Source organism: Phyllostomus discolor, chromosome 6, assembly GCF_004126475.2.
Source record: "Phyllostomus discolor isolate MPI-MPIP mPhyDis1 chromosome 6, mPhyDis1.pri.v3, whole genome shotgun sequence".
NCBI classification, from domain to species: domain Eukaryota; kingdom Metazoa; phylum Chordata; class Mammalia; order Chiroptera; family Phyllostomidae; genus Phyllostomus; species Phyllostomus discolor.
The window spans coordinates 20,982,822-21,271,179 of NC_040908.2; the positions used below are offsets into that span (position 1 = coordinate 20,982,822).

At 44.8% G+C, this 288,358-nt stretch overlaps 2 protein-coding genes, 3 long non-coding RNA genes and 1 other non-coding gene across 8 annotated transcripts; 1 reads left to right on the forward strand and 5 right to left on the reverse strand.

Moving 5' to 3' along the window:
• Nucleotides 1–17,300: 17,300 nt before the first annotated feature.
• Nucleotides 17,301–197,620, forward strand: CRIM1 (cysteine rich transmembrane BMP regulator 1). Of its 2 annotated transcripts, XM_036027850.1 has the most exons (17): nucleotides 17,301–17,930; nucleotides 54,301–54,474; nucleotides 98,477–98,719; nucleotides 99,800–99,920; nucleotides 121,038–121,159; nucleotides 132,300–132,482; nucleotides 134,865–135,062; nucleotides 154,663–154,791; nucleotides 162,662–162,824; nucleotides 165,709–165,770; nucleotides 166,902–167,111; nucleotides 170,729–170,944; nucleotides 175,613–175,834; nucleotides 187,667–187,861; nucleotides 191,063–191,185; nucleotides 193,559–193,749; nucleotides 195,130–197,620. In XM_036027850.1, the coding sequence occupies exons 1-17, from the start codon at nucleotides 17,588–17,590 to the stop codon at nucleotides 195,304–195,306; spliced, it is 3,072 nt and encodes a 1,023-aa protein (XP_035883743.1). In that variant the 5' UTR covers nucleotides 17,301–17,587; the 3' UTR covers nucleotides 195,307–197,620. The 2 variants fall into 2 exon arrangements, with proteins under 2 accessions (XP_035883743.1, XP_035883742.1); XM_036027849.1 differs by lacking the exon at nucleotides 134,865–135,062 and having other exon boundaries at nucleotides 17,453–17,930.
• On the reverse strand, nucleotides 27,089–29,079 carry LOC118501053. The gene is made up of 2 exons (XR_004903620.1): nucleotides 28,228–29,079; nucleotides 27,089–27,661 (listed from the first exon to the last, which is right to left on the reverse strand). It is a non-coding gene; the product is annotated as an uncharacterized LOC118501053 (long non-coding RNA).
• LOC118501052 lies at nucleotides 144,330–166,841 on the reverse strand. Its single transcript, XR_004903619.1, has 3 exons — nucleotides 166,216–166,841; nucleotides 145,454–145,458; nucleotides 144,330–144,340 (listed from the first exon to the last, which is right to left on the reverse strand). It is a non-coding gene; the product is annotated as an uncharacterized LOC118501052 (long non-coding RNA).
• Nucleotides 193,554–194,494, reverse strand: LOC118501051. The gene is made up of 2 exons (XR_004903618.1): nucleotides 194,049–194,494; nucleotides 193,554–194,016 (listed from the first exon to the last, which is right to left on the reverse strand). It is a non-coding gene; the product is annotated as an uncharacterized LOC118501051 (long non-coding RNA).
• Nucleotides 197,621–198,684: 1,064 nt separating the features above from the next.
• FEZ2 (fasciculation and elongation protein zeta 2) lies at nucleotides 198,685–236,805 on the reverse strand. 2 transcript variants are annotated; one of them, XM_028515760.2, is made up of 9 exons: nucleotides 236,515–236,805; nucleotides 232,355–232,463; nucleotides 225,138–225,254; nucleotides 223,122–223,263; nucleotides 221,836–222,104; nucleotides 206,371–206,451; nucleotides 204,220–204,295; nucleotides 201,340–201,405; nucleotides 198,685–199,000 (listed from the first exon to the last, which is right to left on the reverse strand). In XM_028515760.2, exons 1-9 carry the CDS (start codon nucleotides 236,766–236,768, stop codon nucleotides 198,984–198,986), a joined length of 1,131 nt encoding a protein of 376 aa, XP_028371561.1. In that variant the 5' UTR covers nucleotides 236,769–236,805; the 3' UTR covers nucleotides 198,685–198,983. The 2 variants fall into 2 exon arrangements, with proteins under 2 accessions (XP_028371561.1, XP_028371562.1); XM_028515761.2 differs by lacking the exon at nucleotides 206,371–206,451.
• Nucleotides 236,806–281,068: 44,263 nt separating this feature from the next.
• LOC114501133 lies at nucleotides 281,069–281,272 on the reverse strand. The gene has a single exon (XR_003684898.1). It is a non-coding gene; the product is annotated as a small nucleolar RNA SNORA74 (small nucleolar RNA).
• Nucleotides 281,273–288,358: the final 7,086 nt, after the last annotated feature.

Below are 288,358 nucleotides of genomic sequence, written 5' to 3' on the forward strand. Positions count from 1 at the left end.
CAAATTGCCTGTGTTAGGATTGTGAGAATTCTAGCTCACAACTAACTTGCTGGGTAACCTCAGACAAATTGCTGAAGCACCCTAAGCCTTGCTTTCTCCATCTGGAGAAATGGTAAATTTTAATTCTTGAGGTTTTTAAAAGAGGCTTAATATGTACAGAGCTTCTGGCATATAGCAAGCATCCAATAATATTAGCTATTATTTTTCTTATTTTTCAAGAATCAAAAATCATCTAATATAGTTCAGAGATTTCCAAACTCAGTGGCACATTGGAATTACCTGGGGAGCATTAAAATACTGACACCTGTCCAATTCCAGAAACTCTGATACATATGGTCTTGAAGGAGACCCTTTGCCCAGTGGATTTTTTTTAAACAAACTTTTGACATTCTTTTTTTAAATAATTTTCTAAAGATTTTATTTATTTATTTTTAGAGAAGAAAGGGAGGGAGATAGAGAGAGAGAGAAAGAAACATCAATGTGCAGTTGCTGGGGGTCATGGCCTACAACCCAGGCATGTACCCTGACTGGGAATCGAACCTGCGATGCTTTGGTTCGAAGCCCACTCTCAATCCACTGAGCTACGCCAGCCAGGGCTACCCAGTGGATTTTGAAAGCTCCCAAGGTAGTTCTAAGGTTCAGTGGAGATTTAGAACCATGGGTCTACTGAAGAGGATGTTAGAGATGATCCAGAGTAAGCGCTTCATTTCATAAACAAGAAATCTGATACCCAAAGAGGTGATAGGCATTACTTAATGGCAGCCAGCTGATGGGTAAGAAACCTGGAAACTGTTACCCAGGGTCTGCTACCCACAGCTCTTCTCCTTCTATCTCGCCACTGCCAGGACAGGTGACCCCAGGCCAGCCCGTGTGACCCTTCTCACGAAGAACCAGGAGCTGAGAAAGGGGAAGTCTACCTGCTGCCAAACTCAGCATTCCCACATTAACTCCAGGAATGATTTGGGTTGTCCTTGGTTGTACAGACTTCTCACTGCACTTTTCAGGTTTGAGTCATAATAGGGCTTGGATTCTGCCTATGTTTGTTTGAATTAGACTTTTATTTCATTTATTCATTTTTTCCTTTGCAATGGAATTTCATCTTATAGTCACATTCATGCAAGCTCTGAGCTATATTTCAATTCGGGAAGAAAAACAGACTTTTCTCTTTTTTTTAATTTAATTTTTTTATAGCTTTTCCATTACAATCGTCCCCATTTTCCCCCCATCACTCTCCCCTGCCCTACCCACCCGTACCTCCCACATTCAATCATCTTTCCCCATCCCCCCTCCACCCCATTGCCTTTGTTCAAGGGTCTTTTTTTTTCTTCTTTCCTTCTTCCTTTGCATCCCTCCCCTGACTCCACCCCATGAAGGACATTCACCTGAGATTACTACCTTCCTTGTGAATAATCTTTAGTGTAGGGAATTTCCTGCTCCTTTTAAACTGTTTTATGGCAATAGAAGTGTTCCTCAGTTCATAATAGTGATTCCGTTGAAATGCCAATAATTCTCAGGATCAGGGGGCGGGGGTCCCCCTGAGGCCAGGAAAGAGGGGCCAGGCCAGGGTGCGGGAGGGAGGCGGGACTGTGAGGCTGGTCTCTCCATGAAAGGCTGACCCAGGAGGGCTAAGGGAAAAGGAAAGTGGGTGGTGTCAGGCATTTCTGAGGAGCAAGCAGAGTACTCAAAAAACATTCCTTTATGTCTTTTCTTTCCAGCTTTAGCCTTTACAGATATTAGCCCTTTGTCATTTTCTCAGAACTTCTAATTACTAAGATTGACGGGAACAAATTTAATGAGCAAGAAAAAGGTGGGTACAGAGCCAGATTCGCAGGAACCTGGCCTTTTAAAGAGGAAGTATTCTTATATGAATCAAGTTGGATACCAGATTGAAAATGCAACATAATCTCATTTTGTGTGTGTGTACACACATGTGTGTATATATATTTGATTATGCCACTGAATGATGGAATCATAGAGAATATTTTTTATTTCTGATTTTTTATGATGAATATGTGTTATTTGTGTACCTGAAAACAATAAAGTCATTATTTTAATAACAAAACAAATGCTATTGATATTCAGATACAGCCCTGCAGTCATTCTCTTTTCATAATCATCATACCCAAACTGTGTTCGCACGATATTTGGGGTCATTCAAGTTATCAAATTACTCGATTTCTTTAATTACATACTGATTCATGTGTGCACATGTGTGCATGCGTGCTCAGGTCTGTTGTATTTCTGGCCTTTATTCCAACACCTACTTAGCACTTTAAGCCAATTTGTATCATTTCCCTGGCCTTCTCAGCATTTGTGACATTTCCAATTCCATCTGCAGATTTAATTAACGTGTTGCTTATTCACTCTTCCACATCACTGATAGCAAGAGACATAAAACTGGACTCCACAGTGGCTGCCACGCCACTCCAATACCTCCCACAACTGGACACGTCCTCCTGCTTTACCCCGTTCCTAAGCCAAGCTGATTGAAACTGATTTTGCAAGTAAAATTCACTTAGACATTGCATCAAATGATTTATGAAGTCCACACAGCCGTGTGGTGTCCCATTAATCACAGACACTACAATAATCTATTTGTGTGCAGCAGGCCTCATAAATCGGAATAAAATAAATTCCACAAGCGCATCCCCAGGTTCTGCGGCAGGGCACACGGTTCTATTCAGGGCACCATCCGCATAATGCAATGTTAGCAGACTTGCAGATTCCTGAGCTTGGTCAAGCAAGTAGAAATACGCATTCATTTGAAGATGCATGCCAAAGCTAAAGAAATTACGGTGGTTTGTTAATCCACTGGCGAGAGAATTTCTGTAGGGTTCAGTTCTCTCACATTTTTTAGGAAAGCTGAAGTAAATAAACAGACTATATGAGGCACAAGTGGTGAGACGATTTTGTTAACAAACAGTCCAGAGTCACATTATCAAATAAATATTGAGCACTTAAATCTCATCACCATTTGGAGAATCTCATTTCAAGGATATTATTAAATAGCTGCGTAAATTCTCTTTTGTGATTGTTCTTTTTCACATAACAAAAGAATGTTTTTAGTTATGGCAAGCTCACTTCCTTTGTGAATGTATTTCTTATCTTAAATACACTGCAACATTATTGCAAACCGTGACTGGTAAAGACTGTGAATGATCTAGCTAGGAAGTAGCCTTTTTTTTCCTTCCAAAATGTAAATAGATTAATTTTTAATTATAAAAAGAATATTTTAAAGTAAAAATTTAACAATATAAGAATACATTGCATGAAATAATAATAGCATGAAAATATATAAAAGAATTGCACGAATCCTAACACACAAAGATGATGGCTCTTAATGTATTAGGTGAATAGCTTTTCCAGAATATTATCTACACGTGTGTGTGTATGTGTACAGAGGTAGATATAGAGGTACAGACATAAATAGAATGAGATAAGATTCTACCACAATTGTTCTATTATTACCTGCACTTTTCAACACTATATTGTGAATATGTCTCCAATATAATAAATATAGAGCTATGTTTATTTAATAACTATAATTTTCCATTACATAGATTTACTTAATCAAAACTCCATCAATGGACATTTAGTTTATCTTTAATTTTTTAACTCTAAGCAAAACTATGGTGTACATCCTGGTTATTAAATATTTGTACATGTAACCTTATTTTCTTCTTTTTAGAATAAAAAGCTTTCTTAGAATAAGAATAAGAATTCTTTTCTTTTTTTTAAAGACTTTATTTATTTTTTAGAGAGAGGGGAAGGGAAGGAGAAAGAGAGGGAGAGAAACATCAATGCGTGGTTGCCTTTCATGTGCCCCCAACTGCGGACCTGGCCCACAACTCAAGCATGTGCCCTGACTGAGGATCGAACCGGCAACCCTTTGGTTCACAGACCGACTGTCAGTCCACTGAGCTACACCAGCCAGGGCAGGAATTCTTTTCTTAAAATAATCTCTTAAAATTGTGATATCTGGTCAGGGGTTTATCCAGCTAGTATTTTGACATTTATTGCTAAACTGCTTTCCAGAAAAAAAATGTACTAAGTTATACCATCACCAATAATTCATAAAAGTATTTATTGCCCTCATCACTGCTAACCCTGGATATTGCTACTCTTCAAAAATGTTTGTCAATCTGATAGATGAAAAGTGTTTTCTCATTATCTTAATTTGCATGTCTTTGGCTACATTGAATTGAACATCTTTTTATATGTTTATTGGTCATTTATGTTTCTTCTTTTGGGAGTAACCTGTCCTTGTATATTTCCACTTGGAGGAGGCAATGTTAATCATTCTTACTGATTTATAGAAGTACTTTTATACTATGTTAATGCTGCTTTTAATCAAAACCATGGTACGGCCTAATGAGTCTAATTTCCTTGCAGATTTGCAACTGAATCACAGGTCAGTTCCAAAAATACAGTGAGAAATGGCAACATTCTTAGAAAACAGATTTATCCTCCAAACTGACAATGTTAGTGCTTTGAAAACAATACTTATTTGTATGTCTGATTCTTAGACATTTATTTAAATAGAACATTATAATCCTAAGGCTTAAGAGCCTGTGCTTTGAAATCAGATTGTCTACCTTCACATCCCCCTTCTTTCATTTAGGACTTGGATGATGACCTAAGGCAAGTTACTTAACTATTATGTGCCTCGGGCTCCTCCTCTATAAGATGTAGATGATAACGTCCCTACTGCACAAAGTTGTTGGGTATTCAGTGACAGTAAGCACATAGAGTATTTATAATAGAACTGAGCACATTTAGGGCTGAGCTATTTAATAGCTATTATTAAGTGCAATATTATATGATTTCACAAAATGCTCAAACCTAAGCCACCAGGTGTACTTTAAGGCATTTCTTAAATGTATGGTCATTGCTCTATTTGTAGGTAAGCTGTCCTGATGATATGTTCAGACTACGCGCATTTCATTTTAAGAACTTAAAACTAAAAGAGAAAATTCTAGAGTGAGATACAAATCAGAGACCAAAGAGCACTCTCTCCATTGTCCCTTTGGTAGTTTTTTTAATATAACAAGAGAATAATAATGATGATGGTGATGATGATAATGTTCTAATTCTCACACAGGTCTAAAGAGTTTATGCATCACCTGAGCAGGCTTGAGAGAGCTGAGAAGCAGGACAAGGGTGAGTTGGACGGTGAATGGGTGGGAAAGACCTGGAACTCAGTTGGCCAGGACGGCTGGGTAAACTCATTGTACGGAACACGTAAACAGCCACTGCCCTCATCTGCAAGGGGAAGGCCCTGGAAGCACAAGCAGCCCAGCCGAGGTGTTCTAATCCTGCAACAACATAGCTGGACCAGACCCGGTGTTCGCTGAGCTGAGGGTGCTACGGTGCCACACCGAGGAAAGGAGTCCCCAAACCTGGACCTCGGTCTTCTTTTCTTCCTTTCTTTCTTTTTGTTGGGTTCTTCCTTTGCATTTAAATTGATTCTTTTTTGGTATGTAGTTTCTTTATTTACTTACTTATGTAGGATCTCAGTCTTAACTCAGGCAGATGGCCTGTGACCTTGGGATATTTATGTAATGTCTCTGAGCCTCCGTTCCTCTTCTGTAAAAATATGTCTGATCATACTTTACAATCAGATTGCTCTAAAGATTGAAGGAGTTAAGATATGGAAAGCATTTAGCATATACCCAGTTCCGTGTGTTCAATTAATGCTTACTAGGAAGCCGAGGAGACACGAAAATTATTTAAGACCTAAACTCCATGGGCACCAATTAATCAGAACAAATGCCTGACCAGTGAGGCCAATTAGAAAAGAACTCCAATGAATAGAAGTTGTCCCAGCCAATAAGAAGGGATACAGCCCTGCACAGCCCACTGATGTGTACTGTTTCTTAGGATAAAAGGGAGTTTTCATGTTGGAAAGTGATCCAGAGTTTGGGGCTTGGAGAAACAAATAAATACTCGACACAACTCCATCCATCATGCCATATAAACAGTCTGGAATCAGATCGGGGCAGGGGACAGTAATATGTGGAGATCTGTTTTTTCCTGGAGTGGGCTACTCTGGAACCAGGCAAAGTGCCTCAGGCTGATGTGGCAGCAGCTGGCGCTCAGAGAGACAAGGGCCGCCCATCGGAAACCCAACAACCAAGGCCCAGGCATCCGAGCACTGCCCCGACGCTGTCCCCCTCGGCTGAGGGTAGGATGATGCACACCACCAGGCATCTAGCCACAAGGAGTAAGATTCCAGCTATACAGTCCAAAAGAGAGAGAGACAGAGAGACAGAGAGAGAGAGAGAGGAGCTAATAACAAATTTATTAATTCTGAATTGTGGTGATTAGAGGCAAAGGATTCTCTTGTACTGTCTGCTCAGCAGCTGGAGCCTGCCACACCCTGAGGCAGAAAAACAAAGAACCTGCTAATCCAAAGACGCAGGGAGGAGGGTTCCATGCTACAGCCTCCAAGTATGAGGCTGCTAACAGCAAATTTACGGTCATCAGTATCCCAGGACCTCATTTTCCACATCTATACAATGAGGATATCTGAAGACTCTTCCAGTACTTTAACTCTATTTCTTTAAGAAATGTCAGAGCAAAGAGCAGACACCCTGGGTAGGGCACTAACAGGGCCTCCAGCTCAGTGGGCTTGTACTCCCCTCACAAAATGTCCATGACTAATAGACGGTAAATAGTACTCTTTATAGTTAAGTTATTCACCTGAGAAAATATGGTTTTAATGAAAAGCTAGAGGCATTTTTTTAAGGTTCTAACCATGCAGCAAAGGACAAAATGAAAAACCAAAAGATGTTTAACTTGTTAGACTTAGGGACTCCTAATCCATTTTGGAATTTCAAAACATGTTGTGGCAACGAGGGTCTTGCATCACAGTTCATCGTCTTCCAGCGATGCCATTTCGTCTCCCGACTAGTTTTCGGGCTTCCAGCCATTGTTCCTCTGTTACTTTGTTGCCATCATTTCAACTTTGTTATTAATAAGATACCATCGTTTGCAAGCAACGACATTATTTTATAAACCACCGAGAAAGTAAACAACTGTCAATTAAACCATGACACGCCGTCAAATGTGGGATGCATCTCACTTCAAAGTTCTTAAAATGTTGTAAAAGTGTCTCCAAGTCAACAAGAGACAGCACCTTTATGAAACAGGAATCTGAGGAGGTCACTTGTCTCTAAAAGCTGCAGACGGTCCCCTGTAGAATGAAGTCTAAACTCTTTGCTGTAGATTGTGGGCCTTCGCCAGCCAGCCCCACCTCACTGGCTTTGTCTCCTAATGGTTGCCTCCAGGCAACCAGTCACCTCCAACTTTATTTTTTTTTTCCATTGCAAAAGCACATGTTTTTTCTTACAAAAACATACAGGGTGAAGCAAATTGGATTTATAGTTATGAGTACACAAAACAGAGTTTATTCTTGTATAATTATTTATTATTGCATTATTTTCCATAAGAACAACTGTAAACCTACTTTTCCCCCACCTTGTATATTAAGCACCTGCTATGTACCAAGTCCTGTTCTAGGCACTTCCCTGTTTCCTTTGCTTGCAGTCTCTTCTCTTCCCTCCCTCAACCTTAAACCTGGCATCTGTTCTTCCTTCAAGATCCGATCCAACTCAACTATCTCCTCCTTCATGAAAAGGTTTTGTGAAACTCTCTCCAATCTCCTCATGTAAATTTCCACTGCACTACGTTAAAACTGCTGGCTTACCAGTTGCCCATGCGAGATGGCTGATACCTCAAGCACAAGGAAAGTGACATTTGTGTCTATAATCAGAGTAATGATTAGGAATGTGGGATCTAGCTATGCCTGGTTTCAAAGTCCCTATGCTGCCTATTAGGAAATCGTGCACCTTAAGTGGGGAGACAGATGCGAAGAGTAACATCTTAGGGGAAATGCAGACTGTGGGGGAGTGTGATCACTAGGAGGCAAAGTTCTTGGGTTCGATTCCAACACAGGCCAGCAGTACTACTGTGTTCTAGAACCGGAGACTAGGCCTCACCTAACAAGCTTTACAAGTAGCAAACATTTAGCGAATATCTGACCCTATTACAGGTTTTTAAGAAATCTCAAGCCCTGGCTGGCATGGCTCAGTGGATTGACCGCGGGCTTCGAACCACAGTGTCGCAGGTTCGATTCCCAGGCAGGGTACATGCCTGGGTTGCAGACCATGACCCCCAGCAACCGCACATTGATGTTTCTCTCTCTCTCTCTATCTCCCTCCCTTCCCTCTCTAAAAATAAATACATAAAATCTTTTTAAAAAAATTAAAAAAAGAAATCTCAGCATTAAAAATGTTAGAAAACTTATTAAGTATTACAAGTTTAGAATCCTGTAGGTGCCAATTCTCTAAGTGACTGAGGAGAAAAATGAAACACATAAAATAACATACAAAGTTATGTGACAGCAATGAACACAGAATTTGACCCTGTCAACCTGATTCCCAAGATCATGTTCTTTCCCTTAGAGTGCTTTTTGGCAGAATGCCTTACGATCATTGATGACATTACTAATTTAGGTAATAATCTTTCAGAGAAAAAATAAAATAGCCCTCTTCTTCAAACACCTGTAGCTGGCATGGTTGGCTAGCTCTTCTCCCTGGCAAATCGAACTGGAAAACAAGACATGGGCTTTGGCACCAATCAGCTAATGAGAAAGACACTATGGAGTCTCTTTCCTGTATCCTCTTCCTACATGGTTTCATGTCTTATACGCGCAGTCTTCCAGTTTTCTTGTTAATGTCAGAGCAGTCGTCATTTCCACAGTCACAGCCTACTGGACACTAGCATTTGGCCAGTGAACTTGATTTGTTGTACAAACTTCTTTAGCTTGAAAAAGCTGGTGAAAAACAAGCAATGTAGCCAATAAAATGGCCAAGGCACAGAAAGCGATCAAAGAAAATTAATACCTGGCTGGCATAGCTCAGTGGATTGAGCGCAGGCTGCGAACCAAAGCATCACAGGTTCGATTCCCAGCCAGGGCACATGCCTGGGTTGCAGGCCACGACCCCCAGCAACCACACATTGATGTTTCTCTCTCTCTCTCTCTTTCTCCCTCCCTTCCCTCTCTAAAAATAAATAAATAAAATCTTTAAAAAAGAAAAGTAATAATAAGATGGATATGATGACCTTAGAATCCAATGTCAAAATATTAAAATATTCTTTAAATTCAAATGGCAATAGTCTTGGTAGGTATGGCTCAGTGGACTGAGCACTGGCCTGGGAACCAAAATATCACTGGTTCCATTCCCAGTCAGGGTCCGTGCCTGGGTTGGGGGCCAGGTGCCCGGTTGGGGGTGTGTGAGAGGCAACTGATCTCATACAACTTTGTTTCTCTCCCTGTCTGTCTGCTTCCCTTCCCCTCTCTCTAAAGAAAGAGTAAATACATAAAATCTTTTTAAATGACAGATATAAGGAGGTACTGATCTGAAGACCATAATAAATCTATGGATTTAGTGCAATGAGGGTGATACTAGTGAGGAAGACCTCCAAGTGGGGCAAGTTTTACAGAAGAGGCTTGAAGAGGAAGTAATACATTCTGAATGACCTGGCAAAAGGGAGAAAAACGAGGACTTGAAGAGCCTCATTCTCCTGCTAGCGCACACAGCCTTGGTAACTCACCACAAAGTCACGGGCAGAGGTGGTCTGAGTGTGCGGAGGCTCTGAAATAAAACTCTCTGGTTAGTAAAAGGAGATGTCCACCCTCTCATCTGAGTGAGTGGAAAGTTTTATGTTACTTATTTTAATTGCTTTTCATCAGTACGAACAAGTGCTAAGGTCTTCTTGGAACATTATAATATTGAAAATATTTTAAATGCCAGGATTCATAATCTAATCATTATGCATTCATTACATAGTCAACAAACAAATGCAAGTTAATTATAAGTATATGTTGAATTTCATTTTGTCTGAGAACACACAATAATAATTGGGGCCTGAATAAATAGTAAATGTTATTTCTATCCGAACTAAAATAGTGTGTTAGGACAGGCTACCTGCTGTAACAAACAACCCCCAAATCTCAGTAGCTTATCCTAGTAAAGACTCGTTTCTCAGTGGAATCTCACTGAGATTCAGCGAGGTGTGTATGTGAATGTGTCGTCCATGGAAGGTCTGCTTCATGCAGTTTTTCAGGGATCTAGGATCTATCCATTGAGTGTTTCCAAATTCTTCTAGGCCCTCAGAGTCCTCTGAGATATGCTATGTAGTCTACCAGCATAGGGAATAAAAAAAAATATGCAGAATTGTGCAGATGTTTCAAAGGCCAGCCTAGATAAGATCCCCATTCTTTCTACCCCCATTCCATGGCCCCACCCAGCTATAATGAAGATGGTTAAGTGTGTCCATGATGAAAAGCGGGAATATAGGTATAGGTAACCTAGGCAGTGAATTTTCCTTTCAACAACAAGACAGCTGTACGGAATCTGAAGTAGAAATAGAAAAGTACCAGAATTCTAATTAGCGTGACCATATTGGAATTTACATTCAAATGAGTGATGTCTCCTTGTCACCAGCCACTGGAAAACCTGTACGCTTGTTCCATGGAAACAACCAATGCTTAAAACACTTAAAAAGTGTTTTTAAAAAATGTATTTTCTCAGGAGCATGGGTTGGTTCTTTTAAATATTCCCAACAAATCTCCATCTTTTGAGGATCACTTTGAAAGGGGTTATAAAAAGTAAGTTGGAGCCAAGTCTGGTAAACGAAGAATACATTAGATGTGACCATTAAACAATGAGGCTGTTTCTTCATGGGACCATACCAGGCAATTCCAAAATAGACGTCCTAAGAATGTTTTGAGTCATACCATCATGCCTTAGGTAAATATAATTTTATTTTTTAGCATAGATGCCATGTGAATTTGGGGAAAGCATCTGCAATTTGGATCTCTGACTTTTCAGACTATTAAAACCACGTAGTGGAACAGGCAGCTGGGCAGACAGGAGATGGAGAGACGGGGAGTTAGAGCAAGTGGGAACTCCTCTTCCCCGTTGTGACGCAGGGCTGGGTCCTCTTTCCTCCATCTGCTTACACTTGCTTTCTCCAGCTCTCCAGAAGGATACCTGCAAGCACAGAAAATCAACCAAAGTAGCCTCACCTTTTGAAGAGACAATCATGTATTCCCTTTTATTGGTTCAGTGTTATAAAAGCACTGCTTCCTCGGGGGAAATTTTTAATTGAGGACATAACACTTTTCCTTAAAATCACACTGCATACAGTTTGCCAAGTTACATGATTTGGTAACTTGTAAGGTTAAAAATATTTCATGATTCATAGCTAAAACTTCCAAATGTTGAACATTTGGGGGGATCTAATGAAATAATGAACTCGAACACAATTTCTAAAAGTTACCAAAAAGAAAAAGGGAAAAGGCTTACAATATAAGGCGTTTTTCAAGCCCCAGGAAAATGTCTTTAGCCTGAAGGTCCTCCTCAGTCGGGGGGTGAGCCCTTCCTCTCGGTGTTCGAGGGAATGTGTACAGATTAAACTTTGTGGTGGGCAAGCTGGCAATGTGTGTAAAAAATGAGCAGACTTTTTGACCCAAAATAAACAATTCCACTTTAGAAATGTACTGAAGAAAATCACTGGACAAGTGCTTAAAACTTTGGCTAAATGGAAATACATTATAGCTTTGTGACAGTGAAAGTATAAAACAAATAAACAAAAATCCTGAAGGTATATTTATACAGCATTATTAAATGTAATGTAGTAAACCCACTCAATGGAATGATATTCAGTGGCACAAAAGGATGCAGTTATTGATCCTGAAGATCAATATACCAGGTATAGCTATAAGTGAAAAAGCAGTAATACACTAGGATGCAGATCCCATTTTATATTTTATTGGGGAAAATAAGTCTTCAAGAACGTGTACCAAATATGAGTGGTTAATATCTCAATGGTGGGATTTGAGGTGATTTTTATTTCTTCCTTTTTAAAAGCTTGCTTGTATTTTTTCACATTTCCTCCAATGAGCATGTATTTGTAAAAAATATATATCTATTAGGGGCAGTATTGCATAATGTGCATTCTTGAGCCACAATGTGTGGGTTTAAACCTCAAAGTTTCCTTTTAAATAGTGTGGCATTGAATATATTATTTAACTTTTCTGTGTTTCTGGTTCTCCGCCCGTAAAATGTTGGTACAGTAATTATGAACCTATTTCATCAGGTTATAGTGAGGTTTAGATGTGTTAATACACCCAAGTAATTAGTATACACATACAATAAACTCTACATAAGTATTTGTTTTTCAGTAATTAGGAAAACAATGGAGATATTTCCATTTTGAGAAAAGCGCTAATTACTATTTTAACTTTTCATACACAAATTAGCAAAGAAGGCAAGATATCATCATAGCTGTTAGTTTTAAATTAGGTCCACAGAAAGTGATAAAACTGGAGAGAAAAGCAACTCGCCATTTTTCAACTTCCTGTAAGAGGCAGTTAAATATACACGGGTTCTCAAGGCAGAATAGGGGTTTCAAACATCATAGTCATCCTCATGGCCCTGAGACCTCGCAAGTCACACAACCTTCTGTGCCTCAGACCTCTCGCCTATAAAATGGAGACAATAGAAGACATTGGAGGCGATCTAAGGCATTGGCTTTATCAGGCTATTCTGCAGATTAATTAAAATAGCCCATGTGAAGTGCTTATTAGCAGGCACTCTGCAAAGCTTAGCTACTACTATTATTATTATTATCATCATTATTTTTAATTACTAACCTTTAAAGTAAGTCTTACACTGGAATGAGTTCCAAAAATAATATCAAAAAGGCTACACTTCCAACACTAGAAAAGACTACAACGTAGGACCAACGTGAAAAGTGCCAAAAAGGGGGTTGGGGGAGCAACTATCAGGTCAGACAGACGTTGTGCAGTAAGAGGGGCTGAGATATCACAAGCAGGAAATCCAGCTCAGGTGTAAAACTTGAGGAGCCATTCAATGGAAAGGCAGAGAACAACCATTTCAATCACACAACCCATGCCCTGTGTGGTTGGTATTGTTGTCCCCATTTCACAAAGGAGGAAACAGATGCAGAGGGGATAAACGCCTTGTTCAAACTTGTGAAGGAATCGGGGAGAGGAATCCTAGGCCCAACTTGAAAGACAGCCTGTGCTCTGTGACATGCCTCTTCTAGTAGCTCTGAAGCGCCCGCCGTGCCCAGGCAGGGGAGGTAAGGCAGGAAGTCCCTTAGTAAAATGAGGTCCTGAATGGTGATAACACACCCCAAGTGCCAGATCCAGTGTTCAAGGCCAGATGGCTGAGTTCCCAAACTAGGTGTCCCCCAACATCCCTGAAGTGGCCCAAGCCAAGATTAAGTGAGAACCCATGTAGAGGGGATTCCAGCTGAGGGGAACCAGCGATGGAGTGGTGGGAAGTGAAAGGAGCCAGACCTGTTGTCTGGATTTTTTCACAGATCTTTCTGCTATCATTACAAAACCAGACTTCTTACTCTTGTGCAACTCAGTTCAAAGTGTGTGTGTGTATCAGATTCAAAAGGCAACTTCTACATTTTTCTTCTTGTTTTTGGAAAACATCCTAGACTAGGCACTGTATCGGGGGAAGGGCTCTAACACTAGAGTTCTGTTGGTGCCTTATTTCCACTCCCTGCTGGGCCCCCAACTGGGCACTTTGATTTTCAGACATTTGCAACAATGTAGCAAACCCCTCCCATCCAAACCCCACAATGGCCAATAGAGGGCAGACTGTCTCTTCTTCAGACCTCCATCACTAGTATACTCTAGTTCCCTTTCCTTTCCCACCTGCGGGATTCTTTTGTTTTCTGGGGTGTTTTTGTTTGTTTTGGTTTTTCCAGTTTAAAAGACTCCCTCTTGCCCAACCATCGTTTCAAGTGCTTATTTTAAGGGATTTACTGAAACCAAGAGACAAGGGCCACAGACAAGAATATTCAAATATTTTTTTGGTCTGTAATTCTTTCCTCTCTCCCTTTGTCAACTCACCCGTGCATGTATTCTTATAAATCATACCCCCTTCAATGAGCTGTCAATCTAATGGAGTTCAGAGCTATTTAGATAAAGATTTAGAATATAACATAAATGCTACAAGCAGAGGTCCTTACAAAATGCTACAGGATTCAGGGGAAAAGCTCAAGACACTTCCCAGAGGCAGAGGCATTAAACCATGTTCCATGTATGATACCAACTCTTACATTTGTATTCAATACATGCCTTGCAGGATCTATGGGATCTCCCTCAGTCCACTTTCTCCCTTGACTGCCAATTGTCTGTCACCACGCTGGGCCCACCAACTTCTCTTTTCTGTATCCTCAGTCTGGTCTCTAAAGATGAGGGAATCCTTCTGTGTTTGAGCATCAATCTCACTGCCTTGGCTTCTGCAAGAAACAGCTACTTTGTAACGGAGATCCTAGCTCACACTCTGGTTTCCAAAAGCTGCCAGGCCTTTGCAGGTTTCTTACTTGCCACTAGTTACTAGGCTTCAGGTCACTATTCCTGTTTTCTCCTTTGTTTCTCTGACTTATCAATTCTATGGCAAAGGACTCCCTGTAACTTGGATTTTTTGAGCTAATACATCCATCTGAAGACTCTCTCCAGTTCTAAGTCTGGCTTGAATGTCCATAAGAAGTCAACCATTATCTTCCTTCCAGGTGGTTCTACCTCTGGAATCCCAGGAAAGATGGTGACCTCCATATTGTCCCTTGCCTGTGTCCAATCTCTAGCTTCCCCTAACCCGAACACACTGCCTTGAAAAAAAGAAAGTAAGAAACACAAATAAAAAAGCAAGACCCAGTAATGGCTATTTCTTTTTTTGAAAGGAACGTGGTTTTCTCACTTCTGCATTTTTCCCATCACCTGACCGTGGCTTTTCCTGTTGAGCCCTACAATGTTATCTGCTGTGTTTTAAAAATGTCTTTATACTTGCGTTTGAACAGAAATATAGATAACCTCCTCTGCAAAGAGTGGAAAGGGCCTTTTAACACCGAACAATGATGACAGTTTGTTGGCAAACCCCACAGGGGAGTGCCGCCGCATAGTTGGGGTACAAGAAACAACCATGTTTAATGGTGCTGTGCGGCTTGCTTCTCTTGGATTTTGCTACTATCAAATCTAGCATATTTTATTTTAGTTTTATTGATTTGAGGGGGAGAGAGAGGACCAGGGAAACACCCCCTCGTTGTGCACTTGTTTACACATTCACGGGTTGATCCCATCCCCTGTTGGAACCTGCAGCCTTGGCGTGTGGGGACAATGCTCTAACCCCACTGAGCTACCCGGCCAGGGCTAGCATATTTTAAATGGTTTATCACTTAACATGTACAGTCATAGACCTTAAGGTATGAAGTCCTTCTGAGGTCACTTAACCTGACCTCTCCACAATTGCAGGCATTGCGTCTACAACGTCCTTGGAAATGAGTCATCCCAGCCCCTCCAGAAAGGTTTACCTTCTAGGAAATAGGGTGCTCATCCCCCCTCTCCACTGCTGAACATCTTTTCTACAACCCTCTGATAATCAGTGATGGTTAAGGAGCCTCTTCCCTTCCGAGGGACAAAGGCAGATGACTGTAGAAGTGTTTGGTTTTCTGATGCCAGAGACTGGGGAATATTCCACTGGTTTCTTTGGCTTTTCTGTTCAGGATTAGAGTGGCTAAACCAAAATATTTATAATAAGTATAAATTTGTTCCGCAAACAGAGGATTTCAAAGGCATCTTTGTTTCCTTTCTCCTCACACTGCCGTGCTTTTAACTTTGGTTCATTAGTCATGATTTTCAGGATCCATTTGGCTGCCAACCTTCCTGCAGCCAGATCACTGTGGGTCAGAAGGTCTGCTGGCCAGGCCCACCTCACACCTGCCACAGGACCCGATTGTTTGTTTTTTTCCACACGGATCCAAGTCATTTTTGTTAATTCACTAATTTTACCGACTCCGGTACTCATCCTGTGAATGCATGGTGGGCCACGACAGTCCCTCATCTGGAGACACTTTTCTGGCAGCTCCAGAAGACAAACGATGCCACCGGAAGCATTTTGCATCACTTCTCTTGCTTTTCTTTCTTTTTTTTTTTTAAAAAAAAAAACTGGTTTATCATAAAGAATACTAGGCAAACGTCGTCTTTATTGATAGATTCACAATAAATGAACAAAAAAACAAAACCCACCATTTTTGTCCGTGAGTTTAGGGAAGAAAAGGACGCTGTCAGATGACCTTAACGGTGCCAGAGATACACGGGTCTAGTCACGTCAAGACGTGTGATAATCCAGCCTTTGGCCTTACTCAGGGGAGAAAAATTCAGCTCTGTTACTTTCCATTCACCCCCTCCCATAATACAGCACCTCGGCGCAGAGCGCGGCGACAAAACATGCCGAACGTGGACAGTTAAGATTCAACTCAAGCCACAGCAGCCCCCAAGAGTCCCCCCCACCCCCCCGTGGTATATTTATCGAGACCGTTTAAAGCACTTAATTAATTCACCAGCAGCTTCGCTGGAGGCGCCTCGAGCTTCCCGAGACTCCATTACATAATATCTTTTACAAAGTCTCTTCCCAGCTCGAGTGGAAGATGGATTCTCCTCCAGTTAGCGAATGTTCCACGCGTTTGCTTCCCTTTCCCGGGCTTCGGTCCGGAGGGTGCCCCAGCCCAGGCTGCAGCAATACCCTCGGCCCCGAGCTTCTGGGGACCTTGTCGCTGTCCGAACTCAGAACTGGCTCCGGAGGTCTCGCCCTCGGGGCTCCCAGGCAGGCCACGGTGGGCAGGGTGCCGGCGGGCGCTCGGGACGCCGCGACTCTCGCTGCTCGCCGCGAGCGCCCCAAAGCCTGAGCCGCAGCGCGCCCGCGGGAAGAGGCGCGCAAAGGCTCGGCCGCAGGGCCGGCTCGGAGCTCCGGGCTCCGGGAGGAGGAGGGGGAGGAGGAGGAGGAGGTTTGCTCGGGAGGAAGGGCCGGGCCGCCGGGGAAGGGGGCGGGAGGAGGAGGAGGGGGCCGGCCGGGCCGGGAGGGGTGGGGGGGCAGCCAATGAGCGGCGCGCGGCGCGGGGGGGCGAGGGCTGGGGGGGGATGAGGTAGGAATGGGGGAGGGCGCAGCCCGGGCGGCGGAGGCTCCAGCCATAAACAAGCGCCGGGAGGAGCAGCGCAGGAGTCGAGCGGGGCGCGCGGCGCTCACACAGCGGACCTTCTCTGCTCCACCGCGCCCACTCGGCAGCTCGGGAGGCGGGGACCGGCCCGGAGGCTGCGCCGCGGCCGCGGAGAAGCAGAGGGAGGCGGCGCGGCGAACCCGGGCTGGAGCGAAGCGCAGCCGCCGCCGCCGCCGCCAGAAGTTTGGGTTGAACCGGAGCTGCCGGGAGGAAACTTTTTTTCTTTTTTCCCCTCCCTCCCGGGAGGAGGAGGGGGGGAAGCTACCGCTGGCGCCAACGCTCGTGGGCTCGGGGTCCGCGCGGCCCGCACGGGGGGCGGGGGCCTCGCCCCGCTAGGGGAGGCGCGCCCCGGGGGCCCCGAAGGGGGCGGCGAAGACCGCGGGCTGCGGGTGCTGCGGCGGCGCGTGTGCCCCACTCAGGGGAGGGCGCCCGCCGCGCTCCCGGCCCGGCTGCGAGGAGGAGGCGGCGGCGGCGCAAGAGGATGTACTTGGTGACGGGGGGCAGGGGGCTGGCCGGCTGCGGGCACCTCCTGGTCGGGCTGCTGGGGGTGCTGCCGCCGCTGCTGCTGCTGCTGGCTGGCTCGGGCACCTGGGCGCTGGTCTGCCTGCCCTGCGACGAGTCCAAGTGCGAGGAGCCCAGGAACTGCCCCGGGAGCATCGTGCAGGGCGTCTGCGGCTGCTGCTACATGTGCGCCCGCCAGAGGAACGAGAGCTGCGGCGGCGCCTACGGGCTCCACGGAGCCTGCGACCGGGGGCTGCGCTGTGTCATCCGCCCTCCCCTCAATGGCGACTCCATCACCGAGTACGAAGTGGGCGTTTGCGAAGGTACGGCCTCCCGTGGCGGACCCCCCTCCTACCTGGCCCGCGCCATCCTCTAGCGCTGAACAAAGTTTGGCCGAGACTTTCCCGAGAAGAGAGGATTCCGCAGGGGAAGGGGAGGCCCCCGACCCCGGGAGGGAGCCCCCAGCGTCCCTCCTTTCCCGCTCACGGCCTCCCCCCCACCCCCACGCCTGGCCCGCCGCGGGCGAGGTTGGATTTCGTGGGTGGAGGCAGGCAAGTTGGGGGATCGCCCCCGGCCGCAGACAGACTCGCACGCGTGTGGCCATTCGGCCTTGAGCTGGGTCGGGTGGCCCGGCCCTACGCCCCGAGGTGGGGGCGCCACGGGCGGGGGGCGCCGCGGTGCCCTCGCGAGCCCCCCGGGGGAATCCGACCCCTGCCGCCCTCCCCACGCTGGCGCAGTGAGGAACCGAGTGCCGCACACCGACCGCGAAATCCTGTGTCGGCGGCGGAGACGTGTCTCCAGCTTACTCCCTGTGACTCTTTTATTATTTTTTCCTTGTTTTCTTCCTTCACCCCCTTCCTCCTCGGCTTATAAATCAATTGCGGCTCCAGCGTGTGTCAGCCCAGGAGAAGTTACATGCGGTGGTTACTCATTTATTTCCCTATTGAAAACGGTCAAAGGCTTCCTCTCCTGAATGAAGGGGGGAGGGGTTTGCACCTGGGAGTGAAAAGTTGTTTCTACTAGTGGCTGCTTTTGGGGATCAGATATCCGCGTGTTTCCAGTCGCGTTGCTGCTGCTGCTGCTGCTGCTTTTGGTTTGTTTGACAGCGAGGGTGGTTCTGCTGGGTTCTTCCCTAAACTGCGTGCACCGCGGTGCCAAGACGGATGGGAGGAGGAAGAGATTAGATTAGTGGAGCCTCCCCGCTCTGGAAGAACCCCTGTGAAAGGGTGTTGTTGGCCTTGCACCCGGCCCTCCTGCCTCGGCCCCGGCGTGCCTGGTCTGATGTGGGGTCTGGGCAGAGGCCGTGAGTTATTTTTATTTGGCGAATGGGCAGGACTCGCGGGCACCAGTTAGACGCGGGATCGCGGCTGGGGCTGACGTTGGGAGGATGCTGTTCCGGGGCACCCTAGTGCCTGAGCGGAGGAGCAGCAGCAGCCTCACCTCGCGGGTAGCGGCGAGGAAGACGGACAGGCACCCTCGGCACCTTGTCCCTTCCTTACTACTCACAGCCAGCGCCTAGGAAAAGGAGGGTTTATTCCGGAGCATCCTTAAGTGTGTACGGTGTATTGTGCTGGCAGAGTGGAAAGAGGGTAGCAGCCCTAGGGATCTGATGGGTCTGCTAAAAGGCTTGAATTCTGCAGTTTTCTTTAAATACACAACATGCATATTTATTCATACCTGCGGATTTTTGAGTTCGGACAGGAAAACCCCCAGAGGGCGTCCTGGTGGGCGGTAATGAACAGAGGGAACACTCCTCAGAAGGGACATGCGCTGCACCCCTGGGACACTGGGTTCGAAGAGTTCATGTGCCTGAAATACAAATGCCTCTCACCTGGTGTTAAGTCCCATTTTATAACGTTTTGATGTATCACATCAGGAGAACCATCCAGGAGATTAAGTTTTGATACAATGTAGGATTTAGGCTAAAAGATGCACCTTTGGACCCTGCCACTTGTTACAAGTTACTGAAGCCAACCTCCCCCCTAAATCTACAAAGAACAAGCAACGTGAAACAGGGTTAAATGTAGTGGAAACTGCTGTGCTGGGAGAAGGTTCTCAAGATTGTAACCCTGGTTTTCTTTCTTCGTGATATATTCCTGGTGAAGGAAACGTGGAGCCCAGGAAGCAGTCCCAAGAATCAAGTGTTTTAGCAGCAACAGACCCGTGCCAGGGTCTACAGTGATTTTGGCAGTGTGTCGGTGAGCCTCTCATTCCTCCGAAGTGATGCGATTCCTCACAGCTTCCTTTCTTCTGGTAACACCCCATGCACTTGGTATTAGCCTTGAAAAGGCCAGGAAATGTTTGTTGCCCTGATTGTATCTGAATTCGTGTTCTCTAGCAACACTTTTCATTTAGCAGGCCTGTCTTCCACTACCGAAATTGAATGCCCAGGGCACTTTTATTTTATTCTTATTTTTTCATTCTAAAAGCAGCAGTAAGTCACATTCTGAACCCATGAAGCCAGAGTTAGAAGGACCATGTTACCTGGGATGATATAATGGTTGGGTTTAGATATTTTCAAAAGTGTGCCTAAAATGTCCATATTTCCACGTTACTACAAGATATATGAAAGACATAGCTTAAGTGAGTCACCTTTTTCCTTCTTTTTAAGAATTAGGGGAATCTGTACATGTCAGTAATTATCTAGGAGGTGCTGACTTTCTGTTTTGTTTTCCTGTTACTTTGGAAGAAATTTCTCAATGGCCAGTGTTTCCCTCAGTTTCAGTTTTTTTTTTCCCCCTGAGAGTCATGCACTGAAACATGACCATCACAACAAACATGAATAGGAATTGATACATTTTGTTCATGTTGAAGTCTCTTTTGCTGCAATTTTTGCACTAAAATGACCCCTACTGGTTGTATCTGTTAATGAAAACTCTTTTGAAAAGCTTTAATTGACTCCACTGAGAAAACATAGTGCATGGTATGGAAATAATATGACTAACCTACCTGCTTTCGATGACATAATTTAAATACAATCACATTGCTCTGTTTGCCAACTTGCACTGATTTTTATTTGTGTTGCTTCCCATGCTGCAGTTTGTGGGGGGTGGTGGATGGAGGGAAATCATGTTTTTTAAACCTAGTTCACAAAGTGAGTTAGATCAATTAGGGCAGAAATGGACCCTTTCCAACTTGGGGTTCACTCACTGCCTCAGGTTGTTAAGGCATGCCGGCCCGTAGTAGGCTCTCAATAAACGTGCATTGGGTAAATGGCTGAACAGGCCTCTCCACAGAAAGAATACCGAAGAAAAAAATATGTTCTGAAAGGTTAAATAGTGTGAAGAGCCGGGTCCTGTGAATCCCGTGATACGTACACTGGAACTTCTTTTAGGCACCGCTCAGATTGTCATTAAGTACATTCTGATTATTCTTTTTTTTTTTTTTTTTTAAGATTTTGGCGAATGCACTTTAAAACATGAGTTGCAGTCTAAAAAGTGTGTGCCGGGCCTTGGGAGGACACAGGTCCCTGCCCCATTTCAGGTCACCTGGTGAGTCTTCCTGTGCCTTTGGCAGTATCCCACGTGGCCTGTTTCTCGGCTTGGCTGCCTGCCTCCAGGTAAATCGCCTAAAAGCCAGAGAAACAAGTTTGGATTCTGAACTCTGGAGAAGGACACCGGACGGGAGACCTCTTCAGGAGATCAAAGACAGAGCGTTAAAAAATGACTGAAGTGGGGTTTTCCAAGGAGGGACATTTTGATTGGACGGTGGGGGTTATATTTTGAGATAAGGGGGTGAGGACCTTTTTTTTTTTCCTCCTAAAGTGGCCTAGTGCTTGCGCTTCGGTGAGGGGTGGGGCCAAGGTGCAAGGCAGTATGATAAGTCTTCTCTCTTTAAGTACCAAAGGGCAGGTGATGGCAGGAGGTCGACTGCGTGAGCACAGAGTGACTTGGAAGCTGGTGGACACACTACTGAGTGGCTCAGCCCTGAGGACTTGGTTGTATTCGATCCAGGTGATCCTTGTTGCAGATAAGCACCAACTTTCTTCCCGGGGATCGTTTCCTCAGTGGCATCATCTTCATGGAGCATCTGTGTTGGCACTACAGCCCTCTAAAAACTGCCCCTTTCAAGACACAGTCCTCCTTTTATTTCCCCAGGTATTTTAAACTTTCCTTCTCCCCACTTTTGTTTCTTTCATAGGGCAGTAAGTAAAATCAAGGAAATGTTCTGGGTACTCACACAGAACAGAATGTGGTTTTCTGATACTGTTGCCATTGGAAGATTATAGCTTGTCTTCTAATCACTGCAAGACATTTATTGAGTAATAGGTTTCATTTTCTACCTCAAAGTCTTTAGGTTGAGTGAGCTTTTCCATGCCAGAGAGAGAAGCAAGCAGAGGGCCCATAAAAATATATTAATAGGGTATGGGAAGAGAATCCAATGCAAATAAACAAGGAAATAATTAGTTCTTCCTGAAAGTAAATATTGACAAAACTCGGAGAGACTATTCACTGCACATATACAAATGACAGGACTTTCTGACCTTCACTTTGACTGTCGAGCTCACAGAATCCTCACTGGTATTGAGGAGTCCAGTCACATAAAACACTTGGCAAAGGAATTGCATAAGCCCAGAAAGTCAAAAAATAGCAAGTCTGGAGACATTTGCAGCCATTAACATATCTTTATCAGTGACCAGGGCAGTCTACAGGCCATATGTTGGCAGTGCAGCTGGGAACAGATAGGTTAATTTATGAAGAAAATGATTCAGAGCTCTGCTTAACGATGGGCATGATATCCACCTGTAGGAGGGGCTTAATGATTTGGTGCAGGTGTCTGTGTTTTGTGGGGCTTGATTAGTGTGTAATGATCTGGACGAACTCGGGAGCAGCTTGGGGATGCAGGAGGCAGGCATTATGAAGTTGGGGAAAATGGCTAAAACAGATGACCCTAAAAAGGCAATGGAGTAGGAGGACTAAAGAATGACAAATGGGAGAAGGGGAAAATATTGAATTCGTCTTAGGGCAACTATGTCATCCTTTGAAGAGTAATCCAAAACACATTCCAGACATTAATCGTGAAATTCCTGAAAAAGGTGGTTGTGTTTAACATCTTTCAGGCTATAGCGCGAACATGAGAGATGGCGTAACTCCTTAGCGTGTAAATGCCATCAAGATAGGAGGTGGTGAAGTGAGTGGAAGGTAAATAGGTTTGGTGAGGCAGGTTCCTGTAACTCTGCGTTCCGTACGGCCCGTGCAGTATCAGGATCGTGGAGACGCCCCAGTAAAGCTCAATTAATTATTTGAGGAAGAAACAGCGGACTAGCCAAGCGTGCATGAATAACAAACTAAAAGCTTTTCTTCTCAGAGATTGAATTCTCCACAGCTGAATTTTCAGAGATCTGACTTGTCTTCGCATAGAAATCAGTCACTCATTCATTGATCTTCCGCTCTGTACAGGGCTTTCCGCTGGGGCTGGGGAGCGGTGGGGGCAGAGCCTGGGGGCCTCTAGGGTGAGTTCTGCACCCTTTACACTCTTTTAATCGAGATAAAGAATAAGGCAGTAAAGACTTAAGTCCACACGATGATGTACGTTCAAGCCAAGCAGAAGGGATTCTGCCAGTCTGCATGTGATTAGTTGGTGAGTGAAATATGTGGTTAAAATTTGTTCTAGGAATCACAGGATCTGAGATGATCTTCTCATCCTCTGGTGGCAAAGCTGAAAGGGAGAATTCAGATTTGCACTGCGTGTGAGAGAGAGTATGAGTATGCGCTCTTTTGGGTGGGGGAGGGGTCCCTACCCACTCTCCTTAGAGCCTGTGCAATACAAAACAGTGTTTCCCAACATCTGAGAATGAGGCTGCATTCTTAACACTTTACTAGCTGTGGTTCAAAGTGGCAAGCTGCCTTTTGAGAGTGATTTTCTCTTTGTTCTGGCTTGTCCCACCAGGCAGATGAGCGTGGGCAGTGAACTGGGAGGTGTCCCTTTATTGGCATCTCCGTATTTCACCCACTCTCTGCCTCTGGGCCCAGCCAATTAGCCTGGTCAAGTCACGGAAAACCTCTGTGCTTAGACAGGGCCTCTTGTGCCTTATGGACAGAGGAATGGTTGAATATACTTTTCAAGTTAAGAAAGCCCTCAAGGTGAACACTAGCAAGTGTTCATTTGGGGCCCACATTAGAAAAACATCCAAAAAGATCCCTTTTTCATCTGTTACAAAATGAACAGGTTTCACTCCCTTAACTCCCTTCCCCTGATTAATTGCCAGTGTGAAACACGGGGCTCAAATCGGCACTGTGCTTCTCCGTGCATCTCGGTTTTCTCATCTGTGGAGTGGGCTAATAATGGATGCCTGTAAGGCTCAGTGAATGAGTCCCTATGAGGCACTTAGAAGAATGACTGGAGTAGACAGTAACAGCAAAGCTACTAATCATATAAGTGACACAACTGATACAGGCTGATTGTCTTGTTCTGCTTCATCCTCATTGACCTGAGTAACCGATCATCAGTAGTGAAGGAGTTTGGATTCTCAGGAAGGGAGCGAATTATTACTGAGTTCGCATCCCTCCTCCCAACACCATAAGTGCATCGAGTTAAAAGGCTTGTTTAAAAGCCTCTGAAGTTATCTGTTCCTTTTCCTCCTGAAGCCCATTTGTTAGACTTGGTCTAAATAGTTCCTACCAAGTTGGTATATTTTGGGTGAAAGTAAAGAAAGAGAGATCTGAAATTTTCTTCATTAACTTGTAGACATTGTAAACGTATAACCATTTATCTGTGGGCTAATATTTTATTTGAGAAAGAGGGGGCACCGAAACTTGCCATAACCAGTGACGTACGTTTTCCTGCACATGACATGCCGGAGAACTTGGCTGCTAGCTCTTGGAGCGCTCACATTGACGGTGACCACAGGATTTGGCCTGGCTCGAGCTGTGGAAACAGCTTGTCTTGCCTGGGGCCCCACTCCCACCTGTCACTGCAGTTGGTACAAACTAGGCAAAACCAGAGGTCAGACACCTAACCAGCCCATTGCTTGGTTTACTTTCTAGCCCTCCCCGTTCCCCTGCCACCCTTCCACTCACACATATTTACTGAGCAGCTACTACGGGGTCTTGTTTTGGGTGCAACATGGTGGCGATACCACTTCTCTGAGCCCGAGTTTCCCTATCTGTTCATAGTGACAGCTACCACCTATGTTTGCAGGAAGGATAAAATGAGAAACAGACTGTGCTCTTAAAATTTTAATGTGCATACAGATCACCTGGGGATCTTATTAAACAGGCAGGTTCTGATTCAGGAGGGCTGAGGCAGGTCTGAGCTTCTGCATTTTTACTAAACTCCCAGGTGAGGTCAGTGCTGCTGACCCAGGGGCCACACTTCTCTGTGGCAAAAAGCTGGCTGGTACCAGTAGAGCATGTGGCACCAAGTGTGGCCTATAGTAACACCTATTATTATGATAATTATTTCTCAACCAAAATGAATAAGACAGGGGCCCTGCCTCCACAGAGGCCGTGGAGTGATAGTAGTCAGTGGAGACAGTTAATTACAGGCCAAGGCAGCTACAGCTGAGCCCGGGAGATAAGTGCTGGGCCTCTCCGGAGAGCTAAGGGGGTCCTAACCCTGACTCTGACCATGAGGAAGAGTTGGTGGGGGGTGTAGCACCAAGTAAGCCCCAAGGATGTTTCCTTTTCTCCCTCCGTCTGAGGGTTTTAGAAAATAGGAGCTAGGCCTTGGGGGGCCAGATAAACCTCTGTCCAGATCTCAGCCCTGTCGCTGCTTTAGCCGGGAACATCCAGCCTGCTTAGTCGCTGGGGCTTCGGGCTCCTCATCCGTGAAAACGGAATTTTAATGGCTTTCTATCCAGTAAGTACTGTGGTGAGGATAGGAGGGAATTAATACATATATGTGTTACATATATTATATACGTGTGTATAACAGCCAGTAGTCTTGCTACCAAATAGATTTTGAAAAGATTAATATTTTAATTTCCATTCTGTTTTCCATTCTTTCTCCTTCTGTGTTAGCTTTTTCTTTCTGTAAGTTTGGTTTTTTCTTAATTTAACTTACGGACCTAGAGAATATTATGTTAAGTGAAATAAGCCAGTCAGAGAGACAGATACTACATGATCTCACTCATATGTGGAATCTAGTGAACAAACTGAACCAACAAGGACAGTGGGGACAGACTCATAGATGGAGAGCAGGATGACAGCTGGTCGGGGGTGGGGGGAGGTTAGAGGGGGAGGGATGGAGCAAAATGGAAAAAGGACTCATGGACATGGACAACAGTGTGGTGATTGCTGGGGGGAGGGAGGCAAAGGGGACTAAATGTAATGAAAAAATACAATAAAAATTAAAAATAAATAAGAAAAATATCTGTTTTGTGGACACACACACTTCCTCCACAGAGGACTCAGCTGCAGAAATGTGGCCTCAGGTGCTTGTCAGAGAAAACAGGCCCGTGAAGTGCTGAGGACAAGGGGCTGTGCGCCCAGGTTTCTGGACCGAGAGAACATTCGGTGGTCTGGCCTGGGATGACTGTGCTTCCCAGCCCCCTGGGGTTCCAGCGCAGTGTGGACATTTGCTTGATTTTGCGGTTTGACTCCTTTACTTCCAAAGAGCTATTGCAAATTAGTATTTTTTAAAAAGTGACATATCTTAATGTTGATGGCATATGGTTTCATGAAAGTGAATGAAATTTCCTTTTGTTAAAAGTTTGCTGTGAGTTTCCGGACGTCACTGGAGATACTGGAGATCCCAGGGGTATCGCCCAGGCCAGATTGGGATGGCTGGGGTTACGGAAGGAAACGGCACAGGCCCGGCTGGCTCAAAGGCAAGGTCAGGCTTGGGAGTGAGCAGGAGGTGGGGGCTGGCCCAGAGTCCATGCGTTACTTACCTTGGTGCCACGCGTTCCATCCATCTTTCCTATAGGCTAACACTGCAGCCAAACTATGGATTTGCATTGTGGTTCCCCTGGAAAGTCTTTGCACAGCAATGGAAGGCTAGAAAAGAGCACCTACAATTAAAATATCTGACGTTCTTGTCTCCTTATTTCCTAATGTAGTTTAGGTCCCACTTTATAATTCTGTCCTCATGCCTGGAAGTATTGCTTTTTTATCCAGTAAATAGGGTTGGAGTACTCAGGAGGCAGATGCTTTGTATTAGCTGTTACAGAACAAGGAGAAAGGTCTTGCTGAAGATACAATCCTGAGAGAGTCAATGGTTGACAACTTTGTTATTTTCTTCTTGACAACCAAATCTTATTATAACAGAAGCTGATGAGTATCTCTACTAATTGATTGGTATTTAGTAACATGAAACCTACAAGCAAGATGAGATAAACTCCCAAATTTCAGGGTTTCATTTAAGTATATGTTTATCATACCTATCAAACTGAAAAATAACACCCTAGTTTGAAGTATGCTGGAAACATTTATCTTACAAACACTTAAAAAAGAAAATTAAGTGTTAATTATATTTTAAGGTGTTGTCCTTTCACATTTCAATTTCCTGAGGAGGTTATTTGAAGAGTTTCTCTACTCCGGAAATTTTAGCTAAGTCTTTAGCAACCAGTCACTCTGGCTACAGCAGGTTAAAAAAAAAAAGATATACTGTAGGCTGTAACTAGAGACCATGCCTGTCTTGTTTAGCATTTCAAAACAAAAACCATAAACAAACATCTCAGATTCAAAACAGAAAGGAATTTCTGGCAGGGCAGAAGGAAACCTGAGCCCATGAAGTCCTGGTCTATCAGAGGTAACTTATTTAGCTTCTTATCCAAAGCCACGAGCAAAACAGTTCACAGCTGTGATAAAGCAAAAAGGCATCTCAGTATAGGAGACTTGTGATACCTCTTTTTTAAGACTCCAAAAGACCTGCCAGAATGAGGCAAAGCCACCTTGAGCAAGTTTGACCTGACCCGGACTTAACAGTGTTGAGAGTATGTTCGTACGTACGTATAAAACCACGTCAGCCCTGGGCTGAGCGAGGAGTCACCCACCATCCATACAGGGGGTATGGACCTCACAGAGGGCGCGAGGGACATTTCATCATCTTGTCAAAGGCAAAGCTTGAAAACCTTCCTATTGTTTTGCACTTTCCATAGTTTGGAGCTTTGCTTTAGGAAAAAAAAAAACTGTAAATGACATTTACATTCTGAGTGAGGAAAAGAGATAGATTGCAGACAGTTTTATCTCTGAAAGCCAAAGTAGAGGGATTATTGAATGGTTAAAGACTGGGTGTGCTGTTTCTTTTTCAGAACCATGGAGTTGTCATGTTGCAGACAAATTTTAGGAACGTTTATTACCACTATCTATGACAACATGAAGGGTCAAATTCTGTATTTTAATCAAAAGAATAAATGGATTTGTGTATATCCTAGCTTGTTGCAGGAAGCATTTAGGCTGCTCAGAAAGGTGAATATCACAAAAATTCTGCTACCTGAGGATGGCTTGATAAAGGAGAAACAATAGCCATGGCTTCCAGGTCCCCCCTCATCCCTTAGGGATTGGAATGAAACCTCCTCAACTTCCTTTGACTTGACTTTGCCTTAATGTGTCAAAAGGGCATTAAATAGTTACCTGCAAGAAGGTAGGGGAACTAAACCAGATCTCGTAAGGCCTTTCTGGTCATAAGATCTATGTTTCTATTACAAAAGAGTGCTGGGCAAGAGACAAATATTACCTTGTGTTTGCAGAGCTAGAGAAGGAGAGGGTGGTGAGTGTCTCCTGGATCCTTTGCCAAATGCTGTCAACAGAAGAGCTTGCAACAGGTCAAGAGTTCTCCCATAGTTACCTTTAGTGGAGGGGGTGGGGACAGCAAAACATCGTTATCTGTCGGGAAGTTAGTGACATCTTTTTAAGTGTTGGCAATCTTTAAGCTTTATTAACTGGCCTAACCTGGATTCAAGGTAGAATGTATGCCTCTCTTTTATGTCGGTGCTGGCCCGCTGCTTTTGCTCTCTCTCCATTTTCTCATTTACTTCATTAATTATTACGGCTCTGAGGTAGGTGGGTGACAGATAAGGAAAGGGAGAAGCTTGAGCAAAGACAGGCCAAAACTTGCCGAAATTCACATGCTCCTTTCTGCCTCTGACACTAGGAGGGTTGAGTAATTGCTGTTCCCCCTAATACTGCAGGCAGCAGCCAAATTCTCAGCATTCTTTTACCTTTGCTGCTGTTTTCACTTGCCAGGGAGTCTCCTGCAGGAGCAGACTGGATTTAAAGAAACATAACAGGAACAGTGCATGAAAGCAGAGGCACTGGCCGAATGGGACACCTGGGTGCCTCGTATTGGGAGAATGAGATGATGGGTCTCTGCAGAAGGACCTGCCACCAGCCTGGCCAGCTCCCCTACCCTCCCTGCCTCACACCTTCCCGGCATTACCAAGCCAGCGAGGCTCTTTGGAGTGCTTGTGAGACCGCAGATCTTCACTGTGTTTCAAGTTCAGGCCAAGAGCGAAGCTTAGAAAGTGGTCTCTTGGGGTCTGGAAAGTTCACCCTTCCTGTGCACATTGCCCAGTGGCAGGGCATTGAGCAAAGTGGGGTGCTGTGGACCTGTGGCTCTGGAATTGGATGTAATATGGGTTATTCTAAAGAATGTGACTCTCAGCACAGCCCGCGGCGCACACCAGCAATCAAATTGCTTTGCCTTGTGGATATTACATTTTTGCCAAGAGCAGCCTTCCAGAATGAGGTGCTAGTTAATTCCAGTTGGGCATTTATTCGCTAACAAGTCTGCTGAATGCTAAATACTCCATTTGGGAGTGTGTGACATGAGAAAACTCAGCAGCTAATTATTATGTAGATCTCTTCCATGATTCTTGCTTGCAGTTCAATTACCTAAGCTGCTGGTCCCTAGAAATGTGAATTGCTTGGTTTTCTGTAATATTTTACTTTTTGCTAAAGATTTCCTTTTTGATTGTTTTTGCTCCAATTTGGAAAACTGCTGTAAGTTTACGAACGGGGTGGACATTTCATGTTGTTTAATACAAAACACTTCTAGTAGAGTCCTGTGGCCACTCTCTTCCCTTCTTTTCTTCTCTAAGATAATATCAAAAGTTGTATCCCGTTCCGGACCTTATCCTCTCTCTTCCTGGGTAGATTTCTGGACAGCTAATAGGAGTGGCGACTGAAATAACCATTGAAGGGATGGGTGTTCATTTACTAACCGGAGCTTTTGCCTAAATAGATTTACTTTACTTTCTTTTGGTATATCAATAGGTCTTTATTTGGTTTTCTTCCTGCTTGGTTGGTGCATATTAGCTTGAGAACTTAAGCTGCGGGGGCAGTAATGAGAGTCTGCCTGCCTGGGGTCAAACACTTCTCTCTTGGAAGCAGCCAGTGGGTGCAGTGTGTGTTCGCTGCCTTCAGAGTCAGTGCTAGAAGGTCCATTGGGTACCTCCCGTGCCCACGTCTTTGCCTGTGGTTTGGCGCTCCTTTCCTGGGGACTCCCTGCCATGACCCAGTGCGGGCTGGGGCACAGGTGCCCTGTAAGCCATTGGAAAGGCTGGCTTTTCCAGCAGTCTTTTCATGTACCTCTGCGTTCTTCCCAGCACAGCTGCACGCAGTTCTCCAGCCATCGGTAACCCAGATGTTAAGCGTTGGCATCAAGCGTCAAATTCTCTGTGAGGACCCCTTGCAAAAATGGTGTCTGTGCTAACAGGCGAGCAGAAGGGTTCTGTAGAAATGCTTGGAGGGGAGTGTTTGCCCGTATATAAAATTCATTTGACACTGTGGGATATGACACTCTGGATCAGAAAGTGCTAAGACTTCATAAAACAAGGATCTCTGCAAGGTGTGGGAGACTTGCTGGCCTACAAAGATATGCCTAGGGTGGTAAAATATATCTGTAGCATCAGCAGGTAGGCCCCTGGTATAGCTACTGTGTAAGTGATAGAAAGCTGTGCTAATTCCTTCTTTCAAGATGTAGATAGTTTGTGCCTTTGGACCTAGAGTTCATGCATGCCTACATGCATGTGTTCCGTCGCTGCTGAGGGCTCAGCACAAAAAATACTTTGCACTGTATTATGGATGTGCCGAAAAACAAATTAAGTGTACTCTTTACTCTGTGTATCAGCAAACTGAAAATGACTTAAAGTGCTTTGGCTTTTAAACTCTCTTGTTAACTGGGAGATCTGTATGTAGGCAAGTAGAGTTCAGTAAAATTACTAACTTCATGTTTTTGGTGATTGGGACAAAAGTTTGATTATCCTGAAGGCAGCGTGGGATGACTTTTATAGTAGGTTATCACTAAATGTAGTTTTTGGCCTCGTAGAGGAATTTCAGATGTGATAACAAAAAGGAAAAGGAGAAATTTCGGGTGAGAAATGGAATACCTCTGTAGGAGATAAGCAAAACAAAAAACAACATGTTTTTTGTTGTTGTTGTTGTTGATGTTATTGAAAGGTGATTAAATGATTTTCAAAGACTATGTTGGGAAAAGGTGAGCCCTCAGCAACCATGTTTATTGGCTGTTTATTCAGGAAATTGTATTCAGTGCTCTGGAAGGAAAAAGGAAAAAGACTCGCTGCCAACAGAGTTCTGGAAAACTTCAGGGAGATAAAGTGCTTACATGCTTTAATAGCATTAAGCATGTCTAAAAAGAAATAATATAATTACAGCTACATTTGGCACTGAGAATGGTCCATGTATTATATTTTTTAAATTGTGTGTGAATATGTATGCATATGCCCTTGCGTCGGAAATACTCGGGCAATACCGTTTCTGGAGAGAATGGAAAAGTAGAAGGTATCGGGAGCTACACACAGAGAGAAAATGGGGATGACTTCCAGTAAAGAGGAAGAGCGGACTTTTCTGTAGCAGGGAGATGGTTCATATGCATAATGATTCCAACTTTACTTTCTTAAAAAAATTATCATAGTTTCGTATGCATTTCACTGCCCTTCGTGCCTCAGTCATTTGCATGTTGTTACAAAAAGCCCCACAGGTAAGGGGAGCTTAGAGTCCTAAATTCAGCATCTGACTGTTCTCCCGAGGTTTCGGCTTTCCAACTTCATTTCAAGTGTGTCTTCAACAGAGACCCCTTTGAGAACTCCGAAAATCAGGAGGTACGTTGGACACACACTGTAATATCTGTTGAAGCCAAAGATGTGGGGGCAGAGCCCGCAACTGGAAAATAGGTGTAGTGTTGGCCTTCAAAAGCCCAGAGTTATCTTGACATCCTTCTAAATGTGCTCTCCTCCTTCAACCCTTCCCGTGTTCTGCTGGTTCCTTTGTGAAGCCTTCCTGCCCTGCCCAGGAAAGAATGCCCTCCTCCCACCCCCAGTGCCCACAAATAGCACTTTCTCCTTCCCTCGCTGTAACACTTTTCACACTGTGTAGAGTTCGCATTTCTGAGCGCGGCCTCCCTGTGATCCACTCCAGTGCCAGGATTGTGTGTTATTCTAGCGCTTGGCACATAGAAAGATCTCAACGAGCATTTGTTGACTAAATCTAGACTCAAGGTCATCCAAGATGTTACACAAAAACTTTTCCATCTGCACCGTGGGGTTTGCACTGTGGAGACGGAAACAAACGACGGTACCAGTGGAGAGAGTCCCAGTGAGAAGTCACGTTGCTGCAGAAGGAAGCTGGAAACCCGTTAACCGGGCCCGGTCCTCTTCCTCTCCCCCCTGCCCGAAATTCTCCTTAGAATTTAGTTTTCCAATTTTACTGTGATGGGTTCCTTTCAGCTGTGTTTATTTTGGCAACTATTTAAAGGTATTTTATTTTTACTCGTGAAGCCTTTCCTTGCCAGTTTGTCATAAAGGTGTCATCTTGCATTCACCAGCCCTTCATCAGCTTGTAAGAATTTACCTCGTGGGTGGCGGCTTATAACCTTCTTACCACCAGGGACCTGGTGCACTGGCCGGCTGAGATGCAGTGGTGATCAGCTGCTTGTAAACAACTGATAAACAATTATGAATTACTTTATAGATGCCCTTCAGGTGGCCATTGACTAATTGATTGCAATAAAAGAGACTTTTATATTTTCAGGAAATCCAGGATTTGGGTCTTAAAACATGTACGTTGACTGATCAGGAGGGAGTGTAATTTAACGAACATGGATTGAAGTTTTCGTGTCAGGCCAGTGCATGCAGCAGCCTATTTACTGCTCCAGGTGATCTCCACATGTCCCGTGGAATTTCTCTGGGGAAGGAAACCCTGAACCCCCAGCAGAAGGGTGGAAGCCTGTGACTGTGAATAATAAAAGTGCCTCACAATGGTTTGAACAGGAAGTCCACAGGAATGCAGTATAAGGAATTTAAAAAGCAAAATCCCATTTGGATTTACTCCAAACCCTATGACTTCAGGGACTGAGGAATTCTTGATGACTCACGGACAGAGCCCCAACTTGCTGTTTAGCAGAGCGGGGTTGTTCCTCCTTTCGTGCCAGTCACGAACTCCTAGTTTGTTTGCTTACTTTCTAAAAGCCTTCAGGTGGTTTACCAATTAAGACAGCAAGACATGAGACACTTAAGGGTACAACAGCAAATGACAACCTTTGGGTGGTACATTTGGCACTCAGCCAAATGACCTGTGTAGCTTGGTTGGGTGTCGTCCCGCAAAGCGAAAGGTTGTTGGTTCAATTCCCAGTCAGGCATCAGTGTTTCTCCCACTCTCTTTCTCCCTCTGTTGCCCTCTCCCTAAAATAATAAACACAATCTTTCAAAAGAAGAAGAAGGAGAAAGGTTTGGCCATGATGAAATAGACAGGGTCATAGACACGTAGACACAGGTGTGAGCTCAGGCACCTATACCCTTTTATCACTGGCCAGTGTGCCCACAGGGCCCTGTTTTCTTGGGGCAACTTTAGTTTTGATGTCTCTGCTGAAAGCAGCTTCATCTTCTCCACATTTAAGATGCTCATCTCCCACTTGATGATAGTTCATAATGTTGTTGTCTTGGTTGGTGTCTCTGTAGTCACCTACTTTAGAACCTTTTATCAATTGCAACTGTCGTTAATGAAAGTGTCAGGAAGGGGGGGAGGAGAACCAAGAGTTCTCTTTCTTTATAATGCCATGGAAAGTGAGGATTCTAAGCAAGGTAGTTTTTTGAGGGTCCACTATTGATTGTCCTGTGACTCTAAAACTTTCATGTGCCTTCATTGGTGTTGAAAATTTGAAAGCCAGCACCCAGACCTGGGAGCAAGACTGTTCCACTTGATGGTGGGCACTGCCCAAGTCAGAACTGTGTGTATCTTAGAACCTGTGATTCTCAGTTAATTTAAGGTAGTAGTCGAAGGACCCAGAGCTCTTCTTGCTGCTGGACTGAAGCACAGCTACCCTCAGTCTTCAATAGAATAAATGAATGGAGGCAGAGCACTGGGAAGCACACTTGAGGGAGGGAGTGGCCCTCAGGTTGAAGGTCAAGGTAAATAGTGCTGGTAACTGAAAAGTAGACTTCCTGGCAGGCGAGAACCGGAGAAGTGGGTGCGAAGTGCAATCACCAAGAACCATTTTAGCTGGAGAGATTGCTGTGTGTCCCCGAGTCCCCAAAAGAACCTCTCAGAGCTATTTGGGGGAAATCGGTTTCTGGAATTGGCCTTTGACTATCCTGTCATGCCTACATCTGGACCCAGAGGCAGTGCGTGCGGGGGGAAGGTCACCTTTGTGCTAGAGGAAGCAAGCAGATGGGGCTCTCGGAGGGGTGGAAATGAAGCCGCCCCGCGACCTAGGGAAAGCTTTGCAGGGGAGCCAGCAGACTGGCAGAATGCAGTGGGAAGGCGTCCCCGAGTCTGTGTGTGATTTAGAGGGAATGGACGTCTGTCTTTCATTACAGTGGAACACTGCATCGTTACAGCGGACAGCTGCGCACACTTTGCAAATCACGTGGTGTGTGCAGATGTACACATCCATATATGTAACATGCACACACATGTAAAAAGTACCCTCAGGGTCCACGTTCCTGCCCTGACAGTCTCCTTCTGTCCATTCTTCCTTGGTGACAGATGGCATTTGCTTCCCATTGCAACCGTTAGGTCCTGCGAATGCCAACAAAAATAAAAGATTTCTGTCTCTGGCCATCATTAACGTATTTGTATGAAGAAGTATAGGTAGACTCTCTCGTGTGCGTCTTGCATGAAGCTGTGGGCATCTTGGCTCCTGTGTCTTCTCTTCTGTAATTACATCAGGTTCACAGTTGCGGGTGTTCTGCCCATGCCTTGCGTGGAGAAAGGTGGCCCATCAAAAGTAGAGAAATTCTTTAGAACTTTTCAGACTCAGAGATTTCTGGAGCTCGGTTGCAGGTGGGAAAGGGCCCTGCCTTGTAAAAAGAGACCCACCCAAAGCCCCTTAACGGTCCCTCAGAAAGGCGTTACCTCATTTCCCTCTCTGAGGTTTTATTTCTTGAACATTTTATGTCCCATAAGTAGCTACGTATGTCCTGGGAAATTTTTAGGTCCTCTACCTAAGAAAACTGTTGTAAAGACAAGAGAACTTTACTAGACAGTTTGGGACATAGAGAAACAGTGATCCGGATGCTCCTGTTCCAGTCACAACAGGCTTTGTATTTTCGTATTACGTACACTCTGTTGAGTCTTCCTTTCGCCACATACTTGACCAAACATCTCGTGTCTTGCTTTTTTTGCCCTTAAAATGATATCCAATGCATCTTTCTATGTGACTGTGTAGCCTTCATTATTATAACTTAAACTGATGAGTGCAGGTGTAGTGACTGCACATTTCAACTTTATTTTCTTTCCCCCCTTCCTCCTGGGACTATATAAAAGGCAGGAAGCGGGGAGGGGGTTATTCCAGGTGAATTCAAGAGAAAACTCTGTGTCTTGTACTTTGTCTTTGTGAGTGCCTCGGTGCTGGAAGCCGAGGACCACTGTGGTCTCCCTTCCCTCACTAAGGATCCAACCACTCTCCACCTGTGTGTCTGGCCCTTGCGTCTAGGGCTGGGGCGTGAGGATGGTGGCCCTTCATTGTTTCATCTGGTCTCTTTGCTGCCACCAAGACTGTTTTGACGCTAAGGACATTGAACTTTTTTTTTTTAACCTTTTCCTCTGTTAAGTCATGAGCAGTAGACTTTGGGCAAATAGCCAGCCCTCTGGGGTAGACACATTTTAATTCTGTTGCTTTTTTTTTTAATAGTTCATTATTGGAGTGCAAATGTTTATTTAGTATGAAAAATGGATATAATTAACTGTATCCTAACTAGGGACTGGCTATTAACTTCAAGATTAATTTTCAACCTTTATGCTTTGCATGCATGTGGCATATGCTCTTATTACCAAGGATTTTTATCTGAGGATTTAAAATAGTTTTCCACTTCTACTGTTTTATAAATGAAAACCAGAGGCCTTGAAGTTATCCAGCCAGTTATACATAAAATTTGGAAAAACTTGGATCATTTTCGGGGTTAAGTTTGTTGAAATTCTATGAGGAAAAAAAAAAGACATTTTTTCCTTGTATTTTTATTGGCTGATATATTAATAAGCAGTTTTTACAAGTCAGATACTGCCTCCATGTTCAGAAGGTTTATATAGCATCCATTGTAATATTTCAGATTCATTTCTCTCATCTTTATTTACAAATAAAAATTCTCACTCCAGACCAATTGTGCAAACAGTAAGCAAAATGAAATCACCAGGCTTCAGATATACTTTATATAAATTTGAAGCACTCTTTGGTTTATGAAAAAGACAATTTTGATGACCTCTTCCATACTCAATTACTGTCTCTGAATTATACGTTTTCGAAAGCGTATAAATCATGAGTGACACCTACCAGTTAAGATATTCAACTGAGGACACACTGGCCCTTTGCCGGGCTGCTCGTGTGCTGACGGCGGGGCCTGTTGAGACCCCTTCAGCAGCAGCATGTAGCAAAGTGACTGTGTGTGCACAGCTGGACTCTAACAAGCACTTTCTGGACCAACATATTCATGTAAAATCAAGAAGCAGGCTTTGAACTGAAAAATTCGAAGGTGAAATCACCTCAAATTTAATAGGTTAACCATGGATGTTTGTGGAATTTTAGTTACATTATGGGACATTAACATAATTAGACAAATATGTAATGTTTTTGAAAAAGCACAGTGTTAAATAGATACTTGTATTCAATAATACCAAGCAAATCGTTGGCACCCGCTGCCACCACCACCAAAATATGTGTGCTGCCATTGTGTGTCTGCCGACCACTCTTTGGGGAGAGGTTTGTGGAGCCTGGGACGCTCCTAAGCTTTGGATCAGTGCTTGGCTTATTGCTCTTGTTGTAACCATTCATAAAACTTTGTTTAAAGGTGGGAATCAATACATTGTCTCCAACACTAAACAGTTAATCATTAATCAGTTGATCTATATTATCAGCCAAAATGGCTGGTGGTTTCTCTTCAAAAGCTTCTTAGCAATGTGGTTCTAAATGTTTCAATCAATGGACACTGAATTCAGTTGCTGTGCATGTTCCTGAGAGTAAAACCTCTGGGTCTGGGGCTGTGTTCCCGCCGGGGAGGGCTGATGGAGTGTCGCTGGGCTGCATTTCCTTGCTTACAGAGCCTGGAGCTTGGCCAACTTGGATGAGGGGCGGAGGGTTGGGAGGAAAGGTTCGGGTTTGAGAGCCCTGGGTTTATTTCTGGCTGTTGAGATGTGAGACTGTGGGAGAAGGCATAAATATAGTTTCAGGGAGGTCGCACGCTCAGAGGTTCTCGCCAGGGGTAAATGCTGGATGGATTTGTTTATGGACGGATTTGTTTATAGCAGCTTCACGCTTTTACCCTTGGGAGTTGGTGCTTCCAAGGGGCGCCGCTCAGCGTCTGGATCTCATTTGGTGGGTGTCTCCAGGGTCTCCCCAGTGCACCGACCACGGCCCCTTTGGCCCCTTTGGCCTCTTTCTTTCAGAATTTGTAGTCCAATAACTTTCTGGCCTGTCAGGAGAGTTGATTGTAAAGAGAGAGAGAGAGAAGAGAGAGAGAGAGAGAACAATGAATGGCTTGGGGAAAGATGCTTTTGTAAATACTAGAAACACACAGCTTTTAGGGCTGGAGTCATGGGACATGGGGGTTTGTGGCTCTGTCTGTGCATCACCGCCTCCAGGGCACCAAGAGAGCAAGGGCAGCTGCTCCCGAGGCCCCAGTCCCAAGTCTTGTCTGTCTGTGGGTTGGTCACTGATTTCCCCTGGACACAGGCTGTACCCCTTTCCCTGCATCCCCCCAAGTGGGTTCAAGAGGGCCCACATCCAGCCACTGCCCTGGTCAACCCCAACCCTGCACACTGGTGCCGTCTGCTGTTAGCAGCTCGGGGACATTTCCCAGGGAGCCCCACCACAGCTCTCTCATCTAGGGGCACTGGCTTGCCTTCACCCCTGGCCCTGGTTGCTCCCAGTGCTGGCCCTGCTCCCCAGCCCCCTTGCTTGCTCCCTGGACCTTCAGCCACCGTAGTCGTGGGGCTCCGTACCCACCCCAGTGGCTAGAATGTGTTGGGGGCTTCTTGCCCTGCCTCTATGGCCAGCACACATTGCTTCCATTTGTCAGGGAGCATTAGGGATGCAATCTCAAGAAAAACTTCCCAGAGGATATGACTTCCTCAGGAGGAGTGTAGATGATGATAAGTTCCTTAAGGAGAAACAACGTTTTACTTAGGAAACGCAGTGTTGTGCACCAGTGAGAGTTTTGGCTCTGGAGTCTGTTCATAGTCCCACCCAGAAGCTTGCCTGGTGCGGTCTCCTGGCCAAGCTCCTTGACCTCTGTGCGCAGTTTCCACCTGTAAAGTGGGAATGACAACAGTATCTGCCTCATCGGGGTGGCTCTAAGGAATGTAACTGAGTTGACTCATTTATGTGAAGCACTTAAACAGTGCCTTGTACATAGTAAGCACACGGTAAATGTTAGTGGTCGTTGTATCTTTGCTCCTCAACATTGAACACTATGGTTTATACTTAATAGGTCCTCATTAAATGTTTTGTGTGGAACAAGAGTGATAGTCAAAAGGTGGGAAATGATTTTCCCATCTCTTGTCATGTTTGGTTGCCGGAAGCTTTGTAGGCACGAGGGCACTCACCCCTTGGCTGGGGGGCAGGGTAGTAAGATGTTCCGGGTTCAGTATTGGTAACCGTGTGCCTACGGTTTGTTCATCAGACCTAACACACCCAGTGTGTCAGAAGTTTGATGCCTGCTGACTGACCCCCAAGGTAACTTTGAAAGGGCAAAACAGCTTAATTGGGTGATTTATTTCTAGTAAGCATTGCTATTGGAACACTTCAGACTCCAGCATATTTCATGGCCATATTAGCCAGAATCTCTCCTTTTTGGGTGGGTAGATCAAGTCTTTCTAACTTCTACTTTCTAACTTGTGTTTGCTTTTAAGATGGAAGATGAGTAGAAAGATGCTTTTTAATTTGCATGTATTCTTGCCCACTCAGTGCCTAGCATTGGGTCATGCAAGTAGTAGTTGCTCAGTAAATAATGCTTTTAAGTTAATGAGTAAAAAACAGGACTTTTCCCCCTGCATTGTATCACGCTGATGGCTGGAAGGTGCTTCGGAGGAAGTTTTTGTTCATGATTGTCCCCCAGGCAGATTGTTTCTCTCTTGCTGTGGGGCATTGAGTGTGAGGGCTGCTCCTAGAGTTGTTATTGCTCATCTACCGTGAAAGGAACACATGGTCCTCAAACTGCCCAGATGAGGTGGCGGGGAAGGGGTGCCGCGACTCACCTTTCTTTGTTGAGCTGTCTGGACCGCACTCAGGAGGGGGACCACAGACAGCTCTGTCAGAAGGAGGTGTGCCATTGTTGTTGGGTTTTGTTTTGTTTTTTTGAGGAAGTTTAAAAATTTTATGCTGATCATAGTTCGTGTGACAAGGACCGAAGAATGGCTATCCTTCTGCTGTTTTGATAGGGGCTCTATTTCTCAGGACATGAGTTTTTGACCCAGTTCCTGGAGATTACAGTTCGGAAAAGATGGTTTTTACAAAAGTGACAAGCGCATGAATCCGAAGTCCCTTGTATGCGCTGCTAAAAAATACTCACTGATTCAAAAAACGAGCTATGTGACAGAATCGCAGCAGCACTAACCGTCCTTTTTCTGTGGAGGAGTCCAAGAGCTTGAAACAGACACACACACATACCTTCTCATTCAAACCCAAGTTACCCTGGCATTTTAAATGCCACGTCTGTTGCCATTTTAATAACTTTTTCCCTATTTTTTTAAAGGTCTCAATGATGTAGCCTACAATGAAATAAATAAATGATCCGATTTCAATGCAAATAAGTGCAGTATGGTTCTTGTGTAGCAAGATGATTTCACAGGAGGTTTGAAGGATTCCTCATTTTGTAGAAAGAACAGAGAAAAATGGTTGCCACCCATCTTTCTTGCATCTCTCTCACCCCAATGGAAGCAGCCCATTGAAAACTCAATCTTTGCCAAGGAGCTGTTGCAGGGCACACTTCAGGGGCATCTGATGGCTTCTGCTGGAGCGCCACCCTGGGCTCCCGGGCAGGAGTCCACAGGCCGGACGCAGCAGTCTGAGACAGCCCCGGGGAGCAGCCCGGGCGGTGGCGTGCAGGAACCACTCCACAGGACCCTGAGCCACTTTCTTATGAAAGGTGATACGGACTTGGGGCAGCGGGGGAAGTCCCCGTCCTGGTTAGTTCCAGATGATTTGCCACACAGAAAGCACATGCCCTCACTAGTGTTTGGCTCTTAGTAAATAAAGGGAAGTGTTTTTGTGTTGAATCCTGGCTTGACACGAAAGTGGCGAAAATTGATCAGTGTCTTTGTTTTGTTTCGTTTTGTTTTCAGTAAAAGCAATTGCTTCAAATGAGCTGACGCCACATCAGGGTACCTTTTTGTGGGGTCATTTTTATCATCTCATCCACAGCCTTGACTCATGGGGTTTTAGTGAAAGCAGTGATTGGCTTTAAACAAGGAAAAAGACATTTCGTGGGTTTTGACCACTCTGGGTGTTTTCTCCACAGCGTCGTGTGGATGCAGGACCCGGCCAGCACGCTCTGTGCGACTTTGTCTGACATGTGAATGGCAGCCCTGAGTGGCTTCGTCGTCCTCTATTCCTGCTCCCCAGTCTCCCTGGCACCATCTCTCTTTTCCTTCCCTCCCACGTACTGTTCCCATCAATCAGGTAGCTGATGGGCAGGCTGACTCCTGTCCCAAGGCGGCCCCGTGCCAACCCAGCCAGGCTCTCCCACTCCCCCGTCCTCCCTCCCGGGGAGGACAGTCACCTTGAATATCTGGGGAAGCGGGGGAGGGGCGCCGGGCAGCGGGGCGGGAGGCAGAGGGTGCCGCACCCAGACTGAAGTCAGCTTTCTCACCTGTTCACACAGTGACCAGGTTGGGCTCCAGGTCCTCATTCCTCCCATTTCTGGCTCCAATGGAGTGGAACTCCCCTAAGCACCTCCCCTGGGTCCCCGTGGGGCCTGAGTTGTCAAGCCCCATCATGTTGTCGCCCTTGTGTCCAGAGGGCAATCTTGATGGAATGTACTTTCTGGAGCCTGATTTTATGAGCCTTGGGCCCTTACAAGCAGGGGGTTGGTGAGAGGCCCGTGAGAGACCAGGGCTTGAGGGCTGGGGCCCAGACTCTGCAGAGCTAAAGCCCCAGGGATGCGGAGATCACCAGAGAGACAAGACGGTGCGTCGGAGGCGGTGGAATCCACTGTTGCGAGGGGAGAGTTTGGTTTGGGAGGTGAAGGCAGTTTGGTTGCCTTCTGAGGCAAAGTGGCATTCTGTTCCAGCCAAAAATACATCAGACCTTGGAGCTGGGTGAGGTCAGAGAACTGTTGCTATACCCGGCATCAGAGAACCGTGGACTTGAAAGGGCCCGCAGACCAGTACCTTTAGGCCAGCCCCTCATTTTACTGGTTGTGGGGCCGAGGCCGCAGCACTGTGTCGTGTCTCTCAGGCTTCTTACAGTTTCTGCTGTGTGTGCGGCGATGGGTGGCCTCCTTCCGAGCCCAGAGAGGGTCAGGGACTTTCTCTTGCCCACCCTGGAGGGAGCCCTTGGGCCCCTTTGTCCTCCCCACCCCGTGACCTTGTTTCCAGAGCAGTGGACATAGGCCAGCTGAATGAACTGGCCTCCGCTAAACTTCTCCCTCCCTACCTCCCAGCCTGCCGCCTTGCCCCACCTCACCCCCCACGCAGGAATCCGGAGCACTCTCCATGGGGGGTGTGAAGCCACAGGAATGTGGCACTCTGACCCCTGGCAGTTGAGTGTCCTGGATGGACCTGGCCTGGGAAACAGGAAGGACTCAAGGGAAGGGGGGGAAGAGTGCCCCATGGCCTCCGGGTGGGATGGAGGGAAAGGAAGTGCCGGGCAGGACAGTGTGACCTCCTGTCAGCCAACGCCACGGGAGGCCAGGTGGGGAAGTGGGTGGGCGCCTCTGGCAGAGCAGGGGATTTTAGAAGGGAGGGAGGAGCAGACCCGAATGCAGGAGAAACTGTTGTAGGGGATAGTGAAGGCGAAGGTGGAACGAGGGATGTCCAGCCACTGTGCAGAGGACACACACTTGTCCCTTTAGAAACTGGGCATGCTGAAAGGTGGGAAAGACCCTCCTAAGGAAACCTCCACCCCAGTTTGAGACCGCACTGTGTTTAAACATGCTAACCCTTGGCAAGACACAGTCACCGAGACAGGGTTATTCAAGGAGGTGGCTGCCCATTAAGGCTGCCCAGCGGACACTTGCCTGTCCCTTTCTGCGTCTGTCAGCGATGGGACCCCTGGACCGTGCTCAGTCAGGTCAGGGACCTCCCTCAGAGAGGTTTTCCAAAGCTGTGAGGTCGAGCTTCAGGGCGATGATGTCCCACCAGCTCCTTGCCCCTCTGCGGGAAAAGGGAACCTCATGTCCTCAGCTTCCTCCCAGCCACAGCCTGCGGGAGAACTAGGGTGCAGAGCGAAGGCCTGAACCCTCCTCACACAAACTCGTGTGGAACCACGAGCCAGCTGTGCAGTGGCCAAACTACACATGAGGCTTGCCAGGAGGGCAAGCCAGCTTTTCATGGGGGATGTTTAAAATTACATTTCGTGCTCACCGGGAAGGAATAGAAACGAGTCGGCAGAGTGTTTCCGAAACACCTGTTGAAGAGGAGCGATACCCTAACTGCCGCCCTACCTGAGGGGATTGGGTTTCCTGTGCCGCGGGAGTCTCTCCATGCTGTGTCAGCTCCCTCTTCCCGTGCCCAGGCTGTCGTGAAGGATTATTAGGTGTCATGCCACAGCCTCTCTGAACGGAGGGTGCTAATCGCCCTTCCTTCTTTCTCGCGTAACATTTTACAGAGCCCTAGGAATAGAGGATCTGGTAATAAGCAGAAATGTCTTGGTTATTAGACTCATTCACTGGCCCTGCAAGCCTGGGCATAGGGCACACTTTCCTCCCCGTAACTGACACCAAAGCCACCAGAGGTTTGTTCGCCGCAGTCATTGTAACAGGGAAGCAGGCCCGTGTCGCGCTGCTCAAGGTGTTTGTCTTATGGTCTGCCCTGAGGCTGGACCGCACGTCTATAAATTTGGATGTTTAAAACAACTGAATTATTAAAGAACACATTTAGTGCCTGCGTGTAAGTTTAAAGCTATGCATTTCTCCATAGCCTAATCCTTTGAAAATTGGTGATCCTTATTGTTAGTTAAATAGGGTATGGATTTGATTAGAGGATCCTTCGGGCATTGTCTACACTTGATACTTGCTTTTGTATCCTAAAAACCATTAGTTCCTGAAATATACTGAATCTAATAGACAATTTTTAACCTTTCAGGTAGGAGTTAAGGTGGATCTCTTTCCACAAATTGTAAGTTTCACTACTTGAACAGTTTTCCGGTGACTTCTTTTACACTCTAAAGACTACAATAGAATAATATTGCAGAATCCTGACTTAGAAAATCCACCTACCTAATTGCATATGGGAACACATACTGCTCTAGCATGTGGAAAAGGAGTGGGTGTCTCGTGTGGGTTTTATTTGTGTTTCCTTTTGGATGCAAATAGTTATTCTCCATATATGCATGCATGCATTCTAATTTGAAATGTAGACATATATCAGTTTTAACTTTGACACTACATTGTTTTAAAAATACCCAAAGGTACTTGCTTCCTACATCTCTGGAGACATGAATTACTATACAGTTTATTCTTTTGCATGTCAAATATTCCAGAAAGATATTAACTGTAGATGCATAAGCATTGAAGCAGTTAAGCAAGCCTGACTCTTAGACACTAACAGAATATCTTTAAAGCTGCTGCTTTTCACATGTTATTATTAATCAATGATGTTATCTCACAGAGCGGTCACCTACTCTACCTCACCATTTATTTTTTTTCCGTTTAGTCAGTGGGGATTGGGGTCTGCCATGTGCCACTACTGGGCTCAGCCTGGAGTGGCTATAGAAACAAGGAAGTCACTGTTTCGGCCCCAAAGAAGCTCAGAATTCAGCTGCTGACAAATAGCACAGTGCGTTCAGATGAGTGAAATGTCATGCGGGGCAGAAAAGCAAGAAATAGATGTCTTTGAGGAGAAGACGTTTGAGCTGAGCATGGTGAGATGGTGGCAGATTTCCAGGTGAAAAGGGAACCAAAGATCCTTCCTCTGAGGAGGAAGTGGGATCAGCAAAGTCCTTTCAAAGTGGAAACGCACACTATGTACTCAGGGACTTGACGGAGTCGGTATTTATGGAGGACCTACTGTGATCAAAGCCCTGTTCCAGGTGCAGAAGATGTAGCGAAGAACAACAGAGATGCAAATCCCTACTAGCCTGAAGGGACCAATGGTGCTGGGTTTGCATTTTAAAGTAGAGTGGTCGTGGAAAGTCTTGCTGAGAAGTTGACATTGATCAAACATCTGAAGGAGTGAGGGAGTGAACGGATCACATACCTGGGGGAGGGTGTTCCAGGTGGAGGGAACACTATGGACAAGACCCTGAGGCTGCATGGCCTAGAAAGGAAGAGCTGTTGGCTGTGCAGTGGGCGTTACAGGGAAGGTGAGCTGGGGCCACCTCATTTGTCAGTTGAGGAGTTGGACTTGACCTTTGAGGCAGGCGGGAGCCATTAAAGACCTTTAGATGTTGTTGATAGTGCTAGCATGGTCATCACTGAGACACCCAAACTCAGTGCTCAGTGAATCAGAGCTGCGTGTCTGTTAGGTGCGGAGGTTCCATTACTGCTCAAAGATAGGGAAGCCCAGTGTTGTGAGGAATGTGCAAATGTATGTATCAGCCGTGTTCTTAAGGTCTCTTAGTCTTCCTGTGGGCTTGTTACCTTTACTTTGCATGATCTATTTCACGTGAACCTTGTGGAGTAAATGATTGCTGTGTAAATCAAGTCCTCCCAGATACTAATATTCATTTGTTGACCTACCCTGACGCAGGAGACCTGCTTTTCATTGTCCCCTGATTTACGTTGCTTCTAGGCGGAGGGTTCTAGGATGCCTTCCAAGGGCCTGATGCCTGTAAATGACCGTATCAGACAGGCCCCGCGCAGCGTGCCGTTTCCTGATAGGACACACTTGTCTCTAATTTTCACTTATAAATTACAATACTACTTCCTACATAAACAAACAGCAGTGTGGATTTTAATGATGTTTTAGGAGGAAAAAATCTGAACGTCTACATCAAACCTTCACTTGTGATGAAACTGGAGGGCAGTAGGAAATGGTAAGTTGTGCACACACAAAAAAACATTCGAATATTGCTGGCATAGTGTGCTTCGTGCCGGGACCAGGTAGCAGGACCTTCAAGGAGAGTGTGGAATTAAAGGAAGTCAGACACAGCGATGCCCGTACTTCACGGAAGAGTGTAAAGGTTTGGGTTCTGAGGCCTGGTGTTTAAGGATGGCATTTCTTTGTAGAACGGGACTGGAGTTAGTGGTGGGGATCAGCTAGGGATATAATTGTTGGAATGTAAACGTGATCATTCTTTCACTGCTTATCATCTTCCACTTGATTTGCTTCAGAGAATTTAGATACATTATTAAGGTAAAGTTCACAGTGTGGTCAAGTTGGTTTGTAAAAACATTTCTTACAAAACAAAAACTAACCGATTTCACAAAATTATCATCCTATCATCCTGAAAAGATCCCTTAAATCTACTTACAGAGAAGTTTACATTTTAAAACACCATGATCTGCACCTCAGGAGTATTCCTGTACACTGTATATGAAGGCATTGCTGCCCTAACAAAGAAACCCGTGTCCTGGATGATAGACTAGCTGAGACTGTGTTTATATTGTTGGATTTAGTGTTCTGTTGTTTCCTATGCGGCTCCACTGGCTTGGCTCAGCAGGTGGCAGAGAGAGCCCTCTGCCTGCCCCTGTGGTAATGACCGTCCGCAGTGAGCGCCTGGGCCCTTTTCACCCCCGATGGGCTTCACCGCAGTGAGATGGGGAAAGAGCAGTGGGCCTTCCTCCCACGCCAGTTTTCGTTCCTTCTTTTCCCTGATGCTTGTGTCCTCTGGACTCGCTTCAACTTGAACTTTTGCCCACCCCTTTGATTATATCACTTCCCTGTTTGTTCAGGTCCCCCTGTCCTATGCTTGATGATAAGTCTCTCTGGAATTCAGACCCGCATTCCTCAGCTTCTCTCCTCAGCCAAACGTGTGCATCCATAGAAAGCGCCTAGCGTCATTTCTGGCACATAAAAACGTGGCTCACTAAATGTGAACTGTTACCAGAAGATTTATCTTGGGGGGGTGGGGGGGAGGTGTGCCTCATTATCCGTGCTAACTGTTCAGCTGGTATAATGAAAAATTTACATCCTTCAAATGCTTATTTTCAGAATACCACGTTTATTTTGTTGCTCTTATTTAAAATGCTGGTCACGTTTATGCTTCTCACTGTAGTGGCTTACACTTTTGGATGAATGCAATCTAGAAAAAAGGCGTTCTCGTATCTGGCCCTGTGTTTTGCTCCTGGCCATATGACTAGCTGATTTTAGGTTAGATCATACATTAATGTTATAAGATGGTACTGCACATAATTCACACCCATAAGTCCCTGTCTGGCAAGACACGTTAACTTATGTCACATTAATTATGCTCATGATACGTGAAAGTAGTAGAAGGGGAGATAACAGAGTTTATTATTTAAGTTATTTATCTAATATGGTTGAAGAATATTTATTCAATTATTGGGCATACAATAAATATTTATTGACATATGGCAGCATCAGCCAATACAATGCTGAGGTTGAAAGGAAACTTGAGTTAGTATTAATGTGTCACAGGTAGGAAGACTGAAATACAAAGATGCTTCTGCTATTTCTGAATAATTGACTTGTTTTTCCTCACCACCAAACTTACTTTCCAGAAAAGTCATGCACTTAAAGATTCAGATGGCTTCAGATAAATTCAAGTCCTCTTGTCCTCTAACCCCATTTCTGTTCACTCCTTCTGCAGAAATTTATTTTGCCAAGCTGCTCTTTGCTAAGCCTTATGACAGCCCAGTAACAAACGGAAGAGTCAAACTAGATCTTTAGCGTCAAGGAGGCCACTTTCTGCTGGCAGAGATTGGAGGAGCCATTCCATTATGCTGCCATAAGTAAAGTAATTTTAATAGACGGTAGAATTCTGGGGGAGGAGTTAATACTTACGTTAGTTCCCATAGGGTGAATGAAAACTGGAGAAAGTATTAAAGGCTGAGTAGGAGTTTTCAAAGCAGGTAATGAGAAGAAGCTTCCTGCTATCAAATAGGAAATTATCCATCTCTTACTTAACAGTTTCCTCTGTTTCAGGATTTGTAGGAACACAAATTCATTTTATTCGCGTACTTGCCTCAATTTTGGTTAGAATGGAGGAAAACTACTTAGAGCATTAAATCCTTAGCACTATGCTTGGTTCTTGATGTGCTGTCAAGAGTCAAATATTTGTTCGAGGAATGAATGATTATAAGAAAGAATGAGTTAATGAATTGACAGCCTATGGTTCACCTCTGGTCCTCCTCCATTAATTGTATTGCTAAGGTCTCTGACAAAAATAACAGCGATGGAACATTTGCTTATTATTTTCCTGTAAATTGATTTAGTAAATTGGATCCGTACTATTTTTCGAAGAGTTTCCCACTTGGACATGATATAAATCAGCAGTCATATTTGTTTGCTATCATTTAGAGGTTTGTATTGGTTAAAGAGTTAGTCTTCAAACTACATTTGAATGCATATTTTAATATTTCCATTGTTTAGATCCAGGCTTTAGCCATTCCAGTGTAGAGAGTCACATACGCCTAACATAGCACTTTGTGGAAAGGTCTGTAAAACAAATTTTTGTAACATGAACCATTTCTGATAACCATAATTCTGTGTTTCCTGCTTTGCACTGATTATGGCACAAGGAAGAGAGGGAAAGGGGAGCACCAGCCTTTGGAACGTCCGTGCACCTTGAGCTTGAGGCAGAGAGAATGAAAGCTCACTGCATTCGATTCCTCCTTGAGCAGAACCGAACGCCTGATAACAGCCGGCCAGGAACTGGGGGAGTTAGAGCAACAATTGTACATTACACTGGAGCTTCTCTGCCGGTGTGGAAAGAGATGCCAGTATTAGCTATTTGCATCTTACTGTAGCTACAGGGATATGTGAACAGCTGGAGAATTAATTTGATATATATTCCCAGAAGCCTTTTCTCTGCCAACAGAATTCCATTACTGTGAGCTTTAGAGTGTGTACTGTGAATTTGTTCCTTGCCTTTTAATATTTGCTATAGCATATTTCTGGTGAGTGGATTGCCACATAATGGGGTGTGGCTGTATCTTGGTTTGGAGTAAACTCCATTAACCTAAGCCAGCAATTTCCAACCGGTGCACCACAAGAATTTGTAAAACATGCAATACCTGACTGTTTAGTCAGGGGCACTGACCTCTTTTCCCTTAGATTGCTACCAAAAAAAAAAAAATAAAAAAAAAAATAAAAGCCAGCCAAAACAATAATAGCTGTATGGTGAGAATAAAGCAAAATTATCCCTATTTTTTTTGTCATATCAGCAAAACTTTTTTTTGGCATGCTGCCGAATTTTAGTGATTAGTATATGTGTGCCATGGGATGAAAAAGGGGGAAAATCGCTGACCTGAGCACAGACAAGGTAGGAAAGGTAAGGCTGTGGGTATACAAGTGCCTTTGACCTTTGGGAAGTCGTATTTCAGATGCACACACAGCACTTTGTCCAGCAAGTGCAGTCCTACTGTGTGTTTCGTTCTGTGTTAGTGGGATCTCAGACACCAGCAAGCAGACGGAAGATGTTTTGAAGGACAGGGAGGTGGAACCTAGGACCAGTCAGGCAGGGTGGCCACGGCTGGCTGATAGAGCTCCTGGCGCAGAAGGGTTTGTCCCCTGGAGCTGAGGCTGCCCAGGCCTGGGATTGGATGTGTTTTCATCCGAGTTCCAAGATGCGTCTTCCTTCACATCCTTTTCCTCCTCACTCTCTTTCCTACTCTCAGGACTGAAGCGGTTCTCTTACTAGGCTTTTAAAACCTTTTATGTCAGATATAGGAGGAAGGCATCATCGTGAAGGTTAGAAGAGACTCCAGAAAGACCAAGTCCAGCATATGACTGAGGAAGGCTATCGGAAGGGCAGGTGTTCTTGCTTCGGCTCCACATGTGCGCTCTTAAAACAAAAAGATGTTCTGCAAAATCACTATGCTGAGAACAAGAGCTGTTAAGCAAAGTAGGGTTTGGGGCTGGTCATTCAAAACCCATGGAACTCTGTACACAGAGGATAAATGTAAATAATAATCCAGATAAGAATGCTGACACAGGTCAACCAGATCTTGCGTCGGCACCTTCCTCCTGGGCAGCCCCTCCTTGGCAGCCTCATCTGCTCCTGAGCTCACGTTGCTCCCTTCAGGGCACAAAGCCTTGGCATTCACTTTTTTTTTTTTTTGGTCTCTTACCTTTTATTGTTGTTGGAGTACAGTTGTCTCCATTATCACTCCACCATGCACTCTCCTAAGACCAGTTAATGGTCTTTAATGGAGACCAGTTTCATTTGAAGTACAAATAAGATCCAAGGGTAGTTTCTTCATCAGGATTTTTAAAAACAGAGGAAAATATCTCTTGGTTTATTTATTTCTACTTGCAACCTTCTTGGACAGTTTAATGTTGTGAAAAGAAGCCATTTCTTGCATTAAAGGAAGGGATTTACACAGGCTTATCAGCCTTTTCTTAAGGTGATCACTTACTGCTAAGGCTTTTCCTTTAATTATGAGAAAACTTGCTTCTGATCTTCTCATACCATCAACGTGCTGGAAAAAAGGTCATGTCTGAACTAACACCAACTACTGCATTGTTCTGACTTCGTTTCCCTATGTACCAGTTACCCATCAGCTGAATCACATTAAAAGAACCCGCGTTCTTACGGTTCAGGGGTAACTGTTCAGGGGAGAGGCGTCAGAGTGCCCTTTGCTGTTTGCATTGGCCCAGGTGCTCCAGCAAGACATGCTCCTGCCCTAGAACAGCAGCTCTCAGAGTGTGGGCCACGGACCCGGGGGACTCCAAGGACACGAGCTCAGAACTATTTCATAGTCACATTACATGTTACTTGCTTTTATTCTGTGCCTCGGTGTTTGCACGGGCGGTTCCCAAGCAATGGTGGCAGAAAGGCTGGCATCTTAGTGTGTACAGAAGTCATCGGCACTGCACTCTGCCATTCGACCCTTGCATTCATCACTGCCGTGTACTTGCAGTCAATCCTGATGACAAGATAGTAAATAGCATAAAAATTAATGTCCCTTAACAGTTCCCTTGATTGAAGCAGTGCAAGTGATTACATTTCAGCCCTCCATGACACACACACCTTATGAACGTTCCTGGGACCAGATGGGACACACACACAATGCACCTGGGCCATCTCAGCTTAAAGCATCAAGTTTCCAGACGTCCCCCAGACGTCCAAGTGGAGATTGCAGATTATCGGTCAGATATCCCCACTTCTTTCCGGCAGTGCTCGTATTGGCACATGTGGGGACGTGCGGATGTTGATCTGTACGTGAAATTACTAGATTTCTCTCACTTTATATTTAGAAAAAATCACATCCTGGTTTGGTATCTTGTGCAAGTTACGTAGTTAAAAATACATTTGCGGAGTTATTTTAGTTGTCTTGACCTTTCAGGCTGGGAGAATTCTTATCACATGGAGGGTACCAAGAAGAAACTACTGGCTATAAAGTGAAACAGGACAGCACTCCTGTTTTTAACTCCTTCCGTCTCCCCCCGCCCCCACCAGTCCAAGGAGAAACCAGGAGCTATGTCAGAGAACCCTCATCCTTATGCTATATAATATGGATTTACTTTGGGGGGGAAAAGGAGCTTTTAAAACATCAAATTTCCCAAGTGCTATCAGCAGCACCATTGGGCTCAGATTTGATTTCCGTAATCACACCTCGCCACATTTTTGCTTTCAGTCCCTGTTAGTTGGCTGTTAAAGGATTTAAAAGTATAATGTCCTATAATAGAAAAACATAAGAGCATTTGTCTCAGAAGCATGTCGTATTTGACCCTGTTAAAGTGATGGTTGCCAAGGGAACTCTTTTCCAGGAAGAAAAACAAAGTATTGACTAGGGTGGGGACATAGAATGGGAGGGATCCCTGTCAAAAAGGAAAATAAGAGCATATAAGACAATTTTGGCTGCAGAGTCCAGTGCCTTCTGACGGGGCATGGTGGCCATGACGTTTCCTGAGGGGACCGGCAAACTTACCCGTGCATCTCAGGATGGCCTGTCACTCCTGCTGAGAGGCATCGGCTGAGAATGAAGCAGGAAACAGGAGCCCGGGAGAGCATTAAGGGCAGTTGCCTTCTGATTCTGATTCCACAGTCGGGAAAAAGGGCCTTCCTATGGGGAGGCGGAGAGAGCATCTGGCGGCGCGAACAAATTGGCTCGGAGACGGGCTCCTTGGGAGGCCTGCTGCTGCCAGCCAGGTGATAAGGGGTTGGAGTCTTGGGGCCGCGCGGGGAAGCAGACTGATGATGGGTGATTCCTCGTGAGGACAGGGCCAGGACATGTCCGAGCATTTTTGGCAAATGTGTGCCTCAACGCTTTGCTCATAAGCTTTTTAAAAAAGGTTTTTTACTGGGCAAACATATTCTTGACATTGAAACATTTCCTTGTAATGTTACTTACGGACATATTTTTAAACAGAACGTTTTCTGTTCAGAAAAGCATGGGCAACAGCAGTGACCATACCAGTGACGTGATAAGACAGATGATAGATGGTAGATAGATATTGAACACTGCACAAAATCCTGGGGTTAAGGGAGTTCAAATTTGAATAAGACCTGGCTCTGTTTGTGAGAACTCTTTGTCTAGTGGGGAAGTTTGACTTAACACAAAAATCAGTACCGTAGGGGCCAAGATAGCCATGTGGGTGTTTGCGGGAGCTCAGAGGATGGAGCAGTTCATAGTTGGGAAAGACTCCTCAAAGGAGGCATCGTTGGAACTGGGTCTTGAAGGATGAATAGGAGTCACTGGAGGACCAGGAGAAGGAGTGTCTAAGCAGATCATACTCCATGAGCAAAGGCAGCATAGGCACGAGACGCATCATGAAGAACCTTACAGTTTTATTCTTACTCTTGCATTCCATAAGAAGTGTGGACCTTTTTTTGTTATTGGCAAGAGGCGGCCACTGGACTGAGCAGGTTTGTTTTTTGAGGAGGAGGATTGTGGTGACAGACAGTGGGGGTGGTGGGGTGGCGTGGGGAAGAGGGAACCGTGCTGTAGTCCAGGTGGAGGGCATCGGTTCAGGAGAGTTCCAGTTACAATGGAGGGAAGGGATGTTTACTGTAGGAAAAAGTCTGCATCAGGATCCACTCAGTTTGGTTACATGTTGATTGTACATATTAATAAAATGTAATATAATAAAGACATTTTTGTCAGAATATGGGAAGGAGGAGAAATAGTTACTTGAATTTCTTACAAGTTTTTACGTTTCTAGGGTTGAACTGTATTTGAGTTGCAGATTTAGATGTACAAACACAAAAATTCCTTCATGGCAAATTTCATTGGATTCGATGAGGCTGGCGGTGCTAAATAGCATGTCAACAATTAAATATAGAGATAAGAAATCATTTACATGTGTAGCTTTGTTACATATTAGAACTGAAGACTACATTATCACCTACTTCTCTGTGTTGAATTATTTCAATATATTCTTGTCTGGTTTTCCTTTCAGAGTAATTTAGTAATTTCATTGTTGTCTTGATGATAGGAATGTGTATGTATGTTTTCTGTCATTTCTAAAGACAAAATACATAGGAAAACATTTTAAAACAGATAAATTGTGGTTTTGTTTAAAGTTCTAAAATCACTGTACTGAGAGCTACAACTTTGATCTATGTGAGCTTGATCTCCTGAAGTTAAAACACAGGAGATTTTCTATTCTCCCTTTTCAAAGAATCACCCTGCAGCTCTTTATGTCGTAAATGACATCCTTCCCAAGACCCCCTTGACAAGGAAATTATTTATGTCAGTGAGGAAAAACAGTCTTTTGCCTAACTTGTGCAGTAAATCAACACTGTCACCAAAAGTAAAAGTTAGCCCCGTAAAAATCATAGCCATTCATTTATGCCGTCTTGGAGAAAACACATTCTTAAAATGGCTTTCTCCCTGCCTTTGTTTGAGCAACAGGTTTAAGGTATCTTTAATTCAAGCACTTTAAAAATTCTCTTCAGATATGGTATCAGAAACATGTTATTTAACAGTCAGTACCCAGTTAAGGTGAGATAAGGTAAACTGCTAAAGATAACGTTAAGAGGGGGAAAAACCCACATAACGTCCCAGAGATCCATAGAGAAATAATCTGGTTTTCTGCGGGAGGTGTTTCAACTCTGAGGACCATCTTTAAGGTTGAGTCTATCTAGGGCCTGTCATTTTTGTTCCCTTTGTGTGAGCCGGGTCCCCTGAAAGCTGGCTGTAATAGTCTACTTCTTATAGTCTACTTACTCCATCCCATGACCTGGACGCTGATTTTGGTCCCCAGTTCAGAATTTGATGATCTTAGCCTCTCACCAGGCCGTAGTCCTTAGCTTTGTTGTCGTTTCTGGCTTTGGTTGTGTATAGTGATGGATGTTAACTGAAGCACACTAGAGGGCATCTCCACCGTTGTATCCTGTTCTTTTTTTCTTTTTTTTCCCCAAAGAGTTTTATTTATTTATTTTTAGAGAGAAGGGAAGGGAGGGAGAAAGAGAGGGAGAGAAACATCAATGTGAGAGAAAAATATCGATTGGTTGCCTCTCATAAGCACCCTGATGGGACCCAAGCTACAACTGAGGCATGTGCTCTGACCAGGAATCAAACCAGCAGCCTTTCACTTTGTGGAATGACGCTCAGTCAGCTGAACCACACTGGTGAGGCTGTATCCCTTTCTTAATTGTTGCTGGTATCTGACTTTTTATATTAGCTGTCTTGGTGTATTAAGTTTCAGAGCCATTTTAAACCTGAAGTTGGTTTCTACCAGATGGAGTAAAAGATTGCGTGCTTTGGGGGGGATAATCTGTAGATGGACTAACGTGAACCCTGTAATTTGATTGAACATGGAAAAATCCAGGAATCTATGTTTAACATTAAAAATTGTAATCCCAATTGTTCTTGTAATAATGCATAAGAGAAGACAAGAGAAGTAGTGGGTTTTGAACACAAATGTTTGTTTACATGTGTGGCTATATTTCAGTCTCCTCAATTAGTAGGAGACGGAGTTTCATTCATTTGTAAAATTGCAGCCAAACTGCTTTTCATACGTCGAGGTGTCAAAATTGGATGTTAATCTTGACATCCTTGCACATCTTTGCTTTCCAGGAGGCCTTTCTTTGAGCGACGCTGACATTATGTGATCCTCACCTGTTTTACAGATGAGAACTGGAATGACGACCAACTGCTTGGTTTTGAACCATGTAAAGAAAACCTTGTCTCCGGCTGCAACATAATCAATGGGAAATGCGAATGTGTCACCATCCGTTCCTGCAACAATCCCTTTGAGTTTTCAAGGAAGGACACGTGCCTTTCAGCTTTGAAGAGGATTGAAGGTAAGTACTGATTTTCACAACTGTAAGCTGAGTATCGTGCAACCCTGAGCACTGACAGTACTTGAGCTTGAAAAGGCAAAGACAAGCTTATAGAGACTGGCAGTTGATATAATCCCAAAACAAGATGCATCCAGTTGGCCAGGGGCTGATGTGATGGGGTGTGTGCCCACACGCGTGTGTGTTTCTGGGAAGCCGTGGGATGGTCATGCCGTGGTGGTGTGAGCAGGGTACTTGGCGCGAGCTTGCCTAGGTCACCTCTGCGTAACGGAGCTTCCACGAGTGGTGTGCTCGAGACCAGCATCTGTTGTCACCAGGTCCATTCTGCTTGATTTACCGTAGGAAGATGCTCCATGGGGAGAGTGCTAATTAGAAGTGCGTATCATCTGGCAAGAACGTCTGTCTCTTTAGATGAGGTGGGAGCGCGGTGGGGTGGTGACCGAAGGCCGAGGTTGGTTTTGCCGTGGGGCAGAATTACACAGGTGTGGGTGGGTCACGGGGCACTTCGCCTCTAGACTGAAGTCCGGAATCACATTAAAATAACAAGAAGAGTATATTCATGTGGCTCATAACTTTTGCACATTCATGCATAAAACCTAGAAAAAAGGATTAAGGACTTGAAAATACAATTTGTAAGAGCAGTATTTACAAGTAGTATACCCAGAGTTTGGTGCCGTGGTTCACCACCAGAATTAACAAAGGGTAAGGCCTTGCTTGGGTCTCAGCCCTGTAATTGAACTCTCTCAGCTTCACTTGGGTTTCACTTGGGGTGGGGGGTGGGGGGGAGGACTGAACCACACACTCTTAAATGTACCTTTGTCTCTAAAATAATGCCATTCTGAGATTTTCAAAGTCTGAAATCAAACTCATGAGGGCACAGTAGTGCAGGACCCAAGTTTTTGAATTGCATCCGGTTTCCAACGTGTTAGATAGTAATAAAAAATAAGACATTTAGAAGAGCCTCTAAAATAGCATCTCTTTGTATTTACCAGTGCTGCCGAATCCTTAAAAGAGAATACAGTGTTGCAGAAAACAGCAGACGTACAATTGTAGAACCACAGAGAGTCTTAGGTAACATTTGGTCCGATGCTTGCGTTTAAAAATTGGAAAACTGAGCCCCACACCGCGGGCCGCTTACAAACCTAGGACTAACCATGCAAGTGTTTTTCAATCACACGACTCGACAACACAGTCAACGAACTCATTTCTACCGTCTTGTGGTGTTTTGCTCACTTCCTGCCAAAAAAATGATTTGGCCAACCTCAGTATATAGCTTTGAGGGATGTAGATGCAGTAGTCAAATGTCTGTTTAAACAGTTAATTTAGTTACTCGTATGTATTTTAAATGGCATTATAAAAAAATGGGACAACAATTTAGAGGACTGCTTTTTTGCCGTTCTTACAAGTCATGAAAGTGTGTCATTCAGATGTGTCAAATGCGTCACCGCCATTGTCTTTGAGTAGGCAACCTCCCCAGTCATTTGACCCCCTGTTCCCGAGCACACCCCCATCCGACCACCTCAGTTGTTGAGGTGCGTCAGATTTTGCATGCACGTTATTACAAGAAGTTTTGTTCTGAAACACAGTATGTTTTCACATAAAGCTGGGCCTGTTTGCATTTTTAATTAGCCAGGTGTATATTTATGATCTTTACAATGTGGGGATTAACTGCATCGATTTTTAAAGTGATTCTAAAAAGGCTGTTTACAAGATACAGCACTTCCAATTTTGAGATCCTTCTCTGAGGAATAATTACTGTAGCTGATTAAGTTTCTGTACCTCTTTTTTGTTTGTTAACAGATTCTGTCGAGCAACCGCTATATAATCCAGAAATAGGATTGGCTGAGGTCACTTAAGGTTAATGTATCTTCTACAAATAGTACTTTGTTTTTCAGAATAAAGCACCCTACAGTATTTGAGGTCATGTAAGAAGTCAGCATTAGGGGATTTTCTGTTTCTGAGAAACAGTTTTGGAGAAAAAGCTTTATGTACAGTCAAGTATGTATTGCATATGAAAGAATGAATGAAGATAGTTAGGGCCCAAAAATGGGGCCCAGAATTATATAATAAAGTATGACGGAGGAGATGGAATCTGAACAATTTAGAATTTGGGTGGCGATGGATTCCAGAAAGGGGAACGATGTGGACAAAAGAATAGGATGTAGAAGTGAGGTTTGTGTGACTCACATGAAAGACACTCGGGAAACTAGTCTAAGACAGCAAGGTTTTATGTTGCTACTTAATAGGAAATAAAGATGGGAGGCAGGATGGGCCCAGATTATGAAATATCCTCTACATCATGCAGGGAGCTTGTGCCTGGTAATACGAGCTATCAGAAATCATTGTAGGTTGTGAGCGGAGAGAAGCAGAGCCCGGGGAAATCAGTGTTTGGCAGGCTGGGGTTGGGGGATGCAGAGTGGATTAGCAAGTGAGAGGCTGCAGTGGAGAGGCGAGAGGCGCGTTGGAGAGCTGCTTCAGTTATGTCGATGTGGCGCCACACGAGACTGGGCTGGGGGTGGCAGGAAACCGCAGGGAGGAGGTGGATACACACCGTTTTGGCAGGAGAACCTGCAGTATCTATCATCTGTCTAACAGATAAGGGGAGGATGAAAATGCACAAAGATGATTCTAGGGTTCCTAAACCTGAAATCGCAGAAGAATAATAGAGCAGGTAGCAGAGACAGGGAAAACTCTTTTGAGATGTCTGTGATAGGGTGGGACTGAAAAACAGGGTGACCGTTTGAGGGGGATATAAGGACAAGAGGGACTTTAAAACTACAGATGTTACAGCATGTTTGAATGGTGACAAGAATGATCTAGAAGGAGAGACGACTAAGGTAAGAAAGGCGATGGTGATTGCAGGAGCGGAGTCTTTGAGGAGGGAGAGGAACAGAATCATTCCCACGTCTGAGAGAGGGATACAGCAAGGTCAGCTGACATGAGGTGGAAGGAGAGGTGTGAAAAATTGAGGGGGGAGAGAAAATGTAAAGCAGACATCTCAAAGAGGGATGAGTGAATTAACCAGAGAAATGTGTTACGGTCGCCTGATGGTGCCCACAGCTTACTTCAGGTTAGGGGTGATAAATTTGCAGGGATTCCAGCCAGCACGGTTGCATACTTTTTCTCCAGCCCCAGAGCAGATGCATTGTACGTGAAGAGGTAGTTTTAACTGGTGTCGGATTTTTCCGGGTGAGTCTGATAGAAGGAGGGAGGGCATGGAGATTGAGACTATATGCCAGAGAGTACTCATGGGGGCGGGGAAGGGGACAGGAGCAGTGAATAGGGAAGAAACCCTGAGCCAGAGGTTCAGTAGATAAATGCCACAGCATGTAATTGGTGCATAATTAGATTGCACGTGTTTCACGTGAACGAGTCTTTCTTCTTTAAAGGGGAGCAGGAAGAGGGATCTGAGAGTGACAAGGAGAACAAAGAGGACACCTACCCCACCCCCAGGAGTTATGGAGTGTGGGAGATGACACTGTCCCCACTTGAGAGGACTTCCAGGGACAAATTGGTGCTGAGAGTACCCAGGTGTTAATTAGAGCACAAAGGTGAAGGGAACGTCTGGAGAAGAGAATGACAGCACAGGGGAACTTGGTGACAATGACCGTGAATTTAGGAGGCACGGTAGAAGGATTGTGCAGAGCAGGGGTGTTTTGGCAGAGCCAAGCAAAGAAGCGGCCAGTGTTGATGGATGACCTGCTGATTCAGACTTGATTCTCGTGGTCTCTTATGGGACAGTGAATATTTTGTTCCAGTTAACCTCTTCTTTAGAGGCCTTTTGGGGGGGCAGTTTAGAGTGTGAAGGTGTATGGTTGGGGGTGGAGCAAAGGGACTAATGTTCTTTGCAGAGTATGAGAGAACAGGAGTCCCCATGTCTGTGCGGTGAGAGTGAGACCTGAACATGAACTCTAAACATCACTACAACAACATGGAAAAGTGGGTGAAGTCATTGCAGGGCATTTCAACCTCATACTCGTAGCTTATGGAGAATAATGGCAACTCCTGGGTCCTGAAACGTTCCTGTGTACTCCTTGTATTTGTTTAAAGGGAAGGAGTTGGTCTTGGATTTTACCAGATGTTTTCTTTCCAAAAATCTATGAACATAACTACCCTAAAGTCAGGCTGTCACAGATCGAGAGGACGTAGGGTGCTGGGTAACAGCCAGCCGTGGTTGTATACAGAGTGGTTTGTCAGATTGGTCCGGATCTCTCCGAGGAAGAAGAGGAGGGCTGAGAAAGGGAATGACCCTCACGTGACCCATCCCACCTTGATCCTAACAAAGCTGATGAATTCATGCCCCATCATTGGTTTGGTTTTTGCTGTGCTGAGCTCTGCCGAAGTCAAGTCGATGCCTCTTCAGAAGAGGGAACCAGACTAGCAGAAACAGCACGAGGCTCTGCAGCTGCCAAAGGGTTTTCTGGACGGCCTGCTCTGGGGTTAGTCATCACAGTTACAGTCGACACCGGAGACCTCCGTGATATACAGTGAGTAAGTTAGACTTTTAAGTGTGTATGTGGCTCCAGGTAGGGGTAACTGGCTTTTACTTTCTATTGGAATAAAATATTACCATAATGCAGAGTGGTTGTAATAAATTCAGGAAGTGATCAGAAATACGAAACCATGCCAAGTTTGAGGAATGATGTAAAACACCCTGGAAACCATTCATCCATTTATCTATTCAGAAAATATTTACTGAGTGCCAAATATGTACTAGGCACAGTGCTAGTCGCTGAGGACACAGCTTCCAAGAGCTAATATTCAGAAGGGGGGGTGATGACAATAAATGCAGAAATGAACAAGGAGATACATTATGATCAGACCTATGAAAAACAGTAATCTAATAAGGATAATATGGGAGAGAACTACTGGGATTACTGGGGGAGCTGATGTAGATACGGGTATCAGGGAACTTTTCTGCAAAGGGAGGTGATCTGAACCAAAATCTGGATGGAAGAAGGAGTCAGACTTATGACCGGAGGGGTGAGAATTCCATGCACAGGGAGCTGGAAGTTCAAAAGCTCTAGGGTGAGAATGAGCTGGGTATGTTGAAGGAACAGCAAGAAAAACCAAGAATGCGTGTGATTGGAATGTAGTGAGGGAGGGAGGGAGGGGTAAGGGTCAGATCACATGATGCCTCATAGAGTACCCTGAGGTGTGTGCATTTTTGATGAGCACGTAGGAAAGTTATTTAAAGAATTGTAGCCCTGGCTGGCATAGCTCAGTGGATTGAGTGCGGGCTGGGAACCAAAGTGTCCCAGGTTCGATTCCCAGCGAGGGTACATTCCTGGGTTGCAGGCCATAACCTCCAGCAACCGCACATTGATGTTTCTCTCTCTCTCTATCTCCCTCCCTTCCCTCTCTGAAAATAAATAAATAAAATATTAAAAAAATGTACTATGTCTCAAGGAGCACACAAAGAAATACAGTATTATTTAAAAAAAAAAAAAAAGAATTGTGAACGAGGGTGTGATGTAATTCGATTTGTGTTCTAAAAAATGAATATGGCCAGAAGAGACTGGTGGCAAGGCTGGGAAAATGCAAGAATGGGAATAGAGTCCTCAGGCAGGGGCTCTTTCAGTAGTTTAGGGAGGAGGTAAGAACCTGGGAGCTGGAGATGGAGAGATGACTGGATCTGAAATGTGGTTTGGAACTGGAGTGAACAGGACGCTCTGATGCGTACGTGGAGGGGGCAGAGTGAGGGAAAGCGGAACCAAGGAGTTCTCAGATTTGGGGTTTAAACAAGTGGTAGGGCCTCTACTAGGAGTTGGAGCCAACTTGAGGGAAGACTAAGAGTTTTGTTTTTGCAAATTAAATTTGACACCCAAGTAGAGCCATTTGTTACTTAGGTAATTTTTGATGTAATTAACTCATTAAGAAGCGTTCGACGTGCATAGCTGTGCAGTAACTACACTGAGGACCACAAAAGTCCACAAGGAGGGTGGGGGAGATCATAGGGAAAAATAAAAACAACCCAATTCACACTGATGTGTATCACCAGACAGAGACCAGCCGGAGGGATGTCTGCATGGGATCCATGAAATGTGTTCCTAAATATTCTTTTTAGCCACTGCTGCATCGAACAGCACTTGGGTTACAGGAAGAATAATAGGTTTATGTGGAACCTGTTCCCACTGGGAGCTGCACAATGAACATTTTGCAAAAGGAGGAATATGCATGGGACTTACGCATCCTCCTTTGTTTCAGCTAAACACTCTTAGAGATAATGTTAGATGATTTATAATTTGGGGCTGCATTTAAATTTTCTTTTCTTTGCAAGATACTTTAGAGAAAAGATAGCTAATTAAAGATTGGCATGTGATACTTACATATCCATGTCCTATATTGAGTGGACAAATAACAGCTGCTGTACATTCATAAGACAGAAAATCAAGGAAGGCTTTGGGGAGGAGTTGGGAACTGAGCCCAACTCTGGGAAATGTGTTGGGGGGGGTCAGCAGGCGGGCAAGGATTAAAGAGCATCCTTTGGAAAAGACAGGATGGGGGCGTTCAGATAGGAGGTAGTTAGGGTGGCCGAGTCAGTGGGCTTTAGCGGCTGATGGACTTTGGAGGATGAGGAAGGGGAAGACTCCCACATTTGGGGAGGAGGGGGTGATTGTCAAGATAGAGGCTTTGGGGGGCATGATGGCCAGGATAGATAGCGGTGTCATTTACTAGAACGTGGAATACCAGGAGAGCAGCTCTGTGGGATGTAGGATGAGGTGGAGGTTGAGTCTGTGTTTGAGGGATCTGTGGATAACCAAGGGGAAGATGAGAGGGTTCAGGATCTGGAGCTCAGAGATCTGTGCTGGAAACAAGGATTTGTGAGTCATCCCGCCAGGGAGAATGCGGTGCTGTTGTCAGCGTGGCAGTAATGGGCACGAGGAGGTGAAAAGTGACTGCCAGTGTTACAGCGTCACGGGTGAGCCGAAAGATCCTGTGCAGTGACCGTGGCGCACTGAGCGCTCTGGTGGCATCGTGGAAGGGAGCTGAGGACTCCCACCGTCAGCCAGCTGCACGCTAGCCTCAAATGCAGCTGTGGCACCATGATCTTAGGGTGTATAAGATGGAACATATCATTTAATTATTAATTAATTGATGAATTTGTACTCCTTTATTCAAAAAAGACTTTAAAAGGGTTTGCGTATACAAGAGCTGGTCAAATTTGTACCTGAGATTAGAGCCGTTCCGAGTGGGAGCACGAAGATGATTAAGTTATTCCACAGGCAGGTACATGGCATGATAATCATAGACGCGGTCCAGAGGAGTGCGCCCCTCAGCGTGCTCCACGCGTGCCTTCGGAGACCGCTCCTTCCGTTTTAGAGTTGCTTTCGCTGTTCACTGATGTCTCCATTTGAAAAGTATGTACTGAGCGCTCGTGTGCCACTGCCCCTCCGAGTCCACCAGTTCGACTTTGCTTTGCCTTTAACTGGGGGACCAGTTCCCAAACAGCCTTTAAGGTTCGGGCCCATAACATTGAAACGTGTTTCAGGTGCGCTGTGGGAACTTGCTTTTGACTTTTTACAAAGATATTTTGTAAATGTCTTAAATGATGTTTTTAAGAATTTATTCAGGAAGCTTACATTGCATAACATATCTACATATATACACACACTCGGGCTGAAATTAAAGATTAGAAAGAAGATAAAGATTTGTTTACACAAAGTTTCATTTCTGTATTTTTTTTTTTGCTGCTGAAAATCAAAGGAGGTTTGATTTTACATAGCCTCTGAAAATGAACTAGTTTTGACACAGAGACAAGTGGCTTTTGTTTTGTAGACTTTTCTTCCCTCAGTTTTTTAAAACCCAAATAATGGGCTTAATTTTTGATTAATTCTTCTGCATTCTAAATTTACTGTTTCAACCCTACCTAAGGACATATTAATATTCTGTGAACTTGTCATTCCATTTTTAGCTTCTTACACTTCACTTATTTCTTTCACATGAGTAAAGTGTAGGTGCCACATTTATTCTTGGTGGTTCTCTTTCCCTTCGTCTGCAGCCTTCAGTAACCTGTGCTCTGAGGGGCCTGATCACATAACGAACCCTTGCCGCCACTTGTAATGTTCGCCCATAGACAAACGTTTAGTTAGTATTTACAACTATCTTTCTTTTCTGTTTCATGGTACCGTTTGCTTTCATGGATAGAACTTTTTTCCTCAAATCATTTTTGGCTTCTTTTAGGAGGTTAGAGGTCGGGGCAGTCACAGAGATCACCCAAGAAAATGTGATTAAATGGATGTGGCACGTTGTTTAACAGTCATTCCATCTCTGAGATGGTGCGACAGAATTCCCTCTTGACCCGCCCGTAGCAAGAAATCTGCTGCCACCTCCTAATACAAGTCCAGGGACGACAAGGGCACCGGCTCTGCCCGACCTGTATTCCCACAGGCAGTCTGAGGTCCCTGGTGAGGCCTGGGTGGCGTGCGCACACGGAATCTCCGAGGCTTCTTAAATGAGAGAGAGCTGCATGGTCACACACAGATTTCAGCTCGCCAGGACTGGGCCAGCACTGGTGAGCATACATTGCCAGCGAGCCCCCAGGAGGAGCTGCCACTGCCAGGTTCCCCCCAGACCCTGAGCGGCAGAGCCAGGGAGGGTTCGGGGGACCCTGCCTCTCTGGATTTGTCACGCTGGCGTGAGAGCACAGCTTGTCCTCACGCAGTCATTGGGCTGACTTTTGAGTTCTGCTTTTGTTTTCAAAAGCCTGAAGCACTTGTTATAAATTGCTCTACTTCCGATATTAATACCCAGTCATGATTTCGTTTTTACAATTTTTAAAACTTTTTTTCCCCAAGTAAATACAAGAAGAAATGAAAACTCATTCAAGGCATTTCATAACACGTGCACAGGGTCATGGGGTGAGGAGCAAACCAGGTCCTAAGGGCGGACGCTGGGGAAACTGTTGGTTGCTTATGCAGAAGAGCCTTCACGTAAGTTTACCTATTAGCTCTTTGCTAAACCTTAGAAATACATTAACACCTTTTGTCTATGTGTTTTTTTACAATTATATGCCACTATCCCCAAGTCTTCCCTAATATAGTTCTGACTATAGGGAAAATGATTCAGTGTGATCGTTGTAATCAGCCAAGGCTCACACACGCTGAGAGCCAGACTGTGTGTTCCCCCAGCACGGACCTGCCGTAGTCCGGGAGACGATGACCCAGGAGAGTGGGACGGACACGGTCCTTACAACTTATGAGCACTGGGATTTGTGGAAGGGAGGACAGACATGGGGTAGATTTTATACATTTATGAGGTTTATGAAATTCAGGGGGAAAAAAAGGTCTTTGGGAAGCATTTGGCCTTTCAAAATTGCTGTCACATAATCCTTGGTAATAGAATAATACATGAACATAACGACCAAAAAAAAAAAAAAGATGTCACCTCTCAAAGTCTGATTCTTATTTATTCTGAAGGCAGACGTTCAGTGTTACGGGGACGGTGCCTTGTCTCCTTCAGGGCTTGGACGTGCACCGGTTCACAAGTTGTGAGTTAGTCACGTGCTTCATCAGCCGCGCTCCTTGCGGATGCCCCCCGTCTGCTCGGGCTAGGGGCCTCCGAGTCAGGGTCAATCAGGCTTGTGAATGTGTTGTGGTAGCTCCTGTACACTGTTTATAAAATTATTTTCGAGGAATTCAGTTAGCATGGCTTATCAAGTTGGGAAACACTAGCCCTTCCCTTGACCAAATTGAAAAAACATAAAGATTTAACCTTGTCTTCCAAGTAGATACGGGACCTTATTACCATCCAGGTCCCAGCTGATGCTGATTTTTTCCCTTAGCCATCCAACTGCCATTGAAGATACTTGTTTAAGGAAGGCAGCGAGGCTGTTATGTAACTTTAAATCTGTATTGCTGTCGCCCTGTCTTTGTGAAAACAATCACAAAATGATAATATGACCTATCTTCCCGTTTTGGGAATATATATATAAAAAGTGACTTGGAAATATAAATATATGTGTTCCATTTTAAATGCCAGCAATATCAAGGGGAAAGAAAGTGTAAACCGAGTTACTTATTTTCCTAAGCAGGAGACTTTTTATTGTGCTTGACAACTGAATCAGTATTTTAGAATTTCATGTTATAGGTGCAAATTGTTGTTTTGATAACTGGTCCAGGGGAAAACAAGGGCTCCCAAAAGGCGGAAACCAGTTTTGACTCTCTGGGAAATCAAAACAGGAAACCCAGGGAACTTGGCATAGGGCCAGCTGGAGAGGAGCAGTTGCTAGAGTAATTATACCTGCATCTTAATTGTTGGAAGTCGTACCATGACCTTCTGGTCTCTGTGATTTTGTGTGCCCAGCAGTAGTTTATATCCTCATGCTAAGAGGGGTGTGTGTGTGTGTGTACAGGAGCATTTTATGTAGCCACATTGGGGTTACAGTAAATGGTGAGTCCTGGGCAGCTAGTCCATTGGTTAGAGCATTGTCCCAATATGCCAAGGTTGCAGGTTCAATCCCAGGTAGTGCATTTACAAGAAACAACCAGTGAATACATAAATAAGTGGAAGAGCAAAGCAATGTTTCTCTCCCTCTCTCCCTCCCTCTCTAACCAAGAAATAAAATTTAAAAAAAATAAAAATAAGTGGTGTGAAAAACAGATTTTCAGCCAGACCCTTAGAATGATGCTTTCTATACAGTTATACGTAAATAGCTGGTAACATTCTATACCATGTGTTGATTTTCTTTGCTTTAACCCTTTATCTGTGCTTTCAAGCCATCCCTCCTGTCCCCACTGTGTGTAGGCCAAACACATGCTGTCCTCTTCCTGTCCCTCCTCCCCGGTTGGTTTCAGAAGGCGTAGTTGACCAGATTTTGCTCCAAGTGTGTGCTTGTTTCAAGATTAAATACCATGCCCTTAGTATGTATTTTTAAAAGCATACTTTTATAACAGTCACAATACTTAATGTGATTGTTATAAGGACAAAAAGCACCCTGGCACCTTCAGCCAGAGAAACGGTGTTCCTTAGGGACCCCGCTTAAAGCCTTAGGTTTCTGTCTGAGGACAGCCTCCAGGAGGTTAACGTTTTCACTTCTTGGTAGCCCCAAGGGGTCCCTTGCGAGTTTGTGGTTTCTGACTTGGCTGTGGGCAGCCTCTCAGGGATTCCCAGGGCTTGGCGTGTGCTCTCTCACACAGAGCTATTGAGTTGCTGTGCTTCGCCCAGCTGTGTCCAGCTAAACCCTGGCCCCCACAAACACTCTTCCTGACGTGAGCAAAACATCTGGACTCCCCTTCTCGGAGGCCTTCTCAGCCGCTGTAGAGGGAGCTGAGTGGAGACCACTCCCCACTGCAGGGCCCCCTTCCTGAGAGGAGTGGGGCCTGCCCCTTTCGTGTCCTTCCGCCCCAGGCCAGCTCTCTCCAGCAGCTCTGCTCTCCAGAGGGCGGGGACCATCAGCCTGTCATTCCCAAACTCAGGCCCCGAACATCTCATTCGTTAGTGTAATTAGTGTTCCAAAACCATGATCTGGGATTTGGGACAACTCGGGCTAGCTTGGTAGTTGATATTATTTGTTCTGCATCTAGAAAAAATGAAGTCCGATAAAAGGGAAGTTCAAGAAACAGTTTGGGAACAGAATCACTTCAGCAGGAATTTGCATTCCGTCGGAAAGTGATCATATCAAATGTTTATAGAAATCTGTCGATACAAGTCAGGATTCTGGGGTAGGCTCAGTTGTTTGCATTTCCCACCCCTGCCTGCATTTCATATGTACTTGACCAAGAGGTCCTTCAAGGGAGGAAAAAAACTTTTTAAATAGAAAGTGTTTTAATTTTTTAATCAAGAAAATCTTTACGAATGGGAGACCAGGCACACATAAAGGATACACCTCAAGACAGAGCTGGAACTCCTCCCTCTTCCTGAAAGGTGGCAGAGCCGACCTCGGGTCGTAATGGGGAGGATTGCCAAGTCTGTCTGTCTGCTCTCTGGCCACCCCATTCCGTTTTCTCATTTCTTTTTACTCCAGAAGCCCAACTAGAGAAGCCAGTTAGTAGAAACCTGCTTTTTACTAATCAGCACCTATAGTCCAAGGAAAAAAAATTAATTAGTCTTATTGATTACACTGTATAGAACGTTACATCAGCCATCATTTGCATTTGAATCCTTTCTAACTGAAATTCCAATGAAAGGAATCCAGCCCAGAAGCAGGAGAGCTCTTCAGTCAGGATGGAGCCCCTTCCTGACGATGTCCCGCACCTGTGGGGCGCCCTGTGGGGAGCCTGGACCTGGGGCTGGCCCGGCTGCCCAGGGGCTTTCAAGAGGACGTGGGCTGGACTTGGTCACGGGGGTCTAGTGGGGAGAGGGAACGGGCACACAGGCAGTCGCAATAAGAGCCCAGCAGCCATTCCTGGTCTGAGCAACACCGTGCGCAATAGGCGCTCTGGAAGATAAATCCAAATGTATTTTAATCGGCTTAAAAGGTATTTTACGATTCATAGGCATATTTTATGTATACTCCTAGAACTGGTGCCTCTATCTTTGTGAACGTATGATTTTTCTCAAGAAAGGCATTAAAGAACACTAAAATTCAGTATTCGGATTTTTAAAAGTAATGTTCCAGTGAAAATAAAATGTGACTCATTTCCTAATTCATACTGACCTTCACAAAGCCTGCTGTTCTGGGCACTGGAATAATGTATTTTGAAACCTATGACAGGATTCTTTCAATGCTGCATGGTCTCTGAGATGAGAGTAATAGACTCATGCGGGTTGTTGATTCATCTAAAGCTCGGGGTACACTCTTTGCTAGGGTGCCTTCCTGCTTTTGATTTGAGGTCTCTCTATGTGTGTTTTGCATCAGGAGGAAGCAACAGCTGTAAGTGATACCTGTAAAGTTGGAAGAGGGAAGGAATTAACACATGATGAATTAATATTTGTGTGACTTTTTAAGAGAGTGGAATGTTCCTTTAAATTGTGGATGTGTTCTTTTTTTTGTTTTTTTTTTTTTTTTTTTTTTTTTTTGTTTCTGGCTAACAACTTCCTAGTTTTCCTATCCTTTATTATTCTTTTCTCTGTCACTGGGATTTTTTGGTTTTTTTAATTTCCCGAAAAGCAAGTAAAGTGCTTCCTCCTTATCAGTAGGATTTCTCTTCCTGTTCCAACAACAAAGAACAATACAGGAATTTAATAATGGTTAAAAAAATTGATACTTCTTTCCTAATATATTCATATATTTGTCAGTAGATAAAAACCCAAGTTTTATAGACATAGAGAAAGACTCTGCATGTCAGTAAAATGAGCTCATATTTTACTGTGTACTTCTTAGGACTTTTTTGTCTTCCTTTTACGCAGTTTGGATAGTTAAATATAAAATAATTTTTCCCTATTTAAAATCTGTTCCCATGTCCTGTTGTTAGGAGTAAAAGTCTGGAAATTTAGAAAGCTAGGTGAGGCCACTGGTTGTTGACCGACCTAACAGAAGGGCATTTTAAAGGTGTCTAGAATACATTCTGATCTTGTTTGTATATTTACATGGTACAAAAAATTATTATTTACTGTTCTGCTTTGGCAAAAAAAAAAGTCTAGTCGGCCTCCCGCAGCGTTTATAAATATCAGGGGCATATTTTGGCAACAGTGGATGTGAAAGGACGCTTGTTTCGGTGTTTTGATGCAGTTTGACTTCATGACGGAGGAGCGTGTAAAGCGGCTGCTGAAGGGTCCCCGAAACCACATCGAGCACAGGCCCTGGCGACCTGCCCCCTGGGGGTCCTGCTGTAACCTCAGAGGACTTGTTTGCTTCCCTTTCCAAGGCATGAAACAAAGTCTGGTAGTCTCAGGTGTGCCTGGCCCAGGTCTGGGCAATGAGCGAAGTTTTTAAACCTCACCTAGAACATTTGAAGTTGCTATGTATCTCTGCAGTAGTACAAAGAAAATGCAGTGTTCTTCTCTTTATATGTTCTTCGTTCCCTTCAGCGTTCTGACCACCGCAGCCCACAGGGGACCCTTCTGAATGTTTTCTCGTTGGGAGCCACCCAGTTCCTGTTCTGTCAGGAATCTTTCACGTGAAATCGGGCTGCGGTGGCGCACCTCAGTGGGATGTGGAACTCCCAGAAATGTTACCAATGTGTTCTTTCATGCCTCCTGGCCTGGGCTGTGTTGACCTGAATTCAAGCCTTATTATAATGTTTTCCTTCGGGGGCCTTGGGATATGTCCGTAACTAAGCAAACATCTTTAATCCAGAGAGGGTATCCCATGTGATGGTGTGTGTTTGTGTGCATAGGAAACATGTTTTTTCCCTCTAAAAAACACCTCATGTGTCACATGTGTATTTGTGTATTTCCTGTGCCATGAAGTGCATTGTATACACATATGTCCCATGTCCTTGTATGATTCTATAGACCTAGATGAATGTAAGCACATACACATTCACAGTACATAACAGTTTATCCATGGAAATAAATGCAACCAGATGATTACTTTTATCTGATATGTATATATCTGCAGGGACCTATTTGTTATTAAGTAGTATGACAGCACTGATAATGGCATTCCATTCTCTGATTAAGAGTGTCCTGAAAGTTTTGTTCTTCTCTGTTGGGAGAAATTAGTCATAGAATCGGAACACCAACTCTATGGCCCAAACAGGTCCTTTTTAAGAATTGGTGTGATATTATGCACGTTGAGAGTAGCTTATGGAAGAAAAGGCAAGGCTCTTCAAATAAATATTATTCCAACTCCTTCCACTTTCATTTCCCTTATCCCTATAACAACCACACCCAGCTTTGCTATTGAGCTGTTTTGTGTCTCTGTTTCCCACATGCCGGGAAGCTGCCCCTATTGAGTAGCAAAGGAAATATGAGAGATAAAGTTGAAAACTGTCTTCCTTGTGTTGACATTTCTACAGCAACAGTCAAAGCTTGTCCCCCTGTGGGTGGACGAGAGCCGCCCCGGGTTCATGATTAGATGGTGCGCCCGTTAGTAACCATGCTGACTCCCAACACAGTTATGTAAAACATTCCAGCAAATAACCTGGAATTCCGGTACACAAAAAAACAAAACTTACCCACTGTTTTCAGTTCTATATATGGAAAGGAGACTGCTAAGTATCAGCATAGCAGGAAGTTCTCCAAATTTCTGAGATTAATTCATTCTGGACGACCCTAAGGAAAATTGCATTTTTCAGGAGCCTCTGTGTTTGGCCCGTCAGGGCTTTGCAGTGGGAATTCTCTGCTGTATTTTACTGCTCCCTTGATGGGTGTGAGCTCTTCATTACATCTTTGCCACATCTTACGGCTGGATCACTGTTCAGGCCACAGGGATTTTTAATTAAATCACACACAAACTTGATGCTTCATGGTTTTGTGTTGTCTGTTCCTCAATCATATTATTAACCTTTCCATCAAGAGTTTTGCTATTTCTTAAGAGCATTTCTTTGTGTAAATGGGCTTTGAAAACTTTGACTGATATGAGTCATACCACCAAATGGGGCGGCCCATTTGACACACAGTTTTTAACATAATATAACATGATGGATTGTGTTGCATTTCCCATGGGCTGAGGTACTGTTTCCTATCACCAGAAAACACATTTGGTCCTTGTAAATCTCATGTCAGGTACTTCCTACGGAGTGAAATAGAATGATTCATCTCGCATTACTCATTATTATCTGTAGCATCAAAAATAATGAAATGTCCCCAGAAAAACAGGTTATAAAATGATGGCACATAGCGGTACTGAAGGAGGCAGTGAATGTGAAACGGACTTAAGAAGAACTTTATTCACCTCCTGGCGTTTTGGAAGGACTTGGGCTGTCAGGGCAACGAACTCATCTGTATTAATACAAAGCACTGGAAATTTAAATAAATGGTGTCTGAAAGCGATACCAGGATTTTTCTGGACTGCTGCTGAATAAATTCTGCTTGTTAAATGTCAGCCTAATATGTGTCATTGGCATGCACACGCTGAGAGGGCCACCAAAATATCCATTTCAGGCTTTCAAATATTTAAGCTCTTTAATGTTCTTTTGACCTTCAGTGAAAGGACAGAGTCACATAGCAGAGGAAATGCCTCAAATTCTAGCATCTGGGCTTGTTTCCTTATACTTCTCTGGCACGGTTACAACAGTCGGACTTTTCTTTCCTTTAATATTTTTCCACAGTACAGTCAACACGGGCTTTTTTGCACAAGCAGGAAAGGACAGTCGTGAGGCCAGCAGCAATACTGTGTTTCTGCTCTGTGCTCGGGGGCAAGACCTCCTTGAATGGCCTTTTGTTCCAGAGGGAGCCTAGGATCAAAAAGCAAACAAACAGAATCCCACAGGAATACAAACTTTGTATAAAATCAGATACCTGCGAACGGACACGTGAATGTGTGTGTGTAAACTCAGACCTTCATGCAGTCAGCGCCCTGGGCTTGACCCTGTGGAATCTTGACCAGTGTGTTCTAGTCATTTCTTCTGTACGAGGCTACAGTTTGGGGATCTTCGTCTGGATTTTCAGCTGCTTGAAGATGCTTCTTCAAGAGTTTCTTTGGTAGCTGAGCAAAGATCCTAGTTTAATTAAAGTGCTCGTAAAGGGCATTTATTTTGACATAGGTGCTTTGTTTCAGCTCTGTTAGTATCTCAGCCATTTTCTCATTTATCACTAGTGAAGGGTCTCTTAAAACTTGAGGCAATGAAGCAATGGCATCTGATTTCCAACTAATTTATTAATTAATTTTTAATCTTCATCCGAGGATATGTTTAAAGAGGAGGGGTCGGGGGAGAGAGATGTGAGACAAACATTGATTGGTTGCCTCCCATGTATACCCTGACCGGGGGGTCGAACCTGCAGCCCTGACCAGGAATTGAACCTGTTGGTGCATGGGACAGTGCTCTAACCGACTTAGCCACTTGGCCAGGGCTGATTTCCTATTAATTTAAATACCCCTATCAAAACAGTAAACTGACAAATCTTCCTGTTTTCTTGTTTTCTCAGCACTCCTTCCAATGTGTTTCTGTGTGTGTAAGCTTTTCTGGAGATTTTGAATCCTATGAAACAACATTCCGTAGATGCTCTTTTTCCATAGGAGCTGTCTGGTGGCCTGGGCCTTCCTCTCCATGGGTCACATTGGCCGAGTGGTGCTGGAGACCCTCAGGCTTTCGCATCACCAGTGCTCGGGGGTTATCTGTGTAGTTCTGACCTGAAAACGTCCGGAGGCAATAATATTATGCATTGATGTTAACGGACTTAAAATTAAAAATGGCCTTAAAAGTTGTTTTCAGAAGACATCTGACGCACAAAAGCTTGCTTTTATCCTGAAAATTATATATTGAAAATATCCTATAAAATCATGTTGAAAGGGATAATGACCTGCCCTTAACAAATGCCTATATAGTTTTCCCTAATTCATTCATTCACTCATTCATTCATAACAAGTATTTATTGGGCACCTGCCCTGGGGCAGACACTGCCAGATGGAAGGAGAACAAGACAGGCCAGGTCCCAGTCCCTTGAGCTTCCAGTCTTATGGGGAAAATAAATCAAAGCCATATATAAAACTCTGTGAGTCCAGTTGGATGACAGAATGCTGAGACCAGGGCGGGGTGACTTGAGAAAGTCTCTCTGACAAGATGATGTTTAAGTTGGACTAAAAGTTAAGGAGGAGCTAGCCGTGCAAGGAGCCTAGGGAAGAACATGCTAGGCAGAGTGAACCACCTAGGCAGCGACGCAGTGTGGGAAAGAACTTTTGTGCTGGGGGACCAACAGGCTTCCTGTGACTGTAGTGCAGTGAGTGAGGGGTGGGGAATGCAGAAGGACAGGAAGTTGGAGAGGTAGGGAGGGACTAATCATATAGACTATGAGGTAAGGAGTTGGGATTTTATTCTAAGTGCAATCGGAATCCATTCCAAGTTGTAAGCTTCAGATGGAGAGGATAGGACACCCTCTTTAGGGTCAACTTTGGCAGCTCTGTAAAAGCTGCCCTGTAGCAAGAGACCAGAGCAGACCCCAAGGGGGGCTGTTGAATGGGGCTCTGAGGGACATCCACAATGTGACACGTGGCCCGACAACGGTGTTGGCAGAGGAGTTGGAGAAAAGGGAGTGGGTACTCTGGGTCATAGGAGGTACAGTTAAAAAATTTCAAACTGATTGAATTGGGGGTCAGGTTAGGAGGTGGACTCCAGACTGACTTCAAGCTCCTGGCTTGAGCACCGGGTGCCGTTTCCTGAGATGGGGAGGACCGGACGGAAAGGGGAGTCCAAATGACCCTTTGAAATGCATCCAAGTGCATCAAGGCAAGGGTCATTTTGAGTCCTTCTCTTCATATAGGGATGGAATTTTGAAATTAAGTCATGAAAGTGTTTCACTGTCTGGAACACACGAGCAGAATGCTGAAGCTTCCAGCCTGGTGGCTTCTGGTTGCACTATCTCGGTGTGGTCTTCTGCTGACCCTGATCCTCTACCTCTTTCCTTGGCAGTGTTTCTCTCTCCAGCTTTTATTGTAGTGTGTCAGCAAATCCCCTCCCCACCCCAGTTTGCTTAGCCTCCTTTTAAAATTGATTTTTGAAGTTTTTGACAACATGCATCCACTGTCTTAGGCATGACTGTCCTCACGCTAGAGTCCCAGGGGACCAAGGCCACCAGAGGGAAATGTGTGTGTATCTGTCACTGCTCATGCACACTCCTGAACTTTCCAGAAAGCCCCACACTGTTTAAATCCTTCTCCCCCCCCTCCTACCCGAGGGCCTGTGCTTCATGGTGGTAGCCAAGGCTTGGTGGTAGGGCCTTGTCATACTTGCTGTGGCTGTGAACTTGTACCATGTTTCACTCTCCTGTGTGCCTGCCTACATTTCCTAAAGCAGAGAAAGTACTTGGTACCTAGAGGGTAATGGATGAAAGTCCGATGATGAAACAATGACAGACTAAAGCTTAATTATAAAAGGTCACTCATGATATACTAACAAAAAAACACCAGACTTTATATGACATTCATGTGGACCCATTGTAGAGTTTTAAACAGAAGCATTATGATATTGTGTTTCCTTGATTGAAAACAATTAATAAAGAGATACCATAAACAGATTGGTTTTCAGAAAGTAGCCTTAAGTATGAAACACTCAGAATTTGGAAATGCTTCAGGGTCACGATTATGAATATTAACGCCCATTGGCCTGACCAGGAGAGGGGTGTGTCATTATTGGAGGTTTCCAGCTGGTAGAAAACAAGACACGAGCTCAGACTGGAATGCTCTGCAGTCCTCTGAAGGGAGACACATAATAGGGTTAGTACTTTGTGACCTGTCATTTGATTTCACTTATGCCTAATTTCATTTATCTGACTCTTTTGGCCCCGGTCACATTTCTTTTCGGTACTATTACTGCCAATTTCTCAAATACAAAGACAAATTCATACTTGCTGTGTGCACTTGGAAGGAACCCTGGCAGAGATCCTCCCGAAACCAAAGGGAGAAATTATTAGCGATATCCAGACCAGTAGCGGACTGGCTCCGATTCTTCCTCCCGTGGCCATTCCTGATTAATGGGAGAATCTGTTCTGTAGTTGAAAAGCCTCTTTCCTGAGCCCAGTCTCTTCTGGCTTCGGAGCGTGACCAGCTGCACAGCTGAGGCCACTGCCAGGGCTCTGTTTCTGATTCCATCCTCCACGCGTCAGACGTGGGGGACGGGGAGCGCAGAGGTGGTCAAGCATCCAAGTCGATTTAGGCATTTCAGCGGATAACAAAGACCCAGCTCCCTCTGATCAGAAGCCCGTCACTCACATTGGACACCGTGCCCCCTTCAGAAGCACGTCGTTCGTCTCTGGAGAAGTTGCAGTTCTTCCTTAGGCTTTTGTTCTTGACTTCTCTCCAGCCCACTTAGCTCCCGTGTCTGCAGTGATTAATATGCTCCGTATCTTTTCCTGACGTCCCTTTCTTCCGCCGGCTTCCCCCTTAACTTACCATCTCTTCCTCCCTCCGTCTTGTAATTTCTGTTTGCCTCCTGTCTCCCTCTACCATTGCATTTCCCCTTCACACTGAAAGAGCCTTAAGTTAGCCTATTTCCAGCAATATTAATGCACCTCAGTTTTTTTACCAACCTAAAGTACTGGTAGCTGGAAAAAATAAAATGCTTTTGTAGCAGATCATACAGTTAACTCTCTTGTTTTCCTTATTCTGGACTCCAGTAATTTTATTTCAGGGACCTATTTATCTGGGTGGTTGGAGTTTGGGATCCTTGTAGCATCTTCAGAGGTTAAAAAAAAAAAATCCCCTGCACAGTATCTTAAAAGCAGTAATAGGAAGATCCAGAAAAACTCATGACAGTTAAATGCTAACTAAAGAAGATTTTAATGCAATAAACATCTACATATACAAGAAGAGGTAAAATGTAGCCCTAGCTCACAATGCTTCCAGTTCTTGTGGGGTGACCGGCATGAAAACAATCGAGTAGGCAGAAAGTAGGATGAAATAAGTGATTTCCTCATTTACAGGTACAAGAAAAAGTCTCCAACAGCGCTGAGAAAGGAGTGATGTTCTGACAGGGAAAATCGGGGATAATTTTTCTTTCCTGGGAAGGTGGCATTTTATTGGAAGCTTGAAGGATGGACAGGATTTCCGTAGCTGGAGAAGGACAAAGGGAGGCTGTGGCGGGGGGGGGGCGGGGGGGTGCCCACACGTGCAGGGTGGGGGTGCACATCTGGCCGCTTGGAGTGGCGGGCGTGTTGCACACATGTGAGTACAGACTCTGCTTTCTGAAAGGTTGTGGCAGCAGGACCAGGAGTGGGTTGGAATTGGAGCCCGAGGGTAATGTGAAGTCTCACAGAAGAGTGTTTCTTACTTTCTACGTTTGAGAAATGTGAGCATGTTTATAAACAGAAGGGAAAGAGCCGGCAGAGAGGGAGAAATTCAAGGCCCAGAACAAGAGTGGATGGCCCCAGATGGGGCAACAGTCTTTCCTTAGAATCCTCATTTCCAGACTTGTGTTGGCTCTCGTTCTGCCATGTCCCGAGGTCCCCGTGGATTTGGGACCTTGAACAAGTCATTTAGCCCCTTGAAGCCTTCCTGGCCTTATCTGCTAAAACAGGACAGTGATCCTAGACTGACCAGGGGCCACTGCGTGACTGCTGTTCAAAGCTGGGTTCAAAGCCAGGCTGCATCCCTCCCATATTGGCTCCTCTCCCCCTTGCCTCCTGCCCTCATTATTCACCTCATTTATCCTGACACTGTCCCCGTCGTAAAGACAAGTGGGGGTCGAGAATTCAACACTAACATATTTAAGGTCGTTTGCTGACAATTCGGTAAAGAATCTGAATGGTTTCAACGCGTCATGTCCAAGAGGAAGGTATCCTGAAGTTTAAAGCTCAAGCCCTCATCAGACACACAGCTCTTTACAATTAGGACAGCAGAGGCACTTTGTTGAGAGAAGACTTACTCATCTTCTGCAACATTAAAACCTACCTGTACTGTAGTCTGTTCCATCAATAGCTTCGTCCTTTTGATTTCCATCTACTGTCTCTCTGGGAAGTGGAGGTTCATGTTGGCACGAGCACGTGGTTCAGTAAAAACTGCAGCCCCTTGAAGGACTTGTTCCTAATCTCCTATTCGCATAATCAACAAGAGTACATTTTCTTGCCCCATGAGACAGATTCACCGGCATCCCAGAACAGATAGTTTTGATATCGGCGATATGTTAAGGCTGCACCCAGGCCACTCACGTTCTGTGTTCTCTGTGATTTTCCAAGTTCCCGGTACGCGTCCCTCATTTACCGTGTTGAAGAGAGCGAGTGCACTGATTTCACTAAGGAGGCTTCATGCCAGGGCAGTTAGCTCTTTTAGTAGTGCTTTTCTCAGTCCTGAAGCTTACGTTAGAATCTGAGCAGCAAGTTTCATTTTATTTTCTCTGGAGCCAGTTGTTATTTGAAGATGAGAAATTCATGAGTGAATAAAACAAAGGACTATGGGAAATATTCCAGCACGGCTGTTCCGGGCAACCCATCTAAACTACCTGAGATGCAGTTCTGTTACGGTGGTCCTAGTCAGCGGTGAGATGAAGCCATGATGGCAGCTCATAAATATGTTTAATCTGTACCCAGTTGATGGCATGGGAGCCTGGTGAGGTGACTGATTTCTTTGGTCTACGGACCCTGCAACTTTCAAACCCCATTCCGTTCTCTACTCGTTTTATACATTCACCACTCACTTCTGACTCTTATTTCTTCGTAGTCTTATTGTTTCCTGTCTGTCTGAGCCCTTCGCTCACATACTCTCTCTCCACCTTCCTGTTCTCTTCTGTCCATATCTTATCTGTCAGATTTTCCATGGCTAAAATGTTCTCTTGCCCACCAGCAAACTGTATTGGTCTGATTTGTTTAAAAGCAAGTCTCTAATTTCTGAGCATGGGACTATGACGTAATGTAACTAGCATTTCTAGCATGTTTATTACGTACCAGATGTCACCAGGCACTTTATATGAATGATTTTATTTAATACTCACAAAACCCCATGAATTAAATTGAAGGGATTAAATAACTTGCCAGGACCCCATAGCCAGGTACAGGTAGAGCCAAGATTGGAACTAAATAGTCTCATTCTGGATCCCGTGTTCTTTTTATTTTTTTTTAATCCTCACCCAAGGCTATGTTTATTGATTTTAGAGAGAGAGGAGGGGAGAAAGAGAGAGAGAGAAATATCAGTGTAAGAGAGAAACATCAATCAGTTGCCTCCCATACACACCCCAACTGGGATCAAACCCACAACCTAGGTATGTGCCCTGACCGGGAATCGAACCTGCAACCTTTTGGTGTACAGTATGACACTCCAACCAACAGAGCCACCCGGCCAGGGCTCTGAATCCCATGTTCTTAATCAGTTCTGTTACTTGTCTCATCTGTTCAGCCCATCAAGACTCAATGATCACCAGTGATGGCTAGACACAGACCGTGCTAGACACAGAGCCCAGAACTGGGGCAAGGGTCCCTTTCTTCTGCAGTGCTGGGTTCTAAGAGTCATTTGAGAGGCAGGTGCAGTCACTTCCATTAATACCTATGCATGCCAGACGACTCTTTAAACATCAGGGAAGTCATTGCCTGTATGGAGCCAGAGTTTGAAGGGTAATTAAGAGTTTGGACCTGGAAAACATTATGCGAAGTAAAATAAGCCAGTCAGAGAAAGGCGAATACCATCTGATTTCACTCTTATGTGGAATCTAATGAACATACTGAAGTAACAAGGGAAACAGAGATAGACTCGTAGGTAGAGAGCAGGCTGGCAGCTCTGGGGGGCGGGGGGGGGGTGATGGAGATGGGGAGAGGGACCAAGCAAAAAGGAGAGAGGACTCATGGACATGGACAGCAGTGTGGTGATTGTGGGGGTAGGGAGAAGGTATAAGGGGGCTAAATGGTAATGGGAAAACTACATTAAAAAATAAAATTAAATGAAAAAAGTTTGCCAACGAGGAAGGAAGAGCAGGCATAAAGACATGAAATACGAGAGAACATGGGGCAGCTGGGCAAGCGGTGACACGGTAACTGGGGCATGTGCATGGGTGCTGCCTTCGTGAAGAAAAGGAGGCAGGTGGTGGCCACGTGTTGTGGGACTTGGGGGCCCAGATGCCAGAGACTTGCCACGGTTCAGGTTTGGACTTTTTTCCTCCAGTCATTAGGAAGCTGGTGTAACCATACCGCGTTTACCTTTTTGAATCCGTCGCTCCTGTTCTTCATTCCATGGAAGCCACTGGTGATCCTGGGAGGGTCGCACGGTAGAGTGTCAGTAGCTGAGAGCTGCGTGATTGGCTTAGAGGAAATTTTATTGCTGTGGCATTGTAAAAACAAGTGCATTCATACAATCTTTTGATCCATGGTCCTATGCAACGACATTAAATTAAATCCAGAGCTATAAACAGAAATTTAATTTCAGTGCTTATATCCTTAACTTGTAAGATTAATACGGAGATATTTTTCCCAAGAAGTTTTTTTGTGTAAGCTCAAACGTATGGCTTGTATGTAATTACAGTTTGTTTTTCCTAATTAAATTTCCTTTCTTCCTGAGAAATTGTGCATTTAAGTGATGCTATGAAAAAGCACTTGGGCATTGTGGGAGAGCTGTAATCAACGCTGTCTGACATGCTTGTTTACTTCTGTTAATCACTGTTTAAAATTAACCTTCATAAAGCAAACATCTTGCTTGATGGCATATTTATTTTCCAAAAATATGATATTAGTCATCTTCCTGGTCTTGCAAGATGACCAGATATGGACCCAGTTGCTTTTTTTTTTCCTTTTTCATTTTAAACTTCTTTCCCAACTTTCAGTCAGAAAAATAATCAGAAGGTATTAACATTTCAATCAGGTTGCAAATACAACTAGAAAAAAGGATCATAAAGTGTAGTAAGGTATACCTCACATTGAGATTCTTAGGTGGGCATTATTTAAAACAAATTCCAGACAAACTTGAAAGTCTAGGAGATGGTCTTTTGCCGCCTTTGCCTTGGAAGCCCATGTGCTTGCCCTGGTGAGGCTGCCCTTGTGTGAAGGATGGATGTCTCTATTCTCTTCCTCCTTCTCCCTCCCTCCATCCCTCCCTCCCCTCCTCCTTTCCTTCCTTCCTTCCTTCCTTCCTTCCTTCCTTTGTCTTTTTTGTTTTTAGCTGCCTTCAGTGTTTGGTGCATTTTCTTTTGAATGCCTTTGGCAATGGCAAACTTTCCTTCTTTGAAGCTGAATTTTATTTAGGGAAATAGCCAAAAGGCATTTGGAGTCATATCTGATTAATAAAATAGGTGAGCACTTTGGGGAATTCTGTTTTTGCTAAAACATAACCTGGAACTATTAGACATTGAGGCTGGTTTTATGGTATATCTCGTGACCTGCCTTTAAAGAAAATGTCAAAAAGAACATTACAGAAAAGTGTCGAGAAATGGCAGAATTGAAATGACTGTATAACTTTCTAAGGTGACTTTGAAGAACAACATGATTTAAATGTATGTGTTAAGTTGAATCATTTCTTGGGTTTTGTCCTTTTATTCACTGTCATAGCTTACACTGTATAAAGATTTTTTAATTCAAAAGGAATTTAAGTATACTTTAACAGCTCCAGATTTTTAATTTGAGCCTCAGTTAGTGTGTTACTATGCGTGCAGGGGTGTGCCTGTACCAGGTACTAAAGTTTCCAGTGAATAGAAAGTAGCCAGGTAAACCTTGTTCCTTCGTGTGATTGAGTGGTTGTAGATGCCATTTGAAATGCTGACTATCCGAGACATCGTTGCCTTCTGATAACCATACAGCCTGAGAGGCTTTGCTCACAATAACTTCCCGAGTTTATTCTGTGTGAGTTATTTCACTATTTATCCCTCCTCCAATCCACCCTTACTTGAAGTAGTACTTACGTGGGAAGGAGTAGGCTCCGTTTCTGAGACTGCTATGTTACTAAAGGTTTGTTTAGTCAGTGATATTACCTATGATGCGATACCTGTGGGGGGAAAAATTTAAATAATGTGATATAAGTCAGCGTCATGAAGGAAATATTCTCCTGCCCCCTCCTTACTTTCTCACCCCAGATTTCACGAAGCCTGTTTTATTCTGTGATTTCTCTCGATGCAGCTCCCTACATCCTCCATTTAATACTTTAGAAGAGGCTGTTTCACCAGGATCTGCCCTCTTCCTGCTCAGTCAGTGATGAGCCTGGGGCTAACATTTGTTCTGATCTTGTCTGTTGCCCCTCCCTGTCGTATGTTCTCAGTGGCCTTAAATATGTCAGAGTCAGGCTGGTTACGGAAGTACTGCGATGTGTTATCGCATCTCAGCCTTTTTTTTTCTTTTTTTTTTACTTTCTTTCAGATGAGCTTTTAAGCATATAAATAGTACACGTAATGGAAACAGTATTTAGAGCACTGGGTGAGAAAGAACAACTGTGGCACTAGAGTCTTCTGCAGTTCCGACCGTGGGATCCCTTAATTTTGTAAACCAGAGATTCTCGAGTACTTTAGAATTCATTTCAGTGCATTATGGCCCTTTAAAGATTAAAAATAAGTATAGGTGGTTTGTTTTCAGAACAGAGTTTGAGAATTTCATCGCGCTTCTTAAAGTAACTAGTGTCTTCCTGGGGAGCCCGGAGCCAGGGTCAGCCAGGACTCACGGGACCACGCACCCACTTAAGGCTTTGGATGGTGCAGGCTTCTGACTCTTCAAAGTCATTACCCTGCTGCATCTGGAGACCTTTGAAAAGTCCACAAAGCTTATTACACCTTGAGACACACCACACCCTCCGCTCAGCTACTGAAGCACTGCATCAATTTTACAGGGTCCCTTTGTTAACAAAATCAATGTGGTTGCAGTACAGTATTTTACTAATATGTAGCTCATTGTCACAGGGTTAGAGTAACATGAGAATCACACGCTTATTAGAGTCCCGGCCTTTTGCTTTTGTTGTGTAGGTAAGAGGGGCTCATGCACGTGATGAATTTTTCTTAGTTTGCGTTGGGGCTGAGTGTTGTCATTTCTGAGTCCTTTACCCTCATGTCACTTGATTTTTTTTCTAACTTTACATTGTTGATTTGGTTCCATGACTTACAAAAAGATCCCAGACCCTTTTGTAACTATTTTCAGGCCAGCAGCTAATGATAATCAGCGCCAACAAAAGCTGCTTACTCTTGTACCTGGCATTAATGTGAGCTTTTAGTGTACTATTTGAACTTCTTAACAAACCCACGAGGTAGAGATTTTTATTATCTTAATTTTACGGATGAGGCTAGGAGAGGTTACCCAGGGTCATACACTACTAGTAAGTATCTGAACTGTGTAGGTAGAGAGGTGGGTCAGTAGGTAGAGACAGGAAGAAGCAGAGACACTCAGAGTGGTAAGGGGGTGTAAGAGTTAGTCGCGTGCCTGCTGTGGTCTCGGTGTTATGCTGGGCGGTGAACAAACAGAAGTACAAGGTTCAAGTGCAATCCCCATGGAGATCACATTTGGTCATAGAATGCCAAGATACAAATATAAGTATAATTAACGACACAATGTGAACATTTTATAGAATTGATGTGTGTCACAGAGTCTGTGAAAATAGACTAGCGGAAGGAATGAGACTTGTGCGGGGAGACAGATGTGAGGGCACAGGGCACAGAGGAGATGACTTTTGCTTGAAAAGGACCAGAATGCTGTTTGAAATTAGGGACTGTGTATTTTCAACTTCATACCTGCGAATCCCTAGCAAAGTGCCCAGAGTGTTACAAGTGCTCGATAAGTGTTGGGTGGGTGGATGGTGGCAGCCTGGCTGGCTGTGCGAATGTGGGGAAGGAGCACTGGAGGAGATGGCCACCCCAAAGGAAAGCACAGGGGCAGAGGGCGTGGCTGTGTCAGTGGAAGTGGAGGGTGCTGGGAGGGTGACCGGTGTGCTGCATCGCACATCACCCTCCTGTTACCTGGACCACACCCCCTACTGGCAGTGGTCTCTGCTCCCAGCTGCCTCGCAGCACCTGCTTTAAATTGAATCCCTATTCCAAGGCTTTGGTGTAGACTTGACGCTTCTTCCATGAAGCCACGCACAGTGTTCCCATCTCTAAGGTTACCGTCTTGCCCTGGCTGATGTGGCTCAAGTGGATTGAGTGCCGGCCTACGAACCAAAGGGTCGCTGGTTTGATTCCCAGTCAGGGCACGTGCCTGGGTTGTGGGCCAGGTCCCCAGTAGGGGGCATACGAGAGGCAACCACACATTGATGTTTCTCTCCCTCTGTTTCTCCCTTTCTTGCCCTCTTTTTAAAAACAAATAAATAAAATCTTAAAAAAAATAAAGTTGCCGTTGTTTTTGTCTCTACTGCTCACTTGCTGCTTAACGTAGTACATTGGGTCACCTCTTTAATTACTGTTTTGTGTTGCCGTTTACCTTTCCCTGTACTGTTCTCTGTTTCTTGGAGTGGAAAGAACCTTAGGAATTGTCATCTCCTAACCTTCCATTGGCAGAAGAGGAAATGGAAGCCCAAAGAGATGAGAGGGATCACACAAGGTCTCATAGCAGTTGGTGGCAAGCCCGGGACACAGTTCGGGGCAGTGCCCAGTTGTGCTGGCTGGAGCTCTGTTCTCTGCCCCAAACTCAGCACTAATGTTTACTTCAGGGTGACATGAGGAAGGGTGGAAGTTAGATCCTGCAGTGCCCTTGGAATCGCTAAGTCAGAGATCCTTCTCCAACCCCAGTGGAGGCTTCCTGGTGACAAACTGTACTTCCCCAACATTCCCACCAGAGGCTCAGAGCTGGAGCCTTCTGAGTGTGTTGTTAAGTGAGCGGGGGGTGGGGTGGGGAGGGCGAAAGAGTCAGGTACGGAGGTTATTTCTAAATAAGAGCAGCCGTGACTTAAGCAACATCCATTTCTCAAATCAACACAGTTGACCTTTGTGATTTATTGATTTAACATTCATAAACTCAATTATTCATGAAACAGTGATCCAGAAGATCTGTGGCGTGCAGTGATTTGTAATTTGAATCAGGTATGCCGTGAAGTACCTTTGAAGGAGCAAATCACTTAGCTGGTGACAGTCCAACCGCCCAGTTCTTTTTAGCTCATTATCACATATGTGGGAATCCATGAACCGGTCAAAACTCTTTTCTTTCTAAAAGAAAGCCAGCTGCTAGGGCTGGTGATAAGAGTGAAGAGGAGTAAAGAGGTCCTGGAAATAATGGTTCTTTACCAGAAAACAGAAATCTGGGACAAATTAAAAAGCTGGTATGCTGCACTTGGCAGTATGTCGAATCTCCGAAATGCATAGTATAAAAATGAGGAAGAGCGATTCCTAGAAATACCTCCGTGAGTGCACTGGCCAACGTGGAAAATCACATTCTGGGCAGCCATAATACATGGCCTGATGCACCAATTAGAGTGTTTGCAAAGACTTGGGGAATTCTCCCATGGAAATGCTTAATCTACTGTATTACCATCTCTTTTTATAGGAGGCCCAGTAATGCTATGGTGACTGAATAGCCTTTTAAAATTACACCATTAATCTTGCAGGTCAGTTGAGATGTCTCATATTTCATATTGCTTAAAGCTTTAAGCTCAAGTAAAGTCTAGCATATATCAGTAGCCACTTGCATCCAATACTGCCTATGCTTTTTAGAAGAATATCTGGCTGATCCGATCCGTCAGCCTCCTGGGAAGAAAATTTTGAATAGGGTACGCAGTAGAGCAGTGGGATCTCCAAGAACTTGAAACTGGGATGATTGTCAGCCCAGAGCTTGAGGTTTTAAGATAGCACAGTAACTCTTCTTAATCTGTTTTTTAAAAAAAAATACTTAAACTAGAAATTTACGGCCAGCTAGCCATAAGTTCCCAGTATCACTAAAGAAAACCCGTGGGATTACCTTTCCCGCTTGTTCATATCTGACCCGCTAATAGGCAGGCTCCCTTTCCCCCTTCGAAGGCACATTTTTATACTCTCGATTATAACGTGGACAAGAGATAGTGCGACCATCAACCCTGACTTAAAAAAAGTGGCTTTTCTGGGAATGAGGATATCTGTGACTTTACAACAGGAAGTACTTGAGGAAGAGGAGTAAGTGGAGAATGAATAGGGAAGGCTGGCCAGCTCCTTTGCTAGACAAAGGCTCCCCAGGGTCCTGACAAGATGGGGCAGGCAAAAGCTTCCTCAGTGTCCACACAGAGCCTAAACATTGGCGGTTGCACCTGTCAGTAGGATTTCCGCATCACCAGGTGCAGATGCCCACAGAAGTCAAGTCCACCCTAGGAAGAGCACAGAAGCACTGTTTAAAATGTGAGGAAACCATGGTTGCATGATGGGCTTTTTCAGAAGCCCTTTTGAAGACCACACCAGGCCAAGGCCCTGGAAGACAATATTTAGCTTCCACAGGAGGTTTCCCCCATCGCTAAAGCTGAGAGACCCTGTCCAGTGTTGTCAGCTCCTCTGGCCTTAGGGTTCCGCTTTTCTCTGGCTGGGCTCCATCTTCTGAGTCGACTGGTTGAAACTGCCAGATGTCCAATTCCTGGGGATTAGGTATGAGGCCCTAGGGCACTCCCACAGGAGCTGTCTTTTTCCAGGTCCCCAGGCCCAAGGCCCTTCTGCGGGCACAGGTTGCCCTTGCAGTCCGTCCTGGCAGGCCTGCCATCCATCCATCCCAGCGTATTTGTTCTCTGAGTCTCGGAGGGCGAGGCTTTGCCTGTGTGGGTCGGAGCCTGTCAGCACCTGAGTGGTGGACAGCACCACAGCTGCCCTATGACCAGAGGTTGCTCTTCTGACCTTTCTTCGTCACTCCACTTAGAACGGGTTACTTTTGGTTTAGTTTAGTTTAGTTTGTATATTTAGCAGACCTCATGATAAAGGGGCTTTGTGATCAGAGTTTTAAGCTAGCGTCTAAGCAATTTTAAGTGTGATGAAAGAGCCGAGTCACTACCAGGGAAAGGCACAGGCTGCAGACCAACGACTGAGAAAGTCAGGGCGATGAGCGTGTGTCCTGGTGGAACCAGGGTGGGGTTCCCCAGGAGATCTGGCTTCTGGCCCCGCCTCAACATTAATTAGGGAGTGACCCTTGGGCGAGACATGTGCCTTCTCTAAGCCACCGTTTTCTCCCCTGTGTCTCAGAATTTCTGACGAAGAAAACTCCTCCTTGGACAAGTCTTGTAGATAGAACCATTCCCACATTTTTATGTGTGAACAAGCATATTAATTACTCCACTTTCTTGTAGGAAAGATTAGACTGATTTGTTGAAAGCTTTAAGTTATAGCACATTTCAAAAGAAGCCTAGGCTTTCTGTTTAAAGTTTGTAAAAATGGAAAATGTAGGTTACTGATGGCTAAGGCTTATCTTTCTGTGTGTGTATGTGAGTATGTATAGAGAGAGATACCTTGTTTGTATTAAAATATACAACTTACTACAATGTCTCATACACGGTAGTTGATGATTAAGTGTTTGTGCTACTGCAAAATGGTTAAGACTCTCCCTAGTGCTTTTAACATATTGATGTAGAGGCTCAGTAAGAAACACATGTATTGCTGCTTACCTGAGTTTTTCAACTGATTCTTCAGAATGCTTCTTTAACTTTCACTCTTCAAAGGGCAATATATTTCCCTTATTTATATCATTTATTTTCCTAAGAAACTGATTTGGAGCTTTCTTGTTGTCCCCATGTCCATGTGTCCATTCCCTTCTTCTCCCATACATAGAAATTTTAATTAGAGATATGACCACTCAGAATAAAAACTACATTTCCCAGACTTCCTTGCTGGTAAGCATGGCCATGTGACTAAGTAAGTCCCAGACACAGGAAGGGAGCAGAATCAATAGTGTAATTTTTCACATTATGCCATTTCCGAGTTGTGCCCTTTCCTTCCACTTTTCTCCCTTCCCACTGGTTTGGATACAGCACGGACAAGGGCAACACAGTAGGTATTAAGGAGCAAAACAATAAAAGGAACTTAAGTTTAGCAACTTTATGCAGCCCCATCCCCATAAAGTCAGATTTTACGGCACTCTCATTCCAAATTACCACAGATTCCCAATTACTGGAGTAGGAATGTGTGAGAATCGGTTCATCAGAAACTACATTGTCCCCTTTCATTCGTTCTTGTTAGACTTCTTTAGGGAATCGTTATGTCCTTGTTGTGTTGGAACTATTTGGACATCACTGTATCCGTGAAGCACAGGAGCAGCCCCAGTACTAAGCAGGTGTTCGCTTTGGCAGCAGCCCTCACCTGTCCTGGCTGCCCAGCGTGTGAGTCTGACAGTCGGCCACTCTCTCCGTGGGCTACTCTCGGAATTCCATCTCAGGCCCGAGGTGGGAGCTCCACGCAGGCGCTGTTCCATGCAGAGGAGGATGAGATTAGCGGGGACTGCTGCTGTTCAGACCCGTCAGGCTCATTGAGCATGTCACTGTCCTCTCATACCTAGGTTAGCTGATCATACCAAGTGCACATCTGTAGAAAGAGAAGCAGAGAGACAGGCAAAGGCAGAGGCAGATAGAAGCAGCTCTGCCTAGAGGGAGACAGATAGCGGTGGAGCTTAAAATGAGATTAAAATGTTCAAACAGCTGTGATCAAAAGCATGGTACCTGGACAGCAGCGTCAGTGACCTGTGAGGTTGTCAGAAATGCACAGATGCAGGCCCCGATGCAGACCAACTGAGTCGGCAGCTCTGGAGGGGAGATTCAGCATCCTGTGCCTTAACAAGTCCTCGAGCACGCTCCAGTGAGAACCAGTGATCTAGAGTGTTGGAAAGCTTGAGAACAGAATGGAGATCAGAGTACTGGATCCAGGCAGACTTCGGCAGGAAAAAGAGGACCTGGTGGAGGAGGTGAGGAAGCATTTTGTTCAGAAACAGGAGTGAAAATGAGCTGCGATTCGCGTGATGTCCCTGAAAGGAGCCCAGACACTGCAGGTACTCTCTCTCCCGTATTCGGTACCAGGAGGCATCTGGCCGCCTGCTTCTGGCTCAGGCCTGTCATCAGCCAGGTGTGCAGAAGCGCCTTTGTGTCATCCCTCAGACACCCTAGGATTCTTACCTCACTGTATTTTTGAAGTGGAAAAGGGAGCTAAAACCCTTGCTGACGGTGAGGGTGGGGAAGGGCTCTTTATTTAGTCGCCTACCTCTCAGCTCTGCAGGCCGAACCCCACCTCATCCCGGAAGAGTGTTTGGAGCCAGGAGCCAAGCCCTTTAATGGCTAAGAAGGGGGGAAGAAAGGTAGAATTTCCATGTAAGGGCTACCAAGAATATAAATGCCTATTTAATAAATTATTTTCTGAAATGCTTTTTCCATTTTGGTAGCTGAAGTTTGAAACATGTTTGGAGTACTATAATTATCATTGCTGGGAAAAAAAAATACACATTGCAGTATTTTTGTTTTTGCCGTAGGTCAAGTTGTAGTTCAGGGTGGAAAATAAACACGTCCCTTTGCTCAGCTGCAGCTTGCATATTTGTAGTCTCCAGGTGCCCTCTCGGCGGTCCGCAGAGGATGAAGGTTTATGCCGTGGGTACACAAAGAATACAAAGAAGGCATAGAAACCCAGGGCCCTTGCAGGGGCTTGGCCCTGGGCGAGGCTGATTAGGCAGTTGGTGCTGGAGCTGAAGGACGGGTCAGAGGGTTAAGGAGGCCTTCAGGGAAGGAGTCCCAAGGAGGGAATGAGGCAGTTCTGCAAGGGGCTGGGCAGTGAAGCAGTCCTTCCCCCCAGGGAAGACCTGCACTGGGTAGGTCTGAACACCAGGGTGCCTTTGTTTTGTTTTGGGAGTCACTCGTTACTGTCAGGTGCCATCTGGTCAGTGTGATAACTTTGTAAGCTGGGCCCATTATCATATCTTGAATGCAGAAATAGCTGGGGACGAATCTCCGGGGAGAACTACCTGTATAAGGCGGCTTTCTTCCTTGTGTCTGGACAGAGCAAAGACTGCTCTCTCGGTATCTCGCCTTTAAAACAAGGAACGAAGAAAGTAATGGAGGCTGACAGAGAGTCAGCACTTGAAAACTTGGGCAGGCTAAGATGACTCTGGGGGGGTGTATATCGTGTGTGTGTGTTTCATAATCAACTCCGCCTTTATCAGCAACAGCAAACATGTAATGAGCGCATCTGTGCATCATGTTGGGTACTGGGTTTAAAATGAACTGAGAGGGAGAAGTGAGCGAATCTGAAGGTCTGAGAGTGCCCTCCATGTGTGTAGGTGTGTGTTGTCTGTGTGTGCATACATGCACACACACGGGTAGGCAAACGTAGGTTTACAGTTGAAAATAATACAATAAAAATAATAATACAAGAATAAACTGTCTTTGCATACTCAACTGTAAACCTATGTTTGCCCACCCTATATAGGCATATAAAAGATATGAAATATTCTATTTTTCTAATGTGGTATTTTATGTGCTACATAAATACCACATGTTGTAGTATCAAAGAATGTGTGTTTTCTCTTAACCTCCAAAACAATCCTGTAGAATAAGCACTTTTATGCCCTGCTTAATGCAAGAATACGAGTATTCTGAGGTCTGACTCCAAGCCTAGACTTCTAATAACTAATGATGGTGGTGGTGGTGATGATGATGATGAAGAAGAATCTGTTGGGCACTTAGATATGCCAGGCATAGTACTACCTACAGTATCTACTTATTTCACTTAATTCTCATTAACAACCCTGAGGAAACTGACACAGAGACGTTACGAACCTTGCCCAAGATCACCCAGCTAGCTGTAAAAAGCTAAGATTTGACCATAGTTCTTTCTGGCCCTCAGACCTTTGTAGTCAACCAGTAGCTATACTGACTCTCATTTAAAAGGTAAAAGTTAGCTGAAAGGTGACCTTTGTTAAATGACAAATAAATGGTGCAAGAAAGTAGTGGTTTATCTTCAGTAAAACAAATTTGAAAAGGAGGAAGAGAAAGAAAAAGTAAATGGCCAAAATAGTCTCTCAAAAATCTTCTACTTTTTATCCATATGAGGTTCCCCCCCCCGCCCCCCGCAGAGTGTACAAACCCTGGTGAGAACTACCGGCTGATCAGTTGTCTACAGTATTCTCTGCCTGTCCTGCATTCATGCTGTGCAGCACTCGCTCTCTCTTCTTGGTGTCTCATCTTTAAAGCATAAGTGTAGTCACTTTCAGGAACCTCTGAAGACCTCAGGTCAGTGTGGAACATTCTTTGGAGTCCTTCTAAAGACTTTGGAAATTCCTATACCGCCTTAGGGACTCGGGAATATTTTGACAATGTTACTGACAATTAATAGCCTTGGTTTAACTGTCCCTTGTTTTTCAGAATCATAGAAGATCACATTTTCTTCTGTGCTACTGTAACTCTACAGCATTAGCAAGTATTGGAGTTTTAACAGAGAAGGACTGGCTTCTCCTTTAATTAAACAATCGTTGGCCGGTCCTCCTAAGGGCTTGGGAATCCCTGCAGCCTGACTGCAGAGAGAGAGAGAGGGCTTGAGCTTCTGGCTGGAGGAAGGAGTTCATAGAAACTCTCCACCAGTTCCAGTCCCTCAACGTGCAGATGAAGAATCCCAGGCCCTCCATCCTCACCTCTTTAAAATCTGGCATTGTGTAATGTTTGTTCTAATCAATGTCATCATCCCACAATGGCAGAAGCAAGTTAGAGCATCCCTTCCTCAGGGGCGGAAAAGGGACCCACCCAGAGTCTGAGAATCACTCAACAAAATAGAGGCTTTGTTTGTGTTCTTCGGTGGATGCTGCCTTCCGTTTCGACACCACCCTGGGGAGTGCCTCGTTCCCAGTGTTTATGCCTTTATGACATTTTCAAGCTGTTCTGAAGATTCCTCTTAAGATGTTGCTGAACTGACTACACACATTTCGTTCATTGAAGTTTTTCCTCATTAGTCATCCGTCCCATTCCCTCATACTCTTCGTTCTTCTTTTTGTGGACTTGTGTTTATGGCAAAAAAAAAAAAAAATGTGGGGAGGAGGGGGGACAGGTATTCAGAGAAGGCTGTAGTTTATTAGGTAAAAATCATCTTTTTGAAGTCAGTCCTCACTTCTTTGTGCATTTATCCAAACCATCCCTTGGCCTGATTTCATTGCCAGATTTCTGAACATGGTTGGATTTTGAAAATTGGTTGCTCTATGTGAATGCAGAAATGTCATTATTTGAATGGGAAATCCCTCTGGGAGTAAATTGAACACATGTTCCTGGTGTGAATTAGCAGGTAATGAAATAAAATGTCTCTGGCTCAAAATCCTAATGAATTTTCATAAAGTGTGATTTGAGCTTCAGTAGGATGCATACGCACACACTTGGAGCCTGACACTCCTTACTCCCTACCACCTACCGCTGAGGTGTGCCTTTAACCTCTCTCAGCTCTTTTTACTCCTCCCAGGAAGCTCTGACCTTGTCCGAGAAGGTTCCAGAGAGCCTGCTGATTCAAATTTGCTAAGAATTAAAGCAGCTTTGAATCAGTCCCCTGGGAGCGTGGAGGGTTGGGGGAAGGGGTGCCTGGAACGGTGAAGTCAGCCTGATCTGCATGCACGTTGGTGTCCTTGGAGGGCCTTTGAAGAATACTGACACCAGGGTCCCACTTCCAGCAATTCTGATTGCACTGGCATGAGGTGTACTCTGAGTTTCCGCATTGTTCGAGTTCCCCAGGGAGTTTGAATATGCTGCCAGGTTTGAGAATCATTATTCTAGCACTGTGGTTCTCTAACTGTAGCATACATGCCAATTACATGGGGGGTTGTTCAGATCGTTGGACATCGCCCCGGAGTTTCTAATTCTGCAGGGCTGGCGTGGGGGCTCAGCACTTGCATTTCTAGCAAGTGCCCAAGAGATGCTCAAGCACTGGTCCATAGCCCACTGTTTGAGAAAACACCATTCTAGAGGCAGTTCCTCTCAAACTTGACAATACAGCTCAATCACCTGGGAATCTTGCTAAACTAAACTGCAGGTTCTGATTTGGTAGATCTGGCGCAGGGGTCTAAGTCTGCAGCTCTAGCCAGCTCTCAGGTGGTGCCGATGCTGTTGGTCCAGAGGCCATCCTTGGGTAGCAAAGCTGTAATCTAAAGCATTATTTTCAACCCAGTCCAGGAACATCCTACATAGAAAAGGTGTGTGGCCTGGGGCATTCCTAGAGGTACTGGGACCTAGAGGTACTGGGACTCAGCGCACAGCGTGGACCCCTGGGTGGCAGGCAGAGAGCTGGAGGGCTCAGTGCTGCTTTGGCATTTGGCCAGTAGCCCTTTGAGCTTGGCAAAGCTCTGTTGACAGGGAACTTCATTGTACAGATTCCCAGTTTGTTTGGAGGAGTAACGCAGGGATTCTCAGCCCTGATCACACAGTAGAATCATCCAGGAAGCTAGGGCACCAAATACTAATCCTCAGGCTCCTCCCCTAAGTACTCTGATTTGCATGAAGGTGGGATCCAGGTAATGGTATTCTTAAAAGCTCTGTAAGTGATTCCGATGCCCAGCCAGCACTGACAACCATAAAAGTATCACATGCTGCAGTTTTACAGATCATTTCATTTTTTTCTCTCTATTTGGCTAACTTATATTCTAGGATGCAAACTGACTTTGTTAGGTATTGAAAACAATTTCCTATGGCATCTTTAACAAACCACCAAGGAAAGGCTCTGTGTAGATTCCATCCCGGTTAAAGCCTAAAATCAGAGAAAAAGAAAATGCTGGGAAAGTACAGCTGGTGTTTCTGAACGAGCTGAAATTATGAAATATTTCTGGGACTGTATCAACAAGCCTAATTTTTCCCCTCGGGGTTATGATTGTGTGGAACAAGTCCTCACTGCGAAGCTTGCCAAAAAAGGTTATGATAAAATCATGGAATGTGAATGAAAGGAATTCACAGTGTAACTTTAAAGGAGTCAGCCTCTAAATTTAAAAATGCAGGGATGACATAGGCCTTGCATTCATAACAGAGGTTTTGGGAACAAAATAATCCCGGGTACAAGAAAACGTCTCTGTTTATCATGTGATGTCCGCAAGGCCAAACAGAAATGAGATTGGGAGGATGGCCAACCAGAAATGGGGGACACACCATAGACCCTGAACCTCTTTTTTTCTTTGTGAATTAATTTTGCATTCTGTTGATACATGTGAGCCAAACTGTAGCCACTGACTGACTAACCCTAGAAATTCCAGGAAAGCTGACTGGGAAGGTTGAAGTTCCTTTTGCATTCAGCGTTGTGGACGTGGTGGGAAACGTGTGGGCTGCGGAGGCGCTGCCACTTGCATTGTGACCTGGCCAAGTTTCTTAGCTGCTCTGTGACTGTCTCCTGGTCTGCCAAGTAGATGTCATCTCTGCACATGGGAGTGCAGAGGGGTGTGACAACGAGTAGAGGCATGATGCCTCAGACATGGAAGGTGCCCAGTTAGTAGAGGTGGCTTTCGTTTCTTTCTCTGGCATGACTATGAGAATTGTATCCTTAATAAGAGACATCCATCAAAATACTTGGGTGGGTGGGCTGGGATGGGAGTAAAGGACAGCAAACTGTACTTGAACAATAATTAAAATAAAATTTAAAGAAAATATTTATCTTGTGTTTATCAGTATTTTTTACTGGTGAATTATACTAGTTTAGATGTCTCCTTCATAGTCACAAGGTGTATTTTTGCACTTGGAAAGTAGACTCATTCTTGCCATAACACCTTTTTTTTTTTAAATCCTCACCTGAGGGTATTTTTTTTTCATTACTTTTAGAAAGGGAGAAAGGAAGGGAGTGAGAGAAACATCAGTGCAGTAGAGAAGCATTGGTTGGTTGCCTCTTGAATGTGCTCAGACTGGGGATTGATCACATGCGCCCAGACCAGGGAACAAACCCACAACCCAAGCATGTGCCCTGACCAGGAGTTGAACCCACAACCCTTTGGGTAATGGAACGACACTCCCACTAACTGAGCCACATTGGCTGGGGCTGCCTTAACAGCTTTATTCTTGCTGCTCCCTGCATCTGGGACACTCCTGCCTTGTAATTTGCATGCTTTCTCCTTTTATTCAGGACCTCTGCTCAGGTGTAATATCATCAGAGAGACCTGCCCTCACCCACCTGGGTAATGCAGTCCAACCCCATCGCTGGTTCGGCTTCACAGCATTTACCGCCACCTGGCATTGTGCTGTGTGGCTCTTTGTCTTGTCTAGCTCCTCTGGAATTGTGAATCCAGGAAAGCCAGGACTTTGTTTCATTTCCTGTCCTAAGCCCTGGAACCCCTGGCACATGGAAGTCATTCAGCAAATATTTGTTGAATGAATAAGTGATAGGATTGGAGAGTACTTCACAGATTGCACCTCAGCTGGTACCACGAGGAGATTTGTTTCCCAGGACCACCGAGTGGCCCCTGTGCCACCCAGAGCTGATGCCATAGCGACTTGGGGATTTCAGATTATGAAGAAATGAGATTGTAGAGGAGGGAGATTACCAGAGTGAGGTGTGGGGAACACAGTGATTGCAGACTTGTCCCCTCTTTAGTCTGTGCTCTACCTGCTAAATTCTGTGATACTAGGTTTAATCAAATTGGGGTCACCTATTTTCTCAGTGATCCTGGCTGCCTGCCTGCCTGCGTGCGTGCGTGTGTGTGTGTGTGTGTGTGTGTGTGTCTGGGGGGGAGAGAGAGAGAGAGAGGGTCAGAGAGAGAGAGAACACAAACAGGGATGAATTTCAGGAAAGGAAAGGACTGAGTACCGGCAGCACCGCCGTTGTAGTTGACTGTCTGAATTGTACCAGTCCATTTATGCTGCCTGTTTCCCAGGAATAAGTATGCAGTGTATCACTTGTCATTTTTAGAGATTTTGAAAGAGGAAGGCTTAGTGGCAGATATGTGGGATTCTATAAAAACTAAGTAGATATGACAAGAATCTAGCTATATAATTTTTCTCTTCTCCTCCCATCTAGTAAATTTTCATTTGATTTCGGTTGTATTTAAACCTGCGTTTAAACAGAATACTCTGGAATGCATTTGTTACATAAACCATGATGTACTTTGCCTGTTGACATATGGGCCTGGAGGTCTACAATTGGCCAACATGCAGTCACAATGGTTAAGGCGACAAGGATCATTACAAACTCTCCATTATCACTGTAGTTAATACTGGATGACCCTGTCAGTATTTTAAGGGCTAACCTCTTACAGGAAAGTTATTCAAATCATAAAACCAGCTTATTTTCCCCTAATTACCTCTGTTGTAAATTATATTGTCACTTTAGTCTTGGTATATCAGGGGCAGATTTTGTTGATTTTTTTTTTATTATTATTATTAAAGATTCCAGTTGCAAAGTGTTGTTGCCAGGGCAACCAGACTAAAAAGCTTGTTAATTAACTTAAGTATTATACATAGATCTGTTAGGCACCATAGGAAAAGAGTCAGGAGAGGCTGCTTTTCACATGGATAAAATTAAAACTTCAGAGGTAGTGTCAGGAAAGTCTTCTGAGTGGTGAGAGAGGCATGGTGTAGCTGTAGCACTCTCAATTTCTCATGGAAGAGAGATGAAATAGAGACATAGATGGCTAAATGAAATCTACTGCAGGACTTATTTAGAAACAAGCTGAGAAGGAAGGTATCAGAAAAACAATTCCTGGTGCTATGGTAACCACAGCTGAGCTTGAATGGCAGGCCGGCTGACTGGTGAGGGGAAGGGAAGGATGCTGGGTAAGTAAGTGTTCTGGATAATCTACTGAACGGTGAACAGAGGGTTGAAAGAAGAGAAAAATAAAGCTAAGAAAGTTAACAGTTACAAAATGAAAAGGAAGATAGAGATCTTAGAAATCGAAATTCCTTTAAAGCATTATTTTATAGTTGGCCAAGTCATTATTAACGGGCTTGAATCTTAGGCCTGACTGTCATGAAATCAGCAACACAGTCTTGAAAATTTAAAGTAAAAACTGAGAAATATGAGAAGTTATGGATTCATTCATGGGAGATTTCTGTAGATCCTTCTTGGAAATTAGATTAAAAATGAAAGATACAGATGATCTGAATGTCATAAAAAGCTTGATTTGATAAGTTTCTATAAGTTTGTATCCAAAAAACAGGGAACATGTTTTTTTCAGATATCCGTGTATTTTAAAGTTGGCCATAGGCCACACATTCCAAAAAACCAAAAACATTTAAAAACTCAACAAATTCACAGAAGTAGAAAATTGTATAGCCTACATTCTCTGGCAACAAGACAATAAAACTATAAGTTAAAAATCAAAAGGAAAATCTACCTGTGCAGAAATTCAATAACATTCTTCTAGAAGGTCTTTGTTAAAGAGGAAACTTAAATTATAGATTATTCAGAAGTGAATTATACTGTGAGAGTAATGTATTTCAAACATTAGAATGTAACCAAAGCAATAATTGGCTAAAGTATTAAAATCATAATTAAAATTGTAGCATTTCTAAGAAAATAGAAGCAAACTTAGCATTAATCTTAAGACACTAGAGAAAAAAATCAGTAAAATAATTAGAAACACAAAGAAGGAAGAAAATTCAAATGCTCAAAAGAATCCATGAACTACAAAAAAAAGAAAGCTTGGTCAATATAGCCCTAAATGAATTTGAAAATATAGATGAATTCCATAGAACTTCATACTAAAATATGTTAGTACAGATGATTCTAAAAGAGGTAGAGCACCAGGATAATGTAATAACCAAAGAAGAAATCTGTCCCTTCTTCCTTAAAAAAAAAAAGAAAGAAAGAACTACTGAGTTGAGATTCAAAGAAGAGATAATTCCTGCCCCGGTTGGTATAGCTCACTGGATTGAGCGCAGGCCTGTGAACCAAAGAGTTGCTGGTTCAGTTCCCAGTCAGGGCACATGCCTGGGTTCTGGGCCTAGTTCCTAGCAGTGAGTGCTTGAGAGGTAACCACGCATTGATATTTCTCTCCTCTTTCTCCTTCCCTTCCTCTCCCCTCTCCTAAAAGTAAATAAATAAATTCTTTTTTAAAAAAGGAAAATATACATTCATCCAAAAAGCAAATTAAAAAAGAGATCATTCCTGTACTTAAACTGTTATATAGCAGAGAAAGAGGTAGAAAGTAAAACAGCTCATTGACAAAGTTAGCGTAACTCTGAAAATAAGACTGGATGAGGTCACTGCACGCAAAAAGGGGAGAGTTACAGGTTAATATTACTCAAGCTTATAAATTTGAAGTTGTTTTAATTTTCGAAAGTCAGGTCCAGCTGGATCTTTCGAAACAGGTTTATTTTAAGAAGACAGGATGGTTTAAAACCTACTAGTTGAGCACATTAGGTAATTAACGGGAAGGCCAATATGATCATCCTGAGAAAAGCTGCAAAAGCATTTAATAAGACTTAATTTTCATTTTTAACATTCTTAAGCCTTTTTCCAGTGTGGTTTTGCAACAGCGTATTACAAAGGCAGTTCTTAAGAAGTAAACAAACCTCTTAAGGCCCTGCCCATAAAACACGCATCAACAGGTGACAATGCTGGGATCGTTCGAGCAAACACAAGCAGCAAGGGAACCGGGGAGGACAAATACGCTGGGTATTAATGAAAACATGTTTTATTGATGCACATGTTTGAAAAGTGATTATACTTGCCAAATATTTCGCATAATGAGAATGTAATAAAATGTGATACAGAATAAGTTAATTACAGCCCATTAGCAGGAGTAGGAATTAATGCTATTTGCAGTTAACAATCACAGAGCTCTTATTAATTATGAGACCATGTGTTTGTGTTAGGCAGATACCCGTCTACTGAGCGTAGTTTACAGACTCTGTCTTAGTCAGTCCCCGCACAGGGCAGATTCACTCTCTCCTTCTCAGCTTTTTGCTGTGTTCTGCCCACGCTGATGGTGTAGCCACAGGTAGAATTTTCTCTTTACTGTTCTTCCCAGAGCACTTGCCACACCGGCCCCCTTGCCGGTCCTGGGGCACACAGGGGTATGCTGCCCCTCTGCAGGATGCTCTCTTCTCCCTGCCGTCTCCGTGGCCCACCCCTCACTCCTTCAAGTCCTTGTTCAGATTCAGCTTTCCAGTGATGCCTGTTCTCGCCAAATTGCGACTGCCCCCTCTTTCGTGCCTTCCCATTCCCCCTCGCTCTGTTCTGTTGCATTTACCGCCCTCTGCTCTCTACGTAGTGTGCTTATTTCTAATGTGTATTGTTTACTTCCTATCACCCCCCCCCACTGCATTGTCAACTTTTTCAAAAATTGCCTTTATTTATTTTCAGGGAGAGGGGAAGGGAGGGAGGGAGAGAGGGAAACATCGATGTGCAGAGAAATATCAGTTGGTTGCCTCCCGTGCACCCCCAACCAGGGATGTGCCCCGCAACCCAGGCATGTGCTCTGACTGGGAATCACATCGACGACCTTTCAGTTCACAGGCCGGCACTCAGTCCACTGAGCCACACCAGCCAGGGCAGCACTGTCAACTCCTTGAGGTCAGGGATCTATGTTTCTCCTCTTTATGCTGTATCCCAAGCTGTTGGCACAGCAGAGCAGCAGGCACTCGTTAAGTCTTTTTGAGTGAGTTTACCAGAACTGTGAGTATAAAGAGTTCCCTATACTACGTTTTGATTAGACGGGAAGTAGTTAGACAACGAAGATGGGCAGGAAAATGAAAGACACAACACTTAAGGTAGAAAACAACCCGAGGAACACTTGGTTTTGGAAATAGATCTACTTTTGTAACAAAAAGCGCTAAGTGAACTGGAAATGAGGAGGCCTGGATTCTTGCTTTAGTTTTACCGCTGACCTTAAGCGTATCACTTGGGCTTCAGGTTCTTTATTTACAAAATCAATGAAAATTTTTCATTGAGAAAACTGTACACTAAGTCTGACCCTGCTTTGTGATTCTGTGTGGGCTTTGCAATGGGAAAGACAGCGCATATGGTAACGTACCCCGGTACTCCACGGCCCTGTTTTCACCGTGGGGGCTGTTTCTCTCGAGGTGTGGATGAGGGCTCCAGAAGCTAGGGGCTTTGCTTGGTTTATTTTCATTTCTAAAATTGAGGTGCGGCCATCAATCACGTACATCACACTAGAGAAAAGAGAAGGAGGTACGTTTGATGGATCTCCGCTAGAGACAGAAACATACCAGCTGTCATTCAGGCAGATTAGAGGGGAATGTGGCTGATCGTCCGCCTCATTGTTGAGACCCCACATCACAGAATTACAGTCTTACTAAGTTCCTCTCCTCACAGTTCAGAGCTGGGAAAGTCGAGCTCTTCCCTGCTGATTATTATCATGTGCCTTGTCTCCAGTCCCTGAGGCAGCCATGACTTATTTGTGGGTCTATTTTGTAGTGTTTAAGAGTGCACTGTTTTCAAAGAACATCCCTCAAAACTTCTTTTAAATTCAGAAATCTCTCATTCGGTCAGTAGTTGAGTCCAGTTTTCAGCTTCTCCAGATCATGTGGGCATCTTCTCTTGGCTGTTCTTCATTCTGGTCGATGCATTTGACATTGATCATTCAACAGAAGTGAGAAGCGGAGACAAAGGCCACTTCTGCTTCCCATGCTGGTGTCATGAGAAGATCTCAGCTAAGAGACTTAGCTGACATGGTCAGCTAAGCTGAGTGTCAGGGCTTTCACCAGATTTCCTTCTCCCTTGTCCTCTTTGGGGTAGTAAATAGACCATTAGGACTGCCTGTGCTTCTGCGGAAAGCGCCCCCCAGCTCCCCACATGCGCTAAATGTTTTCTCTCCCATTTAGAAGAGAAGCCAGATTGCTCCAAGGCCCGCTGTGAAGTCCAGTTCTCTCCACGCTGCCCTGAAGACTCCGTCCTCATCGAGGGCTACGCTCCTCCCGGGGAGTGCTGCCCCTTGCCCAGCCGCTGCGTGTGCGACCCCGCGGGCTGTCTGCGCAAAGTCTGCCAGCCAGGATACCTGAACATCCTCGTGTCGAAGGCCTCAGGGAAGCCGGGAGAGTGTTGTGACCTCTATGAGTGCAAACCAGGTATGCATGAGCCTCGTCTCAGCAGTCGCGTCCCTTCGCACCAGAGGGTCGCAGGCCCTCCGCCCAGCCGGGGTCTCCCCTTCCACGTGAAGATGGGCATCCTCATCAGCGCACGGCCTGCCTGCTACTTTGGGCTAAAGGCAGCCTGACTTCTGGCCTCCCAGCCAGACAACCAGAGAAATAATTCACTGGCACAGAAGCGCCTTCAGAGAGGGACCACGTCTCTTTTTCTCTTTTCCTCTTCTTTTTTTCCCCTCGAAGTACGCTTGATGGGGGAGGTGGGGCTAACATTTATGGTCCCTGCTGCTTCATTCCCCCAGAAAAGGTCAAGAGTCCTCATTTGCAGGTGTAACTGGTACTTTGAATTACTGCATTTGAAACAACCATTATACATAAAGCAGAAAGTTAATTTTAGGTACATACATGCATCCAAATGTCTGGCGTTTTGTAACGAAATACTCCGCCCCAGTCTTTCCTCTTGCCCGCTCCCCACCATCCGTCTGCTGGCTTCGATAGCACGCGCTCGGTCAACTTTGGCCCTTCACGCACCTTCTTCGCCACAGACGATTCACCGTCACGTCCCAGCTGCTTCCTGCTTTAACTTCGTTCGAACATCCTCGTTCTTCTGGCAGCATATGTAGTGTGTTCTACGAACAGGCCTGGACTAGAGTGGCTTCCTCTTTACAAGTTTCCAACTGTTGGTCAGATTTTCTTTTCTGCCAGATGAATGCTTCAAGCAAAACCATCCCTTTTCCATCTCTTGAACAGTCTTACTAGAAACGCCCCCAGCCAGTGGTCACCCCCATCCACCCCCATTACCACCACTGGTTTAACACACTCTGTCTGTCTGCGTCTTAACTCTTAAATACCTCGTCCCCTGCTTTCCTGGCACGGAAGACCTGGGACGTAGTACAGTTCTCTAATGTTGAGTGAAGTAGAAAATAAGAAATTGCCAGGGTAAGGACAGGGGTCAGGGAAGCGAGGACACTGCAGAAATTTGTCAAGAGCCAGTGTTTCATTTGGGGACTCGAAGTGCTAGTAAATGTGGTAGTAAACGGTGCCTCTGTCTGCCCCTTGCAGTGTTCAGCGTGGACTGCAGCACGGTGGAGTGCCCGTCTGTCCAGCAGGCCGTGTGCCCCCTGGACAGCCACGAAACTCAAGTCAGACTCACGGCGGATGGCTGCTGCACTCTGCCCACAAGGTCGGTTTGTCCTCAGTTTCCCGAGCTTCCTCCTCTGCCTTGGGCGTCAGCATCCTGGAAGGCACAGTTCCAGCCATGCAGTTTGTTTGCCCCAGCAGTTAGAGAAACCTGGTCTTCCCCTGCTTCCGTGGAGAAACCACGGAACTGTTACTATGACTTGGTATTTCCATGTACGGTCCCAGGTGCTGCCAGGTGAAGTCACTAATCCTTGCAGATCCTTCATGCTGGGGTGCTGTGCAGCTTTGCAGGCTGGGAACTGTGCAGGCCAAAATGCCCCTCAGGTTGTAGCCAGGGAGGCAGCGAGGTATCCACCCATAGTGGGCATGTTGATCCTCTGCAGTGAATCTTCCAGGAGCTTAATCATCGTGTCCAATAGAATGAAACCCTGCCTGCATCGTAGGATCGCTCCCCAGGGATCCTTCACGTTTGCAGCCACACATCTACTCAGACCTGTCACTTGTTGAGGCAAAGAGGAATCCAAGTTTTCACAGTGCTTTCTGGGGGTAACAAACACATCTCTCTTTGGCTTGATGGGGAAGAACAGTTGCTGGCAGGACATCCACTGAGCCCACGGGACCAGACTCACGCCCCAGCGTGCAGGGCTGCATGCAGGTCCTGTCCTTGAGGAGCTTCCTAGCCCCACCGTAGGGCCGGCCCTCGCGCTTGGCTTTGGGAAGACACTGCCTGGAAACATGGGGCCTAAACCCGTTTCTCCTTCTCAGATGTCCTCTCTCCCTCTTTCTTGCCATGACCTCTCCTCCATCTTCCCCAGGCCACTAAGGCGTCATTTTGACTGAGTCATTTCTCTCTGTCTTTCAACATTTGCTCTACATTTAATGTCCAGAGTTAAAACAGGGCCTTATTTCACTGTGTGCACATCAGCCCCTGAGCCAGGCACTGAGCTGCTGTGCCTGTTGCGTGAGTAGTCGTGATTATGTAGGTGGTCCTCTCAGTGGTTTAGTTAAGGTAAGTGTCAGTTATTTGTCCCTAATTGGTGTACACTTCCAAAGAGTGTTCTGATCATTTTTTTTTCTTCTTTCTGTTCTTAAAATACATTGGTTCTTTAACACCTTCTAACCTTTGTCCTGTCTGAAACCCTAATATTCTCTCAGTTACATTTTACGTGACTTGCCCTATTTTTTGTCCTGTATCCTAAAACATACGAAGATTTCTGTGAAGGTGCCATAGTAACAGCGGTGCTGCAGCACCTTCTTATGATACTATGATACAAGAATTTCCGTGGAAGATGCTTGGGAAGGCGTGAATTGTTGTGCAAACATAAGGCATTCCTAATCAGTGAAGGAAGACAAGGAGTCATCACTAAAAGCAGCAGATAGCCCTTCAAGGTCTTTATGAAAAGGAAGGCGGCACACTAAATTACAGAACCTAATTAATCAAAACGAAGGCAGTTGATAATTAGTAAGTCCTTTAGTGAGGAGGAGGGACAGTTCTCAGTGCTCTGTTGTAACTAACAGAGCACCATCTGCATGTAGGAGGCACACCAGGGGGGCGCAATGGGCAGGAGCTGCAGGAAGACACATTTAATGTCAGTGGAGGAAAAAAACTTTCTCACCAGCAGTGATGTGCTGTAATGAATTGGGCTGCTTCCTGAGATAGACCGAGCTCCCTGGAGCTGGAGCGATTTCTTTCCGTCTGGATGGCCACCTGCCAGGAATGCTTAGAAGAAACATTATGTTGGAAAGGAGGTTCAACTAGATGCCTTCCAGGCTTCTGTGAGTCTTGTAAACATAAACCTTGGGGTGGCTATTATTGTATTGACGTAACTTTGACTTTGCATGCAGAACTAAGGAATGGTCAGTTAAAACAGGGAGGAGGAGGAAGTCATTCAAAATCCCACTGTAAATTATTTGCCGGGGAGGGATAAGTTCTCACAGCTCTTCAGTTTCCTGTATTTGAGATAGTCGGTGACCCCTGCTCGCCCCCTGCCTGCTCCCCACGCGCCTCCTGTGTTGCCACCTGGCAGGGCCCTCCCCACGCCGTCTCACGCTCCATGAGGCAGCTTCTCCTGCTCCTCCTCCAGGACGGCGTTTCCTTTTCTGGGACGTGTTTTTAGTCTTCGGCCACTAAGGATGACTTCCATGTCCCTCCTCCGCTCCCTTTTAATTTAATTCCTGTGCATCTCTTTATCATCGCACTTCTGATCATACATAAAACCGTTAATTTTTCTTGTCAGCTTTTTCCTGCTCTGTGTGACTCTCAAGGGAGGAGAGCATCTTGTAGCCTCCAGTACCTAGCACAGGATCTGATGCAGTGTGTCAGCCTTCATTTATCGGTGAATGGACGAAGGACCACACACACGAGCCTACTCCTAGCCACAAGGACTCCTATGTTGAAGAAGACAGAAATTATCTTCCTGCATTGTCTCGCTTTAAAACCTTGCAGTTTTTCCCCAACCCCCTTTTTTATGGCCCGGTTTCAATGCTTCATAAACCCTGCATTCCAAACACCAAGCTCACCTCTCAAAGCACGGGACGCCTTTATCTCTTCCTTCCACCTTTTCTAAGGCTGTTCATCCTGCAAAACTTCAATTAAATTCCACTTCATTCACAAAGGTCTCCATGCTTCAGCCAGCCCCCATCCCACTCCCCAGGAACTCCCAAAATAGACCTTTTCATGTTGCCGGTTAATCATATACTCCCTTGCATTGTTCTTTGTGTTACCTGCATTAAGTCTTGTCTCACCAATGAAAGCATGTTTCTGGAGGTCAAAAACTGTGTCTTCTTTCTTCTTCTCTGTGTATGCAATAAATAATGAATTGGTAAGTACAGAATATGTTCCGACCGTGGCTTAACCTACTTTAGCGTATTACCTAGGTCCCCAGTTACTAAAGAGGAAGACAGACAAGCCATGCTCTGACAACAGAATAAGGACCCAGTCATGTGAAAGTGGAAATAAAAAGAAGAGATCCTAATATGGATTAATAGTGGTAGTATTGTAAGAGAAAAAAAAGGATATAACTTTGTTCCTGCGTGTGAGCCAGTTCAAGGTTTGCTCTTAAAAAGTGTGATATTTAGGTATAAAGAAAAGGATTTTAGAACATGTAAAATCCTGTTATGATTATTTGACCTTTCCCAGCATAATTGGATCATGGGGAAGAGCTGAAGAGCCGTCTGAGATCAAAAGTTATTATGTGGCGCGTTTGGGGGGGACTGCAGAGTTAGGACAAAGTAAGGTTGAAATAACGGGAACGTTCAGCAGTAGACATTCACCTTTCTACTGAGGATTTATTGCACCTTCCCCTTTAGACTACAAAAGGCGTCCGTGCAGCCTCTCCCTCTCATTTTGAAGAAGCAGCTTCTTCCTCCTTCGTCCCCATCCAAAGGGAATTCCATTCCCCGTGAGCCCGTCTCAGCCCCTTGGCCCCTCTGGCTGCCGTGTGTCTGGGTGAGCGCAGGCTCAGTACATGGGTTTCCTTAGGAGTTTGTCTGTGTTCGGTTCAGTCGTCCCCTCGGTGATTCATTCCTTCATCAGATGTGAATGACGAGGGACAGACACTGGCCTCCAGATGTTCTTTACACGCATGGGGATCTCCTTCCTTCCTGCCCCTGCCTGGCAAGTGCTGCTTTACCCACCGCCCTCTGCCCTTTCTAGGGACCGCTCACCCCTCCTCTCCCTGCCACACCTCTGCTCTTCCTCAGTGCCCATCCTGCATTTTCTCTCTTTTTCTCTGTTTCCTCCTGAACTTCATCCTGTGTGGACATCATCCTGGTGTGTGATAGAATTAACTTTTACTCATTTTTCATTCTCCCTTCCCCTGGCCTGGTTTAGGTTTCCAGGCACCCTGCCAGTTCTTTTCCCCCTTTCCTCGCCCTTGACACTGGACTGTGATGGGAGCTCTGTGGCACCCCCCCCCACCCCCACCCCACGCTGCCCGCCCCCCCCCCCCCACCTTCCAGGAGATGGCAAAAGAGAACGAGTGGGCTGGGCCTTACCCAGGGCCTGGGCACTGCCTGGTGAGAGAAAGGACAAGGGGGGCTCTCCTTGGGGCTCGGGACATGTGATGTCTTTGGAAGGCCTTCTGTGCTGTGTGTGCATGCTCACAAGTGCCTGTAGGCAAAAGGAAACATGCAGTGCAGTCACTTAGGGTCGACACCTTGACCCAAGCGTTGTCTTTGCCGAGAAGGAAAAACAAAAACGTCTCTAAGTAACCTGTGGGTAGCAGCACCAGTGACAGCTTAACTGTGGAACGTGCCTTGCTGTTTACAAAACCTTCACTCTCATTGTTCTCGCTATCAGCTGACCCCGTGAGGAATTTGTGGGTGTGAAAACTGAGGTTGACAGAGTAAGTGGCTTGTGCAAAATCACAAATGTTCTCCGGTACAAGGGGCAGAGCAGGGCCATCTTGAGTCCAGGATTTTTTATTCAAAGGCCCGTGCTGTCCATTGCAATTTTTCTGATAATCATGTTTTGCTGTTTTGAAGCCCAGAAAATATACCAATGAATATGAATTTAGATCTCATCAACATATTTATATATATATATATATATCAGCATAATACATATTAGCAAAATACACGTATGTTTCAGTTACTCATTGCTATGTAACAAGCCACCCCCAAATGTAATGGCTTAAAACAGCAATGATTTATTATTTCTCACGACTGTGTGTTAAGTGGATTTTGTATCTGTAGTCAGCTGGCAGGTCATCCGGGGCTGGGTGGGCTGAGGTGATGTCACTCACGTGTCTAGGAGCTCAACAGGGATGGCCGGAAGGGCCGCACCCTGGGCTTCTTTACCTGATGGCAGAATTGAGAGAAGGAGTAGCAAAGCCTTAAGAGACCAAGACTTGGAATTCATCCATCACTTCCACCACATTCTGTTGGTCACAGCAAGTCACCAGGAGAAGAAAGCCCTTATTGAACGAGCAGGACAGTAGATTCCACCTCTGGGTGGGAAAACCTGCAAAGAGTTTGTGGCCATTTTTAAATTCACCAGAACATACATTAATTCATATAGGCATTTGTTAGACTTTGTTTTCTGATTGTGGAAAGTTGGTGGAGGGCTACAGCCGTGTGGCCCCTTCCAGAGACGAGTGTGACGCCCCCAGGGCCTCTGGTCCCCTGGTGTAGCACAGGCAACCTGGTGCTTAAGCGCCTTTCCCTTCAGCAGCCGCCGTTCACCTGGGAGCAGACTCGCGGTTTAGGAGCACCACCTAGGCCTGCACCAACCACTATTTTTAACTCCTCTCCTTAACCGAATGCTGTGACCACCTAGTTCAAGTGGCTGTTCCCTCAACACCCAGCAGGGAATGCCACGAGATCTGCCTGATGAAACTGGGTCCGTTTTAGAAACAAACCCACAGAAAAACCTTTTAAAGGTGTTGCATAGAAATTCTCCTCAATAATGATTGGTCCGGTAACGGTTGTCCGGGAAAAATGGACCCATCGGATGTGGTAGAGGGCCAGTCCAGCCCCGGCTGCCGGTCTGGGCATCCGTGGCCCCTGTGTCAGCTGGCCCAGGCCTCAGCCCAGTTGGGCTCTTTCTCAAGAAGACAGCTCCGAGGCCCCAGTTTTCCCCAGTACACTCCTCACTCTGCTTTCTCCAGTGTGTGTGCCCAATCTTACAGAATCTTACCTCTGTAGTTTTTCACCCATCTTTTTAGGTGCAGGCTTCCAGGGTAGACATTAACTAGTTAAAAATCTAGATAGTACTACTCTACATGACTCACTTTCACTCTGTAAGCCAAATGAGTTTTTCTATACCCAGTGCATTTTGATTTGTTATTTAACTTATTATTAAGATGAAGGAATATATTACTGGCAGTCACCCTTTCTAAATTTGTTGTAATGAAATTTGTCCCCAAGTTTTTGTTCTGAAACCGGGGTTACCAATTTCTGCCTATAAATACACATTTCCTAAAAGTTACTCAGAAAAATCCAATGTGATTGTTTTGTGGTGGAAATAAGTCGCTGTTTACAGTGTTCGGAACTTAAAATAGGGCCTCTCCTGGGTTGTGCACAGTCAGCACGCCGGGTTCCCAAGCTCCCTCCTGGCACCAACTCTCGGACTGAAGGGTCTGATTCTCTCTGAGAACCTGTATCTGGAGCGTTTATATCTCTTGCTTTCTGAAACGCTGTGTGAAAACACTATTTTATTTTTAAGTCAAGATATAGAAACATTTTAAACTTTTTGAACCTATATCTGGAACATTTATATCTCATGCTTTCTGAGACACTATGCAGAAATACTGTTTTATTTTTAAATCAAGATACAGAAACATTTTGAAACCTTTTTCATCCTCCAAAATATTTTATATTATATGCTAGCTCAAATGTTGACTGATGTGTAACTTTGCACTGGAAGTGTAGTCGAGCCAAATTCATAGTGCTTCCCCCGTGTGTGTGTGCACACACACCCTGCCACCCCTCCCCAAGGAGGCGAGGCCGTGCGGCTCTCCCATTTCAGAGATGGAGCCTCATGAGCTGGAAGGGTCCTCCCTGGTGGGTGGCAGAGCCAGGCTTGCCGTTCGTCCAGAGCACACCAGGCAGCCCTGTCCCCTGTCATCCTGAGCCCCTGCCCAGCCCTACCTCACAGAAGGCCTGATATTCCATGTCCTGCACTCGCTTTTATTATTGTAGTCTGTGAGCGAAGTGCACGTGAGTAAACCGTTCAGCAGCTAAAGAACACTCCTGCCCACATCAGCTGGTACCATGCAGAGAGAGTGTGCGTGAAGCCAGGCCCATTTCTGCGTAAATTTGGACAAGTTTCTCACTTCATCCGGGTCTGCTTTCTTACCTGGGAGAGGAGGAGAAGAGGGGTTTGATCATTGCAAAAGTATAATGGCTCCTACCTTTAAATTCTTTGACTTTCCCAAACCCTTTAGATGGGAAGGAACCCAAGCTGCTGGTAACAGGAGAGTCCTGGGAAAGAAAGGTGAAGGAAATTTTTAGAAAATTCACTCAGAAGATAAGAGGGGAAATACATGGTTTGCATAATGCGAGGAAGGGCAGAAAGTCCAAAGAAAGTCATTAAAAAATTGTTTACTTTTTTTCATTTCCAAACAAACAAAAAATCTTAGGAAAGGCAAAATGAAATACAAAAACTATTAGACTAATGATTTAAACCAGGGTCATCAGCACTGGTTGAACTGTGAAATCTGAGTGATAATCCAATAAAATAGACTGCCTGTTAGTCAATGGCTAATTTAGTATTGCTAGTTACTTGTTTTTTAAACACATCTATAAATAGGTAGTCCCTTATGTAGCAGGTACAGAAAATACCTGGCCAAAGGCTAAGTCAACAAGGTAAAGCTCTGCTCTTAGAAACTGCTTTCTAATAGGACATGGCTCTCCTGCCCACTCAGCCTGCCTTGGTGGGTGTGTTCAGGGAGGGTGACATGTGTGGTGTTCTCATAGCTTGCAATTGCCCTTGCACTGGCACGGACTCCACACTGTGCTTGGGTCTCCCGGACCCACAGCTGGACTGGTTTCTTCCAGCTGTTGGTGCTGTACTTCCCCTGAGCTTCTGCCTTTGTTGCTCTTCCCTGTGACTTCTCTGTCTCCAGCTCCTCCGTGTTCCGACTGCAGTTTTCTGTATGCTACACTAACTTACATACAAACACACGGACACAGCGAGCATTGTATTCATGGGAGAGGTCTCGATTCTTTGTTCCTAACTTTGATCAGATCATCTCTTTCTACGCCTCTTAAAATAAAAAGCAATCTGCTGAGTTAAGTTCCATGTTTTTGTCTGAGCCTCAGTTTACCTTCTCTTATGTAAGACCTTGTCCTTGGAAGAGAGTTTCCGCCTCATACCCAGGAAGTGAAGTAAGGTAACAGGAAGGATACTACCCCTATTGTATCTGAGATATGTCAGGTGCACAGGCCACAACGAGAGGGAAGGTCAGGAATTTACTTTTGCTCTAACATCTAGACATTTATACTCCGTTGCTTCAGGTTGAAAATCTCGGATGCTGAGTTTCCATTCCTCAGTCCTGGCTCCCTTGCATCCTCAAGAAAATGCATCTTGTTAGTATGACATTGTAATATAAGAACAGAATCTTAGCTGATTGCTAGCACACTGTTGTTTGTGATTAGATGTAGATATTTAGCAAAGGAGCTTTCAGGAGTTCCAGAATTCACAGCCTGAAACTGACTCAATGCTGGATGAGGCCAGCAGAATGGAATCTCTGGCAGGTTATAGCTTTTCTCCAGAAGCTCGAGTTAAATCAGAATCAATCTAACCTCAAAGCCACAGTGAGTGAAAACAAGGCCCAGCCCTGACAGTGCTCAGGTGAGTGGCACGTACGCATGGCAGCCAGACCGCCAGGCTCGGGGTGGGGCGTGGTGATGAATGAATGGGCCGGGCGCAAAGGAACCCGACACCTCACAGACATCACTTCGGCTGGTGCAGAAACGTTGCTGACTTCAGGAGGTGATAAGAAGAGAACGCACACACAGGGAAATCTGCCAAGAAAATAATTAATAGACTGGCTTTGTACCAAATAATAAAAACTGAATTTAGGAAAAAGCTTTAAAGTAATAATGCCAGCTTTATGTCCAAAGTAGGATATCGAGGACCTTTAAAAAAAAAAGCGCACATGCACACAGAGAATAACCGATGATAATTTTTCATGCCCCTCCCTATTTGCCTGTGTTCTCCAGTCTTAGAATCATATGGTTTCCATCTTCCTGAGAACTCGGTGGATTTTTCTTATTCCTCTTCTCTAATAACATCTGAGTAATCCGTTTGCTTCTGAGTAATAGTCTTGGAGGGGCAGTGTCAAGAGTCCTTTAACTTGCTGTTTGCTAACACACTTGCACTTGGGTGGCTGAGTTTTCCAGAGCTCCTCAGTCAACTCTTATCTCCAGAGCCTCACTCAGCCCGTCATTGTGCTGGCTGAAGCCTTTAGGGGGTGTTGAGGGGCGGGGGGATAGAAGATTACTCAAGGGTCAGGGACACAGGCACGCTGGCCCAGCCAGACACGTATGTCAAAGCTTGAACTTCCAGAGGGTAGCTTGAAACTGACAGGATTTTTTTTTTGTTTTATCTTGTTTTTCTCATAGCACAGAGAGCAATCCTTAGTTCTTCGAGACAGCATTAAGCAATTTAAATCACTAGGTGGTATTTATTATAGACCTGTATGCTTTTAACAGTGTGCTAGGTAATTAAATTGCTTGTTTACTACCTATTCAAATAGCCAGTGGAGATCGTCCCTAAATGTGCATTTTGAAAAGGACATTATCATATTAAGAGCCTAGTAATTAAGTGTCATGTCCATTTGTTCCCAAGACATGGTCTCACAGAAGATGGCACTCAATAATAGTTCTCGTTTTCTTTTTTTTTTTAAAGGCTTAGCCTGTTAATACAGAAATTTCTCTAATTCCATTTGCTTTTTGGTGGTCTCCTTTAATTTGGGTAACTTAGCCAGCTGCCTTTAAGGGAATAAGTAAAATTAAATTATACAATATGTAAAGTATGCATTAGCATAACACAGATTGAAAGCAGTTCTGACTCTTGACATGCTATCATGGTAGCATTCTCTTTGTTTTTAAACACAGGCAGGAAAAAAATTGGAAATGTATCCGAAGCCCTTCTTTCTCAACTAAGAAAAGAACATCTATTCTGTTGCCCTCTGTCACAGTGATTTTTGGCCCAAAAGAGCAAGTCAACTCATAACTAAAAAAGCCAGAGTCTATATTAAACTCTGATGTTTTTCAAACAAAATAGTTGTAGGAATTCCATGTTATTATTGGACGTATCCCCAGATTGAAGCAAATATGCTTTCCTAGAAGTAGAGCCCTTGCCCACTGGAGACGAGCTATCTCCCTGATAGAGACGTTAATTTGTCGATAATTCACATCGTATGTGGAAGCCCCGCATGTCCTGTACACGTGCCTCATGCCTTTTGTGTTTCACCATGAACTTAGTGTCTAGTCTTACTTTATATGATTCAGTCCTGAAACACAAAACTCAGGGCTCCCACTATGGTGTTCAGTGGCTTACAGTTTGGTCTGAATGGGCCTGGCCATCCCCAGATACTAAATACACGACCCTCTGACTCTCCCTCCAAGGCAGTAACTCAACCAAATTCCATTAAACTTGTCTTTCGTTAGAAAAGCAGAACCCACCGCATGGAGAGCGGGAACCTCTGGGAGCTTTCCCTCCCCACCCTCGTTGATGTTGTTCCCTCGTCACGACACAGGCAACCAGAACAGCACCAGACAGTTCTGCAGATATGGATTGTGAAGTTATTTACATCACTAATAAGCAAATCTAAAGTGTTAAAATGTGGTGTCTTCTGGAAATGCCAAAAGCAACCTGAAATGTCATAGAATGTGTTTTACTCTTCATTTGAACCTTTGCGTTGCATGGAAGTGACAGGGCTCCTCACTGTCGTGTAGACACACTGTGCAGAGGGCTTGGGGTTATAAGTAGACATTAGATTGCTTAACTGAGATCCTGGAGGTAGAGAGACAGCTAGTTTCTCTTGGACTTCATGCTCAGTCTGTTGTGCACATGTCATACAGACAACTGCATTTTAAATGGCCTGTTTCTGGCTTTGCCTTTGTTTGAAAAGGGAAGACGTTGTATCTCATGGCTCTGTGATAATATGATCAAGTGCTTCCATTTCCATAGCGAGGTCATGAAGTCTTAAAGGCTATTGTGATACCTCCCAAGACATTAGATTATGGACTTTTTGAGGGCAAGGATGCACCTTACATGTCTCTTCCTCATCAGTGACTAGCATAAGTAAATACTCAATAAATGTTTTAATTACATGTATAATAGTTCATCTGTGGCTAGTGCTAGCATCAGTATCCCATAGTGTCTGGGGTCTATTCAGGGAACGAATCGGTGTTCTCCATGTGCCAGGCAGTGTGCTCCCTGGTAGGAATAAGATGCAGTCACTGGTGTCAGGAGCTCATAGTCCAAAGAGAAGGCAAGCACGCATAAATCTCCATTTAAACTGCTACACACCTGAGAAGTAGAGGTGTGCAAGAGCGAAAAGTAAGTTCACAGAGCAAAGAGATACTGATTCTGACTTGGAAAACTGTCGGTTTTGACTTTTGAGCTGAATCTTTAAGAATGAGTCAGAGTTCAGCAGATAGAGAAAGAGGGAAAGGGCGTTCTAGGCCATTGCGGTCATTGCTTTTTAAACTTTTAATATGTTTTGCAACTGAAAACATCGGCACTAATCCCACCTAGCTTTATGATTCAAAAAGAATAGAATTCATGACAGTTCTTGTTTTCTCCTTAGAGAACCTCCCCCTTGCAAGACTGCATTCCTTGTTTAAATGTTTTACTACTTTCCCATCGCTTTCAATTAAAGATGCTTCTTAGTGTGACATGCAAGACCCCTTAGTCCCTAGCCCTGGCCTAGCTCTCTAGCCACATCTCCTGCAAGTCCCCCTGCAATGTCCCCCAGACCCCACCCCAGTGCATAATGTCCTCCTGGTGGACTGGAACCATTTGTTCCAACCTAAACACCCTCCTCTTTCTTGCCTCTGTACGTTTGAATAGGCTTTTCCCTCTTCCTAGGGTGTCCTGCCCTCCACTCCTCCACATGGATGGACAATCACACAGTCTGTTGCCCTCACACTGCCCTGCACGCATTTACCCACAGCCTCAGCTACGTATCCTTCTGCCTCTGGTCAGGAAAAGCATCCTGGAAGCAGCGGTCCTGGGGGACGAGCGGAGGTTTGTCGGCCACAGGAGGGCTGTCAGTGTGGAAGAGGTGGGACAGCTGCTGCTGGGCGTGGGCTCCTCCCAGCAGCCCTCAGCAGCACAGAGGAGGTAATTGGTTTGAATCACAGTTTGCACTTGGCAGCCTCAGGGCTGAATTTGACCCCCGAGACGTGTTTTCTTTTTGCGGCCGGAGGCGGGGGCATCTTTAAATTAGTCATCACCATTTAAAAACTGGGAGGCTTCACATAAAAATCTGGCTTCTCTTGAGCAGTTTGGGAGGTTTGGGGACAGTGCCCACCTGTTTTCTACCCGGGAGGAGCCTCGCAGCCCCGTCAGAGGGCAGGGACCCTCTTGAGTTGTCTCTGGGATCCTGTCCTCTGTCAGGATTCCTGCCCAGCTCCTGAAGACACTCAGGTTTGCATCTCTGGGTTTAACACACTTGGGGTTGAGGGACCAGGTAAGAACGGAGGTTAAAAGGGCAGGATGTTTAATGGCAGCTCAGGTACCCACCAAGGTCTGGGACTGATGCCTTGAGGGGGCGCAGTGGGACAAGGCCCAGGCTGAGGAGAAAGGGGAGGGTCCTGGCAGTGGGTGTCCCAGAGAGTGTGAAGAGGCAGTGTGGGGGCAGCGTAGGCCTGGGATGAACCATTGTGATCAGCGAGTAGGATGCTTGACTTGAGAGACGGCAGAGAGCTGTGGCCATAGGCGTAAGTGGCTGAAGTGGTGGGGTTGGGGGGCGGCCAGGATCACTGGATTCCAAGAGGTCAGGGTGATGAAAATGCTCTGTCCACATAGCCACCAAAGCCTTCCAACTTCTAATTACATAAAATAGCTAACAGGTGTGGAATGCTTGCGTGTTCCAGGCCCTACCCTAGGTGCTTTTCACATCTCGGTTTAATCTACATAGCAGTCCTATGACATATGGGTGCTCTAATGATCCCATTTTACATATGGTACAGTGGCCAGAACTCAAGCCGAAGACGGAAATCACAGTGCATTCTCCGAAAACCTTCCCTCCCCCCCCCCATAGGAAATGGGTAGGAGACGCAGCCCCAGTGAGGGAGGGCTTGGACGAGAGAGGAAAGCCGTGACGTGGGGCTAGCCACAGGGCGACTTGGAGGACGCTGAGCTTCCAGCCCAGGCGAATAAGTGAGTGTGGGCAATCTGCCGTCTCCCTGGAGGCGGCTGCAAGGAAACAGCGTTTTCAGGCGAACCGGGTAGACAAGGCAGTAGACAAGAGGTGAGCAGCCCCCTTTGTGATGATGTTCAGGGGTTGAGGGAGTTTGTCGGTGAAGGGAAGGTTGGGAGGGCAGGGAAGGTGGTGTGGAACAGGAGTCCCTGGGAAGTTCGAGCAGGATCTGGGGCTGCCCGTTCCCTTGAGGACGGGAGACCAGAGGATCTTACGCTTTGCACTGGGAACGAGGGTGAGAGGCCTGGGGACTGACAGCCCTTGCGGATCCAAGTGGGCGCGTGCTCAAGGGCAGCTGGGGCAGCCCCTGCTCAGCCCCAATGGGCTCTGGAGGAGGTTCGCAGCCCTGGTGGCGACACTTGACTCAGGTTTTAATAGAAGTTAGTCCTGATGTCATTGGTGTGTCTTCTTCCCTGGTCCCTGGGAAGGGACACAACCATCCACATCCCACCATGCTCTCATTCTGGCTCTGAAGCGAGAATACCTTATGTTGCAGTACAAAAACGTACACATCCAAACCCACTCCTCCTTTTTCCCAGAGTGCACCGGACTGGTTTCACGCACCTCTCACTCCCGCCCCCTCTTCGCTCTCTGAGGCCAGCTAGCCCACCATGACCTCTGGAAGTAAAGGCTCAGAGCCCTTCATGGCTGGGACTCGGTGGTTAGCAGATTATTGGGCCAAATCAAGGGCAGTGCCAGAAGCCGGCCAGATCCTGGATGTCACGTTTTCAGCTGGGCCCCAGGCCCCAAGGATTCTCCGCGGCGGCATCTCTGGGCATCTGGTTTTCCTGCCGCCAGGACTGCCGAGTCCCATTGGAGCTTCTCCAGCTCTCTCCCCTAGCTGGCCACAGCGGGTCAGTGACGTGTGTGCGGTGCCAGCGCTTTCTTGTCACCCCGCCTACGTAACTGTGGGGCATGGTTCTAGAAGATAATTTATGGTATAAAGTGCAGAGAAACCATGTGGGCCTACAGTTTCCATTTTCCTGTACTTTATACCACTTTTTCTTTTAACTTGACACCGTAGTGTAGGTTTCCTGAGCCACATACCAGCCTGGAGGAGGGAGCCGTAACCATCAGCTAAGAAGAAAAGAACTGTAATGTCCGCTTTCTTAAGGGCTTGCCATGGACTTCATTGTTATTACTAGGGAATACAAAGGAATACTTGACCTAATAGCCCTCAGTTTTTATCTTCCCTGTTTTGGAGCACATCCCCCAGTCCTCCCCACCCCCAGGAAAAGTGTGAGAACAAGCACCCAAAAAGCACGGCGTGTCTCGGGAGGGAAAGTGAAGACTGTGTCATTTCTGGTGGAGCAGGTGACAGCTCCCGTCCAGGGGAGGGCTGGCTGCTGGCAGGGAGGGGCGTCCTCAGAGCGGGCCGTGTGCGTGCTGGGCTGACCCACACGTTCCCCTGCCTGGGTGGGCGAAACGCAAGGAGATCATACAAGAATGTTCCCCAGCCTGGGTGGGCGAAATGCAAGGAGATTAGCTTAAGAAAATAGGAGGGAGGGTTTGTGCCTTAGAGCGCAGCCAGTCTCTCCGGAGGAGACAGGAGGAAACTCACGAAGTTCCTTGGGGAGGAGTGCGGTTTTCCGCAAGGAAAGCTTGACTCTTGGGTGGGAAACCCATTTCTTTCTGGATGTTTTATTGGCAGCCTCTTTTTAAAACTTACACATTTCTGGAAAGAGTTAAGCAATTTAATGAGTAGAAAGATAGTACATCAGATTTAATTAAAGTTGAAGCTACTTTTTATGGAATAGGAATGTCTTATGTGTCATTGTAATTTTCATTCCTGACAGTTGTTTCATCACTGTGCTGTGGAATCCCGGTAGGACAAGTACTTTGCCCTCTTAACTCTTCGCTTGTCCTTGCTTCCCGGCTAAAAGGAGACCTCCCTCCCTCCCACCTGCGAAGAGTGGTTTTGATTTACAAGCAGTGGTTCTAGCCTTTTGGAGGGTTCAAGCCCTCACTCCGACTGTGGCGTGAATCCAGCAGTCGGTTGCGGAGGGCCCCACGGAGCCGTTTGTCCTGCAGGATATGGACAGGGATAAGGATCTGCTTGGGGAACAGGAGGAGTCTGGTGCTTCCAAATTCCCTCCTCTGCAGAAGCAGTTTATTGTAGGGCAGTGTTTGACTAACATTTACCCTCAGCTCTGCATGCACCCACCACGGGGGCACGTTCCAGGGGCACTTCTGTGCTTTGCTGAATGGCACGGGAGTGGCAGACAGGGCTCCTCTGTCCCACGGCCTGTTCCAGCAACTCCCTGTAGTTCAACATCCTCTACCGTTTCTCTGGTCATTCCAGTGAAACAAATATTGATTCTTCTTCTTAGTAACGAAGCCACAATTTACTTATGAAGACAAGTCTAGCAAATGGAAACACCAGTGCTGGGCTTATTGTTTCTTCTCCTGCATGGCCTGGTCTTCGTGAGTAGGAAAGGGAAAAAGAGGAGTAAATGTGTAAGTGTGCCCTCCTTCCAAAAAATAAAGACCAGGCAAGCATCAGAGAGAAGGCCCAGCTCAGGCCTGAAGGTTGAGGTGCTTAGTGAGGGTGGGGGAGGGGGAGAGAAGGGGCCAGCATGCTGTGTGAGGCTGTGATATGCCCCAGGCAAGAGTGCAGGCAGTCAGTAGGGAGGCATGAGCCAGAATCAGACCGGGGCAGCGGTGGGAGTAGGGTTGGCACTAATAGAATCGTGGGATTTTACAGTTAGAAGCAAGCTCATTATGGTCCAACCATCTCATTTTATGGCTGAGAAAACTTGAGCGTCCCAGAGTTTAAGTGGCGTGCTGGTGGTCACGCATTTTCTGGTGGATGATTGTAAATAAAGTGGTTCTGTTCTTCACTGCACATGTTTCACAGGAAAGAGTCTTTGTAAATGATCGAGAGCAAGTGCTATTAATCCTCATTCTCATTATAATGTTAAAACTAGTTGACCTTGGCTTTTTCCAATGGAAAGTGCAAATGAAGTGATGGTGACCCAGAGAGACTGCACCTCAAGGAATGAGTTTCTCGGAGAGTGGGTCCCAGGTTCCATTCAGGGGAATCTCCCGGAGAGCTTATTAGTTTGCACAGGCACATGCTGGAACCCTGATCCCCACTTGCAGAAAAACAGTCTTTATGCTTAGCACCCTGGAATCTGCATTCCAGGCATATTCCATAGTCTTTTCCTCCACACACTAATTTTGAAAAGCACTGCACCTGTTAGCTCCCAGTCTAAAATTTATAAAAGTGAAAGCTGTGAGAACAGTGCATGGTCTAACCTCTGGCGTATTAGCCATGAAAAAAAAATTTATTTCAGATTATTGTTCAGATGCCTTTATCATTCAGTATTTTCATTTGCAAGACAAACAAGGTGTGACTCCTGCACAAGGGGAATTCACAGGAGGAAAAATAGGATTTTGATTTTGTAGGATGAGCAGGTACTCTCGCAGAGTGTGGCGCCCCTGGGTGCTGTTGAAGGTCAGAGGAAGGAAAATGAAGCCCGGTTGCTTTTTGAGCAGAGAAGGCCTTGTCGAGTGGGTGGTCTGAAGCCGTGTGGAATTCACCAGGGGCAAGAGAGAGGCAGGGATTCAAAGCGGGTGGACATCGGAGCCATGGCACAGAGTGATAAGGGGCAGGGGTGGGTAGAAGGAGTGAATGGCAGATTGCCGCTGTTGCTCAACTGCTGGCATAGGAGGGACCAGTGGAATCTGGAAGCTGGGAGATAAGGAGAGGCCAGACTCAAGGCACCTTGTGAGCCGTGCCAGAGCCTCCGGGCTGCCTGGGACTGTCTGTGTAGTCCCAGATTGCACAGCTTTTCCACAGGCAGAGGGAGCCAGCGCGGGCTGCTAAGGAAGGGAGTGCCCTCTAGGGGCCTAGATGATTTCTGAGTGCTGTTCATCATTGTTCTCGGGCACTCAGATGCCCACTGAGCCGCATCCACTGCCTATTCTGGAGAAGAAAAGACAGCTTAACCAACCCACCTGGCTGCAGCTGTGATTGGTGATTACATTACGTAAACATGTATTAATATGGTACCTTAATTGGTCATTATTACTGAGGTTGAAATTGAAGGCTTGATTTTTCTGCACATTGCAAATATACGTTGTTTCTGGTTTCAAGTTAAAAAGCCCTTAGCCTATCTACTGTATGATTCTACTTATATGAACCGTCCAGAAGAGGCTCACCCATAGGGATAGAACACAGATTCCTGGTTGCCTGGGGCTGGCAGGGAGGGTGGAGAGAGTACAGGGTTTCTTTTTGAGGCGATGAAAATCTTCGAAAACTAGGTAGCAGTGATGGTTGCACAAGCCTGTGAATATAAAAACACTGAATTATACACTTAAAAGGGTGAATTTTGTGCTATGTGAGTTTCATCTCACTAAAGCTGTTACTTTTTAAAAAAATTTCAAAGCCCTCAGTGTCGCAGGTTCGATTCCCAACCAGGGTACATGCCTGGGTTCCAGGCCATAACCCCCAGCAACGGCACATTGATGTTTCTCTCTCTCTCTTTATCTCCCTCCCTTCCCTCTCTAAAAATAAATAAATAAATAAAATCTTTAAAAAAAAATCTGCAGCATACCAAAAAAATATACTATAAAAAAATTTTTTTTTCAAAGCCCTCGACACTTCTGTTTCAAGGTATCATTGCAAATATAATAGCTTTTCCTTAAGGATTTTTTTTGAGTCCACAATATAGAGCTCTCACTGCTTTCCTTCTCACTTGCTTTTGTTTGTTCAGTTAATATTGTCCCTCTTCTATTCATCTCTAGTTCTGTTTCACTTAAACAGTATTTATTTCATGAATATACGTGAGAGATCCAAAGGGAGCTTGTGGAAAGATGAGTACCCAAGTCCCCACGAAACAGTGAGAGAGACGTGCCTTAAAAAACCAGAGTAGTATTTGAGGCTGGCCCAGAAAGACAGATGGGATCTAGACAGACAGCTGGAGGTGAGGGCTGGAGGGGGAATGGTCGGGGGGAACAGGGTGAGCAGTGCGGGGACGGTGCAGCCAGGGCTTGTCTGGAGAACAGGAGGGAAAATGAAGAGAAATACTGCAGGAGATGGTACTCGGACCTGAGAGGGTCGAGTGCGAGGCTGAGACACATGTGATCAGTCCAGTGAGGAGTACCTGAAGGTTTTTGATGACCAAGTAGAGGAACCGAGCCAGGGGATGGATATGGTGGCATAGTTAGGGAGCAGAGACTCGGGTGAGCGGGGACTAGGTTAGAGTCGAGGCACTGAGGGAGGGAGGGTTTCCAACGTGTGCGGTCAGGGGTGGTGTCAGGTCAGACAGCATCTCTCTCTCCCTCAGGTTGGCCTGTTCCCCCTGCCCCCGATCCATGCTTTCTGCATTCCCTTGCTTGCTCTTCATTCAGGCATTGGGGTAAAAGGTAGGAGGAGGATGGGGGAGAGGGAGACGACGACGCAAAAGAGTGAAAACAGGAGAAAAGGTGGAGAGGACAAGGTACAGTTTGCACGCTTCAGTTCTGTAATTCAGCGCTTCCTCTTCCCGACTCGACAGAACATCTCCTTTAGCGGAAAATACAGGACAGGAAGTCCTATTTAATTTCAGGTCAGTTGATGAAGCCCTGTGCCTCCCCATTCTCATCGGTAGAAGGGAAGCATAATTTTATTAAAGACTTGTAAAAAACTACATTGGACTCACCTAATTTGTGGACATAATAAATTTCCTTGGCAAATAAGGGTCTTGATGGTGTCCCCCATTGTTACGTGACAGAAGGTAGACATACCTGTCAAAAGGCAACTCACATCAGCTAGATTATGTTGAACTACGTGAAACTGCTGTTTGACTGTTTTCAAACTGCAAAAAAAAATGGCTGTTTCATAAAGTTTCAACCCCATGAGTAGTTGCTTGATGTTTATCTGCCACGAATCCACATTTTCACCTTTCCTGGGTCCTTCATAAATTTTTTCTGTCTGAAGGTGCTGATGGTCTTTTTCATCTGCTAACCTCAAGTTCAGGGGAAGCTGTGAGAAGTCAGAAGATGGCCCCAGGGAGGGAGGCCTTGCCAAGAGAGATGCAGAGAAGGGGAGAGGTTCTGGGAGGAGGCCAGCCAGCAAACACCAGGGCGTCCAAGTCCCTGGATCTTGAGTGTTCGGTCATTCTGGTGCAGAAGCAGAACTTGAGCAAGAAGGGTTTTCTTTCTCTAAGTGTGTCCATAGGCAGCTGTGTACAGCGTCAGGGCTTCTGAACAAGCTGGAGACAATGTGCGTGGGTCTGTAGGGAAACAAGACACACAGATGTGGGGATGTGGGTCAGACGTTCAAGGGGAAGAAAAAGACTTAGAGCGACTGAGGCGTGGGTTTCAGGTTGGCGTGGTTTCTGAGAGCCTAGCCGAGCGCCAGACACGGAGGAGCACGTATGTATTCGGGAGAGGTCACTGCAGGGTTGAAGGACAACATCTGAAGACATATTTTTTGGTCGGTCGTATGCTCTTTGGTGTTTGAATTAGAATGATTGGAACACATCAGTAGGCAAGAATGTGAATCCCAGATATCCTGTAGGAGTCTTGCATTGTAATCGCATCCAGATACTGGGATCAGGGTGTGGCCTCTCAGTACTTAGAGTGTCAGCTGCAATAAGTGTAAAGAGCATATTGCTACTGTAATATCACAGTTTATGGTTATGTGCTTAATACTGCAGTGGCTGGCTACGTGAAAATGAAAGACTACAGAATAACCTTACTAGGGACTAAAAGCCCAGCTCATATTTACTCAGTCCTAGAAGATGATTGTCCAGTAGGAATACAATGATAAATCAAGAGCTCCCAGCTCTATTCACAGAAAGCAGGAAGACATTTATTTTAAACCGTAGGCAGAAATACCATTGCAGCAAAACCTTAATTATCTCTAACACCTGCTTCTCCTAGGAATCCACTATAAGGGTCACACCACGTGGAAGAGGCCTGAGAGGGCTGGCCCTGAGGGAGGCCATTCACACCTTTCCGGTGGCTTTGATGATCTTTGGTGCAAATTGTAACTTCCGTTTGTGTTTCCTTTAGTTCTGCCAGGTAACTGGAAATGTAATTAAACCTCTGGGCCTGATTACTGAGGTTCTCAGGGGCTACAGGAATATTTTACTTTATTAAAGATCCGAAGAACGATAGAGGAACAAAACAATCACATAAGAAAGGGAAATAAAACAGAACTAATGAACATGTTAATAGTTCTTCCCTGCTGGGAATGTTCCCTTCTCCCACCCTTGACCCCTACTACTGTGCATAAACACCTACATATTTCCTGCAAGGACATCTCCTTTTGGGGTATCTTCCTTTCACTTCTGTCTACCCGGGAACTCCCATAGTCCTCCTCTCCACCCCCCGCCCACACCTCCGTGCCCAGGGGAATCCCAGGGTGGGCAGCTCACTGCTCCCCTCCCGCCCCCACCGCGAGACATTCCCACCCTGACACTCTGCTGCCCCGCGCTGCTCCCGTCCTGCGTGCTATTTCATCCCAGCATCAGACAGGTGACCGCGTGTTTTTTTTCCTCCTCTGATTTTTACCTGCCTCTGTTTTTCCATATTCAGGCAAATGTCACAGCAGAGTTGAAGTTCACGGGACACCTCGTTCGCGCCTGTAGCGAGAAATGCACACATGCAGCTTAGAAGATCCCAGAATAAAGACTTTCATCCTCCAAATAGCTGTCACAAAGTCCACTTAGAAAAGCGCAGGCCCTTTTCTTTATGAAGAGCTCCCCAGTCTTCAATCAGAGCCTGTTTCTTCCGTTAGACACAATTATGAATTAATTAGCGTGGGTCAACATGAAGGCACCACTAAACACAATCACACACAAAAAGACTGAAAAGCTAACAACCTAGTAGTTGAAAGAGCCAGAACAATCTCTGCAGAATACCTAAAGGTCAGCAGCAAAGCAGCAACGCGGGGCCGTGGCACGCAGCAGCCCTCAGTCGGTGGCGGCCTCTGCAGGCCTCCCTGACTTATGGGATAACATGATGTAATCATGTAAAAATGGCCCCGAGTCATCAAGAAAATGTTATGCTCAATACTGGTCCAGTGAAATAAGAAATTAAGTGATGCATTTTGGAAATACTTCTGTCAAAATGGTAAAAGCTGAAAACCTGGGTGTACATTAGGTAGATGAGCCTTAGTTACGTGGAATGCAGATGATGTCAGAGCCCCCTGCCCATCCCCCAGGGACACCAGATAAACAAGACAGTGCCATAGAGTGGAGTTAGTTGGCCACAGCCACTTTGTGGTCTCCCGACTTCTGTGTTGTTGTTTATTCACGGGGTTCTCCCTCCCTTTTCTTTGGTTTCAGATGCGAGTGTCGCACTGGCTTATGTGGTCCCCCCGTGTGTGAGGCGGGATCCATTCCCCGCATAGTCTCTCGTGGAGATGGGACACCTGGAAAGTGCTGTGATGTCTTTGAATGTGTTAATGGTACGTGGGGTTTCTCTTGTTCTCAGAGAGTGCACATTTGTGCAGGAGGAGGAGGAGGAGGAGGGAGGGTTCAATCTAGCTGTTTCTGCCTTTTATACAGCAGGGAATATCCTCAGGGACTTGATGAAACTTCATGCAGAAAGGAGGTTTGGTTAAGAGTCCAGGTAAAGGATGTGAGGGAACCATCATTCCATCATCCATCAGAAAGAGAATTTTGGAAATGTACTAGCAGATTTCGTGTAGCTGTCATAGTCTGCTGTGTTTCAGTAGTAAAGCAGTGTTAGAATTTCAAAAACATAGGTCATGGAGCCTGTAATCATAGTCCTCCTGTCATCCTCCCCTTACGCCATGGCTCTCAGGAGGTGATGGAGGTAGCGAACACCACATTGGGGCTACTGCCGTTTGAACCAGAAAAGACGTCATTCCTCTAGGTTGACATTTTCCTGCTTAGAGAGAACGTCTCTGTCCAGGGCTTGGTCACTAGCCTTGGCCTGCTTTCCATTTGAGCCATGTGGCCCCGAAATAGGATTCTCCAGTCACAAGATTCCTTCAAATAGAATCCACCTCTCCCTTTCACCTTTTGGGAGAGGGCGTGGTGTTTGGGGGCAGGGCGAGCATTGGATTTGCATGCTAGAAGGAAGGAGAACCTCAAACATGCCCCTCCATCAGAATTTCCAGAAGAAAAACAAAGCGTGAAACACAAGTGAGATGTCAGTAATTGTAGAGCATTGCTTAGTCAATACCTAGATTCACAAGGAAAATGGGAATGGATTTGGACAAATGCAACAAAATTGCACACGTAGAAACATCTGTACCAACTACTGCCTATAAGGAATTAGTTCAGAAAATCATCTGTCCTCCCCCCAGGCCTCCCCTCCCCCAGAAGAATGTTTTATGAAAGCTGAGTTCTGTTTCATTGTGCCCTGTAGCGTTCAGTCCAGTGCACACGCGGTTTTGTTTTGTAGAAACGCTTGCAGGACAGCTTTGTGGTTAAGAGAGAACATTGGCAGGAACCAAATAGCCTCCATTTGAAAAGGGGTTCCTCCACTCCCTAGTTGTGTAATTTGGGCATCTCTTATCCGCCCTGGGCCTCAGTTTCCAAATCCATAAGATGGAGTGAATTCCAGTAAATTAGGTGAGGTTTTATATGTGAAGCCCTTGGACTTGTGCCTCAAGAGCAAACAGTCTCACTGTCTCATATTCCCACCTCCTGTCCACGTGCACAACCACTGTTCTGCACGTTCCGGGGAGGAGAGAGAGTGAGGCGCGCTTCCCGACTTACAGACCTGGTCGATACGAGCACACGAGCGGGAAAGGCTCCACGTGCACGCAGGAGTCTCTCCTCAGCGCCTCCCCGCAGCCGTGGAGTCGTCCAGCCGGTAGTAATGTCTGGTCAACACCAGCCAGTGGCCAAGCAGACCTTCTTGCTCTGGGACCACTGCAGTTTAATTGATGCTAGATGATTCTCTGTGAGCTGGAACTTGTTGCTCCTCACCTCTGGCCCCAGCCTCTCACTCTCCCTTCCAGTGCTCATCTCCCGGCAGGCATGCAGTCTGCCTCTCACTCTCGAACCTCCCTCCGGAGGTGGCTGTTTTCATAACAGCCCGCAGAGGGGTTACTTCGACTGCTCCATGCTTTAAGCCTAAGTCTTTGTCCCCTGGAAGTACCACCTGTGGTAATGCAGTGCGCTGTTGTGTCCTCCAAGTGATGAAGAAGAGTGGGCCTCCCTTCTGTCTTTGCTTAGTGGTTGTAGAAACCCAAGTGTCAGGCCTTTCTTCTCAGGATGGGAGCTTTACCTCATGGTCCAGTGTGACACCCCCACCTCAGTGGCTTGGATTCACCTTCAGGGCCCGCCCCTCCTTGTGGAGCTCTGACTCCAGGAAGAGCATTGGCCATCTGCCATGAGGAAATGTTGAGATGACAAAGCACAGTCACAGTGTTGGTAGCAGTGCCCCTTTCTTGCCACCATAAACGTGTTGAGTGATCCTTGTCTTATTTCTCGTCCTACTGTTAGTGTCTCTGTTAAAGTGTTGGTCATTCAGTTGTAGATGAGACTGTGAAGCTTCCTAATCCTGCAGAACGATGTTTAAGGACATTGTCTCAGTCTGGATTTGACTTCTTTTGATACATGCATGCACACATACACACATCTGCCCTATACAAGCACACATTTCTGTGTACATGGGTGTCTGTTTGCCTCCTAGTGCCCTGGGAAAGTCTCACTGTTGTCATAAGGTTGCCATCAAAGGATATTACATATCAAAGATTCATTATCATCACCTAGAAAAGCAGAGGTTTATTGTGTGTCTGTGTGTGTGTGTGTGTGTGTGTGTGTGTGTGTAAAGCCTTGCTTATCCACAAAGCATTGGAGGCAACTTTTCAGTGAGAACAGGAAGATTATTAATGAAAAAGGAGAATCAGAACCATAGAGCAGTCCATAAAGATTGAAAGTGTTGAGTGATCCTTGTCTTATTTCCCGTCCTACTGTTAGTAGAAACTCGTCCTGAGTTAGCTGAAAGAGAAAAGTAAAAAGAAAGTGCCCGCAGGTATGCAGGCCATAAGCATCTGTCTGCCCAATGCTGGCAGGCTCTCGGCTGCCTGGCCACCAGAGGAAAGGGAGGCAGGGTCAGATCCACTGTCCTGATTTTTAGAGAAGAGAAGCCCACTCACTGGACAGGGCAACACTCATCTCTTATGGAAACTTGACAAGATGCAGTAGATGATGTCCTCTCTTGTTCTGATACCACCAGTGCAAAAACCTGTTTCCTGTGGCTACTCTTCTCTATACAAAGCAAAAGCGAATATGAAAATGCAGCTCAGTGAAAGCAGGTCTCGGAGATCATTTTGACACACGGCTAGAACCTAGATGCCTGTAGCATCCATAGTCTCTTGATTTCGAGGCTCCCACCACATGGAGGAATAGATAGGGAAAACCCAGTTCAGAGGGCAGTGGGCGCGTGGTAACACAACAGACCCCACGTGCAGAAACGGAGATTGCACGGTGGCACTCAGTTCCTGAGCTGCCATCCAGATAACCCATCTGCTTACATTGTTTTGTTTTTTTTAAACAATACACATTGAAGGAAAACACAAGATTACAAAATGTTCAGAGAATTCAGGAACTCCTGAGTTTTGAAAACATTCGCTTGGGTGAATAGGTGGAGAGAACATTCTCTATAAACATTACCTCCCTTTGTGGTTTGGTTTGTTTTGGTTGTGTTTTGGTGGAAGGCTGGGCGGGTTGCCAACCAGATTGTGATGGTTTGTGACCACATTCTCTGATGAAGGCCGGACTCGGGAGGTGTTGGCTGAACAAGGGCCCTGTTGTTTAGAAACCAAAGGGACAGATGGCATGCTGGGGCTCCTTTTATGTAAACTTAGAAGTCATCCAAACCCTCACCTAGAAGGGTGATCTTCATAGACGTGGTGGAACAATCCCAGACATCCCTCAAAAAACAGCCCTGTATCTGCTCCGGCCCACAGACAAAACTTTTATCATCTGTCCACCAGAGCCAAGTGACTGCCCTTCCTTTTACATGGGCATGTGCTCTCGATCTGGGGCCAGGACACCCTATTGTCTTACCCTGGCCCACCTCTGCCCTGCCCACACACATCAGTGTTTGAAATCTCAGGCGTAGAATGTGAAATATTTGGTTTCTTAGATACAATCAGTTGTTCAGTGCATATGACAAAAGTCTAAATAAAAGAGAACATTTTGTTTTGCGCCTCTTAGCCAATAACTGACTCTTCCAGCCTCAGAAACTGACCTGTAAAACGGATCAGTTACAGGGGAGCCATACCCAAAGTCAGCTTGATCCTTATGTAAAATTTCGGTCTAGAAAACTCAGACCTGAAGTCTGTTAATAAGAAAATTAGTATAAAAACATCTATTGAGAATCCACTGTCTGTACAGCAGTACTGCTCAGGAATGTTCCTAGGGACAGACTGTCTATTTCTGCAGTGACAGAGTGAATGTGGCACTTGGAAACACTCCACTTAATATGTATTTACTGAGCATCCATCCTGTTCCTGGAAACTTATCAAGTGAATCTTGCTCAAAGAGTGATATAATCTTTTGCAGTCCTTTATAAGTATTGTTCTGTTTTTCTTATCCCTAAATAGTATCTGCTTGGCATACTATAGCATGCCAACTCCCTTCCTCCATAGGAGAAATAAAGGTTTTTATCCATGAGCCTGTCTTTGTGTTTATATCAGCTTGCTGTTGACTGATGGAGAAATTTTCAGATGATTCTCCCCTGGTATACAGTGGTGTCTCTTTTGGCTTATGATGTCTACCCTCTCGGCTTCTTGTACAGCTCACCACTCGCTGTGAGACGAGACCAGAGGCAAAATATTAGCTGTTTTTTACTAGGAGATTGAAGAGAAAAGGCAGCAACTGTAACTGTTTACATTTCTTCCTGCTGATGTGAAGTTCTATATTCTAGTCTTTTCCTCCATTGACACTGTATACCTATCACCATCTGCCAATCAGTGTAGTGTGGCAGGCAGTCAAGGTTATTAACAGTCAGTACTACCAGGCTTTCCCCCCCCCCAGGGGGTCTGGAATATACAGGGTCCGGCACAAATAACCCCCCTATTTTATTACATAAAAATCTTTTATTGCAAAATCATAATCATGTAATTCTGTAACATAACAATGTCACACTTAAGCACACCATGTGACATTTTAGGGGAAATGTTCAAATTAAGACTATAAATTACTACACCTATGTTATTACCCTACCAACCACACTCAGTGGTATTACTTCTGCTGGACCCTATATTAAGGGGGAAGAGAAGATTTCAGAACTTAGAAAGATAAAATTTAATTGGGCCAACACAAAACACAAAGCACTAAAGAGATACTTTTTTAGTATGCATCTCATCTTTTTTAATGCATCTCTGCATTGAAAAATACAAATTATGTAGCAAGTTACTTCTTTGTAGTATTTTTTTTTTCTTTTCCTCGGCCGTTTAAATTGCCCTCTTGCAGAGGTTGTGGTAATCCCCACACTGTTCTGAGATTCGCATCTATCCCCAACAGGTAAAGAAGTACTTGGTTGTTGGTCCTCAGAGACCACTGCCAGCCTTTGTATCATGCACTTTTCTGAAGAGCCTCTATAAATTCTGCAGCAGTGTCAAATTGGAATTTCATTGTGGGGTGTGTGTGTGTGTGTAATTGTTGTTCTATTACAGTTGTCCCACTTTTCCCCCATTTCTCTCCCCTGCCCTGTCCCCCCTGCTCCCACAGTCAGTCCCCACCCTATTGTCCATATCCATGGTTCATTTATACCTGTTCCTTGACTAGTCCCTTCCCCTTCTTTCCCCTTTTATCCCCCTCCTCCTCCTCTTTGGTCACGGTCAGCCTGTTCCTTGTTTCCATGCCTCTGGTTCTATTTTCCTTGTTTGTTTTGTATATTAGGTTCTTCTTGTAAGTGAGATCAGATGGTATTTGTCTTTTGCCACCTGGCTTATTTCACTTGGCATAAAGCTCTCCAGTTCCATCCATGCTATTGTGAAAGGTAGGACTTCCTTCTTTTTTCCTGCTGTGTAGTATTCCATTCTATAAATGTAGCACAGTGTTTTGATCCACTCATTTGTTGATGGGCACTTAGGCTGTGTTCAGCATTCAGCTATTGTAAATAGCACAGCTGTGAACACAGGGGTGCCCAGGTTCTTTTGAATTTGTGTTTCAGGATTCTTAGGGTATAATTCCAGCAGTAGAATCACTGGATCGAAAGGCAGTTCCATTTTTAATTTTTTGAGGAAATTCCACACGGTTTTCCACAGTGGCTGTGCCAGTCTGCACTCCCACCAACAGTGCACTCTAAATCCCACTCCCTGGCTCTCTGGGCATTAGCTAGTGAGACCTAACCGGCCCAGGCCGCACATCAGTCCTGCGCCCTGCTGCTTATGCTTCAGTGCGCCTCCCCATAAACACAAGTTCGTCTGGAACCACTTTATTCATAACCAGAATCTTCCTTCCTAACTTCTTCAAATCTTACACCGAAATTTGTGGCTTCACCCAGATGATAGATGTGGCTGGTTAATGCAGCCAAGTAATTGATATTGATTGGTGTGTGAAAATTTTTTCTTCAGTTTGAGTGGGTGCTCAGCATGGTCTGAGTATACTGTTTTGCCTCACCCCTAGTGTGCAGGTCTGATTTGTCAAAGCACCCCACTTTCTGTATTTTGGAACTTGAGGTCTCATTGCCCAAGTCCTTCTGATCTCTGCTCAGATTAGTATGGCTAAACGTATATAGGTGAATGATTCTTTTCAACATACCGTTAATTTTCTGAAAAAAAGAAATACTACACCCAGCAAGCACAGGGAAACAGGTGCAGATACATGTACCACCTGTGTCAACACATACACACAGCTTGTCTCTGACTGGTTATGAGACTTTAAGCAAGTCTTCTGACCACTTTAAATTCCATTATCCTCGTTGAAGAAATAGATATCGATACTTGTTCCATCCTCTCTAGAGAGATTGTTATAAAATCGAGTGAGAAAGCCATCGTCATTCAATACGATACAAATGTAGATACAAGGTCTGACAGAAGTAACACCTGCTTAAGTGTGGTTGGTCCGGTAATAATAGGTGTGTGATAATTTATAGCTTTAATTTGAACATTTTACCTCGAATATGGTGTGTTTGAGTGTGATAATGTTATGTTACGGAATTACATGCTTATGATTTTGTAAAAAAAAGATTTTGTAATAAAAGTGTTTGTAATAAAAAAGGGTGTTATTTGTGCTGGACACTGTGCATGCCAAATGCAGGGAGAGTCTATTTCGAACACTCAAGGTAACATATTAAGAAATGATGTTGGATAGAGGGGTCCATGCAAGGCATGTGTATCATAACTCAGCTTTCCTCACCTTCTTAAACAGGGTGTCTTAGCTCAGGAGAACATTCTTCCGCCTGGGAGTATTTTGATTGTACCAGATTTATTGAAACACGTACCATGCAATCCATTAAATGAGACCGTGCAATTCAGTGTTTTGACGTGTCCCCAGAGTTGTGTAATCATCATCACGACCAATTTTAAACCACTTTCATCAGCCCCTCCCCCCAGTACTCTGGAACTCATTAGCAGTCCCTTCTCATTTCCCCACAAAGCCCCCAGACCTAAGCAACCAGTAATCTGCCTTCTGTCTCCATAGATGTGCTTATTGTGGGCATTTCATATAAGTAGAATTATACAGTAGGTCTTTCATGACTGGCTTCTTTCATTTAATGTTTTCAAGGTTCATTGATGTTAATTGTATATATCAGAACTGCATTTTTTTCCCTTATGGCTAAGTAATATTTTGATTGTTTGGATATACAAGGTCTGTCTGGAAAAAGTCCAGCCATTTTTAATATAACGAGAAGGGTTTGTACGACATCAGTGTAACCTGGCAGCCAGGGAGAGTGGACTGGAAGGAGCATGTGTGAACAATGATGATTTCACTCTGCTACTCAGTGGGGCAGCAGACACTGTTGAGTGAGCATGTGTACTATGTGGCCATCACACTCAAAATGACTAAGTGGAGCAATGAATCTGCATCATATTTTCATTACGCTTGAACATTCCTCTGTGGAAACTGTTCAGATGATTCCAAAGGCTGCAGCTATGGGTAACAGGTGATTGGCATCTTCATCATGACAACACGCCTGCCTACTCAGGCATCACATTCATGCACAGTTTTTTGGCTAAACATGAAATCACCCACATGACTCAGCCCCTCTACAGCAGGGGTATCAAACTCATTTTCACTGGGAGCCACATCAACCTTGTGGTTGCCTTCAAAAGCCAAATGTAATTTTAGGACTGTATAAATGTAGCTCCTCCTGAACAGAGTTAAGTGAGAGCTTGGCGTTGCTGCCAGGTAGAAACAAGGTGCCGGGCCGAATAAAACAAGGTGGAGGGCTGCCCATGGGCCTTGTGTTCGCCCCCTGTGCTCTACAGCCTTTATTTGGACCCTGCAACTTCTGGCTTTTCCCCAAACCAAAATCACCTTTGAAAGGGAAAAGATTTCAGTCCATCCATGAGATTCAGGAAAATACAATGGGGTAGCCAGTGGCAGTTGGCAGAACTGTGTGAGGTCCCAAGGTGCCTACTTTGAAGGGGACTGAGGCATCATTGTCCTGTGTACAGTGTTTCTTGTATCTTGTATCTTCTTCAGTAAACATCTCTGTTTTTCATATTACATGGCTGGACAGACCTCGTATACCCAAGAGAAATAAAAATATATACCAATACAAAAACTTGTATACAAATGTTCATAGCAGCATTATTTACAAGAGCCAAAAAAAAAAGTCTCAATCTCCACCATCGGATGCATGGGTAAACAAAATGGTATACCCGTATACCGAGGATTGGAGGTGCTGGATTATATGGTAACTCTACAGTTACTGTTTTGAGGAACTGCCAGCCGTTCTCCAGAGCAGCTGCACCTCTACGTGCTCACCAGCAGTGTGTGAGCATTCTAATTTTTCCACATCCTCGTCCATGTGCATCTATAGCTTTTTCATTATAGCCTTCTAAGCATATGAAATAGTGTTTCACTGTGATTTTGATTTGTATTCCCTAATAGCTAATAATATTAAGCATATTTTCTTGTGTTTATTGGCCATTTCTGTATCTTATTTGGAATAACATCTATTCAAAAGTTTGCTCCTTTTTCAGTTTGGGTTATTTTTTTTATTGTTATAAGAGTACTTCATATATTCACAGTTATAAAAGGATAGAACTCATTTTCAGGTATATGATTTGCAAATATATTCTCCTTTTCCATGGGTTACCTTTGTGCTTTCTTGGTGGTGGTCTTTGAAGGGCAGACATTGATGAAATCCAATTTAATTCTTTTTCTTTTGTTGCTTCTGTTTTTGGTGTCATATCTAGGAAACCTTTGCCAAATCCAAAATTACAAAGATTTACTCATGTTTTCTTCTAAGAGGTATATAGTTGTAGCTATGAGAGTGAAATCATAGCTCTGTGATTCATCTGGAGTTCATTGTTTTATATGAGGTAATACATAGTGGTTCATTCTCATTTTTTCCCACGTGGATATCAGTGGCCCCAGCACTCTTTGTTGATAAACCGGTTCTTTCCCTCAATGGATTATCTTCGCACCCATGTCAAAAGTCAATAAATGTAAGAGTATATTTCTAAACGCTGAATTCTCGATTAATTGAACTGTATATCTATTCTTATGCCAGTGTCACACTGCCTTGCCTACTGTGGCATTGTAGCAGGTCTTGATGTCGGGAAAGTCCGAGTCCTCCAACTTTGTTTTCCTTTTCAAGATTGTTTTGTCAGTTCTGGGTCCCGTGCATTTCCGTGTGAGTTTTAGGACTGGTCTGTAATTTCTACAAAAGGATTACCTGTGTTTGATAGGAATTGCATTGAATATGTAGATCAATTTTGAGAATATTTTATCTTACCCACATAATCTTCCAGTTCATGAACATGGGGTGTCTTTCCACTTATTAAGGCCTTTTATTTCTTTAAACAACGTTTTGTAGTTTTCACAGTGCAGGTTTTGCACTTCATTTATTAAATATACTACTTTTATTCTTATTGATGCTATTGTGAATGACATTGTTTCGACATCATTTTCAGATTGTCCACTGCTAGTGTGTAGATATACAGTTCATTAGAGCTTACAGTTTTACCTGAAATTCTGTAAACTTGTTCAATTAGTTTTGATAATGTTTTAGTAGATTCCTTAGAATGTTTTTAACAAACAAGATCATGTCATTTGCAACTAGCAATAGTTTTACTCTTCCCTTTCCAATCTGAATACCTTTTCTTTCTTTTCTTCCCCAATCGCCTTAGCTAGAACCTCCAATACAGTACTGATCCGTAGTGGTGCGAGTGGCCATCGTTGCCTTATTCCCGATCTTATGGGGAAAGCACTCGGTCTTTCACTGTGAGGTGTGGTGTTAGCAGTGAATTTTCCATAGACTCCGTTTACCAAGTTGAGGATGGCCCCTTCTAGTCCTGCTTTATTGGATGTTTTGTATAATGAAAGGGTAGATGACTCTGTCAAATGATTTTTTGTCATTGAGTTGATTATGCTATTTTTGTTCTTTATTCTGTTGACCTGCCATATTACATAATTGGTTTTTGGATATTAAACCCAACTTTGCATTCTTGGAATAAATTCCACTTGGTCATGGTATTTAATCTTTTTTGTATATTGCCAGAATCAGTCTCTTAGTATTTTTTTTTTAGGATGTTTATATCTACATTCACAAGAAATATTGTCCTGTAGTTTTCCTTTTCTTGTGATATCTTTGGTGGGAGTTCCCTTAAGTCAACCAAAATTAAAGATAAGAAATGAATTTAGGGAGAGTTTTTCAGAGCAGAGAGAAAAATTTAAAATCATTGGGTGTCATGGTGAGAAGACATTCTAAAGGCAGGACATTGAGCCTTTTAAAGAGCACCACCTTGAAACACAGTGGGAAGTTCACAAGGTTTCCATTGAAGAGCTGTTTTTGCTTCTGTCATTTGCTCAATCTATGACTTTAGCAAATTCCATAGGATCCACTCACTTCTAAACTTGGGATAAGAATATCTACATCGGGCTTGTGTTACTGGGATGACATAAGTAATGCACATAGAAATAGTTTTGTTAAAGGCCAACTACTATTAAAATTATACATTATTAAACCACATGGAGAGAAAAAAGCATGTAGATGGTACCCAAGGAGAAACAGAAGAGTATCACCTCCAAAAGAGCCTAGCTAAATTTTTGAGGTAGAACAAAACCTAATGTGAAGACGGGATCATTTCTTTGAGGTAGAGGCTGGTTTATCTACACAGATGTAATCTCTTTAAAGCTCACATTAGTGATGTGAAGGTCACGGGCAGATGGTTCCCTTTCTTTGGAGTAGGGGAAGTCAGCATAGATTTTGCTAAGGGGAAGTTCTATTACTTGGGGCAAAGAGTATAACAGTGTGTTTTGTTCACTTAACATTGCTTTATTGCTTATTACAAGAAATTATATTGAGTTTAGTAAGTTTCCATTGAATTATGACCCCCTGCCAAAAGACACAATTTTCTAGAGACTGTTTGAAAAAAAACGTAAGAGGAAACAGCTCAGAAATGACTTTGAATATGCCTTGTTTGTTTGAACTCCTTTCAGAAACAAAGCCATTCTGCGTGATCAACAATGTGGAGTATAATGATGGAGACCTGTTTCGAATGGACAACTGTCGGTACTGCAAATGCCAAGGGGGCGTGTCCATCTGCTTCACGGCCCAGTGCGGCGAGCTGAGCTGCGAGAGGTACTATGTGCCCGAAGGGGAGTGCTGCCCGGTGTGTGAAGGTGAGGATTGCGCTAATTAAAGATGAATGTGAATATTCATGGCTCAGAGTTTTAGTGTCAAAACTGACCTAGTTCAGACTCACCCCAAAAGAGAGGATTGTTGAAGGAGTTCCTGTTTTATGACATCGTGGTCTCTCTTTGAGGACTGGTAACGCCACATAGACTGTGAAAATTCTGCCCCAAAGGAAGTTACGTCCTGGGTGTAGACAGCCGATCACCTGTCCCCACGGGTCAACATGAGATTTCCTGCGAGTGCTTTCTGTTCTGCCCCTGCGGTTCCAATAGTTGTCAGCGAGTCCTGGGGATGTTCTGTTCACCGTGACCCTGGGATTCACCTCCTGCTCTCCTCGGATTGCTCAGCTGGGGCAGGACAGCCGTCACCACTCACAGTCTCAGCCATTCAGCTGAGAGAGGAACTCACCCTTTGTCCTTCCCATTACCCAAGCCCCTCCGAGTGGGATCAGGACCCTGCTGCTCCCCCTCCTTTGAGAATGTGTGGTGGAGATATTGGGGTCGTCTTGTGGCATGGTGGGGCCACCAGCTGGAGACCCAACCAAGGCTCTCAGAACCCGTTCCATTTTCCCTTCTTCCCTCCAAAAAGTAATAGTTTCATGTTCCTTAAACAGGCTCCGCCTTCCCATGTTTGGTATTCACAAATAATACACATTTCAGAATGATAACTCCAAACCTCATTTACTACAACCCATACCTTTTAGGGATTAAGATACTCAAGTTCAGAAATGCAGTCACTTGTCTGAGTGCACGGTGAAGCCAGGAACAGTGCGTCCCGCCTGTGTCTTTTGTCTCACACGCTGCGCCGTTCCCCGGGGGGGAGCGCCCTGCAAGCCTGCTTGTGCCAGCTGGGCCACGGGCCTGCAGTGTGAAGGCAGGTGTGTCCATCGTGCCTGATATACGGAGCGGGAGGACAGAATGCCGTGTCATGTGCCGTACTTGTCTCTGATTTCCTAAAGTCCCTCTCCGTGTTTGAGTTGTACTTAGTACATCGTATGGAAGATCAGAACGTGTTTAAAGTATACCAGCTACATTCCTGACATTGAGCAATAATTCATAGCAATGAAGTCTTTTCCCCTGTTAGAAATTATTTTAGCCAACATAGGAGAGAGGTGGTTCAGTCTTTAGATGTCTTTGGGATTTTTAAAAATCACACCAAGCTTTGAACCTTCCCCATGGATTTGTTCCCAGCCTTCCCCGAGTCAGCAGTCGTCTCTGAAACTGCGTAGCAGGTGGTGGTGTAAGAACGTGGCTGGGAACCTCTGTGTAGTAATCAGGACAGTTGTTTGGGCACAGACCTGGTTACGTCTCACCTCCTAGCATTCAGGCCCAGGCTCAAAGTAGAAGTGAAGTATGCAGCGTCATCTTTATAAAGGAATTTGTAAAGTCTTATCTCACTCAGGGCTCTCGGCCACTTCCATCTCTGGAAGATTGGCTTTCTAAAGAGGTGGCTGCGTGATTCTGAATGTTGGCTTCTTTCTTAGAATGCCCTGTGACCTCTTTAGAATAAAGAGGACCAAACTCAGGATTGTGTGGACTTCCCTCCCATCATAGCAGCACTTGCTTGTTGAGACCAGATTTTATGTGTTTCTAAAAAAAAAAGGAAATTGAGTGATTTATCTAGTCACTCCATTATCATGGTATTTGGGGACTTTGTATGCAGCATTTATGTCCTGGTCGACAACCTCAGAAAACATTTTATTTTATAGTAGTCTTGGCTGCTTTTGTCTTTCATCCTCGCTTGGCTGCCAGCTCACAGGGAGAAACACAGTGTAGGTTTAGTTTTCCCTGCAAGGCATAAGCAGTGACCCCCACGGTGTGTCTCAACCAGCCCTGTCGTGAGCAAGGCCACAGGGAGAGCTGGTGCTCTCCTCACTGTTGCCCACATGGACCCCCAGGCGCCATGAGATAGAGTTCTGTTCGTCCCGGAAGTAACAGTATCACTCGAAGTTAGACGGGGGCATTATCCTTTCCACTTCACAGGGAGTGAAACTGAGGTGTGATAAACATGTAAATGGACAACTTGGAAGGCGCTGTCAGAGCCTAAGGTGGATCTGAGTTTTCTAATTACCAACCCCCAGCTCCGTGCCCAGAGTTGTGCAACTTTATGAAGTGATAACACCCGCAATTGGTTTTTATGCTGCAGATTCCCCGTCCTGTGTGCTTGGGGGTGGACATAAATTCAGTGTGACAGCGGCTTTTCCGTGTCCCCAGAGAGACAGATACCTTGTGCAGCCCTGAGCTGCTGCTGCTCACAGCTGGAAAAGAACTGCTAATAACTGGAACCTGGGAGAAATGTGCCTACATTCAGGCAGAGATAAGACATGTAGAATGCCCTAGATTTTACCGTGAACTTATGCTTTAATTCAGATCCAGTGTATCCGTTTAACAACCCCGCCGGCTGCTATGCCAGTGGGCAGATCCGCGCCCACGGAGACCGGTGGCGGGAAGACGACTGCACGTTCTGCCAGTGCATCAACGGAGAGCCCCACTGCGTCGCCACGGTCTGCGGACAGAACTGCATGAACCCCGTCAAAGTGCCTGGGGAGTGCTGCCCCGTGTGCGAAGGTAAGCCTCGTGGATCCTCCCGGGTGCCTGGCGAGCGTCGCGTGTGGGACGAGCTTCCACCATTACTTCTCGTTGGTTGGTTACTTCCTCAGGCGTAAGGTTCGCCTTATGCCCTTACCAGTTACAGATGAATTTATCATTTGGGGGAAATGTTTCAAATTTACAGAGGAGAATCGTGGGGCCTGTTTTACCACTGCAGAGACAGTTTTCTGAATACCTCACAAGAATACATACATTTTCATTCAGTTCACTTCAAGTCCAATTAACATCCAAAGGTCAGTGCAGTGAAATAAAATTGGAAATAAGACCCATGACTCCAGCATAGCGTGTTCGACTTGTGATGCTCCCGTAAGCCCAGGAGTCTGAGCCGCCGGAAAAAGAGCCTGGAGCCATCAGAAGCAGTTTTCACTGCCTTCTGTCCTCACTCTGAGCACCTGTCCTACTTCCAATTTCGAGGTGGTGCTGGCTTTGCAGTCCCTCTCAGGCTTGTACTTACGTCTTGGTTCCTACATTCCCTACCTGTCATCTGTTTAATGGAGAGGAGCCTGAGGCATCCTGAACCAGTCTTATGTCTCAACCTCTATTTCAGTCCATTTCCCGCATCCTGGGAAGATTCTTTACACACTCATGCATGTCAGTCTGAATCCTCCGTCCATTTCTGCTAGTGTAGAAAAGAGGTTGAATGTTTAGACTGACCGACCCAATACAGAATATTCGTGATTAAGCATTTTTGCGTAGTAAAGTGAACTGAAGTGCGTCAAAAATTAATCTGTATTGGAGATGAATCCTCCTAGAATTTTAGGGGGGAGAAAAAAACAGCTACTAAGGAACTCACAGCTCTTTTCAGAAATCCGTTCAGTAAACCCAGTCCTCTATCAAGAAGTCTTCTGCTTCTACCAAAATGTTCACGAACTCGCATCTCAGAGTCTGCCTGGCTTGCTTCATTAACCTCCGAGGGGTTAGCATTATTAACGAATGGCCTTAAAAATCATATAAAAATGTAAGCCCGAGGACTCCAGTTCAGAGCACAGCTGCCACACTTCACAACTTTATGGCTTCCAGGTGACCGGCCAGTCCTGTGGAAATCATCCACTCCCTCACACGCATGCCCCTCCCATCCCCTAAAGGCAGCGAGTGGCTCAGTCCTGGCAAAAGGAGTGTGCCGAAACATGTGTGCCTGGTGTACACTTGGCTTTGCAAGAGAGGGTGCCTTGTCAAAACAGATGAAGGTGGGACTGTGCATCCCTGAGAATTAGAGGCGATCTGTTGTCAACGTGAAATATTTAAGTATATATGCGTGCATGATAACGTAAGAAAAATTAAAAGCAGAAATATGTAATCCAGTAAGCACTAACGCTTTAACTTCAGGAATCTTGAATCATAAATGGAAAGTAAGACTAGGAAAACGTGTAAAAAAAAAAAAAAGTAGGGCCTTTCTGAAAGGAAATGGAGGGAACACAGCCCTTCGGCTGCATTCATCCTCACCACTAGCACAGGTATTGTGAGGAGAGGAGAGCAGTTGGTAAACAGAACTGAAAATACGTGAAACCGATTCATTCCTACCTCTGTAACTGTTTGCATGGGCGGGGAATGCTACTTTGATCCCTTCGAGTTGGGCGTCTGCAAACATGCAGAGCTGTAATCTAATCTCGCACTGTTTGAGAAAAGAATGGCAGCTTTGGTTGGCCATTGATTCCAAAACATTATTAAGAACTTCCCGTAATTCACAAACGCCATTGGACTCGAAGATGAATGAGGGACAGCTCCCGGTTTACTTCACAGAAAACGTTTAGGCTGTTTTAATTTAACCCAGGAGACAAAGGACGTCCGTGTTCAGATTATGTGGGGTGAGTGGTTTGTATGTGTGCCTGATTTCACTGAATCCTTACAACACCACTGTGCAGAAGACCTGATTAGTCCATTTTGGAGATGTAGAAATTAAAGTTTATCAAGGGTTAGATCACTTCCTCCAAGATCAATTGCCAGTATGGAGCCTGAGCTGGGGTACAGCAGTCTGTTGGATTCAGCTACATTTTTGTCTGCTCACGCTGCTCCCGGATGTCATCTCAGTTGACTCACGCCCCGGTTTTTAGTTCCCTTGCTGATGCTGGGAGAGATAGGAGTGTGGTTAAGGGGAGGAAATCTTTTGCAGTTTGACAGCGATCCCAGGTGTTTCTGACGTGACCTCCCACCTGCCCTCTCCTCCCACGTGGGGACCTCAGGGAAGGGGAACTTCAGGACACATCCTGGATTTGCTGCTTCAGCCTCGTGCCGGGCCAGGCCCCCGCCTCACAGGACTTAGCTTCCTTATCCCAAGCTTACAGGTTCTTCTGGTCCTGGTTCCTTTGTGTCTCCTTCACACTCTTCATCAGACCGTTTCGAAGATTCCCTGTTTGGTTCTCAGAGAACTAATTTATCTTGTATGTCTTATTTTTGTTTTCAACTTAGGTAAATAGTGAGTTTCATATAAGATTTTGTTTGCTTTTCGGTGATCCCCCCCCCCCCCATTTTAAGATGTAACAGGAGCCCAGAAAGATTCTTTTGGTGTGGAATCAAACAACAGCGCACAGCTTCAGGTAATAGTGCTACTATACAAGGTCATTTATTATTAATAATAAGAAGAAACTTAATATAAGGTGAATGATACTCGAGGTTATTTTTTATTAAGAAGAAGAACTTACAAAATAATACAAGGTGAATGAATTGCATTATTTAGTTTGTAGGATCCAAGAGAGTCTGTAGAACTATTTGAAAATATTTTTCTTAGCAGCATATTTAAAAGGGATTTCCGGTGACTTCAGAATGTAGCAAAAGGATTGGATGAAATAAGATAAAAGCAAGGTTAATGTGTAATACACAATCATCCAGCATTATTTAGAGAAAAACAGAAACACCGGTGTTTATGCAGGTTATCCACACAATAAATTCCTCTGCACACAGTTGCATAACAAATTTTGGCCCTCGCCCTATTAGCTGCAGTCCCAAGATACATAGTCAGAGCCTGAAATTCTATGAAAGGACTCCACACAAAGATTGCAGGTTTAGATTTTTTTCTAGATAAATGACTGCATTACCAAACATGGTGTGTAGGACTTGCAGGGAGGAGGGACTGTGTAGTGGCTGTGGTTCTTATTAAAGGTACATACCTTCCAAGTGACAACATGATGTGCTTGGTTACTCCTGGAGTGCTGGGGACATGATCCTGGGGGCCTGCAAAGACCAGGCGGTCACTTGACAGCTCACTCGATTCACAAGTACCTAAGTGCTTTTTAAATGGGCACTTAAGGGCTCTCATGGTTAAGTCTTACCAAGTTATTGTCAACACCCAGTTCAGGTGTACAGATAAGCCATCCCTGTTGGTGAGTCTGTAACTGATTGTGTCCTCATGATTGTGAGTCTGCTACTTTTCCTCTCCTCTTTCTCTTGTTCATCAACCACATCATTTTTATTTTCTGGCTCTTGTAAAGAGCTAATATGGAAATGCATGGAATAGCATATGAAGTTTGCAATTTAAGGTTACATCTGGAAGCTATATCCTTATCTCCTTCAAAACTAAAAACAAAAAAAAGAAGGCAGCACGATTAGGTCTTCCCCAGCATCCAGCACTGTCTGCATCACCTATTTGTAACCCTTAAGAACAGTAGCTGACATGTCTTGCACACTGACCATGAGCCAGGTCTAAGTGCTGCGGGAGCATCAGCACATTTGCTCCTTACAAGTTCCCTCCTTTGCAAATACTGAATCCCAAATTAGCATCCCAGAAACCAAAGTACAGAAGTCAGGTAACTTCCCCAAGGTCATGGAGCTCCAAAGTGGCAGAGCAGTGTGTCCCTGAAGCCCAGGCTCTGGGCTCTACAAGGCCCACTGCCCATGATACGCACAGGGCACTACTGCACCCCTGGTTGGCCAGTGGTCCGAGAGAGGCTGCGTCCCCTGTCAGCTAGGAATGTACCATTATTAGTTTGGATCTCTAAAACAGCACGTGCCAGGTCAGGAGGTGCTTAGAATTGTCAGCGAATAAATGATGAGTGAGTGAGTTAGGAAGACCAGGCTAGCCAATCACAAGCAGACTCCTCTTACTGAGTCAGGCTGCAGACCCGGGCACAGGATCTCCTAACCAGAGCCTCGGATGCTGATAGCCGTTGGGACCTCTGATCAGTTGAAGAGAGAATAACGATAGAATGCTTGTATGTGAAAATGTGCTTTGAGACCAGAACGCAGAGTGGACTGAGATGTCTAGAGGCAAGTTAGACCAATTAGCGTCACACTGACCGCTCACCCTCCTGATGAGCATTCAGTTTTCATCCCTCCTCCAGGGGCAGCCACTCAGCCTTCCAAGCCTGGGTGTGAGGCGTGGCTCATTCTCTCCCAGTTCAACCCCCGAAGTCTGGAATCACAGAGTTCTCGTAGGGCCCCTCTAGGCCCTCCGAGGCTAATGCTCACTGTCATGTTTAATATACTGCTTCTGAGACACACCTTGTGAGTGTGTAGGTGCCGCTGCATTGTTAGTTCAGCTGCATCCACAGGCGAGAATTTTTATTTTAACATCACACTTAGCTATGGAGAATAATTTGCTATTTTTTCCCCAGTTACATCAGGTACACACACATGCAGCCTAAGCTGATTCTTAATGTCAGAGAGACCCTAAGGGCAGAGTACCATGTTCCATGAAACATTTTGTTTGTTTTATAATTAAAGGTAAGATAAGGTGTTGGGGAGGGAATTTTTGGTTGCGAGATGAATGTGGCCTGCCCATGATGACTAAATTAAAAAAATGCAAGAAATGTGGGCAGGTGTGAGGCCAGCTTGGCTGCGACACCTGACGCGCGAGAGAGAAGTCTTGATGTCAGGCTTGATCTGCCGCCGCCTCTTGAGCTGTGGCTGGATCCCACCCAGCTGGCTGCTCTTCAGGCCCAGGGCGTGTGATCTCCTACCGGGAGGAGCTGATGGCTGTGACGACCATGGGGATTTCAGAGCCAATACCAAGAGTATCACTCTTCAAACACTTCCAGCAACACAGGTAGTATTTCACAGGGTAACATTCAGTGATTTGGGTTGCCAGTAAGGAAACTGCAAACTCTGGTGGGGTGAATGGGTAATTTCCTTTCTACTCCTTCTCTTTCTCTGAGACAAAAGCAAAATCCATATCCCATTTCAGATGGTAAATCGAAGAGTTATTTGTAGATCATCAAAGCTGGGTAGTGGGTGTATGAGTGTCCCATTATTCTACATATTAATACTTCAGTACTTTTTAAAAGTTTTCTTCAATGAACACTTAAAGGAGTGTTGTTGGCAGAGCTGGTGTCCGAAGCTGAGCTGAGTTTCAGGCAGACCTGATAATTCTGCTAGACTTAGCCAAGCCTTGAAGTGGAGGGCTGAGACGTTTCCTATGCCCGGATTACTTCTAATTCTCTGGATTTAGGATGAAATATGATTGAACCAGACTGTCAGCTGTCTTTCTTCCCGCCACCTCACTCTCCTGGCTCCCTCACCTGGGGAGTCCTGGACCTACTTGGGAAGTGTTGAGGAGAGGGTGTTGGGCAATTCCTGACCCCCATGGATTTAGTAAGCTACTCCAGTGCCAGCTCCCCCGACACAGTGTGTGCTGTGTTCTCAGCTCTGAAGGGCTGGAGTCCGGGAGCTGTCAAACCTACTGCCCTTCTTTCTCCTCATCCATCCGAGTTTCATAGGAGCACTATACTCTTTCCCGTAAATGCTGATGATAGAGTTTGAACCAAGCTGCCCTTCAAATGCGACGTCTGCCAGGCTGCCAGAAGAGTCTGTACCAGGCACATATCTGGGCAGGAATTCCTTGAAACCAGAAAAAATGTGTTCGGCCCTGCCCATCATACTTTCTCACTGAACAGTATCTCCGATGATTAAGCTACTGCTTCTGTGGCAGAGAGTCAAACACAGTTTGGCTGACCTGAGAGGCAGTGAAGTCAGAGATGCCACAGGGCCTCGTGATACTACCATCCCGGTGCACACACCACAGGGATCAAAGCTCAGTTTATAGGTGGCGTGGCTTCAGTCCCGTATCCCATGCCACCATTAGTGGGCCAAAAATAACCAAATATTCGTAATATCTCAAAGAATCCTAGGCATGTTGTTTCTTCCTTTAACTCTAAGTATCCTGGAAACTAGCTCCATAAATGGAAGTTAAAATATAGCACAGTCTGTTTTTTGTTTTGGGTTTTTTTTCTTGTCCAAACAAGGTCATATGGTGAGTAGCAAATGCAAAGCCAGTGACCAGTGTTAGCCTGTGTCTTGAACCCGAGCATCAGAAATGGCTTATGGATGAATTTCCTAATGCTTTGATTTTTCCTGGTCATTTAAAATGCCTTTAGATATTCCAAATAACGTGAAAATGTCATTGTTCAAGGCTGATTCTGAAACACACTATCAAACAAACCTCTGCCTCTGATGGTCCAGCATTCAGAGTCACAGCTGTCAGGTATTTCCTGCTAAAGTGGCCTGCAAGGGGGCAGGTACCTCTTTATCCCCCCCCCACCCCGTCTCTTTCCCATACCTAAAAGGGCATTACTGCTGGGAGCCTCATAATTTTCCTACTGAGATAATAATTGAAGCTAATAGTTCAGACCCAGGCCTGCTAATTTTCATCTAATCAACAGAGGCAGGAAAACAGAGTCTGGAATGCCAACTATGTGAATGAAAAATATTTAGTCATTCTTGAAATGATAGGAATGTTTTTCCAGCAAACTTAAATAAACACAATCTCTACTGAGACTGTGTTAAACTCTTTTGGACAGGAGACAACTCTTAGGTAACCAAACAGGAGTTACTGAAGGTCATTAAGAGCCGTGCCCTTCGGAAAAGGCATGCCAACTTGGACCAGAGAGATCCCATCTTCTTCCTGGTACAGCTGTTGACCGGAAGTAGCAGAACTGGCTTCCTCTTGGCTTTGGTCAACCTCACAGAATTTAATATTTTTAACTAGTAATCATGTTTTCTAGTTTTCAAGAGGTTTTTGGCTTTACCTCACTGTGGCTTTCTTATACCATCTGATTTTAAAATTCTTGTCTTTATCACCTCTGACTGTTTGCCTCTGTTCTAAGGACCGGAAGGGTCTCCATGCACCTGTATTTAAAGCACCTGACAGCACTTTTCAGGTGAAGCTTGTTTATTTCCGCCATACAAGGTCCAGCTAGACAGTAATGCAATTATTTTTACACGTGCCAAGATTTACATATTCAAGTGAAGAGGTCTTCATTTCAAATAGTTATATGGGGAAGCTGTACAGTTATTGTGGAAATACGATCATTGAGAATATTTTTGGTACCTCTCTATTAACTTATGTGAGAGCTGCAGTTAAGTACATCCTTCTGAATATTTTTAGCTTTGTAAGCCCCCAGCTTTAAAGGTGTATCAGACTCTAGGAAATAGTCAAAGTCATTCTCATCTAAGTCTGGTGGAAAGGTGAGTGATCGAGCTGGGTTAAATCGTTCAGGGAAAGCAAAAAGTGCCGGTAAAATAAAGGCACTTTGTCTTCCGTGACACGGTAATTTGCTCTGAGAGCAACTCTGAAGAGAAGTTTCAAGTAGAATTTTAACATGAACAGCATTCTAGCACAAGAATATAGCCTCCCAACGTGAGTCCTTTTAGCAATAACACTTAGTTGTAAGTGTACCTTGTGGTGTGCTCATTTTTTAAAAAATCAAGTCACTTACTAGGTGGTATGTTGATGACTTGTAGGGGCCAGCATGTGTATTGAAATGGGCATATATGATATCACAGCATTTTTGTGGAATTTCAGGCGCTTCCTTCAAATATATGTCCAAATTAATTAGGCTGAAATAATTTCCTTGTGGAAATAACTTTTTTAAAAAAGGTGGTAATTCCATATAATTAATTTCTAATATTTTAGTTATCTAACTCCACTTCTGATTATACCGTGTTAAACTGTTCTGCCATAGAGCCTTAAATTCATCTTGTAGGAACAAGGTGATTGGGTGCTGTTTAGTGCCTGAGGGTCAGCATTAGAGATAGTGAATTGTTTTTGAAGACCCTCTTAGAAGCATTTTTTGTGCCGTGTCCATCTGAGCGTCGAAGATACAATGTCACACAAACGATGTCTGGCATGATGGTGTCATGAAATAACAGCGCGGACTGGAGAAAGGAAAGTGTTTAAAAAAGAGTGTCCCTTGCCCATCGATGGATCACCCGTTGTGGCTGCAGAGGCGGCAGGGAGCCGGATCGTCCCCACGTGTCAGCCTCTCAGTGTGCGATTCCCAATACCCCCTGTGCCTGTCAGCATGCAGATTGGAAATGTGTTACCGGGAGACTCGGCAGTGCCCGGTCTTTCTCCAGGGGTTGGTTAGTCCATCCTTTGATGTAAATTGAATGTGGCATGAGTGAGAGTGAACACTTCACACTTTTTGGAAGTGTGTCAGAAACACGGGCGATGGCGATGCCTGCCGTTTGTACACAATTTCAAGTTTGAGCTGAATGAGCAGTTTGACCAAATTTTTACTTAGCATTTCTAGCTACAGGATCAGGTGAATTTTACTTTCACCTCTGAGAGATTCGCTTGGAGTGTCACAGCGGTTTGAAACAGAGCCCAACTCAGGTATCCAGACCATTGAAGACCACAGAATGTTTTCGTAGCCACCAATTAAAAATGAGATTCAGTTCAAGGTCCCAGCTCTCATTTTGCCATACCTTTGTGAATCAGAACCGAGAACCCCCCAGAAAATTCTTAGGCCACCCAACGCTGGTCCTTGGGGACCCTGAGAGTCATGGAGTGCACTGGGTTGATTTTTTTGCCTTGGCTGCTGATGCAAAGTGGCAGTCGAGTCTATAAGCCACCTCCCCAACCAGGCAGGACCTCACAGCATCTACCCTGTATGCTGACCTCACCCCTGGCTGCAGCATATTCTTTTCTACTTAAAATTGACCTTGGCCTTCATTTCCTCCCTTCAGAAGAATTTACATGTGTGGCATAATTTGAGGCTGCCTTGGAGGTGCTTTGGGATCAAGCAAGGTGTATGTCATGCCTGTGAGTGAATGTACTCGGTGCCTCCCAGTTGCCTGTGCCTTGCCCTGTGGTCATTGCCACCTTTAGGTTGGGCATCAGTAGGAAGGCAAGAGGTGGTGTTCTTTTGCACCTTCATTGGAAAGTGATGGCCCTGTCTGTTAACTCACTTTTTAAATCAAATCAGGGAGTCTATTTTATTGGTGGAGCTAAAAAAATGTTCAAAAATGATAAGCTGTCAGTTTGGAATGGCCTCAGGCCTTGGATATTGAGAAGGATCAGCAAGCTCTGATCTTTTCAAGACCCTGACTCTCTCATGCCTTCTGGGAACCAAGTGTTTAAAAGGTTCCAAGCGGGTTTCAGGCCAGATGGATTCAACGGGGGCACTCCACAGGCCTGCGACAGAGACACTGAGAACATCATCATCCGAGTGAGACGCTCCCAGCATCATCGTTCATAAAGTGCTGGTTGCACTGTCTCTCCTTGTTGACATAAGTTTTAGACCAACGGGGTTCTGAAACGAAGATCTGCTCATCCAAGACAGCTTTTAGAGATGAGTCTTCTGTGTCCTCTTTCAGCTTGAGAATGGCAGGGCTACTAAAAGCTACCGAAATAGTATGTGACACTTTGATGAGTTTGCCCTCAGCCCCAAAGATCCGGCGAGGCCCCCGCCATGAGGGAGGAAGAACGGGGTCAGCCAGGCACACTGAATCATTGTTTCTACTCACGTTGGATAAGCTGATTACCAAGAGATTTCTGTTCTGTTTGAGACGCCGTGGACACAGTCGAAATGCGAAACAATGGTACCAGACTGCTGCTCAGCAAATGTGAAAGGCGCCAGTGGCTGGTCACTAACGTGCTCCGAAGCTCACCAGACCATGTGAAAGGGCGTCGTCATGGACCCAGCCGCATCCCAGACGCTTTTCATATTATTGGCAGGGATAGAAAGCGATGCTTAAGTTCCGCAGGACAGGATTCGGAATGTCAAACCAGCCACTATAGCATTTGTCAGCTGACCAACTGAGGCCTGCAGTTCATTTACTCAGCCATCATCCAAGACCAGTTCTAGCGCCAAGCAAGCAGGATAGTCGTTAAACAACAACTGTAGCAACACGTGATATTCCTGTAACCCTCAGAGTTCAGAGAGGAGTCCCCTCTTTACAGTCGGGGTTGAGCCTTGCTTACAGTGATATTGTGAGGTGGGACTTATGGGTACTCCCATTTTATAGATGCCCACAGAGGTCAGCATCCCATGTAAGATCCCATGAGAGAAGACGGACTCAAGCTACCTCTTCTGACCTCCAGTCCGTGTCCTTGTCATTGCTTCTCTGGAGTCCCCCATCATGAGAGGGGAGAGGGTGAGGAAAATAAGGCTGTGAATGCAAAAGTACCTGATCACCACGTCTCAGTTTCAAAAGCCATTCTTGCTCCTGGCTCTCTTCTCATTGCTGAGACCCAGTTACTGTCATTTGGAGCTTTTGTGGCCTAGCCTTCGGTCCAGTTCTTTTCCTGAGCTTCTCCCTGGATTTTGACCTTGCTGTTTGACCTCCAGGAAAGCCTGCTTTCCCCTTGTCGAGTCCCACTTGATCTACAGAGGGTTACTCTCCATGCAGAGCAGGGAGCTACTGTCCCAGCCATCTCTGCCCTCACGCTTTGCCTCCTGCCCAGCTGTATGCACATCTGGCCCTGGGCCCTGGCCAGTGGCACTCACATCCCCACTGAGTTAATGAATGAGCCACTCAGCCCCCCACAGCGTGCCAGGCACTGAGCCACCATCACTAGCACTTGTGCGTTCTGATCCCAACTCTTCCCTCTCCTCCTCATGTGAGTCCTTCCTTTATTGCTGTAAGTTTGCTGAGCAATTAGCAAAAGTGCTCATCCCTCGTCTAAAACAAGATGAGTTGCTGAACTGAGTGAGGTGGTCACAGAAGTGAATGCTCCAGGTAATTGAAATTGGGGTAAGGGGGATAGGATTTTGTGTTATTTTGAAGGGAGACCTGCAATGCTTTGTGTACTGTCGTGCCCTCTGAAGCCAGAGGTCCAGGTCACAACCCATTTTAGGCAAATGAGTATCTCAGTTGGGACTGCTTGGGTTTGGAGATTGTCACTGTTTTCATTATCAGTGCGCCAGGTCCCCAGCAGCCTGCTGATCTAGCATGCTGCTTCCGTGGATCTCTTGTGCCGACAGCCTGCTTTGTGCGAGGGGCCGCCACAGTGAGGAGGGTCCTGAGGAAAGCACTGCCCGATTCTCCTAGTTAGGGAATTAGAGATTTAGCCTGCTAGGGACAACATTGAGTGTGGGCCTTTCGTCAGAAGACGTGCCCTGACTTTAGGTAGGTGCACTGGTGTCTTTATTTCCTCTTTGTTCGTTCACTAAACACAAGGGGGGACACTCCCTCCTGGGCCCTCGGCCGTTCCTCAGAGTGTTGGGCTGAGACACCCAATTCTGACCACCTGACACTCCCAAGTTGAATATAGCTGTTAAAATATCCATATCCTTATAATACGGCACATTTTTTACAGTTAAAGATTGCTAATATATGTTCTCTCTGAAAACGAACAAAATGTATAGGAATAAAATACAAGACAAGCATAGAAGGTACAGATTATTTTTGGGATCCAATCATTTTGTGAGCACTTCCCAAGCTGAATTCCTGGAAAAAGATACCCCACTCTATATAAAAAGTTTTTTTTTAATTTGTCCTTTGTGATCTTTTAATAATAACCTCAGAATCATGCTGCCATCTTTTCCTATTCAATATGAGATTGGTAAAGGAAGAAAAATATGTCCAGCTGCCAAGGTGCCTCGGAAAAAGCAGACAAAGGTAATAAATAGGTCTAAAGTAAATATATGATTGCTTCTCTAGCTGACCATAAAATAATACAAATCATGGGAACATTTTCACACCATTCATTTTAAAATAAAGAAACTGCTCTGAGATAAGTACTTTAGAAATTACAAGGATGTAGGTGTTGTTATGAGAAATGTATACAAAAGAAAAAAAGGGGAACCAAATATGCAGTGCCTGGGAGAATCTGAAAACTCCAGCTGTAGGAGATACTTTTCCACGACTTGGAGTTTCTAAAATACGCATTCATACCCCATGGAAATCCCCATTCCCAGATTAGGGAATTTTTGTATCTTCAATTTTTTTTCTTATTGTCTACATTAATAGAGATTTTCCTCTAGCTTCATTTGAAAAAAAAATTCATTTTTGCAGTATTTCTCTTCCCAGGCTGCAGTTATGTTGACAATTTGGTGATTTACTTGAACGGTCACATTTCTGACTAGTTACGGTCACATTTGAAAAGCGGCCATGGTAACAGAAGGGCGTATGAAGACACAATAAAGAAGATGGGTTATCTCCTTTGGTTTTGTCTCGTCCACCTCAGTCTCCGGTTTGGTGGCCTGGACAGGCTGCCAGTAAGCAGTGAGCTGTAGGAGGCCTAATGTATTCAGCCATATCCAGTGAGCAAAGCTTTGGAATTTGCCCATTCATTAGATATTCCAGTGGCTTAACCAAGATCAGTCCCCAGTCCCCCAGCCTCCCAACCCCCTCCCCCCAAAATACTGAGGGAGTGGCTGAATTAGGTCTAAAAAGAAAACAATGGTTCAGCATAGTCTCTCACAATCGAATAAGCAGGCTTGTGAATTTACAGAGAAGAGCTATGTGAAGCATGTGAACCATTATTAAGAATGTATCTGCTTTAAAAAAAAAAAAACTGATCTCTGTAGAAATTTGCCTACAGTGAGGTTCTTCCAGAAAGACTTTCTTTAGTGAGCGTGTGCGTGCCTGCACTGGTATGGATTTGGGCGGACCAAGGGTTAGAGACCACTGCTACCCACAGCTAGGCCCTGCAGACCAGCCACGCAGCCAGACCCCAACACCGTGAGATGGCATTCCCAGAGACGGTTGAAATCTGGACCTAGTACTCCTCACCCTCCTCCCAGTCAGAGCTGCGGATGGACGCAGCAGGGATGGCTCCGTATCCCTCCCACACGTACGCTCTTCCAGAACCACCCCCCATACTCCACAGCTACGAATAGGTCGCCAGCCTTCCTGGGGCTGCTAATCAGAAAGAGTGCTTCACACAGTTCTCAGTGGAGATAATTAGTATTAGTTGCAAGAGATGACCAGCTGATAGTAATCAAGGTAATGAGAACCTTGTACACATTAACTCCAAAACAGAAGTTCAGTGGGAAAGCACATCAGACACCAAGTTAAAAGCGTCTGTTAATTTTTTCATTTAATCTATATCAACCTGAAATATAAAAAACAATTATGGTATAAATTCCTTAAATTTATACATGTTTCAGAAATTAGTTAATATAATTATCACGTTTTTAAATAACTAAAGGTCAAAATATATTTTTTTGTTTAATTATCCCAAACATGTTAGACTATCCAGTATGACAATAGAACTGATATTAAAACTTTAAATCGGTATCTTAAAAGGTTGAAATTGAATTTCAACCTTTACTTCCCTTTCTCCTTTTTGGAGAGTTTTCCATAAAATAAAATAACAAGAAGCAAGAAAGTAGAGAGTGTACTTAGCTTTGCTTAACATTTCTCTCTCTTAGCTAATCAAACATATGTTTCACGGTCTCCTGCTGTGGCCTTGGAGTAAGAATAATGATTTTCTTTTAACTTTATACTCTTGACCAGATGAATTGTGATCACAGTGCCTGGATGTCCCCATTGAGGAGATGAAACTGCTCCCGGGAAATATTTGAGCATGAATATTAAATACTGGTGGTGTCCTAGAAACTTAGCATCTGACACTCTAAATCTTGAAAAATGTTTTCCTAGAAATGTTTTTACTGATCGCTGGTTTGTTGTGCTTTCTAGGATATGAAAGAAATAGTCTCTTCTAAATTTTAATGAACTAACAAAAATCCCTAACCAATATGTGTTCACGTTGTTGCATGTTATAATTGGTTTCCGTCCGAAATTTTGTTCTCTAGGACATGGGATAAGAATTGGCGGTTGACCATCTGCACTGCTGACACAAGTCCGAGGGTTCTTGTAAAAACTGCTCTTGGACACGTAAGGTGTTGAGAGTCTTTAAAAACCATTCAAGAAAACAACAGGTGGAGAAGAGTTGGGATTCCCACTCAGAGGCAGGGTAGGAAACAGCAGACTGATGTAGACATAACAAACACCATTTTTGTTCTTTATTGCTTCTAGGCTCAGAAAATATTTCTAGAATCCTTCTCCACAAAGAAGCTCTTCCAGGGTTCCTTTTAGAAATAGTTGTAGCCAAAGACAATGAATTTCTGCAGTTTGAAGCCTTCTTCCTTTGGAGGACGTTAAGGTATTACTTTAATTCCTCAGCTGATTCAGTACGAGGTGAGATGGAATGTCAGGGTGGTCCTGTAAGCAGTTTGAATTTCCTCTCGCCAGGTCTTGCCTGTGTGCAAGCATTTTCTCATTCTCCTGAATGAAAGAGGCCCACTCCCATGTCTCTGCCCAACCAGTTTAAAGAGGGACAATTTTCTTTGCTCCAGGCAGCAGGCTTCATAGACAGTGATGCATCAGTGTCTCCAAGAGTCTTATCAGAATTCAGCTGATAACCACCAGACTTGTCAAGGACACGGCATCGCCGCCATCCTTCTAGAAAGGCATGTACTTTCTGGCATATCATTTCAGTATTATACCCCTGTAATAGGAGAGCACAGAAACGTAGGATTAAGTGAGCATCTTTTAGGGCAAGACCCATTAGGACATTTTCCATACTCAAAGCGCTGTTGCATGGACCAGAGAAAGCGTGGGCTAATAACAATTCCTGGTACACACCTTTCAGCATGCTCTAACAAGCAGAATGCATGCTTTCCATATTTCACTAACACCCCTCAAGCTTCTTAATGTATTTTGGGTTAGAAACAAGCACCCTGTGGTACCCTGATCCTGGATTCTTCAAAATGACTTCATCATCCCCCACCAAGACCTTCCTTGCACAGAAACTGTGCAAAAAAAAAAAAAAAAAAAATCTAGCCAGCCCTTGGTCGCTCTTCTTTGAGGACTGTAAATGTCATGTTGATTTTAAATGCTCTATTTCAGGATGGTATCAAATGTGGAGTTAAATATTTGGAATAAGAAACTGAATTTCAGCAGTTTTCCAGCACTTCGTTCTCAAAAAAGCTGCCCCAATGTTAGTACTAGAACCAGCCCTGAGGTTACATATTAATGTAGCGGACTGAAAGCAAATTCAGATCTCTTCAAAAAAATCTATCAGGTCTTTGCTAGATCATTTATGGTTGCCTGTTTCTGACATAATATTATTCTTACTGAGACCTTGTGTAGACACGCCCCCCCCCCCCCCCCCCCCCCCCCCCCCGCCCCGGGAGGTAGCCGACCACTGCAGTGCTGAGAGAACGGTGAAAGGGAATGTGATGTATGACTTCAGGCAGCAGGCCAGGCGGCAACTGCTTGCCGCCTGTGTGTCCATTACACATCGACAGGTAACTCTGGTGACATAGGACAACAGCCAGGAGCACCCCTAAAATGTGCATCATCACCCTCAAAAGGCTTTTATCTCTCTTTTTTTTTAATCCTCACCCAAGGACATGCTTATTGACTTTTAGAGAGAGAGGAAGGGAGGGAGAGAAACATCGATCAATTGCCTCTCATACGCACCCCAACCAGGGACTAAACTCACAACCTAAGCATGTGCCCTGACCGGGAATCAAACCCGTGACCTTGTTGGTGTACAAGACGCTCCTCCAACCAACTGAGCCACACCAGCCAGCGCTCAGAAGGCTTTTAAAATTTGTTCCAGTTTGTATTTGAAAAGGGAAGCAATACTTATATGTTAAGTATAGTAAAATATTGCATTGGCCAAAAAGTCCTTTTGGTTTTTTCCATAAGATGGCTCCAGTAGCACTTAGTTGTCTTTAACTTTGGCGTTGGAAATGATTTTGTTAGACTGTATTGTGACAGCTGTCATGTCAGTGTGCATTTCAAAAAAACCTTACCAAAACTGGTAGATTTTTATGTAGCCATTTTAATATTGAAGATGGAAGAAAATACGCATTTTTACCATATTATGCTTTATTATTTCAAGAGAGGCAAAAACACAACTGAAATGAAGAAAAGATTAGAACAGTTTATGGAGAAGGTGTTGTGACTGATGCAATGTGTCAAAAAGTGGTTTGTGAAATTTCTTGGTACCATTGACATTCTGGCCAAATAATTCTTTGCCGTGGGCAGTCTTATGCACTGGAAGATGTTTAGCAGCACCTCTGGCCTCTACCCACTAGAAGCCAATAACAGGAGACAGCCGACATACTCAAAATATCCAAATCAATGATGTTGGTGAAAATCAAAACTGTATCATTTATTTCATGGAAAAAGCCATACGGATTTTTTGCAACCTAATAACTAGTGTTGAAATGTTGTTGGGGTTTTTTTTAATTTAGACTTCTGTTTATATTTACTCTATCACAGAGTGTCATTGTGTTCAGCCTAATGTACTGAGGGGAAATTGAATAGTTCCAGAGCAAATTAACAACTTTCATGAATAAATGTTGAGTTTGGGGTTTTCTGTGTTTTAATATTAAGGGAGTCAGAATTTGAAATGCATATTTTCCCAATTTCCTCCATCTAATGTGAATCATAAATGAATGGGGAAATAGTAATTTTAGGGGCACTAAATAATTTTTTTCTTCTTGCATTCTGCCACATCGTCTGAGGCCTGGAGGACACCCAGTAGGACTTGTTTTACCTTAAAATGTTTACAATGCAACATTGTAGGATCAGCACCTACGAAACAGCCTTCTGTGTATTTTTTTTAATTTGTTAAACTGAGCAAAAGCTGTTACCGGAATATTGTAGGGAAACATCGAACATATTTCCTGTCCTGGAGAACTGTGTGCTTGCTATGTGTCTGTGACCGTATACCTGGCTGACGTAGCAGTTTGGATAAAACGTGGGGCTATTCATGTCAGTGCGGAGGTTCTGATCCTCAAGCAACCCGTTATTTCTTTTCTTTTTCTTTCTAGCCACAGATCACAGTCCTAACCCCATCCCTCACCATAATACGTGCCCCAAATAGCATATACATCACTGTTGATTCTCTTAACATCCCTAAAATTCACTGAAAGTAAAATTCCACACCGCCTTACATTATTATGCCTTTCCAGTGTCAGTACAATCTGCCCAAATATATATTTTTCTATAATATGTTTTCTGAAAGCCAAAGTTCCTCATAAACCTAAATGGCAGTGAAGAACCCCAGGTTCTGGTCCACATAGATACACTGAAGACATTTCCGCAGCTGTAAGCCATTCACGAAAGCGCCGGACAGTCGGAACCCAGCCCGGTCTCCACTCTAATAACTCTAGAAAGCGATTTTCAACCTTTGCCCTCTCATGGCGTGCTTAACTAATTACTAAAATTTTGTGGCACACCAAAAAATACATTTTTTGTCAATCTGACAAAAAAACAGGTATAATTTTGATTCATTTACACCAGATGGCTATTGTTGTGTTGGCTGTTGTCATTTCTTTGACAATCTAAGGGGTAAAGGTCAGTGCCCCAGATGAAATAGTCGGGAGTCACATGTTGTAAAATGCTTGCAGCACACTGGTTGAAAGTCAATGCTGTAGAATGTAGCCCTAATCCCTTCCTCAGTGGTATAATCTCTGGTGTGGTTTCCTTGAGTGGAACATATCTGTCTGATATTTGTGGTTAGAATAATTTTGACAAAACACTGACAGTCTTAAGGCTGAAGGCTGAAATAGAATCATTATCTTGGGCAGCTAGTTAAGTGCAGTGATAAAAAAAAAAGCTACATAGATTTCAAAACCCAGGTTATTGATGGCAGATTTTAAGAGAATATGGGAAAGCAGCATTACCATATTTAATCCACTGTTGTTTTAAAACTTGCCTACACTGAAGCTACTTTCTGATGTTGACAGTTATGTCAGAAAGGATGCTTTAGTCATTGAAGGAAATGAGAAATGTTGTAGCAGTGGAAAGCTTATGTCAAGCTTTCAGGGAGATGTTCTCCAAACTGCGCTGTAATAAAAATAGGGAGTGTGCCATACCCTCATTCCTATGAATCTTTCCTGGGAGCGTGCTGGGCAGAGCGTCTCTTTAAAAAGTCACAGTTGCCTGCTACCTGTGAAGAGTTGAATCACTGGCCCCTTTTAGATGACGGATAAACATTTAGAACTGATCTTAGCAGTGGCAGCGAAAACACTTATTTTGGTCTCTCTTCCATGGGAACGGGAGGTGAAACTTGAGAAGACAGTGTGGACTAGGGGATGGAGTGCTGGACGGGAGGTCGGGAACCTTTGTTCTGTGCTATTCCCAGCCGGCTGCTGGGTTGCTATGTAAACTCAGATAAGCCATCTACCCTCTCCACACCTCCTGTTTTCCACTTGCGAACGCGTAGGTAGAGACATTCTTAGCTCTTCAAAAAATATCATGAGAAGCAGCTTGCACTGAAGATGTCGATAGTATCTTTGGGTTGAAAAGAGGCTACACACGCACATCAGTATCTCTGTTCCCTGTGGCGGCACTCTAACCACAAGCTGATAGGCAGCTGCCCCTGTTTCTGCACGGCCAGGCAGGTCCCATTACAGCGACCCTTGTATTGCGCAGAACCTAAGAGCGTGACCTTGGAGCCAGAATGCCTGAGTTTGAGTCTTGGGTCTACCACTTACTAACTCTGTGACCCTGGGCAAGTCAGCGTACCAGATTTTCTCATCTGTAAAATGGGGCTGAAGATGGCCCCCGTGTCTCTCAAGTGTGACGAAGCTGGAAGGCATTCCTGAAGCGCACTGCAAACGTTTCATATTCTCATTGCCCAGAACTATTCTTCATTATTAATGTGGTGGGAAAGGTGAAACCTCACCCAAGACCTAGTTTTTTTCTATGTAAGAATGGCTGCTCGCTCCTCTTCCCAAAGGCTCGGATCTCTGCTATGTCCCTCAGTCCTGGGTCCTGAGTATAAGCTCCTAGTCACTGTGACCCATTGTGTCAACTATAACAATTGAAGGACTGTCACGTAAAAGATGAAGAGAAATCCAGATCTTTCATTCTACCCTCAGACACATCTCTGACTTACTAGCTTGAAAAAAAGGCTAACATTTCCGAAGTGTTGCAAAATGGAGAGTGAGATCACTGGTGGCTGGAAGCAGCGTCTTGATTATTATGGAAAGTGAACCCAGGGAACCTCGGGAAGAAGCAGGAGAACAGTTAGCAATGTCGACGGAGTTCACCCTAACCTGTGGAAGCAGCTTCCCGCAGTGGTGACCCTCAGAGAAGTGGTGTGGGAGGGTCCCAAAAAGTGCTAAAGATGCTCAAGCATGAAGAGGTAGAGCTTTAGGATTGTCAAAAATCTAAGTAAAAAGATTTTTCCCCCCAGGAACTAAAGACATGGTGATGTTTTATTGAGTTGTACACTTGAAACCTGTATGGTTTTGGAAAGTATTATCACCCCAATAAATTCAATAAAAAAAGACATGGAAGTATAAGGGTTCGGGATTTGATGAAAATGTATTAGTTTTTGTAACTGACTGCAGTGTGGAATTTCAAAGACTGAATAGCATCTTAAGAGATAATCACGTTTCATTGATTTTTTTTCTCTTTTTCTGTTTAGAGCCAACCTACATCACAATTGACCCGCCTGCGTGTGGGGAGTCACCGACCTGCAGCCTCACGGAGCAGGACTGCGTTTACGGCTTCAGCGTCGACAGCAATGGTTGTCAGACCTGTCAGTGCAAAAGCAGTAAGTACACAGAAGACGGGTTTGTGGGGTTTTTTTTTTCCCCCTGAGCCTAATATGACATTGTCAAAGCATACTATGTGATGGAATGTTTTTTGCATTGCTGTTCATGGCATTCCCTTAGCAACCTGAAAGAAGAAGAAGATAATTGTACTGAACACAAACAAATAGGCTGTCATTTGGGGAAAACAAGCTGCTTCTTCACTCTGGTTTTCATCTTGGTTCCTGTGTAGTCAGGTGCTCCTGGATAGCCAGCTGCATCCTGGGTATGGCCCTTGGAGCTCCGAGTACCTTTTAGTAACTGCCCTGTTGGCTTTAACGTACCCTTGCTGGGTCATCCAGTGACAAGGAGGTCACCCACACAGAGGGCGTCACATTCCATGCGTGGCAGTCATAATCCTTAGCATGTGCTTCGCCTTGTTGACCCCCGCTCTCCTCCATGTGGACTCTAGTCAGGTCCCCAAGCCATGACCTCTGAAACTCGATAGAGTCTGTGACATTTCATCTACGCGCACATGAAACTCAGTTGTCCTTCATGTTTAAGACGACTTAGAGTTCTCCTGATTCAAATTTATTTTGAAAATAAATATTTTCATTCCCCTCAGGCATTTCCCAGGTGATAACACTTTCTAGAACTCTTGTGGTCCTTTCCATCTTTTGACACGCTTACCATCTGTCATTACCCTCCGGGGTGGCCCAGAAACAAACCAGGTGCTCCAGAACGTGCCCTGATCACTGCAGCTCTGCTGCGTGGCCCGAGTCGGCATCGGCCCTTTGAGTCGCACACCACTGGCTCTCTCGGAGTGTGCAAGTATCTGGAACCTTCAGGGCTTCTTGTCGCGTTCACCGCCGTGAGCTGGTTCTTATCCCCTCTGTGTTTGAACATTTGATTTTTTTTTTAGTGACATAAATAAAGGGCCACATATTATCCTGAGAGTTTCAAACTGTTTTCCAACTAGTTGGGATATTTTTGAATCTTGAAAATGGGATTTCCTACCTTATCTAGGCCTCTAGCTTATAGTAAATAAACATAACTTTGATGTCCCCATCTACTACATTGAACTAAAATTAAGTTGTACAGAATGCAGGACAGATTCCTGTAGACCCACAGACCTTCTTGACAAATGACAATGGACATAAATCTCACTCCCTTGGGGGAGTCATTCAGCTAACAACATGCCACCTCTATCTCCACGTGGGAGTCTTGAAACATTCGACCTCTTATCTGAAATCAAAATAGATGGTATTTGTAGCATCCCTTTGCTAGGAAGCCCATTTTAAACTTAAAATGCAATTACTGGGGCCTGGCTTGTTTTTCATGAGCCTAGGCTGGCTCCTGGTGGTCCTGGCTTTCTTTTCTAAATGTCACAAACCACATGGTTAACCATTCTTTCTGCAGAATTTTCCACTGTGAAGGTCAAGCTTAGTTTCTGTAGTTTTAGAATCCTTTGTCTTTTTTTAATTGACCCTTGGCCTCCTTGAGTTTTCTGAACTCACTCTCCGTTCTCTCCGGTCTCTCCTAAACTTAGACAATGCTTCTATAATAAGCAGGTTCTTTGTGAGCCCCTGGGTGTAATTACCCTGGGCTCAGAGACCTGGACTTACTTAATGTAGATAGGTGCTCACTTTCCAATTTATCTGTTATTGTGCACTTTCTTTTCATCTGAATCTTCATTGTTCAGTCTTCTCTGTTGTAAGAATATTTTGATATGAAAGAGAAATACAAAATAGGAGTTGAGTAATTTGGCTTTCTTAATTGCATGTTGTCAGCCCTCAATTTGCCTGATGGAGTTCGTGCTAACACCGAGTTTATAAACGTGACTGCAGGGATTGCCGTCTTCACGTTTCCCATAAGCCTCCAGCCATCTGGGGCTGTCCTGCCTTCCTACAAGTTGTTTCTGTTCTCAGGAGGCCAGGCCCTGTCGTGCACCTGTCTGCCTTTTATAGCTCCCTCTGGGAACCCAGTCCGCTGGGGAGCTGCCTTGGCAGGCACATGGGTTTACATAAATGGCCAACTTTGTTTTTTGACAGCAGCATAATTAGTGATTGTATCGGGAAGCATTTATATTTTAATCCTCCTTATCTCTCTTGAGCGACACATCCTTTCTGATCATGGGAGGGCAGCTAAATTTTTTTCGCAACTTTTTGATGTCTAAAAATACAGATTTCATTGTTTTTAATCACCCCACCTGCCACCTTCACTTGGGCTTTGCTGTTACCAATCTTTTGGCCCCACGGTCATGCTTACATAAAACCCCCTCCGCTTCTCAGTAAGCCCTTTGAAGTGAAGTCCAAAGAAGCAGTTTCCCTCAGTTACCATCAAAGCAAGTCTAAGACCTCTCACTGGCGTTCTGCAAGTTGGGACTATTAGGAAAATTCTGCTCTGCCTGTCTTTCTGTTACTATTGCATTCTGGCTTTATGAAAGGAATATCTGTGCACACCACCTGTTTGCTCCTCCGTTTCATTAACATGCAGAAGGAAACATGTACAGGAGACTTGCGTTTTGTCAATGATTTTTTTTACATATAAACTTTTATTAGCCATTTATTCTTTGCAGATTTTATCTCTTTGCAGAGTTAGTCATCCTTCCTCCCTCCTCCCCCTCTTCTTCCTTTGCCTGATGTAGATAAGCATCTGCCGAGTTCTAGCTACTGTAGTAGGTGTTAATGCCACAAAGATGAATAAATTAAAAGAGCTGCCCTATGTAAAGAAATCTGTACCCAACACACTAATGAAATATCATTTCAAGGCAAATTCCATAACTCGTAAAAGTATATTCTTTTATGAGGATGCTTTGGTCCTGTAGGAGAATCCAAGCACTTGTTTACAGCAGAGTAGGGCAGTAGCCGACCCATCTCCCTGGCCCACACTCAGCTCTCAGTGCTCAGCAGATGTTGGTGTGTGAATGAACAGGGAGCCATCAGAACTAGGGATGCTATTGGACCTCTTTCTTGTCTGATATACCCTCTGAAGTCTCGCTGTTCGGACCATGTATCCGTATTTCACATTGAGATTCTTGACCCGGGATCTCACTGCCACCAAATACCTAAAAGTGTAATTAAACACCACGTGGGATTTCTCAGTTTGACCTCATCATCAGAAGCCTAGTCATGGAGCATTCTGCTCTCAGCCCCGCAGCAGCAGTCCTGATTATCGCACATGTACGGAAACCGTACCTTTGGGAGGTGAGTCGGATTAAAGCGAAGTACCCGACCCCTGGCTGCCAGATTCCTGTGGTTGCATGGACCCAGCTCTCTTCCCAGGCTCCAGTGTCACGCTGACTGGCCCCCACCACAGCAAATGGCTTTACTTCTCTGGGCCTCTGTGTCCTCTATATCTGCAAAGGGCAGATAACAAGGCCTAACTAATGGGTTATTTTGAGGATTAGATGAAGGCATGCAAAGCTAGCGTTACTCACTGGCATATGGTAATTGTTTATGCCACACGATAGCTGTTTTACAACATCCATTTCTGAGTCAGCCCAAGTTGACATGGAAAGTCCCCAGCTTCCCCTTCTTTGTTCCAACACCAACCTGCCTTCGGTTCTTCCTGTCCTCTGAGGGTTCTTCCTGTCCTCTGAGGGCGCTCACACAAACAGCTTTCCTTTTACCTTTTCATTAGAACCCTCGAATAGTCTCGTTCTCTTTCACCCAGTTTTAGAAAAAAGGAAATTCCGCCTAGTGAAGGACTGCATAGAAGTGTGTTCTTTTTCCCACCGCAGCTACTTGATGAGTAGTGGTTTTGGCTACATTTCTCCATACATTATTTTTCTGCATCCCACCAAAAAGCCTGCTGCCCTTGCAGTGCTCCTGACCATTGATAACTCAAGTTTTCTGGTAGGGATTATACCCTGTTTGCGTAGACAGCTGGCATCAAGATTGCTTAGAGTAAGATGAGCCCCAGGTAAATATTTTTCTTCTGTTCACTGGGTGGTGGTTTACTCATTCATTTTTGCCTCCCATTCATCTAGCATTTGTTGAGTGCTGTGAATTGCCAAGCACTAGGAATATGAAAAAGATCAAAATGGACCTTATCTTGATTTGTGTAGTTAATGTGTTGGTAATATCGGTAATATGCTAATGTGTTGTGATAATATTGCATCATAAGCATATTATACACAATCACTTTTAGGATTGAAATTAAAACCCAGTAGAAACATGCCCTTCAGAGTACATAGAAGTTGCGACAGAGGATTCTTTTGTTTGAACCTGTAACCAAAACCATTCTTATAACCCTGCTAAGCAAGGTAATAATACATCAAGGGACTACGGAGAAATTGAAATGATCCCTGACTCCTTTTCTCAAGGGCATATGTAGAATAGGGAAAAATGTGGTGGAAAATGTTTAAGAAAGTACAGTAGCAGCAAAAATAAAACAAATCATTTGGATAATATACTAATAACCTGACACTATTGGTACAAGCTATTAATAACATTACTTTTTAACCATACTTGTTACTGTTAAACAGACTTCCACTTAGTATATGAACTGTATGTAGTGAGTGACATCTATATGAATTAAATACCATTAATCCTTCGGCATCTTATTTTCTACATCTTTCTGTCAAGTGGATTCGGCTGGATTATTTGTAACTTCTCCACTTTTAACATCTCTTAATTCTAGACTGAAAAATGCTTCTATCTAGAAACCGATGAAGACATAGACAATTAATGGCAGCAGGAAGAAAAAGCCTTTGTCTTTTTCGGGGAACATATATCTGAACCAGGCATCTAAAGAAGGTTGCGGCATCAAATAGAGAGGGAGGCAGGCTCCCCGTTTTTTATTTCACTGTAACCCCGAGCAAACATTTAATCAGGGTCACAGTTGGGACCACCGTTGACGGTGTCGCATTTCTTTATTTACTAGTTTCAGGCACTTCCTGGGGTCCTTCACTGACCGAGCAGGTGGGTGGGCACTGCCAGACCGAGAGTGCAGCGTGCAGCAAAGAGGAAGGGCAGCAAAACTCTAGGGGCACCGCCCTGTTGGGTTCTGTGTAAGCCTCGGGGTGTTCACCTACAGTACAGTGTGAACGGACGATGCCTCCCACAGCTGTGCCACACCGTGCACAGCTCCACACCGTGGCCTGGGAGCAAACATATCTTTTTCTCCAGAGTGAAGAGAAAGTTTATTGCATAGTGGCTATTGACCCACCATAATGCACAGGCCTGTGCTTTGCCGTGATTTATAACTTTCCCTTCAATGGTAATTTCCCCCTATGGATCAGGATGCATTTATAGATCACAGTGAAGTCAAAATGCTGAAAAATTATGAACACAAAGCCACCATTCTTTCTGTGGTTGCCTCAAGTGAGGTACCAGAGCTTTTCAGACAAATTTATAATCCCCCCACCCATCTATGAATAAGATGCTTCTGATCGGTCTGTGCTGCTCCTTATGTAACTGTTTGCCCTAATGATATATTTCTTTTTTTTTAAAAAAAAGCCCATAATTGTTACAGTATTTCAGAAAATTTTCAATACTATCGAAGTAAGTTTTTTTTTTTATCCTGTTATTTTTCTGCTAATCTGGCAGCCTTGATGAGAGTGGAGGAGTGAGAAACAAGAACATTGGTTGATTAGTTCATTCTGCAAATGCTTGTGGGATGAACACTCACTCCTTGCTGAACATCGTGATAACACCTGGACTGCATGGATCCAGAAAGGGGGTTCCTACCCGGGAGCCCCTTCTGTTCCGGAACGGAATCAAGGCAGGCCGAGACCGCAGTGTGCTGACGCGCAGCCAGGGCAGCGTTGCGGCATCCCGCCCTGCGTGGCGTGGCCAGGTTGCTGTCCATGAACACCTTGAACATTTGTTTCAGTAGCAGCCTTTGCTTGACATTCTCTTCTATTGCAAAGCAGAGGTGGTTGAAGGCAAATTTAGATTTTAATCACATTTTTTAAACTTGCGGAGGCAACAGTTTTCTTTAAGGCTGAAGCCCATTGTAATTTAAGGGCTACGGAAACACTCATTTTTTTTTAAAGGACTAGAAAAATAAAGGCACAAAGGTGATCAGACTCCAAAGTTTTAAGGAATTTAGTGCCCAGGGATGCTGGCTCTGGGACGTTCTCAGAGTGTGTTTAATTTATCTGTTACCCAACATGCTCTGCTTGGTGTTGTGCCTTAAGCATTCTGGCAACAGAAAAATGGGCCCACAGCTTAGTGTTAAAGGAATGTGGCTAGGAAGTCATCTTCCTCCTTTATCACCCTCTTGTCACGGGGGAGAGATGGAAAAAGATGACCTTTCAAGTCATCAAGTTACAGATTTTTAAGTGAGACATTTAGAATTTGGCTTTTAAGGGTGCAAATAAGTAATCAGTTGTTTCACAGTGTAACACAGACCCACGAGGTTGTATTAAGTACATTTAATGAAAGGTTTATGGTAATAACAAAGTAGAAAATTATACCATAAATCACATTTTCCTTTTTAAAAGATAGCAAATTAAATATTCGAGTAGTGCCAGCTAGGATTCATGAGAGATGCTCTCTTAAAATATTAATGTAAACCATAAGCTCCTTTCACCTATTAATTGTAGTTAAGGTTTAATTTCAGATTAGAAGACTTGTGTGCAGAAGGGGCACGTGAGTTCTGCCTCTCCTAGTAACTTATGCATTATTTATAATATTTTGCTTAAAGGATGTCCAGGGAATATAAGGATTAATTTATTATTTCACCACAAACAGTCTCTGCTTCCCATCTTACTAATCCATGCAGAGCAATAACCAAACATGGCCACACCTTCGCCATCAGAATGTGACTACCTGTCAGGTTCCGTGGTGAGTTTAGATGAGTTTCTACTTGCTCTCGTTCCGTCACCAAGCATGTTCTCTTTACCTTCGCATTTTTATTTTCTGTATTATGCTGTTCATCCCTATATTACACCTTTTAAAATCTTTCTAGAAGACTTCTATTGAACTAATATTTCTGGTAGTTTCTTCTGCCAGTCACCATTGCTTCTTTATTTTTTTTCTTCCAAACTAATAAGTTAAAACTGACCAATAGGGGCCACTTTGAGCATTTCAGTCGGGGGATGTTGAATATCAATTAGAGATTTCCTTGGCAGATGTGTACTTGAGTCGTTTAACTGAGTGTATCCACATACCTGGATATTTGCCAGCAGGAGAGAGAAAAAGAGCTAAATGAACCACTTGCTATCATTTTATAGGAGACGTCCTTTTTAAGGAAAGAGTAAGAAATCCTTTATGCTTCATTATATAGTATGCAGGATTACATGGTAACATCTGAAACTTGTGAGAGTAAACACGTGTAAACATTTAAGAACATGCATTATCATGGTCATGCGGTGGTAACAAAATACATAATGAAGTTTTAGGTGTGAAGTTTCTAATTCTCACGTTTTATCAATACATGGTAATCAGGAGTTTGAGATGACTAGTGAGAACAAATTTCATGAAAAAATTCAGTTTCATCCGTACCACAAACAGTGTGTACCAGCCCAATTAGAGGGATAACAGGAGAAAGAAGGGGAGGGGTCTAGTTAAGCAAGATTTATAAAGGGCCCATGGACATGGACAGCAGCAGGGTGGGGACTGACTGAGGGAGCATGGGGTGGGTGGATAGGGCAGAGCTCGGGGGGGAGGGTGGGAAACAGTAATTGAACAACAATAAAAAATATGTATTTCAAAAATCGAGTTCTCAAAGTTGGACTTTGCTTTGTATATTACCCAAAATGTGGAGTTACACTGTGATAACCATGAACTAGCATGATCTGTACATTTCAACCACTCCTGATGCCATGGTGGAGCTGAGGAATGCACGCGTGTGGAGCATGGGAAGGCAGGGGAAGGTGCCGAAGCGCCGATGTGTTCTGCCCTGTTCCACGTTGCAAGGAACATGCCGTGCGTGTCTTCGCAGGGGAGGAGCTGTGCAGGGGCCTCAAGCGAGGCTGCTCGTTGGACTGCCCCTTCGGGTTCCTCACCGATGACCACAACTGCGAGATCTGCTCCTGCCGCCCCCGGCCCAAGAAGTGCAGGTTCCGATTCACGGACTGTGACAAGGACTGTCCGTTTGGATACCAGTACGTATTCCTGAATTCGAAGATCTGTGCTTCCTTGTCTGGGACTTGGCGAAGTGCCCATACCGGTCTTCGTTAGCTGTTTTGTGTCTTTGTGAATGAATCGACGAGGTCCCAAGTCCAGGGTATCCATGTGTGTTTGATCGAGGGACTGAGGAAGGAGGGGCGGGACGGTGGTCCCAGAGTCAGGCTTTACTCTCCTCTGTCAGGAAGATGGGCCACAGCCTTGTTGAGACTCTGCCCTTGGGGCCTGTTCCGTGGGACTGCAGGGGGGTAGAGTTGTCACACCCCAGTCATGAAGGTGCTGTACCCTTCACAACTGCCCAGGGACTATTTTGTAATAACTTACTTAATCCACTCTTAAGGTCAGTTGACAGGAACACATTTGCAGTACCGAGTACTCTTACCTGTCGTGCCTTCAGATCTTGTCTGGGCACCAGTCTACAGCTCATAATAGTTTTTCTCTTTATGTAGCACTAGATTTTATGAAGATAATGGACCATGACTTGTGTTTTTAATATTCTTGATTGAGTCAAAGCCCATATGCCAAAGTCAGAGTATTCCGGGGTGGGGGCGGAGTGTCTGTTCCGTGCAGCACGGAACAGACACCTCACATTTGTCCCCCAATTTGCCTGTGTTAGCGTCTGCCCATGCCTTTATATCGAGTTGGTCTCGTAAAAAATTACCTTGCAGAATATTATTTTATCATTCCTCTCTTGGTTCCCTTCCATTTTAGTTCTGCCTTTTCAATTTGACATGTTTATGTAGCATTACTACTAATAAGGGACGTAGAGTCATCATATCCGGCCCATCTTATTAAAGTCATCATTTTGATTCTTGGAAATCCTGGTTTAGCAAGGGAGTGGAGAATCTTAATTTTAATTGCACAAATTGGGAACATTAATCTTAAAAGTTTCCTAAGTAAATTCATTGGTCTTAATCCTAAAATATGATTATTATACCAATAATAAATATGTATTTCTTAGCTTAACTGATAATGTAGAATAAATTATTATTGTAACAGTAGCTACAACTACTTGGTGTACAGTATTACAACAGTTTGGAATCAAGGCTGCATTCAAGCCCAGGCTTCGTCTCAGTGAGAAATCTCTTAGAGCAGGGGTCCCCAGCCCCTGGGCTGTGCCCGGTACACATCCCTCCCTCTGGGGCCTGTTAGGAACCAGGCCACGCAGCAGGAGGTGAGCAGGGGTGCTCGGAGCTTTGCTTATTGCCTGAGCTCTGCCTCCTGTTTCTCCCTCCCCCCGCCCATGGAAAAATCATCTTCCACGAAACCAGTCGCTGGTGCCAAAAGGGTTGGGGACCACTGTGTTAGAGGATTACAGATGTCACTTTGTATTCCTGTCGGTAAGCACCCTCAGCCAGGACCAAGTTGGCCACAATGGAGAAATGAGTACCGCATTAGCTAAAACAGTAGCTGCCTTTCTGGCTGCACTGGCCAGGACAGCGTCTGAAGCAGAAGTCTTGTCCAGGCACCACGTGGGAGTGTGAGGACGCAGGCAGCCGTCCGTGCTCCTCGTACCCGCCTGCCCAGTAGATCACTCCTGTAGGGGAATGCCTCCGTCCAGAAGGGCTGGGGGGCACAGTGTGTGAATGAATGAACAAATGAGTGAACAAATAAGTTGACAGGTCTTGAAAAATCACACAGTGTAGGACATGAGTACGGTTAATTTGTTTAATTCCTTGTCCTTATTGTGTTAAAATAAATGAGGAGACCCTTTCACCTGGCAAACCGTAGGCAGTCACGTGAGCAGTGGTGACGCAGGTGGTGGACCAGGGGGTTCCCGTAGGGCTGTCATCTTGTAGAGCCTCTTAATTTTGTCCAAGATGTGAAAGAACAGGGGTTTTCTTTCTTCATATTTTTTTTTTAGTTGAACACACTGTTGCCACTTAGGGCTAAGGGGCGTGGTAAAACCTGAGGGGAAACCGAGTAACTGCTCCCAGAGAGGAAGTGCGTGGAGTCTGAGAGGGGTCAGTCCAGCGGCCAGTGGGCAGAGAACAAAGGAAAGGGCGAGCTCCTTTTGTAATGGGCTGTGTCCTCTTTTTCAGAAAAAAAAAAAGGAAAGAAATTATTGGTAAGAATATTTTTTGTCCAGAAAATCTCCACTTTATATATAAATGTATGCTTAGTTATTTAAAATCATCTTTCCAGTCATAAAACATAGGCACTCTAGCCTATTAAAGGAAGAAAAGTTTGGCCAGCCTTTTTTTCCTGTGCCCCCCTCACCCCCCACGCTTCTGTCGCCCCCACGGATGGAGCATGTTTCATTCCACTGATGCTCTTGTCCAAGTGATGAAGCAACTGCTAGGCGTGGAGTGCAGAACCTCTCAAGGCTTTTATTCCTTATCAAAGTGTGCATCACCTTCCCAGTTCTGTGGGTCCTTAACTCCTTTCGCCTCCTGTAAGTTTCAGTAGATATATCTCATTAACATTTTACTACTGAAATTTCTCAGAGGACTTGGTCGCAGGAGGAAGCCCATAGCCCATACAAAAGCAGGACCTTTGTCCCTAGCGCTGGCCTCCAACACTGACCACCAATACATCCATCACCAGCCTGTTCATGGAGTGGCACATCCATCCTATTACATTGTGGGACCACTTTTCCTAATTAAATCCAACAGTCCTATTCCTGGGATTCTGGCACTTACATCCCAGAAGCACATGAGCCACTCCAGGCCTTGGCTGTGGATGGAGAGGGGTCATGGCCACAGGGAGCTCATTACACATCACCCCGGGAGGTTTGGAGAGCAAAAGTCAAGTCATTCCGCTTAGTAACAATATCACTTCAGTGACCCTAGGTCTGAGTGCCCGGGCGTCATTTGAGACTTTTGGATTTTTCTGACCTCTGACAAAATCTTACTTACCCAGGAAGAATAAGCACGGCTGTGACATCTGTCGCTGTAGGAAGTGCCCAGAGCTGCCGTGCAGAGGTAAGTGTGAAGGTGTGACCCTCCCCCCACCCCCAGAGCACCCAGGGGCCCAGCAACAAAGAACAGAAGGACATTACGTAAATGACACAATTTCAGTGATTGCCGTCTACTCTGACACAAGTGTCCCTCTCTGGGGGACCATCCTTTTCCCTCTCTTAATAGGATAAAAGCTCACAACAGAATTTACAGAAAGCCTATAACAGACAAGCGCATTGACCAAATTAATCACTGCTTAGCTCTTCCGTTTTACTTGTCTCGGGAACTTCAGCCTCCAGCACCTTTATCCTGCCCTCCCTAGTCCCCCTCTGTCCCTGGTGGAAGGCTACACCTGATACAGCAAAGATCCCTTTGCAAAACCCCAGAGCTGAGTGTGGCTGAGCAGTCTGCTCAGTATTTTCTGGTAACCCTGTTTCCATGAGAATTTTGACTTCAGGTCGGTAAGCACATGCCAGCCTGTCATTGTGTGTAGGCGCGAACCCCAGCGTGTGTGCCTTTTATCTGGGCTTCCCTCCCACTCGGGCATGGTCCTGATGCCGGGGAGTGTGCGCCCCAAGCAGCGCCCCTGTCCACAGCCCAGCTGCAGCTTGGCCGCCCGCCCCACTGTGTTTTAGTCCGCAGCATGATCCACAGATGAAGCCATAAAAGATCCCTGAAGTTTATTCTGTGGGTTTTCAAAGTTGGACAGTTGTCATCTCAATGGCGTTTTGAGGGGTCAAAATAAACAAAAATCCAGTCACTGCTTTCATGGTTCTGTGGAACAAAACTGCGTTAGTTGGCAAGGGCCCAGGACTCCCCACTGGGTGACTTCTGGAGTGATTATTCTGCACGTATGAAACACATGGGTAACATTTGCTGGGATATCAGTGCTTGTTTATTGTATAAAAATGAGAAAGTTGAGTGAAAGGAGTAAAACTCAACTGTAATCCCACCAATAGGAGAGAAATATATTTGCAGGGGTTTCTTCTATTTTTATTTTTCCAAAACTGAGAGCATATGGACTTACATTCTTTCTGTGTGTGAGCTGTCCTTCATAGACGTGCCTTTGGGTGGCTGGGTGGTGTCACCTGTGAGGACACCTCAGGTCGTTTCACCAAGCTGCATCTTCACCAAGGCTGCCTTCTGTCTGTGCAGAGGTCCCTGCGTCCACCAAGTCTCCTGTCCTGTCGGGCACGTGCCTGTCCATGGACGGCTACCCTCACAAAAACCAGGAGAGCTGGCACGACGGGTGCCGGGAGTGCTACTGCCACAACGGACGGGAGATGTGTGCCCTGATCGCCTGCCCGGTGCCTGCCTGCGGCAACCCCACCATCCGCCCAGGACAGTGCTGCCCGTCCTGCTCAGGTAAAAGCTGGCTGCCCTGTGCATGCTCCCTGAGCAAGTGATCTCCACCTAGCATGAGACCTAGCAGGGTCTCGTCCTATCCATGGCTCTGGACAGGGGCGGGGCGGGGGGAGAGGGAGAGGGGATGACCTGGAATGCATTTCAGTTCTCCATGGTTTTTGTCAACAACAGCCACAAAGTCAGCCGGGTGCTACAGATTATTAGCCAAAGACCAAAGAAAATTCTAAAGCTCTTAACATTACACTCCTTATTTTTGAATAGTGCACTCAGTTATATGGGTCTCTGAACTGCATTTCTTAAAGGTTTGTGAGCACATGTACTTAAATTCCAGTTCTCCATTTTATGGAGAGTGTAGTAAGGCTGAACGTCACAGTTAATTGAGAGATTGGTGTCAATTTTATTCCATAAAAGCTTATTATTTATAAAGCAGTCTTGGAGATGGAGGGGATTACTGAAGTCTGTAGCTATTGCTCTTTTTTAAATTAATGGATGTGTGGCATTCTTGCCAAACAGAGAAATTGAAAGTGACTGAACATCCAAAACATTTAAAATCATAATAAGGGTCGTCAAGATGAGTTTCCAGAAGAGCAGAACAGATAGAACTCGGGGGGCCTGACTTCGGGTTGACGGAAGCAGTGTTATTACAGCGCCTCATCTGGTGTTTTGCATCCAAAGAGCTCAGCAGCTTATACTCATTACTCCTTCCTCTGTGCAGGCCGCTTTGAGTTGGGGAGAAATACACGTAAACCATTTTTCATTTGGCAAACGAAGATCAAGTCCTTTACCCGATAGTATGTCCACTGGAAGGCTGGGGAGAAGGAGGCCTCCCATTCTTACATCAGATTTCTTTTAAAGTTCAAGTGGAATTGTCAGATTTTGGAGTCATGATTACTTTTCCCCTGGTCCACCTTGGTCCCGTATCTCCCTGTGGAGAAGTCCGCTTCTGTAGTGGGTGCGGTCAGGAACTGAGGAGGTAGGGGGACACTGGGGGTCTCTTCCAGCTCTGCGGTTCTACCCACCTCGCGTCTATGGGATCCAAGTGACGGGCAGCCCTCATGGGCCCCTGCGAAGGGCCAGGCCACAGGGGGCGCTGCTTCCATTTCTTCCCACCATTCGGGCAGATGCGCTCTGCATCTAAACAGCTTCCTTACACACGTTTTGCTAGTTGAAGATGAAAAACCACGCATATCCACTGCAGCAGAAGCTGAATGAGCAGTTTGACGAGACAAAGCTCTGTGTTGACTCTTGGGGAAAGGAAAAATGTGTTCCAGTGGAGACCCCTTGCTTCCATTAGAGGCACGAGCGTGTCGTGGAGTGAGGGCCGCACCTGGGTCTTTGCTGAACACGCCCTCATTGAAGACGGGGTCAGGCTGGTGGCAACACAGGGACGTTCTGAGAGCAGGCAGTTGGGGTTGGCTTAGGGACTGGAAGTTAGTGGACCAGAGCTAGTTTTCCCTGTTGCAGAGATGTGGTAAGTGCGAATGCAGACCCACACCCAGTTATTGCCATGTTATTGTGGGTGCGTGTATGAACACATATATTATACATTGCTCTACAGGAGTGGGCAGAAAGTGTACATGATACAAATAAATAATATAGTGAGCAACAAATAAAAGTACAAGGACAAACGCTCACAGACTCGCGACTGTAAACCTACTTTTGCCCACCCCTGTGTATGGATGCACAAGCATATTTTCTCCAAATACCTTTATTTAAGTGATTTGTCACATACAATTCTTCTGACTAGAGGCCGTAAAACAGTTGCATTCATGGACGCTTGCCTTAAAGAATATTTTCTCCCCTCTCCATTCAAGAATCAGCTGGATTTTGGGTTTGGACCCTCTCCCCCGGCCGAGCTAAGCGAGCAGCTCCTAAACTCTTCTGACGGAAGATTTACCAAATGATACTGTTTCTCAGTTTTTTCCCTCTCTTTCTCACCCTCTACTTTACCTCCTTTAGCTCCATCTCTCTGGCCACTCTCATGCTTTACCTCGAGGTGCACGGTACATACACAGAGCTAAGGGAATTATTAGCAAAGAGACCGGCAAGCATCCTTTTCCTTCTGACCACTTCTCTGCATACCAGCCTTTAGAAGGGCAGATTACATCTGGCTTCTCCATGTCCTTTCGAAAGCAGCAAGGGAGTCTTCTTCCAGCATTAGTGTTTTGATGCTCTTTGGAACAATGTTTTGCTTTCACTGTAAACCACGAGAAAGGCACTTTTGTCATCGTGCCCCAGCTCCGTTTTCCTTTCACCTTCCTGTCTACTTTCCTCATTCACTGGAGGCCTTGGTCCAGGGCTCACGAATGGAAGCGCTGGCTGACGTCAGGTTTCTGTTACGTGTCCGCTCGGTCACAGTCGCAGTCGCACAAGTTCCCCTGAGATGGAGCCATGTGGACAGTGACCTCCTCAACTGGAGGTTGGCCCCCACCCCTGCATCTCATCAGTGTTGACTCTTGTGCTGGCCACTCCTTGAAAATGACAGCCTGGGAGCCCTGAGGCGATTTCAGCTCTAGGCGTCTGCACAGACAGGGTGGTTCTTCTGGGGCCCGATCTCCGCTGAGCGCCAGGCCTGTGCTCGCCGCACTGTCTCCAGACTGCTGCTCGGCAGGGCTCGACACTGTCAACACCTCCTTGAAGTGCTTGTTGCATTTGGATTACACGAGTTTGGTTAACGTCTTCATGCTTCTCACTTCCTCAGCACAACTTCAGGGCCACGCCCAGAACCTCTAGACACTGTCAACATTGAATTCCCTCTCTGTCATTATCACCTCCCCAAGAGGCCAGAATCGCCTCTCCTCCGGGGAAAGAAAGCATAGTCAGCATCAGCCTCTGAGCATTCACCTCTCTTCATGATGCTCTCGCCAGACAAATGTTTTTTCCTCAGGTGAGGGTTTTCCGACCCTTGATTCTGCAAAAACATTCCTGCTCAGTTTGCTGGCAGGGGACCTAGATTGGGGCGTGGCCTGCTCAACAGCAGGATGTATTTCCAAGTATAAATGTACTCAGAGTCCCAGAGACAATGGAGAGGACCGAGCACAGAGCAGTTGGACATTGTGTTGAACCTGGAGGCATGTCCGTGATACAGATGTAGACTTGGGTTCAAATCCCTTGTCTGACCTTAATACTCAGCCCACAGTTTCTTCATATGTAAAATAGGTTAACAGCAAGGTGGGTGTAAAGAATAAATGAAATAACACATGTGGGGCACTTTGCATGGAAATCGACCATAACAAACATTCACATAAATTTTTTAAAAAATCTTCATTCTAAACAGTTCCTAAACATATTCACAGAGATCCCCTAAGAGGCTTTAGTTCTTTTCTCTAGGGTAGGAGTTCTCTCCCTGTAATTTAATTCTCTTGTTGGATTCTCTCATTATTATTGACAAATTCAAACCACTTGAATCTCATTCCTAAAACAAACTCTTCTCCTGTTGCCTCCTATTTATTTCAGTGGATGGAGTATTCCCTTCACTCTTCTCTTGGTAAGAGCGGAGTGAGATAGTTCATGGTCAGTCCATCTGTCCCTTAAAGCAGACAGCACCAGGTTCTCGGAGCATCGGTGTGACTGCTGATGAACAACTTCTCATGCTCTGATTTTGCATCCTTCCTCAGATGATCTCGTGGTGCAGAAGCCAGAGCTCAGTGGCCCTTCCATCTGCCACGCGCCCGGGGGAGAGTACTTTGTAGAAGGAGAAACGTGGAACATAGACTCCTGTACTCAGTGCACCTGCCACAGCGGGCGGGTGCTGTGTGAGACCGAGGTGTGCCCGCCGCTGCTCTGCCAGAACCCCTCGCGTACCCAGGACTCCTGCTGTCCGCAGTGTGCAGGTAACCCACGCCGGGCCGGGCACACGTGGCGGGAGGGCTACCGCTCAGCTTTGTCACCGTGCAGGGCCAGCAGGTTGAACCCCGCCCCCGTGTGGGAGGGTCCCAACGCCAGCCACCAGGAACCCAGGCAGGAACCATGTGGCAGCCTGCTTTCTCAGTTCCTCCCCTCTGGGGGCCACGTATTTGTGAATTCAGTGTTCCTGGCACCTGAGTTGGCTTTTAGAACAACAACAACAACAAAAAAAGGTGATTGTTTCTTTCTGCCATTTTTTTAACCCTGCTGCACCAAATTATTCCAGATCATTTTGCTGATGCGAAAAGTCACCTTTGCCTTTAACAAATGGGAAGAGCTGTTATTGATAAATAATATCAGTAACGTTTTCTGACATACAGAAGAAGGGTGGTGAAGATTCTTTGAGAATGTTAAATGGGAGTCACTAAAGTATACATCATGCTCACTCCTTCAAACCTGTGATGATTAATAAGTTAATACCCAAAGGAACTAAGTGACTAGCGCTGCATGTGCGAAGAGTAATATTGTTTTCTTCCTTTTATTCTCAGATCATCTGGCTGTAGCTGGAAAATTTATGGTCGTGAAACAAATATAATCAAATTTTGTCAGGCTTTTAAACATAAGTTACTGGTTTGTAACTAAAGTAGCACTTCAAATTAACACTAGAATGTATGACTTTTTTCCAAAAGATATCTAATTTGTAAACATAAAATTACCAAGGTGACAGGTCACTAGTTTTATTTTGTTGTTGCTTAATCTTTCATCTCTCCAATTTAAATCCATAACCATTTCCCTTCTAAATGTGTATTCTTAGGCCATTTCTACTCAGTAAAACAACAACTCGTGCATTTTATTAAATACGTTTTTTTTTTCACATTGGGTTATCTAGTCAGCTGGCCAGAACTCACTGCCCTGTCATTACATCCAGCACAGTCTGTGTCCAGACTCATCCTGGGTCCGCGCTGGTAGTCTTTTCTCACTCGCATCCGATGAACTTGCAGGAGTAGCCACACACTCACTGTTGTCCTCGTGCACCGCTGCCCAGGTACAGCCATCGTAGTACCAGATCCTTGGTGTAATTAGAGCATGTTAATCTGAGGAGCTTAATTAGCACCGCATCCTTTCTGGTATGGAATCGTTCGTATGTATTACACCGTTAGGGTATGTGTAACCTAGCCTCTACCATATATTCATCGTTATCACTGTTTGATTCAGATGCCGACCCTGCTGATGACTCGGTGTCGATCGTACATTACCCTGACTATTCCCACCCTCCTAGTAGAAACCACTGTGAGTGGTCGCTCCGTTGGTGATCATGAAGTTACATCCATTTAGGTGTTCCTTTTACAAATACTGCAGAACGCCCATATTGAGCCATGGGGATCCCCAGGTTAATGAAAATAGATGCAACTACTGTACTATGGAGTGATAAATAATCCAAAAGGATGGCCGGACAATCCAGTGGTCTGCATTTCAGGTAGTAATGACAAAGCGAGAGGATTGCCTAAAGGAAAGAGTTCAGAGCACAAAACACCCAGGAAGCTTAAACCGAAGTGGCAAGTACCTTTGGTACCACTTGTATAGGATCTGAGGGCAAATACAGGGGTGATGAAAGGAGGGGGAACAGTGTGGGGGGAAGAACTTCTCCATGACCAGTGGGCCAAATTCACTGGGAGGACCCCTGACTAGACTCAGATCGGCCCAAAGATCGGCTGCCTGAAACAGCGCCCCCTGACGACGATAAGGCAAGAGTTCTTAGAGCTGCCTCCCAAGGCGAGTGCGCGTGTGCAGAGGCCCGCACGCTCCATGCAGGGCGGGGGTGCACCACCACTGCGTGCCTGGCTTCTCATTCATGAACATGCACCTGGGCGGTGGTGTCTTCCCTTACACATAATCTGAGAGAGAACTTGAAGCGATAACCCTCATCCCTAATGTGAGGATTTTGTTTTATACGTCAGTATCACAAAGGTGAAGGAGAGCATATCTAGACTCTGTATTTTAAAATCAGTCACCACCCCATAATTGATCTTTGCGAACTTTCCATTCATGGCTGTAGTACGCTGATAAAAAGATTAAAAAGCCTTAAAATACAAAACATTAATTTCTTCCTATCACAGTAAATGTCAACAAGTAGCATCAATAAATGCTGTGTTACACGTCTACCGTGGAAAAATACCCTCTCTGCCCTCAGGACACTGGCGTTCTCAGGTGATGCAAAGGCGACGCGTATGTGCAGGAGCAGAGCAGCTCCTGCAGGGCTGCGTCCCTTGTGGTGATTGTATCTCCCAGGAGGCTTGCCGTCCGCTCTGTCACTCTGTCCTTCAGCGCTGCCTCTGCTCTGGCCCAGTCGGTGTGCTGCTGGGTCGGGAAATGGGTTCATGAAGATCGAACACCCCTGCAGGTGATGATCCTTCACCAAAGTGAAAAAGGGAGAGAGCCGAATAGAGCAGAAATAAAGAGTGGGTGAACACCAGCACGAGATCCAGTACAAGCAGAGTAAAAGAGTTAATATTTGGAAGCAGAAGTATGAAGACGGGATCTGGGGCAGGAAACGTAGGAAGAGAGGCCCAAAGGAGGAGTGAGAAGGAGTAGGCACGGTTCCCAAAGGACCTTTTCAGGCAGTCGGGGCTTGGAGAGAAGTTGCCTCCTGCCTGGGGGAGGAAGCTGCACCACGTCCACACCTGAGCTCCAGCTCGCACTGCAGCATTTCCGGCACATCTCGGGGTCCTTGGGGGGGCTTCTCCAGGCCCCAGTAAGAGGCCTCCAGACTCTAGGATACTCATTTCAGCTGTCATTTCAGAGCGTTGTTGATGCCGTCCCTGCTTCCTTTTCTGAATTTTTAGACCCGAGGTCCGACATTGCTTGAAAGAGGGAGGCTATCCTAACTTGCAGAAACCTCATGGCAATTAGCAGAGCCCCGCAAGGACTGGAGTGTGAGTTGTCCTGATTTCCAGCCAAGGCAAACGTTTGCGTGTCAATCTCTTAAAAAATTATTCCTGGACGTGGATGACCCAGAGAGGTCACTGAGGAAGTAATCCCGTCTTAGTCGCCGACCCATTTGGAAGTGGTCTGTGGTCCTGGAGCACCTTCGGAGCAGTGGGACCGAGGGTTGTGTTTTGGGCGGGACTGCGGCTCCGGGCTGGTAATAGGTGGTGTGATTACACAAGTTGAAGGGGGATGGTGTGGGCCCATTTTATTGTGCTGGCTTCCTTCCATCCCTCAGGCAGGGCCCAAAATAAAGCCACCTTGCTCCTCACAGAGGCTCTCATTGTCAGGGCAAACGTGTTGGCCCCAGGGCGCACTCACGAGGTGGGTGGAAGGGCATGCTGCTGACTCACTGTGATAACTGCACGTCCCTCGCAGGTATTTCTGTTTCGAGGCTGAAAATAGCAGAGTTCCTGAAGTGGAACCTGAGAGGGCGAATGATCATCCTTATGACCACGCGCCCCCTGAGGAATGTAGGTCTCATAGATGTTTGCTAGGTGGGACCATCATGGACTCGAGTCGTGAAGGGAGTTAGAAGTACTTTCTCTCGTAATTATCACATAATTACCTCATAGTTATGAGGCTTCTCAACTAAGGACCTCACTAACATATTTCTCTCTGTTATGTCCCAGTCATTTTTCTGCTTGAAGTTGCAGTTTTCATGTAATCTCAGTGAAGGACTGGACCCAAAGGGAAGCCTGGGTGTCCTGGTGGCATCCATTCCCGTTTCAAGGGGTCACTAGGTCTGGGAAGCCTTCGGTCACTGTCTTTAAACAGCAGAGACGGACGTGATTTCTCTGTGGGCGCATCCGTATCAGTGATTTGGTTTCCCAACATCTTTCAGCCATTCATGTGAATGCCTGAATATTGGAATATTACATACAGGTGTTTGAGGGTGGGTGCGGTGAAACTATTTGGGTATTGCTTGCTTAGGACCGCTTATTATAGCTGCTGCAAGCAGGAGAAAGCCCAGCTGCAGTTTCCAGACAGGCGGAGGTTCTTCTCCATGCATTACATGACGCTCAGAGGCGGGTGTTTATTAGTGTGAGTCCAGTGTCTTGGTGACATCGAGGTCTTTCTCTCAACAGGCAGGATAAGGATGTTGCAGCCACAGGTAACGCACTCGTATTCAAGACAGGAGAATGTGGAAAGATGGCAGTAACACTGCTTCCACCCTTCATTTAAGAAAGGGAAAGGTTTCCCAGAAATCCCCTCATTAGCCGCTAGGCCCCACTGGCCACAACCAGGTGACGGCCCTCCTGAGCTGCAGGGGAAACTGGAAAAGCAAGGAGCAGGATTGTCCAGTTTGACTTATACCCATTGTGACTCCAGTCCTCAACCCCCTCCCCCCCCCCTCGCGCGCACACACACACATCAGGATTTTATTAAGCCAAGGAAGAAGAGCAGAGTGGATATTGTGCAAGCAACTAATAGAACCTCTGCAACAGATCTTTCGTGGTTTTCGTTGTTTGGCTTTAAAATTCAACAGTCTGCCTGAATCAAACTTGCTGTTTCAAGACTGAGACTTTTTTTTTTTTAAGGAGCGTGGCACACAAAGCCCAGGTGACTGAGAGTGCTTTCTGCGGGACAGAGTGAAAGTCACTGCGTGGCCCGCACAGCTGGGGGCCTGCAGCGTCTTCTCCCCGCTGACCTCCTGTTCCCTTTTCCAGACGCGCCGCTCCAGCCTTCCGCGCCCCACAACGACAGTGTGCCTAGCTACTGCAAGAACAGCGAAGGGGAGATTTTCCTGGCCGCCGAGTCCTGGAAGCCCGACGTGTGTACCAGCTGCGTGTGCATGAACAGAGTGATCAGCTGTTACTCCGAGTCCTGCCCGTCGGTGTCCTGTGAAAGGCCCGTGTTGAGGAAAGGCCAGTGCTGCCCCTACTGCATAGGTAAGACCAAGAAAAGCCATCCTCCGTCTCTGCCTGGGGCCACTGCATCTGCAGTGACAGCCACGTTCCTAGATCTGCTGACATTTTTGAAATCTGGTTTTCTGGTTGACGTGCCAGGCAGGGGACAGATGTGGAAGATATGCTCCCAAGCTAAAACACAGTGAGAATAAAATGCCCTGGGAACGTCATGATGTTACAACCCTGTCACGTTCTGTGGGGCTGCTCTGCCATCTCCGGGTCCCCAAAGGCCAGAGCTGTCACCCTGACATTTACAGCGGTCCTTCGTTCCACACAGAAGCCCTGGGTCCCGTTGCAGCACACCGAGTGCCTGACACTCGCCGCTGCCTTGCCATCGACTAACCACAACATACGAACCTCATCTCCCAGGTATCGCCTCTGTCTGCGGGCGATTAATTGATTTCATTTCATCCACACCGTTGTCCATCTTCAGGGCCTAGGGACACAAAGTGAGGCCTGAGTAACTGACAGAGCCCTCTCCTTCGTGTGACCCTGGGGGTCTGTCTTGTGAGCAGAGGACACGTGTACATGAGCCCCTGGCATCCATATGGAAACCGGTCCTGTGAACAAAAGCCAGATGCTGTTCTGGAGTCCAGAAGGCGAGGCTCAGACAGCTGGCAGCTCTAATAAAGGCACAGTCCCTGCTCCCAAGGCTCTCGCTCTCCTTTATCGCTTCTGTGTCAAGTAAAGCTCATAAAGTCAAGTGAAAGACAATGACGTATCTCAATCCAGTAGTGAACCTCTACCAGAATAGCAGGTGAAAAATCAGGCATGCTGTATTAATTGCAGGTCGTGTGCATCTTTTGTTGGGGAATTTTGCATGCTGTCTCAATGCAAGTCGTGGCGTACATTTGAGGAGATACCTGAGGAGAAGGAGAGATGATCTAGGCGCAGAGCTTTGTAGCAACTCCCACGGATGAGCCTTTGACTGGTACTCAGGTGCCTGTTGGCCATGACTCGAGCGTATCAGAGCAGCCCCTCTCCTTGACCGTGACCTCTGGCCTCTGCACGGAGGGCCACTTCCTCTGAGTCTGATTTTGCATGTTGGTAGACAAAAAGTGGAAGGATGTTTTAAAAACATAATTTCTGCTCTCAGGAATTTTACAAAGCTTAGGTAGTGGTCTAAGAGTATTTAAATTCATGTTCGGAAGCTAGATTCTCTTTAATAGGTTGACCATCTATGTAATTTCTTCTTCAAACCATGATGCTTTTGAGAGTGCAGTGGGATCCACTAGGAATCTTTGACGGGACAACAGCTGTAGACCAGGCAAGCTGGGCCATGAGCTGGTTCTACCTTTTCATGCTGGGACGTCAGGTTCCGCCGTAACACTCATCAGCTTTGTAACTCCTGAGGGAAGCCAAAAGTACATCAAGGAACACATCCAGCTTTGTGCTGCTGCTGATCTTGTCAAAGAGCTGACCAAAATTTCTCAGAAAAGTAGCCTGCCTCGGGTCTGAATAAATAAGGTCTAAATAAAAGGCATACCTATTTACTTTATGAAAAAGGTAGACCTTCTTACTTATTTAACATGAAAGGCCACTAGTTCAGGCCCGGGGCTGGAGGGAGGAGGCTGTAGGGCCAGTATCACCACCATACTGAAATGTCAAAATGTCAGTCCCGAGAGAGACGGTCCCTGGGTCCACCAGGGGGCTTGGGCCGCACTCGGGAGGCCAGGGCCCGGGAGGCCTGGGACTGTGTGTTGCCTTTAGCGGGGAGGTCTGGCAGTGAACCTCTCCTGTGGTGAAATTTCTCAGATTATTTTGTTTAGATAAAAGTTTCTGTTATGTTTTGCTACTTAATTGATACATTTTTAATTAGTACATCGCCCAAATAGTACATTTGTTTCCAAATGATAATGGCAAATCATTCCTCTTTCTCACAAAACCTATTTAACACATTCAAACTCATGAAAAGACAGCTGCGAGTCGTAGTATTCTATGCCCTTGCTTTAAAATTTTTTCTTTTATATTACCTATCCCAATTTCTGCATCATTGAGATGACACACTCTTCTTTAGTGTACAGAGGGAAACACCAATTTGGTCCAGATTTGTGATTTTAAGTTAAATTACTAGCATTTTTAAATTTAAGTTAAATTGCAACTGTGGCTCATATAAGCTCTTAATGGTGTACTGGAAATTTTGTTTCTGTTACATCTTCCCCCACAGGTACCCCCCACCCCCACTCCTAACTGACACAGGTGTAATTGTATCCCATAAACCTATGGTTTATCTTCAGGGGAACATATTGGGGACGCTTACCAATTGCAGAGCATGCTGTGTGCGGCTGCTCCTCCCTCATTCACCTTAATGCTTTGCACATGTTGTTTTATCACTGAAATAGTCATGAATCCCCTTCTGTATTCTTTATACTTACTTTGCAGGTAGCCTTGCTCGATTAGCCTTCACCCTTTCTCGCCACTGTGTCCAAGCTTGCAAAGTCAAGTTCAGTTCATGGCTGTGAGGTGGGATTTTCTGACTCTCCAGCTTGCTCCCTCCCTCCCTCCAGGCTCACTCTCCTAGCAGTTTCCCACCCACGTGGTCCCCCGTAAGGAAGGTGCCAAGCCTCGCAGTACTAGTAACACCTGCAGGCCGTCATGTGCCTCAGTGGCAAAGCCTGTAGCAGCCTCCAAAGATCACCTAGTGAAGGAACAAGATGGGAAGGCCTGTGTTTTGTGTGTCTTAAAGCACCCCGGTGTCTCTCCAGGGGGCAGCGAAGACCGGTGCTTGCACCATCTCCCATCTTAGGCTTTCTCACGTTGAACCCAGCTCCGCCTTAGCCCAGACCCCGGGTCCCCGGGATCCCGTGTGCTTTACCCCCACCCGCAGTGCTGGCCTCCCCATGGCTGCGGATCTCCTCCCTGGGCAAAGCTGCTCCCCGAGCAGCTACACACAGATCTCTGAACACCTCAGACCTGCCTTTCATCTGACTTCTTCTTTCCTTGTGATAAAACCCCTTAACAAAAGCATGCTTGCTTTTACCCCGAGAAGTATTCTTTTCTCTTCCCATAAGAAAATTGCAAGGCGGTAATCCCTCTAAAAGTAGTGTAATTATGAGGTTTTGTGTTCCTTTCAGCCCAGCGATCAAGTCGCGGACGTGCAGCGGTGTTGCTTCTCTCTGATGTGTGAAGGCCCCACGTTGTGTGCGCCAATTTAGTAGGATGTGTAACACAGACATCATAGGAGTGACGATTAATTTAGAAAGTGAACAGCTTTGTCTAATTCCCTATAATACCATACTGATCTTCAGCCAGCAACTGATTAATAATATTTCTCCTTCATAGAGGCGATGCCTGCACCTTATGGCAAGTCAGTCCAATGTGGCATTCTGTTCCTTTTTGCTTGGGCATGTTCGTCTGTTTAGGTGTCTTTTCCTGGAGATAAATGCAGATGGTGTCCCTTCCGAACGCCTGCTGAGCGTCGTGCGTTTGACTCAGCCCAGGAGTCGAACGTAGTAAACACAGGGGTGGGCAGGAGTAGGCGTACGCCATCGTGAGCATGCTAAACACAGCGTCTCCTTGAGTTATCACTTGTTAATTGTTGTCGTGTGTAGTTGTACTCTCACTGCACGCCTACTTTTGCCCATCCCTGTATTTCATGTCGCAGCTCTAACCAAAGATACACAACCCATGGAATTATTAACACGTTGTGCATTTTTGGGCCACAGTGTTACGGCATCTTCATTGGGAGATTTCTCGCAGCTGGTTCTCCAAGGTGTTTTCTTAAGATTATAAACTTCTTTGTGTTTCTTAAAATTGTCAACTTCTTTGTGTCAGAAAGAAAACTTCCTTTGGAGCCAGAGGGCTGTGGTCCCACCTCGGGCGTGTTCTTGCCACGTGTCCCGGCGACACGACATCCCCGTGGCTCAGTCACCTCGTCTGTGAGACAGAAGGAGAGTGTCATCTTGGGTGTCACTGAAGTGCCGTGGACGTGGGTGGACTACATGGGTGAACGTACTTAGTGAACAGTCAACACGGCGTGAGTGTGAATTGGCGCCATATCTCTTCTCACCCCGAACAAGGCGGATGGATATATGTAACATACCTCACATCGATTCTGGTCTTTCACTTTCAATAGAGCACCTGTCTGCCTTTCTGCAAGAGGTAGGCCTGGAGAGGGCAGCCCGATGACAGGCTTTTAAAGGACGAGACTAGTTTGAATGATGCTGCGGTGGTGGGCCTCATCTTGTACCCTCTCAGTGTAAAGGGCCCCTCCGTGCCCACTTCAGCCCCTTCCTGCAGGCCAGGCAGGAACAGCGCGCTTCCAAAGGGGTTGCGGGACAGCTGTGTGAGGCTGCGCCTTGTCCACAGACCTCAGAGATTCACTGGCCTTTCATGCCCTGGATGCCTCCTCGGGAGAGAGAAGGGAGCTCTTTTATTTTTTTGTTGGCAAGTCCTTGAGCTCATTGACATGACCCACTGTGATTCCTGGGAACGGAGCAGGGCGCTTCTCAGCAGGGCAGACTTGTAGGGCAGAGACTCAGGTGGCTTCCGGTGTGTCCCTCAGCGCCCTCAGTTCCTGTGGCCCCTACGCCACAGCCCTGGTGGTCACAGTCAGTGCTGGGGTGACTTAAATGGGAGGGGTGGGAGGAGAAGGCTTCACTGTGGATTGTTTAGAGGGTGTACGGCTGAAAACATTCTGGTTGTCATGCACTGTACTAACTTTGGAACAGGTCTAAAGCTGTCGCTGCAAAAATAAACAGTGTTCGATTTCAGTTTGTCGAGGTCTCCACCTCCGCCCTAGGAAGCATCTCGTCTTGCTCATTCCATAAGCAGCTCTCAGGGTCCTTTTCAGGCCCCCAGCTGTGTAAGCAGAAGTTCACATTGCTCTGGTGAACTTGTCTTATTTGAAAGAGTTCTGTTGCACAGAAGGGAGACTGACATTGTTTGCAGGGAACCTACCAGCAGCTGCCTTTCCCTTATTCCTGCGCAGGAGGCCAGCCCTGATTGGAACCCCCTCAGAGTCAGGGAATGCCCCCTCTAGGAGGACTCCGTGTCTCCTGAGGGAATGTAATCAGATGGGAGGGAAGTCTACCCCCACACCCTCCGGAGGGGCTGGCAGAGTATTCCGACAGCACGTGGCTGCGACATGATGAAATGTCACCCGTAGGTATGGACACTGGACACTCAGGGGTGTCCAGGTGCTTTCCCCCCAAGGTTTTCTGGACGAGATTCTGTACTCGACTCTTACCCAGAGAGCCTCCTGTAAGTCCTAGAGGAAATGTTACGTTTTCCTGCTTTTATGGGCCACCTCAGTCTTCCATCGTGAGTGTCCCTGCCTGCCTTGTAGACAGCATGATGTATTTTCAAAATGATTTCTGTGTCTCATCTCCATGAACCTACGGGCACGCCTTGGGTTGTAGGCCTTGTGAGAAATGAGACCTCATTTAAAGTTGAAAATAGGATGTTTCCTTGAACTTTTGTCCATAAAGTGCTTAATTACCCCGTAATTGCTGCTTCATATAAGGATTCAGGCCTTTGAGAGATCGTCTTCTTTGCCTGTGGTAGGAATACGCCATAAATCACTGTGTTCAGCAGTTTGACAGGGTTTCTGGTGTAAACAGGCCCAGGCTCCCATCCCGAGAAACAGGTGGAATGAAAGAAAGCGAACATGGTCTTCCAGGCAAAGCTGTGGTCAGGTCCCCTCCGACGGCGGTCACGGCATCATGCAGAGATCGGAGTTGGCCTTCCCAGTAACCTTGTCCCGGTTCTTTCTCCTTATAAAAATGAATTACGAGCAGATGTTTCATTTATTAGAAGCCAAAGGTTATTAAAGTACTTGAGTTTTGAGTTAAATCAATGAACATTTCTTGCATTTTTAGCCAAAATCCGTAAATCATTTGCTGGTAGCATTACTGTGTGTTAGATCTCTCTATCTCATTAAAGCTGTCCAGCCTGCTGGCCTCACTTCAGCACAACGGCAGCTGAGTTACAGTCTCACGTTCTCTCCCAGTCCGAGGCGCTCCAGGGAGCCAGCGTGTCCAGGGCCGGGTGCCCTCCCCTGTGCCTGTGGACCCCCATGCTCCTCTCGGCGACCTACATGTTATTTACTGTATTTCTTCTTCGTTATGGTTTCTGTCCGTCTCCTCTTTATGTAAACAAAGTAAATGGTTTCACAAGCAGGAGGCATGCACATTGTATTGAGTCTCAACGTGAAGTACAGAAATGAAGATGGTGTCACAGGCCAGGGATTTCGGTGTCTTGTCAATTACGAAAGTAAAATATAAGGAAACGGAAATGCCTTCAGGGGAGGGGGTGAGAGAGAGAGCACCGTGATGGACTGGTCCACTTACAAGCCCAAATTCTTACAAGTAACCCTCTACCAACCTCAGCCAGCCGGGTCACTGGGGGGACCTGCTCTTTCCATGCCCTTTCCTAAATCGTGTGTTACCCAGAGTGCACCTGGCACCTTTCTCTGCCTGCCTCAATGATTTCTTTTCATCCCTCGAGCCTCAAACTTAAGAAACCAAATGGACATATCATGTTGTTAGCAGGGCCAACAATTTGCACATCTTTTCAAAATGTTTGGCTCATCCCTTCGGACCTGGTCTAGAAGTGTCTCCCCGAGGGCAAAGGCTATACCCCTGTGCTGCGTGTTCGGAGTGCTGTGCTCCGTGGCCACCTGCAGGAGGGCCCGGCTGCCCACGCCACCCCTGCCCTGGATTATTTTGCAGTGGGACTTGCTCTGAGGGTAGGAGCTGCATTTAGTTTCTTGGCCGCTGGGATCCCAGAGTCAGTTACTTTTCGGGACTCGGAATAGTACCCTGGAGATTTGAGAGAACTGTCGCAGTTGCTCAAGCGGCCTGACTTCCTCCCAGGAAGTCAGTTACCCCTCCGCCAGGATGCTGACTCCATGACCGCCACTGCCAGATTTAGCACCTGGAGTGTTTGTGCAAGCAGGATGTCTCCTGGCAGACAGGGTAAGTCCGACTAGAACATAGGTTCACAGGGAGTGGGGTTTTTGTGTTCCTCCTCGGAGGAGAGAGGAGGGGAGAATCTGGAGATGCTGTCCTTCCAAGGGCTGATGTCGATCCCTCATCGTGGTCAGATTCCAAGCAGGGCTGCAGCTGCCCCATCGGTGATTCCCAGAAGCCCGAACTGTGTCTTCATAGAGGAGGAAAACCTAGAGTCTGGGTCTTCCCAGGTGTTATAGTGTAATCAGCAAAGTAGTTCATGAGTAAGAGTGTAGTCCAACTTGAATAGCATATCAAAGCTTCTTTTCTTATCTGGAGAGAAGGGTGAACAGCTGGGGAGAGGTCAGCCTGATAGGAGTTAGCATTTCAAGCCCTCGCCCTTTTTCATCCCTTTTTGTACCAGCTGGAACCGAGGGAGATGAGAGGAGGAAAAAACCCACGTGAATTCTCCAAACTCCACCGCTGTAAGACATTGCAGGTTTGTGTTGTAGCCCTCGATGATGCAAGGCAACGTTGCTTCCCTGTGGATGCAGAAAGGGGCCCGTGTGTCTGAACCTGCGCGTTGAGCGGCTCTGCGGAAGGAGCCCCCAGGCATGCGCGTCCCAGGCTTCGGACACCCTGTGGACTTACTTGATTGCAAAAGCAAGTCCCCATTCCTTAGCAGGAACTTTGTAAAGAAAGAAGCCAAAGTTCATTTCCGGCTGAATCCGATGGATGAGATGAAGGTCAGAGCTGAGGAAACCAAATTCCAAAGCTGAGCTATACCAAGGGGTGGCCATAAAATGGTAACCGTCTTCCTGGCATGTTTTACAACGTGTCCCTGAACGCCACGGGGAAAGGAAAACCCCAGAGCTGTGTGACGCGTGGGCGGTGTCGTTGGGATGTTCACAGCCCTCAACAGGGACTGCTCAGAGGAGGGCCACGTTTGTCTGAATACAGAACTGCAAATGAGCAAACAACGGTGTTTGCTTTTTTAAATAAGCTTTATTATAAGTGCCCTACCTTCTGTTTTCCTTGAAACAGTCCCCTCTTACAGACAGAGGGGTCTAGAGGCAGGCCTGGGAAGGACCTTGAGTCTCAGTAACCACTTCCGTATCTCTGCTCCTTGATAGGCCAGGTTCATCATGGGTCAGTGGGAGGGGAATTCACCTTTGAAGACAAAGACCTTAAGGCCCAGCAAACACAAGGGGGAGGAACCCTAAGTGCCCACTTTCCAGAGTCGGAGCCATAACAGTGTGTGTTGTGTGGCCCGGGCTCCTGCCCATGAACTTGGCCCCCCCGAGGTCAGCCCACTTGAGTTCCTGTCCTGGCCTTGCCACTTCCTAGCCGAGCATCTCGGGTACGTAATGTAATCTCCCTGTCCCTGGGCTTTCTGTAGAGTTGGAATAAGACCCGGTCCTATTGGGCCGTGCGGTCAGATGAACTTGACACATGTGAAATGCTTACTTAGCACAGTGCCCAGTACACAGGAGGCACTCAGTAGGTGGAAGTTTTGGTTATTATTAGGTATTAAAGAATAAAACAAATGTCATTGCCAGTGTAAGCAAGCCAGTTGGCATGGTAAATATAAGTCAAACAGCACCGCTTACTCGAGAGCCAGATATAAACCGTTTACCCTTAATCATAGAAGACTCTTAGTTGGATATTTCCGACGTGTCTCTTTCTATACCCCTTTTCAGCCTGAGTGCTTCCAGCACTTTTAGAGGTGCCTTCAATCACCCTACGCTGTTTCCCCCAAAGACTGCAGCGGCATTATGAATTTCCTATTTAGAACCTCAAATTACACAGAGTAGCCAGCAGGTCTCTCTGTAGACCAAGGAGTGCCTGAAACTCCCTGAAAGCTTTCTCGGGTGAACCCAGATGTGCCCTGGAAGGCAGCGGCACGTCCGGGGAAGAAACGAGCATGTTCGTGAGGACCAGGGCACACCGAGGTCCGTCTGTCCCCCGACATCCACCCCTGCTTTTCCAGGCCTCTGTTTAGATCTTTGCCTTTCAGGTGAAATTTAGTCAAAAGCAGAAAGAGTTCTATAAAGCCTTACTAACTAAAATCTAATTAATTATAGACTAATCGAATATGGGCCTGGAAAAGATGAGTCAGGGTTTTTATAAAAGGAAGAACCTTCCATTTATTTTACGTGAAATGTCAGTGGAGTGGAGTGGCGACCTGCTGACAGCCTCCGCGTGGCTTTGTCTGGAAGTGTGTTTGCAGAAACAAACCTCCCACTAGGAAAAGTGGCAACACTGTGATTCAGACCGATCGGCTCTGGCGGTAATGGAGGAAACCACAAGGTTCCCCGCGACAGGGGGAGCATTTTTCCGTTGCTGTCTCACGGGGGACTGATCCCCGCCCCCAGGCCTGCGGCCCTGACGTGGCATGTCCACCACTCTATGGCCCACCCCCGGGCAGCCCATTGGATCTGGCTTGGCCTCGCCCTGAAAATGTTGTATAGATGAAAAGTTGTCCACTCCCCCTCACTGCCCAGGCACACCTGAGACCATGTGAGGAGGGAAGGAAGAGAGGGAGCCCTTAGGCAGAGTTCAGGGCAGAGTTCCTGGGCCACGTGGTCGGATGGAGCCCGGAGTCTCTGCAGGTTCCTCTGTACACTGGCTTGTTTACATCTAGTTACTTCCACTCTATAACCTGGGGTTCCCCAAGAGCAGGGGGATGGCCCTACTTCATTGAGTGTCAGTGAGGCTGAACCCCGCGGGGGGGGGTGGGGGGGCGCTCTGGAGCCCAGCATTAGCACCAGGATGCTTGGTGGAAACTCGTTCTTTTCTTCAGGATGGGGCCCCTGCATCCTTCTTTCAGAACCACCTGGTGTCACTACTGCCCCCCGCCTGCCTCCTCCTGCCCCCTCTGACCTCCCGTCTTTAAGAAGGTCAGCTGTGAGAGCACCGGTTGGTCGTGGGGCTCATGGGTCTTGTGGCCTTGCCAAGCTCTGCACAAAATCAGTAATTAATATTGCTTTAGGAAGAAATGCTTTCTTCCATAGAGAATTCTCTGCATGATAGACTCTAGATTTGATGGTGAATCTAGCATCCTCAATGAAATGTTGGCCGGAGGTCAGAATATTGCTTGAGTTAGGTTCATTCATTGGTTTTTACTCAGCCATGTGGTATGAACGTTTGGGAACCTGAATGAAGTTGCCCCCTCTAAGGACTCCGTAGTAGCAAACACTTGTCTCCTGAGTTGGTTTGAAAGCCTCCAATTGAGTTTTCAAGGTTAACAATCAGTGCATGAGAGAACTTCCAGGAGAACATTTACAACTACAGTAAAATATGTTGTTCCATAGCTATTGAGAAGAATTTCTGTTTATAACTAGAACTTCCTGTGATTGAACCTGAGGCAGCAATAATGAGAGAAATCACGGGGGAAATGCTGAGAAACAGACGTCTGAGGGAACACAAAATGTTGCGGTGACAGGGCGCTGTCAGTGCCGTCGGTAAGGTGCCTGCCCTGAGCAGTTGGTAAGAAAAGAATGTGGACATCAAAGACAGATCTGGGAGCGTGTCTGTCTGGGAGCCTCCTCTAGAAAAGTTCAAGGCAGGAGCTTTGTGCTTAGAATTCAGAGGGGCTTCCAGCCGCCTTGGCATGCTTCGCTGCAGCGTTGGGGCTGCCAGGAGGACATGGCTCCAGGCACCACACGCTTGCCCGTGTCTTGCAGCACCCACCTCACGCACCCTGGGTTCCGTGCTTTGTGTCTGGGAATGAATACTCTTCCCTGCACAGCTTCCCAGAGGCCCCTGGGAAGAACCCTGACCCCTGGGCACTACTCCTTAAAGAACGTTCCTTCCAGATGCCCATATAGTTTTCCATTTTCTAGTGACCAGTGCCAAGTGGAAGTGCTTTCGGCCTTTGAGCAGGAAAACTTCCCCAGATTAGGAGGAGTCATCCAGTCATTGGCCTGTCCAGTGACAAAGTGCTGCCACCCCCCACCCTGTTTCTCCATTGACTTGCCCCATTTCTGCTTTGCTGGTCGCTTGGGCCTCTCTGTGAGCCTTTGTTCTTGAACTCTAAAGGAAATGTGACTGCTGGTTAGTCAGTGAGATCAGGTAAGCCAGGGGCAGGTGCTGAGTCACAGAGAAGGGACTTGGAACCAGGAGGGAAAAAAGGAGTATGACCAGGGAAAATGGAGGGGAGAAGAGGAGCAGAACGTTTTAAGCTGTAAATTCTCATTAAAAATATATTGTTCTCAGAAACCGTATATTGCTGCAAAATGGATTGAAACGACATGTTGTTTTTAAACAGTAAATATATCTTTGTTGATGGGAAGGCAGTCCACCCAGCATCACTGGAAAAGGAAGGAAACGGTTATATCAATGCTGATTCTCCCTCTAGGACAGGTGGGGTCCCCTGCTGGGACAGGCCATTGTCATTCCTTAAAACTCCCCTGAATCACTTAACAAAAAAGATGAACTGAAAGTAGGAAATTCTTGAATTGTTTCCTTAAACATACTTATACATAGACAGACTTTTTAAAAAATCTCTTTCCAGATCGAACAAAACCTCTGAACGTGTCTCTTACCTACTTGAATTTCGGTTTTAGTTTTTTCATGCAGTTTATTCAATAGCCATTCAGTGACTGAATTCGTGTACTCTGCAATGATAGTCCGATGGCACTTGCCCAGTGGGTATCCTTCCCAGCTGGTGGTGACAGTTACTGCCCTGTGGCAGCCTCCCAGGCCCTTGGCCAGGTCCAGGCCACGGGATGCAAGTTCCAAGGCTCCTCCTGGGCAGAGGAGAAAGGCAGTAGGGGGCCTGGGGAAGCGCAAGTTTCCCCAGACTCTGGAAGCCCTAAAGCACCTGGTGATGGCACAGAGCGGTTCCCCTTTATGTCTCAAGTGCGACGAGGTGTTGGTATGCTTAATCACGTCAACTGTCATCTGCTATTCTTCCCCCCAGAAGACACCATCGCAAAGAAGGTGGTGTGCCGCTTCGGGGACAAGGCCTACGCGGACGAGGAGCGCTGGGACATCGACAGCTGCACGCACTGCTACTGCCTGCAGGGTCAGACCCTCTGCTCGACCGTCAGCTGCCCGCCTCTGCCCTGCTCGGAGCCCATCAATGTGGAAGGGAGTTGCTGCCCAATATGTCCAGGTATCTGAGCCATTGTCCCACAACTTGTTGAGCCGTAAACTGAAGATGAGCCTAGAGCAGCACCCATCCGGGCGTTCATGTGGCCCAGCGGTGTGTCAGCCCCGCTGGAGTCTCCCTGTACAAAGACGTGGGGTGGGGGGGGGGATTGAGGACACTGACCGGCAAGGTGAGGGCCTGATTTTGTGTTCTCTAAACATCAGTGGCAGTCGGGTCTCGTGGGTATAATGGGTGCATTAACAACACCTGCCCCATCCAAGCAGCACAGGGTTAGTGTGGTGTTGAACCCGCCTAGTGAAAATGGTTCAAGGTCAGACATGGAAGGAAATATAAGGTGAATACATATCAGAACAAACATGGACAACCTATATCTAAAGACTGTGGTGTGGCTCAGTCTTTTTTCAGTTCAGTTCCAGCAGTACCCATCCCATTCCCTGCGGCCTTCTGCCAAGTGCTCTGCTGAACTTTGCGTCTCTCCCACGTAGCGCGTAACCGCTGAGCGTGCGCCAGCTGGCTGTCATGGACTCCCCACCCCCACCCCGCATGCCTACGGCTTCCCACACACCCTTCCCGCCCTTCGTGCGAGCTCAGTAGTTCACCTCCTAGTTTCCAACCTGAAGCCCCCACAGCTGCCCAGACCCCCCTCCCCCAGGCTTTCTTCCAGTGTCCATGTCTGTGTCTCCCACAAAAAAAAAAACAGCTCTTTTCTCCTCTGCTCCTAGTCCCAGAGCAATGCAGGGCCTGCGCCCAGCAGACAGCCTCCCGGCAGTGTTCCACATAGAGCCCCGAGCACAGAGACTTCACAGGCAGTGCGGACCACACAGGCCGAGGAGAGGGCTCACTCGAGGGCCCACTGAGGTCCTCAGCGAGCCGGGAGCCTCTGCGTCTCCACCTGCATTCTTGTGTTTCACAGCGGCATTACATGGGAGAATCTCGCGCCATGCAATGCAGTGAGCCAGGAGTCAGGCCAGCTGAGTGCATCGATTACTGTGCAACTGTGAAACGGGGAGTCATTAAACTCTGAGTTTCACTGAGTTCCGCATACATCTGACTTTCATCTAGGTGCTGTGCAGACCAGCCCTAATTGAGCACTTCTAAAAATGTTCCTTTGTGCCCTAAGGAGGGCGGAGTATTCTGCCAGGTCAGAAGCCTGACCCCTTTTCAGAGCCTTCAGTTGGGTACTTCTCATGCTTGAGCCTCATTGGCCTTGTTGAAGGATAGATTGAGAGTCAGAGGATCACTTCTGTGAACCTTTATCACTCAGTGCGCACCTGGGAAAAAACGGAGTCCTGACGTGTTTTCAATGAGAAGAATGAGGGGAAAAGATGTATTTCTTACTGGAGTTGTTATATTCTAGCACATGTCACCTGTTTCACAAGTTTTGTGATAGTTTTCCTAGTAACGTGCTCTTTACGACATAAATGGTGAAACTTGACCTTGCTTATTCAGCAAAGGTCCATTCATGCCAGCCATGCACAACCTCTGTTCCAGGCACTGGGGAGGCTGCGATGTGAGGATATCACAAGTCCTCACAGAGCTTGCGTTTTCACGGGGGAGGGGTGGACACGTCAGCAGTAACTAGACACGTCAGCAGTAACTAGAGAGCACACAGGGTGAGGATCCTGGCTGCGGAGGAAACACAGCAAGACAAAGTCCGGGCCTGGAGAGGTGGAGATTGTTTTCTTTTATACGGTGGTCCAGGAATGTCTCACTGCCAAGATGACATTTATTAAAAAAACAAAAACAAAAACAGAAGAATCGCAGAAATTGTGAGGAAAAAATAGAACGCTCTAGGTAGAGAGGGCAGTAAGGAGGCCTGTGGGGGCTGGCCCCATGAGCAGGGACAGTAACAAGACGAGAGCAGAGAAGTAGCCAGAGGCCAAAACACCATCTCACAGCTGATCGTAGTTTATTGAGAGAGAAACTTTGCTTCCAGGGTTTTGAGCAGAGGAGTGATGTGATGTGACTTCTCCCTGGGGTTTCTTGGTGCTGGGCTGAGCATAGACTGGGGGGTGCAGAGGGCAGGGGTGGAAGCAGAGAGAGCACGTCAGAGGCTCTCCAGTAATTCAGGTGAGAGAACGGTGGCTCAAACCACGGGAGTAGTTGCAGGGGGGTGGGGGGGTCCGATTCTCACTGTATTGTAAGGGTAGACTTGATAGGATTTGAACTGGATGTTGGGACCCGGAAAGAGAGGAGACAAGGACGACCATGTTTTAGACTAATAAACCATGGAGCCGTATCTCGAGGGTAAAATCAGTTCAGTTTGGGGCATTTTTACTTTGAAATCCCCATTAGACATCTCAGTGCAAGTAAGAAACAGTGAACATTTAATCTGAAGTTCAGGAGAGAGACTGGAAATCTATCTGTAAGTTTGAAAGCTGTCAGCCACAGGTGGTGTACACCTTGAGACTGGGTGGCATCCCCCAAGGGGTGAGTGTAGACAGAGAAGCACAGAGAGCCCCGGGCTGAGCCCAGGGTGACCCCCCTTCCCCTGCAGCTGCCCACCAGCTTCTTGGGTGTTGTTTCACATTGTAGTTTGTTGTTGATCAAAGGGACTGAAAATATACTCACTGAAGATCAGTTTCCAGTCTGCACAGTTCCAGTGGTAACACAGCGGACATTTAAGACTTAAATCAGGCAGCAGCTTCTGAGGTCTGCAGTCCGTTCCCAGTTACAGAAAGAGACTGACAGGGGATGGCTGAGCAACGCATGCAGGGTGGGGGACGCTTCGACTCGCTCACTTCCGGTGACAGGTGAAGGATTCGACGAGAGCAACAGTGGTTCCAGTAGCCGAGTATTTATTTAGCTGATAGAAAGTAAATGAAATCCTTCCATTTCAGCCAATCTGGTACTTGCACAAAATTAGAGAGGCCAGAGTATCTGACTATGGTAGAGAAGAAAACTGTTTTCCTCTCCTTTTAAACCATTACTCTCCCCTAGTTACAAGGGGAGAGTAATGGAGGAAATATGGGGACAACTGTAACTGAACAATAAAAAAAAATTGCTTTTAGAAAGAATGCATTGCCGACCCCGGCAAAGCCAGTGACTCTCTAGCAGCAGTGATGTAAATGCAGAAACGGGATCTTTGTGTCCCGGGACACACCGTGTTGGGCTGAACGCACCATCCATTTGGATTGTGGAAACACAAGTTAACAGCAAGTACCTGCTCCATCATCTCTTACGGACAATGTCCCCATCTTTCAGAAATGTATGTCCCGGAACCAACCAACGTGCCCATCGACAAAATGAACCGCCGTGGAGAGGCCGACGTGGCGGTCCCCGTGTGGCCCACATCCAGTGAAAATGACATCGTCCATCTCCCCAGAGGTGAGTGCCAGTCAGCTGAGATCAGTCCAGTCTTATGTAGGGTCTTTTATTGTTTTATTTTTAAAACGCGTTTAGATAACTTTTTAAATGGCATGTTAAATAACTACTCTAGAGAAGATGGGATTGGCTGTGATGTATTTAACAACCCGAATGATAAAGTCAGTCCGCAGGCCACTGGACTTCCGGCCCCGAATGTTCGGAGACTTAGTGATGATGGAACAAAATATGTTCCTTGTCCTAGGTGGAATTTCTAAGCCATCACCAATATCTATATGCATGAATAAACCTGGTAAGCAGAGTAACAACAAAGTAGTCACTGTCCCTTTGGATTCTGTTGTAAGCATATGCCTTCGATTACCCCCTAATTCTGGGTAGTTTTCACTCCATGAGAGTTGGATTATGCGTTGATTCCTTCACTCACCAGGTTTATTCCATGCTTTCTATTTTTCTTGCTCTGCCCTTTCAGCTGTGCATAGTAGAGATGTTATTCAGTCCCTCAGCGGTTAAGGAGTAAAGCGAAGCAGTTTGTCAGTGTTGCCTTCCCTATGAAAGCCGACCTCTTGATCAGAGTAGTGTAATCTTGCTCCTAGCCATGACCCAGTACTGGCTCCTGCCTACTCCGAGGACACTTTCAAAACCATTGCTGCAGTTTTTATAATGTTTTTGGAAGGAGCAACAGTGTTCATTGCTTGAGAGATTAATGGTCTGTTACGCTAGCTATCCGAAGTGCTATGCTCAGATCACGCCAGATAACCTGGGAGCCAGATTCCTGGACAAAGCGTCTTGGCTCCACGTATAAATGCTCTGACTGCACGGCGCGTTAGCGCTGTGTTTACCTTCATCCGGTCAGTAGGTACTCGTGATGCGTCTGTGCACACTGCTCTCCATGCTGGGCTTTGGCCACAAGAATAGCCTCATTTATTGAAATGTGTTGAGGGGGTGTGTGTGTTACACAGTAGTGTGTCTCTGGACCTTGAGGAGAAATTTTCTCATGTGCCAGTAGCAGGGAAATTCTAAGCAACGGACTGATTTTAATCTTAAAGACATTGTGAATCTTACTGGTGATACTTTATTTCCATGTTTTGCTTTGGCTGCTAGGAAGGCTCAGAGCTGAATTTCATGGCCTGCTTTTAGCATCCAGACAGAACTTAAGGACTGCATTTTGTAAACAGACCTTAGTTGAAGTTTCCTTTTCCTTGCACCAAGATATTCCTTCATTTACTTTTTAAAAAATCTTCTTGTATGACATATGTTCCGAAAACCATTTCCATTGTCATTTGGAACGTGGTAAGGCAAAAAGTCATTCTTTTATTCGTTGTGCATTTAAAGCCGGAATTCATCCATGTTATTTTTACCTTTGGCATTTTTCTTGATGCTGATAAATGTGTTCCTGTTTTTTTCTCCCATTCTGTAAAGTATTACCATCTACACCTATCCCCCCACATATACACAGAAGCATGCTCATAAAAACCTGATTTTCAAGCTGTAGACACTGACTATCACTCAGCGGTGCTACTTCATGAGCTGAGTTTCCAGAACAATTTAGGAGCAACTCCTTTTGATTGTATGTGTCCTGTGTCTTTCACTAACCTGTCTCCGATACAGTCAGACAGTGTGACCACAGTGGTTTATTCGAAACGAAATAAAAGTAAGGAAGCTTCCAGGGTGTGTTCCTGATTGGTGTGTATTTAACTCGTTACCTGTCTGCCTGTCATTGCAAGAATGATGATGGAAGGACAGAAAGACATACATCATACAAGCAAAATCCAGTGCTGTCCCGTGTGCACTATATTGATAACTAGGAGAGGAAAATGATCTAACAGGACTAGTGAGTTTGCACCAAGTTTATGAAAAGTAATTTTTTTGTTCAGAGCTCGGTAAATCAGAATATCAACCAAAAGACCAAGCTCTTGATTCTAGCTTGATTTTTACTATTACACTAGTAATTAGTCTTAGCTATTACCCTAGTAAGATGAAGAATATACTTTAATCTATTTGCAAATAAACAGAGCTAATATTTTTGCTTTAGAGCTAATATTTTTGCTTTAAAATGTTAGAAGCCAATAAGTTAATATTCATAACAATATTTTTAGTACCCCATAAGAATTTTCTTACTTTCTTAACTACAAGCAGCATCCTCCTGCCCTGTTGTTGACCTCCTCGTGCTAACGGTTCCTCGATTAACTCCATCCCTGAGTCTGCCCTCTCCCAAGAGCTCTTCAGATCAACACTAGATTGACTTAACCCTATTCTAGCTTACCGTACTGTGATGCAATGAAACCACGTTGCTTATTCCTCTTTGCAATGTAATTAAAATAGTCCTTAAAAATTCTGGTGTAGATATTAAACATCTGTAATCTTTTTTCCCCCTAGAAATGGGTCACCTCCAGGTAGATTACGGAGATAACAACAGGCGACACCCAGTCGAAGACTCTTCGCTCGACAGCATCGCCTCGGTGGTGGTCCCCATCATCCTGGGCCTCTCTGCTATAATAGCATTCCTCTTCATCAATCAGAAGAAACAGTGGATACCCCTGCTTTGCTGGTACCGAACACCAACTAAGGTAGCATCCTGAAACAGTTTGTCTCTTGTCTTGAATGATCAAACTAGCAAAGCTTACACGCTTTTCACTTGCTTAAATTGTCTGATATCTTTTTTACTAGCCAGTGAAATTTTTACTTTGCTCTTCATAGCCTCAGGTGCACACTAGGCTGCACACTAGGCTGCAGCAATCTGATCTCTAGTACTGGCCCAGGGTTGGCTCGGTCATTGGATGAGTTACCTATCATCCACTGGTTAACAAAACCTGACACTTCACAGACCTAGTTTCCTAAAGTTACTCTGAAGTTTTCAAAGTACCACCTCTGGATTGATTCCTAAGTCATTAGTTATATAGGACATTAAAAGCTAGTCACCTGGTGTTTGTCAACAACCTATCAACCTAGAATTGGGAGAGAAAAGAAACCATAAAGGGAGGTTGACGATACGCTGAGAGGCCAGAAGAGGGCTAGCTGACCGTGAGGACATACAGAAGTCCAAAGGACCTGGACACATGTCCACGGGAAGCAGAGAGAGGGGAGGGAGCAAAAGATGAAGAGACTGCGCAGAGCAGCACTGGACAAGGCAGGAAGGCAGACTTCACACGGAGGGGGAGAGAGGGTGTGTTTGTTGTCAAGTCTGCCTATTTTAAAAGGCAAGGAAATTCGCTTTTCATTAAAGGAAATAAATCGTGATGCTTTCCAACCCTGATTCTACCTTTTGCATTTAGTTTTTTCCTAAGAAAAATCATACAACCTTAAGGATGGAAAACAGCCTGAGTAGTTATTTTATCAGTTTACCATCTAGATAACCCTTCCCTGTAAAATCCCAGCAGATGGTTTATCCTGCCTCTGGCTTTCTGGTGACAAACCAGCACTGGGTGCAGCCTGCGTGTGGGGCACAAGCTGGGCCAGGACCCGGGGCAAGGACTGAGCAGGACACGGTCCCCACTGTGCAAAGCTGGGGAAACAGACCCCCCGATAGAGTGCGTGGAGGAACGAGACACAGACTGTCACACAACCTGAGTGATTCAGAAGTGCCTGTTTCTCTCAAAATCTGCCTGTCTGGTAACTTCCTCTCGCTCTTCAGCCGTCCTAAGTACTAGTTTGCACTTCAAGGATTTGAAAATGGTTATGTCATTCACCTTGCCAATCTTGTTTTCCCCCCAGTTCCCTCATCCACTCCATTTGACATAATTTACTGACATTTCACCTTTAAACCCAGGTTGACAGCATCCCTCATAAAACTGTCATTGGCACTAGAACAGATGTAAGGACCACGTGGAGTCTGCCCATCAGTGTCCTGTGAAGCTACTACTCCACTTGCATTAGATACTAAATTTGCACTAATCTGTGATACGTAAAGCAGCTAATTCTTTATGGCTTTTCCTCCTCTCGCTACATAGCCTTCTTCCTTAAATAATCAGCTGGTATCTGTGGACTGCAAGAAAGGAGCTCGTGTCCAGGGAGACAGTACCCAGAGGATGCTAAGAATTGCTGAACCAGATGCAAGATTCAGTGGCTTCTACAGCATGCAAAAACAGAGCCATCTACAGGCAGACAATTTCTACCAGACGGTGTGAAGGCAGGCAAGTTGGATGCGGTTTAGAAGTCAGAAGCGAATAAATCTGCTCTTAAAAGTAAACTAGGACTTGTGCACTTGCTTAGCGGACGGTATCGGACTGTGACTTGATGTGCAGCGCGGAGAACTGACTGGGAGGGGCTCTGTCTCCAGCAACGTGCAGAACAAGCATTCCCGCCTTTCCTCAAGATAACTGACCAAGTGTTTTCTTAGAACCAAAGTTTTTAAAGTTGCTAAGGTATATTTGCTTGTGCTATAACTGTAGAGATATTCGGGGGTGGGGACAGGTGAGTTTGGTTGGGGGAGTGGGTGGGAGGGTGGTGTCGGGAAGACAGATTGGTCAGCTTGGCTGGGGGGGGGGCGACCCCCAGCAACGCAGGCGAGGTGCGGTGGCCCGGAGAGTAGCTTTTCCTGTTGCTCTGAAGACTGCACTGGTTGCAGCACACAGCTCAGGCCTGAGCGAGCAGGAAACAGAAAAGGCCCTGGGACCCAGCTGCCACGACCACCTAGAACGACCAGACGAGCGCACCAGAACCTTTCGATAGCCATCCCAGGTCTAAAGCCACAGTTTCTTTCCTAGAGCCGCAACTGCGGTAGGCAGTAAGGAAGCAAGAGAAGTGTGAGGGCGGCATTTCTCTCAGGCGGGTTACTAAGGATATATACAGTTAGACTTTTTGCTGCTTTCGTTTTGTTCCACGCCAATCAGCCAGTTCCTAGCAGAGTCAGCAGACACACAGGACCTACAGTCATTTCTCGATGTGAGCGAGCACTGGAGCTTTTCCGACGGCAGCGTGGCAGGCGGGCGGGGAAGGCGGCGGACACCGCGTGTTCCCGGGGGCTGTGCTTCCTTGTTCGTGGTCGCTTTGTTCTGTTGGGTCGTTGGTTGTTCATAGTTTTCGTTGAAGTTCTAGCTTAAGAAGAAACTTTTTTTAAAAAAAGACTTTGGGGATTTTTTTTCCTTATTATATACTGATTCTACAAAATAGAAACTACTTCATTTTAATTGTATATTATTCAAGCACCTTTGTTGAAGCTCAAAAAAAAAAAATGCCTCTTTAAACTTTAGCAATTATAGGAATATTTATGTAACTATCTTATGCTTCAAAAAAAAAAACAGAAGTATTTGCGTGTGTATATAATATATATAAACATATATATTTATACACATACAATTTATGTTTTCCTGTTGAATGTATTTTTATGAGATTTTAACCAGAACAAAGACAAATAGGCATTCCATATCAATGCTTTTGATCACTCACAAATTTTGAACACAAAATCTCATTCTACCTGCAGTTGAACTGGGAAGAAACACATGTGCGAGTGTGTGTGTGAGAGAGTGTACGCACACGCGTGGGCGGGCAGCACCACCCCTGCTGCGGAGGGGTGTTCCTTGATTAAATCTTCTTCCTCGTTCGGATTTGCTTTCGGTCGGTTTTCAGTTCCCTCCGCCTGCCAGCAGCACTGGTGGCAGTCTGGGCGCATCACTAATCAGCTCCTGGGTTTCGTTTTCTTTTTTCTTCAAACAACTGTTTGAAACAACTACTGGAATATTGTCCATAATAAGCTGGAAGTTTGTTGTAGTTTGCCTCAAATATGACTGACTGTATACTATTGTGTTAACTTTTCAAACAGCTCTTAGCACTTTTATACTAATTACCCATTTGTGCATTGATTTTTTTTTTCTTTTAAAAATGCTTGTTGTGAAAGACACAGATACCCAGTATACTTAATGTGAAAAGAAAACGTGTTCTGTTTTGTAAAGGAACTTTCAAGTATTGTTGTAAATACTTGGACAGAGGTTGAACTTTAAAAAAAATTAATTTATTATTATAATGACCTAATTTATTAATCTGAAGATTAACCATTTTCTTTGTCTTAGAATATCAAAAAAAAGAAAAAGAAAAAAGGTGTTCTAGCTGTTTGCATCAAAGAAAAAAAGATTTATTATCAAGGGGCAATATTTTTATCTATTTCCAAAATAAATTTGTTAATGATATGTTACCAAAATAGACTTACATCAGCCTGATTATTATAAAATTTTGTTGACAATTAATCCATTCCTGGCATAAAAAGTCGTTATCAAAAAAAATTGTAAATGCTTGCTTTTTGTTTTTTTCAATCATGGCCATATTATGAAAATACTAACAGGATATAGGACAAGGTGTAAATTTTTTTATCATTATTTTAAAGATATGATTTATCCTGAGTGCTGTATCTATTACTCTTTTACTTTGGTTCCTGTTGTGCTCTTGTACAAGAAAAACAAACACGATTTCCTGGAGAATAAAACGGATCTATGGCAGGCACTGGGAGTGCGCTCTCGTACCGTTTGTTCTGTTGTCTTCAGAAAGCCAGGGCCGTAAGGGGAGGGCTTGCAGTTTGGTTCTCGCAGCAAATAAACACTTTCAATCCTAAATCACATAGTGTAACTTTCAGAAAAACTCCACATCTGGGAGCAGGAGGGAAACCGTCCTTTGGTGGTCAGGCTGTCGGTGTGACGGCCTGCCTGGGTCTCAGCAGCCACAGACTGTTGCTGCACTGCGTCCTGCAGGGGGCGCTGCCACAGCTGCAGCCAGTGTGCCACAGGCTCAGGACAGGTCCCCCTCCCTGCTCCTTACCGTCAGGAGGCCACTCGGGGTTTCACCAGCTCGCACTCAGTAGTGGCGGACAGTGCGTGGGAGAGTAAGGGGGGAAATCTAGCACTGTGAGGGAAGAAAAATCGTTAAAGACCGTACCAAAAACTCTGAAAATAAAAATAAAGCTCTCAAGCACACATCACAGGTCAACGTTTATTAAAGGACATGGACCTGACCGGAAACGCAGGCCTGTTTCAGGACGAGTGATGGACCCGTGAGCGGCTGCTTCTAGAATCAGCACGTTGGGAAAGCGCGGGCGTGCGGAAAGGAGAACACGGTCACGGGGAGTGGGCAGCGCTGCCAAGTACAGCTGCTTAAGCACCTTAAGGATATGAACGCCTTTGAAAGGGCACTTCTCCGCAGATACATGAGACAGAACAAACGTTTTAAGTTAAACGGCACAAGATTCTGAAATTACATGGCAACCTCAGGTTCAAACACGATAGGTGGCAGAACGAGCGGCCGCCTCTGAAGCCAGCCCTCGCCGCCAGCCTCCACACTCACAACTGTCCAGCCCAGACGACACGTATTCTGGTTTCACCACCTCTGGGAACAGCCTAAGCTTACGTGTCGGTCTCTCTGGACAATACTGGTAGGTGATATTTATAGTGACGATGCTCATAAAAATCAGTGTTGGTTTCTGCCATCACTGGGGAATAGCTATGTTTAGTCCAGTTCTTCAATGCAGTTGAGATCCAGAAAGCCGTAAGAACTGAAGTAGGCATACTGACAGTTCATGAAAAACATAACTGCACATGCATAATTAATACCACACCACCTGACTCTACAGAGTTGGAGAAGAGTTCAAAAGTGTTAGTATTTAACCAAAAAAAATCCCTCGATTTCAAAATAGTCCTCTTGGTCTGTAATAAAAGAATTAGTGAAGGCATGATCTATTAATACTGAATCACAAACCCAAGTTCAAGTGTGCTGAGTTCCCGATAGCAGGAAGGCGACGTAGCCAGCGTTCAGAGGAATGCTGTGGGAAATCTAGCTCGTAGTCCATGAAAGACAGAACTGCTCCTGAAGTGACGCTGCCCTATGTGGGGCACAGAACTGGAGGGAGAAAAAGAAAATAAATGGAAATGTATCTTTTGTATATGCATATGCAAAACATATTCATTTTATATACATCTTATATCTATATAAAGACACCATTAAGTAAAACTAAGTATTAATGCAAGGATCTATAGTACCAGTTAGAAACAAAAGGTTTTAAAAGGCTATACACCCACCAATGACTCGTTCTCTTAAGACACTTGTTAGAACTGCCCAGACGTGAGACACCAAAAGGCCATGACCCTTAGGGTACCTGCCACTTAGACACAGAAGCCCATAGCGTTAGCCCTGTTAGCCCTGTACCATGAGGCTTATAACAAAGCAAAGAGACTGCCTGGCAGACTCAAAGGTGCAGGTCTCTGCCCACGTTTTGTTCCTATCTGGGATCGGCCCTGGGCCTCTAACTACCAGCCTTTGGTTCGACTGTTGGAGGCGGGTGAGAGAGCAGCTCAAGTAGCCCAGACAGCGTCTGAACCATCTTCCTCAGGCCAAATGAGGCCACTTCCTACCTTCTTTCACTTCTCACCTGGCACCCTAAAATTAAGGGAGCATATTTAGGCAGCCAAGCCACAGTCATTGGTGTTAAAACAATGAGAAGAGAAAGCCCACCAAGGAAAGGGAAGGCAAGTTCTTTCTCCCTTGGAGCAACACCACCTTCCAGGCAAAGGTTCTACTACTGGTCCCGGAGGGAGAGGACTCATCAGCTGCCTGTGTATCTCCAGGATGGGTGGAAAACTGCGTTGAAATCACCCTACGTCCTCACCGCCCCATGCACTTGAACCCCTCTGGGCATTGCACTCCCCTCCCTTCAGGTTCCTGGGCTGCAGTGTCACTACGTTGGTCTGAACCCGAGCTCATTTTCCACCCAGTCCTTACGAGGCAAAGCCACAACAAAAACACAGCACACACACACACAAGCAGCTCGGCAGGAGCAGATGCGGGACCGGCAGACCCGGGCCCACGGGGGAGCCGGCGGCCCGAGCGTGGGAGAGGAGCTGGACGCATGCTGCTTCCCGGAGGCATGCAGTGTAGGTTCCCAGGTGCAGCCCAGGTTTGAGAGGGAAATATTAACAATCCTGTCCCCCCAGAGCACTCTGTTCTCTGCGTCGTAAAATTCCTCCCTGAATTCATGATAAAACAGAATGCTTCAGAAGCTCATCCTCTCTGTCCCTCATGGCAGGGCCCTGGGGACACACGATAATTAAACATTGACATGTTCTTTATGTTCATCTCATTCCTGTTTCACATCTATAAGAACAAACCTCAGAACAATCCAGCTTTCATACCAGTGCTGGCACAACAAAAAGCAAACAAAGACATCAGATGTTAAAAAAAATTTTCAGAATACAGTAAGAAAAAGCCTCCTATCAGAAAAACAGAGCTTACGAAAAAGTCAGTGCCTTTCCTACCCTGTTAACTGCTGCTAGCTGGCTAGCTCCATCCACATCGAGTCTCCTGCGGGTGATCCTTAAGTATCACTCCCTTTAAGCTCCTGTGTCTACCACTGAGGTCACCTCTTCATGAAGAAGAAATATACCATCTGAGTTATCAAACATCTCAGAAATCCCAGCCTTCCTTATGTCCAGCCAACAACTGATAGAGAACCCCTCCAAAAAGAGAAGTTACCAGAAGAAGTTGCTCTTAAAAGTGGATCCAACCCCACAGGATGCACTGTGTGATCCTCTGAAAAGCTGCCACCTGAATCCCTGCTGCTTTTCAAACATAACTGCGCTGAAGACCATTAGTTTTGCCTGGAACTACATTCCTCAGCCCCCCCTTTATCATCCACATCTTGCCCTCCCTGAGCACAGTAGGCAACCCACCAACCTCTGAGCCGTCTGCCTCCTCACTGGCCCTATCCTGTCTGATCCTGCTCTTGCTCCTAAGATTATGGCTCATTTGTCACCATCCTGGGTTCATGGGAGTCCAGTCTTTTCCTTTTCCTGGCTCTGTTGCCTCCTTCCCACAGCCTCACTACTCTATCATCTTCCTATCGTCGTCAAGGTGGCAGAGACCGCCGCTCTCAACCCCGCCCAGTGGCGACGCTGAAACTCGCAATTCTGGCACCATGTTCACACTGTTCCCTCCACTCCCTGCCTCCAGGTCTGTAACTCAGTCATGGAAATGATTCCCAGCTCAGGGCCTCGAGTTAACTTCCATATAAACATAATTTATAATGTTGGTAGCATAATTAAGCCATATATCCTCACCCTGTGCAAATGAAATTAATAAAGGTTGTGCATTGGAAAGTTATTTTTAATCCATTAGCAAGACAATGCATCTACTGACTAGCCAGACCCTCCCAACCATGGCACATGAGCCATTATAAAACTCACCTTTCAGTATATAATCGGTTAACAAGCTTGGAACTTTTTCACTGTCGTCTTTCATGGCACGAAGAACTGTGAAATAAAAGAGGAGGAAAAGGCAACAACTCTAAATTCAGATAAAAATATCACTGATTTCAATCACTGTAACCTTACTCGTAAGTAACCCTATGGTATAATCAATTCACACAAAGTATTATTTTATGCTCAAGCGTAATATTTTAGTTGAATAAGTCCTTATTCAGGTAAGGATAGTCCAGTTACCCGAGAGCTATTTCCCCGATTTAACAAAGACTGGAGGCGGGAGGAGTAACCTGGTCACTGACACAGAAGGAGCACACCTGCCCGACTTCTTGGACACTGTTAAAGGACCAAAACGAAGGCCAGATGTCCACGAAGAGGCACCAGGGAGGCTGCCCCACTGCCCAGGAACCTGGGTGACTCGGCCTCATCCTAAAGGGAGTCTGAAGACTGTACCTCTAAGCAAAGGTTAAAAAAAAATCTAGATCATCGAGGTACAGGTAACCTACAAATAAATCCTGTGCCTTTGCAGTGACTGGCAACTCAGATTTTCTCCAGCGCATCCTAGGGAAAAGGCCTCACTGTTTTCCCAGACGTAGGACAGCACTACACAGGGGACCATCAGGTCAGCCTTCCTGGGCTTAAACCCGGCTCTGCTGCTTCCAGGCCAGTGACTTAACCACTCAGGGCACCAAGTTCCTCATCCAAGTAAAATGAGAATGACCACCAGACCCGCCTCCAAGGCCTGCGGCGAGTATTCAGCTACTAGTTCAGATGGGAAGGACCTTGAATGTGTATGGCACATAATATATACGCCACCTAAGCATTACCCACACTTATTAACATGAGCATTATTCTAATTCTTATTACTACTATCATTGCACCTCTGGTAGCTTTTACCTGCTGCATAACCATAAACGCTGAGTCTCCACAGGGCTGCCCTCTACAGGGGGTGGGAGCAGAGGCTCAGGTTCTCCCCCAGGTTCTCAGGAGATGACCACTTTTTGACTTTCAAAGTGAAGGGCATCCTCCCATCAAGTGTCTTCACAACAACCCTGTGCTCACAGCTATGTTAACTCGGGCAATCACTGACAGCCAGGGGTCCAGCCTGCAGCCCACATGCCACATGCGTCCCGAGATGGCTACGAATGCGTCCCAACACGAAACCGTAAATTTATTTAAAGCATTATGAGATTCTTTTTATGATTATGTGTTGCAATGTGTGGCCCCAGACAACTTCTCCCAGTGTGGCCCAGGATGCCAAAAGGTTGGCACCCCTGCCACATTCACTCACCCGAAGACTCCAAGTTGTGTCAGACTATGAAGACATTACCTGAGAACCGGCCTAAGGACGTTTTGATGTGGGGATGACGATGACTTTGACCATTGAATGTCTGTCCTTGGTCTCTACAAGCCCTGGCTTTTAGGCAGTATTTATGTCCCCATCTTAGTCCTACTACGTCCAGGACTTCTGCTTCCAATCACATCTCAGATTTGTTTTCACTTCTACATAAAATCACACCCGCAGACCTGGCACCACAAAAAGCGCAGCGCACCAGGCACGGAGAGCCGCAGCCCCGTGATTAGCCGGCCCCCCGTGTGACCTCGGACACTCGCAATTTCTTGCGTTCTCCTGCAAATCACAGGGCTGGCCACCCAGCTAATCTCTCAATGCTTTATTTCAGACTGGCTGGCATCACTTGATTTATCCATATTTAAGTATTAAGTGCTTTTCAAGGATCAGTCTCCACAGGAATGAATACAAGCCTCAGGTCAGCAGGCAGGCGGCTAGGAGGGAACACACTCGCTTTCTGCCCTGTGCTCCCCGGCCCATCTCCATGTCCTCCGTTTCCAAAACACTGAACAGACAGCATCACCAATACCCACTCCTGTGACGCTCCCCCTTGAATATCAGCAAATGCAACCCCTTCGGGAAAAACAAGGCTGAACATACACAGCACCGGGCAAAAGCAGGTTTACAGCCGTGAGGATGAGAAACCATTTATTCTTGTATTTGTATTAATTATTGTGTTATTTTCCATACCAACAACAGTAAACCTACTTTGGCCCGGCCCTGTACATTAACTTATTTACTCTGAGGGAACTGGAGCAATTATTTTTTGCCTCACTTTTCACTGAGACCAAGAGAGGGTGACTTCCAAGGATATCCCCATAAACAACAGGAACGGAACCAGAATTCAGGGCTCATTTATGGTGATCCTAAGAGACACTCAGTATCATGCATAGTTAAGTCTTACACATTATTTTTGTTAGACTTAGAGTATTTTTGTCTGCTTTGTCACTAAAGTATCCCAAGTGCCCAGAACTTGACCTGGTACAGGGGAGGTCTTCCTCAAATGTTTGCTGAATGAATGAATATTCTTAAAATATCACTTCCAGTTTATGTTTTACCTATATCTACTGCCTGGGGCTCTACAGGCATTAAAGAGAGAGAGCGAGCGAGCGTGCACGCGAGCACACACAAGCAGGCCATACTTCTCCTAAATTTTTCCTATTCAGTCCTGAGTATTTACATGAGATCCATAAAGCATCTTATTTATTGACAAATGGGAATGTTCTCAAACATACCAAAGGTAATGGAGAATCAAGTTACATTTTTCCCCAGAATTTCCACTTGTACATTTAAGAGCCAGAAAATTTTTAAAAAATAAAATAAAAACCATAAATCAACTCTAGATTTGGTGTTAGATGTCATAACCATTTATACTTTCCTCCACAAAAGGGCACAGGAGACACCCATCAGGTACTACCCCAAATCAACAAAACAAAAACAGCAGCGTACTCAGCCAACTAAAATCATTATTTAGAATCAGCAAAAGGTAACAGATTACTGTTGTCTTTACTCACTTTTTGTTAATATTTGAAGATCTTCAACAGATGGTGGTCCATTTTTTTTCTCATAAGGAATAACTGTTGTCAAGTACTACCAAGTTAAAAAAAACAAGTGTCACTTAAATCTGAATTACCTGATCTGCAAACATTAGATACAGCTACTAGTGGTCCAACTCATAACATTGAACCTGAGTGACTTTGTAACAAACCCGAGCATCTTACTGCCTCGGCCGGAGCTCCTTTTTTCACCCACCTCTATCTGTTCCATCCCTGCCCACTGTCAACATAAGGAGCCACTTTTTCACCTTTCAGTTATTAAAAATCTCACGGGATTCAAATCATCTGAGGATGACCGGTCAATTTGTTCATTTTCAAAGTGAAGTCGTAGCTAACATTCTCCTTACATATTTTTCAACACATTTTTAAAACAGTAATTTTAACTAAAAACATACTTGTAACAGTTTTGTATAACCAAATAATTCTCAGCAGCCAAATAATTCTGTTTGAGACCATTTTTTCTGGTTGAACAAAATGGTCACATGAATGACTTGATAACTTTAAAAACACATACTAGCTTCTTCCAGATACTACCAAAGACACATTTACCCAAATAATTAAGAGGTGCATTATTATTATTATTATATTATTATTGTTTTAAGTTATTGTGTAAGTAGTTATAAATACTTAAAGGTATTAAAGGAAAAGAGAAAAGTGAGAGCAAGAATGGCCTCGGGAGAAATGAATCATGAAAATTCAGGTCTGAAATTGAGACAAACTGCCTAGCTCACCAGTGTAATGGCCCTCACGTGTCAGAGTGATGCCCTGTAAGTATGTCCCATAAAAGCACAATCTAAAAATCATTGTCCAGATTCTCCTACTCTGGCCACTCCACCAAACATTCACAGTTCAGCCCAGGCTGCATACGCTCACTTAGAGACCCAGAGTTTTCATTGGAATCTCTTCGGCCCCTCCCACTCCTTAGCCCCGCCCTACATGGCAGCTGTGACCCTACTCCTCTGAGTGATTTTTATCCCACTCAATCAAAAAACAAGATAGACTTCCTTAACAATAACTGGGTCCATAGAAAAGTAGAAAAAGCGAATTGTTCAATCTTTAAGAAACTTAGTTTTCCATCACCTTTTCGGTATAGACCTCTGCAAGGTGATGCTCAGTTGTACAACCGAGAATGTTTCTTGAGAAGCACACCCAGGAAGCGGGAAACGTGCCCTCGCGAGGCCTCACCGGCGTCAGGTGTCACAGACACCCGGCCCGGAGAAGCGCCAGGAGGCCGTCCTCGGCACGCACGCCACCTGGCTGCACTTCCAAGCCTCCCTGCCTCCTCCCATGTGTGCGGTCAGTTCAGAAGTTATTTAATATTGATTATTGTCCTTCTGAAAAAATACAAAACTACCTTCAGTACAAACCCTAGGCTCAAATGCCTTCTTCTGATAACTTCCTACAAGCTGCATTCTGTACTTTCTTAACCTTCACTTAAGTGCTAGATTGAAGAGTTTTGTTTTGGGAATGAAAATTTTAAATTGTGAAAAAGTGATTTTAAGCACACTCAATGTGTTCTGCATGTTTGTGATATTCCTGAAATCATAAAACAAAATTGTTATAAAAAGCAAATTGCTGTTCTCATATCCATGTATGATTTTGTAAAAACAATGAGCTGACTGACTTCATGATATACCTTAAACCACGTGAATATCGTTTAAAAGGAGGTGAGATAAACTCTAGAGAGATTTTTGACCTAAAATGCTAATCTAAAAGATATCAACATCTGGTTTTCTTTCCTCAAAATGACATCTTGTTTCTTATACTTTTAGAGTTAGAAAAGCATACTCTAGTTATTTTGCACAATGATATATTCCATACATGCAAGTAATTATATTTATGTTAAATCTATTTGTTTAAAGGTTAAGACTGAAAAACAGAGCTCTACAACATGTATTAAGAATGCATTTAGTCTATTGTCCGATGTGAAAAAATGCTTTTTCCCTTAAGGAAAATTCTACACATTATCCAGACTATAAATATAATAAACTTTAATTTCTATTTTAAGCAATGGTCTTAGTAAATTAGTAAAAATGCCAGCTTTTAGGACCTTCACTTACACAGGAAATGAAAAAGCAGAGAAGGAGGAAAATAAGGATAACCGAGCACCTGTTTCTCTCCACCTGAATTTCCAAAGGTGTGGCGGAGGCCATTCTGAATGACATTTGAGATCCCTTCCATGCTGAAGCGCTACAAGCAGCAATATACGGCCCGGAAGAAAAGGACAGAGAAAGAAGTTCAAAGACTATTAGTGAGAATGTAACCCGATGGCTTATGTGCCCAGGAGGCAAGCAGTTAGAAAATGCCACTACTCATTCACATAAAGCAGACAAATTCATGCTGTTTTGAAAACGTTTTTGATTCCATTTCTTTGCAAGTCAAATGCAAAAGCAACTGCTTTTATGCCACTATGTTCAAGTTTTCCTACCGTAACTGATAAATTTGCTCCAATGTAAACACTATAAGTTGTACATGTTTGTTTTCTCCAAAATTTACACACAGTTTTTAAGATAGCTTTTGATATTGTTTACCTACATTTTTATCAAAAGCCTGAAAACTATCAACAGTATGCATACTTGCGGCCTGAGTTTGTATATTTCTACCGTAAATTTGGTTAACGTTTAACACAGCATTTGGCAAATGAAATGCTGTTGCTTGGAGAGCTGGTCACCGCTTCTCACTCGCTCTTCAGGCCACCGCCACCACCCAGTGCAGAAAATTCGAGCCACCGGAGCACAGTGGGTCCCACGTGCCTGCCAGGCCTCGCTCTTCTGCAAAGACTCATTCCCTCTGTTTCTGGAAAACAATTCTAGGTTCTTTCTCCCAGCGACCTCCAAGACTTCCTAGAATTCATTGTACTGAAAAGGGACTATTTCTTTCCAAATGTCTTATCTTGATTTGTAGCCATTCCACCATGTCATCGGGCACAGGGAAAAGTGTCCCCTGGCACCTCGATGGCTGCTGAGTCAAAGGACTTGGATGAATTCTCACGCCATGACTAACCGAGAGGAAAGGCGGTTCTGATTCACCCCATGGTTCCTTTCCCTGGAATTTTCTCGGGGAAAGTTGACTCAGGACACACATCTGAGGAGTGGAGAGAGAATATTTCTCAAGGCTCCCAGGAACAAGAGCAAGGAAAACGAGGCAACAGCCTCTGCCCTCGAGAAATGGAGAGTTTAGTCGAGTGGTTCTCAACGTGCGGTCCAGAGGCCCCGCCCCGGGGGTCCCAGAAACCCTCTCAACGGGCCCATGAGTCAAAATTATTTTCTTAGAAATACTGAGGCTCAACCTGCTTCTTTCACTCTCATTCTCTAATGACTTAGAAGGAAATATTCCAAATGACTGGATGCAGACGAGGTCTGAAAATCTGGCTGAATTCAATTGTCAGATATCAATGAGATCGACAGAAATGCATAGCAATGCCATTTTGCTCTCTAGATTTTTTGAAATATAGTTATTTTTCATAAAAATACTATATATGTAAGCATTAATAAATTTCTTATTGGTATTTTTAAATGAATTAATATCAGTTTTAATTTCTCATACAGTAAATACTGATATATATATATATATATATATATATATATATATATACACACACTATATAACCCACATAACCAAACTATGACCTATGTATACAAAATACAACCTATATAAACAAAAGCTCTTTCAGGTCTTTGATAAATTTTAAGACTATAAGTCCCAACAACAAAAGGTTTAGAAACACCAAAAATTTTGATTTTAGAAGGAACTAAGTGGATCGGTACTAGTCGCATCCTCAAAGGTATCACTGAAGTTCTCGAACCACATGTGACCATCCCGTGGGAGCTCACACAACCACGCTTCTACACCCCCAGCCCCGGCCTCCTTCCCACCCTGCCCTTCCCTGCCCAGACGGTGGTTCGGCAAGAATCCAATGTCCGGTCAAGGCGCCCTGACTGAACATGCTTCATTCTGCTGATGGCATACTATGACCTTAGACATAATTGGCTTGTTTTAAAAGAAAAACCTACAGGTAACTATTTTTGTATATTTTTCACATGCAATCATATAATTTGTTTACTTTTTTAAAAACAGATTATCAAAAGAAATGACTTATCTTAGTCTCCAGAGTCTACAATAAAAATTATCGGAAATCCTTTTCAAATAAATGTCAAAGCATTTTTTAATTCTATTAAAGGTATTTCCTTCCAAAAGCAACAAAGAGAAAAATACTTCCTTTTCATATTATCTGATTCCATTATCTACAGACAGATATAAACTCAGAAAATCTCAAGCAATATGAAAAATTTTAGAATCCGTGTACCAAGAAACTAAAGTATACTTTATATTTGAACAGCACATTGTAGAAACACTACCTTTACTTTTTACTTTTCCAGTTGGAAACCTAATTTCTATTTCTGAAGTTATGGTAGATGCAAATTCTTAAATTTCTAAAATATACATGTAATTTAGGTCTCCTTACTAAACGTGCATTTATTGATAGTGCTGAGCCATTTCAACTACTGGTAACCTGACCTTTTCTGAAACACGGCTTTCATGCAACCATAACTCCAGACTTAGTGGAAATGAATGAAAGTGCAGTCAAGTGAAGCCACAGTACTAGGAAAAGTACCAAACTGACAACTGGTCCTAGCGAAAGAGGGTGAGTAAAGGAACCTCTGCCCTTGTGACTGACAGCAGCTGAGTCAGTAGCTGTGGCCAACAGGCCCCACTGCGTCCTGACCAGGCAAGTACCGTAACCGGCGGCCGGTAAGGCTCTCCTGCTCCCGTCCCACTGGGGAAAGACAGACAAGAAAATCAGAAGGCTTGTGGGAAACACAAAGAAACAAAGCTCTGGTTGCCATCAACTCCCACCTCCCCAGGAATCACAAGGCAGTAACAAGTTTCTGCCTTCACTACATTTTCAAACTCTCCCTTCTCTACTGGCTCTTTCCCATGTAAATTCTCAAACCCTTGACCTCATTCCTTTCCCCGGGGTTTCCTGAAACAGCTCTGCCCAGGTGTCATTTCTCTGATGCTGAGGCCCACAGACACTTTGCAGGTCGGAGACATCCAGTGAGCTCCCCGCCTTGCACCTGCTCCCTGAAGTCCCGGACACCAAACACCCCCCGAGTCCCCACCCCCGAGTCCCCAGCCCCAAGTCTCTGGTTGCTGCTTCTGAGACGTGCCTCGTCCACGCTTCTCTTTAACACACGGGTGTCCCCAGGATCTCGCCCCTATTTTTTTTCTCATGGAGACTCTCTGAACATTCCCACTCGATACTGTCAACTTTTGCCTCCATCAATGTACAGCTCCACTCTGCTAAGATCAGTAAAAGGCTAAGAACAGAGCCCAGCACAGGCTCAGTAAACGGTAGCTGTCTTTATTATAATTTTTCTGACTCGTGTGTTTAATGGCTTACTGGATACCTGTACCTAAATATTCCTAAAATTCATATCCAAAACTGAATTCATCCCCCTCCCCCCACCAAAACTCAAACAAAAATAAGAAACTTCTCCCCTCATCAGCATTTTATACCTCTCATTCATTTACTCATTCTTTCCAAATATATTTGCCAGATATTATTGCAGGTATTAAGGATTCAAAGTTAACACACCAGCCAAGACCCCTCCCATCCTCAGGAGCTGACACTCCAGTGTAAGAGGGACAGAAAAAGTACGAGGAAATGAACTAGAAAACCGCAGGTAACGGGTGTCCTGCCGATAGCTACAACGAGGCAATTAAAAATTGGATGTCTACTTTGTACCCAGTGGTCAGAGGCGAGTTCCTGAGGAGGTGACATCTGAGCTGAAACATGAATTACACAGCCTCCCAGACGAGCTACAAAGGACAATGAACAAGAGATCCTCTCAGACAACAAAACCCCAAGCAGCCAAACTGGCCGACCAAGGAGTTCGCTCTGCGGCCAGTACACAGGGGTCCTGTGTTCTCCCGCAGGATGTGAACCAGCAGCCACTGAGCGCTCCCATTCTCCCCGCCGTGCAGTAAGTTTTTACTGCAGCACGCTGTCCCCTCGCCACCTCTGCGTGCTGGGTGTGCTGGGACCGGAGGCTTAACCTTTGCACCACGGGGAGCAACATCCGGAGCTGACCGAAAGGACAGCAAGCCCCCCACGATGGTGCCCTGAGGCCGGACGCAGTCAGGGTAGCGGGGACCTGCCTTGCTCCCTTAGGAGAAGGGATACAAGTCAAAACTCAGTGACCTGACCCTCACTCCTCCCTGCCCCGGTGCCGAACCAGTCGAGCTCCTTCATCTCTCTGAAATGCAGCCACTTTCTCATCCCCGCTGACTTTTCCTCGGCTCATTTCTTACCTGAATGACTGCCACAGCCTCCTGATCAGCTCCTTATTCCTAGCTGTCTCCCTCCAGCTAGTACTCTTTGAAACACTACAGTTACCCTTCCAAAAAGACAAATCTGAACATGTAACAAGCCACGGAAAACCTCTTTTTGGTTTCCTACAGCCTTTAAATAAAGACCAAATGCCACAGCGTGGCATCCAAAGCCATCCATTTTCTGGTTCCACTCTGCTGTTTGCACAGCCTCTCCCTGACTGACTTCCTCTCCCTCCATCTAGCTTTCTCCCTCAACTTCTACTCATAATGAGCAGCCCACAGTTCCCCACATGTCCCTAACTGTCACCTCCAGGTACCTGCCCACACTCCCTGTCCTCAGGATTCAGCGCAGCCTTCCCAGACCCCTAAACCAAACCAGGGGCAACAGCGACACACACACACACACACACACACACACACACACATCGACCAGGGGCAGTACCAGGCGGAAGAAGCACTGAAAACACGGCCGTCGTTTTCAGTGTAGCAATTATCACACTGTACCTAGGTTTCTCCACCTGGGCCCCACTGACATTTTGGGTGTATCATTCTTTGTGGTGGGGGAAGTCCCATGCACTGCAAGGGTGTTAAATGGCACCTCTAGCCTCTACTCAGCAGGACGCCGGGGCACTGTCCCCCACCGCACCCAGCTGTGACTGTGACAGTGACAGTCTGGTGGGGGGCAAACAGGCCTGGGTGAGAATCACTGCATACAGTGAGGGGAATGTCTTGTCTCCAGATCCCCGGCCCACAGGCAGCACGCCCTGGAGGCTGGGATTCGCTGTGCCCTTGACACCCTTTCCAGCACAGAAGTAAACAGCAATATATGTTTGATAGTAGGTAAAGAATAGATAATCACAACATTTCTTTCAAAGTGAGATGAGGCATAAGATCTAAGAAAAACAGCAGAGAAAGAATAAGGACAGTTTTATCAGATCATTTTTTATTCAATTCTCAAAATCTTTAAGGAGAGAAGGGACACCCGCTACTTCTCTTGCTTGCCCACCTCACCACGCAGGTGGCATCTGATTGACAGCCATGGGCGGAAGCTGCAAAACTCACAGCAACTGCTACCCATGCCAGTGAAATACTTCCAGGTTTTTATACGCAACCAGGAATCACACCTCAGTCAAACGTGTTTGGAATCAAAAAATTTTTCAACAGTCACCTTGGATAGAAAACTGTCGAACTAGAAATCAGAGATCTGGGTTCTCTCCCAGCTTTGCCACTAACTAAGCGGCACGACAGCAGTCCCTGACCCTGCCAAGGCCCGTTTCCTCACCTGTGAAAGAGATGATTAAAAGGGTATCATCATTAAAGGTCTTATTTGTAAATTCTATGAACCTACTATGAATTCATTCAACCACGATACATTACTTTTCAAGAAGGCACATCAAAAGCATACACGTAACAATAGTACAGGACTACGAGGCCACACATGAGTGGTCAGGACTGACAGAACTCCACGGCCAGATGATATTCAGAGGAGTCTACTCCAAAGGCTTCATTTTCTACGAGGAGTGAGTACATTCTGAGGAAGGAGAGAGACGAGGTCTCATTCTCTCTCCACCCCAGTGACCAGCGCAGCACCTGCGTCAGAACAGGCACCTGTCTCTCAACATCCTCTGGGCCAGAGCTGTGATTCTCCAAGGCCAGAGCCCGAGTCTCAGAGGTGGCGATCACCACGCATGAGGCCTCTTGCCATCTTGCAGGAGAGAAATTTTTTTAAACAAAAGGCAAAACTAATCTGAGGGTGAACTGAAGAAAGATAACATGACAAGCTATAAAGTTATTTGTCAAAGACATAAACTACGGACCTGTGAAAAGATCCACTGAAGAACCTGGTCTAGGGAGGCAGGACGAGGTACTGCATGGGCATGATTTGTAAAACAACAGCATGCACAAGAAACACAACACCCCGAGGATAATACGGAGCAGCAAGCAGAAGATCAGCCGATTAGGAGGACCGAGGGTGGGAAAGGATGGAAGCGTGGGCCCCGAGACGGGAAGAGACAGAGACGGGGAGGAGCCCTGAGGGGCACACAACCGCTCCCGCTTCACAACTGCCCTATAAACTCCAGAAGCAATGCGCCCTTTGGAAAGCAAAATGAAACTTAAAGATAAAACCTCAGAGACGGATTAAATTTACTTTTTAGTAACCTCCACCTCATTTAGAAAGACTACATTTACAACCTTGGGAACAGATGCAGTGCTATTAGGTGCTTATGGGACTTAACTGGGCCACAGGGAAGACTTCCTCCACGCTTCGATTTTATAAGGAGGGAGGGAAGGAGAGAGGGAGAAAAGTACCACAAATGTGTCAAAGCACTAAGAGACCCGAGTCCCAGGATTAGGAACGCTGGATGAAATGAGGGACGTTAAACAAAGTCTGTTATAGCTTATGTAAAGTAAGCAACTGCAGTGTCGGGGTGTCAGAGAACCTAATCCTGCCTCCATTTACTGCCTCCATTTAGTGCACCATTCCCAAATTGGAGGTAAAGAATCCGAATGATCAAATTCCAAGTGAGGCACTGGTAAAGATTCTGTGAGCCTAAAATTATTTTGCCATCTACCCATCCTTCCCCCCCGCACATCTTCATGAAGGAGTTAACAGCTCTATCAAATGCCCTTCTCAGAATGGGATTGTTGAATAAACCATTTATAAGCAGGAAAGTGATTAAGCAGTACAGTATTCACTTTATTGTTCCCCTCGCCACTGAACAAGCGCCAAAGTCACAGGGGAAAGACGGGGAGGAGGCTGACCAAGCACCGGGCTTCAGGCCCATGACAGACCCTGAGAGCACTCATGACCGTCTCAGACCAAGTCCTCCCCTGGCGCGAGTCTGTGCTAAAAGTCTCAAAATCAGCCATTCTCTGGGAACTCGTCTCAGACTACACCAGGAGCAACACAGTGCAAAGATACAGATGATGTTTGTGTGTTTTTTATCTACAAAAGTCTGAAAGAACACAAAGAACTAAGTCAAGATCTCAAAGCCCATCCACAACAGGCCTGCGTAACTCTGAAGTGGAAAGTGCGGGGTGTCTGTCCAGGGTCCCCCCACCAGCCTCTGTGAGGCTCTGCACAGCCTCACTCCATGCACCACTGCCTTGCGGCCTCCCACTTCTACTGAGCTTTCAGTCACTCACTCATGAAGCAGCAATAATAATGATCATGATGATGATGGTGTCTATGTTGTAGGGTTGTTGTGAGGATTCAATGAGATTGTCCATGGGAAGCACTTTAGCAAAGTGTTCGGCAAATACATACATTCAAAAAATGTCTGGGCTGTATTCCTTCAAAAAAACTAGCATAACATTCAGGGCAAAACTCCCATGGAGAAGTAACCATAGCTTTCTACCTTTCTCCAGAACAGTATAAATAGTTATTTCAAGTTCTCCTCAAAGAAATAAAATGGAAGCTGAGAAATATTAAGTTCCTGATTATAGTCTATAGCTTAAAAACTGAAGATAATATGAAGAAAAGACATGCTGTATATGACTGAATACAGAAATGGGCCAAAAAGCTAAAACAGAAAATAAGTAACATTTTAGGTAATTCACTGTCTTTCTTAACCATAAAAAGAATACAGCTAAGCACCCTGGCTGGCGTAGCTCAGTGGATTGAGCGCGGGCTGCGAACCAAAGTGTCGCAGGTTCAATTCCCAGTCAGGGCACATGCCTGGGTTGCAGGCCATGACCCCCAGCAACTGCACAATGATGTTTCTCTATCTTTCTCCCTCCCTTCCCTCTCTAAAAATAAATAAATAAAATCTTAAAAAAAAAAAAGAATACAGCTAGAACACACTCCATAAACTGAAAAGCAACAAGGATCAGATGTAGCTGCATAGTTTGCCGATTCCTTTCTCCAGTCCTAAACACATCGACTCACTCTACAGCCAGCATATTCACCGGGTCAACTAACTTCACGGAAAGCAAAATCCAAACAAGAAAAGAAAACCTAACCAGGAGGCCAGGAAATTCAGATGATTTCTGCTACCAAACTTTCAGCCTCATCTGACACCAGCTGGTACAGATCTCTTAACTAGCCAGGAAACTTTAAAAATCTCAATATCAAAGCTGATGTCAGAAAAAAGGTTAGGAAAAGCAATTAAGAAAAGCTTTTACCTAACCTATACTCTTACTCCATTAATATACATTACACTCACAAGTTCCAAAATGAAGAGTAATTCAAATATAAATATTATGCTTTATAAATCATATCATTGTCAGTAGTTTAAATGACATGATTTTCAAAATTAATTTATAAAACAGTAGTTTTAACTCTTAATAAATTAAAATTCTTAAAATAAAAAAATGAGAAAATAGAATAGAAAGCAATAGTTAAATGTAAAAACATTATCAAGTAAATATAAATTCAAATCATTAAGATGTAAAAATTTATTTTGCTTATTTTGACACATCTTTAAATAAAATAATTTTAATGTGAATTATAAAGCAGTTATAAATGCAAATTCTACAAAAATAAATTTTTCAAGTAAATGTAAATTATACCAAAGCAGATAAATACTTGAAAATGTCTTGAATATTAAACCACTATTTTATAAGTTCAGTCTCAGAGCAGAAAAATGTGAAGATTTTTAAAGTTAGGAGTTAAGAGTAATATTATCAAATAATATACAAATGTTATACTCAAAGATATTTTTAAATTCTTACATAATTTAATATTAATGTGGTAATTAAATTAAGCATTGCCAAAAATGTCAGAGCCACTAAAACTTGAGTAAGATAACTAATCTTGGAAATGTATACATTTATTCTTGATATTTATGGATACTCTAAGTATATAATAATAATGCAATTTCCTGGCACACTATGGTTTTTACATGAACATGTATTACATTAACAAATAATTAACAAAACTCTCCAGGACCCAAAGGAATCAGGAGTAGACTCCTCATTTTACTACATTTTACCAGCAGTTATGCTGGGCCATGATACACCAAAAACAATTGTAAAATACAAACCGTAGATAATGGTAAAATATCAAAAACTGTATATATATTTCTCTAAGCAATACTACCTTTTATAAAATAAATGTGTTCCTCATCTAAAGTACTTCATAATTCATAGGTGTGGGTTATTAAAACATAAACATGACTTATCCAAGTTTCTTTCCACCCCACAATGACCTTCCATTTATAGTCCTAACACTAGTTTTTAAGAATGCTCCCTGCAGTAAAAAAAATGCAGAGTACTATCAACCACCATCAACAAATTAGCACTGAAAACGTGGTAATATTTACATTCAAGTATGTGCACAGGGCCGACTTCATCCTCTCAAGCACAGCTACTCAGGAAAGGGGGCGGGGAGCAGCAGTGGAATCGGCCCCTTTGCCCACTTCTCCTGTACCTTCTTTCAACTGCCTTGCATCACTATGCAAAATAAACACAGCGCGTGCAGGGACTGCCAATACTTTTATAATTTTTTGTTTGTTTCCAGATCTAGAGACAACTGGTCTACCTGCTGTTTCTCGTCACTTAGCTACAGGAAATCTGACACATACAATAAAAGTCTGTTGCTAGGCAGGGTGCCTGCAACAAGCACCTTGGACATGGACCAGCCAAGGCCTCGCCATCTGCAGGTACCACTCGGGCTGCTGGACAGGGACTCGAGGAAAGGAAAACTCAACACAGCCTTGAGATAAAACAAGGCTATATTTCATAATAAACGTGAATCACAATATGGTGATCTTTTCATCTAGACAAACCCACATGGAGTTCACATCTTTTTTTTCCCCCTCTAATTTTTTAATTTTTTTAGTCTACTCAAGGGTGGCAAGCTTTTTCTATAAAGGGCCAGATCAAAAGTACTTTGGGTTACAGGCCACGCGGTCTCTGCTGCAACTACTCAACTCTGTCCTTTAAACACTGAGGCAGCCGTAGGCCGTAGGTGAGTAAACGGATGTGGCTGGGTTGCAATCAATGTTTGTTTATAATACAGGCAGAGGGTCAGTAGTTCGCCTTGCCAACCCCTGGTCTAAATCATCTTAGCAAATGTGAAATTTTAAAATTTCAAATTAATAAAAAAAGGAAGGGGGAGCCAGACCCATGTTTTTCTTAAACAAAAGCCACAGATTCAAAGTTGTTCCAAGATAGTTCCTTCTAGGCTTAGAGCTAGCATAACTCAGAATAACTTCCGAATGATCTAATAGTATAGCTGTCTAAATAAAAATAAATTTCTCTTATCTTAAAATCAGCTTTAGTCAGGATTAAATGAAAAACTATTACTTGGACATTTTTGCATGTAAAAGAGAAACAAAATAGATTGACTATTAGTCATAATGTGAGCTAAGTGAGTCATAAAGACAGATGGGAAACATATCTGTGAAAGAAAAATACATAAAGAAAGAGCTCTCTCCCATCTTGAAGCAGTCATCCTCCCAGCCCCCAAGCAGCAATACATTAGGGTAATGGGATTCTTTTTATAACTGAGTTGCTGACTGCTAATATCCCAAAAGTTTTCAGAATAAACTTCAAGTTAGACTGGAGCAATTATATGCATCTTTGCTGATGGTGAAGGCAACACAGTAGAACTTCCTCTGGAAAGTTCAATGTGATTGTGGCAAACAGAAAAGATATTACAGATTCCTGTCTTTTCAACCCTAAACTCAAAATAAGCATACTTACACATGGTATGACATTTAATTTAAAAACGTTACAGAATTCTAAAGGAGGAAGTGTGTCCATTTTCATCCAGATAGGCTTACTAAGGTCTGATGCTAAGCAGGTGTACCCCAATGTCTTTGTAACTTCAGATAAGATGACCACCACCTCTGAACTAAAGCGTAACTGATGCACTTCAACTTGTGTTCACGTGACCTGCCACTGAAATGCAAAGGCCCGTGAAATCTATTTGATGTAAATAGAAGACTAGCAAAAAAGAAAATCCATGATGGAACAACGATAGTTCAAATACCACAGATCCAAATCCTCTGGGATCCCATCTTCTTCACAGTGAAGTTTCAATTCAACAATCACGCACTGAGTGACAAGCAAAGCACCACAATGAGGTGAGATGCTGGGGAAGCGATGCGTATGATCTTTGGGAAGCCTGTACTCTTTCCAAGGACAGATTGAAGCCAATGGTTAGAAGACTATGGTACTGTGACATTAGAAGTAGTTGCACCCTCACAAATAAGAAAAATCTCAAATGTGACACAGTAGGAAACTCACAAAATGAACACAAACAGCAGAAAAAGCCATTGTTTGCCTGTCAGATAAGAATATATTAAAAAATAGTAATATCCATTGCTGCTTGGAGGTGTGGGGAAATGGCCACACACTCTTGCTGATACTGGGCTACATTTCTATAGAACAATGTGGAAGGCTGGCTATTTTAAACCCATTAAAACTACATATGCTTTGACCTAAAAATTCCACTTGTTTCCGTGAATAAATAGAGTGTAGTTTCACTAACCAATATATAAGAAATAAATTCAAAGTCAGGAAAATGGTAACTTTGGTTTGGTAGGGTAGTTCCAAATTCCTACCACATATTCAGGAGAAATGTCTAGTAGGCAGTTGGACATACAATAACGAGCATTTACGCAGGATATATGCTAGTCTTGCATGTGTTATTTCATTAAATCCTTCTGAAACTCAAGGGGGTATGTATCCAGTGGCAGAAGCAGGGCTCAAACACAGCTCTTAACCCAAAGCTCTTAATGTTCTAGTCGGCCTCCATGGATTTAGCACTAGGCAGAAAGATCCGAAGTCAAAATACAGATTTGCAAGTTTATCTTCCTTTTATGCATTTATTCAGCAGAAATGTATTAGGTTCCTGATGTTGGATCTAAGGATACCAGGAAAATAAAGTTACATTTCCTATCCTTAGGGAACCATGCTTTCAGGAAGACAAAAACAAACAAACAAAAAAATGCACTATGGTACAACAGTGCTAACAGAATTAGTTAAGAGGACTAACACTAACCCCAAAAGGAGAGAGTAGTCAATTCCATGTTGGAAGAGTCTTGGGGAAGGTTCTAAGAAACAAAGATGATTCTTGACCATGATTTTTGAAGGAGGAGTTTTAAAATACAATCCTGGTGGACAGAGGAAGCGGGGCAGGAGGGCCACTCCGCAAAAAGGCAGCAGCCTACACAGAAGCCCCGATGCCCCAAGCAGCCCAGCCAGCGCAGAGAAATGCACGCCGATGAGCAGACGGTGCCCGTTCATCATTCCAGTCTCCACCCACCCCTCTGCTCTTCCAGATGCCAAACGACAAGACAAAGGAGATTGAAGGTTTCCTGCTCTCCCGAGTGTCATTTTTCAAAGACAAGACCTACTCCTCCAACCTCCCCTCCAAAGTGAGAGTTGCAAAGGGGGAGGGCAGCGTGCCTTGACAGTCAGGGGGAGCAGTGACACAGTGACCTCCCTGATGGAAGCAGCTCCCTAGCGGCGTCACCATGGACCGCCTTATCCAGCCTTTTGTTTTCTTGGTTCCATTTCTTACTACTGAAATTATATTGTCTCTTCCTTTCCTTGTTTGTTGCCTGTCTCACTCATTAGAATGTGAGCTCCAGGAGACAACGGCCTTGGTCCATTTCGTTCAACACTGATCCACGGCAGCCCTGGCACAAGGAACATGCTTTGCAAATACCTGCTGAATGAATGAATATTGCTTTAGCTTACCCAACACATGGCCTATGATTTTGAAAATTCAAACAATTCAAGATAACATTTCACTTCACTATGAGACTCAATATTTTATTCCATATATAACAGTATTTGCATGTTCCCAAAGGAATTTTCTAATGCTCTAAAGAGCAACCCTAAGCCCCCAGTGTTTTTCACTGCAGAAAATGTCTAAAACAAAACATGTCTCCAAAATTAGCACCTAAAAAGTTTAACTCTGCTCTATTCCCACCCAGGTATTTCATTACACTATCCTTGTAGCAAAGAGAACAAGCCAGCAATTCTGGATAAAGTGTTACACCAACTACAAACTGATGTTTTGTTTCAGTGAAACACGCATAAGGAAAAATGGAAGGAAACCATTCCATGGTGAAGGGAAAAGTCCAAGTCCTGCTAATGAAACAAAAAATATCTCAGGAGGAAAGAAAAGGATGGCTAATGTTATCAGAAACCAGATAACATGTATCTGTGAAAAGGTCACCAGTTTTCAGACGTCAGTGTCACTGATGATGACTAAGGCACAGAGATCACGTGCCTTAACCGCATGTCACAAAAACTATCTGGGAAGGTAACATCTTTCGGGATGTTGTTTCTCCAGCTGACCACTTCACTTCAGGGTTCCTTGAGCCGCCTGCCACTACTTTCAGAAGCACAGGTTTCAGGCTCCTTGTGTTACAGATGGGGCGGTCTTTCTCCAGCATTCTAGACCTGAGAAAGCCAGAGGGAACCAGCACAAGCTTAGCAATGCCGTTCCTAGCCTGATTAACAGTTTTGACACAAATATGCCAGGGTTCAAGAGGCAACCTTCACAAGTCCAAATATTGTAAAAAATATATATATATACAGTTATTATGAGTCTATTTCAAGACTAATAAAGGTTCAAATGAGACCTACATGCTGCCTTGCCATTTCTCGATACAAATGCCATGTAAAATGACACAATGAATCCACTCTCTTTTTATGTGGGAGTTACAAAGAAAAGCCTTTAAACTTCTTTAGGGATAAATTTATTTTCTGAAGCCAAGTGTTAACACCAATAAATGGAGGATTTACATGTAATCCCTAAACACAGACAGGCAGAAATCACCAACCACACTATCTATGACTTTTTAAGGAGGCATTTTATTTAATCACACTTGTATAGCTGGGCAATCTAAAGGGTACAACTTTTAAAAATAAGATATAAAATACTATCCCTAATATTTTTAAAGCAAACTTTCCAAGATTATATATTCAAATAAATGTTTTGGGGGTTTTTAAGTGTCTTTTTTTCCAGAGTAGTCACTAGAATTGACTAAACACCTGTTTATCAATACTGCCACTTCTTGAAAGGATTTTGTACCACATATCTGAGAACTTTTTCAAAGTTCATTTATAAGCTACATCCTTTATATGTGCCATAGACATTGTACACAAGAAAACACCCATCTACTCATGGGCCAAGCACAGCACGACGAACAGGCTGTGAATGGTGAGATTCTTTTTGTTTGTGTCCACTGCTCGCCAGTTACCCAGCAAACCAGACGGCATCCTCCGTCCTGGATGCCATCAGCCTGTGGTCAGTGAGATCTATTTCTCTGATAAGTTTTCTTTAGAAACAACAAACCAAAACTTAAAGAAAGAATGTTTATTATTGCAAATCGCTACAGCCAGTCTGTGGTGATCTGCATTGCCACCTTACCAACACCATAAACTATGAAAAGTGTATATGCCCTTCAGAAAAATGGATCTCTCTGTCTGATCATTATACTCTAAAAATAAAACATTCTTTCATACAAACAAAATGAAGGTGACAATATACAAGGTCTCAGCTGATCAAAGCAAAAGGAAAGACCGTAAGATCCATAAGGAAATGCATCTCATAATTAACAGTTAATGTTTGTGATAAATTTTAATCAAGTAAAAATAATAGGACCACTTAAGAAAAATGAAGGAGCAGAAAACAAAAAACTTTGTATGAGTAAAAGGCTCAACTGTTCTAAACCTGCTTTCAGCAGCCAGGAATATTTCGGTCTGCCAGGTACTCAGCCAGATGGCTGGTGTCGCGTATCTGCCCCCTACATCGTCATGTTCCACCTTGACTGGTAAATCAGGACACTGTTTACAGAGCAGTCTGTGCTTTTAGGCTCAGCACAGTTCAGCTACCTCTCAATGTGGCCCTTTTAATTTTTTATTCTACAACTCGTGAGAGATAAGCAGAAATAAGAAAAATAATACCCTTCATAAGCCAAACATAAATAAGCACTAATAACATTTTGACGTATTAAAATGGTCACTTCTAAAGCTTTTTCCTTTAAGACATCCCCCTTGATTTTTCTGCCTCTTCCTTCTACTTACTGCCCTCCTAAACACTTCGGTACCGAATTACCCCGATAACCACGGTGCCGCCACCACAAACACTCCTCTCTGAAGGATCTGAGCACGGTGGTATTCTTGAACAGAATCCCTTGAGCACCCTGCTGAGCAGTACCCCACCCCACTTGGCCTGCACATGGAGGCCAGCCCACCGCTCCTGGCTGGAGTGCTGGGATTACCATGGAAACCGTCTCCACTGGGCCATGCCTCCTGCAAATCATCACTTACTGTGCCCGGCATATGACTTCTCTCGCTCTTCCCATTCTGAGAGCTGCCATTCTTGAGTTTCTTTTTTTTTTTGGCTGTTTCTTTGTGCTCTTTCTGTTTGTTTTGCACTTCGATGAGAACAGAAATAAAGCTGTTTTTCACTTCCTTTTCAAACTCTAGTTCATCTCGCAAGGCCAACTGCTGCACCAGCTCTTCAGAGTATTCCTTAATGGCAGTCTCAATTTCTTCCAGGAGTTCATTTAATTCAGATACTGAGAGCCTTTTTACTCCTGTGACCGAAAGCAAAGCACAGCAGACAATAAGACAACATGTTTCAAGGAAGGATAAGAGGGTGTTTCAAGCTACAGAGCAAAACCATATTCTAGGCAATTAACTTGTTTGTGATCTCAGAATCCTAAAACTTCTGGTGGGCAGGTCTAAGTGGGGCTGGGTGGGCACAGTTACTTCTCAAATTGCTGAGAAGTATAACAATTTTTTTATTTGTCTAAAGCAATCATCCCATAAACTATACTTCAGTCAAGACTTTAAAAATTACACAAAGGAAAACCCAAACATGGGGAAGAGCAGACAGCACAGCAACCACCTGCGGACAAGAAATCACACGCAGTGTAACAGAGTTCTGGCGCAAATCTGGAGAGAGAAGTCCCCTCGAAAGAACTAAACTAAATGCATGTTTAACCACAGAGCCCGAAGCGTGAGTTTTAAGACGGTGAGGATGAAGGGGAAGAATATGCACTGAAACCCCAGTTCGGTTTTTCTCACCATTCCCTCAGGTGAGAGGCCGGACGTCGCCGAATTCCTCTTCCCCGTACCTCAGAAAGCGACTGTTTGGGAGGAGGGTCTTCAAAGACAGAACTGAGTCGAAATGGGGTCATGAGGGTGGGCCCTGACCCAATGTGACCGATGGCCCTTACAGAATGAGATCAGGGCCCAGACGCACACGGAGGAAAGTCCACGTGAGGACAGACAGAAGACGGCCGTCTGCGAGCCAAGGAGAGAGGCCTCAGCAGAAACCAGCCCTGCCGAACCCTTGACCCCAGACTTCCAGCCTCCTGTTTAAGCCGCCCAGCCATTGGCACTTGGTTACAGCAGCCCGAGCTGACACAGGATTCAGAGGCAAATGTGACACCGTCCCTGACCAAAACATGTCCCGAGTGTTACTGGATGGTGGGGAAAGGCATTCGACCCAGCCAGTGAGGATCCAAGACTTCTGGTGGCAGGCACATTGTTACGTTTAAAATATACAAAAAAGCACAAAGAGCACTGATTTAAGTAAGGTTTCTTACTCTCTTCATAACTGCTTGTACTAGACCTCTTAAGAGTTTGAATTTCCTGGGAAAGCATCGAAAGTCGATCTGACTGTGTGGGCGTTTCATCATCATCCAGGTCAGGCGATTCCTGCATCATTTCTTCAATTTCTTCAATGACCTTCCAAAACATACACACCACTGTTAATCACATGCACGTGGAAAACGGCCCCTCTGGGACACAGCACTCAGGAGGCAGCCAGAGAAGAATCACACCGGATTCTCCATTAATCAACAGTGTGCGGAGTGCACGCTCTGAATGATCAAATCTCGACTGTAAGAGGAAACACAGTTTATCCAAAAGAATTTACAATATACTAAATACAAACTTAAATAGATGTGATTCAATCCAGCCATCGTGATTCAGCAGGCCCTATCAGATCTGGCAACTCTGAGCAACGGTGCTATAAACACGCATGTAATCTACTTCAGACGCGCCAGAAGCAGACCATTGTTACAGTTACACAGACGTAAAGGACAGAAAATGTATACCCAAGCAAGTGCTCAGTGTGAAGTCATTTAGTCAAACTGACATAAAATTTAGAAAACACAATAATACAAAAAGTCACATATAAAGCAAGAAATTACCTCAATGGCAGCAAAATTCTCTTTTAACAGCAGAAAAAATTTTTCATATATTAATTCAATGGAAGATGAAGGGCTATTCAAAAATTACTCAAAATATGGAAGCTTAAAAAAAGCTGTACGAAAGCAGGAAAATTTCAGAAATACATGTGCCTTCATTTAAACAATGATCTACTGTCATATGCAATGTTGCTCAAGTTTTACAATAGCATCTTGTCCTGGTCCAGATTTCGAAAGTTGAGAAGGATATAGACCTCAGAGGAAATTTAAGGAAAACCAGAAAAATTCCAGTAGTTAGAAAAAACAGACCTTAGTTAAAAAAAAACTATTAGAAAAAATACAATGTGAATCAGCAAGCATAACATGTAACACTTACAATGAGGAGAAACAAAAGTAAACCTGAAGGAGATAGGGATTATGTCAACTAGTAATAAGATTTTCCAAAACTAGGCACTAAAGAACAGTAAAATGAGGCACCTGATACAGGCCACACAATTGTATCTCTAAGTCTTAAAAGCAGGGATATCTCCTGGCATTCAGGCCATTTACTGGGGAGACAATGATTTCTCAGGGTCACACATTTCCCTGGAACATCTCGCTCACCCCCACTCAGCCTCCTAAGCTCTTGTCCTGCTTTGTAAGCACCTCCCTTTTCCCAGGCCTAGAGCAATCTAACTTCGAGTATAACTAAGGAGCATCAAAATGACACATTTCAAAATGTACCCCTCCCAACCTGACCACAATATATCTCTTTACTGACCTTATTTTCCAGCCTAAAAATATAGTGCGGCAGACGTCACAGGCCAAGCAGCCGTGAACGTTTTATTTCAGGAAGCAGTTCTTGCATCACATTTGGACAACACAGCAGAAGTGGGAAGAGCATTCAGAAAATGAGAAAGCTGACTCAACTGGCTTTGCATGAACACAGGGTTGGCATTATCAGAGCATTCCACAGGAATAATGCTCACTTCTTCCTCCAGGACACAGTATGTACACCCAATAAGCACTAATGATTTTCGCATAGGTTTGAGAGAAACTGGGTAATTTCTACACACACATAGTACAGAGGGCCCATGTCTGGCTAAATCTAAAGAACTAATAAAAATCACAATTTTTTTTCTGACTTCCCTGTAAGTAACACTCCCTAAGTACCTGGTTGTACTGTTCTAACAATGCTGATCATGGACACTGTCTATACTGGAAAATCTGTCCAGCTAGCACAATCCCACCTGCTTCAGGTGACATCCTTTCTTCCCCTCTCTGGGCAGGAGCCAACTGGGGAGCCTACATAAGCAGGAAGTACTGGAAAGACAAGTGAACTCCCACAACCCACCACTTGTTACCACAGTAAGAAATCATTTTTCAGCCCAAGTTCCCTTTTCCTTCAGTTCATGGGATTCTCCCTTGTACCTGATCTGCAGTGAAGAGGGGCTCCTCATTCACACAGGAGACGATGATTGAGTGCATGTCCAGCTGTTCTCTCAACTCCTCCTCGTCTGATGTATCGAAGAGCAAGCTGTCACTTACCTAAAAACAAAATAACCCACTATTACAAGCAGGACCTTCTGATCGCAATAAAGTCAAAGTGTCTTTGGGGAAAGCATCGGCTGAGCACTCTCCTCCAGCGAGAGAGGTTATCACAGTTGCTCTGTAAAGCACTTTACATAGTCACCTCCAACAGACACGAGAGGAATGCACAGGGTCTGGCATAGCCCCTTTCTAATACGTTGGTAATTTATACCAAATCTTTTATCATCAGCATGTAATTCTGCAACATAACAATATCACACTCAAGCACACCATATGACATTTTAGCTGAAATGTTCAAATTGCTGTCCATCTCATGTGAGACAGTCACATACCCTGCCAACTAGACTCAATGGCATTACCTCTGCCGGACCCTGCAGAATAAATACGACATTGCTAAGGGGCTGCGAGCATCTCCTACAGACACACACTTAGCTGTTTTCTCCACGGGAAGGGTGCTAAGAAGCTGACTGATAAGCATGAAAATACAGGGATAGGGTGTTAGGAAGTTGCAGGGAATTAAAGCAAATGGGGGGAGAGGTAATGGGCAGGGTAGGTGGCAAATGTCATGTAGTTAACAATCTAGTAGTAAGACTGGTATATATTAACATTCCACAGAAAACATAAAGTTAGTTATTTGCAAACTAACTTCTAACAGTTGGAGTAAAACAGACGTAATGACCTCCCTGGCGGACAGGAACATGAGGGTCACACTTAGCCCTTTCAGTGGAACATTTCTTCCAAAAAATAGTCTGTGTTGCAAAATATGTTCAAACCTAATTGTGTTGCAGATTTTCCAGAGCTCCATCTTCCACACTGCTCTGTGCCCCGGGAGGCTGACCTTTATGGACTACATCAGAGGATGCCCTGACTTCCAGCTTCCAGCTAGGTTCAACACCGCTGGTAGACACTGGCAGGAGGCTGGAAGGGGGGAAGGTGAGGGCTGGGCATGTATTCCGCCGCCTCCCTTGCTGCCAAGACTGCCAAAGGCTGCAGCTGCTGGCAAGTAGCCCTCTCCCCTACAGCTGCTCTCGCTGGGTTCTGGTGACTTCTTCCCTCCTTTCACTCTTTATGTCAAGTGCCACTAGTACTGCTTGCTACTGCCAGCCTCAGGGTATCACACCAGGCCTTGGTGGTGTCCCCTAAATCTGCCCACACCAATATAAACAGCCCCCTTAATAATGACTTCGAGTTTAGTGCTAGTACTCATTGTAAAAACCTTACCTGGGAAACTCAGCAGGTTAAAATGCACCGCACAAGAGGTAATGTGACATGACTATTCAGACGATGAAAGAACCATAATTAGAACTCAGTGCCTCGGGAAGGGGCAGCACACACTGAGTTCCCAAAGGACAGGCGGGCAGCAATGAGCTGTGTAAGACGTAACCATGTATTTCTACGACATAGCGAGTAATCTGAAAAACTGTATTTGACCTGGGAAAGTATTTTATTTATCAACACAGAGGATATACATAAAATTGAGGACACAACTGAATACTGTAGGTCCCTACATCCACCTACAGGATTGTGGGAAGTTTCACAGTGAGCACAGCCCACAGAGGAGGAAGCAGGGCGAGACAGGTGAAGGAACACGGGTGTGCTGCCTTTCGTGACCTCAGGTTGGGGGAGGGGCCAAGCCGGCACTCCAGAATCTACCGGCTCCTGCCCACTGCACCTCCATGCTGTACCACAGTGATGGTGGGTGCATCTCCCCATTCTATTTCTTAGTGCACCACCAGCCTAGGAGGGCCTGGCCACGGCCTTCCGCACACCATCATGAAATTTCTGAACACTGTGCGAGAAAAGGAACCTAAAATCTTCCAGAGAGAAAAAGCCTATCACATTAAAAGCATCAGGAATCAAAATGTCGCTTGCATTTTCAACAGCAACAACAGAAGGTAGAAAACAATCAATATATTGGTAATTTCCTCATTTCAATTAGTTCCACCCTAGAATCCTAGCTAAACTAACGACTCGGTGGGGACTTAGAATAAAGACATTTTCAGACATTCAAGTTCTCAACAAATTTACCTCTCACGTGCCCTTCTCCGAAAGCTACTGCAGGGTATGTTCCATTAAAACTGGGAAGGAAACCAAAAAGAAGATGTGGGATCTAGCATGTGGAAGAGGTGAGGGGAATCCTCGTAACGACAGTGAAGATCCCAGAATGACGCTGTGAGCCAAACCGAAGAGCGACTGTGCAGGTGAGAACCGCTAACCGCAGAAGGCAGAAGGTGCCGCCAGGACAAAGAGCGAGCGCAGGGAGAGGCTGACAGGTCATCCAGTGCACTTCAATCTCTAAAATGAGTCTTACGGCTCTGTTGAGACTGAATTAGTGATCCAACAATAACCGGGTCACAAAAGGAAATCATTATTACCATAAGAAAAAGTTACAAGTGAAAATTTAAATGTAGTAAAATGGGTCAACTGTGAATATTTAAATAGTCAATGTAAGTGGTGAAGATTAAGTTAACCAGATATTTTGATATGATTATATTGGAAAGATAGGGGAAGGGGACGTTCTTGTGAGGGCTACGGAGTTGGGGTTGGAGGGAGGGCTATGAGAGAGCTAAACCTTCATCCTCTGGGTAGAATAAGTGGATAAAGTCTAGAATTAAAAAATAAAATCCTATAAAATGATATGCATATGTTACCTGTTGCAGAAATAGGTGAAGCAGGTGAAAGTGGTTGCCTCTGATGAGCAGAAACCAAAGAGGGGATAAGCAGGGCAAGGCTTCTTTTTCATGGTAAGTCCTACAGTTCTACTATACTTTTTCAACTAGGGCAGCTCTGCTTTTAATAAGAAAGGAGAAAGGTCAAGAGATTAGGCTCTTGATGGGAGAGGACACTTGATTTCAACACTGAAGAAGTGGAGAAGAAAAATCCCACAATATGACCATAATGGGGTACGGATGATGTGGAATAGACCACACATTAACTTCACTGATCCTGAAATTTCAATACCATCCATCACTCTTCTGTGTTGCAACTTGAAGACCACAGTTTTGCTTAATTTTTCCCCCATAGACAAGTTGTACCTTATAGACAAACAAAAGCTTTAATTTGAAAATTATTCCTAAGGAAGATGTTATTATCTTCTTGCCATTTCTACTCTTAAAGATATAAAGGTGCATCAACAAAGCTAAAGTCCTTGAAGAAAAGCCCACGGTAGGGGGAAGGAGATGACACAGGACATGTCCCTAAGGCAAAGGACTGAGAAGCATTCTATACATCAGCATGATCAACAAAGGCCCTGGATTGGGAAGCAGTTTACAGCTATTGTCAAAACACATGAGTGATACCAGTAAGCCGTAAGAATAAATTTCCATGACAACAGAATAATGATCCCAGATCTTCATTCCAGGGAGGGAGCCAAGGCCATTCCATACGGACAGGGCATATGTTAAGGGCTGGAATCCCTTTCAGGCTTTGAAAACTAACCTTGCCTGTCATGGGTATCATTATTCACCCTCCCATTCGGCATCAATGCGCCTTCTCTTTGCCAAGCATTCCAAACACCACTCCTTCCTGTGCCAGGGTCAGACACGGAGTTGGTGAGGCTGTCTCCCTCCGTGAAAACAGAACTGCCTCACATGGAAAAAAACGTGCCCGTGGAAAAATCTGGACTGCACTAGATGCCTTAAAGACCCATCAAATTTCTTCTCCGGTTGCCAAGATAATTTCCTACAGGCCTCGTTTTACATTCGGGATAATCCGAAGAATGCTTCCAGAAGGTAAACAAACACTCGTGACTGCACGCCAGGCACAGTGGTAGTTACTAAAGGGACAGATACAAAAATACGTACCAGGAGGTCGCAATCCAATGACAGACCCAGAAACACATGATTAATAAGAGAACACAGCAGTGATCTGAGACACGGACAGAGGGCTGTGGGGACTGGCACCCAGGAGGCAATGGGGCTAAATCCTATGGAACATACAAATTCAGTCAGGTTTTCACACCTAGTGTAACAGACTCCCACGGAGAGAAGCACATTTTTCCTTCCCTGCAAGGATTTAGGCCACGGCTAAATTACCATCTGTCAGACAGGCTGTAGATGGGGATTCCCCCCAAGTGAGAGGTTGGATTAAGTGTCCTTTAATGTCCCTTCCAACTCTAGAATTGTATAATTCCATGAGATCAGCAAACGCTAAACCAGTAATAGGAAGCTTCAAAGAGGAAGGGAAACTTGAACGAAGTCCAAAATGATAGCTAGGATCTCAGTAAACAAAAGACAGAGGATAAGATATTTTGTTGCATTCCTTTTCATCACACGTATGTCAGCTCAGTCTGCAAAACAGCTTAATGGGGTTAATAATTAGAACAAACAGTGCAAATTCTGTATCTACTAGACTACTGGGAAATACAGTCAGAATTCTGTATTTTACTAGAAAATAATGAGGCCATTCTTTTCTGAATCACATATTTAAGAAAATCATGTTCACAAAACATTAACAATGTTATTTAAAATACTAACAGGCCTACTGCATTAAACTCCCAGTAATTATGCAAATACACTAATGAAATATAGAGCATGCCAAAAGATCTGGCATGGGCTTACACTGTTATTTGATAAGGAACTCACAACAGTCAGGCCCTGAAACTGACATAATTTGGCTACGATCCTCATCAGCTTTAAACAGCAGTGCAATTTTCCACTTAAAGCAATTCTCTTCCCTGTTCTGTCCCCCTTGCCACCCCATCACTTGTGCTCATTTTCCTTACTCAAGGCATCTTCACTTTACAACACCAAAGCAGCCTCAGTTGGCCAAGAATACATTTAAAAGCCAAGAACTGAAATGTCTTTTTAAAGTTCCCCAATATTCACACTAATACAGTCTATAGGCAACATGCTGTATCCAGCAAGTCATTAAATGCATCAAAAAGTAAACTCGGCTGATATTCCAGTACCCTCAACGCAGGCACATGCCACGTAACAACATTTGGGTCAACAACTAACCGCACACACCACAGTGGTCCCCGAAGATTATAATGCAGCTGGAAAACTCCTACTGCCTAGTGACACCTAGCGCACTGCATAGTACTCAGGTGGTTGCAGTGGCGTAAACAAACCTACTGTGCTGCCAGTCATATAAAAGTACAGTGCGTACAATTATGCACAGTATGTAATACCTGATTATGATAACAAACAATGAGGATACTAGCTTATGTTTTTACTATAGCATACTTTTTATCATTATTTTAGAGTACCTCCCTTCTATCTATAAATGTTTGCTGTAAATCAATCTGTGTGCCATTGTTGGGAGCCCCCCAAGGCTAAGGCTGAGAGACCTTGGGACCCTAAGCCACTGAGGAGACAAAGCTTATCTCCCTGGCAGGGGCACCGCCTCTGCCCCTTTACTTCACCCTGCCTGGCCCCCAATGGATGACCAGTTAGCCAATGATGGGTAAGATTCCTCAAAGGAGGGGCGACCTAAGACAGACATGGTCATGAGGAGGTCATCAGGGAAGGACTTGGGGGGCTACGGAAAAAAGGGGTGATGGACCCTCGCCCCTCAGCTTTGACACAGCCTGAGTCTCCATTCTGTCTGCAAGAAGTCTCCTCATCTCTTGGTTGCCTTACTTCCCCTGCCTGACTTAATCCTAAAACAATGCCACAGGTGGGGATGGCCATGTGCTGGAAAGGACAGGTTCCCTGGGGTGATCAGGCCTAAGAAAGAAGGCATAAAATCATGTGAAACCTGTTTTGCTGATACCCTCAATTTAAATGATAAGAGTCCAATATGAAATGAGTTTGTTTCCCCAAAGTTTTATGGCCCTTTAGCTATCTGACCGTGACTCAGAATAAGCCCTCATAGTTCTTTGAATGTATATTGTTTGATCATTACTGCCTGACAATGATTGATGAGCTTTATTTATACGCCCTGTATTCCTATGAAAATGAACCCAATAAAAGCCCATTGAGGAACAAGCTCCTGGCCCTTCTTCTTTGAGACAGTGGCCACCTTTCCTCCCCAAGCAGATAGTGTCTTGGTAGACTTGTTCTCATCCTCACACGTGGCGGGTGGGGGAGAGGGGGCCTGTGGGCGGAGCCCCCCCATGCCATGTTTTACCTTGTATGTCTCATATTTACTGTGTGTCTTGATTGCCTCGCGTTCTCTTGCACTTGATTTAATCTTGTGTTGTTTTGTAAACGTGCTATATAGGCTTGTAGCCTAGGAGTAACAAATAGGGTACGCTACACAGCCTAGGTGTGCAGTGGACTACACCACCTAGGTTTGTGTGAGTATGCTCTACAATGTTCACATGACAAGGAAATCACTAAAACACATTTCTGAGAACATACCCCCATTGCTAAGCAGCACATGATTGCACTCAGCGTGGCAAAAATAACGCCCCTCTTTTATTACGTAAAAATTTTTTATCGCAAAATCATCAGCATGTGATTCTGTAATGTAACAATACCATACTCAAGCACACATGACATTTTAGGTGAAATGTTCAAATTGCTGTCCATCTTGTGCGAGACATTCATGTACCCTACCGACCACACTCAATGGCGTTACTTCTGCCATACCCTGTATATTAAAGTAAAGGCTAGGATTCTCACTGAGTGTTCTTGACATATCAAAATTGTGTTACTTAAGATGGGAAAGAAAATGCTGGTCATTGATGCTCATACACAGGTGATGAAAATTTAGCTAAACGTAAAAAAGCGAGTGTGTGCTAGGGAAGGATTGGAGGAATGTGCTAGAAAATGGACCATAGCAAGTAATAGAGGGCCAGCCCAACTGCTGCAAGCCTGGAAGTAAGAGGCAACTCATGAATTTTGGTTTATCAGAAATGCTCCTTTTTAGCCCTGGCTGGTGTAGCTCAGTGGATTGAGCGCAGGCTGCGAACCAAAGTGTTACAGGTTCGATTCCCAGTCAGGGCACATGCCTGGGTTGCAGGTCACGGCCCCCAGCAACCGCACATTGATGTTTCTCTGTTTCTTTCTCTCTCTCTCTCTCTCTCTCTCTCTCATCTCCCTCTCTTCCCTCTCTAAAAATAAATAAATAAAATCTTTTAAAAAATGCTCCTTTTTAGTCCATTATCAGAATCAGTAACTGAGAAACGACTGGTTAGATTCCTAACTTACCTCTTTTTCCGAGAGGTTCAGAGTAAGCAAGTGCAAGGTCCTGGTGTGGGATGACTTCCAGTCCACAGGCATCACATTTCCGTAGTTATCTGTCAGGGCATTCCAAATCCTTCACAAGAAGAAAACTGTAGTCAATGAAAGTTAACGTTCTATCTGTCTTCTACTCAATAAATACCCAGTACTGTAGTGAAAGAAAAACAAAAAATATCAAAGAAAAAAAAAACATCAACAAAGTATCGCCCCCTAAAGAAGACTAAATGAAAATCATAGAATTAGGCCGCCAAGAAGCCCTGTGGGAAGGTGAAGTGAAATGGGAAACTCTTCCAGGTCGACAACTGACCCTTTCCACTGGTACTATGGGCCAGGCACTACTCTAAACAATTTATATATTAACTCATTTAAGTCTCAGAAACAGTATTATGAAGAAGCATTACTATTCTCACTTTACACACAAGGAAACTGAAGCACAGGGAAGTCGAGTCATGTTTCCAGAGCCAACCTAGCAGTAAATGGTACACTGTGCTGTACACTTCATTTTCTTCTACAGGTCCCAACACCTAGACCATTTCACAGAGTAAATCATCTGACTAAAGGTTTGTTATCCTTTTGGGAAAAATGACTCAGTTGTAATGTGAGATCAAGGTTTAACATCTAATTTGTAACATAATGATTAAGGACTGAAACTGACAAAATGAAAGGGGAAAGAAGTTCACATTATAATGCACGCGAGTTGCATTCAATGCAGTTATGCCACCTTATTATCAAACATTCTGATGAGGCAACAGAGCACGTGACTAAAATTCAGGCAACATACCCTCTGGTCTTCATTCTTCCTCAAACAATGAGTCTGTGGTCATGTCTTTTAATCCCTCTGTGTGTTAGCCTCCCTTCTATAAAATGAGAGGCTGGGACAAGAAAAACAGACCATCCCTCCCAGATCTATTATTCTAAGCATTAATTTCAATGAGTTGAATTGAGGAAAGCCCCAAAGCATACCAGATAAGAACAGCAAACGCCAATTTCATGACCAAAATGCAGGTTTAGGTACCAAGGTAATAACCAGCATAATAAAATACAACAATGTATGTAAAAAAAATTGAATTCAAAGATATAAAAGGCATGAAATTTAGTTGAAGTTAAACACTGTACATATAGGCTACTTAACAGCTAGAGGTACACACACACGTCATAAAGAAAAAACACTCTAAATTTTATAATAAGTATCTAATTGTGAATAAGCCATTACATAATTAGGTGGTGTTTATGCTCAAGTGTGTGAGCCATTAGCATACAAAAGCAAGACCACCAGCTTCAAAATAAAGAAGCAACATACTTGGTTTAATGCATTGGGATGTGCTGCTAAAGAGATGAAGCAATGGGACCACACTGCCAAGAACACAAAATCCCATCATGATGCTTGGCTTTGGAACACACACTAGCCTCAGTGAAAATGCAAAACCAAAGGCTCTAGAAAACTGGCTTGTTTACCCAGCAAGTCTCCCATATGCTTGGTGCATTCCTATTCCCCTCTCTGTTGGTATCATAATTTCCTCTAATGCCAACATGCTCAAATTGGAGGCAACCCTTCTGGACTGTTAAATGCGCTGGGTTTAAGGCCCATATATTCCTAGGTAAAAGATTTTCAAATACTGAATTACTGACTACATATCTAATCCTGGTGGGGAATTCAAGTAGGAAATTCTAGCAGGTGACAGCAGTCCAGAGTTTTGGGGACTGCTTGCTTGCCCCTTCTTATATGAGGATGTAATAAAAGGACAAGCGGAGTGGAATACTCCACCTAGAAAAAGTAACTGAGACTGAATTTCATCTTTCAAGAAAGAGAAGGATAATCAATAGTCCCCTATCTCAACAAGGTCAGAAGAGTTCTAGAATTCTCCAGTTAAGACTTGGATTGCCTTCATCCTTATCATAAAGTATTACAAGCAGTCATAAATAACTGGCAAGACAGCTCTTTTCAGAGGTCAAAGTCCCTTCAACATTAAATCCTACACGAGACCCTTCTAAAGTAAAAACTTACCTGCTAAGTACAAGCTCTGTATTTAACCAAAACTAAAACTGGAGCTCAGAGAACTTAAATAAAGTGCCCAAAGGCAAGGCAGTAGCCGAGTGAAAGAATTCTCAGCTCTCTCTGGTGAAAGGGGCAAGAAATGGACCCTAAAGAGCAATGCAGAGATTTATGCAGTAGAACGGGGATAATGAGGGTGGTGGCCAGCCCCAGCCCTGGAAAAGACTGAAGTTTCTTATGCATTCCCGAATCAAGTCACACATGTTACCAACGCATCTTCTACTAAAAACCATGTTCAGGAGTAACAAAAATTTTAAGTTCTTATATCAACTTAAGATTTAAGCAAAGACTAAAATACACTACTTTCCCAACAGCGCAGGTGAAGCAAAAATAAGGAATTTCAATTACCTGTGTACAAACTACCAAACTGTTTTAAGAAGTTACTCTTGATAAACCCAAACTCATAATAAATATAATTTTAAAATCCAGAATATGTCCTGAGTCTAGTGATTCAGGGTATATAAATATGCATGATATGAATGTGTGTGTGTACACACATACACACACTACTATCTTATTTTGGAAACAGAATTTCCAAAATGTCATATAATGCCACTGAGTACATGCATATCTGTGTGTATAAAATCGCTACATAAATTCTTCCCTCTCCACCTGAACACTGCACAGAGGTACCAATTAAAAGATATAGGCTCCAAGCACAGCTGAGCTCAAACTACTGCTAAGCCACTTAGAGGCCCTCATTCCCAACTCCCTCTCCTCAAGCTTCCTGCCTTACTCCTGATAAATTTGCCTCACAGAGGGAAGGAGACCATCAAGCTAGAAGCCCCTTTCTATGCCCATGGATCTTTCTCTGTCTCATGGGATGAGTTTTTCCCTAAACTCTTAACTTCTCCATCCTACCAATGTTCTGACAACCCATCCACACCCATGTCCTCAGTATTTATTCCATTAATTTCACCCTCAGCCTCTCGAGGGGAGCCTCCCCCTGACATTACAATATGCTTAAGTTATTTCACTGTCATGTTGGATTGGGATTTTTTTGGCACCTCCCCCTGACATTACAACATGCTTAAGTTATTTCACTGTCATGTTGGGTTCTTTTTTAAACCACCTTTTGGGGTAATACTGTGGTACATAACCACAACCCTTTTCTAACCAAATTATAATTACAATTCAAAGTGCTTAAATAAAGTGCCCCCAGGAACTCCATCTCCCCCTTTCCCCAACTCTCATAAAGCCCAGTAAATTTCCTATCATTGCACTTAAATAATTCTGTAATAATTACCTGTTTATGCATTGGTCTCCCTACCAGGCTAGGAGATTCCAGCTATTAATAACCAGAGTTCTTAGTTTTTTGCCTCTGTAGAGGCCTGCACTGTACCTCGGCTCTCAGGTGGACCCAATAAATTCCTGTGCCACAGAATGCTGCTTCAACATTGGTACCTCTGCACGTGCTACATCCTCGAACTAGAATACTAAACCTTTCTGCACCTGCCCAGCAAACGTCCACTCACCACTGGGATCCAGTTTTCACACTTCTTTCTCTATCAAGTCTTTCCTGATTCTCCCCCCTCTCCTTCCCACCCATACTTTTAAATCTCCTAAATTTTACATATCTATCCATCAGGGCATTTGTCACACCCAGACAAATATTTGTTTACAAATCTAGCTCCCACCCTAGGTTGCGCCCTTCTTGCAAGGGTCAGTCATCCTAGCATTCCCAGTGCGAAGCAGCCTCCGGCACTTAACGGACACTTAATAACTTGTTAAAAGAATGAACCGCTACACCTGTGCCCGAGGACGTACTGCCTCTGACTACCGGCTCTACAAGGACATTCCTCGTAAATCAAACCACAGTCGACTCAAGGCAGGAGAAAAGGGGGGCAAGGGCGGAGGTTTAAGGATGGGGAGCAAGGGAGCAGGTTTAAATCGCTCAGCACGCCGAGGTCGCTTGCCCCAGGGAGGGAGGCGCGCGAGCAGGGAGGGGCGGGGACTCGGGGGCCCGGGCAGACGGAAGGAGGGCGCGGGGCGGGGCCTGCGGACGGAGGGCGGACGGCGCGAGGGGCAGGGGGAGACTCCCGCCCGCTCCCGGCCCGGCCCGGCCCGCACTCACTCGTCCCCCTGGAGCAGGCTGCCCTCGGTGATGGGCCGCACGGCCGCTCTCGGGGGCTCGGCGCCCAGACCCGAGGGGCGGAAACAGAGGCTCAGCTTCTCCTCCAGGCTGCGGGCCAGCGCCGCAAAGCCGTCGCCTGCTCCTCCGGGCCCTGCCCCGGCCTCGGGGCTCGCGTTACAGTTCTCCTGGTCGTGGAGGGTCCCGGCCGGCTCCTGGAACTCATAGAAATCCTGCCAGTCCCCGTCCGCCGCCATCGCCGCCCGCTGCAGTCGCGCGCCCCGCCCCGCTCCGTCCTCGGGCCCCGCCCTCGGAGCCCTGCCCCGGCCGAGGCCCCGCCCCTCCCGGCGCGGGCGGCTTTGGTGTGTCCTGAGCGGATCAGCCTAGGTCTACCCTTCTCCTGAGTCTCCACGGGATCTTCCAAGGGTCCCATCAGAAAGGAAAACTTCGACTGCGTTGAGTCATTTCCTATAGTGTCTATGATCCCGCAGTAGCTTTCCCTCTTAGCTTTTCTTAATGGGAACCTGGCCTAGATGTGGCTGAAACAAAGGGCTTCTTTAAACTTTTGACCTAACGTCAGATTATTCTCGAAGTCACTTTCCCAGGGTAACCTGCTCCTTTTGCAACTTTCCAACCAGAATAGCAGCCAGAGTCAGTTGGAAATGCTTAAGTGATACCGAAATTCATTCCACAAATGCCTAAGGTCTCCCTCTGGAGCATACAAAAATGAATAATTATGTAAGTTAATATTTGCAAAGCACTTAGAGCAGTGCCTGACAGTAAGTACCCTATCTATACAAGTAATACATAGCGGTTCCTTACAAGGGGCTACAATGTAGTTGTAGTGATAAGACCAAAGGAAACCATTTATACGAAATCAAAAGTAGGTATGATTAGGAGTAGAGAGTTACTGATGATCAACGAGTATACAGTTTCAGTTTTGCAAGATGGGAACAGTTCTGGGGAGAGATGGTGGTGATGGTTGCACAAGAATATGAATGTACGTCAACAATATCAAAAAAGAAACTAGATGTTGGTCTCTAGTGTTGATGATATTGGTCTCATCAGTATCATCAGAAAATAGCAAAATAAATAAAATGTTAAATATGAAAAATATGAATGTACTTAATACCCCTGAGCTGTATACTTGAAATGGTTTAAGATGGTAATTTTATGTGATGTGTATTTTACCATAATAAAGCAACAGTGGGAAAAGTAAGTGTAATCATAAGGCCATGTGAATATGTAAAGACAACGATACCTAGGACTGCTACTGCACAAGGGTCTGCTGCCCGAGCACATAGTGGCCAATACCATGGCGCTGACTTTTGAGGAAACAAAGGAGCTTCATTTGCCAGTCTATGGACATGAAGACAGGAGGTAACGCTGAATCTGTCTTCCTGATCCAGGATTCAGGGTGGGGCTTTGAGGGACAACACCTTTAAGGTTCCCAAGAGTTCCTTGTGGGTGGTGTATCCAAGGCTTCAACTTTGTTTCTGGGTCTTGTTAAACAGGATAGTTTGAACTGATCTATAGTTAAAGGAGTTGGTAGGAGTTACATCTTTGGGCTGTAGTCGTACTCATATGCTTCATTTAGGAAATGGGATGTCATTGGCTCATGAAGGATGAGCTTGTATTTTGAAAAATTAATCTGGAGGTAATAATAGAAAATAAGATTTTTCCCAGAATGCTTTGTTCATGTCTTGGAAACCTATCCTCAAGAAGACATGTTAATACCAAAATTTCCTATTTACTATTGTCAATGACTCATTCCACGTTAAACAAAATATATCTGTGACTGAGCCTAAGAAACTGTTGATGATTTCTTTAAAGGCAACATTGTTGAAAGGAGCAGATGTTGGGCTCCACTTGGCAGGGAGTTGCCATGTGCAGTGATGTAACAAGGCATTGGGTTGGCCAAAAAGTTCATTTTGCTTTTTTCATAAGATATTCCAGTACTGCTTCGTTGCCTTTCATTTCATTAGAAACAATTTTGTTAGATTCTGTTGTGACGGCTGTCATATCAGTGTGCATTCAAAAAAAGTTACCAACATTAGTAAATTCTTGTGTAGCCATTTTAATAGTGAAGATGGCAGAAAATATGCAACATTTTGAGCATTTTATGCTCGTTATTTCAAGAAAGGTAAAAACACAACTGAAATGCAAAAAAAAAAAAAAGATTTGTGCAGCATATGGAGAAGGTGCTGTAACTGACCAAATGTGTAAAAAGTGGTTTGTGAAGTTTCTTGGTACTATTGACATTTTGGCCAAATAATTCTTTGCTGTGGGGCTGTCTTATGCATTGGAAGATGCTTAGCAGCACCCCTGGCCTCTACCCACTAGAAGCCAGTAGTGGCAGTAGCTGACAAACTCAAAATATCCAAATCAATAAAGTTATTGGTGAAAATGAAAAATGTGTCTTTTATTATATAGGAAAAAAGTAACGGACTTTTTGCCCAAGCCAATGCTTGTAAAGCTCTAGCATCAGAACAGAGCGTTGGTCAAGCTGCACTCACACCCTGGTCCCGACTTCCCTGGAGAAGCGTTTCTGTTGTCATCTTCCGTCTCTCCAGGAAGCTGCTGCCCCTTTCCCAACTCTCGGTGTGTCAGCACAGCGTTCTCTGAGAAGTTCTCAGAATAGCTACCTCCTCCCTTGGTTGTCTGACCAGAGAGATGAACCTCTTGTTACTCCCCAGTGTTTTTCCACCCTGGGTGCTCCCCTAACACACCCAAACATGCCTTCTCCACCCCCGATTTTTCATCTGAAAAGCAATTCTTACTCTGAAACAGAGAACCTAACTGTAGACATTAAATTCTCTAGAAAACAATGTCTTGAGTCCTAAAGTAGCAACTGCTGGTGATTTTTTTTCTTTTTACTGTTAAACTTGGAACTACGTTGGCTTTTGGAAAAATGTCATAAATTGCTATTTTGCTGAGATTTTAAAAAAAAACACCAAATCTTTCGTTCCATCATGAAACTGTGATGGGTGAGGGATATCAACTACTGAAAACCACAGGAGACGAAAGACACCGGTTCTGCAGGATAAAGGAAGCTGGAGAGAAAGTGCAGTTCAGGTGAAGGTGACAAGGTTGCCTCACACTATGAGGTGACGTGATTTGGGTCGGCACATGCATCCGTCATTCCTGCCTCAAAGCTTAGGGCTTTGGTATTTGACAAGTAAGGACACTTTCTCCTTTGCTGAATACTTGGTTTGATGCCAACATATCATTTTTATTTGTCAAGATATTTTTTAATTATTTGTTTTCTCTGCTTTGGTATTCAAGTTTGCTTTGTCACAAGCCTCAACTATCCAGCCCTGTGAACACAATTCACTGAAAATGTTGATAGGGAAAAAATAAGTCAGAATTTTCTTATTTTATATATTTTTAAAGATTTTTATTTATTTATTTATTTTTAGAGAGGGAAGGGAGGGAGAAAAAGAGAGACAGAAATATCAAAGTGTGGTTGCTGGAGGTTATGGCTGGCAACCCAGGCATGTACCCTTGCTGGGAATCAAACCTGCAACACTTTGGTTCGGAGCTGGCGCTCAATCCACTGAGCTATGCCAGCCAGGGCATAAAATAAGTCAGAATTTTCTAAAGCCTCTCGCTCCTGATAAGATTTCACTCCTTCATGCAATAATAACTTTCACTAATGGAATAAAAACAGCCAAAATTTAAGAAGCACCAGAAACCATTTCCTGTGATTACCACCTGAGAAACGTTGTAGGTTACAGAGAAGCCTAAGAGAACTTAGGCTACAACTACTGTTGTAGGTTACTGAAAAGCTCTCTCCAATTCTCCCAGTGAAATGAGTAGAGGAACAATAGCACATGGAAAGATTCTTGCATCTGAACAAAGGAGAGACTGTGATAAGCCTCTATGATTATGAGCAGTGTCCTAGCTATGAGCTTTTTTATAAAAGCTAGTAGCTTTTATAAAAAGGAATGTGTTTCTGTGAATTGTTTTGAAGATCAATTTGTTTCTAATTTTGTTCTACATCTAAAAGTGATATTAAAATAGTCTCCTATAAGCAAAGGGCGACATCAGCTAAAGACTTGGCTTTTAATACTCCTTGAAGCAGCCATTGATTTTATGTGTATTTAATAATAAATGTTAAGTGACCCTGGAAGCAGAGACTCGTTCCCAGTGTAAAAATAAAATAAACAATATCCAGTGCTTTGAAATTAAATTCTTTAATCAGAGATGTGCTAAAAGGAAACATGTCCTGAGAGTAAAGAAGGATGCTCAAATTAGTAACTTCTTCAACATACTTATTTGCAAATAGTGATGGTTAATTGCATCAAATTATTTCTGAAAAAAATAATTAAAAACTTACTTGTAACATAAAATAATGTTTTCATTTATACCCTTGGAATTTTTAATTAGGCTTTGAAGTTCTTTGAATCACAGAAAGTCCTCTTATGGTTGGTAATTGTATTATCATATTGCTTGTTTTGACAATTTGCAAATAACTGGTTTTAAAATAAATGATGGGTAAGCACACCACTAGAGGCTGTGTGTGACTTAAAGCCATGCATTCACTCATTCAGCTCTATAGCCTTCAAATAGTATTCCTTACCCTAGCTCCCTACCTATGTGCCTTATTCATCCCCTTCCTTCACATTTTTCTATGCTATTTGTAGCATTATTTATCTACAATTATTTTAACTACTTTCTACTTTCTCATCTCTCTCTCCATTCTTTCATTCTCCTGATTTGTTCCCATTGACTTTCTCCACCCTACAAAATCATGAGCTTGGATTCAAGCCATACCTGTGTTTAGAACAGCCTTTTCCCAACTACTCCAATATTGTCACTGTCATTCAGAAAGACATTTGGAACTCTCCTATACAAATAGTCTTTTCCAGCTAATCCAAGCCTGATCCCTAAGGATAAGGACACCACCCATGATCCCCTGACCTTCATCTTACCGTCATTTCCAGGGATGGGGCTGAACAGGGCCTAGCCCACCAATGCTAACAGGATGGACACACCGAGAGAGTGCAGGGCTCCATCATACCCTGTGTGTGCCGCAGTGGCAGCTCTGAGCTGTTGCTGCCCATTCTGATGAGGAGAGGCCCCGCTTCTGCCAAGTCCCAGGCCCTTCATTCGAGAACCATGGCCTCTCGCTCCGCACAGCCCACGGTGTGTGGCAGTCCACAGGCTGCTAAGAGGACAAAGTGGTCTCTGTGGGGAGGTGGGGAGAAATGCCTCTCAGTCTTATGTTCCATGTCTATTACACTCCGGTGTCTTAGTTAATCATTAAAAATCTTTGGTTTTTCCGATCCTTAGACATAGGCATTCATAGGCATGAATCTATGGAGCTGGGTCCGGAGTACATTTGAATTATAGGTAGGTCATGGCCCTCAGAAACAAGCCTTCCCTATCACTCTGGGATTTGTTCTGGCTCTGTCTGTTCTTAGGATGGAGTCTGTTCAAGGAGACACCTCAGAACATCATGCAGATGGCATCCTGTTGATGCCAATTGACCAGACTTGCTGGAATCCCAGCTTAGGCTCAGACTTAGTCAGCCTGAGCCGTGTGTCCAGCTGGTGAAATTGCTCTCTGCATACCTAACTGTCCAAGAGCACAGGCCCTTCGGTGTTCTTCCTGTTTCTCTGACTTTCCCTGATGACAAGTCTGGGAAAATGAAAGACCCTAACATAGTGAATTTAAGAAAGATTTTAAAGCATAAAATATTGTTTGAAATAAAAATAAAGTTAATATTTATTTTACACTATTACAACTAAGGACCACTTCTTAAAATTGAGGCTTTGGAAAGAAAAAAGGAAGGAAGGGAGAGAGGAAGAGAAAAAATGTGAACAGATGCATAGAGTGTATTCACTGATTTACTCTCTGAATCACTTAGGGGGACAAAGTGAAGGAGGGAAGGATGTGAGGGAGGAAGGAAGGAAGATTTTCTTAATTTTCAGGTTTTTTTAATATTTCTCACATGGATTTGACCCACCCCCCAAATTTTGAGCAACTATTATAGCTTAATTCATTTGTTACAGATTCTGAATCCAATTAAAATGACTTTAAAAAAAATCTCAACATTCTTTTTTAAAAATATATTTTATTGATTATGCTGTTACAGTTGTCTCACTTCCACCCCCTTCAGTCCCCTCTGCCCTGCACACCCTCTTCCACCCACATTCCCCCCCTTTAGTTCATGTCCATGTGTCATACTTATAAGTTCTTTAGCTTCTACATTTCCTATACTATTCTTACCCTCCCCCTGTCTATTTTCTACCTACCATCTATACTGCTTATTCTCCATACCTTTCCCCCCTCTCTCTCCCTGCCACTCCTCTATTGATAACCCTCTATGTGACCTCTTTTTCTGTGGTTCTGTTCCTGTTCTAGTTGTTTGCTTAGTTTGCTTTTGTTTTTGTTTTAGGTGTGGTTGTTAATGATTTTGAGTTTGCTGTCATTTTACTGTTTATATTTTTGTCTTCTTTTTCTTAGACAAATCCCTTTAACATTTCATATAATAAGGGCTTGGTGATGATGAATTCCTTTAACTTGACCTTATCTGAGAAGCACTTTATTTGCCCTTCCATTCTAAATGAAAGTTTTGCTGAGTAGAGCAACCTTGGATGTAGGCCCTTGCCTTTCATGACTTGGAATACTTCTTTCCAGCTCCTTCTTGCCTGCAAGGTCTCTTTTGAGAAATCAACTGACAGTCTGATGGGAACTCCTTTGTAGGTAACTGCCTCCTTGTCTCTTGCTGCTTCTAGGATTCTCTCCTTCATTTTAATCTTGGGTAATGTAATTATGATGTGCCTTGGTGTGTTCCTCCTTGGATCCAACTTCTTTGGGACTCTCTGAGCTTCCTGGACTTCCTGGAAGTCTATTTCCTTTGCCAGATTGGGGAAGTTCTCCTTTATTATTTGTTCAAATAAGTTTTCCACTTGTTGCTCTTCCTCTTCTCTTTCTGATACCCCTATAATTCAGATGTTGGAACGTTTAAAGATGTCCCAGAGGTTCCTAAGCCTCTCCTCATTTTTTTTGAATACTTGTGTCTTCGTTCTTTTCTGATTGGATGTTTCTTTCTTCCTTCTGGTTCACACCATTCTTACATGTATTCCTCTTCCCAAGTATATGTGTATTAAAAGTGTTAGGAGCAAAGATAATCTGAAGTATGAAAGAACATGGGCTCCTATATTTTGCTTTGAATGATGTATACAAAAGATAAAATTGGGCAGTTTATTTCTTTAGTGAAATGACAGGTGTATAGTACTAAGATACAGTGTTTGAAAGATGGCCAGAGAGGTGGCTACTGTAGCATGTGAGGGGCTGGTGCTTTCCCGAAGAAGAGGGCTGCTGGGGAGAAGAGACATTTACGGGAAATAGAAGTCTGACAGCTCCCACCTGTGATAGTGAATAGATGGTTCTGGGCTGAAGCACTCAGCGACTTCTCAGGCAAGAACTGAAGCACTCAGTGACTTCTCAGGGAAGACCTGGACCGGCCTCACGGTTGCTCCCCACCTCACCTCTAAGACAAAACAGTGCCACCATTAACTTGCAGTCACAGAAACCATCCTCATACTGCAAGACGGTGGTGGCCTGGACCCTCTGCAGGGGAGAGGAATGAGGCCTGGGCGACGCCGGTCACAACCACCTCCCATGACAGCAATAACTGACATCCAGACTGAACTGGTGAGATTCAAGTTGGTCAGCATTCCTGACTTACACAAAAGTAAGCAGCTAAACTGGAAAGCTTCATTAACCACATTTACCAGATGACCTCCTTCTGTGGCATTGAGACTGAAGCAGGAGTCTACAGTCTTTACGGGTTTGGTAAATAAAGGTGTTTTTTTTTACTGCTTGAAGCACATTCATTAGTTCACACATTGCCTTGACTACTTCACACTACAAATGCAAGACTGAGTAACTTCAACAGAGACTGTACCACCCACAAAGCCTGAAAGGTTTACTAGCTAGCCTTTTAGTCCAACCCTGGACCAAAGGGATAGAGCTGTGGGGCCATCACTGTACTAAGGAAGTAGGTGCATTTGATACTGAGAAGGAGAATTGTGGACGCCCTGTCCATCATCCCCTTTTATTACTGGGCCCACAGTATAGTCTCCAGGACAGAAATGAAGCAAAACCGATCATTGGAAAACGATAGCTCCATAAATGAAAAAAAAAAGTATCCTCAGGAAAGAAATAGCGGAAAAACATGTTGTTGTTATTGTGTTATTATTATTATTTGTAAACCAGTTACTGCTGCTTGCTACAAAACTTATCTAGGGCCCAACCACTATTCATTGCTCAGAGTAAACACTACTCTCTCCAAACTAACAGAAGAGAAGAGATAGATCAATGGTTTTCTGATTTGGGGATGGAAAAAGTGATTTCTAAACATAAAAGCAAAGACAAAAACTGATAGAGAAGAAAAATGACTCATCCTCCACTGTAATACTGAGGAGAAAGTACATATAAAATTCTATAAATTATGAATACATATCCTTTCAACACATAATTTCATCTCCTAAACCACCTGGAGAAAAAAAAAACCCACCAGAGAAAGGCAATAGCTAAAAGTGCTGAGCATAATTTGGGGCACAAGGCAGGCCCCAGAGAAGTCTCTGTATACTAATGAGAAACCACTTCCAAGGCGGGGAAGCCAGCGTGCAGAGATGAGGAAAGTGGCTGCTCCGACAAAGGAGGAAGGTCAGCCTGCTGGGACTGGAGGGCTGAGCATCTGGCCATTACTCCTCCTGTCGCGACTGTACCCACAGGGGAGCAGCTTCATGGACCACATTCCACGGGAACCGTGGGCGGGGCTCCCTGGCCAGTGGGAGCAGAGCTGCAGTGATTCCATGGGGAGCCTCTCAGCTCACGGGGGAGGGGGGGGGGCCTGTGTACCCCCCTCTGTGCCCTTCGTGCAGCCCTTTGTTATCCTGGTACAAAGAGGTGTGAGGAAGGAAAAATAATAAAACCACTTGAGAGGCCGTGAATCTCTCATTTTATTATGTTATCCCATAACAGATAATAGGTTAGAACAATATTTTATGAAGAAAGTTTTTAAAAACCTTAATTAGCTCATTAAAATCGTATCGCAAAGCAGAAATCATGTTGCACATAAGTAATGGAACTGATTTAAAGTTTAAAACATTAATTTCTTTGTTATAAACCACCACATACAGAATTAAAAAGCAAATGATAAATTGGGATTACATTTGAAACGTAAGAGGCAAAAGATGAAAGTCCTTAACATCTAAAGATCTTTTACAAATCAGTGGAAAAATAGAGATAGCCCTACAATCGGTGAAGATAATGAATGAGCAAATGGCTAATAAACCAATTAAAAGTTCAGCCTTAATATTAAAAAGGGAAATACAAATTAAAATGAGATATTTAGTGCCTATAAAATTGGAAGATAATGTTTAAACGGTAATAGTGAACATACTATTTCTGGTGAAGGTTAAAAGGAAGAGGTACCTTCACTTTGGGACTAAGTATAAACTGGCACAAACTTCCTAGGGGGCAACCCAGCAGCACAAGCTGTCTCACGAATTGTCTGGCCACACATTTTAGACGGGGGAAATGTGATGCAGGGATTGGTTAGAAAATTGTTAGGAGGCGTGGAGGTAGCCGAGGGAAGATGATGCTACCTAGAGGTCATTAATCACGGGAAACTAACTCTACCCCCCGGGCTGGAGAAGCAAAAGGCAGAAGAAGATGGTGCTACCCAGCATCCACCAGCACCACCACAGACTCTGAGCAGAGAGCCTGGAGACCTCAGTCCTCCCTGTTTCTGCGCTGGCCGCCTGTGATCACCTACAGCTGGCTCCCCAGTCCTCGGAGGGAGCCAGAAGCCAGAGAGAGCCAGAAGTGGGTGGGGGGGGGGGGGGGAAACGTGGCTTCTACCAGCAGATAAAGGAGTCTGGGAAATGTAGTTTACAGCTCCCACAGGAGCGTGTAAAAGGGCAAGTATGGGTCTCAGAACCAAAATATAAAATTCTGGTACATGCATCAGTAACATAAAAATATTTGTACTATCTGTTTCAACAACTTTCCTATAAAACTTTAAGAAAATAAGCAGCAAAATACAAAATAAGATTTGTGCACAAAGACATTTGTCATGGTGTCATACTCAGCAATGTTTGCCATGTCTGGTTCTGTTTCCCCTTCTGGCCCCTTTGTGGTTAGGTAAGCTCTTGCCACTAGATTTGACCAATGAGTTCAGAAGTGGCCATGTGTCACTTCCAGGATGCATTTCATTACCAACGTGAACCTCTCCAGAGCTAGCTTTCCCCTCTGGCACAATGACCGATGACCTTGGAGATGGTGCTGCTCTGTTAGACTGGGTCCCTAGGTGGCTATGGTGTGCGGAGGTCCTTCGCTAGCCCCATACATGAGTGAAAAATAAATCTCTGTTATTTTAAGCCACTGAGATTTAAGGGTTGTTTGTCATCCCACAGACTAGAAAAATGAAACTTACACACACAGAATGACTTATGAGAGCAGAGAATTGCAAACAACCAAAGTGTTCAATTATATGGGAAAGTGAAATAAATTACTACACATATATATTACAGAATATATTGTTGCCAGTGAAAAGTACTTTTGGAGAATATTGAATGGGATGAGGAAATGTTCACCATAGAAATTAAATCAGAAAGAACAGAATAGAAAACACTATACAGGGTGGGGCAAAAGTAGGTTTACAGTTGTTTGTATGGAAAATAATACAATGATTAATAAATAATAATACAAGAATAAACTCTTGTTTCGCATACCCACAACTGTAAACCTACTTTTGCCCCGTCCTGTGTATTATGAGATTCATGAAATTATACATGAAATTATATATAGATTGCTTTTTGTAGTAAATGCTCAGTGGTATTAGTTATTATTGTGTAGCCAGACACGTGTAAATGTCTTCATGCTGAGCTCAGCTGATGAGCCGCCCCAGTGTGGGAGAATGTTTTACATTCTGGCAGAGGGGATCCTGAGCAGTGGCTCACGTTGCCCCCATGGCTGTGGCATCGGCCCATGCTGCAGTCCCTCCTGACGCATGTGGATATGATCAGTGTCTCACCTGGATGTCCCCTGTGCTGCTGGGGCAGGAGAGGCTGGGCGCTTTCAGCTAAACGATGCTGCAAACCCGTTGGGCACCCATCCAGCAGTGATTGTGAGGTCCCATGTTGCAGGCAGGGATGTGGGAAGTGCCACTGACTCACATGTACCCTCTGGCTTGCCCTACAGCTGTGGCTTTTGCTGCAGGTACCACAGCTGCTGTCTTGGATCCGGCCTCCCTAGAAGCTGACAGAGGAACCAGGTGGTGCAACCTGGGAGTGTGGGGGAGTAACAGCCTGCAAAGCAAATTTTGATCAACTGGAAATGGAAGGCAGAGGGTAATTCTTCTCCAAACACCCCTGGAATGAAGATGTAACAGCCTCGTACCACCTCGCTGAAGACATCCTGCAAGAATGGGCAACCAAGAATGGGCAATTGTCATCAAGAAGCTTCATAAGCCACTCTTGTTCCTCCTTTGCCTCCTCCTGCTTCAAAGAACTGCACTCCCCAGTACGTGTTTTAAGGTGTAGCCTCAGGCAGTGTAGTCTAGGGAATGCGCCCACACTCCCACATCTCGTGGTTCCAAGCACAAGAGCAACGCTTCTACAGTAGCTCCCATACTGCTGTCCACCTCGTCGCTGCCACAGCGATGTCTCCCTCCAACATCCCCTCCCCAGTCTCTTTCAGGAAGAAACAGGAGTGAGGACAGGCCACAGACACAATATACATTGGAGGTTTTAGAGCCATAATTGCTTAAATCGTAGCAAAGCTGTATGGGTTTTGGATATTTATTTTCAAAACGCAAAGAAAAAAATACAGCAACATTCCATTTCCCAAGAGATGACAGTAGATGCAAGGCTTGCTGATACAAGCATGCATAGCTTTTCTGATGTTTTGCCATCAGAGGGTTCCATTACAGTGTGTCGCAACCATCACAGAAAGTTTATCTCTTCCTGCTTTCTTTGTCTGATCTGACTTTCTGCTGCCTCATTCCCCTGCTTGTACCTGGAGGACCTAGACAAGCTCCTCTGTGTTGGCTTCTCACCCTCTGACCCACACAAGCCTGTAAGAGATGAAAAACAGCTCTGGGCCAAATCTCCTTGGCACAGAGGTATGCGCCAGTCCCCCTGGGCCCCTGACTGCTTACCTTGAACTTTAGGACTTCAGATCATGCCTTGGTCTGAGCCCGCTCTGGGCTTGAGCCTTTCCATGGGTGTAGAGCCAGGCTCCTGGGGTTCTTATGACTTCTGCAGTTTGGGTGTCCTGTTACCTGTGAGTCATCTTGCTTTTGGACTCCTGCCTGCTTTCACTTCCTGACATCTGAGCTCGTGCTGGTACCTCTCACCCTTAGGCACTGACTGTTGGCACATGGCAGATGCTTCTGGCCCCAACTTTTTGCCTTGACTAGTAACCCCTAGATTCCCCTATCTTGTAGCATAAAACCTGGCTCCTCAGTTTTAAAGACTTCACAACTTTCATACTAAATAATACTAATTATTTATCAATGATCTCAGTTGGTGAAAGCAGAAGCCAAAAGGAGTTATTAAAAATGTGATTTTGTGAGGGAAAAATTTTTAATTAAAAAAAAGAAAATTTCAATATTATGAACACAAACAAGTTTCCCCTTATTCTATAATTAATGGTGTCTAAAATTCATGTATTCACTTACCTAATAAATATTTAGCAAGCTTCTAGTAAAAAATAAAATAAAATGTGATTATGAAAGCTAAAAGAGGGCCCTGTTATGAGAACAAATTTCCGTTAGAAAATATCAGTAATATTTTACTGAGCACTTACTATGTGCCAGGTGCCAGTCTAGGAGTTTTCAACCATTATCTTATTAAATCACAACAGCCCTATGAAGTTTACATTTTATAAAAAGTAAGTACATCTCCTCCATTTTATTACCTCTGCATGTTGTACAATAGTTGGTCAATATCTTGAATTCTCTCATTGGTCCTATTATGTCTTTCATAACAAAAATAAGGATTCAATAATAGATACTAATTTCAGTGTGGCCTCCATATATTAAATTTTAATTTCTGTCATTTGTCATCTTCAAAGCCAAGCAAAGCCCTGAGGCCCCTAACAACCCAAAGTCCCGTTATGGATCAATATTGAAAATGGCCAATCCTTTTCTTTTCGAAATGTCACTTCAAAAAAAAATACAAGAAATTCTTGTAATAGATAAATATGTATATTTATGTAGTACAAAAACTGGGAACAACATGGTTATCCATCAGCAGAAGATAAATTAATTCAATTAAAACATGCTAAACACTATCAATCCCATTTGAAAGGAGAAGGTGGATCTGTAAGAACTAACATGGAAACATGTCCAAGATACAGTGTTCAATGAAAAAAGATAAGATTACAGATTCTATTCACGCACCAAAGAGTATATTTATAAATTATACGATTTATACATTTAAATATATGACATATTGATGCAATGTCTGAACACCGAGTCGCTGACATTAGTGGTTTCTCTGTGGCGTGAGGCCAGCCGTGGGGCAGCGGCGGGGTGCTAGAGTGCATTCACTTTCTGTTCTATGTACAATTGTATTCGTTATGTGTTAGCAGCATGTATGACTTTCATAAGAGGAACATTAAATATATCGATATCCATGTTGAAGTTAAAGTTTCCGTGGAGCACGAATTTTACCCGGGCAGTAGAGACCGACCGTGTTCGTGAAAACCTGAGGCCTCTCCTTCGTGTGGAAGTGGCCAGACTGCCCTCCCGATTCTTCAGTCACGGGCTGGCAGCGTGGTGTTGCCTGAGGTCAGCCTTTTATACACAAGTATTCAAGATTTCTAGCATATTTCGCTACCTATTTTTACATCCCTCTGTTTTCTTGCATAATTTTTTATCAGGTGATGTGTGTTGGAAATCATGCTGTGATGTTCATGTTACATAAATAGAGGAGCATATTGAGTTCCACGGGTTAGCTCATATTAGCCCAGTTAAATCAGATGCTAGTGTCTATGCTTGACTGCTCGCAAGAGATGTTTTAGAACTCTTTAATATATTTGCAGATAATGAGCCCCTCATCCCTCATACACTCCTGCATGGACTTGCTCCGTAAGGAGGGACCAATGTGGAAAGACACAACAGGGAAAATGCGTACCCCATAAAGTCAGCCTTGTTACCCTCACAGGTTTTTTTTTTACTGTTGTTCAAGGACAGTTGTCTCCATCTTCCCACCATAAAAATAGTAAACGTGGTTTAATTCACAACTGGGTCACAAGTTTATATAATAAACTAAATTATCTAAAATTTGGGTTATCAACTTAATACACTATTCCTAGCATTTCTAGCCTTAGAATTCTAGCTTATTTTAGGGAAGGCCCCACTCTCCCTCCTTAGATATAACCCTCTCACTATGAAAATGGTGAACACTGGCATTTTTATTATTGTGTATATTTGTATAATGTGTTACATTTATTATTGCTTTCATGGGTATATACTCATTCAAAACTTACAGAAACCTAATTTTAAAGAGGAGAGGTCCATACTGACCCTTAGTACCAAAGAAATCCACAAGGCAGCCCTTTGCATGGACCTGAAGATAATGTTAAGGTAAAAAGTTGTGGGTATAACTTCAAAAAATAGTCTAAAATAAATGGATTTCTCTTCCAGTGCCTATATCATTGAAATTCCTTTGGAAAAATAATAAACAATGAAATATAGGTAATATTTAAAACATTACTCAAAGCAAGAAAGTATGAACCAACAATGTTATGTTAATCCCAACTGCCCCTCAAGTGCTGGGCCCAAGACTCAGAGCATGCTGGACCCCTGCACACTCGTCCGGGACCTACTGGGGGCAGGCTTCACCAACCACGAGATGCCTGGGAGACACTGTCAAGGGAACTGGTGATGAACATAACCATACTTAGAGATAGGACTAAAATAAATTCTGATACATGAGTGGGAAAATAACATGCAAATGTTATATGCTCTGATATTATAGAATTAATTCATCTGACAAAATTTGGGAGAAAAGGGGAGAGAAAATGGATTGTGGACCAAAATGTAAAAGCTGAAACAATAAAGCATTTGGAAGAGGGCATAAGAAAATGTCTTAGTGACTTAGGTGTAGTCCAAAGCATCCTAGACAGGTCACTGGAAGCCACAGTTATAATTTTTTTTAAATAACCAGGTAAATGTCATTAAACTAGAAATACCTCCTTATCAAAAGACATCACTATGAAAATGAATAAGCCACAGACTAGAAGAAAATATTCACAAAGTGAGTATCTGGAAAATCACTGGTATTTGGGATATTAAAACAAATACAGAAACCTACAACTCAATAGTAAAAAGACAAACAACACAATTTTTAAAACAGGCAAAAAATATTAACACACTTAATAAAATAATATACACACATGGCCAATAAGCAAGTGAAGAGTGCTCAAGATCACTGGTCACCAGGGCCATGGAAAATAAAACCGAAGTAAGTCGCCACGGCATGGCTGCCAGGATGGCTGAGATTATGAAAGACTGACACCACCAGGGGTGGGTGAGGGTGTGGAGAACCCACAGTCGTGTGCACCGCTGGTGTGGACATAAAATGGTTCAGCCAGTTGGGAAATGGTCTCCGTTTCTCAGAAACTAGACATACACCTATGCATAAACATACACTTACGTCATACTCTCTGGACCCAGTCAGTAATCCTACTCCTAGGTAGTGACCAAGGAGAAATTCTAAAAGCTCACAAACTTTTTGAAGTCTTCATAGAAACTTGACTCTTCATACCTCTAAACTGGAAATAAAGTGTGCGTTAATAAGAAAACAGAAAGTTGTTCTAGGTTCTTCCAAGGAAACACTGAGCAATAAATAAGACTAAACCACAAATCTCAAAGACATTCCACGGAGTGAAACAAATCTAAAGAGTACACACTGTCTGACTTTATTTCTGTGAGGTTCTACTGTAAAACAGGTAAAATTAATTTATGGCAGAAAAATATCACAAGTTGGCCTCTGGGAGACGAGTGGGGACTGACTTGGAAGGAGCACAGAGAACTTTTGGGGCGTGATGGTAACGTTCTGTATCTTGTGAAGGGTGAGGTTACACAGATGTACATAAGAAGGCATGTTGGCGATCTGGGTATTTTACAGCACGTAAACTTTACACCAAAAGAAAAATAATGTAAATAAACGTTAAGCTCTAGTCAGTGATGTGTGTGCTGAGGTATCCGAGGGTGAATGCACTACTGTCCGCGATTTATATGGAAGTGCATCAGAAAATGAGACAGACTGATGGATGGACAGACGGACACATCCATTAAAGGCAGCATGTAGGTGGTGCGTGTGTGGGTGTGCCCTGGAAAAGTTCTTTCAGCTTTGCTGTAGGTTTGGACATTTTCATAATAAACTGTTGAGGGGAAAAACGCGGAGAGGTAATAGGGTAAATAGAATCGCATTAATTACATCACCAGTAGCTGGAAGGAGTCACAGGGTATCATTTACTGCTGACAAACAGAACTGTAAAAGCCTAAGAAATAAAGACGAACACTAAGAAAGATAACATTATTGACTAAAATCGGAAAGCAGTTGAGAAATGACTGGAGAAAGAGAATGCAAGCTGATTTTGTTCTATTCAAAACATAAAAGCGGTACATGTTAACTGAAAAAAGAATTACTAGTATGAATAGTATGTATTTTTGAAATGAAAGAAGTGAAATCAAATATAGAGGTCATGTCAATAAATATAACCGGGCTTATCTAGGATAAAAACCGAATTCAACTCTATGCCCTACACAAGAGACTTGCGTTAAAAATGGGGATTCGGAAAGGTTAAAAAAAGAGGTTAGACAAAGCAGGGCCAGTAAAAAAGAAACAAAATGACAGCGAGGGTCAAGGCTTTGATATCAGGCAAGGTAGCATTCAAGCCAAAAAGTATTAAGCAAGACAAAGAAAATAATACATACAACTGTGCTTCCCAATTTAGTAACCAAAACGGGGGTGATGCGACTGAGGAACTGAATTTTTAATTTCATTGATTTAATTAATTTTAAGTAGTGCAGAAACCATCTCTATCATCACGGAAATTTTATTGGTTACCACAGGAAGTTCCATCTGCTAGTGCTGCTTTATAATGTTAAAGTCTCTAAATCACAAAGATGTAACAATGATCAATATCTATGTACCAAATAACATAGCATCTACTTTCATAAAGAAGAAATGATGGAAAGAGGCACACTCACTATAATAAAAAACTTAAAAATAAAATTTATTCATGCAAGACAAAGCAAGTGGAAATACTCAGTGCTTAAATATTAAAATTGAGGGCTTCGTGGGCTGATTATTCTTTCAATCCTCAAAATGTTTCAATACTTTTCTCCCCCAGCACAAAGTTTGTGTTTGCCACCCTTGAAAATCTTTGGTGTTGGTACTCAATCCATTTTGTTTTTCTTATGACTACACATTGCTAAAAAAGGATTTATGGGCATATATATAACTTTTCTAAAAACACACTTGCATCATAAGTTGACTAACCTTCAGAGCTGTGGTGAGAACACAATTAATGGAAGTTTTTGAAGTGTTCTGAGTTTTTAGGAAGAAGGTCATTGCATAAACATTTCTGTTCTGGCCTTTTCACAAAGTACATTGGGTCCCCAAGGAAAGACCATTTTTGTCCCGCCTCAACTCTTTACCCTAATTAAACCCTCCAGCACCCGGGTCCATCCAAGGAACAATGCTCCTGACTCAGCTGACACTTCCTCTGATAATAAGCTATTGAACATTCGCAAAACATTTCTTGAGACTTCCTGTCTTAAACCTGCAATGATGACCTATAAAATAATCCAAACTTGTAGCACTTCATCTAAACTTCTGCGGGGGCCAGGCAGAAGACGGGAGAGTTGTGCTGATTTTCCCTTTAAATTCAAGACCTATCAAGGTCCATCCACGTCAGCTTCCCGGCATGTACGGGAACAACTCTGGGGCAGAAGGAATGGCTCAGCAGGGAAACGCCATGAAACTAGATGGAACCTCACCAAAGCCATAAAAGCCAGTCTACTTCCTTCTCTGACAATGACTGTGTCCCTCGCAAACACTATCCCAAAGCTCCAAGGCCAAAAAACAGTTTTCTTCAACCAAAAGCTGTTGTAACACAGTACTGTCCACACCTATTCCAACTGTGTTTAGGGCTCCATAGTGCATGGGGTTGCTTATAAGAGAAGGCTTCTCCCACCCTTGTAATTATCTTTTCTACAGCCCATAAATAAAGATGTTTATTTTTAAGGATTTGACAAGGAAACATTTTGAAGGGTTTGCATATTAGGTGTTTTGGGTTCCCTGTAACAAATAGGACCTGACCATCAGAATGCCTGGTCAGCTAGGTGCATGGAGTAGCTTGTGTTACAAATGATGTTTCTCATTTCAGCTCGCTTACCTTGCTTCTGTCTTTCTAACCCCCATGTCTTACTGTTGCTCACAAGACAGCATAAAGAAGGGAGTGACTGAGATCGAAGCCGAGGACACTGAAGAAGTCCCACAGCCTGGAAGTGTTGGCCCGTCTTGAAGACCCACTGGATGGCTTGCCCACCCTTTTCTCCAGAAGCAGCACATGGCCACCAGTTGACTGTGCGTGAGCAGTGTGGTGTGCCTCAGCTCAGCTGCAGACGGTCAGTTTTCAGATCTTGATCAGCTCGAGTCAGCTGTAGTTGATGATGACAAGGTTGTTGTCGCCGGGTGGGAAGTAAAAATGCAGTATCCACTCTGAGGTGCCTTTATCACGAGTAATGGATTTTTCAGCACCCGGAGCACCCTATTACTTGATTACTTCCTATGGCACAAGTCAGAGGAGAAGGTCACACTCAGCCTATCTTTGGCAAGACTCCTCAAGTGGTATGAAATCTCAGAAGTGGTGGGTGTCAGGAGGCTGGAAGGGCAAATATGCCATCGAGGAAGGTGACCGCATCTGTCAGGTCAGGGTGAGCCCTCAGGGCCCACCGGGGAACTCAGTAAAATCCTATGGACAACGTCTGGAAGTCAGGAGAAGTCACAGTTCTGCACTGAGGCAGTCTTTGTGGAGGGTTTCCTGGTCCCTCCCGGAGGTTGCTGATGGAGGACTCCTTCACCAGAGAGACTGCAGCTGTTCTGTCCAAAGAAACACAGCACAAGCCTAAAGCTGTTTTGCTGCCCACCTCTCTGGGACACCAGTGACATCAGTGACTAAGCAGCCTCCACATGCCAATGGCGTGTGCTTCAGATGAACGTCAAGGGCAACTTCTGGCAAAAGGAACCTTCATCCACCCTGTCTGAAGGGTGAGTTAGCCTTGATAGTGGGGGGCGGATGAGCCCAGTGGATGAGGCCCTGTTTGGATCACTATGGTTGTGTACATGGGTGTTTGGTTTTACTTCTTTTCTCAGAGGAGCAACTTCGCTGACTTCACTAGTGAAGCATCAGCAGAGTTCTCCAACGTAGAGGGTCTGGAGTATTTTCTTTTATGACTTTATAATATAGATGTCCAATCATCCTGTCTTCCCATCTTTTTTGTCAATCCTAGTTGGAGAAGGGAATTTGCTCAGCAGGTTGTGTCCTGGAACCCAGAATGTACTGCAAAGGCCAGCTCAGCTACCCCCAGCTGCAGACCACGGAACTGGCCAACACACAACACAGGTCTCAAAACCAGAGCCTAGACACATGGCCCAAAGCGAACCTGCCAACCCAAGGGGCGAGATGGAAAAACCCTGAGTATCGTATTTTTTGTTCATTCATTCAAGAAAGATTAATTGGTCATCAAAGAGATGCCAGACACTGTTCAAGAAGCTGGGGATTTGCCTATGGATAACGACAACAAAAATACTCATCCTCTGGGAGTCTGACGTTTGGTAGGGAGAGGACAGCGTTGAAGGAGTGTAGAAGTGTGGAAGAGAAACGAGGCTGGAGGGCGTCCCAGAATGCGAGTGGGTAGCTGCCGCAGGTTAAGATACCATTTTGCCAGGGCGAGAGGGGTGTATTTATGAAGCTTGACACTGGGCAACAAAGCCAGTGGACCTAGAGCAGGCCTTTGTTCCTATTTTTCCACTTGTAACACAGGGATGAGGATATCTGTTTGTACACGCTTCGAATTCCGGGTGTGAAAATAATCCCTGATGTGAATGCAAACTTGTCTCACTCCAGCATGAAATTCCCTGGGCTTCGTGATCTTGTCCCATTTCTGAAGCTGTGTGCTCCAGTAGGACAGCCCCGGGGATCCTGTCAGGGGACCCAGGTTCTGGGCCAGCTCTGCCAGCAGGAGATGTGTGACCTTTGGCAAGGAGCTTACTCTCTTGGAATCCCAGCCTCTTTCCCTGTGAAATGACTGAGTTCTGGGCCACGTGATCTTTAAGCTCAAAATTTTTCTGGTCTCTGATATGCTTCAAAGAAATATCATCTCCTAAAACAGTCTTACCAATATAAATAGTACTCATGATTAGGAAAAATTTCTTGTTGGAGCTTGTGGCCTGAACTAATATTTGTTCATTTAGTGCAACAATATTATTCCTATTTCATTGGCTAAAATTACATACTTTCCCTACTGCTCACTTTGTTCTTCGTATCTAATTTGCTAAGATTTGAGATCTCTCTCAACATTTGCCATATCATTTAGCTTTTTGAACTTACAGATTTTTCTCTCTTTTTTTTCTGCTCTAAATAAACGTTCTTGATGTTGCTTATGCTGTCCGGCCCAGCGTGTGAATGCTGTATACCTGCCTACACTCATGAGTGCTTACACTAGGCCGTGCACAAAAAGCTCACACGACCATCACACCAACTCTAAGGAATATACAGTTACCCTCTTCATTTTATAAGGGGAGAAACACATGCATTGAGGGAACAGAAATTACAGACCTAGTGAGAGCCCCGGTGGGACTGTGGGATTTAGAATTCACACTCCAGGCCTCCACCCCAAACTGCCTCAGTTGGTATCTAAAGACAGGCGGTCAGACAGAAAGAGAAAGAGAAAAACAGAAGGATGGAAAAAAATTATATTCAGGGGAAAAATTAAAAATGTTTATATTATTTTTCATTCTAAATAAAAAGAACTGTATTTAGTCACATCAAAAATGTGTCGTATTGCAGTCTAGATTATGTGCTATATTGAAAACTGGAATACAGGCGAGGAAAATCGTACTTCCTCTAACCACTATAATGTTGCTATCTGGGCTCCACGTAGGAAGTAGCAAGATAGAGGCAGTTTTTCTGTCTTTTACTCTGAAATCAGGTCCTGAGCCCTATGACAAGGGTAAGACAGGCAGCAGGTGGCCCCGGGCCACAGCTGCCCAAAACTAGCCCAGAGGTTCATGTCCTGAAGGGGTGAAAGCTAATCCACAATTCCGTAATAATAACCGGGGACTCTTCTGAGCATCTGAATAACCCGGTCTATTTTCAGGTAAGGTCAACCCAGGAAGCTGAGTTTAGAACAACGACGGGCCAATAATAATAATAACCTTGGCGGGAAAGCCTGCCGTTCACTAACAATCCCAAGTGTGCAATGCTCTGGCTCACAGAAGTTCATGGCCATTTGGGGAAGGGTACGATGTCTCACTAAAAGCCTCGTCTTTGCTCGTAAAGTTCTGCTGCCCACAACAGCGTTGCAGGCCATGACCCCACTGCGGAAGCAGCGTATGTGCTGCACGGTGGGCCAGCAGCACAAACCCAGCTGTAGGCAAGAGGTCTGTACCCTCAATCACATCTACTGACAACCTGCAGCCTGCTAGGTCATGGGCGGGATGCTCCACTCGGTTTGTTCATGAGTCACTGTAACTTCAGGGATTTTTGTTTTGTGCAAAGATCAGAAGTAGAAGAATAGATTCATTTCATCAGGGAGAGCTAGAGAATAACTGTCTTGTATTTGTAAATTCTTCATTTCTACAGATCAGCAATCACTCCTCACTGCCTTTAAAAAATTATTTATTTTTTCAAGGATATGTATTTGCCTGTGTAAGCAAATACATCTATGTTTTACAAAAACTGGAGAAACATGTATATCTAGTAGATACCAGTCTGCATTTCATTACTTTAAAACACGTTTGCCTAAAACTAGACAAAAATATTTTCCGTCAAGGCTGTAAGATTTTTAAATAACATTTATCTTTTTTATTTACCATCTTAAGCATGTTTAAGTGTACAGTGCAGTAGTATTAACTATATGCACATTGTTATGCAACATATATCTAGAACTTTTTCATATTGCAAAACTGAAACTGTTTCCATGCGACAACCACTTGCCTTTTCCTCCTTTCCCCCTCTGCTGGAAGCCACCATTCTACTGTCTGTATCTGTGATTTTGACCATTCTCCCTTGTGCACATCAGTGGAATTGCTAGGTCGAATAGTTAGTAAACTAAGGCAGGGAGGAGGAGGGAGACATGTCTCCCCGTTGACTCAGCAGTCCCGAGCCTGGTCCAATAAGAGTGCCGGGTGTTGCAAACATCGCAGGCAGGGACAGTGCAGGGGGAAGGGGGTCCTTCAGACTTTGTGCTGGGAAAGGAAGTCTCTGTAGCAATTTCACTGAGCAAGACAAAAAGCCTTTGCTAGCTGAGAAAGAAAGCCTTTGTGGCTGTGCATTATTCCCAAGGTTTGCAAGGGGGAGGATAAAGGGGATCCTCTGGCTGACTAAGGTATATAATCTCTGAACCCCAAAAGCTGGTGCACTCAGATTAGCTCAGTGCCCACTTGTAGCCTCAGCTCAAGTGTATAGAACATACCAGCAAACTTATTAACAGCTTCATTTCCTCTACACGTGGGGCATTTAGACTAGCTGGGTGCCTACATGTGCGTGTTTCATAAGTAAACTTGCTATCTCATTTCCACTGTATGTGTTTGTCTCTCAACTGAATTGGTCTCTTGTGAGCAAGACAAGAACCAAGGAACCAGCTTGGGGGAAGGGGACCCCCTGACTCAGGTTTCTCCCCGGTAAAAAAGTCTTCCAGCCCTGGCTGGCATAGCTCAGTGGATTGAGCACGGGCTGGGAACCAAAGTGTCCCAGGTTCGATCCCCAGGCAGGGTACATTCCTGGGTTGCAGGCCATAACCCCCAGCAACCGCACATTGATGTTTCTCTCTCTCTCTCTCTCTCTCTCTCTCTCTCTCTCTCTCTCTCTCTCTCTCTCTCCCTCCCTTCCCTCCCTTAAAATAAATAAATAAAATCTTAAAAAAAAAAGTCTTCCATTTCCTTTTTGTCACTGCCTTTTTTCACTTAGCACACTATCCTCCATGTCCATCTTGTGATAGCATTTGACAGAATTTCCTCCCTCTTTAAAGGCTGAATAATATTCAATTGTGTGTATACATCACATCTTCTTTATTCAGTGTCTATGGGCATTTTGGTTGCTTCCACTTCTTGGCTATTGTGAATAATGGTGAAATGAACATGGGTGTGTAAATATCTCTTTGAGATTCTGTTTTCAATTCTTTGGGATATACACCCATAAGTGAGGTTGTTGGGTCATGTATTGATAGTGATTTTACTTTAAAAATTTTGAGGAACCCCTCTCTTGTTTTCCATAGCAGCCGCACCAGTTTATATTCCCCCAACAGTGCACACGGATTCCAATCTCCCCACATCCTTGCCAACACTTGTTATTTACTGTGCTTTTTGATAATTAGAAATAAACTTCATTATCAATTTAATCAGACATTCTGACTTCCGTCCTCTGTGCAGAGGGGTTAAATAAGAAGCTGCTCACAGCCATATTTACTGTTTTTTTTTTTAATAGTGACCACCCTAGCCCTGGCTGGTGTAGCTCAGTGGATTGAGCGCAGGCTGGGAACCAAAGTGTCCCAGGTTCAATTCCCAGCCAGGGTACATTCCTGGGTTGCAGGCCATAACCCCCAGCAACCGCACATTAATGTTTCTCTCTCTCTCTCTCCCTCTCTCTCTCTCTCTCTCTCTCTCTCTCTCTCTCTCTCCCCCCCTCCCTTCCCTCTCTAAAAATAAATAAATAAAACATTTAAAAAAAATAGTGACCACCCTATCAGGTGGGAGGTGATATCTCATTGTGGTTCCTCACTCTCTTTTATAAAAAGGAAAATAACCAAGCAAATAATTCCAAGTGATTTAATTAAACAATGGAATTATTAGCATACGATCAACAAACACTATTTTCTCTCTGGTACTAACTTGTTCTTCGTCCAATAGTGTAAAGCACTGCTTATGCAACAAGTAGTGCTCGTACCCAGACCTGCTGATGCAGCATTCCACCTCCAGATAGAGTCAACATAACTGCGTATGTCTGTCCGCTAACAGACTTGTATAAGAATGCCTACAGCAGCTTTGTTCATGATGGCTCACAGCTGGAGCCTACCAAAGTCTATCATCAGCACAAGGGATAAATCAGGTGTCGTATATTTACATAATGGAATACTAAATGGTGGTGAAAAAATGAACATCTGTTGCATGTGACAATGTGGATGAGTTTCACGTGCATGGTGTTGAGTAAAAGAGGCCAGATCCAAAAGATTACATACTATGTGGTTTCATTTTATGAAGTTCAAAAATAGGCAAAATTATGAAGCTACTAGACAGAATATGATTTCTTTCCATTGGTGGCATATTGACTGGTAGGATACACAGGTTAGTTGGGATGCTATAAATATGCTATATCTTGATCTGGGTGATAGTTACATAAGTGTATATGTATATGAAAATTCATTAATCTGTATAATATATTTAAATCTGGTAGACTTGCCTTTATATAGGCTATGCCTATCAGAAAAGTAAAAAAAATAGAATCTTAGCAAAAGGACCCATTTCTATTGATAAGATACCCCATTTTTTTGTTTTGCTTTGTTTTGTTTTAAAGAGAAGTTACCACCGCAAAATCAAATAGTAGGTATGTTTGGGGAATGTTGAACAGGACAAAAAAAGAAAACACTCCAAACTTAGCGCTGAAGTGAACTTCAAAAAGAAATGTGAGACAGACACAAAATAGTAAACTTCATTCATTCTGCACCTAAGCCACTCTCTGGCATTAAATTGAAAAATGTATTAACTTGGAGGGTGTTCGTAGTTTTCTAATTTACTATGGTGTCCTTGGCACTAGAAAGTGTTAATTTTTAAATGGTAAAAGTCATCACTCAGTTGTCACTTGCAACCATTAATTGGGAATCCACTGTGAGCTTAGCTTTGTGTATGCACAGTTGTTGCCTTGCATTGTTAGGCATAGTTGGTTGGAATGTGCTCCTTATTGCAACAAAGTAATCCCATCATGCAAGCAGAGGATTGAAAACCAAGCCATGGCTGAAAGATTAGTGTTCTACATAGCTCGGGTCTAAATAGAGTTCCATCAGCTCTTCAATATTAAAGGAAGCACTGCCTCATGAGGTCATCTTAATTTACGGCCAGGATTCTTTATTAGTAATAATAACATGGCAATGTCTAGATTTTGAGATATAAAAATAAGCCATAGAATAAATCCTAGTTTAATTAGCCTGTGTTTTTCATTGCAAGACATCTTGGCAACTTCAGTAGCAACATCTATTCTGGGATAGACAATTAGGTGGTACTGTATCCCTCCAGAATTAGAAACATATTCAATTAAATACAAATCCTCCTCTTGTGTGCTGAGCCAAATGAAAAGTTACATTTCCTATCACCACCCAGTCTACCCAAGGTCATGTCTCACCTGCACGACTATAGTGACATCCCACCCAGTGTCCCTGCTTCTACCCTTGTCCTTAGTCTATTGTCTACCCAGCAACTGGAGTGCTCCTTTTAAAACATGAGTCAGACCAGAACCCGTCTTTGTTCAAAACGCTCCGCAGGCTCTCCATCTTACTCAAAATAAAACCCAAAGTCCTCACAGTGAATTACAAGCCCTTTCATTATCTGGCTTCGCAGCCCTCTGACCTCTGGAACAGCCTCCCCTTTCACTCGCTCCACTCCAGACAGCTGGCCCCTTCCTGACCACTCCAGGCTGAAAGGCCTTGCACTTGTTCCCTGCACACCTACCTGCACAGCCTGTCCTCTGATTGCAATCCTGACTTAGTTCAACTCCCACTTTATTGCAGAGATCCCTGACTATGATAACTCCTTCAAGCAACACTTATTTCCTAGCCTGCATGCTTTGTTTTTCTTCATAGCTGTTGTCAGCACCCAACCTGTTACAAATGAATGTGCCTTTCCATGGGTTGTCCACGTTTCTCCTCTAGAACGTGAGCTCCCCCTACTGGAGAAGATGGACTCCGCTCGCTGCTGCATTCCCACAGTCTAGTACAGGGTCTGTTACCTATGACAGATGTTCCACAAACACTTGTTGCTTAATCATGTAATGAACGATTTCATGCATATTCAGACAGGATGCAATCTGTAGGTATTTTTTCAGTTAGGAGTTAGAAAATAATTTCCCAGCTGTTTTGCCTGAGCTATTAGGACATTATCAGCATTCTTCTAACAAAGTTATGTGTGGATGACTTTATGTTTATAACAATTAAAAAGGCACTGAGATATACCTAAAACACTGCAGCTTTTAAAAAACTTTTTAAAAAGATTTGATTTATTTATTTTTAGAGAGGGAAGGGAGGGAGAAAGAGAGAGAGAGAGAAACATCAATGTACGGTTGCTGGGGGCTGTGACCTGCAACCCAGGCATGTGCCCTGACTGGGAATTGAACCTGCAATGCTTTGGTTCGCAGCCCACGCTCAATCCACTGAGCTACGCCAGCCAGGGCCATCACCGCAGCTTTCATCCTGGTGACATGACATGGAGCATAAAGTTTATGGTACTGGCTATATCATAATTTTTGACCGACAAACTCAGTGCCCAGCAGCAAACCTATCTGCTTCAGCGTCACAGAGCTGTAGTCGTCATTGCTCAGATGCAGCAAGATGTCCCTTCCAGTTCCTTGACACAGACCGTCTGGGGCAGGAGACTCGTTTCCACTCCCTCACTGTTCAAGAGGAATGTACAGACACACACTACCATTCCTCAAACCACGGGATGTGCACCGAATGCAGCCCAGCAGATTGTCTTTGTACAGTCTGAAAGCTAACAGTAATTGTTACATTTTAAGGGTAAAACAAACAAAAAAGCATGCAACAGAGACCAGACATGGCCCACAAAATATTTGTTACCTGGCCTCTTACAGGAAAACTGTGCTGACCCCTACTCTGCAAAATCGGACTGGAGGCCATGAATTAGAGGGGGAAGGGGGCTTGAAAATGAACACCTGAGACATAGACGGTGCTGAAACATCAGGTGTGGCTTTCTGAATCAGTCCACGTTATGACAATGAGTTTCCTAACACAAGATGGAGAGAATACATTTTTTTTTCAAAGACTGGGGGAGCTGATACTGGCAAGAAAAGTACAACCCTCCCTATGAACTTTGACTCTTGAGTTTCAGCAGGGGAAAATCCACATAAAATTAATTTTAAAAAATAATGTAAGGCAAAACCTAAATAAGAAGAAAAAGAAGAAACTCAGTGGCATTGGCCAAGTGTTTCTTTGTGGCGAGGACTCCAGGATGTCCATCCATAATTATACTCCAATGATTATTTTAATAATGAACTACTGAACCTGAGCTTGGGATAAGGCTGTCCAGCTAAAGACTCTGTTCCCCTCCCCCCAACCCCGCCCCTTGGAGCTGGGCATGCTCCAGTGAGTGGAATGGGGACAAAAGAGAGGCATGACCCATTCATGTGATTAACCTCTGGGTTGACCGTAAAATGAAATAGCCTGTGTTTCCCCTTATACCTCCTTCTTCCCCTTGGCTCAGGAATGGAAGATGCAAGTTGAGGTCGCAGAGTCACCTTACCAACCTTGAAATGCTTAGCTCAGCAACTTTTTAAAAAGCAAACTAAGCCCTATCCTGTTTAAGCCATTGCCTTTGGGGTAGTTTCTGTTACAGCAGCTTATATTGAAAGCTGAAGGACAGTGATGTGGCTAGTGGCATTAAGTTTTTATATACATCAATGTAAAATATATATTTTAACATAAGATGGAGTGATTTAAAATTTTTAACAGAGTGAAGAGCAATGTCTTAGATATCACCGAGATCTTATAAAATCAGACTCATGTGTTAGTTCACAAGATATATAAAAAGTCATTTCTGGTTTTGGAATTTAAATTTAAAACTTTGATGAGCCTTAAGTTTATTTTTTGAGTAAGAAGATAAAAAGTTAGTGCTATTTATATTTTGTTCCGCAGGGCTATCCTATTGCTCAAGCATCACTTCTTGAACAACCCACCGACTGGACAATCTACCTTTATTGTTCATTTATGTATGCATTCCTTCTTTAATTCTACACATACCAACTGAATACCTACTGAAGGAAGTCCCACTGAATTTAAGCTGGAGCTCGAAGAATGAGACTGAGCCAGCCTCCCCAAAGGGCCTGGGGACAAGGACACCCCACGGAGGAAGGAAGGTGTACAAGGGCTCCGAGGGAGAACAAGAAAGCGGGCCCGTGTGTCAGAGACACACTAGCACGAAGGTATGTGCTGTGAGATGAGGTTAGTGAGACTAGAGCATCCAGGGACTTGGGGCAAGAATATGGATTTAATTCCAATTGCGTGGAAAACCACTGTGGGCTTTTAAGCTAAAGGTTCACATAACTCTGTTATGGTTTTAGGCAATGATTCTGGATGTTTTGAGGAGAAAAGAGAGAAGGAGGCGAACAAAAGAAGTAGGAGAACTATAGTAAAAAAAAAACCTGGGGAATTACTGACGTAAATTTGGGGAAACAAAACTTTCATATTCCTTAAGGTCTAGTTCAGATTTCTACTCTGTTCCGTTGATCTGATTTTTAATCCCACATCAGTAACACATTAAAAAGATTTCTACAGCTTTATAATACATTTGATGATATAAAGTATATATTATTATATTATGCTACATATGTAACATAAATATAAATTATAGCTTCATAACATGTTTGTGTTAGAGCAAGTTTTCTCATCCCTCCTAACTCAGAATTTCCTAAATATTCCTGTATGTTTATCCTTGCATTTCATCTCTGAAATCATACTGCCAAATTCCACAGGTAATCCTGATCAGATTTTGATTGGGACTGCATGAACTTTACAAATTAATTTAAGGAGAATTAACATCTTTGTAAAATTAAGTCTTCCTATCACCCGAGGTATGTCTCTACATGTATTCCTATATTCTTGTCTGACCCTCAATAGTTATTTTTATAATAATTTTTATGTTATTCCTGTACATTTTTTTAAATTAATTCCTGGATAATTTTGTTATTGTTGCCATTGGCATTGGGATTTTTCCTTCATTATATTTCCTAACATGACTTTTGTTGTATGTCCTCACATTTGTCGTGGAAAGGGGAGAAGACCTTGAGGAGAGCTGAGGTGATCACAGAGTTTCCCCCGATCCCTCAGTCTCACACTTGGATTAAAATTTTGAAATTGAAAATCAAGAATTTACAGACTCTGTTAATCTGCTTGGACCATCCCAGCTTCCCATGAGACAAAGAAGGCCTCGTGTCTCCTGACCACCTGGGGAAAGGTTGTAGGAGTAAAAAGGATGGGGAGAAAAAAAATCAATTAATACTTCAAAATATCACCCTATTATATTCTATATAAATTATCATACATATTTATAGGGTAACATAATGCTGCCTGGGGTTTTTTATGTTGCCTCATATTCTGCTGCTCCCCAAAGACAAAGGTCCACACTCTCAAGGAGATGTACACAGCATATGCTCACTCTCTCTCTTTCATATATATCACATATAATTTATATATGTATGTATATACAAATATATATACAAATATATAAATACATCTAATTTATATATATTTATATATATAAATACATCATATATATATATGCACACACACACACCCTAAACTGCAAAATGGAATTCTCCAAGGGATACAACTACAAGTTGTTTTATTTTATTCTCAGTACTCTTCTGTATTTTCCAAATATTTGCCAATGAGCCAAATTTACTTTTATAATCGGGGGAAAAAGTTCGCTACCTAAGAGAATTTCAAATAAATCAGAAAAAGTGGAGGGGGGGAAGACTCAATGCCTAGCTATCCTCAGAGTATGTGGTTTCAAAGTACTACGCGCATCTAAAATCTGAAATCTGACCATAGGATCCTCTGAAGGACGGAAAGACAGAAGCCAGGAAAGAGAGAGAAGCAGAGGAAAGGGAGAGAAACGGAAAAACGTGGTGAACTCAGCACGACTCCACAGGGTCTCTGAGGACTGGGAAAAGCCAGGCCTGGCAGGGCACTTGTTCTCCAGTGAAGTAGAATCTTCTTCAAAATGGAAAACACGCCCTCAACAGGCAGGAGAAGGTAATGGGCTGAATGAATTGATCTCAAGTTTAAATAACCTGTGTGCAGAAGAAATCAATCAAAGTGATAGCAAAGCCACTTGAGGCGACTGTTACAAGAGCACAGGTAATGGAGGAATGTCTTAGGAAGCCTGAACTTCAAAGAGGAAAACAATATGTTGTGCAGAAGCCACATGCAGGTGACCTTAATATTCATTCCTGGAAAAGTCTAGTTTGGATTATGAAGTTGGCCTTAATCTTTGGAAAGTGCTAGCACTTCAGCTTTTAAACTCCTGCAAGAAAGAACTTTGGCTCTGTTTCTACCCATTAAATCAGCTCTAATTGGCATGTGCATGGGATATTCTTTAAGGAACAGTTTCCTTGTGCTCTGGTGAGAATGGAACAGAACAATGATGGGAAGGCTGGTATCACAAGCCATTCCTATCCCCGGAAATATGAATGCGGCAGCCAACATTTCTTCCACGGCTGTTCCTTCCCAGGCACTGCGCCGGGGATATGATAATGACCCTTCCACCACCCCATCTCCCAGGAGGTCACATTCCATACAGGAGAGAGCTGGTAGGGCTCTTACAACTATGATGGCACGCAGAGACCATCCTGTCTGAAACAACTTAGAAATGACATACAGCCTTTCAAGGCCATAGGGACAAGACCATGAAGAATTTGCCATTTGAAGAGGTTGCCCCGCCAGGCAAAGCACTGTCTTTCCCTGGGTGTAGCTAAACAGAAGCCAAACGGCTTTCTTTCTGGGATGCTTTAGATCTTTTTGGATGCAAGTTTAGGTGGAATATCCTCTGGAATTCCTTGTGTTCTCTAGCTGTCATACTCCCGTAAGAGCAGTAAGGACTGAGAGAGTAGAAAAGATTTATGGGAAAGAGGGAGATTTAACAAATGTTCGCACTGATGCACCACGTATTTCTGCAATGCATTGGCCACTGCGTATGTGATTTTACCAACAGATTAAGCAAGATGCTTAATTTGGAGGGAGCAAGATGCCACCTGAGTACATGCGCCCCCTCTCTTAATAATGCACAGAAACGAAAGCATATTTTACATAACACATTATTTTCCCCCTTTCTTCTCAAAATTTCTCCTATGCAGGAGCTATTTCATCCAAAAAGAAACAAAAACATCAGTAACAAGAATAAATACCTGAGCACACTTATTAATAATAATAGGAGATAAGACAACAGTTGTAAAAGAATATAGAATGAATAAATTAGTCATTTTATCTACATATGCAATGCCAAACAACCAGCCTGCTATCTGCACCACATTACCTGAAATCACAGATTATTTGTATATCATACCATCTCAACCTAAATTGGTATACACATTACATTTGAAAAGACTCAAAGTTGATGAGACTTTAGGGCCTCTGGAATATTTAAAAATAATCTAACAACTGAAATAATTCTTTCCATATTCAAAAATGCAAAGCTTAGAAGAAAATTTTTAATATAGCACACCACTTGCATATTTTAAAATTTTGCTATGTTTGTTCACATCTCCAAAGAATTAAGGCCCAATTGATACCATTCAGGTGGAGATTATGGCACTTTTGAAGTGAGATTATGCTATTATGTACCCAACATTTTGGTAAGGACGTGTTATCTTCACTTAAGAAAAAGACATATTACATTATTTATTTATGAGAAACCAAAGCATTCATTGCCTTAGGTGATCATTTGTATCAAGGTTCCCTTTCTGCCCATTGAAAGGGCAAGTTACAAAACTCAATAGCGCCCCATTGTGGAATTGTGCAAAAAGTGACAGCTAACCAGGGTTTTGCTATTTTTCTTTCTCCTTTGTTTTGTTACAAGGGTTTCTCTTTATAAAAGAAACTCTCTCTGGTTTAGAAGCTATAACTAAGTTCCTTAGGAGCTGAACAAAAGCAAGGAGTGGATCATTTCCATGAGTGCATTAACATATACATATTAGAGATGAATTTATATTTCTTAAAAACAAAATACCCTTCATATATCCTTAGACACTGCGACTATTCCAAAGAGTATAGAGAAAATAAAAGATACTTGTTCAAAGTGCTGTCTTATTTTTTCACTTGATGTCCTCAAGGTAAGGATATTTAAATCATAAAAAGAACATTAGCTACATCATAAATTCTCTTACCCTAAAGGTAGGAGACAAAAATGGGCATAAAATATAATGGCACCCTATTTCCAAGCTTCCTTTCATAATTATATCAATTAAATTTTATGAGAACTATGTATATAACTCACACACTTATTTTCGTCTTTCTGTTATGGAAGGTACATTGTGCAGGTCTAAAAGAGAGCAAGGCCCGGGACCTTGGACTTGGAAACCGTGCCCGTTCCTTCGAGCCCCTGACCGAAAGCACCTGGTCTGCAGTGTGGTCCATCTGCTTGATGCCTGGTTCCAGTGAACGTTTTCTCCTGCATATTACAGCTAGAACTGCTTCCCTGTTGATTCCTCCTCCCCGCCATTACCCCGACATTTGGGGCAGCCCTTAAGGCTTTAAAAGCGGTGAATCTGCTTTTCAGGTGAATTTTCCTCACGGTCTTAAATGCTCTCTCCCAAGACATCATTTCCCTGCCTCTCACTCCTCTTGTGGCAATTAGAGGACTCCTGTTGTGAAGGACACCACCTCCAAGCTTAAACTAAAACATAAAAGTGAAGTTATCAGGGGGAAAAAAACAATAACAACAAAAAACAAGACTATCTAGCCAGATGAGTTTCTAAAAGCAATGAACACGTCTTCCAGAAATTAAGTTTCCATTAAAGAAGCACAAGTCAGCCCTGGCTGGTATGGTTTAGTGGGTTGAGCACCAGCCTGCGAAACAAAAGGTCACAGGTTCAAATCCCCATCAGGGCACATGCCTGTGTTGTGGCCCAGGTCCCCAGCAGGGTGCATGTGAGAAGCAACCAATTGACATTTCTCTCACACTGATGTTTCTCTCCCTTTCTTTCTCCCTTTCTTCTCCTCTCTCTAGGAATGAATAAATAAAATCTTTAGGGGGGAAAAAAGAAGTACAAGTCAGCAGAAACCTAGAGCAAAAAAAATCTAAAACTGGTGCTAGTCTCATCACAACAATAATGTACATTTTTCCCAAGTCTTGAATACAATGGCACTCCTTAAAAAAATAAGCAATGGTATTTAAAGTAGAAGGTCCTAAGATACCTGAAGACTGTGCAGTATTTGTAAACGCCAAGGAGAAACTGAAAGCATAGGTTGAGAAGATGCTGCAAAGAATTACAGATAAACTGATGGGCATTTACCAAGTCAAGCTGCCATGCAATTAATCAAATTGGTGACAGCAGTTCAAAGAAGCTGATAAACAACTGGAGTACCAGTGGCTACATGAATGCGGCAATCACAAAGCACCAGCAATGAAGAAAATAAAAGCAGGAAATTTTTAAAAACAAAGCAAAAACTATCTTCTGATCTGAAGGATAATTTCAGCAGGTTCTTATTCAGTAAATAAAAAGAGCCCACTCACTTTCACTCAGAAACCATCCTCACTGACATATATTTGTCACGATTTTACACTTGAACCAAGGCAGCATTTCAAGGCTGTCAGGAAGAAACAAGAAGAAACATTTAAAGATGAAAGTGGTAAGAATGAATTTGGATCTTTTATTCAGGGTTTTGAAAAATAAAGAATCTTATGTTTAAAAAAAACCCCTGTGAAGTGGAAGAAACAGACCTTGAATTGTGGATTGTGGGCTTATCTTCCTTGAATGCCATCTGGTGATGACCTGCGCGTTCAGCATTTCAAGCGTGCGTCCCAGAGCAACGACTTTTCTTCTGATGGGCGCGCTGGAGCCTCAGGCTACGAGAAAATATTTTAAAATTTCCTCTTGAACTCAGACAGTATGATTTGGGCCCCAAGCCTACATGAGTTGCAGGTCCATGATTACAAATGCTCAAAAAATTTCATTTTTTTCTACCCAGAGATAAACCAAGACAGAGTGTTCCACGTCATTTCTGCTATTGAACGGGAGTCTCCCTAATCCACCCCCTTCCTAAGGTTGCAGTTCAAGGAGTTTCGAGGAGTCTGGCCATACACTGGGCAGCCATTTATCTCTAGTAGAGGGATGGGTGGAGGTGGAAGAGGGTATAAGGGGGATAAATAGTAATGGGGAAAAATACAATAAAAAAAGTATGTTTAGTAGACCCTCGCTCCTAGCTCCTGTCCCCATGTAAATGCCAGAACCCAAGTCCCTGGATAACTAAAACTAACAGCTCCCCGCCCCGAGACCTCCTCCCAGACCAGCTGCAGCATCAGCTCACCTGTTTACCAGGCTTTCATTTCTTTCTTTTTTCTGGCCCCTGGAGATTTTCCACACTTTCTGCACATTGCATAATAAACATATTTGTAAGTCATTTCAAATAAATGGCTGGGTTTTTTATGAATGCTTGATAATATATTTATCTGCCTATTGAACTATTTTATTTTTCACAATTACAAATAACACTTGGGTAGACATCCCTGCACCTAAACTTTTATGGGCATGCTCGATTATTATCCCAAATGCCCTGGGATAGATTTCTAGTAGTGAGTTGGCGAGTGAAAGGGCAAGCATACGTGTATATTGAAGGTTTCACTTCAACCATACATAGCACACTTTCATACTTTTCTTATAATATTTATTTAATTCTTCCTTGTTTTATACTTACTAATGGACTTGTAGTCTCCACTAGATTGCAAACCTGATGCTCGGTAAACCCATATTCCATTAGTTTGAGCATAAATACCTCCAAAGAACATAATAAAAGTGTACTGGCTTGAATTAAAGCCAAGTTAATCATTTTAATGGTTCAAAATCAATAGTAATGAACTTGTCCTTGAGATTCTTTGAGAGAGAACCTCAGCGCAGAAAACAGCCTCTCAGTGCAGACCCCCTGCCTGTTCAGGTTTTGAGGTACGTTTCCAGAGAGAGGATGGAAGATTGGGGACTTCAACCCAGCAGGCACCCAAGAAGGTGTCCACGACCAGTGTTGGGTGTCATTAAACATGGTCTTGGGAAAGATGTGGGTGATCTACAAGGTGTTAACTTTGCTTCATAATTAGATAGTCAATCTTTGCCATCAAATTGGCTAATTCTTATCCTGTGATTTGTTAGTTGCCTGGGACTCTCGCTTTCTGGAGATTTTGCTAGAAGTCCCACGCATCTGTGCAGCGGTGCATCCAGGCTCCAGAGCTGCTAACACATCCTGGGCAGTGGCTTTCGCTGTGGTCACTGCCATAGCTGGGCAGTACTCCACACCCCAGCTCATGTGTGTGTTGCAGCTGGGGGCTTACCTAAGTTACAACGAGATCTAGTGAGGAGCTGATTAATCAACCTTATTGCCCCTAATAGAGAGTGTTATGGACTGCATTTTTGTTCATCACCCCAATTTTGTCTGTTGCAACCATAATCTCCAATGTGTTGGTATTAGGAACTGGGGCCTTTGGAGGTGATTAGGTCATGAGGGTGGGCCCCCTATGGTGGGATCGGTGCCCTTATCACAAACACGAAAGAGCTTCCACTCTCTGCTCCCCACGAAGTGAGGACAGCGAGCACATGGCGGTCTGTGACCCAGACAAGGTCCCTCACCAGGACACCACCAGGTTGCCCTCCATCTCAGACCTGCACCTTCCAGAGCTGTGAGGAACTAATGTCTGCTGAGTAAGCCCCGGGCCTGCAGAGTTCTGTTACAGCGGCCGAACTGCCTGAGACGGACAGTGTCCAGCAGATACGTATGTCCTTGCCAGGACAAGACCTCCCCCACCTTTTTCCCTTGGCCTTTGTGGCCAGTTGTGTGGACTGCACTTCAGCTTGCCTGTGAAACAAGCCATCAGGAAAAGCTTGATGCTCTTGCTCTGAAGTATCATAAAAATTAGCACTGGCCCTCATCTTAGCAAAACAGGAGCACAGATTTCAGAACCACATTTCTGGGCATCTCTCTCCCCACTCTTGTGTTTTGTTTAGTGACATCATGCATTTTTGATTGCTGTTATTAGAAAAGATACAGTAAGCTCTTTGGTATATACGTAAGGTCTATAAGATCACAGTGCTATGAATATGTGTGCATTTCCTAAACTATAAATGAGAAATTATGGTTTTGAGTTATAGTAATGTTGTGGCTAAAAGTATTAATACTCACCCCTGGCCGGTGTGGTGCAGTGGATTGAGTGCCAGCCCCAGAACCAAAGGGTCGCTGGTTCGATTCCCAGTCTAGGGCACATGCTTGGGCTGCAGGCCAGGTCCCCAATAAGGAGTGCTTGAGAGGCAACCACACATTGATGTTTCTTTCCCTCTCTTTCACTCTTCCTTCCCCTCTCTAAAAATAAATAAATAAAATCCTTTTTAAAAAGAAGTTTTAAAAAGTATTAATACTCAACATCACTAATCACCAGAGAAAAGCAAATTGAAACCACAGTGAGATATCACCACACACCAGCCAGAATGGCCATCAACAATAAATAAACTAACAACAAGTGCTGGTGAGGATATAGGGAAAGGGGAACTCTTTTACACTGTTGGTGGGAATACAGGTCAGTGCAGCCACTGTGGAAAGCAGTATGGAGATACTTCAAAAAATTAAAAATGGATCTGCCTTTTGAGTCAGCAATCCAACCTCTGGGAAAATATCCAAAGGAACCCAAAACACTAATTTGAAAAAACATAAGCACCCTTATGTTCATTGGAGCATTGTTTACAGTCACCAAGATATGGAAACAGCCCAAGTGTCCATCAGTAGATGAGTGGATACAACTACTATGGGACATTTACACAATGAAATGTGATTCATCCATAAAAAAGAAGAAAATTTTACCATTTGTGACAGTGCAGATGGGCCTGGATAACATTATACTCAGTGGAATTAGCCAGTCAGAGAAAGACAAATGCCATATGATTTCACTCATATGTGGAATCTAATGAACAAACTGAACTGATGAGGAAAATAGGGACAGACTCCATAGAGAGCAGGATGGCAGCTAGTGGTTGGGGGTGGAGGGATTGAGCAAAAAGGGAAAAGGACTCAAGGACGCAGACAACAGTGTGGTGATTGCTGGGGGGAGGGTGTATAGGGGACTAAACAGTAATGGAAAAAGCACAACAAAGATTTTTTTAAAGCTGTGGTACCTTTGCATAATGAAATACTATGCAACCCATAAAAAGAAGGAAATCTTACCCTTTGAGACAGTGTAGATGGACCTGGAGAACATTACATTAAGTGAAATAAGCAAGTCAGAGAAAGACAAATGCCATAGGACCTCACTTATTTGTGGAATCTAATGAACAAAACTGACACGGGGCATGGGTACATGGAACAGTCTGACAGCTGTCAGAGGGGAGGTGGAGAGGGACTGGAAGAAAGAAGGTGAAGGGATTAACCAAAGAACACGTTTGCATGACCTGTGGACACTGCCAACAGTGCGGTGATGGCCAGGGGAAGGGGGAGGGGTGACGGCTGGGTGGAGTTGGGCAAAGGGCGGGGGAGGACTGTCCAGCTCTGTTTCTTCCTTGAGGCTAGATGAGACCAACAGACTGGTGATCAGCTGGTTTAATGCCAAGAAGAATTAAAATAGGGGTAAAATATGAAGGGCGTCAAAGAGTGAACTATGTTGATTGGCGAAGAGGCAAATGATGACATCTGGGGAAAGTCTGAATCTAGAAACAGTGAAGGCAGATGTTAGGGCAGGAAATAGGGGTTCTCCTAGGGGTTGCATCTGGAGATGCAGCCAGAATGTGGGGGGAAGGTGACGGGGTCTCAGATACAGGTGATACTGATGAACGGAGGTGTGTCCCTGACAGCCAAGGGGGCACAGGAGGGTCTGTGTGTGCACGCCAAGCCCAGGAGCATAGGCTAGAGGAACATTATTGTTTGTTCAGGTTGCTGGGGAGACACTTTGGGACCAGCCAGGGGGCTGTCATAACACTTATGGGAAATCGTTTACTTTGGATTTTGTAGGATTAATCAGAGAGGGGTGAAGTGGAAGAGGAGAAGGTGAATGTGGGGGATGGAGAGAGAGAGGCATCAGAGACGAGACCCCTATAAGCAGCCATGGACCTGCTCTCCCAAGAAGACACCTCAGCTTCTCTTGTAATAATAAAAATGCATCAGAATTTCGTCTACCTTAGTCAGAATGTCACCCTGGAGCCTCCCATTCCCAGCTGCAAAACACTGGTAATTGACATTGGTGATTATGGACAACACTCAGAGAAAAGCGAGTAAGTTAGGTTCAATAAAACATCAATTTCACTTATGTTCATCTGGTCTCTAATTTATTCATGAGCACTGTGGAGATTTCCATCAGCCAAGCACACACCCCACAGCCATCCGGTCACTAGGGGTTTCCTAACCCACTTTTAAAATTATAACCACAAAACCAGCACCCTGCATGATGTAAATTGTTCTTGTATATAATTCAGTAACTTCCCCCTTGTCCTCCCTTCTGTAAGACAGAACTCTAATTTATTTCTCTTTCCTTCTGTGGATAAACTCATTTTTTTCTTGTTATAAAAGAATTCTAGTTGGCTGCCTTGGAACCAGCCAAAGAATAGACCTGAATCCTCAGAGCGGAGTGGAGATTACGGAGTGAAGTTCAGCTGACCTCACGCCACAAAGTAAGCTGCAGTCCACTTAACCTGCCAGCAACGATACATTACGTTCCTCTGCTTAAAGGACACGGGGGTGGCACCGGGCCGGGTGGAGGGTCTGTTAAAGAAAAGCCCTCAGTCCCTCACTCCCGCTGCCGTCCGCTGTGAGGGGGCTGCCTCCTGCCTGTCCCTGCAATTCATCATGGTCCGGCTCCCACTCAAGTATCTAGGGAGGGGCCCCAAGGTGGTGACAGTTTGTCTTTCTCTGCTCTTTTGACAGCAGGTGGGGGAAAGGGCGATAAACTCGAAGGAATAACATTAAGATATTCTCAGGTGAGACCTGTGTGTAGCCAGAGGAGGGCTGACTTCCCAGACACATCTGTGGGGGCAGATACTATTTTTCTTCAAATCTGAGGTCATTTTGTCGATGCTTTCTATCCCCGTAGGCCAGTAATGGTTTTGCTCACAAAGTGACCCAGCCCATGGAGTAGGGGCCTCGTGGAGGGGGAGCAGAGGCCGGCCAGCCTCAGAGGACTTGAAGGCTTTTGAGAGCTGGTTAAATATGCCATACTCTATAAATGCCTCAAATACAGTGGAGTCTGGCAGAAAGTTCTGGTCTCCTCCCCAGCAAATTCTCAGTTATTCTGGTCTCCTGGGAAAGTCATCCCTATTGCTCTGTTTTTTACTCCTGCCCACCTCCAGGCCTGTGAGGTGGCTTGTAGAACAAGTCACAACACACAGCAGAGTCACTGGGAAGAAGGGCAGAAAAGGGACCATGTGGATGAGCAGGTGTTAATTCCCACGTCCTACACATGAGTGTGATTCAGTGCCAAACACACACCATGGAAGGCCAGGCGTTTGAGGGGACTCGTGGGGCAATTCCCTGTGGAGGCCTGTTACTCATACACATCCCTCCCCCAGTAACGACGGGAACAGAATCTCTCCTTGTAGTCGTCAGAATGTTGGATGGATTAAGTGAAGCCTACATGACTTAAAAGCAGAGTGCCGTAGCTTGATTATATTGCAGTAGCGTGGATTTAGTCACAGCACCCCCACATTTACCCTCTGAGCCAGGAGGGTCGGTGGGCCATCAGCAATGACAGGCAGACTTCGTCTGACACACTCAGTTAAAGGCGCTGAATCGAGCCCGGTTTCCCTACTGGGGCACTGAGGCGGGGCCGGGCCTGTACATGTGCTTGAACTCAGTGTGAATTAGCTCGTCCCTTCCCCAGCCACACCCAGGGCAGAAAGCTGCTCTTCCCTTACATGTACCTTTCAGACCAGAAATTCAGTCTTTAACAGGAAATGTAGGAAAAAAACTGAGAATGCAAAGAAAAATAGGTTTATTCACAAAACTGAATGTGCTCTTGGAGCTAAAATCCAGGGCAGGGCGGGTCTGCAGGCTGGGGCTCCAGAGCTCCGGCCTTCTTCTGCTCTACCTCTGCGCCTATTCAAATTCAATTTTTTTCTTTCTGCAAAAGTTGGATGAAGCTATCGGTGTGCTTCCCTTACCAGACGGGGTCCCATAGCCTGTTTTCCCACCACTGGAGGGTAGAGGTTAAGAGACCACTGTTGCAGTCTGTGAGAACGGTAAGTTCAGAACACAGTTCCATCTCAGCGTCTGTGGGGGTGACATCAGCAGCAGTGTGGCAGCGAGCCCGTGCTGGCCTCCGTGGTGCACTCTGGGTGGACCCAGCTCACGGTCTGCACATCTTCTCCTGAAGTCTGTGCCACCATCCCGGCCCTCTGGCTAGAAGCTCTGCTCTCTCAGAATCTTAGGTTCCCCTCCCCACGTGAACTGTGTTGCAGCTTCCATACTGGGTGGTTTTCAGGACAAAGTGGCAAGAGAAAATAGAAAAAATAAGCAAGATTCCCCCAGATGATTTGGAGAACAGGGGCCCATTTCCCCAGGTCCTTGCCAGGGACAGGTTGCCCTCGGCATTTCAGAAGCTCACATCCCAGTGTGGCTGCAGCTTCAGCATGGGAGCAAGGCCAGGAGAGGAGAGAAGAGGGAAGGGCCCCAGGCAGGCCCCCACAGTCCCCTTGTCCAGTCCTCTCCCTGTCATTCCCTTCCTGCTCGTGGAGCAGTGCTGAGACTCACCACCTTCAGGACAAAGCTGAGATCAAGGAGGGAAAACCAATCAGGTCACCGCCGTGCTGGTCATCTGTCAAGTTCTGACTTCTGCCTCCAGTCTGCCCACTGCTGCTTCCTTTTCGGAGTCCGCAGATACCGGCTATTCTGTTCTGTCCCAAGCTCGTGGCTGTCATCAGTAGGGGTACGCCTGGCCGTGGACTTGCTCTGTCTTGGCTGGCTCCATGGTCATCTGTTTTCTTTTCTAAGAAGAAGAAAGGGAAGGAAGAAAGTGAGTCTGGACAGCAAGTAGACTTTCTTTAGAAGTCCGTGGACAGTGTTTTCTTTACTCACAGTCTGTTGAAGTGCTGTGTCGGCTGGCAGGAGGTACTTTTATTTTCTTCTCTCTGGGTATTCTTCCTGAAGAAGGTGGATGAAGTTGTACATATAGTGGGACAGGAAACTGGGCGTGCTGTCCTGTGTTCTGAGATGCATGGTGTTCTCACTGTTCTGCATTTCTGAGCCTCTCTCACCATGTGGCTGAGCTGGAGACAGGACCATCAGTGACTGGCTCCCCCAGGGCCTTTCTGACACCGACTGTGCATCCATCCCGCAGGACGTTGGTCTGTGCTCATTGCCAGCCGAATGTGGAAGGTCAACAGGGTTCGAGGGCACTCAGTGGAGCCGCATGTCGGAGAAGCCCTGGGTCTCTGAGTCACTGCATGGAGAGGTTGCCTGGCTCACATCAGACTGGGACATGAGGAACAAGCAGGATTTCACTGGGTTCAGACACTGAATGGTCTGTTATGACAGCTCCATGTCATTACCATAATGGATACAGTCTTTGATGCGCAATTAGGATCTCCATGGCTAAACCACTTGTAAATGTCAGTTTTGATGAGTCACTTTCTGTCTCTCATCTTAGTTTAACCTCCCGCCCAATGGGGTGTGTTAGGTTCATCCACCAGCATTACTCTTCCCTTCTCGCGGGCACACTAGAGATAAATTGGAGCTATCCCTGGAAGAAGAGAGCGTATGAAGACAAGGCACTATTACCACCACAATTTTAAGCACCATTCTGCCAAGCACACAGAGAAAAAATAATCATATCTTACCTTTAACAGCATAAGTATCATTTCTGCAATTGCAATTGACAGACAACTCAAAAGCACACGCTCCCAGTGATGGTGCTGCCTTCACTTTGGTTGTGCATCCCTCCGATCATCACAAGTCCATCCCTCTGATCATCACAAGTCCTTGAGCAGTGGCACTCACGGGCACTGTGCCTCTGACAGTCACCAGGTCCCAGCCAACGTGCCGGGAAGGTCTTTTACATCCTTGGTTAAATTTTTTCCTAGGTTTTTTACAAATGTACGTCTATTTATTTTTATATTTTGTATCATAGTGACACAAAAGGAGTATAAAATTTCTGTAGAGTCACACAGTGTGCTTCCAATATGAAAATCCCCATTATGTTTTACTTATCCTTTTGCTTTATGATTTTCCTCTGGGTGTCCAATGACAGCCTTGTCCCATATAATTCTGATGCAATTGTTAATGGGATTGTTCTCTTATTTTCTCTTTCTGATAGTTTATTACTGGTATACAAAAATGCAGCTGATTCTAGATATTAATTTTGTATTCCTCTAGTTTACTGAATTCATTTAGCAATTCTAAAAGTTTTTTGGTGTAATCTTTAGGATTCTGTATATACAATATCATGTCATTTGCCAATAACGACAGTTTCACATCTTCCTTTCCAATTTGGATGCCTTTTATTTCTTCTTGTCTAGTTGCTGTGGCTAGGATTCCTAGTACTACGTTGACTACTAGTGGTGAGAGCAGACATCTTTGTCTTGTTCCGAATTTAAGGGAGATGCTTTAGCTTTTCCCAATTGTGTATGTTGGCTGTGGGTTTTGCATATATGGCCTTCATTGTGTTTAGGTATGTTTGTCCTATTCTCACTTTGCTGAGACTTTTTATTATAAATGGGTGCTTTATTTTATCAAATGCTTTCTCTGCATCTATTGATATGATCATATGGTTTTCATCCTTCATTTTATGTGGTGTATCATGTTTATTGATTTGCAAATATTGTACTAACCTCGAGTCTCCAGAATAAATCCCACTTGATAATGATGTATGATCTTTTTAATGTATTGCTGAATCCAGTTTGCTAATATTTTGTTGAAGATTTTAGCATCTATGTTCATCAGGGATATTGGCCTATAATTTTCTTTCTTTGTATTGTTTTTATATGATTATGGAATTAGGATAATGCTGGCTTTGTAAAATGGGTTTAGGAGTCTCCCCTCCTCTTGATTTTTTGGAATAGTTGAGAAGGATCGGTGTTAGGTCTTCTTTGAATGTTTGGTAAAATTCACCTCTGAAGCCATCCAATCCAGAACTTTCATTTTGGGGGGAGTTTTTTTTATTACTGCTTCAATTTTTTAGATGTAATCAGTTTATTCTGATTTTCTTATTTTTAATTTAGTTTTGGAAAATTGTACATTTCTAGAATTATCCATTTTGTCCAGTTTGTCCAATTTGTTGGCATACAGTTGTTCATAATATTTTCTTACAATCTTTTGTAGTTCTGTGGAGTCAGTTGTTTTTTCTCTTTCATTTCTGATTTTATGTATTTGGGTCCTCTCCCCTTTTTTTCTTGATGAGTCTGAATAAAGGTTTGTCAATCTTGTTTATTTTTTTTTAAAAAACTGGCTCAGTTTCATTGATTTGTTTTGTTTTTCATTTTTGTTTTTTATTTTTTTGGTATTGCTTTTTTAGATTCAATTTCCTTTATTTATGTTCTGATCTTTAGCTTCTTTCCTTCTATTCACTATGGGCTCTGTTGTTCTTTTTCAAGTTCCTTTAAGTGTAAAGCCAGATTGTGTATTTGGCCTTCTTCTTGTTTCTTGAGATAGGCCTGTAATGCTCTGAATTTCCCTCTTCGGACAGATTTAGGGTTGCTGTGTTCTCATTTTCATTTGTTTCAAGGTATGTTTTGATCTCTTCTTTGATGTCATTGTTAAGCCATTCATTGTTTAGTAACATGTCTTGGTGTGCTTTTCAGTGTTCTTCTTGTGATTGAGTTTCATACCATTATGGCCCAAGAAAGTGCTGGATATGATTTCAGTCTTTTTAAATTTATTGAGACTTGCTTTGTGTCATAGGATCCATAGTCTAGTATCAGCTGGGTGAGCTCAAGGGCTCCACAGAGTGTCCGTGGGTTCTCAGAGGCCAGGGAGCTGCTTCCTGCTGTGGGTGATCCGGGGTCCCCGGGGATGTGGCAACCGAGTGAGAGCATGGTGGGGTCACGCAGCTGCAATCCTGTTGCCGTCACAAAAAGTTTAGTCTTATCCTGTGTGGCTGATCCTAGCAGGTGCCTCCCTCCATTTCCTTCCTAAGAGAACTGCAGTTCTGTTTGGACATATGACCAAAGGCATGTTTATTGGGCAGCACCCTCCCAGCCTTCGCCCCCAGGGCTGGGTGAGCCAGCTGGCTGGGGCGCAGGAGAGAACAGGTGGGTGAATAACGTTTTCTTGGGTGGGTGTAAAATGCTATGACAACCATTAAAGCTTTAAAAAAAAGTGTGTGTGTGTGTGTGTGTGTGTGTGTGTGTCTTCTCCCATTCTAGAACTAAGCAGCCAAAGCGAATGCCTAGCACACTCTCAAGGAAGCACAGTCCTGCCTTGCACCAGCACCAGATGCCACCAGGACAGTGACAGAGGCACCTGGAGGAAGAAGGCAGGACACTCCTCTCCCAGCAGTGTGACCCCGTCCCGGCGGTGAGTCTGTCTGCACAGCTCACGGCTGCTGGGGCCAGTGAGGCTTCAGACAGGAGACTGACGTGATCTGGTTTATATTCTTCAAACATCACTCTGAGTTACATTTTTATGTTTATATTTTTAATTTTTACTTATTTTACTTCACTTTTTTATATTTTTAATAATTTTTCTAAATTATTCTATTAGAGTTGACATTCAATATCAGTTTCAGGTATACAGCATAGTAGTTAGATATTTATATACCTTACAAAGTGATCCCCCCAATAACTCTGCTGTGGGGCCTCCTTTAAAAGGGTGTTAATCCCATTCAGGAGGGCTTTACCCTCACGACCTAATCACTCTCAAAGGTCCCCACCTTTTATCTAGTTCTAATTGAATTTATTTGGGTGACATTGGTTAATAAGTATGTACGTTTCAGGTATACACTTCTCAATGCCTCATCTGTATAGTGTGTGTTTGGCCCTCCAAGTTAAGTCTTCCATCCCCATTTATTCCTCCTAGACCCTCTTCTACCCATCCCCACCCCACTCCCCCTCTGGAGACCACTCCGTGGTTTGACATTTGCAGTGATATTTGAGCTGTGTCTTGAGAGCAGGTAGGATTTAGACCAGCGATTTTCAACCCGTGTGCTGCAGGAATCTTTAAAACATGCAATAGCTGACTGTTTAGTCAGGGGCACTCATCTCTTTTCAAGGCTTTTATCATTTTTTTCTTTTCTTCTCTTTTCTTTCTTTTGTTTTCATTTCTCTTTTTTTTCTCTCCCTTTTTTACCCCTTTCCTTAGACGTTCCTAATGAATTGACCGTTACATTTCCAAAGTTCTGAAATGGCCAACAGACCTAGAAAGGCATTTCTTTAGGCTCCTGCTTGAAACTGTGTTGTTATTTTTTAAATGTGACAATCTAACAAAAAAGGGTCAGTGCCCCTGACTAAATGGTGAGATATTGCATGTTTTAAAAATGTGTGTCACACCGGATGGAAATCGCTCACTTAGACAGATGCAGAGGGGAGCGGTGCCTCAGGTGCGGAGAGCGGAAGCGCAGCCAGGAGGCAGGAGACACGAAGACACAGACCGGAGCACCGCCCCGCAGAGGCCTGGGAGTCAGGGGACAGGCAGGGGAGCAGGAGACCCTCCATGAAGAAGGAGGGGCAGGAAAAAGGGGGCCTTCCATAGAGGAAGCAGGGCAGGGGAGACAGGAGGCCAGGAGAGGGGCAGAACAGGGGGAACAGGGGACCCTGGGAGGGGCAGGGCAGAAAGTACAGGGAATCCTGGAAAGAAGCAGGGAACAGGAAAGAGGCGACCCTCCATGGAGGAGGCAGTATCCCCTCCACCTGTCCCTCATTCCCTGGCCTTCCTGCGCTTCCCCATCCATACAAGGTCCCCTACCCCCTCTGTCCTACACCCTCCATGGAGGGTCCCCTCCCCCTCTGCCCTGCACCCTCCCCCCTCTGCCCTGCACCCTCTGTGGAGGGTCCCCTCCCCACTCTGCCCTGCACCCTCCATGGAGGGTCCCCTCCCCCCTCTTCCCTGTACCCTCTGTGGAGGGTCCCCTCCCCCTCTGCCCTGCACCCTCTGTGGAAGGTCCCCTCCCCCCTCTGCCCTGCACCCTCTGTGGAGGGTCCCCTCCCCACTCTGCCCTGCACCCTCTATGGAGGGTCCCCTCCCCCTCTGCCTGCACCCTCCATGGAGGGTCCCTCCCCCCTCTGCCCTGCACCCTCTGTGGAGGGTCCCCTCCCCACTCTGCCTGCACCCTCCATGGAGGGTCCCTCCGCCCTCTGCCCTGCACCCTCTGTGGAGGGTCCCCTCCCCACTCTGCCTGCACCCTCCATGGAGGGTCCCTCCCCCCTCTGCCCTGCACCCTCTGTGGAGGGTCCCCTCCCCACTCTGCCTGCACCCTCCATGGAGGGTCCCTCCGCCCTCTGCCCTGCACCCTCTGTGGAGGGTCCCCTCCCCACTCTGCCTGCACCCTCCATGGAGGGTCCCTCCCCCCTCTGCCCTGCACCCTCTGTGGAGGGTCCCCTCCCCACTCTGCCTGCACCCTCCATGGAGGGTCCCTCCCCCCTCTGCCCTGCACCCTCTGTGGAGGGTCCCCTCCCCACTCTGCCTGCACCCTCCATGGAGGGTCCCTCCCCCCTCTGCCCTGCACCCTCTATGGAGGGTCCCCTCCCCCTCTGCCTGCACCCTCCATGGAGGGTCCCCTCCCCCCTCTGCCCTGAACCCTCTATGGAGGGTCCCCTCCCCCCTCTGCCTGCACCCTCTGTGGAGGGTCCCCTCCCTACTCTGCCTACACCCTCCATGGAGGGTCCCCTCCCCGCTCTGCCCTGCACCCTCCATGGAGGGTCCCCCATCCCCTCTGCCCTGCACCCTCCATGGGGGGTCCCCCATCCCCACTGCCCTGTCATGGAGGGTCTCCTGTTCCCCTGCCCTGCCCTGTCACTCACAGGCCTCTTACTGGCGTGCGCTCTGGTCTCTGGTCTCCGTGTCTCCTGTCTCCGGGCTGCGTCCCCGGTCTCTGTACCCGAAGCACACTTCTCACCCTCTTCATCTGTCTAAATCCCACCTGTGCTCTCAAGGCACATCTCAAATACCATTTCTAATGTCAAATCACAGTGTGATCTTCAAAAAGTGTAAATGAGATTATGTCATTCTCATGCCTAAAAGCCTTAATGGTGTGGTAGCATTTTCAACCCACCCAAGGGCCCTTCATCTGCCCACCCGCCCTGCCCTGCACCCCGGCCAGCCTGCTTCTCCCTGCCCTGGGGGAACTTGCTGTAGCTTTGGGGGCGGCTTCCCCAGTTCTCCGTGTGGGCAGCTCTGTCTCTACAGCAAAGTCTGAGTTTGAATATGACGAGATGTTGGCGAGCCCTTCCGTGCCCCTGCTGGGCAGCCACTGCAGAGGTCCCAGCCCCGCACTGTGGGGTGCACCGCAGCAGCAGGTCACAGAAGGAAGACAGGTCACAGTGGTGAGACTGGTCATACAGGTATCCTGGCAACCGCCCCGGGTCAGCCAGGTGGGCCAAGTAACCAGTTGAGGCTGGAGGAAGGCACCACAGGCCAAAGTTTTCGGGGCCCCTGGAAGCTGGGGTGGCTTTGGCAGGGACATGGGAAGGAACCTTCCCGTAAGGAGCAGATTCGGCCAGCCCCCATGAGCAAGGGAGGGGCCTCCCAGAGCCTGCGGGGAGGAGCACAGCCCGATGAACCCGCCTCAGGTGTCCGACCCACAGCACCTGCGGCCCCACACTTCGTGGTGTGGGCCACCCGTCTGAGGTCATTTGTTCGGGCCACAGTGGAAATCCAATATTGTCCCCATCACTCCCTAGTCACATCACACAAGTCCGTTTTCTTCATGGCTGTTAGTGTCCTCTGAAACGAAGTGTGGTTCTGGTTCACTGTCTGCCTCTCGGCCCCTCTCAGCACCCGAAAGGCCTCGCCCCGAGACCCAGGCTCGGTGAGGAGTGGAGGGCACACACGTTTCTGATTTCATACAATTTTATTTTTGTGATAAAACATTAACAGATGATGTCTTAAACATCTTTAGGACATCCTCCCAAAATAAATTCACAAATGAAAAAAAAACCTTTTTTTTTGGTTAAAACCTTCATCTCAAACGTTCGGTCAGAGATGCAGTTGCCGCTTTGTGAGCTGCTCGTGGAGGCTGGGACTGACAGCAGACCCGGTTCACACTAGGATTTGCCTCCCGTCCCCACAGGCCAGCCCTTTGGTCTTCAGTGGCCAGTTGACCCTGGTGTTGCTTCCGGCAGGGCCAGGGGACTCCCATCCTGGGGCTGATACGGCCCTGGTGATCCTAGCTCCTGAAATTCTCATTCATTTCTTACGAGAGACCAGGAATTGTGGTCATTGGAAGTGGGGGCAGCTCGGGTGCTGTGTGCTGGCGGCTGCAGGCCTGCGTGGGGAGCGGGCAGTGTGGGGCAGCCCCCCATGAAGCTGCCTGCTAGCTGGCCCGTTGCCCGGCTGTCCCCTTGACAGCAGCTCCCCTCTGGCCTTGTTTGAGGTTCCCAGGGACAGTTTCAGAGACAGGGTGATGTCGGGTGTCTGGACAGTCTCCCTGGGATTAGGAATGCAGACGCTTTGGGATCAGGAGGGGCAGACGCAGCTGCCCACGGCGGAGTGCTGTCTCTTCCCAGGAAACGCTCCCCATCGGGAAACACCAGCAAATCAGAGAGCAGTTCTGCAGAGGGACGAGTTTTCCTTCCAAAGATGAAATTATGAAAACGAAGAGACAGTGTGCGCTCTGTTGAGAAAACCCAGATGAAACCGTTCTGCAGAATGTGTCTGTTTTGTGAGCTCTGCACCGTGTGACTGTGTCCGGGAAGCAGGAATGACGGGCACGGTGGCACATGCCAGGCTCAAAAGTGTCTTTTCCTTGTGACGTTTCAGCCATGCTATGAAGACCCACAAAGAACAGCAGCTGTCGGGGGTCCCTGTGGTGTCGGATGAGACTCTGTGCTGGCAGGGCCTGAGGGCTGTGGGCCCAGGACTGCCCGGAGAGGATGCCCCGCCTGTCCTGCCTGGGGGTCTGTTTCCTTTGTGTGCCTGGACCTGGCAGGGCAGAGGCTGAGTGCCCTCCATTGTCCCATGTCACTGAGCAGCTCTCCATCCAGCACTGAGCTCAAACCAGAGCAGTGCCCAGGGCCGCCTTCAGACACCTTCAGTTATCATCACGGAGTCGGCCTTTGTTTCAAATAAATCACTTCCCTGCAGCAGCCCAGGAATTGGGCCCTGTTTCCCTCCCCCAGGCTCGTAACAGCAGACACTGATTTCTTGGTAACAGCAGACACTGATTTCTTGCCCCAAGCCCCTTACTGCAGTGACACTAAGAGTTGTATCTGTAGGAAAATAATATTTTAATCTCACCCAAACCCCCCTCCAGCAGGAATCAAGCGTTTTATGTTTCTGGTCCCCCTGGCACCTGGAACAGCCTTTTACTTCCTATCTGCCTGCCCCTGTGCCACCGTGCCTGTAAATCAGGTTGTGGTCGTCACAGGCCCTGTGTATGACCTGCACAGCCTCCCTTTCATATGAACCATTTCTTTATTAAGAAGAGACAACAGTAGTAAAGTGGTGGGTGGGCATCAGCCCGTTTTACACATGAATGGTTACAATACATTTACATAATTCAGCCCAGCCGGGGTCTTTAGATAGTGGTGGAAGAGAAAGGAGGGAACCTCAGACATTTTGTCCAAATCCTTCTGACATCAGGACACACAACTGTCCCCTCTCCCTCGTTCTGCTGTCCCCTAGAAGTGACACCATGTGCAGTAGGAGCCTTGCTTGTCTTGTGCCGTGGGACAGTGCTGACCCTCCTAGTCCCAGGCCCTCCATGGTCCTAGCTGAGAGGATGGCGTGAAGGAATGAATTCGTCATCCATCTACACTGCCTCAGCCCCGATGGTCCCTAGTCTACAGACAGCGGGGCCCTGCAGAGGACTGAGAGAAGAGTCATGTCTGAGTGGGGGACAAGTCCAGAGCAGGGGTGCAGGTAGGGAGGCAGGGGGAGAAGATGCTGTCATCATGGGAGACTGGGGGCCACGACAGTGCTGGATGGACTCTGGGACATGGGCCTCCTATGCACTGTCACCATGATGGAGGGCTGGGGCCTCCTCTCTGCGGCCCTCTGACTCCTGGGCAGGGAGCCCAACATGCACGGGACAGAGAAAGCTCGGAGACGAGCATACCATTCTTCATGAATTTTACCTCAGTTGTCAGCTGGGTGACCAGTCATCCATCTCCCCAAAGGCCTTCCTTAGCTGGCTGCACTCACACGGGCGCCCGAGGAGACCTGTGGGTAGGAAGATGAACCAAGGGTTAGGCACAGAAAAGAAGGAAGTAGCCACTCCCCCAAATATAGATGTTTCTCAGCAGACCCCGCAAGCCCTCAGAGGCTAAGACTTCAGTGGCTTGGCTCAGGGTAGTAGTGTGGAGGTGGAGAGAAGACAACACATTTGGGAACAATGGTGGTGGCAGAACCGGGACACAGTGATTGAATATTGGGGTGAAATGGGAGGGGTTGGAGGGGACACCCAGTTCCTGCCTCAGTGACTCAGTGGGAGGTGGCACCATTGTTACACTGGGTTGGGAAGAGGAATGCGTGAGCTGACAGGACCTCTGAGACATCCACGTGGAGATTCGGAGGGGACACCTGGGTCAGGGCGTGATTCGGGTGTTGTTGGCATGTGTGTGGAGTAAAGGAGGCGTCGTGGAGAAGCTGGCTACAAGGACGTCTGAACTGAGGGAAAAAAAAAAAAAACAGAAAGAGCAGGTGTGCTTTTCTCAGAAGTTTGGCGGCCAGAGGAAGAGTGGACCCTATGGCAGCCAGAGAGGTACTGAGAGAGGACATCATACTCCCGGATGCTGTATCTGAGCAGAATTATGTGGGAGATGGGATCATACCTCGTGGGCAAGCAGGCTGAAGTCCTACAAGGACGTGAGGGTGTTCAGGAGCAAATGGAACACGGGAACAGCCTGGCAAGGTGTGGCCGATGGGGAGAGCACGTGGCAGCTACATGCACACCCATTTCCCAGCCTGGGGCAGTTTTGGTTCGTGAGTTACACTTTTTCCAAAAGTGCAATTTTAATGCATGTTGTAAAAATCCTTGGACCCTTTATGTAATACCTGGTTCTCCATTAGGGCCAGAGGGTCCTATGTCAGCAGAATCCCCTTTTTTACCTGCAAAAGAAAAGCAAAGTCAAAGTCACCAAGCAGAGATGGGACACGTTTCATGAGTTCAAAACTGTCCAGAGTAACACGTTATGTCTGCAGGGTGTAATGCCCCGGAGATTCCCAGACTGAATTAGGGGTTGGACTAATCATCCAAAGAGATGATGGTGAAGAGTACCCAGCAACCTCGATTCTGTAGGTACTGGGAAGCATGGAGAAAGCCTGTTTTTTATTCTCACCAACCCATTCTTGGAGATGCTAAAAATTCAGCTGGCATGAGAACAGAATAGATTGGTTTACTTTTTTTTTTCCCAGTAAACTCTCACCGAGCCCTCTCTGCTATTTTTATGATTTTATGCATATGCTTTGATATTTTTCTATTTCTTTTCTCCATTTTCTCTCAAGAGCCTACTCTTAACCGTGAAGCGTAATGATAGGAAA

Bases quoted from the DNA above. Each gene is read 5' to 3' on its own strand.
- CRIM1 (XM_036027850.1), top strand. From the start codon at position 17,588: ATGTACTTGGTGACGGGGGGCAGGGGGCTGGCCGGCTGCGGGCACCTC. The intron at 17,931-54,300 runs GTACGGCCTCCC...CCTGTTTTACAG, and splicing joins CGAAGTGGGCGTTTGCGAAG to ATGAGAACTGGAATGACGAC. The intron at 193,750-195,129 runs GTAGCATCCTGA...CTCGCTACATAG, and splicing joins GGTACCGAACACCAACTAAG to CCTTCTTCCTTAAATAATCA.
- FEZ2 (XM_028515760.2), bottom strand. From the start codon at position 236,768: ATGGCGGCGGACGGGGACTGGCAGGATTTCTATGAGTTCCAGGAGCCG. The intron at 204,296-206,370 runs GTGCTCGGTTAT...TTAACTTGGTAG, and splicing joins ATTCAGGTGGAGAGAAACAG to TACTTGACAACAGTTATTCC. The intron at 201,406-204,219 runs GTGAGTAAAGAC...TTTATTTCACAG, and splicing joins TCTTCAAATATTAACAAAAA to TTCTTCGTGCCATGAAAGAC.